Source organism: Adiantum capillus-veneris, chromosome 1 (genome assembly GCF_014529385.1).
Source record: "Adiantum capillus-veneris isolate H3 chromosome 1, ASM1452938v2, whole genome shotgun sequence".
Lineage (NCBI taxonomy): Eukaryota > Viridiplantae > Streptophyta > Polypodiopsida > Polypodiales > Pteridaceae > Adiantum > Adiantum capillus-veneris.
Window position 1 is genome coordinate 24950572 of NC_140931.1, and position 288358 is coordinate 25238929.

Sequence of the window (288358 nt, forward strand, 5' to 3'; positions counted from 1 at the left end):
TTAGAGATGAAGGTAATCTCAACAAAAATCCTCTCCAATCACATGCCATTACACTTACAAGTCAAGAAAGATAAAGGGGGGGGGGGGGGGGGGCAATCCCTGAGAGGGGATAAAAAGCTTCTTGTTATACAGTGACACACATGTTCAAAGACCCTCTCTTCAGAAGCATCACCAAGAAAGTGTTGGGAAAGCTCAAGAAAGATGTGGGGATGAATAAACCTAGTGCTTGGAATATATTTGTTCGGAGTGTACAAAAAGCTAGCAAAACTTTGGGTCCTCGGGTTAAAAAAGTCAATGAGGCACATATCAAACATCTCACAAAGGAGGTAGTGCAATTAGCCTCTAGGAAGGCTGCCGGACTGGATACCAAGGATGAGCATAAGCGATGGCTTGAAGGTAAATCTCACCAGGCCAATGAACAGCTGGAGGAAATCAAGAAGGCGTGATTGCTCTCTAGGGAAACTTTCCTTCAACCAGAGCCTTCTAACCAAGCACATTTTTTTAGGGTGCTGAAGTGAGAAAGAGTCAAGGCCGCGTGCAAGTGCTCGATGATGAGAAAGGGAATACAATTCAAAACCAAGATGAGACGGCTGAACTTATGCTCAAGTATCTCAGCTAGATTATCGGCCAACCAGAGACCCAATCTCAGGAACTGGAAGAAGCCTGAGCGTCTTTACTTGGGAGTGTTGAAAAGATGGATCCCCATGAGGAATCCAACCGCATGGAAAAGGCCTTCTCTCAGGAGGAATGCTCAGCGGCACTAAAAGCTCTTGGAAATGAAAAGTCCCATGGCTGGGATGGACTGACAACTGAATTCTTCAGGGAATTATGGGATGATGTCAAGGGTCCAGTCACACGGATGGCCAATCAAGTTGTTGCCGAAGAGTCGTTAGATGCAAATGTTAAGAGAGGGCTTATCAAGCCCATCCCCAAACAGATCTGTTGCTCTCAACTTAAACATTGGCGTCCCATTATGACAATGATATTAGTAGCATACAAAATTATTGCCTAGGCGATAGCTCTCAGACCTTCCCCCCTCCTAAGTCGGATCATTTCTCCCCATCAACACGGGTTTATTAAAGGGAGATCTATATATGACAGTATCTTGGAAGCAATGGTAGGAATAGAGTATGCATCCTTCTCCAAGCAAGAGTGCATCTTGCTGCAACTGGACCTCGACAAAGCCTATGATAGAATAGAATGGTCCTATATAGAAGAATTCATGGGAGCTCTGGGCTTTGGGCCTCACCTTTGTCGCCTCATACGCACACTAGGCATTGGCAGCCAATCAGAGCTCTTGTTTAATGACAGAATTGTGGGCTCGTTTGAGGTTAAAAGGTCTATTAAGCAAGGGTGTCCCCTGGTCTCCTTGCTCTTCGCCATCGTGTTGCATCCTCTCATTACGATGCTCGAAGCTAGTGTTGCACGGGGAGAGATTCAAGGTCTGGCATTATCGAGCAACGACCAGCTACAAAATGTTCGCAGATGATTCGCTCCTATTCTTGAAGGCGTTCCCTCAAGTTGTCCGGAGAGCTCTAGAGATTGTGCAAACATTTTCCTTGGCCTCGAGATCCAAGTGCAATATAGAGAAGTCAAGGCTTATCTCCCTATCAAAGAACGACTCTTTTGACCCTGCAGTCTGGACAGGAGAGATTATCTCAAAAGGGAGTGAATTCAAACACCTGGGAGCCCCCGGAGGGGTGGACGTAACCCACGGGCAAAGATTTTCATGGGTCCTTGAAAACATAAGCTTGAAAATGAGAAGATGGGAGTTTGTTCTCCTCCCCTTCCAAAGCCGGATTAGAGTGATTAATGCTTTTATGATCCCGTATATTGCTCTCCTCAGCCCCGTGCTCAAGATGGCTAAGTGTAAGTGGAAAGAATTCTTAAAACCAGTGAAAAGGTTTCTTTGGAAGAATAACACAAAAACCTCTCGGCCATGGCATTGGGCTAGATGGGAGGTAGTTGCTTGCCCAGTAGACCAAGGAGGGATCAGCATTTTTAACCCTGTATCCCATGTTGAGGCCCTTTGTGCCAAATTTATGGTATCATTGGCTAAACACGACCAAACTTGGGCTATCATGACCAAGGAAATGCTTGATGTAGTAAAACTGGGATTAAAAGGGGGAAAGTGGAAGGGGGTTGTGATGCACAACAAACTTCTCTCTCCGAAGTGGTCTTATCTTAGATCTGGTGGACTCTCAGGGGAGCTGATGAGGAAGTGCAAAAGTGCAGCTGAGGTTTTGGAATGGGGTGAAGCAACCAAATACTTTAAGAACTCTATTGGTTTAGAAACGAGCAGGGATGTGAATAATAAGGGGCTCGTTCGACTTGAGCAATTCTGGGATGGCAACAGGAAGTGCTAGAAAAATGTTGACTCTTTAGCCATCCAATTTCAAGTGATTGGCTTTGAGATCTTACTTGTCTACAAGGTGATGAAAGAGTTGGATAAGGTGGTGATGCCAATTTGTGAATCCAACTTTGAATGGGACGATTGGAGATGGAGCAGGAGTAGCCTCTTTTGGAAACCACATTCTAAAGGCATTTACTAGACATCAATGCATGAAACTAATTGGTGTAGCCCCCTCAACAAATTATGGAAGAGGCTGAATGGAAAAACGGTGGGAGGGAGTCATGGAGAAAATCTGGAAGCCAAGGTGGCCTTAGTATATGAAGATATTTTTGTGGAAAGTGATGTGGGATGCTCTACTGACGGGCGTGAAGATACAAGAAAGAGGAATCGGGTCCAATTGTTTCTCGGGGTGCAGAATATCTAGTGAAGACCTAGCCCACCTGTTCATGGGATGCCAAGCAATCAGTGGCATGGTTGGGAAAATATGTAAGTGGATTCAAAGGACATGGAAAATGAAGTTCTTCAAGAATGATCTGTTCTTTGGTAGTAACATGTTGGGAGGTCCTGCTCTTCTTATCTGCACTCAAATAATCAGGTACTGCTTCTTTTACCATATTTGGCAAGCAAGGAACCGCCGCGTGTTTGAGAGGATCTCGCTGTGGCAAGCTTTTGTGAAATCATACAAGAGAGAAGAGTGACGATACACATGATCAGAGGCAAACAAGCCTCAGAGGACTGGTCTAGAACAATACATGACATCTTGTAATAAGTAAAGCCTAGGAGTAGTTGTGGTCTCTCTATCAAGGAAAAAACTTGTAATCCTATGACCCTCAAGGCTCCGTCTGAGCTCGAGGTTGGTGTATATTTCTAATGTTTTTAATACTATCCACGAGCACAATTGTGAGTTTTGCAAAAAAAAAAAAAATGGAAAGACCCATGAACAAAGTAAATAGAAGATATGGTCTTTACAAAACCTTCTTTTTCAACCAAAGACGACACAACCATCAAAAAGCTCTTCATCAACAATTGAAAAATTGCACCATCTGCTCCACCACATTTTTATCGCCTTCTGTAGGCCAAAAATGTAACACTTTTTTGTAGCAACAAATGATTTAAAATGCTGATGTCACTTTCTTATTTCCTCTCTCACAAACAAGCCTCTTATTATTAAATTCCTCTCAATAACTTTATGTAGTGCCATAATGAACTTTCACCTTGTTATGGTTGTATTGTCAAAGACAAATGTTATACTTTCTTGATTTTAAAGGATGTATTCCACCTTTCTCATAAGCTTCTCAGACTTCCTGAGTTTTAATTCAGATTTTATTTCATTCTTTTTTGGCAAAAAATGACTCGCTCCTGCTGCTAAGCCCAAAAGTAAAGAACCCCTAGCAAATAGTTTTGAGGCTTTTCATTCAAGCATAAGCTCTCCATTTCCTAAGATTATCTCATATTTTCTAAGGATAAGGGAGACTAAGTTTAAATACGTGCCTACAATCACATGGAATTTTTATTGTGTTTTAATATCTATTATATATATATAATCACAAATGGTTTTATACTACGAAGGGACCCACTGAAATAATGTGAATTTCAAATGTGCACACTCCACGTCAACATTTTAAAACAAAATAAAATAAGAAGAGATAGAAATAAAAACAATAAAAGTTAAAATTAAAATAATTTTTCCTAGTAGTTTTTTATAAAAGAGTTAAATTTAATAAACCTAAAATTAATAAAACAAATTAGTAAAATAAATCTTTATGAAGCCCTTAATAAATCAAAGGACCCTTTATCGATACTTTAAACTCCTGTGGATACACTTTTCAATCCAAATAGGTGAATGCAACTTTAGAAAATAGCATTTAAAAGACCATAATTCCTTCATTCACAAGACTATTAAGCCTCCTTGAGGACACTTGTCAAGCAACAAGAATTGAACGACCTTCACTTATAGTGCACTAAGGCCTTTAGCAGGTAAAAAAAAGTAGTATTATGATTTAATTTCTTATTGTAGTATAATAGTCCTTTTGAAATACCAAATCATTTAAATCAAAAGCAAATTGTCATCCCACACAAATTAAGTGTTCAAGAAAAATGTGTCAGCTTAATATCGTGCCGTTTACAATTTTGAAAATGCTGATTGAGGGCAAGGGGAAAAGGAGAAATTCCGCCCCAAAATAGACAAAAATAGTGTAAAAACATGAAAAATAACATAATTTTTTGAAATTTTGTCTTGACAAAATGTAAGAATGGAATTTTGTATGTTTGGAAAATTGATTTTTCCCTACCAGTGCCACACAATCAATTAATGGAGACATTTGTGTCTTACACATCAACCTTTTTAAAAAAAACTCAATTGGTCCTATCTATCAAAGTATAACCAAATCCAGACATGTATAGCTCAAAAATGAGACTCTAAAAAACCAAATCAATCTTGTCCATAAAAGTATTTTTAATAAAGAACAAGCTCTTAAGACCCTTTTCAACAAACAAATGAGTTCTCAACAAAGTCAGCTAATATGCATAGAACCAAACAAAAAGATATTCAATTCTTTGTACTCTCCCAATTCTTAAAATGTGGAATCCAGGTTTAATTTTATGTAATCTTACAACAATGACACAAAAAGAGAAGATAGCTTGATTCTTTATTTGACTATTTATTAACTAGTTTAATAGAAATCAAGGTATAGATCACAGCTGATCCTAACACAAATAGATAACCTAGACATTGGAATCAACAAAAACCATCAATATCCAACAAGATATGTGTATTTTTAGGAAAAACATTTGCAACTAGGTATTTATTCAAGGGCTAGATTCACAATAACAAAAAGACAATTTGCTAATACTTGCATCTATCAGGAGAATCCAAGACATTTACCATTCCAAGAGAAATATTTTTATCTTAGGTAATTTTAATGTGAACTTCAAAAAAAGATTCGAGTTTCTAGAGCGCCCATGCATTAGCATGCACCCATGTAGATTCACCATCTAAACTTAGGACCACACAAGGTGGGTTTCCACCTAATCATAATCTTGCAAAAATCCATATTCTTTCTAACCATTGAGCATCTAAGAATTTCGGTCCATCAAGCACAATACCAAGTATCCATACCAGCCTATATTCTTAGTTGCAATTTACAAAATGCAATTATTAAAGTTTGTAACTATTGAGTAATTAGGCACTAGACTATTGAATAATATATAGACTAGAAATAGTTACTTGGGGTGTGCCAGTGATGGTTACATGATGCCTATTTGCTCTAAATAATAGCCTCCTTTCCACGGTTTATCCTAGTGACACAATCAAATGGATGCAAAATATGGATTTTTGTCTTGAGACTATCAAGTGAGGTTTGAACTTGGCCTTTAACCTCACCTAAATTTGATAGGACAACACTTGACCCTTCATTTCAAGCTATCTTGGTGTTACATCTAGAATCAATCAGTAAAGATCTATTGTGTTTCTTTTGGCCATGATTTTGAGGCTCAAACACGGTTTATTTGAGTCTATAATCACCTATAAGACTTTTATTTTACATATCCTCTTCTTCCTAGCTTGCGATAGTCAACTTTGGTTTGAAACTCACCTCAATATTCTAGGATAATAATTCCCCCTTCTCTCCAAGTTGTCTTGGTGTTACATCTAGAGTCATAAATAGAAAGACCTATTGGGTCTTGCTTGGCCCTGAGGTTGAGGTGAAAACTGAAGCCAAGCCTCATTTCCAAGTGCTAGTGAGGCATATAGAAGTGAGACAAGAGATACAAGCCATGAGGCCTAGTGAAGAACTTTTAGTCTCTTAATCAAGATCTTCTCTTTTCGATGTTGGATCAAGCCTCATTTCCAAGTGCTATTCCAAGTATCAGCAACAACGAATAAATATGTGAGGTACGAGGCACAATCCATGAGGCCTAGTGAAGCACTATGAGTCGCTTAACCAAGATCTCATTTTTTGGATGTTGCAACACTCGAAATACAATGTGAAGATTAGGCTCAAACTTCATTAGTACAAAGATTGGACTAGAGCTTAAACCTACTAAACTCCATATGCAAACCACATGAGCCTCAACTCCATATGCTCATGTGAGGAGTCAAGTTATAATCGATGCTCAAGCTTGGATGCTTTTATAATTAGGAAGCGTAAAATCATCTTTAGTCCAATCTCTAAAGTATATCCACAATTTCCTCTTATTTTCTCTTGGTCTTGTCCAATTGAAGATGTCCTTTGGAGGTTTATCATACTCTAAAATGCAACTAGTCGATATAATTGCAAGCATGGCATGGCATCCTTCTTTTGTGATTAGGGCTTACCATGACAAGTAAAATGGAGCTAGGAAAAAGTGTCTTGGAAAATTTTACTAGGGTAAGCCTGTGAGTTTAAATGTTCTACCTTATGGTTAAGCATCCTTTTATAGGATAAAAAAACTGTCCATAAAATAACATGTGTCAATCATCTAGAAACAGAAGAGGACATCATCGCCAAGGGGGCTAGGGAGACTCATGACAATGAGGCTAGTCCTAGTTACTTACCAATATATGAGAGTATTCAGGCCTCTGAGCCACAATAGATCTCAATGTTGGATCAATCCTAAGTGGAAACTTCATTATTAAGAACTCCTATGATTTAGTATAATCTCTTTAAGTTATGACATTGCATCCATTAGGAACTATTAAAATTGGCTAACAACAGAAGAACGCCTTACAATGTTGACCTAGTAGAGAAATGTTTTGATTAGTTTGGATAAACTACAAAAGATTGCTTTGATAATCTATAAGATAGCTTATCTCAAGAACACCTCTGATTTCTTGATATATTTTTACTTTATGTAATGTACAATGATGTCTACATGGCCACTTTGCGTTGGCCACCCCCATGAAAGATGAGTCTCTACTATGTTCATATCTTGATGTTTCTACATCAACAAGGATATTGTTTTATTATCCTAGGGAAGCGATGCAATTGTATGGGCAATTGGTTAGGGTGTATGGATGCCCAAACTTTTGAGTGGTGTCCTCGTTCACCCCGGAATTTGTATAAAGGAATGGGTACCATTTCTTGACCCTTGTATAGGTGATCTTGAGACAAGATGAGTACTGGTTAGGGTTGTCAAATTTTTTTTTCTAGTTGGCAGAACCTTATCTTAGATATCTGTGCTTGATAAAGGATGTTTTCAATACTTTGTTTTAAGGAATCAATGCTACTAAAAATTGAAAGGAACCATTATTTTAAGTGTTAATAGAATGGGTAGTAATTAGAGCATAGAGAATCATGCGTGAGTGTGGGGTAGTAATTAAGGATAAACAAAGGTTTTTGATTATGTATTGGTAGGTCTGATTAGTTGAGTAAGTATATATCCCCACACATTAATTTTTAGTAAATTTATTTAGTGAAAGAGGAGTCTACCAGTGGCTATGCCTGACTTACGTAGAGGGAAAAAAACATTGTAAGAGTATTACTTAAACCATTTGTGAAGGTTATAGGGATGTAGATGTGTCTTTTAGATTTTGTCTCATTGTTGCTTGTGAGACAAGACTAGGTCTTTCTCTAGGAATATATTCTCAAGCCATTGCCAATGGTAAGGGTCTATTCCCAGGATTTACCATTTAGACACACTAACTTGTAATAGAACTAGAGACCAATCAAGGACCCCATCGGGACTTATGTCTGAGGGTTGAGGACCTCTTACTCCTCCAAGCATTGACAAGAAATCTCTTGGTTGTTTGGCATAAACCTTACCCCCATGACTTCACTGAAAGACTCCTCTGTAGTAATGCTACTACTACATTATTTCTCTGAGGTGTCATCAATCCAATCTTTTTCCGTTTCTCCTTCTTGAGAAGATCCTTCTTGTAGCTCCTCTTGTTACTTGGTGAGCCTAAGGAGCTTTTCATGAACGAGGCCAAGAGGTCGAGCCACTTGGCTCAATCCCCATCCTCCATTAAGAAATAAAGCCGACGGTTCATTTTTTTACTCAAAAGCTTTGGACATAAGTCTTTTGCTTACGATTTGTTGCAGCTCGGCAACGCAAGCCTACGCATTCCATCCATGAAAATCACTAGTGCGATATGATCCTTAGCAATGCTCTGTCTACAACCAGATAGTAGGACTCTCTGTGCATAGCTCTCTCTCTCTCTCTTCCCTGTGATGCCGAGGTGGGCCGTTAAAATTGTCGTAGATACCACTGGCTCCGTGCAACCCTATTATGTACGCAGGATGCTCATGAGAGTGACTTTGAGAATAGTACGAGTAACTATAACGAGGAGTACCAGAGACCTTTCAAACCCTGGTTATATTTCGTAGATCATCAAGCTGGAGGGTACTTTGGATGCTTGCCAACGTGATGAGCATTCTCAAAGATCAGATATTTTGTACAATCAATCAATGGTAGAGGTCTGTTCTAGTGCTACTGAAATAGAAGATAATCAAATCTCAATCGATGATTAGTTGGCCTAATTTGGAGTCAAACCACCAAAACCCATTGCCTTCGCAGGCCCATTCAACACATTTTTTTGCTGATTCTATCAGGGTGTTGGCAATGCAGACAAAAGAGTCCGAAGAAATGGAAAGAATAAACATCGAGGTGGACATGAGGGCAGAAAATCTTAGCAGGATCGATCACACCAAACCTTATGATGGTTATCCTCAAGTAATTAAGCCAGCGGCTTCAGTGTTAACTGCTTACACTTTTAGTAGAGAGTGTGAGGGGATTAGTGGTAGACAGCTCAATGTCGAATGAAAGGCATTGGGGAAAACTTACCACTAATGTAATTCATGGTCTGATGAGCTGTTGACTTCAGTCGCACTCCTCACCCAACTCTATTGATAGCCTATCTAAAAATTTGATGAGGCAAGCATTTCAAAACGATTTGCAAACAAAAACAGAAACATCTCTCATGGCCAATTCAACGCACAATATGGTGTCTGTAAGAGTTGGTTGCTGTGTAGCTCCAAGGAGATGCAGCAACATTGCAGCAGAAATCAAGTAGTCAATCATGCCCATGCTGCCAACCAGGATCAAAAGAATAGTCAAAGAGCAGAAGTGGAAGCTAATTCTTTTTCCCATTCAAAGATCTTTGATGCTGGAGAAGTCGAAGAACAAGGACTATGGAGTGATGGAATTTCTTGAGACAAGTATACCAATATGTCAGCACCTATTAGCCTCCAGCAGTAGTTCACTCCTGGCCATTCAACATCTAGATGGGATAGCAAACATTTTACAGACAATATGGCAAATATTTTTTCTTGTAAAGAGATTCTCTTTCTAAATTGCGTGCAGGCGACAGCCAATGCGACCATCAGTTGAGATTAGTAACAACAGTATACTGCGGTGCTGCTCTTCAACAGATGCATATGAAGCAGGGAATGCTGGTGGTGTGGATTTGAACGCATGGCAGTTATTGCTTCTGAGCTCCCTTCTTGTCAATAACCACAACTCGGTGGCGGATCCTATGAGAAAAGGTCCACGTATGCAACAGCTATCAGATTCACTCACAAAGCCTTAAAATTTTGATTGAAGTAAAGTTTGGATGGTTGCAAATGCAGACATTAATCGTGTATCGATACATAATGCAGGTTAGTCAGCAAGGAGCCAACAAGACATAATTGTTGACCGAAGCAACTTACAACTCTGAGTGAGTGTGTGTGTGTGTGTGTGTGTGTGTGTGAGAGAGAGAGAGAGAGAGAGAGAGAGACAGAGAGAGAGAGAGAGAAGGTAACATTGATCATAGGACATAGTGCATAAATTTAGATCTGCATGTTTTATGTATGGCAGGGAGGACATATATTCACAAAATTGCGCATTCCAATTGCACAAGCGCAACTCCAGCTCGACAACATTAGAAGGTTCGTTATCTGTATCCAAATTTCCATGCGCATGCGTTTTCTTGGCGCAACACATAAATGCTACAGGGCAGGGCATGGCTTTCGTTTCTTATAATTTTTTGGAGAGACCACAGTGCCAGTTCTCCACCATACTTTTGTATGGCACCTTTGTATGACGTGCACAATATACTTTGCACTTTCAGTGTGACCTCTCATTGCACAAAGATATGTTTAACTATTCACATTGCTTTTTTGTAGCATATCGGCCTGTAGATTGGACAATCAAAATGCAGGAGTACAAGATTGCAAGTTAGTAAAGCATCTCATTTATCGTTGCAGTTCATTCATGCTTTATCTATTTGCTTGTTTTAGAATTTTTTGCATTACGTCCTTTGCTTTGGTTTATTTAGATCTCTTTTTCTGAACTATACACTCAATGTCGATCAACATCTACACGTAAGTTACACACACAAATTTCTGCATACGATTGCTTTCCAAATGTATGTGATGTATAACAGTAGTGAATACACAAGTAGTGAATGCATGTGGTGTACCACAACTCTAGATAATTTGTAACATTTAATGACCTAATAACTTATGTGTAGCGAAAATTAGCATGAACATAGTGGGCATTTCATTAGAATAGATTCCTAATGAGAATTACAAGAGTGCTTGGGTGGAGAGAGCAACAAAAAGCATAACACCTAGTTAGATAGCATCGACAATATTTTCAAAAGAGAGAGAAATTAAGCTATTGACAACAGTTGAGGACCGGATTTGTATGGAGCCGGTCCCCCCTCCAAAATGCTTTGTATTATGGTTTCTCCCATCAAGAGAGACATTGTACAATACAATTCTTTGTGTTCCTTCAAAACTAGCTAGTGCAATGAAGATGGAAACTTCATGCACTAAGCAAAACACTTAACAAACACAACTTGAATTATCCCCGTTCTCAGACCCAAGACCTCACACACCTTCGAAGATGGTGAGAGCTAGCAAGGTATGAGAGTAGATTGAGAGGAAGAAGGAGTATCTTACGAGAAAGATGTACATCTCCTCACATAATCACTCATATGTAGCATAGCTTAGCTTGGTAGAGGAGATGAGCATGCATTGAAGCTTGGCTCTTGGTTGGATTTGGATCCACATGCCAAGAGAGTGTTGATGTAGGCTTCTATCTCACAAGCTTGGAGTAGGTGATGAGTTCTCCAATAAAGCTTGGGAAGAGATAGTCTTCTCTTTCTTCACACATGAGCTTGTGTGAGTGTGTGTGTGTGTGTGTGTGATAATGCCTTCCAAAAATCAGCCCCCTCTCTCTCTTGGGTGAGCCCTCTTGCTAATTGCTCTTGCTGAAGCCTCATTGGCCCTCCCCAAGTCAAGCCAATTATAATTAAGCAGCATAAGTGATAGCCTTCTGACATGTGTCCCCCTTTTCCCTTTTGTGAGAGCTTTAGGTAATTAAATAATTAAACTAAACTCTCATTGGACCCCTTTGCCTCCTGGCCAATAGGAATCAGGCAAGCCATGGGGCTCCTGAATGCTCATTGGACCCCTTGGGAGACTGCCCAATAGTCTTCTAGGAGACTTAATTCTCATTGGTTTCTTTTATTAAATGTTTTTAAATTAATTAATCTAGATTTACTCTAGCTTAATTCTCATTGGTCCACTTCAAGGGTCATCCAATAGAAATTGGGCACACCTTGTGGGCATCTGGCCTAGGGAGCTGACATGTGTCCCTCATTCCCTTTGTGTAATTAAAGGGAGCCTGTGTGTGTGTGTGTGGCTTTCTCTCTCATCCCCTACCTTTAGGGCTCGCCCCCTCCCATGTAGGGATGTGCAAAGACTTTTAGGGCGCACACAAAGCATCCAATTTTCCCTAGGGTTGACCTTTGGACACAACCTTTGAATTTTGGAACCTTAGCATTTTGGAAGTCTTAATGGGCTGAACCTTAGGGTCTTTTTAGCCCATTGTTGCACATGGATCTTTTGCAGATGGCCCCCCCTTTGGATCCCTATTTTCCCTCCTTGATCCCTACTGTGGCCGGTCTGCTAGCTTAACCAATATTCTAGCTTTTTCTCCCCTGGCCTTCCCCACATTAAATGATCAGTTTAATATGAGAAAATCATTTAGGAGAATTAGATATTGATTATTATGACATTACCTCTCTCTTGAAATCATAGTCGTCCTCGACTATGGTGTAGAGAAGATAAAGTATATTCATGAGTCCTTTTCTTAGCGGGTAGAGGATCCCTATGTTACCCTACGACATCATTCCACAATGGATGACTAGTCCATTTGGCGCTTGAGAGCCTGAGGCTGCTGCAAGCATGTCTACACATTAGTCCTATCAGTCTTCCATAGTAGAGTGACAAGCTCTACTTGGTGTTTGGGAGACGTCGTCTCCGCAAACTTGATCTAAGCATGCATACTACTTCATTTTTGTGCACAAATAAAGAAAAAGAGAGTCTTATAAGACAAAAACTTTGTTCATTTTTAACATTTTGTACATTTGCTTACTCTTGGGAAGCATTGTAGGCATTGACAAGGTTTAGGTTATCCTTTAATTGTATGCCTTGCATCCATCTAGCATCTTCAAAAGGACAATTCTTAAACTTAATAAGATATCGTCGGATAGTCTTACCGCCTCTTAGTACCTTGTCTTCATGTCGGAGAATGGACTCGGGCTGCAGCACCTCTTCTTGGTCCTCGATCTCCGGTGGGTCTTCAATAGTTGGTTCTTGAGGTGGCTCTCCTTTGTAAGGCTTTAATAGGCTCACATGAAAAGCATTGTGTATGAGCCAATGATTGGGCAACTTGAGTTGATAGGCCATCTCATTGATTGGCCTAAGAATCTGAAAGGGACCATAGTACCTTTTTGCTAGTTTAGCATAGTACTTTTGGTGGCCCGTAGGATTCTTGCCAGTCGTGAGCCTTAATCGAGCCTTGGGAAACTTTAACAACACCCAATCGTTTTCTTTAAAGGCTTGGGCTCTTCTGTGCTTGTCAGCAGCAGCCTTTTGCCTTTGCTGTGAGATAGAGATAGCATCCTTAATCATTTGAAAAGATTCTTGTAGGTCTCGGCTATACTCATCTGCAGCGAAGATCTTCCCATGTACCTTAAGTAGCAAGGGACTTTTTGATCTTCCATCAATTACCTCGAAAGGTGCTTTTCCCGTGGAAGTATGTACAGTGTTATTGTAAGCATACTCCACTAAGGGTAAGTACTTCTCCCATTGGGATCTTTGATCTACTTTCATTACATAGGCTTTTAGTAGATCAAGAATGGTTAGGTCAGCTATTTCACTTTGGCCATCAGTTTGTGGATGATAGGCCGAAGAGAAGTTTAGCCTTGTTTCTAAATTCTCAAAGAGACCCTTCCAGAAATTACTGGTCATTCTAGGATCTCTATCCGACACTATGGACATGGGCAAGCCATGGTACTTGAAAATTTGTGAAATAAAGAGGGTTGACATTTGATGGGCTTTGATAGTCTTTTTGACAGGTATAAAATGAGCTTGTTTACTAAACCTGTCTACTATCGTCCATATTCCCGTATTCCCATGGATAGACTTAGGAAATCCAAAGATAAAATCCATGGATATGCTCTCCCATGGTGAATTAGGGATTGGCAAGGGTTGAAGCAATCCAAGTTGCTTCCCTCTATCAAATTTTGTCTTTTGGCATACCACACATTTGGAAACATACTCTTGTATGTTCACTTTCATGGTAGGCCAATAGAAATATGTTTCAATTCCCTTTAAGGTAGACTGAATCCCTCTATGCCCCGCATAAGGTGGAGCATGAGATTCATACATTACTTTCTCACGTAGTGAGTTAGTAACGCATAGTCTATTGCCATAGAGAAGATAACCATCTTGTAAAGTAAATGGTTCTTCTTTCTTCCCTAATGTAAGGGCTGAAATCACATCTCTAAAATCGGGATCAATAGCATACTCATCTATCATTGAAGATAGATCATTGTGAGTTGCTATGGAAACCGTATTCACTCTCGGCCGTCTTGAGAGTGCATCAGCTACTTGATTATGCTTGCCAGCAATGTGAGCAATATGAAAATGAAATTGCGAAAGGAAATTTGCCCACCTCATTTGTTTGTCGGAGAGCTTGGTCTGCGTCATGAAGTACTTAAGACTTTGGTGATTCGTTCGTAGAATGAAAGGAGTCCCCAATAAATAGTGCTTCCATGAGTCTAAGGCATGTAGAACTGCAAGGAGTTCCTTTTCGTATATGCCTAGAGCTTGCTCAACAGGGTCGAGCCTTCGGCTCTCATAGCTTATGGCGTGCCCTTCTTGGAGCAAAACAGCTCCAAGGCAATCACCACAAGCATCACATTGGACCTCAAATGGTTTTGAGAGATCCGGTAGTGTAAGCACAGGTTGAGAGATAAGCTTTTCTTTAAGCTTTTCGAAAGCATTGTTCTCCTTAGCAGACCATGTATACCTAACGCTTTTCTTTGTTAGGTCATGTAATGGTCTCGCAATTTGTGAGAACTTTTCTATGAAGCATCTATAGTATGCACACATACCTATAAAGCTTCTTAGTTCATGAAGATTCCTTGGTTTAGGCCATCCTTTTATTACCTCTAACTTGGATGGATCCATTTGGATGCCATCTTGAGAGATAATGTGACCTAAATACTGAATCTCTTGCAAGAAAAATTCACTTTTCTTTCGATTAACATAAAGTTTATTCTCTCTTAAAACTTGAAATATTACCTAGAGGTGTTGCTTGTGTTCCTCCAATGAATTAGAGTAGATGATAATATCATCAAAGAACACTCCAGTGAAGGTTCGATGAGGCCTGAACAGCTTCTCCATCAAGCGGTTGAATGTGGCTGGTGCATTGGTCAAGCCAAAAGGCATGACAATGTATTCCTAAAGACCAAATGTAGTACGAAATGCAGTCTTAACAATGTCTTGATCAACTATCCTTATTTGATGATAGCCACTTTTTAGGTCAATCCTACTGAAGTAGGTCGATCCTTGTAGCTTATCAAATAGGTCTTCTACCCGTGGAAGGGGAAACCTATTCTTGATAGTGATCCTATTTAGTGCTCTATAGTCGACACACATACGATATGTGTCGTCTTTCTTTTGCACTAATAGCACAGGTGAGAAAAATGGAGATGAGCTTGGCCTAACCATACCCTTCTCAACTAACTCATGCACTTGCCGCATAATCTCCTCTTGTTGAGCTTGAGAAACTCTATAAGGAGGTTTATTAGGCGGTGAACTTCCTAGAAGAAGTTCAATTGCATGGTCATCATTACCTCGTTTAGGAGGTAGCTCACAAGGGATGTCGTCAATAAAAACATCTTGAAACCCCTTGAGAAAATTGGATAACTCTAATTCCTTTTGGTTGCTTTTATTTTCTTTTGTTAAAGCATTAGGTTCATTTTGAGAATCTTTAACAAAAATCATGTACACGGAAATAGAGCTCTTTATTGACTTGTTGAAAGGTGGTGTATGTACAATGGGGATGGTGTTACCCATTTCCTTAGCATTTATATACATGTCTTTTTCCCTGAACTTAAAGGAGATTCTCCTTTCAGGAAATTTAACATCGGCACCCAGGCGGTCAAACCATGGTGCCCCTAGGATTACATCCTCATGCTTGAGAGGAGAGATAAAGAAGTCCTCTTTGTCCACATAGCCTTGGACATGAAGTCTCAATTTCCCGATTAAGGGAGTGACTGAAGCTTCTTGCCCCTTGAAGGCACTGTCTGCGGGTAGGACATCTCCCATCTCGTAGGATTGTATGCCTAGCTTGGTGGCTAACTCCATAGATATAAAATTGTGAGTAGAACCAGGGTCAAAGAGAATAAAAGCATCATGTTCTCTTACCTTTCCCCAAGCATGGCATAGAGGAGATCCTTTGTGATGAGTTTGGTGAATTTCCTCCTCTTGGATTTCAACCAAGGAAGCTCTAGGAGGATCTTGGCACTTGTTCTTTTGCGGACAAGCGCGGTACGCATGCCCTTGTTCGCCGCACTTGAAACATCGGTTATCCTTACGATAACGCTCAAGCTCTTCAGGAGAGAGTTTATTCTTACCTTTGTAAACTCCCTTCTCTTTAGCTTTGTTGGAGTTGCCCTTAGGAGACTTTTGGACATTGTCCTTCCCCTTAGGCTCATTGGAACCCTTGTTTTCCAGGGGCTTATTATTTCTTTTTGCCCCCATTTGGAAATTGATTCGAGAGGCCACCATAGTGTGGTGTATTACCGCCGATATGGTACGTGGTCTTTGGGAGTTGACATACTCCGCCATTTCTTCGGTTAAGCCCGCACAAAATTGTTGCTTTTGCTCTCCAAAATCCAACGTTTTGAAGACAGTGGCTTTGAGTTGTAGGTTCCAAAACTTGTCTACATATTTGTGGATAGATTCAATGTTAGAGAGCTTTAAGCTTCACCATTCGGTGAGTACTTTGTCTTTGGCATCGGTGGCCAAAAACTACTTCATGATGGAAGCTCTTAAAGCTTTCCATGTTCGTGGAGCTTCACCATTGGCTCGTAGGCTAGACCACCATTGTCTGGCGGACTTTTGAAGGTGCATAGCTACATGGCGTAGCTTAGAGGACTCCGTGAAGCCCTCATCTCCAAACGCCGCATCGAATTGCTGGATAAAGGCCAAGACTTTGTCCGTGGCACCAAAGGTACCATCATAGGTAAGGAAAGAGATGCTCTTCCCTCCCTCTTTGAATTTCTTCAGCTTGGACGACCTCTTCCATGCGGCATAGGATTTCCTATGACCTCTTCTTTTTGATGGTTCAAAAGTTGCACCATCACTTTCTTCAGAAGGTGAAGAATTTGAAGAAGGTGGAGAAGAGGGTGACCTCTTTCTCGCCCTTTTCTTGTCCTGATCTTTGTCGTCTTCACCATAGCTTTCATAAGAGGAAGAGGATGAAGAAGATGGAGAAGAGGGTGTCCTCTTTCTCGCCTTTTTCTTCTCTTGCTTTTTATCATCCCTCTTTGAATTGTGGTGAGGAGAAGAATACGATGGTCTTCTCCTCATTGGTGGTGATGGAGAGCGTTTAGCCCGCCATCTTCGTGGAGCCATCTCCGTCGAGGTGGAGCCATCTTCGTGGAGCCATCTCCGCCGAGGTGGCAGGAGACTCGCTTCTTTCTCGTTCCTTCGGTGGAGGCTCTTGAGTTCTCCTTTGGGAAGGAGATGCATCATCAAGAAGTAAATTCTTGAGCCCTTCATAAGGATTCTCTTCTTCTTCCCGAATCGGAGAGAGACCTCTTTTGGGAGTCTCACAAGGAGGCTTCCTAGGTGTTCTCTCGTCATGGTGATGCACTTGGAGAATCCCGTGAGCACGGAGCTGCCGTTGCACTTCACTTTGGAGAGATGGATTGCCCATGGCTTGTTGAAGCCTAGTAACAAGATAGTTAACAAGCATTGAAGCATCATTAGTAGCTTGCTCATGAGCAAAATCAAAGTTATCAACATTAATTTCACTCTCTTTACTATTGTCAGCCATTCTAACAACTTTTAGGTGTACTTTGGCACTTCAAGCCCTAGTTGCTAGTCCTCTTTACCCCTTTAGAAAAAGCACTCAAGCTACTGTACCCGCGGCTCGAATACCATTAATTGCAGGGAATAGAAGAGAGGGTCTTTCAACACCAAAACATCAGTGGCTCCTGTCAAGCTTCTAATAGCTCAATAGTGGTTAAGCCGTAGGCAAGCCCCGTAGGACTCCACTATTAAGACCATAGCTCTCGACGGTGATGCCCCGTTAACTGCACAAAGGCAGGCGCACTGCAAGGCTGAAAAATCCCTATTCTACTTACTCACAGGCAATTAATAATACCAACCATTTGTAGCTAGCTTGAGGACCTCCCTTCTTGAGCAAGAAAAGAGAAACCTTGAGCTCTGATACCAATGTAACATTTAATGGCCTAATAACTTATGTGTAGCGGAAATTAGCATGAACATAGTGGGCATTTCATTAGAATAGATTCCTAATGAGAATTACAAGAGTGCTTGGGTGGAGAGAGCAACAAAAAGCATAACACCTAGTTAGATAGCATCGACAATACTTTCAAAAGAGAGAGAAATTAAGCTATTGACAACAGTTGAGGACCGGATTTGTATGGAGCCGGTCCCCCCTCCAAAATGCTTTGTATTATGGTTTCTCCCATCAAGAGAGACATTGTACAATACAATTCTTTGTGTTCCTTCAAGACTAGCTAGTGCAATGAAGATGGAAACTTCATGCACTAAGCAAAACACTTAACAAACACAACTTGAATTATCCCCGTTCTCAGACCCAAGACCTCACACACCTTCGAAGATGGTGAGAGCTAGCAGGGTATGAGAGTAGATTGAGAGGAAGAAGGAGTATCTTACAAGAAAGATGTACATCTCCTCACATAATCACTCATATGTAGCATAGCTTAGCTTGGTAGAGGAGATGAGCATGCATTGAAGCTTGGCTCTTGGTTGGATTTGGATCCACATGCCAAGAGAGTGTTGATGTAGGCTTCTATCTCACAAGCTTGGAGTAGGTGATGAGTTCTCCAATAAAGCTTGGGAAGAGATAGTCTTCTCTTTCTTCACACATGAGCTTGTGTGAGTGTGTGTGTGTGTGTGTGTGTGTGATAATGCCTTCCAAAAATCAGCCCCCTCTCTCTCTTGGGCGAGCCCTCTTGCTAATTGCTCTTGCTGAAGCCTCATTGGCCCTCCCCAAGCCAATTATAATTAAGCAGCATAAGTGATAGCCTTCTGACATGTGTCCCCCTTTTCCCTTTTGTGAGAGCTTTAGGTAATTAAATAATTAAACTAAACTCTCATTGGACCCCTTTGCCTCCTGGCCAATAGGAATCAGGCAAGCCATGGGGCTCCTGAATGCTCATTGGACCCCTTGGGAGACTGCCCAATAGTCTTCTAGGAGACTTAATTCTCATTGGTTTCTTTTATTAAATGTTTTTAAATTAATTAATCTAGATTTACTCTAGCTTAATTCTCATTGGTCCACTTCAAGGGTCATCCAATAGAAATTGGGCACACCTTGTGGGCATCTGGCCTAGGGAGTTGACATGTGTCCCTCATTCCCTTTGTGTAATTAAAGGGAGCCTCTGTGTGTGTGTGTGTGTGTGGCTTTCTCTCTCATCCCCTACCTTTAGGGCTCGCCCCCTCCCATGTAGGGATGTGCAAAGACTTTTAGGGCACACACAAAGCATCCAATTTTCCCTAGGGTTGACCTTTGGACACAACCTTTGAATTTTGGAACCTTAGCATTTTGGAAGTCTTAATGGGCTGAACCTTAGGGTCTTTTTAGCCCATTGTTGCACATGGATCTTTTGCAGATGGCCCCCCCTTTGGATCCCTACTGTGGCCGGTCTGCTAGCTTAACCAATATTCTAGCTTTTTCTCCCCTGGCCTTCCCCACATTAAATGATCAGTTTAATATGAGAAAATCATTTAGGAGAATTACATATTGATTATTATGACATAATTTATACCATACTAGGTGTCTAAATAATTGATGTCATATTATATATATCCTTGTTTCTCTTGTACTAGGTGTCAATATGAAGTTCTCAAGACCTAGAAGATTACAGTCTAAGCGTCAATAAGCTAAAGAGAAAACTGCAGCCAACTTGAAACTAACTTGCCATCCATATGCTAGGTCATGCTTTGAAATCACTACATGGTATAAAGATTGGAGCATGCAGTGTGGTATCTTCACTCACAATCTCAAAATATGTCTCTGCTACGCGACGATATACCTCACATATATAGCGATAAAGAGGTCGACAAATAATGAAATAGACACTCCTGTTGCCCTCACTTATGTATTATTGTTGGGCGCGCTTTGTCATCGGAGCGGAAACAACAAGGCTTAGCAGCATTGTATCTACAATCCATTGCCAGTTCAAGATATCAACCATGAATAAGTATCCTCTCTCTATTGATGAGACTGATGAGCGATATTTGGACATAAAAGAGGTAGATATTAAAATTATAGATGACCTCTACATGTTAACCCAAACGACTTTTGACCTTATCATAAGACAAAAATGTCAATGTAACAAGCAGTAAATTGACAGATCCCTTCAACAAATGTGTTCACTTGCTTGGTGATCTTGCCCAGCTACCCCCAGTTTGTAGTCACGCACTGGAGCTTTGTAACACATGCCGTATCACAAGCTTGGTCCACTGGCTACATGCAACTTTGTACAAGATGCCATGCTCTATAAGACATGCAACAGACCCTAAATTGCTTCAGTTCTTCACCATTTTTTGTGAAAGAAAACCAATCATAGATAAGATCAATTGTACCTTGGGTGCATGTATTATAGATGAAGCCCATGTGGGACGCATGTCTAACCTCACCATCCTATCTTACTGTAGTATTAACGAGAACCATGATTAATTTGTCAAACCATGGGATGAAGCTGACTCAACTAGTGCATAGAGGCTACAAGAGGTTGTCAATCTCTTGAAAAACAATTAACAACTCGCATCTAACTCAAGCTACACTCAAGTGACTGAAATCACCAAAAGCCAATTGCTCATCGGCAAACAATTCACATCCGTTACAGCATCAAATGACATCCAAACGTAAAGAAACTTCTAGGAAAAGTTTATAAGACCGAAGCACACATGCCTATGGCCCCAAACCCCACTTTAGGTCAAGTTCCAAAATCGTGATTATTAACAGTAGTGGATTTTTGACCTAGTCGTTTTCGACCCAGAATGCATCTAAATGCTTAGCAATGATGCCCCAATACCCTGCCTATGCTTAGTTTTTGATTTGAACATGTAAATTCCTAGATATGATGAAATTAGGCCATGGGTCGCCGACGCCAAAAGCTATGAAATACTGTGAATGGCTTACATCAATGCGTAGAGCTCTTGCGGTTGCAATGCAACAAATGCAATGACAATGTGACAACCGGAAAGGGAGTAAGAAGCACGAGAAGGAGAGAAGTGAGCGTCGTTAGCTCACGTTGTGTATTTCTTATCCAAAAACTTGTAAAAAACTTACAAAAATTGGCTTTTATACCTTAGCCAAGGTTTTTGGGTGGTCAAAACTAATAATCTGGAGTTCTACCAAAGCTGGGAATTGACTGGCTGATACAATCTGGAAGCTTATATAGCCCCGGATCATTGCTAACAAGGTTTATCAGAGAAGATAGGAGTTACAATATTCTCGATTTATCAAAATAATACATGTTTTACAAGGAGAACTCCGAAAAATGGTGTTCGCGTTAGCTTGCTGCTAACATTCTCCCCCTCCTCGCCTGTGTCGTCCCTTGACACAGCTTTATGGGCTGAAGTAGTCTTCCGGTTGACGGCGGGCGAGGCGGTCTGTAAGTGCTTCCGATGCCTTTTTGTATCTGATTCTTCATTCTTTGTCATGCACTTGCAGAAATTGCATGGTGACTTGATTCTTCAGTTCCACCACTAAGGAGCCTACAAACCTGGATGTGAGGTTGCTTATCACCAGTGAAAATATCTTCGTTCGTCAAGTGAAGAATCCAATGTAGAATGCTTTCTGAAAGGCTAGCATATTATGTGAGGGCATGAACATGCATCAGCCATAGAATCCGTAAAGGATTTCTTCTGAAGGTTGCCCACTCAAATCCTAACATAAACCTTTGTTTCCTTCCAAGAATGAGAGCCATGGGGCTCCTGTCTACTCAAGCTCATTGAAAACTTGTATGCATGTGAGTAGCATCCTGTAGATCTTATATAACATTGCACAAGAGAGATCTGGTAGACTCTTGAAGAATGACATGGCGCTCGTTAGGGTTTTCACCATGTATTCCTCTGTTGCTTGGCCTCTCTATGGAGCTGGCAACCTGGGGAAGTTGAGCCAAGTTGGCCTCTTCTTCTGCAGTGCTTCATGCGCTTGCCATGTCCTTACTCTAGATACAAGACAGAATGTTGGATCTCTTTGTAAGGCTGCAGGTGCTCTTGTGAACAGAATCAGGTATCTCGGATTCTTGTTCAGCCAGCTTAACCTCCACTTTGGGTGGTCTTTATCTGCGCCATCTTCTTGCATATCCTTGTACAACCTTTCTTTTACCTGTAAAAGTTCTACTTTGATGAGAGGGTACAACAGGGATAGTTGGTGCCATTGAGTGTTGATTTGATTGGGAGTGAGTTGAGTGACGTTGATAGAGTGTAAAACTCTCAACTCCCAATCCATAGTAGCCTTCCACTACTCATCCACCTCTAAGGTGATCTTCTTCCTCAGTGCCTCTTCTTCAGCTTCTTTTGATAGATGGACCACTGGCACTGTATCTGCATCTGTGATGTGAATCTGAAAATCTTCATCACCACTCGACTCTGTTGTGGATTGCGTTTCAAACTCAACAAACAAGACCAAGGGAATGTCTATTTGGGGTGGCTCTGAAGTGCCTGCCTCTTCCTGCGTGTCTGGCTTTCCATCTCTGAGGAGCTGATTTATCCGCTCGAGTTCTCCTATCTCCTTTAGGAGCTCCTCCTCTCTTTGAACCCACGTCAATCTAGGTCTCTGCGCTGTGACTGCTCAAGCTTTAATTCCAGTTCTAAGTCCTTGTTTTTCTTTTCAAGTGCCTTGTACACTTCATTAGTTCCCTTGATCGAGGCCACGGCTGGGTTTTCTCGGATTTGCCGTAAGAAAATGGCCCGATCATTGATTCTCTGTTCATAATATTGCAGGGAAGCATTGGCAACATCTAACTGCACCTTAATTTTTTGAGCTGACAGAGAGGTTGTAAGAAGTTCATTTGTGACTTCTATCAGCTGCTCGTCTTTTACCTTGCAGGCATTAGATAATTTCCTGAGGAGGTCACCTAACTCCTCCATTTCCTTTTGTTGTTTATCCCTGGATATATGATGTTGTTCCACTTCTGCCTTCAGCTATTGCACTTGCCTTTGGAGATCATTGATGATAATCATCCTGTCTTCAAGCTCTCCTTGAAGAGCGTCGATCACCATTTATAATTCCTTTGCCTTTGTGTTGCCATTAACGGAGTCTCTCCGTCATTTCCTGCATATGGCATGCATATTCATTGACCTATATTATAACTTCATCATTTGACTGCCACTCCTCCTCTCTTGCCAGCTGGGATGTGCCTGCAGACTCATGTGTTGCTTCTTGCTGCGTCATAATTGCTGGTGTTTCTTATGTAGAGATAGATGGTCGGTCTTCTTCTTGGCCATCCTAAGGCTTTGATGCCTCGGTAGTTTCTGGCTGAGTAGAAGTAGATGGTGTGGTCTCAACCCTTACTGTCTCTTCAGGTGCTAGCCTTTCTACCTTCTCTGGCTGAGGCTCCATCTCAGTTGCTGTGGTAGATTATTTTTCTATATCTGCTTCCTCATTGGTTTCTTCTTCCAGCTTTTGAGTCTCTTCTGCTGCCTGCTCCGGTTCTGGCTCGGCTTCGTTTACCTTATGTCCGTCGGTGTGGTCAGCTTTTTGTGTAGATTCTGTTCGTTGGGTGGATTCAAAATCTTTCTCTTTTTCAGTCTCTACTTCTTCATTAGCACCTTTGCCTGGTGGTGATGGTGGTGGGCTAAGCATGGGATGGCCCTGTTGTTCCAGGGGTGGTGAGGTGGGTCGGGGAGATCCCTAGCTTTGCTCTTGTGTAGCCGTTTCCTCAGCTTTCTTTGCCACTTCTTCTGCCTCTTTCAGCTTTAGGGCTTCGGCCTCTTGGTACATTCTTTATAAATAATCTGTTGGATCATCTGTCTCTTTTCTTATATGATGCTTTGTTCGAGGTCCTTTCAGTCCTGTGGGTACCCACTTCTCTTTGTCCTTTCTTTGTGCTTACCTACTGCATTGGTAAGCCTGTTTTTCTCTTTCAAAACGCACTTGTTTTTGAGCTGGCTCCTCTTGGTGAGTAGCCACAACTTTCCTCTTCATCTCTTCCCTCCGAGCTCTCTTTTCTTCGTTGTAAGAGCTCTCACTGCTGTGCTGCTCTGGTGAGTTGTCAGTTGACTCATCATCTGATTTCTTTGATCTTTTACCTGACCTTGTAGCTCATGGAGAGGGTCCATGTATTCTGATCAAGGGCAGGTGGTAGGTTGTCGGCCATGCCGATGGCATGATAGGCTATTGTAGTCAACACTTCTGGCGTGCCCAAGTATGTGATTTTCCCCTCCTTCTTGGTGCCCTTCAAGGTTTTCAAGACATATTGCGTGTGGTCCACAGGCTGCCTTGTTGTTGACTTAAGAACCTGAGTGAAGGTGGTGCCCACGGCGCTAGGGGGGTTCAATATGTGTAAAACTACCATATCACGTGCGTTCAAGCATGTTTGTAAAACCCCTTATCTGTGAATTTTTTAAGGAATATAGTATATCCTTTTCTTTTAAAATCTGTAAGTTTTTTTCAAATTTGAAAAAATAATGCCCTTTTCTATATATATTTCTGTAAGTTTCAAGAACTTTTAATACCCCTCTGTTGAACTCACGTGATAGGTTACATTTTTATTAGGTGACCTCCCCGCGCCACGGCGTGATTTGGTGTAGTGTACCTTGGTGGCCTTTTTTCCAAAAAATGAAAGTGTTGATGGTACAAACGGGCTGGCTCTTCCACCTGTTTGTGGATAAATCGGTGAATGTAGCCGCGGCTGTCTCCTTAGTAAATGTGCCTGTGATTTTCCTGTCTCTTGCCCGCATGGTCATTCCTTCAGTGGGCAATCTGAGTGCCTCTGCCACTATCTCTTTGGTGATTACTACCTCGACCTTGTTCCCTTGGGTGTCGGATATTTGTGCGGTTCCGTCCTCTTTGATGGTGGATAGAAGCTCGTAAGCTTTCTGAAATTCCACTCCGCAAGGCTCTTGTTCGTAGAAATGCCTAAGCCCCAACCTGCGGTTAGCCTCTTTGGTTTCTGGCTTGGCAGCTACATCATAGACCTCTTTAGGCAGGATTTGCAACTCCACCTGATGCCCTTCTTCACTGTTGAACCTGCCAGTGAAGACCGTTGTGTGGTGCTCTTCCAGCTGTTCTTTAGAAAGGTAGGATGCCTTTGTCGCTTTGACTAACTCAAGGTCCAGTTGATACGCAGGCAGTTCTTGTAGTTTCTCTTTTTGGTTTAGTTTTTTCTTGGCCCTCTCTGCTGCTTGCATTGCCCTTGTTCAGTGGAATAGAGTCCAAAGTTAGCAGATTTGTCGGATTTTTCTCTGGAATGTCCTTTTAGCTTGAAATGCTGATAATCTGGTCCAAATTGCTTCAAATCAATTTTTGAACAAGCAAAGATGCATAAAACCACAAAACTGTATGGTCAAAACAAAAATTTGACCAAAGTAAATAATCACAATTATTTACAGCTGAGGAAAATTTCCAACTTTTTGCAAACTTGTCTTTCTAGGCTTGAAGTATATACCTAATACATGCTCTGAGTGAATTATGGGCTCATTTGGATGCACAGGTTGAAAATGGTACCAGATTTTGGTTTTAGGTCTTTGAAACAGTATATATAAAGGAAATTTGAGATTTTGAACCCCAAATTGGTTCAAAGTTGGCTAGTGGGCTTATCACAACATGTGCTTTGGATGTATGATGGCTGGATATCAAAATTCCTCAATTTTGACCAAAAAGTAAATAATCGCGATTATTAACTTTTCTTCTAAAATTGACATTTTTTGGTACAAATTGGTTCTAAGCATGGTATAGACCTTGGGTATGAGATATGAGGTGATTTGGATCAAGAAATGTTGTTCATAACCCAAATTTTGGCTTGCGAAGACTTCTTTGCGTTTTTTTGGCAATTTTACAAGTAATGGGTGGTCATTTTGGCTCATACTTGATTTTTGGCATGTAATAGGTAAGTACACATGATAGGTGAGATGATTTGACAATTTTCAAGCAAAGCTGATGCAAAACTAAATAATCACAATTATCAACTTCAGTGACAAAAACTTTGCAAAACCCACAAATTTTGGCATAGACATGTTTCATACATTTAATACAAGTCCTAAATTGAATTTGGTCAAGTTTGGTCATGCCGGCATCACTTTGTGCTCTATCGACTCTGAAATCACCGTTTTTTGTGATTACTCTATCTGTTGGGTTGGTTGTTCAACTTTGAGGCTTCGGACTTGTCCGTAACATAGTCGTGAAGCTACCTGTCCAATTCTGGCTCATTTGGAGTCAGTTTGGCCTTGTATGTCGAATTTGACGCTTTGTAACCTTCGAGCCGTTTTCTTCTTTTCGAGGGCTTTGCTTGATGAATTTCACCAAACCAATCATATACATTGTATATGGACCTCATTAGCAAGCCATCTGTGGAGTCAGGTCGGAATTCTGGCATTTGCCCAAAACCTAACTTTTCTACTAGGGACCCCCTTGACCCAGTCGAATGGTCATCTGATGGTATAGAAAGGTTCTATTATGTTAGGGCATGTTGGGGCCATTTGATGGGCTTTGATAGTCTTTTTGACAGGTATAAAATGAGCTTGTTTACTGAACCTGTCTACTATCGTCCATATTTCCGTATTCCCATGGATAGACTTAGGCAATCCAAAGATAAAATCCATGGATATGCTCTCCCATGGTGAATTAGGGATTGGCAAAGGTTGAAGCAATCCAAGTTGCTTCCCTCTATCAAACTTCGTCTTTTGGCATACCACACATTTAGAAACATACTCTTGTATGTTTGCTTTCATGGTAGGCCAATAGAATTATGTTTCAATGCCCTTTAGGGTGGACTGAATCCCTCTATGTCCTGCATAAGGAGGAGCATGAGATTCATACATTACTTTCTCACGTAGTGAACTAGTAACGCATAGTCTATTGCCATAGAGAAGATAACCATCTTGTAAAGTAAATGGTTCCTCTTTCTTCCCTAGTGCAAGGGCTGAAATCACATCTCTAAAATCGGGATCAATAGCATACTCATCTATCATAGAAGATAGATCATTGTGAGTTGCTATGGAAACCGCATTCACTCTCGGCCGTCTTGAGAGTGCATCGGCTACTTGATTATGCTTGCCAGCAATGTGAGCAATATGAAAATGAAATCGTGAAAGAAAATTTGCCCACCTCATTTGTTTGTCGGAGAGCTTGGTCTGCGTCATGAAGTACTTAAGACTTTGGTGATCCTTTTGCAGAATGAAAGGAGTCCCCAATAAATAGTACTTCCATGAGTCTAAGGCATGTAGAACTGCAAGGAGTTCCTTTTCATATATGCCTAGAGCTTGCTCAACAGGGTCGAGCCTTCGACTTTCATGGCCTATGGCTTGCCCTTCTTGAAGCAAAACAGCTCCAAGGCAATCACCACAAGCATCACATTGGACCTCAAATGGCTTTGAGAGATCCGGTAGTGTAAGCACAGGTTGAGAGAAGCTTTTCAAAAGCATTGTTCTCCTTGGTAGACCATGTATACCTAACGTTTTTCTTTGTTAGGTCATGTAATGGTCCTGCTATTAGTGAGAACTTTTCTATGAAGTGTTTATAGTATGCGCACATACCTATAAAGCTTCTTAACTCATGAAGATTCCTTGGTTTAGGCCATCCTTTTATTACCTCTAACTTTGATGGATCCATTTGGATGCCATCTTGAGAGATAATGTGACCTAAATACTGAATCTCTTGTAAGAAAAATTCACTTTTCTTTCGATTAACATAAAGTTTATTCTCTCTTAGAACTCGAAATATTACCTGGAGGTGTCGCTTGTGTTTGTCTAATGAATTAGAGTAGATGGTGATATCATCAAAGAACTCCAGTAAAGGTTCGGTGAGGCCTGAATAGCTTAATCAAGTGGTTGAATGTGGCTGGTGCATTGGTCAAGCCAAAAGGCATGACAATGTATTCATAAAGACCAAACGTAGTGCAAAATGCGGTCTTTACAATGTCTTGATCAACTATCCTTATTTGATGATAGCCACTTTTTAGGTCAATCCTACTGAAGTAGGTGGAGCCTTGTAGCTTATCAAATAGGTCTTCTACCCGTGGAACGAGAAACCTATTTTTGATAGTGATTCTATTTAGTGCTCTATAGTCGACACACATACGATATGTGCCGTCTTTCTTTTGCACTAGTAGCACAGGAGAACAAAATGGAGATGAGCTAGGCCTAACCATGCCCTTCTCAAGTGACTCATGCACTTGCTGCATAATCTCCTCTTGTTGAGCTTGAGAAACTCTATAAGGAGGTTTGTTAGGCGGTGAACTTCTTGGAAGAAGTTCAATTGCATGGTCATCATTACCTCGTTTAGGAGGTAGCTCACAAGGGATGTCGTCAATAAAGACATCCTGAAACCCCTTGAGAAAATTGGATAACTCTACTTCCTTTGGATTGTGTATATTTTCTTTTGCTAAAACATTGGGTTCATTTTGAGAATCTTTAACAAAAATCATGTACACGGAAATAGAGCTCTTTATTGACTTGTTGAAAGCTTGTGTATGTACGATGGGTATAATGTTATCCATTTCCTTAGCATCTATATACATATCTTTTTACCTGAACTTAAAGGAGATTCTCCTTTCAGGGAATTTAACATTGGCAGCCATGCGATCAAACCATGGTGCTCCTAGGATTACATCCTCATGCTTGAGAGGAGAGATAAAGAAGTCCTCTTTGTCCACATAGCTTTGGACATGGAGCCTCAATTTCCCGATTAAGGGAGTGACTGAAGCTTCTTGCCCCTTGAAAGCACCGTGTGTGGGTAGGACATCTCCTATCTCGTAGGTTTGTATGCCTAGCTTGGTGGCCAACTCTATAGATATAAATTATGAGTAGAACTGGGGTCAAAGAGAATAAAAGCATCATGTTCTCTTACCTTTCCCCAAGTATGGCATAGAGGAGATCCTTTGTGGTGAGTTTCCTCCTCTTGGATTTCGACCAAGGTAGCTCTAGGAGGATCATGGCGGTTGTTCTTTTGGGGACAAGTGTGATACACATGCCCTTGTTCGCCGCACTTGAAACACCGGTTATCCTTGCGATAACGCTCAAGATCTTCAAGAGAGAGTTTATTTTTGCCTTTACAAACTCCCTTCTCTTTAGCAAAATGGGTCAGAAAATACAGTGGATCAGGGGATCCATATGACCACTTAGCAAGCTTTAAGGAAGTGCTAAGAGCAAAATGGGTCAGAAAATACAGTGGATCAGGGGATCCATATGACCACTTAGCAAGCTTTAAGGAAGTGCTAAGAGCAGAGCGTATATTCAATTTCCATACTCAATTCGAGGGGTTTGGAATGACATTAGAAGGAAAAGCTTTGACATGGTTCCAAAACATTCCACCAAGGTCAATCATGGATTTGAATACATTAGCTCAAGGATTTGTAGCTGCTTATTCTAAAACGGGTTCCTCGAAACCCATGCATAATCAAAAAAGTGGTGCTTCATATTGCAGTATTCGAACAACAAAATAATGGGGGATCTTTGGGTACTTACTACTGACGTTTGTCTCGTCCGTCATGATAATATGCAGCCTAATTTTTTGGGGTTTTTACTTTGTATCTGACGCGTGGAAAAATATGCATACTACCACGTGGTATAATGGGTTTTTTCTTCCCTTATGCCATTTTTGGGATTGTTATACTCGCTAATGATCTCGCTTATTGTCTTATACAGCATGACGCTGACAGAATTTTTAACAAATATGGGTTTTTCCTTTTGATAGACAAGTTATAAAAAGGTTCTCTTTCACTAATGTCTTGGTTTTGGCTCATTTAGTGTGTTTTCTTCTCATTTGGCATACAAACTGAGGTAAGATGAAATTCGTAAGCCCAAATGGGCATGACAAATTTAAGTTTCTTTGATAACATAGCCGTGTTTTGATACCTTTAAATGGAATTTTTTGAGAGGTATGGCTTCATGATAAATGGTAGAAAAAATGGAACTTTATGGCTTCATGATACCTAAAAATGGTAGAAAAATTGGAGCCTAACAAAACTAGAAAAGCAATTTTGGTATTGAAAGACTAATCTATGAGATGACAGGGGGATTAAGACACTTGGATCAGAAGGGGTTGTGGCCTTTTGATCAGAATAATATTTATGCTAATATCTATTTAAGGTCTAAATAAAAAATGGGGATATAAATACTATACATATAAGTACTTCTCTTTAAAATCTTTGGGGAAATGAAACCAAAGAACTGAAGTACATGAATACTTTGGAAAGTGGTTTTAAGTTTTTTTTTTTTTAAGTTGTAAGTTGGACAAGGATAACAATTGATATAGTCCATTGACACATGTAAAATACATCCAAGACTAACGTATTTGTTGTCTTGTTTGGATGGATGCAGGTGAAGACTCTTATCCTTTCATGGAATGTTTTTGGCTTAAAGCTATTGTTTGTCCAATAGTACACTTGCTCCTACCACTTGGGAAGTAATTCTTTATTGGATCACTGTATAGTAGAATGTGGCTTCATTCTCATATGCTATGTACAAATATAATTCTAAAACTGAGTTGTTTGTGTACTAATTTTTTCCTTTTCTTTAAAGCCAACTGTCTTTTGAATGTAAACGTTCATTTATGTCTTATTATATAAGTTAAAACAGCTACACACACACACACACACACACACACACACACACACACAGAGGAGTAGGAAGAAGAGATAGAGATAGAGAGAGGAAAAAGAGGGGAGAGAGAGACAGAGAGAGAGAGAGAGAGAGAGAGAGGGGGGGGGGGGGGGGGGAGAGGAGAAAGATATATATAGAAGAGAGGGAGAGATAATTGGGAAAATAGAGAGGAGAGAGAGACAGTTGGACAAATAGATTGTCTATGAATATAGTCTTGGGTGACAGCTGAAATATATATGGATGGCCTATAAGCTCTAAAAGATTCTCCCAGCAATGGCTTCAGTCTCTCATGCAAGGTGATTTTGTTCTTGACTATTAGCAGTGAACCTCTGTTACTTGATTGCCCTACAAGTTTTGCAAAGGTCCTACCCCTATGTTAGATTGAGGATTTAATTGAATTGTGAAATAGCAAAGAAATCTCCCTTCAAAAAGCTCTCTCCAACAAGGGCACGGAAAGCTTTTTCCTTGCAAACACTACTCTAGTGAAAGGATTAGAAAAGCTCCCTCCAAAAGCTCCCTCCATTCCCATCCCTCTTGTGCGAGATCTCCATTCATTTGTATCATAACTATTGATCTTGACATGTAATGAAGTGATATCTTCTTTTACTTTTCACTTATTGCAATACATGTTGTGGTTTGTCTCACTATTATGGTTGAGAACTAGACGTAGTCCAAATCTCTTAAGAGAGAACTTGCACAATTCAAGAGCCACTACTTTTATTTTTCAAATTTTAAAGGTTAGAACTTTGATGATTCTCATATTCAAAAATCACTTCTTTGTCAAGCATCAAGGTATACATTGTGAATTAGCTTTGCTCTAGAGGACGAAAGTCTGTGCTACCTTTCAAGCAAGTAAATCAAGTGGTGTACAAGTAAGTACATCTACTGTGACCTCTACAATATTTTTTAGAAGCTTAATGATTTGTTAAACTAAAAGTTTAAGCAAATAATATAGTGTGTAATTAATCACTTCAAATAGAAGTTTAAGCACTCACAGTGTGGAGTTTCTGTTGGGCTTGAGGCTGTTGTTGCCAAAGCCAGTGCGATGATTGGAGTGGTTGATGCCATTGTTGTAATATTTGCTACACAATAGTAGATTATAATGTTTAGCTTAGTTTTACATAGTATAGTATTGCGTGCACGCACACGCATGCGCACTCAAAAAGTATTCAATCTTTGTCACTATGAGTAGCTTTTTGCGTTGGAGTTGCCCTTAGGAGACTTTTGGACGTTGTTCTTCCCCTTAGGCTCATTGGAACCCTTGTTTTCCATGGGCTTAGAATTTCTTTTAGCTCCCATTTGGAAATTGATTCGAGAGGGCACCATAGTATGGTGTATAACCGCCGATATGGTGCATGGCCTTTGGGAGTTGACATACTCCGCCATTTCTTCACTTAAGCCCGTACAAAATTATTGCTTTTACTCTCCAAAATCCAAATTTTTGAAGACAGTGGCTTTGAGTTGTAGGTCCCAAAACTTGTCTACATATTTGTGGATGGATTCATAGGGAGAGAGCTTCAAGCTTCGCCATTCGGTGAGTACTTTGTCTTTGGCATCGGTGGCCAAAAACTGCTTCATAATGGAAGCTCTTAAAGCTTTCCATTTTCATGGAGCTTCACCGTTGGCCCATAGGCTAGACCACCATTGTCTGGCGGACTTTTGAAAGTGCATAGCTACATGGTGTAGCTTAGAGGACTCCGTGAAGCCCTCATCTCCAAACGCCGCATCAAATTGTTGGATAAAGGCCAAGACTTTGTCTGTAGCACCAAAAGTGCCATCACAGGTAAGGAAAGAGATGCTCTTCCCTCCCTCTTTCAATTTCTTGAGCTTGGACGACCTCTTCCATGCGACATAGGATTTACTATGGCCTCTTCTTTTTGATGGTTCAAAGGTTGCACCATCACTTTCTTTAGAAGAGCAAGAATTTGAGGAAGATGGAGAAGAGGGTGACCTATTTCTCGCATTTTTCTTGCCTTGATCTTCGTTGTCTTCACCATCACTTTCATAAGAGGAAGAGGATGAAGAGGATGGAGAAGAGGGTGTCCTCTTTCTTGCCTTTTTCTTCTCTTGCTTTTTGTCATCCCTCTTTGAAGTATGGTGTGGAGAAGTATGCGATGGTCTTCTCCGTTTTGGAGGTGTTGGAGAGCGTTTATCCCGCCGTCTTCGTGGAGCCATCTCTGCCGAGGTGGCGGGAGACTCACTTCTTTCTTGTTCCTTTGGTGGAAGCTCTTGAATTCTCCTTTGAGAAGGAGATGCATCATCAAGGAGCAAATTTCTGAGCCCTTCATAGGGATCCTCTTCTTCTTCCCGAATCGGAGAGAGACCTCTTTTGGAAGTCTCGCAAGGAGGCTTCCTAGGTGTTCTCTCGTCATGGTGGGGAGCTTGGAGAATCCCATGAGCACGAAGCTGACGTTGAACTTCACTTCGGAGGGATGGATTGCCCATGGCTTGTTGAAGCCTAGAAACAAGATAGTTAACAAGCATCGGGGCATCATTAGTAGCTTGCTCACTAGCAAAATCAAAGTTATAAACATTAATTTCACTCTCTTTACTATTGTCAGCCATTCTAACAACTTTTAGGTGTAGACCTTTTAGGTGTACTTTGGCACTTCAAGCCCTAGTTGCTACTCCTCTTTACCCCTTTAGAAAAAGCACTCAAGCTATTGTACCCGTGGCTCGAATACCATTAATTGCAAGGAATAGAAGAGAGGATCGTTCAACACCAAAATTGCACCGGCTCCTGTCAAGCTTCTAATAGCTCAATAGTGGTTAAGCCATAGGCAAGCCCCGTAGGACTCCACTATTAAGACCATAGCTCTCGACGGTGATTCCCCGTTAACTGCACAAAGGCAGGCGCACTGCAAGGCTAAAAAATCCCTATTCTACTTACTCACATGCAATTAATAGTACCAACCATTTATAGCTAGCTTGAGGACCTCCCTTCTTGAGCAAGAAAAGAGAAACCTTGTGCTCTGATACCAATGTAACATTTAATGGCCTAGTAACTTGTGTGTAGTGGAAAATAGCATGAACATAGTGAGCATTTCATTAGAATAAATTCATTAGAAACCTCCCCTGAAACCCGCTTGTCCTGCTGCTCGTACACACATACTCTCTCTCTCTCTCTCTCTCTCTCTCTCTCTCTCTCTCTCTCTCTCTCTGTGTGTGTGCCCATCTACTCAATTGCTGCTCAAGGATGGATGCTTACAACCGTGCCAATGTGTGTCCAATTATGATAGTGCGGTAGTTTCCAGGCTCCATAGGGTCCCCTGGCTTGAAGATGGGTACAATCATGGACAAACTCCAAGTATCAGGTAAGCCCTCGCACATTGCATGATTGAACATCATTAGAAGTTCTGCAAGCAAATCTCTCGCATGTATAAATGCTCTGCTACCAGTCCATCATGATCATATGCTCTCCTAGTCTCCATCTTGTCAATGGCTTTCTTTACCATCCCGGCGGTAAAGAAGGCACATGCGTGTGGGCATGGCTCCGGCGGATCCGGAAGAGGTGGTTGCCCTGAGATTGTGTAGAGAGATGATGCATACTGACCCCATACCTCCATAGAAGAGATGGCCGATGAGGGGGAGTGCTCATGGGAGAGTCGCCATGCCTCGCCTGAATCCTGGCTCAAAATCAACTGATATAAATCTTGCCCTAGCCGAGCTAGAAACGCCCTCTTCTTTCGTCGTGCCAATGTTGAGAAGCAATCCGCGAATGTATGTAAGTAATGACTCCTAGAAGTACCTCATTCTGAAGTCAGGTTCTAGTCTCTCTGCACTCCTCATCATACTAGCTATTCCGGGGTGTGCTCCTAGAATGTCGTCGCTCAGTGTGGGGGTATGCCTCTGCTCTGCTGCACCTTGTAGTGTCTCTGTCAATATATGAGTGAGCTCCCCTAAAGGTCTCCCCGGATCCTTTGTGCACAAGCGCCTATAGATACCATCTATATATACAGAGTCACTCTTTGAAGTAAAAGTGTATCGGGTGTGTGTAGGTGTCTGTTGCAATTGAGTTGTGTTGAACTGGAATGAGACGGTGAGAGCATGATCTATTGCTACCCCAATAGGCCTAGACCCGATCGTAAAGTCCTGAATACAGGGTATAAAAATGGGCTGAGCCAAAACATAATCCACTGTGCTACCTCCATGTATATGAGGAAAGCAAGTGAACCCACTCGACACTGGGAATCTGTGGAGTCCATTCAAGATGGCAAGTCCATGTGCAGTCCCCAAATCTATCAGATATCCCCCATATCCAATGTGCTCTTCATCCTGCGAACACCTGGCCAATTCCATATTAGTGACATCTAATTCTGTCAACATTTCCTCTGAGATATCGTAGAAAGCTGTTTGAGACTGGCCCGTCCTCGCATTGAAGTATGAATGACATCTCCATCCCTAGAGAACTCCCATATATCCTCATCCAATATCTTATAGAGTGACTCCCCCTTGGGCGATGCATAATGAGATGTGCTGGGAGCAAAATAGCATATTGCAATGTAGAGTGGCCTCCCTGTCTCCGCTCTCACTCTGACCCACATATATCTGGCCTGCTCATCCCTTCGGACAATACGAATGAGGGGTAGCAGCTCATCCCTGAATAGGACTGCCACACCTCCTGACCCACATCCTCTATGCGTTGATCTCACTTCTTGCTTGCAGAGTAGGTAGTCTCCCAGTGGTATCCCATCACTCTAGGTAATGTGGCGCCAGGAGTCTGATGCATTTCTGAGTAGAAAATAATGTCTCTTCCCTTAAATCTATCCTCAAATGCACCTACATCTAGCTTCATTGATCTGTTACAATTCCATGCTGCCATTTTAAGGTTGGTACCATAGGTCTCGCACCGTCATGCAGTGCGATTTCCAGCACCACTACTCTTCCTCCCCTATAGAAAGCAATTTTATCTTTCTGCCTTGCCGCCTTGATCTCTGGCATGAGCTCTTCCATGTATGCTACTTGTGCTAGAGTCAGGTCATCACCTAGAAAGATCCCGATTTGCTTGAGTGCTAGTCTCTTCTTTAAGAATTCCTTCCTAGCTTCCAGTGTAGGGAAACGTATAATGAGTGCTTTGTCCTTGGGCTTTCCTTTCTCATCAATCCCCTTCTTGCCAACTCTCCAAGCACCTGTGTGTGTGGGTTCAGAGATACACATGCGCTTCAAGAGCTCTTGCACTTCCTCTTCTACTTTTTCCGTGTCTTTGAGACCTGTGACATGCACATGAAGGGCTCTAGTCTTTCTCTTTTTTGCTCCTCCTCAATTGTCATATTGATGATAGTCGATGTCGGTGTGACTTCATGCATCTTATCTTTTCCTTTCCTTGCGTCTTTGATCCACTTTTCAGCTTTATCAACCTTCTCTTGTGTTTTGAATAGGTGCCCCGCCCATGAAGATGTTGCTCCTACCTTTTTTCTTCCTCTTCTTTTAGAGTTTTCACCTGCTCCTTAATGCTTTCAAGTTGCTTGATCATTGAGGGTTGATTTTCTGCCTCCTTTGTGGGGGTATTTTTGCAAGCTCCAAGGTCTTCCTTAAGTGCTTCAATCATTGCATCTTTTTCCTTCATGTGTTCTTCCATTCTTGATTTCCAAGATTCAAACATAGCAAGTGCATCCTCTAATCTTTTCTGCATCATACACTTGACTACATTCACTTCTGCCCTCACAATCGTCTGCATTTCGGCATTCAATGATGTGTACATCTCGTCACGCTTATGGAGCATCTCTTTGTCTAATTCTTTCCTCATATCTACATACGTAGCTTTTTTGTAAGCTTCCGCACTTGCATACATCTCTCTTTCAATGTCACCCCTCAACAGGCTAGCTCCGCCTTAATCATCACCTGTATCTTCTCATACATTGATTCATCTTTGACTCTAGACAGCTTCTCTGCTCGCACATAGCCTGGCGATAGTGTGCTCTCTCGGAACCTTCGCCTAAGAGTCGCTTTCGATTTAGGCGGGGTTTCATAAATGTTGTCGCTCCCGACATCGATGTCATCCCCAACATCAGCTGGTTGGTCCATCCCTCACACAACAAGACACACATATGATGTCAAATAACAACCTATGCGTATGATGTCAAATAACAACCTACGTGTATGATGTCAAAACAACCTACACGTATGATGTCAAATAACACACACACACACACACACACACACACACACACACACACACACACAGAGAGAGAGAGAGAGAGAGAGAGAGAGAGAGAGAGAGAGAGAGAGAGAGAGAGAGAGAGAGAGAGAGAGAGAGGGAGACAAACAGAGTTCAAACTCTCAAGCCCCAATAACTGTCACTGATGCAATAATGCTCAAGCCACAATTATTAAGGACGTAATGTGCTCTATGAAATGCTTTGCCAATATTGAAAATATTGAACCAAAGTACTTAGTTGTAAGCTTCATTGACAAATGCGCTCCATGCAATGATTTGCCAATTTTGAAAATATTGAACCAAAGTACCTAGTTGTAAGCTTCATTAATAGTGTGATAGGTAGCAATCTCTAAGTCCACATTGTCAAGATATGTTTACTCCATAGGCCAACTAATACGGTTACTCTCTCTCTCTCTACCCATTATATATATATAATGGGTAGAGAGAGAGAGAGAGAGAGAGAGAGAGAGAGAGAGAGAGAGAGAGAGAGAGAGAGATAGAAGCTTTTGGAGCAAGCTATTGAACGTAAGCAAGAAGAGGAAAAAATCGCTCCAAAGCTCGCTCCAAAGCTTGCTCCGTATCAATCCCCTCATTACATTCTTCACAATCCTCAGTGGAAGAGCAAGAGTTTGAGGATTTCATTACGCAGGTCTTGCCTCTGCTTTAGACTGAAAGCTCTACACATCACACTCCAAGGCATGATGATACCATCGACACGCCCTTGGTCAATGGTATATATAACCACACTCATCTATCCATTGGTGGGACCACTTTGTGTTCTATGCTCGTGCAAATGAAGAGAGATGGAGGAAGATTTTCACACTTTTGATTGACTCCTTTAGTAGGCTGTGTGGATTGATTCGTGAGGACGTGCGGCAAGGAAATATACTAGCAAGGTTTCGTAACTTACCATGCAGTTCTTCACATTGGAGAAGAATGTTGCAATTTGCATGATGGTACTTGCTTCACGAAACACTTATTACCACATGGCAAACACTTTTAGCTGCCGGCAATCCACTATCACCAAATTTTTCCACAAGTTCATTTTACGGGATTAGTGCATAGAGGTGGTCATTTAATAAACAGGTTTACACCAAATCATACATGTAGGAGATCAAGGATGGGTTCAAGGAATTAAGGGATTGCCTAATTGTTGCGGTGCCATTGGCTGTATGCACATCAACATAACCTTGCCTCACAACGAGCAAAGTGAGCCATGGAGAAATCGGTATGGCAATTACAACACGATTTAACAAGGCATTGTGGACTCCAACAAAAGGTTCCTCAATGTTAATGTGGAATGGCAAGGTTCATGTAACGACAAGAGAGTCTTGCGCAACTCAGGTATTTATAGGCTATGCTAGGGAGACGATTATCTCTAACTGGCACTACATTTGAGTTTCAGGACCTATCCATTTGAGAATATACAGTTGGAGATGGAGGACATGCCTTGTTTCCATGGCTAATGATACCATTTCAATGTGCACAACTTGTAAGTTAGCGACATTGAAAATACAACTTCGTGAAATCTTCAACAAAGATAGTGGTCGAGAGTGCCATCAGCTCCCTACATATCCAGAAACTCCCCAGTCTCATTTTGGCTTGTTGTATTCTACACAACATGGTGGTCACACTTATTGATTAGCCTATTGACTTAGAGGAGCATGAAGTTGACTTCAATGATCCCCTTGTAGATAACCCCCACATGAATGATGGCCACGTAGAAGGAGAGGATGCTCATGAGACTATTAGCATGCGAGACAAAGTCCTTGAATATTTGGACATGCAAGATCTTCCAATTGAGGTCGAGAGGATCCAATTACTCTAACAAAGTAGCAAGTTGTTCAATTTAATAATAATTAAGTGCTTGTAACTCACAAAGGTTCGTTGTATTTAGGTAGAGCATTGAGGTCTCAACCCTACCTATTTGGAATATGCATAACACTGATGACGTACTTATTTTATCGTGAGCAAGGTTCCCATGCCAGGATTCTGACTCCCCTCCTGATGCTGCTCAGCAACCTGTATGTTGTGCCGATGCTCTAGCGAAGAGTGCGATCACAGAACGTGATCAAAAGCTAGCTGCCCGCGAGCAATCCATATGCTAGCAGGAGCTTCAGCTGTGCTAAATTTCCGACATGGGTCTTCTTTCGCTCTCGATCGTAGTACCCCTGGGCCTTCTTTTCTTATTCTCGGGCCTCGTCATCAACGTAATTCAGGTAATCATCTCGGATTTCAGCCACTTAAGCGTCTAGCACGCAATCTGCCATTCAGAGCTGGAGACGTTGATCAGACCTTTGCAAGCTTCAGAAACAGTGTATTTGATGTTGCATTTTTTCTTTGTGTGCATCTTCTGACGTGTATTATCTGAACCTTGCAGGTTCTGACATTGATATTCCTGCTGCCAATCTCTAGAAGTATTTACCGGAAAGCGAATGTTGTCTTAATGGAATTGCTATGGTCTGAACTTGTGTGGCTGATGGATTGGTGGGCTGGAGTGCAGGTACTTTTTGATTACCTGATATTTTTAACTTCATATGGACTTGGGAATGCTATGCGTTGTCCGTGTATTAACAATATTGTTCTAGGGAGATATTGAAAGGTTCGGACACTTACCACGATCATTTTTGATGACAAGTTTGAAATCCTTTTAAATCATGAAGAGGGGGTCTTACTTCCATCTCTAACTCATTTTATATATTTCTCCTCTATCTGTGGATGTTTATTCACGTAGGAAAACCCTTTAAGAGTTTGGCTATCTTTTGGTGGGTTTCACCTAAAATGCTTGAGTAGAGCGATCCAAGCCATCACTTTTGAATGGCAGTAGTAAATTATGGATGTAAGAAAGAAAGAGTTACAAACATTAGCATGTGTGTTACTGGAAGGTAGAGCTACATCGCATCTGATAGAAAGCAAGATCTTATCAACTCCTGAAAGGCCAAACTAGTGCATGAGACAATTTCATATGTATAATGGTCCATGCCTTTGTGCATCATGGTTAGAAAAAAAAGGTTAGTTTGGGTTGTACTCATGGATTGCAAATAGCATCATCTATGTCTAGGCCCGTGCAGAATGCATCGTTCTCTATATGGCATATGTATCCAATGAGCTTGCTCTCTGGGTTTCTTGGCTTATTTAAGGAGATAGCTTGGCTTATTTAAGGAGATAGGATGGTGTAAGATAAAATAGATGGTTTGATAGCCTCTTTTAATGCCGTAGGCGAAGATATATGCGAAGATATATGCATAGAGAAGTGTTTGGACAGCAATAGGATCTTCTTCAGCACTTCTAGAGCAGGTTTCTATGGTTGTGTCCCCCCCCCCCCGAGGAAACGGATTGGCAGATTTGGTGTGCCTTTTGCAAATGCATGTCTTTCTTTGAATTGCCGACTATCCAATGAGTAGCAGATTGATGATTCAGTTGCACTGTTGTACTACGAGAATCTGGACCTTGAAGAAGAGGATGTTCTTTGATTTTTTTTTTCCCGTTCAAGGATGGAAGTTCTAGTTCGGCTTCAATAGACACTTGTTCATCCTGTATAGGTGCATGCTTAGTGCATGTGTTGGAATTGGCTTTGATAGGTAGAGGAGGATTCTCCTATCCATAGTCACAGGGGACGTCCATTTTTGGGCTTCCCGTCCCCATTTTTCCGTTTCCACTTGCCGTCCCGCCCTCATTTTTACACTAAAAATCCATTTGAAATTTTGAGCCCCGTCCTCCGTCCCCACTCCTCGGGATGCGTCCCTTGTGACTATGCTTCTATCTCTAGAACCACTTCTTGTATGATCATCCGACTCTAGTGGATGAGGTTTAGAGGTGGAGCATGTAGTGCTAGATGTTTAGTTGACAATGACAACGGTTCGAGGAAGTTTTGTTGGAGAGTGGACTATTCCTATCTGCATGTTCTCTCTTCACCGATGGTAGTGTGGCTATGCAAATCTTGTCATTCCTTTGCCCTTTTGTGAGCTTTTTAGTAGGAGTTGTGGGACAGGTTTGGTATCTCTCGAGGGCGGTAGTGTCACATACACATCTAACCCTATGTGCTGTGGACAAGCTAACTTCTATCTGTAGGGTTTAGGACAAGCCTAGGGAGTGTTTTGGCACCCTTGTGAGACCGCACACAGAACCTGCATGCCCAGACACTTTAGAGTAGTTGCATACCTTCTGATTGCACATGAGCACAACCAATGCTTGCTAGGTATAGGCACTGGAAGTGTTCCCATACAGTTGCATTAGTACTCGGCCTAGGTATTTATTAAATATTTGCATGTGAAGCACCTCATATAAGTGAGCTTATTAACTCATTAGAAAGTGAAATTGTGGGTTTTTATTTGCATTGCCCGACCCAACTTTAATTCTATGCATAGGTGACCCTCAGGGTCACTTCTCAAGCATAAGTCAGTACCCTTAGTACCAGCACTAAATACCCACAGTACCTCAATATCTATGGTGTTTTGCACCAGATGTCAGGTGCAACGGAATTGAAATGGTGAAGATCTAGGCTTTACACTTCCACACATCCTTTTCTTTCTTTCCTTGCGTTAGTGATTCCTTTTAGCTTGAATTATGGTTCCTCTCACTTTTCCTGAACAAAGGGGACAAGAGAGTACGAGCGAGAGAGAGAGAGAGAGAGAGAGAGAGAGAGAGAGAGAGAGAGAGAGAGAGAGAGAGACGGCACAACGGAGTTTTGCACCTAGAAGCACTGGCCCCAAAGACAGTAGCCCCTTTCGGTGCTGCCCTTCGCACCTTGGAGTGTTCCGTGAACCATCCTCCAGAGAAGGCGACGTCAAACTGCTGTACAAACTCAAGGGCTCAGTGTTTGTCTTGGTAGCTTGAAAATGTCTCAACCCTGACGGCCTGACCCCTTCCTTGAACTCCTTGATCTTCTTGCGCATCAGTTCTCTATTAGAAAAGGACGAGCTCTCCTCCTCGGAACTGCTAGATGGCCTCCGATTCCTTCTTGACTTTTTTTTTTTCCAGAAATCAGCTTTTCTTCCTTGCTCTTTCTTCACTTCTTTTGCCTTTTTCTCATCCTGTCTGAAACTAGAGGACGACGAGCTGTTGGAACTCTCTGACGGCGAAGAAAAACCTGGGTCATCCTCGAAACAAACACGCTTCTTGGATTTGCTTGCCACCTTGAAAGTCGACTTCTGGCCCAGATAACTGGGGAAATCCACTGATTTCCTCTTCTTTCGAGAGTGCTTCAAGCCTTTCAGTATCTGGTTCATCTTCTTGTCAAGAGCTTGGTCTAGCTCTTTTTGCAAGTACAATGTCGGCTTTTTTGCAATCAAAGCTTTGTCCTTTCAGTTTTCTTCTTGACTTGAGAGAAGAATCAATGGCCTCATGCCATCTTGAGTAAATCTCATTAATTGGCTAATTCTTTGAATGTTTCTTAAATCTCGGGTCTCTGGAGTACTTCATCAATCATTTCACACATGTGTCAACCTGCATTGGACGTTTGTACTCCACTCTGACAAGCTTCCTGGCAAAAATTTGTCCAATTCTTCATTCTTTTCTTCAATTCCCACGCTAGATTTCAACTTTTCTTTGCCTTTCCACCGAGAGGGAGGTGTGTACTCTTGATCTCTTTAGGGCTTATGCCCTTTAAGATAGAGCGATGAAGCCGGGAGCGCGCCCGATGCGCGATGGACGAAGGGTGGGAGTGGCTAATAAGTCTGGGGTCACGGCACGAAGCTTCTCTCACAAACAAAATCTTGTCTGCTCTGATAGAGTCTCCTCGAGAACCTTTGTGTGCTGCAGAAGGGATCAGATCTTGCCTAGAAGAAGAATCTTTCTAAGCTTTGATATCACTGTAACAGGCTTGGACACTCCAAGCAAGATATCAATAGCAACACACGAACAAAAACTTCAAAATCATTGAACTTATATATATATATATATATATATATATATATATATATATATATATATATATATATATATATATATATATATATATATATATATATATATAGAGAGAGAGAGAGAGAGAGAGAGAGAGACGGCACGGCGGAGTTCCACCCTCAGAAGCACTGGCCCCTAAGACTGGCGCTCCTTTCGGTATTTCTTGATTCTTGATTATTAATCACATCAAGTTACAACTCCCGAAAGTCCTCTGCTCTCAGACTCTACGTCGAGATGCTCTGCAAAGTAAGGCCCCAGGGGCTCTTATAAACTTTACAAGGGATGCCCAAAAGCAGAGCCCCAAAAGCAATCAGGTTTAAAAGTACTAAACCCAAAAGCTCACGTAGAAAACTGCCACGACAGTAGCCCAACGCAAATGGCGGAAATCCGTATAGCTTGCCACGTGGCATTAGCAACGCAAATTCCAGAAATCCGTACAGCTTGCCACATCAGCATTTCAGCGTGATTTACGGAAATCTCTTCCAGAGTCCAAGTTTTTGGTCTTTAGGGTTTTAGGCCCCACAACCGGTGCTTGCAAGTTCTTCAAGTTGGTCGGTTTAGTTTCGCTTGTCCACTGAGCCATTCTCTTCCAGATGGTCATACCACATCATCACTTTGTGACAGTACACACAGACAATGCCTCAAGTGCACTCTATTGACTCAAATAGTGAATGCCGCCCCGGCAACTCCTCAAGGCGAGGCACATCCAGGGTTGATTTGATGCACCTTTGGATCCTTATCTATGTGGGATCGCGACTGGCCACCAAGGGGTAGATCTGGGGCTGATTTGGACTTCCGATGTGAGAGGAATGAAGGGTGAACACGAAGATCTCGACGATGCCGATGATGGACAGCAATGGGAGCACTCAATGCCATTGAGGGAATGCCTGAGGGGAGGCTCGATGGCTGCCGAAGTACCGGACCGCAAAGGAGAGCAATAGCGAGGCCAGATCCAAGTCGGTCCGGCAAGGGAAGAGCTGAAAACTGAAAACGCTAGGGGCTAATCTGCAGGGGAGAAGGGCGATAGACTGAAATCTGCAAAACGTTGGGCCTTTTGCTGCAGAAAACGCGAGGCTGATCAGGATTTTGAAAATGCTAGGCTGATTTGAGGCTTCTGACGCTACAACGCCAGGCTACTTTGCTCCTCATGCTAGCGCTAGACAAATCTAAGAGAGATTGTGTCACTAGGAGGTGTGTTTTTCCCGTTGCCTTCTTTAATTATGTACTACATATTTTTGTTTATTTTTTTATCACTTGTTGCCCCTGAAACCCTTGAAAAGGTTCAAGTGGACATTGCATGGCAAGTGTGAAACGGCTGCGGCCGAACGGGTTTCTCACATCAGGAATCTAGGTCCGTCAATCTCGACAGGTCGGGCTAGTTAGCAGTGAATTCTGATGAGTATGGAAGCGTGTGTGCGCCAAAATGGAATTTGGGCCACTCGGACAGTCACTTGATAAGTTGGTGCGTACTAGGAAATTAAGTGGAAGGGGAAAACTGGACACATGGCAATAGGAGAGCAACCTACAAGCCAATAGACACACTCCAGACTCTCATCCCAAGAGGGGCCGCCCATAAATGTTGAATTTTGTTATTGTGCATCAACAATGTGGGTGTGAGTAGTGGGTGCAGGTTCACAGCTTCAATGGAAAGCTTGCCTTCTCCTTTGTCTCATGTAGTGCAACAATTTGCTCTCCCCCTTTGCACATATGTTAATGCCCACTAGTTGGGCTTCTCCGTTGACCATGTACAATTCTCGGGTTTTTATGCACGTTTGCCAAGGCAAGAGCCTTCTGAACATGTATTGGATTAGCTAATTGTTAATCCCCCACAGGTACACCCAATTCCATCGCGAAGGATTGTGAAAATGGAGAGTTTTCTCACGTGAAAACTCGTCCAATTCAAAAGGGAACTGTCCCATTGCATGCGGGAGCTCTTGGGACACGCGTAGACGTGTTCGCTCCGCTGTAAACAATCCAAAATAGAGAATTACAGCCTGCTGTGTTTTTCTGCAGGTTTAGGGTTTTGCACCTAAACCGCAAGAAATCACTAGGGGAGCCTCGAGATGCTTATACAGGGCTTTCGGCACCTGGCAGTGACAAATCAGGGTATTACAAGTTCCATAGTAAGAGGGAATGGCCATTTTCAAGTCCCCGTTGCCAAATCCCCGTTCCGTGTTTCAAACGTGAGTATCCGAAACAGGGAATGGCATTTCATGCAGGTTGCCGTTCCCTGTTCCCCGTTCCGATTTCCTGTTCCTGGTAACTATGATTACAACACGCTGAAATTCTGTTACAGCTACCAGAAAGCTTCTAAATTGTGAGAGAATCCGTCCTCGACACAAACTTTTGACCTAGAGTGTTACGTCCCCAGACATCAGGATGGGCGCTTGCAGTTATGTCCGGCGAGTGTGAACCTTGCCTTTTGGTTATGAGGTCCTATAAATAGGACTTGAGCCTCATTTGTGAGACATCTTGTGTGATCACCACACTTGGACTCTTGGCCCTTGGAAGCTCTACCTGCACACCCGTAGTGGTGTGGGCTCGATTGTATGGGACACCGGCCCTTGTGGCAGAGGCTAGCCTACTTGGTTTGCAGGCTCCCAGGCTCGGGGGTGAGCCCGTGTTGGTTCTATGGCTGGAGGTGAGCTTGATCTCCGCTTACTACGTGTGTCTAGGTGTGAGTTTGGCTTGTCTCATGTCATGTGTGTAGGATGGGATCTGGCGTGGGACTAACATTGGTATCAGACCCCTTCCTACTTGTATGCATGGCATGGTGAGTCGTGACGTGCACAAAACCACGAGCTCATGGAGCCGTGGTGGCTCAGCCTGACAGGTTCGCCCACCTCTCGTATAGTGTGGTATGGGACGCTACTAGGAGAGAGGAGGACAAGGGGGACACATGCTAGCCGGTGGTGAGAATTTTGCAAGGTCCTTTTGTTACTCAGAGATTTTCGTGTGGAATGTTGATTTGCCGGTGGCAATCTCATGGTTGCTTGGTGTGTTTGGATTCTACCTTCGTTGCCATATATTGCATGAGGGTGTCCTTGAGAGCTTCCACTCTGAGAACATGGTAGTCCCTCCGCATGCATTTGGTGAGAGGAATTTGTTAGTGCGCCTTACAATGGCGTAAACGAGAGGGATTTTTATTGGTCTTATGCTTTGGAGGCCACTTTCGACACACTGAATGAGTCCTTTGTACGTAATGGACGTTGTGTGCCGAGTGGTTGCTGTAAGCAAGCACTGGAGTGATAAGAGTTGTGAGGGCTGCTGTGAAGATTCTATGGGACCTTGCATCCCATATGCTACTGCTTATCTGTAGTGTATGATAGGTTCTGTATAGCATTAAGCCACTGGCGCGCAGGCCACCCGCCTAGTACAAGCTGCAGACGAGCTGGCAGTGTAGCTCGGGGTGCGCGGAGAGCAATGTGCAGGTGCAGCAGGTAGCAGGACGGAGCGTTGGCAGAGCTGCTTTGGGCGGTGTTGTGCAAGGGCGGCGCCCTACCGAGACTCGGCACGTGAAGGGCAACCTTCAAGTTGGTGCCCCTTCGTTAATTTTTTACGTTGAGGGTTTTTTCCCTCTTTCCTTTAAGGTGAGATCCCTTAAGTGACCGCCTAGGGGCCACTTATTTTTAATAATCAATGTGAACTTGGCCCCCCCTCTTGGAAGGGGTTCTCACCTATTAATGGCCAATAGAACCCACGTTTTTGGCCACTCTTGGAAATTTTGAACCCTCTCCTAAGCTGCCTCACTCCTCTTCTGAGACCCTTCGTTCAGATCTCCACCTGCTTCACTTGCGTGCCCATAGCCACTCATCTTTCTCCTCCTCTCGCCCTCTGCTTCATACTTCCGTGTCTTTTTCCATACTAGAACGCCATGGCGTCACATGACGCTTCTCTGCACGAGAATGGCACCGCTAGCATGCATCAGTCTCTGGAGGAGGCGCCTCTTTCTTCTCCCGATTCCACACACGCGAGCTTCGTCCCGAGGGTTCTTCTCCCTCGTCTTCTGCCTTCGACACGTCTCGTCGCTATACTGCAGCAGCAGTTAGCAGAGATGCATAGGCAACTTGGGGAGTTAGTGCCACGCAAGTCTCGTTTTTCGTGCACGGCCATGAGCATTTTGCCTCTTCAGTTTCATCACGATCCCTTCAAAGGGGAAAAGAAGGAATGTGAGGAGACCGCCATCGACTCATGATTGGCGAAATGGAGGGCCTACTTTGATTTGTATCGTTTTAGTGATGCCCAACGCATTAGTCAAATACATATCATGCTCTAGGGCAAGGCATGTGCATGGCCTAAGCCAACCACTTGGGCAGACTTCCAAACGGTCTTTCGCGCTCGCTTTGTGCAAGGCGATAAGATCGAGTGCTTCAAGAAGCTGTTCAAGTTGGAGATGGGTAAGAAAACCTTGGACGCTTACTCACAGGAATTCAAGGACTTCATCCACAAGACGAAAGTCTTGGAGAATCCGCAGGTTATATTGCAGATGCTTTATCTGTTTGGATTACTGTCATGAGCCTGTGGCAAGTGTCACTAGGCTATGGCAACCACTAACCTTAGTTGTTGGTTTCTTTCCCTTGATTTTTCTTTAATTTTTGGGACCCTCTTTTTGAAGTCACAAATGGTCGGACATTGTGTGAACAGTGTGAAACGGCCGATGGCCAAGAGTTTCACCCGTAGTCAGGAAGGGTAGGTCGCCACGAGATGGTCGGGTCAGTCGGCACTGGAATCCGAGCAATAAAAGGGTGTCTAGGCTCAGTGCAAAGTCATTTAGGCCCCCTCGCTACACTTATAAGTCGGTGGGTACTAGGAATTAACTCAAAAGAGGCAAAGTGGACACATGGCGGCTCCAGAGCAGTTTTTCCCAATCTGCAAGAAGAGGGGGCGCCCATTTTTGGGAGGGAGGTTGATTTTAGTCCATAAGTGCCTACAGTGTGTGCGAGTAGTTGGTGCAGGTGATGAAGCTTTAATGGAAAGCTTGCCTTCTCCCTTGCACTATGTAGCGCGATGATTCTGCTCTTGTGCACCTCTCTCTCCCTATGAATACAAAAACGTGATGCCCCGCTTGAGGGCTTTTCATCTGTATGTACAATTATGTGGGTTCATGCGCGATTGTTGAGGTAAGAGCCTCTTGCGCAGGTACTGGATTAGCTAGTGGCTAATCCCCCGCAGGTACAGGTGAAATCGGGGACATTTCTCGCGAGAAATCTCGCTTGATTCATAGTGCAAGTAGCCCACAGGTGCGGGAGTATGAGGGCTTGCTACGAATGTGACCGGCATGCGAAACGGAACCCAAAACAGAGAAATACAGCCTGCTGTGTATTTTTGCAGGTTTAGGGTTTTGGCCCTAATTGATCCCTAATACCCTCAAGAGGTCTTGGGAAGCAAGGGGATCGTTGTACAGGTGATCAAGTGCATTTTTGAGGCAGAAAACAGAGAATTCAGCGTGCTGCAGATTCTCGCCAGGTTTGGGAAAGTGCCCGTATGCACGGAGAAAGTCAATGCGTGGAGATTTTGTCTCTGAAGCTTCCTAGTACAGTTATGTTGCCGAAATCGGGCCAGAATTGGTTATTTTCAGCCCGGATTATGCAGGACAGCTCGTAGCAAATCACAGGTTTTATTCCCATTTTGATATTAATAAAGAAAGACCGAAAGGGGTGCCAGTCTTTGGGACCAATAGGTTGTCGGTGTCTGCTTGGTAGCGCTCTAGCTGCCAGGCTGTGTTTTGTGTGAAGTGTGAATCCCAGTCACAGGTTTAATTGTGAAGTGTCTCTGTGTCGTAAAGTTCAAGTAAAGTAAAGATTCAGGTGAAAGCCAAAGTCTACCGCCCTATGGGCCGGTTTCAATTACCGTCGGCTTACCAGAATGAGGTATTGCGGAATCCTGTCACTTCGCAAGAGGACATCTACAAATTTGCCAAGAACTATGATAATATCTTGGTGGCTTCTGGAGGTGGCCCGGCGGATGGGGAGACTCCTCGCCGTGGTCCCTCCACGTCAAAGTACAAGCTTTCAAATGCTTCGGTAGCCACAAGTCAGCCATCGGACCTTCCGCAGAAGAAACCGAAGCATGATGGTAAATCAAAGGCAGCTCTCATGGAGGATCAAAAGAAGAACCGCTCTTTCGACTGCCACCAGACCGGCCACTTCTGCGGCGACCAGGCGTGTCCAAACTTCAAAGCAAAAGAGGAAGCCGTCTACCTCCACGCCGGCGACCACTTTGGTAAACTTCGTCGACAGTTCGGGTACTTTTTCTTTTTTTGACGTCGACAATCCAGGTACTTCGTCTCTTTGTGATTCAGAGATTTTTCATGTTAATGCACGTAGCTGCCCGGGTTGTCGGGTTAATAAAGTTGTATTTCGCCCGCATGATCTTCTCCGCATTAAAGGAGAGATCAATGGCCAGTGGTGACTGTCTTATTCGACAATGACTGTACTCATAATTTTCTTTCTTCTCGTGTGGTACATGCACTTAAACTCAACACGTCACCCGCAGACCATCCGTATGTGGTCCGTTATGCGGAACGTCGGAGCGATCAATGGATTGAGGTTGTGCCGCGACTCGACCTCCGAATCCAGATTTACCACAAAGTCTTGGACTTCGGCATCATGGCCTCGAGCATGTAGATGTTATTTTAGGCATGCCATGGTTTTACGATAAGACATCCTCTCTGTCTATCGATTATGCATCGCATACAATTATCTTTGAACTTGATGGTGTGTACCATGTGGTTGAGGGATCTTTTTCGTCCCTTACCGCCGATTATAAAGTAAATCTGCTTTCAGCTAATGAATTCATTAGATCGTTAAGGAATCGTTTCCCTGGCTTTATAACCGAGGATATTGCTGAGGACAGCAATTAAAAATAAGGGGGGAAATGTTACATCCCCAAACATTAGGATAGGCGCGTGCAGTTATGTCCGGCCAGTTTGAACCTACTAGCCCTTTGGTTATGAAGTCCTATAAATAGGACTTGAGTCTCATTTGTGAGACATCTTGTGTGATCACCACACTTGGACTCTTGGCCCTTGGCAGCTCTGCCCACACCCGTAATGGTATGGGACACCGGCCCTTGTGGCAGAGGCTAGCCCGTTTGGTTGTAGGCTCGAGGGTGAGCCTGTGTTGGCTTTATGGCTGGAGGTGAGCCTGATGTTCGCTCACTACGTGTGTCTAGGTGTGAGTTTGGCTTGTGTCATGTCATGTGTGTAGGATGGGATCCGACGTGGGACTAAAATACAGGGGTTTTGGCGTCATTATGCTGCCAAATTTGGGCAAAAAACCTGCAATTTCAATGCTCGCCAGGTTTGGACAGCTTTATGAGAGTTTGATCTAAGTGTGCGGATGGTCTATTTACAATTGAATAAAGAAATACCAAAAGGGGTGCCAGTCTTTGGGGCCTACATGGTGTCGATCTTCGTGTGCGCAATGACGATCTAGTCGCTGGATACATATGTGTTCTCTTTTCTTCTCAGTGCTCTGTGTAAAGTTAACAGGTAATTGAATTAGTACCGCCTGGCGCCCTCTACAACATACATGCCGCTTATAGATCACGAGCTCCTTGGCTCCCTTTATAGGCGAGATTTGTAGGTTATAAAATCAACTAAAGGCTAGGTAGGGAAAACCCACTGTCGAATTCCTAAAAATAAATCATAAAAATCATTTGTTAATAATTTTGACCAGGGGGTCAGTTTTTGGGTGAAACTGTTGCACATTTGCCATTCGGGAATACGATTCGACGCGAAAAATGGCTTATTGGATTTCTTTAATCTACATGCACGTCGTGCCAGATGCCCACCATAGTGTAATAACATTTGTTAAAACGTGTGTACAAACTGTTTATGCAAGAGGGTTCCCTCCTCCATCCATCCACTTGGCATCCAAAGCTGGATAGTTTTGAACTTGATCAAATATCGACGTGGCAGCTTACTTTTCACTTTCCTTTCCTTGTGAGCTAGGACCTATTCTAGAATGAGTCTCCACTGTCTCTTCTACTTCGGGCTGCTTCACTGGCTCCTTTTCCACTTGTACTTCACCTTTGAAAGGTCTCAATAGACTCACATGAAAAGCACCATGAATCTTCCAAGTAGCTGGTAACTTTAGCCTAAAGGATACATCATTGATCTTTTCTTGGATCTTGAAAGGGCCATAGTATTGCATTCTTAGCTTAAGAAAAACCCGCTTCTTACACTTCCGTTTTTGTAGGCGTGTCTTCTCAAACCGTAATAGCACCCAATCATCTTTCAGTCACGCCGTTGCTTGTCTGTTGTCTTCTTATGCTGCCCTTGAGACTTCTCTAGAGCCTCCCATACCTTGGCAAAAGCAGTTTCTAGATCATGTGTATATTGATATGCTTCAAAAATCTTATCTTTGGTGCTCAGAATAGGTGGGAACGTTCTTGATACCCTCGATAATCTCAAACGGTGCCTTCCACATAGATGTATGAACCGTATTTTTGTAGGCAAACTCCACCGAGGGCAAATACTTCTCCCATTGAGTCTTCTGGTTAGAGATATACGACTTTAACAAGTCAAAGACCACTGAATTGGCTCTCTCCAATTGCCCATCTGTCTGAGGGTGGAATGAGGACGAGAATTTATGCCGTGTGCATATATTCTCTCAGATTGCCCTCCAAAACAAAGCCGTGAAGTGAGGATCTCTATCTGGAACTATAGATTTAGGCATACAATGCAATCAAAAAATATGCAAGACAAACAACTTAGCCAAATGGTCTGCTTTAATTGACCTCTTCACCAAAATAAAGTGAGCTTGTTTGCTGAATCGGCAGATGACTGTCCAAATGCCATCATGCCCACTCCGAGTCTTGAGAAGATAAAAAATGAAGTCCATTGCTATACTCTCCCAAGTTTGGCTAGGAATAGGTAGAGGTTGTAGCCGGCCTGGTGCCTTATGCTTGTCAAACTTGACCTTTTGGCATACTAAGCAATTGTGAACAAACTCGTATACATCCTTTTTGAGCCTTGGCCAATAGAAATACTACTCCACCCCTTTCAAAGTCAATAATAATTTCTGCATTTGCATCGGAAATTATATTCGTTTCATAATTCATTGTGTCATGCTGTTTGACTTTGTACACGTGAGGCTTGAATCCATCACGTCTATCTTTGGACAAATTGATAGTATGTCCTCGAAAGCTAATAAATGGATCATATTGGAATAACCAATGGTGACCAAGAATCATGTTGTAGTAAGATAAAGGCATGACTTCAAAATCCAGTTGTCTGCATTATTTTGAATTTCAAGCTGCAACTTTCGAAGTGTCTCATCACAAGTTAAAATTGATCCATCTGCTAATTCCACATCATGTAAGTGAGATATATTCTGAGTTGGCAAACCAAGTTGTCAAACTATCTAAGTGCTGACAAAAATATTAGAGCATCTGTTGTCTGCCAAAACATTGCTGGAGCGACCATTGATAGTTCCAAGAAGGGTCAAAACGTGCTTTGAGAGAGACTCCAAAACTGAAGGACCACATTGAGCATGCTTCATAAGAATAGTCGTATCCACTAAGACACGAATTGTATTGACCACATATTTTTCTTTATCTTTAGGAGAAGTTGATTGTTTAGAATTCAATGATGTTTCCGCGTTGGAATTTCTTTTCAAATTAGACGGATGTGGTTTCTTTGGACATTCATACCATCTGTGGTCACCAGCACAAATCGTACATAATCCATCCTTCTTTAAAGTCGAAGAAGCATTTGACGAAGAGCCTTGCTGAGTGTGGGAACGCCGATTGTAATGTGCAGCGGAGAATGATGGTGTAAGCTCAAGAGTGACGAGTAAGTGCTCAAGGTTCCTTTTACTTAGCGGAAGGGAGAGCCTTTTGTCCTTAGAGAGAGAGTGTAATGACCAAAACAAAGAGATTGAGAGTGCAACTGCATGAGAGTGCTAAAGAGAGAGAGAGAGAAGATACGACACCAGATGGGGTCCCAAAGGACCCAAACCCCCCTCCAAGGGCTCCTCTCTATTGCTAGAGAGGTATTAAATATTTGCTTTAGATTGCACAAGGTTTGGTACAATGCGTCTAGATGCTGTGGTGCTTTACGACGACGACGAAGACTGATGGCTGAAAATGAAAAACGCTAGGGCTGAGGCTGGCTGACAACTGAGCGCTGTCCTAGGGCTGAATTCTGCAATGATACCGACGACGGCGAGGCTATGCAAAAACGTTGGTGGTTGAAATCTGAAAACGCTGGCTGAAACTGATGGCAATTGTAGATTCCGGCGAGCATCTGGTACAGGAACGGTACTGTGCCACGAAGCTAAGTGCTGGCTTGCTGATGCAAAACGCTAAGGGTTGAAACTCGAAACGCTGGCTCTTGCTAGCAAAAATGCTAGATCTGCTGTCTTGTGAGAAGACGCAAGGCTGCTGAGTCTTGAGGTGCACTGCTGGTCTGTGCTCCTTGGTCTTCTTCACCTGTGTCTTCTGCTCTCTACTGGCAGCCCAAGCCTCCCTTTATAGCTGCATAAATCTGGGTCGAGCAGTGCCAGATTTGAGCTCTACGATTTGGCTTAATAAAAGGTCACTTATTATAAAATAAGTGCAAGAGGTGGTTCACATGCACTCAAGGAAAAGAGGTTCATGGGGTAAAAAATGCTCATGCAAGGTATTGGGTGTTGATTCTAATGATTGTGGGTTGTGCAATCAGAGGGTATGCAGCTACTCTTAAGTGCCTGGACATGCACGGCTTGTGTACAGGCTCACAAGGGTGCCAGAACACTTCCTAGGCTACCTAAACCCTAGAGGTAGGAATAGCTTGTCCACATGCACATAGGGTTAGATGTGCACTTGACATCCCCCCTTTTCAAGGTGAGGTACTGGTATCGAGCTGCATGGCTTCTTTGTAGTTTGCCAACAACTCAGGGTAATTTGTTAAAAATGCTTCGTCAACCCACACTGCCTCGTTGGTTCCTCGATCTTTGAACTTCAAAAGGTATTGTCATGCTTGCTTCTTTGATCCATGTCAAAATCGATGCAGCATGCTATGGTTCCATGACTTTTGCTTCATCAATGATTTCTGGTTCTTCTTGAGAAATGTCCTTTGGTGGGTCTCCTTGAATCAACTTTAACCAAGAAATATGGAAAATGTTGTGCATTGACTATGAGTTAGGCAAGTAAAATCTCATTTATCTTTTTAATGACTGGAAACGGATCATACATACGAAAAGACAACTTGGGACACTCCTTTCCTACTTGCTTAAGACGACGTTTCATGATCCGAAGATAGAACCAATCCCCTTTCTTGATAGTAACGTCCTGACGATGCTTGTAGCTTGTCGTGAATAAGATTCTTGAGCCTTGCTTAGCCAAAGCTTCACACTCTCAGTAATCACATACAAGGACTGGCTCTCAGTATTGGCATCAGGCAACTGTCTGATTGATCGAGTCAACAACGACTGAAACGGACGGCCAAATGTTGCCTCATATGGAGTTCTACAAATGGCATTGGAATATGAGTCATTTAAAATTGCTTGAACTAATGGGAGATATTGCTCCCAATGAGACTGTTGATTATGCACATAAAACTTCAAAACATCGAAAGCAAACTGATTGTAGATCTCAATTTGATCATAAGACTAAGAATGAAATGTGGATGAGAAATTTAACTTGGTGTCAAAATTTTCAAAAAGTGCTTTCCAAAAATTAGACGTGAACTTGACATCCCTATCTGACACAATCATTGGCAAACCACAAAGGGGATACCAATTGTTAATGTACAATCGTGCTACATCTTGTGTTGTGACTGTGGCCTTATAAGGAATCAACATGCAAAACTTGCTGAAACAATTAACAATGGTCAAACACTAAGTATTCCTTGAATGCAAACTAGGTGGAAGATTAGTCACAAAATCCATAGAAATGTCCTGAAATGGTCTTTCGGGAATAGGCAGCAGGAGCAAGAGGTCGTGCTGCTTACCCGTAGGGGCTTTTACCTTTTGACAAATGAAACAATGTATGATATACTTAAACACATCTTTTCGCATTTTAGGCCAATAAAAGAATCTTTCCACTTTTTCTAAAGTGGTATTCATGCCTGTGTACCCACTCGTGAGTGCATCATGTGTATCGTGCAATACGGCTTGCCTGAGAGGAGGCAACACACACAGATGGTGGCAAAAATACAAGAGACGCTCACGAATGAGATAATTGCTAGGCCCTTGGGAAACAAGAGCCTGCAACCATTGCTTACCAAACTTGGAATCTGCATACTTGTTCTTCATACTCTCAAAAGAGACACCTTGAATAGGGACGGCTGAACTTGTCTCAAAAGCCAAAATATGTCCTTTGCGACTTAATGCATCTGCAATAGGGTTAGCTTTAGTTGGAACATACTCAATCAAACCTCCAAATTGCTCAAAAAATTGAGACCACCGTGCTTGGCGGTCACCCCAATGTGCACTAGGCTTAGACTGAAGCCATTTGAGGGCTTGATGATCAGTACGAACAATAAACTCTCTAACATACAAGAAATGCTTCCAATGCTTGAGGAGAATGAATGATAGAGAGAAGTTTCTTATCATACACATAATAATTCTTTTTCGCACTGTTTAACTTCCCATTGAGAAATGCAATTGGACGGCCATGATGTTGTAGCACATCTCCTATGGTGATGTTGTTTGCATCCGTCCATACCTCAAAGGGGTCATCCCAAGAGGCAAGGATGAGACACGGGGTCTCAGTCCCAGCAACCTTGAGAGCGTCAAAAACCTCGATGGCTGCCTCGGGTAAAACAACGCACTGACGGCGAGTTTTCACCCCTTTCAAAACATCAATCATGGGTGCGGCAATGCGTGCAAAATCCTTAATATGCGAACTATACCCTTGACACTAACCAAGAAAAGCTCGCACATCATATTTTTTTTTGGGCAAATCCCAATTATGAATTTGTTCTAGCTTTGCGGGGTCCAACTTGACACCGTCTACAAAAATGATATAGCCCAAATAAGTAACCTCAGTTAGAAAAAATTCGGACTTCTTAGCTGCAATGTATATTTGAAACTCATCTAAACAGGCTAAGACCCTTTCTACGTCCCATTCATGCCGTACCATGAGGCAGAAAAAGTGAGCATATCATCTAGAAAAATATAAACACACGCCAATCATGTCACCAAAATGGCCTACCATGAGACGGTTGAACGTACCCATGACACCTGTCAATCCAAAAGGCATAGGAACATACTCCCATTGCCCCTGCTCGGTGCAAAAAGCGGTTTTGTAGATGTCGCCTTTGAATACCCTTACCTGATGGTACCCACTTTTGAGATCGACTTTGCTAACATCTTTGCGCCATTGAGTCTATTGAGGATTAAAGAGTGCATGTCAAAAGTGAAACCAAACACCTTGATAGGAGATGCGGGAATAGCTTCGAGGTGAGCTCTCTTAACAAGAGAGTTACTGACCACATCATGCGTACTGCGAAAGTCAAACAAGACCACAACACGTTGACCATTCACATGACCATAACATTTAAAGAGAGATTCATCACGGTGTTCCTTAGAAATGTGGTGTATGCTTTTTGGATTAATCAATGTGTTGGCAGAAGATGTGGGTTCCGTTGTTGCTTTAGGTGGTGCTTTCTTAGGACAATCTTTCTTTACATGACCCTTAGTGTGACATTGATAGCATCTTCCTTCTTTACCACAAGCGGCACTTTCTTCCATAGTTACCTATCCTCCTACGATTCCTTGAGCGGATTTTTCATGAGGTGTTAAGTTAGGTTTATCTTGAGATTTAGTCCTACCCTTATATTCATTTTGAGAGTTCTGTGCTCGTGATGTAGAGGAAGATTGAGAAGAAGAGTTACCATTAGGCTTACCGTTCTTGCCGTTCTTACCATTGGATGGGTTCTGCGGGTTTTGAGAGTTACTTTGAGACAACTTGGCCTCCTTAGGCTTACCTTTTTTGTGCTTTATTTCTTGGGCGAGGGCGATCGCCACCGCCGCATTGTAGTCCGTGGGGTTGAATACTTGCACATCAAACTTGATGTACTCCTCTAATCCGAAGAGGAAAGCCTCCTTTCGTTCGGCATCCGATTAGCGCAATTGGATGTCAAACTGCAAGATAAGGTTAGAAAAAGACGTAATAGGAGTGCCATTTTGCCTAAAGACCACACCAATCTTCCTTTAAGCGATCTAGGTTCTATTGTGGCATGAAGCGAGCCTTGAGTTTGTCTTGGAAGTCGCCTCAACTGAGGGGGGAATGGCATCCGGATTCTGCGGCCTTATCAAGGTGCTCAGCCAACTGTGACTCTTGCCAATCTTGATACCAATTAATGGCATCACCCGCTAGATACATGACAGTAGTCAAAACTTTACTGTTACTTGTTTTCTTATTAGTCGCAAAGTAAGCATTAAATTGATGCAACCAAAAATGAATTGCGGAAGCATCCATCTTACCATCGTACTCACTAAACGTCAACTTGTCAGTGACGGGATTGATGAGCGCGCGGTGGTGTGTGCAAGTGATAGAGCACGCGAAGATGTGCAGGCCTTGAAGCTTGAAGCGGAGGCACTGTGCTGCAGAAGGGAAGCGTTAGCAGAACGAAGAGGGAGAGAGAGAGAGAGCTCACGTTTTTGGAGAAAACTCAATAAGTGAGTTTTGGCTTTTCCCACTTTTATTATAAGTGACCTTTAAAAAATGTGTCTAGGTTCAATATGAACCTGGACAAAGTATAAAAATGTACAAAAAGGGGTTATTTAGGCCTTTAACCCAACAACCTCCCACTTAAAGGCATAAATGACGCCTTTAAGTTAACCAACTCCCACCAGCTGTATGCAATGCTAGCCTTAGCAAGACTCTTGGTGAGAACATTTGCAGGGTTATCCTGTGTATGGATCTTAGTCAAGCTGACTAGACCATCCTCCAATACCTGTCGTATGAAGTGGTACCGCACATCTATGTGTTTGGTACGCGCATGGAACATGGCATTTTTGGCTAAATAGACAACACTTTGGCTATTACAACCCAACACGGGTGTATGAGCAGGCATGCCAAGTTCTTTTGCAAGTCTGCCCAACCAAATGGCCTCTTTTGAAGCCTTCGTGGTTGCAATATATTCAACCTCAGTAGTACTCAATGCCACAATTTTCTGTAACCTAGAACACCAAGAGACTGTACCATCAGCAATGGCAAATACATATCCACTGGTAGATTTCCTGGTACCCATGTCACCTACCATGTCTGCATCACAATATCCTTGCAACTCACTTTTGCCATAACAGATACACTTTGATTGTGTACCTTTCAAATATCTCAGAATGCATTTGACAGCTTCCCAACGCGCTTTGCCAGGATTCGACACGTATCGACTAACAACTCCCACTGCATAAGCAATGTCGGGACGAGTGGCAACCATAGCATACATAAGAGAACCAGAAGCTGATGCATAAGGGATTCCCTTCATTGCTTTCAATGCCACCTCATCCTTTGGGCAATCTGCGTTGCTAAGCTTAGTGTATGGAGGTAAAGGTACTCCAAGAGGCTTAGCATCAACCATATTACACCTGTCAACTACTTTTGCAATGTACCTTTCTTGAGATAAAAAGAGAAATTTCAGCTTTCTATCTCTTTTAATACGCATGCCCAAAATATGCTCTGTATCACCCAAATCCTTCATAGCAAATGTTGAATTTAGCTTACGTTTCAGAGCATCAAGACTAGTCTTATGTTTCCCGGCAAGCAGCATGTCATCAACATAGAGAACAAGTATGAAGGGACTACCATCTTCATCCCTTTTCGTATACAAACAATGATCTGCATGGCTGCGTTTAAAGCCGTGAGACAGCATAAAAGTGTCAAACTTCTTATACCACTGCCATGATGATTGCCTCAAACCATACAGAGCCCTTTTCAGTTTGCATACAAGTTCCTCACGTGTAGGAACTACAAAACCTTCAGGTTGTTTCATGTATATGTCCTCTTCAATGTCACCGTGCAAAAACGCTATCTTTACATCCATTTGATTCAATTCCAAATCAAGCACCGCAACGAGAGCAAAAAGGACACGTAAAGTTGTAAGCTTTACAACGGGAGAAAAGATTTCGTGAAAATCAATTCCTTCTTTCTGTGCATATCCTTTTGCAACCAATCTTGCCTTGTACTTGGGTTTTTCATCCACAATCTTAATCTTGTATACCCATTTGTTAGGAAGAGCCTTTCTCCCTTTAGGCAATGGCACAAGATCCCAAGTATCATTTGCATACAAGGATTTCATTTCCTCTTGCATTGCAACACTGTTGACTCACATGTCTTTGCCTCTTTATACGTAAGAGGTTCTCCCTCATCTGTCAACATAATGTAATGCAAAGAGGGATCATATCTACTCTCAGTCCATCTTGGACGAGTAGACCGCCTCACTCAATGATGCACATTATCCGGTAATGAGTCTACATCAGGTGGTAGAATAAAATCATCAACAATGGGTTGCTGTACATCATTTTCAGCACCATTTTCAACATTGTTTCGTGGCTGCAAATGCCCTTTAGGAGCCTCAATTTGTTGTCCAACATCATCTGGCTCAAACACCACTGGATCATCTACATTTTCAGCCATATACGGTGCATCCTGAGGGTCAAAAATAGGCCTAACAGGTGGCTGGTCATGCTGAAATTTGATCTTTTTATGGTCACGCTTTGAGGCACAATTGTTTTGAAGCAGCCTTGCCTCATTAAAAACAACATCCCAGCTGCGTACAACCCTTTTGAGCTGAGGTAACCAAATCCTATAACCCATTTCGCCTTCTTCACCATATCCCATGAAAAGGTCTTTAATGGATTTAGCATCTAGTTTACTCCTCAACTTAGGTCTAACATGCATAAAAGCCTCGCAACCAAAAATGCGTAAGTGATCGTATGAAGCAGGTTTGCCAGACCAAACCTCTTCAGGGATGTCACCTATCAAAGACATGTGAGGGGATCGATTGCACATATGAACTGTAGTTTTCAAAGCTTCTCCCCAAAATCCATGAGAGAGATTAGCTGTGTACAACATGCATCTCAGCCTCTCACAAAGTGTCCTATTGAATCTTTCAGCCACACCATTAGAAGAGGGGCTATATGGCACAGTAAGCTCCCTCTTAATGGCCAAATTTTCACAAAATTTGTTAAATTCAGCACTTGTTGTGAACTCCCTCCCATTGTCCGTATGCAAGCATTTTAGCTTTCTACCTGTTTGGGTGGTCACAAATGCATGAAATCTCTTAAACGCAGCAAAGGCTTCATCCTTGGATTTAAGCAAATAAACCCAAATTTTTCTAGAATGATCATCAACAAAGGAGACAAAATAGCATGCACCTCCCATAGACTTAGTAGGCATGCTACATACATCAGAATGTACAAGATCAAGCACACAAGATTTACGAGAGACACCAGAGTAATAAGAACGCTTTACTTGCTTGCCATATTGACATTCATTTCAAAAGTCAAGCTTTGTGCCTTTAGGATCAAGCTTGTTCAAAGTACAAAGTTTAGAAAGGCCCTTTTGGCTCATATGGCCAAGCCTCTTGTGCCACAACTCCATGTGAGAGTTAATTTCAGCCAATGCAATAAAGTTGCCCAACACGGCCTTTCCATGCATGTAGTAAAGTGTCCCTTTCTTTGTGCCCTTTACAATCAGCCTTGAGCCTTTAGTCATTTTCCATGATCCTCTCTCAAACTAGATGCCGTAACCATGCATATCTATCTGACCAACAGAAAGCAGACTCTTCTTGATTCCCGACACATATCTAACATCATGCAAGACAAGCTCATTTGTGCCATCTATGGAGAGATGCACAGTGCCAATACCCTCAATGGAACATGCATGATTATTTCCAAGGTATACATGGCCACGCTTGCCTGCATCAAAAGTAGAGAAACACTCCTTGATAGGAGTCACATGAAATGAAGCACCGGAATCAACAATCCAAGTCTGGGATAATGCATCATTGACAATCAACAAAGCATCAATAAGATCACTCTTGGTGATCTGCATGTCCTGTGAATGAACATTAAGAGAGGCGTCAATGTCATAAGCATCATCATCTGACAAAGTGGCACACAAGATGTTCTCTACATCTGACAACTCCTTAATCACAACACTAGAAGCCACATTGGCCTTCTCTTTGTCCTTTGAGCTATCCTGTGCATCTGTCTTGACTTCCTTCTTCTCTTTCTTTTTGTCTCCGCCATTCTTTTTCCGTTCTAACTCGGCTTTGTAGTACCTGTAATCAGGTTTCTTGTGACCTTTCCTGCCACACTGATAGCAAGTCAGATCATTCTTGCCTTTTCTTGCCTTTTCTGGCATTTCCCCTTTCCTTACTCTCACTCTTACTCCTTTGTGCATAGGCATTCTTCTTTTCTGTCCTGCCTCTGTCCTGCCTCTAACCATGTTGGCAGAGCTGCCTCCCTCTCCACTTGCTTTCCTCTTGATTTCAAGATAGAACCCCTAACACCATCAAAGGTCAAATTGGGGTTGGATAATGAGACCACCAATGTTTCCCATGACTCAGGTAAGGTCATAAGCAAGAAGATAGCTTTCAGCTTATCATCGAAAGGAGGCAAGTCTGAGTCCTGTAACTGCGACAAAGTACCTGCGAACAATGACAAGTGCTCTGTAGTGCTCTTGGACTCATCTAGTTGCATGCCAACAAGTTTTTGCATCAAATGCGCTTGGTTGACAGGCGTTGTATTCTCATACATTCCCTTTAACTTCTCCCACAGATCAAAAGCACTTGTGAGACCTTTCACATCAATGACCGTCTCATCGATCATGACCATTTTAATGTATGTAACAGCCTTCCTGTTCAGGCTAACCCATGCTTCATCCGTCATATTCTGTGGCTTTACCTGTTCAAGTGCCCCTTCACAATCCTTAAGGAATAGGATTCCCTGGATCCTGTCTTTCCAAAGATCGAAACCTGTTCCATAGAACCTCCTAATCTCGAAGAGATTCTTCACATCTGAAGAAGATGAGGCCATAGTTGCATGAATAAGAGGGTTAATACGCTGAATTTTTGGACAAAATGCGCAAAAACCGGAGTATAGCCTCACAGAGGTGTGCACTACAGCTCCAAATGGTCACAGGAGCAATTTGGGGTGAAATAGGTCGATTTGGGCACAAAAAACAATTTCTGAAATTTATGCGCAGGAAATTTCAGCAAGCAAATTTGTGCTCAAAAACAACAAATTTAGTTGTTTTTAGTCTCACAGAACATACATAAGGCTAATGCACAGCCTTTAGAAGCATGTATGAGCAAAAGCCCCAATTTGTAGCATCAAATTGCATGAAATTGAGCCACAAATGGTCATACATAACCAAAATTTGTCAAACGTGCGTAGATTGCATCAATTTGCACTTTCCCCAATGTAGTCGCATCATAAAAACACTTGCAAAAACCTGCGTAAATCTGAAATTTGCTGAAAACATCTGTTTTAGGACCTGTTTTTCAGCAATTTTAGTGTTTTCAGGTAGCGGGGACTTAGCAAAAGTCTTCCCACACCTTAATACATCATTTGCAAAACCTGTATTTTGCTGTCATAACCTGTAATTTACTGATTTTGACCTAATTTCAGCCTGTTTTAGGTCAATTTGGCTTGCCGGGAGCTCTCTAGTGTCCGGGGACGAGTCCTTTGGCGATGAAATTGCAAAATATCGCGTGAAAGTTGATCTCCTTGGCTGAAAATCAGTGTTTGCAGGTTTGGGAGCAAACCCTAATTGGGCTCTGATACCAATTGATGAGCGCGCGGTGGTGTGTGCAAGTGATAGAGCATGCGAAGATGTACAGGCCTTGAGGCTTGAAGCGGAGGCACTGTGCTGCAGAAGGGAAGCGCTAGCAGAATGAAGAGGGAGAGAGAGAGAGCTCACGTTTTTGGGAAAAACTCAATAAGTGAGTTGGGTTTTCCCACTTTTATTATAAGTGTCCTTTAAAAAATGTGTCCAGGTTCATTATGAACCTGGACAAAGTATAAAAATGTACAAAAAGGGGTTATTTAGGCCTTTAACCCAACAAGGATTAATGGAGTTGTTATCCCTTGCTGTGCTACATGATGATTCACCGGCCTCCTTGAGTGGCTCGGTCTTCGAGGTGAGTACTTGTAGGATCAACTCTTCTAGGTGTTGGTCTTGCTTTTCTTCGGCCGTCATGCGTTGAGCCTCGTGTACTTGCTCATGCTCTAGCTCCATAGCTGCCCTTCTTTCTTCGGCCGCTATACGTTGAGCTTCGCGTGCTTGCTCACGCTCAAGTCCCATAGCCGCTCTTCTTTCTTCTTGTTGTAGCATCATCTCCATTACTTGACCAAAGTCTCCATAGGGCTTGGTGCAATCCGAGGCGTAGATGGGGATGAGGGAGGATTGGGGAACAATCCTCCTGGTGTAGGGACTTCTTCTCCACCGATACCACTCTCATCACCTTCACACGAAGTATCCATTCTACTTCGGGTGATGACCATGTACTGAATTCTTGGGTACTTGGGGTTCTTGAGGTGCTTGAGGTTCTTGGCTTGCAATCTGTGTGTAAGAAGGCTTTGCTCCTACCCAAGCTCAACTCCTTTCTGCTGGTGCACCCTTTGGCGGCCTTGCGCTCACACCAAGGTTGCTTTTCCCAACTCATGTTGATTGGCCGGCTTTAAGTGCAAGGTCTGCTCTCAATGAGTGGAAAAGAGGAACGAGGGAGGCACTTAGTGTAGATGCATACCCTCTGATTGCACAACTGTAGCACCCAGCATTACCATTTGTCAGCACGTAAACAATCAAGTTGCAGACATTTTATAATAAATAAATCATTATTTATTTATTATGAGGTCGTGGGCTGTAGGGGAGCCTTGCTCGATCCAAATGAAATCACCTTTATAAGCAGCAAGGGTGCACCTATTTTCAGCAGAAGCAGAGACAACGGAAGAACATCAAGGTCATAGGATCTCTCTCCTCAGCAGGGCAGCAGACCTAGCGTTTTCAGCCATCAGCAAGGCAGCCAGCGTTTTGCAGATCTCGCCAGATCTGCCAGCGTTTTCTGTTTTCAGCCATAGCCTGTTGCAGATCAGCCCCTTAGACTCGCAGATACACCCTAGCCGCAGCAGATCCTTGCAGCATCAACCTCATTCAGCCAGCATCTTCAGATTTTCAGCCCGTACCACACCGCACCGGCACATCGGTTGCAGATCCACAACAGTCATCCTAGCGTTTTCAGTTTTCAGCCATTACTACAGCTAGCGTTAGCCCGTCCTCCTCGTCACCATCATTGTCGTCGACACCGTCGGCAAGTACCCTTGCATATTTTCTCCATAGTACCAGATTTTTGCAATCTAAAGTAAATACCTCTCTAGCAATAGGGGGGGGGGGACCGTGAAGGGTTTGGGACCCCATTTGATGTCATATTCTCTCTCTCTCTCTCTCTCTCTCTCTCTCTCTCTCTCTCTCTCTCTCTATCTCAGCACTTTCAGTCACAATAGCACTCTCTTTATTTTTGGTCATAGCACTCTTATCTGTTCACTCATCTTGAGCTCTATCATCATTCACTTCCGTTGCCCCTTACATTGGTATCAGAGCTTTTAGCAGTGTTCGGTATCACTCAAGGAAAGAACCACATAAATTTTTTTGCTCGTCCACTTGGGCGTGTCGATTCCTAATCGTGTTTTTGAAGAGTGGTAGGAAACCCAAGAAAGAAGGGCTTGTCCAATATCCCCTTGTTTCTCTTTTCACTCATTGGGAGCGAACCGTGCACTTAGCGGCCGACCAATCGACATGAGGTGGGAAAAAGCAACTTTGGTGTGAGCGCAATGCCGCCAAGGGTCCGCAAGGAAGAGTTGAGCTCGGGAAAGAGAATGCCTTCTCTAACACCGATTGCAAGCGAAGAATCCAAGTAAGTACCTCAAGAAGTCAAGTACTCCCAAGAACCAAGTACCCACAGATCTCAACGTATGGTTATCACCCGAAGCGGAATGGATACTCTGCGTGAAGGTGATGAGAGTGGAGCTGGAAGAGAAGAAGAAGTTCCAACACCAGGAGGTATGTTTCCCGATCCTCCACCATCCCCAGACCCCATCTACACCACGGGTTGCAGTAAATCCTTTGGAGGCTTTGGTCAAGTCAATGATGGACATGGTGCTACGTCAAGAAGCGCAGCGAGCCACCATGGATCGCGACCGCGAAGATCAACGCATCGCCTTGGAACGAGAACGCGAAGGTCTACGGCTAGCAGCCGAAGCCAAAAAAGGAGCCTCGGAGCAAGCACGAGAAGCACAATGAATAGCGACCAAAGAGAAGAGAATGTTATGGAGTTAGCGCGTGAGACGCAACGTTACCAACGTGTTTACGATTTGGTACTCCCAAGTTCTCTCATCGAAGGTCGATTCTACCAAGGAGACGGGTGAGTCTTCAAGTGGCACAAGTACTAGCCACACATCGAACCATCGAGTCACTGAGAAGTTGATGTTCAGTAAGTATGACGGTAAGATGGATGCTCATGTTATTCATTCTTGGTTGCATCAATTTAATGCTTACTTTGCGACAACTAAGAAAACAGGAAATAGTAAAGTCTTGATGGCAGCCATGGACCTTGCTGGTGATACTATTAATTGGTAGCAAGCTTGGCAAGTCACAATTGGCCGTGCACCTCGAGGATGTGGACGAAGGTGCGCCCCTTTGATTCAATTGGGCCGACTTCCAAGCAAAGCTCAAGGCGCCTTTCATTGGCGTAACCTCACGCAAAACGGCACATCAGTTATGTCTTCTTCTAACTGTGTTTTGCAGCGTGGCACTCAATTACGCAAATCAGATGCGGAGCGCAAAGAGGCATGCCTTTTTGGGTTGGACGAATACATGAAGTTCGATGTGGAAGTCCTCGACCCAATAGATCTCAACAAGGCAGTAGCGGTAGCTCTCGCCCATGATATGAAGCACAACAAAGGTAAACCTAAGGAGAATAAGTCTTCTCACAGTACCCCTCAGAATTCGCAGAACCCACATAATGGTAAGAACGGTAAGAATGGTAATTCTTCTACTCAGTCTTCTTCTACATCACGAGCACAGAACTCTCAAATGAATCTAGGGAAACAGTTAAAACTCAGGAATCCCCCAAGTTGACACCTGATGAAAAATCTGCTCAAGGAATTGTAGGAGGTAAGCTAAGTTTTGAAGAACTCACCGCATATCAAAAGGACGGAAGATGTTATCAATGTCATACTAAGGGTCACGTAAAACGAGGTTGTCCAAGAGCGCATCTAAAGAACTCACAGAATCCACATCTTCTATTAATGCAATCAGTGAGCACACTAATGTGTCCAAGTTTCTCACAATCATGCCGATGCATCTCTCATGCATTGTTATGGTTATGTGAATGGTCAACGCATTGTGGTCTTGTTTGATTCTGGTAGTATGCATGATGTGATTAGCGACTCTCTCGTGAAGAGCGCACGTCTAGACGCTCGACCCATTGATCCCATTGTGATCTCTGGTTTTACTCCTGGCATGTACTCTTCATTCACGCATGAATGTCTAGATGTGACCGTGTCAATATCAAATGTCTGTTTTCGTTGAAAGTTTGTGATTTCTCCTCTCTCAAGATACGATTTGATTTTTGGTATTAAGTGGTTTAAAGGTCATAATCCATAAGTTTGTTGGAAAGACAACACTCTCAGTCTCGCAGTTGAAGGAGCACCTCTCGTTATTCTTCGTTGTGACACTAACATTCCATCTATGTCACTAATCTCTCACTCTCATGTTGTGGACGAGGATAAAACACGTAGTTTCGAAGTGCATGATTTGTTGCATGAAAAGGAACATGGAAAAGAACACGCAAAAGAACGAGAGAAGGAGACTCTCTCCGTCATTCTTCTTCGAAGCACGACACAAATGTTTTACATGATAAGGATTTGATTGTTCGTACGAATCATTATGCCTTCAAGTTGCTCCAGTCTGTACCGAGTACACCTTGGGTTGATTGTGAAACTAGATGGTTCCAGTTTGGTGAGCAATTTGGTGTTTTGATTAATTGTGTTTTTAGTGAAGCTAACCCAATTGCAATTACAGTGAGTCACACACGACCGATGTTGGCTCTCGAGTCGAGGTCACCCGAACCGAGTCAGGAAGTATCTCTTGACCTCTTGATTCATCGGTATGCATTGTCCGAATCTCTCATTCGCGACGGTTTCTTGTATGTTTATCACCGTTAGTATGTGTTCCCTTTTCATAGGAAAGCCATATTACATGATGCACTAGATTCTCTCATGGTTAGGAAAGATCACGATTTTGCATTTAAGAAATTTGTTATGTTTTATGATTGAATGTCTTGTTAGTTAGTTTTGCATGCTCATTGCTTGGCGCGACTCAGTCCCAGCATAAGCATGAGAACGATTGTCCGTCATGCATTGGCATTTCCGTTGGGATTTGCCACAGTTGATAGCTTTAGGTCGAAAAGTCAAGTTTAGATCGTATTTTTTGTATGAAACAAATGCATTTATGGTCTTGTGTTTTACGTGGTATCAGGAAGATCCCTCACAGGAGATTCTTGAAGAAGGTAGACCCGAGATCTTAGACGAAGTTGAAGCCATGAACCCGCAGCAGCTTATGTTGAGTCGCTTTCAGTGCGGCCCAAAGAAGCAAGCACTACAGTCATTCATGAAGTTCAAGTATTGGAGGACCCACGACGCAGAGTGGGCCAGATACCCAGAGTTGTTGGCAGACCACAAGGAAGCCATGCAGCTCGGTACCGATACCTCACTTTAAAAAGGAGGGGATGTCACGTGCACATCTAACCCTATGTGTAGGTGGACAAAGCTATCTCCCAGTTCTAGGGTTTAGGACAGCCTAGGAAGTGTTCTGGCGCCCTTGTGAGCCTTGGTACAGGCCGTGCATGCCCAGGCACTTAGTGTATATGTATACCCTCTGATTGCACAACCATAGTACCCAGCATTACTATGTGTCAGCAGGTGAACAGTCAAGTTCCAGGCATTTTATAATAAATAAATCATTATTTATCTATTATGAGGTTGTGGGCTGTAGGAGGGCCTTTCGAGCAAGATGAAATCACCTATATAAGCAACAAGGGGGTGCCTATTTTCAGTAGAAGCAGAGGCAATAGAAGAACATCAAGTTCACGGGGTCTCTCTCCTTAGCAGGGCAGAAGATCTAGCGTTTTCAGCCATCAGCAAGGCAGCCAGCATTTTGCAGATCTCCCCAGATCTGCCAGCGTTTTCTATTTTCAGCCATAGCCCGTTGCATATCAGTCCCTTAGTCTCGCAGATCCACCCTAGCCTCAAGAGATCCTCGCCGCATCAACCTCATTCAGCCAGCGTTTTCAGATTTTCAGCCCGTATCGGCGCGGCGCTTGCAGATCCACACCGCACCGGCACATCAGTTGCAGATCCACAGCAGTCATCCTAGCGTTTTCAGTTTTCAGCCATTACTACAGCTAGCGTTTTTGCATCAGCCCGTCCTTGTCGCCATCATCGTCGTCGACACCGTCGGCAAGTACCCTTGCATATTTTCTCCATAGTACCAGATTTGTGCAATCTAAAGTAAATACCTCTCTTGCAATGGGAGGGGGGAAACGTGGAGAGTTTGGGACCCCATCTGGTGTCAAATTCTCTCTCTCTCTCTCTCTCTCTCTCTCAGCACTATCACTCTCTTTATTTTTGGTCATAGCACTCTATCTCATTCTCTCATTCTCTCTCATTAAGAATAGTGGAAAGCTCTCCTTTCCGTAAGTTAAAAGAACCCCTTGAGAAAGATTTGTTCACTCATCTTGAGCACTATCATCATTCACTTCCGCTGCACCTTACAATGTGATTACAAGAAGCAAAAAATTTTCTGTGGTTCTTGTGCTTCTTTCCTTGAGTGATGATACTGAATAGTGCCAAAGAGCTCTGATACCATTGGAATGTGCAATGAAAGTGAATGACGGTGTAAGCTCAAGATGAGTGAATAGTAAGTGCTCAAGGTTCCTTTTACTTAGCGGAAGGGAGAGCCTTCTGTCCTGAGAGAGAGAGAGAGAGAGAGAGAGAGAGAGAGAGAGAGAGAGAGAGAGAGAGAGAGAGAGATAGATAGATAGATAGATAGTTCTATTATCGTCCTGGGAGGTCAAATATGACCTATGGGACCAAATGAACATGTCACGTGGTGTGAGTGGAGTTCATAAGTGACTCTCGATGCTCAAAAATGGCTGAAATGAGCGTCGCAATAGAGAGTCCACATCGTGGTTGGGAGAGGAAGGTATGTAGGGAGAGCTCATGGCTGAATATATGGGGAAAAGAGGACCTAATGTGGTCAAAAGCTGAGCACTCAAGTAGTGTGTGGTACTCACTCTCTCGCACTTGACGAGGGCATAAGGTGCAAAGTCGATGACACTCCTCGCCAGTGCCCCAACGTCCTGTCTCGCAGCGTAGAGAATGGGAGCTAAGACGAATGGAGGCAATGGTGCGGATCGCACTCAACGGGATGGGCTCAAGGATGTAGGAAGGGGTTCGGTTACCTCGTTCCGAGAAGAAGAGAGATTTGTAGTTTGGGGCAACGTGTGTGGTGTAATGGCTGAAGCGAGAACCTCCAGATTTCTCCCAAGCCATGATACATTGGCGTTGTAAGAAGGCCTCATTAACTTGGGAGTCGATCGACGCATCCTTGACCAAGTGACATGCATCCCATCTTCCAAACCATTTCTTGATATCAAGCATCCACCCCGAACTTAGTATTTTGCTCTTGCATGTCTTTTGAACCTTTTGACTTGCTTCATATGCGATTCTAGGAAGTCGATGCAAAGGGCTACGTTGTGTCTTACGCATGTACTCCACAACCCTTTCCATGCCCAAGACCTCAATGGGAAGCGATCCGGACTCAAGAAGTAAGAGCATGTAGGGTGTTTGTGTCTTGACTTGGAGAAAGTTGGTGAGAAAACGCTTTTGGACATTCTCAAACTCTTTCCAAGTAGACTTCCCGATGCTTCCACCCCACACCTCCACTCCATAAAGAAGCACCGGTGTCACCAATGTGTCAAAGAGGTACTTTTTGAGAGCCCAACACTTGATCTCTCTTGCATTGCACATGTTCTCAAATGCATAATAAGCCCTCTTTCCGGCTTCCAAGCGACGCATTGCACAATCCTTCCATTTATGATTGGATGGAACCTCAAGGCCAAGGTACTTGAAGTGATCTACCACTTCAAGTTTCTCATTGTTGTATACAATGCATGGATTTTCGTCATTGAGGGTCTTTACAAGCATAACCTTGGTTTTGGATCCATTCACGATCAGCCCGCTATGTAAGCAAAAGCGTTCCAAGACACTCATAAGCTTTTGTGCATCTTCTAAGGTATGTGCCAAGAGCACTACATCATCGGCATAAAGCAAAAGCATGATCACCGCATTTCCAATCTTAACCTCTTCTATGCCTTCTTGCTGCATAAAATCAAGAACCATGTATTCCAATTCATCAATGAGTAGCCCAAAGAGGGTTGGGGAAAGTGGGCATCCTTGTTTGACACCAATAGTGCTTGCAAAAAATTCTGAAATTCCATCTCCCATACGTAATCGACATATCACTTTTTGGTAGATGCGAAAGACTGCATGCATAAATTCTCTCGGCACTTGAAGGCTTTGCATACGTCTCCAAAGATTTCCTCGCGGTGCCATGTCAAAAGCTTTCTTGAAATCCACAAAGCAACAATACAACTTTTTTCCTTTCAATCGAGACGCTTCCATAAGAACTCGAAGAGTGACAAGGTGATCAATAGTGCTATGATGCTTTCGAAAACCTGCTTGGCCAAGCGCACGTTTGCCATTCTTTTCAGCCCATTCACTTATCTTCATCTCCATGATACATCCAAATAACTTTGCCATCAAAGAACCAACCATTATAGTGCGATAGTTGTTCACATTGTTTACATCTCCTCCTTTGTGCAAAGGTTTGATCCAATTTGCACTCCAATCATGAGGCATGCCATACTGAAGTGCAAGGTTAAACATTGTTTACATCTCCTCCTTTGTGCAAAGGTTTGATCCAATTTGCAATCCAATCATGAGGCATGCCATACTGAAGAGAGAGAGAGAGAGAGAGAGAGAGAGAGAGAGAGAGAGAGAGAGAGTGCAATGACCAAAATAAAGAGAGTGAGATTGAGAGTGCAAGTGCATGAGAGTGCTAAAGAGAGAGAGAGAAGACACGACACCAGATGGGGTCCCAAACTCCCCTCCATGGGGCGAAGGGTCCCCCTCTCTATTGCTAGAGAGGTATTTGCTTTAGGTTGCACAAGGTGTAGTACAATGCTGCTAGATGCTGTGGTACTTCACGACAACGATGATGTCGATGAAGATGACATCATCGTACAATGATTGTAGATGCGATGGTACTTTACGACAACGAAGATGACGATGAAGACTGATGGCTGAAAATGAAAAACGCTAGGGCTGAGGCTGGCTGAAAACTGAGCGTTGTCCTAGGGCTGAATTCTACAACGGTACCGACGATGACGACGATGGCGAGGCTATGCAAAAATGCTGGTGGTTGAAATCCGCTGGAATCTGAAAATGCTGGTTGAAACTGATGGCGATGGTAGATTCTGGCGAGGATCTGGTACGGGAAGGGTACTGTGCCGCGAAGCTAAATGCTGGCTTATTGATGCAAAATGCTAAGGGCTGAAACTGGAAACATTGGCTCTTGCTAGCAAAAACGTGAGATCGGTTGTCTTGTGAGAAAACGCCAGGCTGCTAGGTCTTGAGGTGCACTGCTGGTCTGTGCTCCTTGATGTTCTTCACCTGTGTCTTCTGCTTTCTACTGGCAACCCAGGCCTCCCTTCATAGCTACATAAATTTGGGTCAAGCAGTGCTAGATTTGGGATCCACGATTTGGCTTAATAAAAAGTCACTTATTATAAAATAAGTACAAGAGGTGGCTCACATGCACTTAAACAAAAGTGGTTCATGTGGTGAAAAATGTTCATGGGTACTAGGTGGTGATGCTAATGATCATGGGTTGTGCAATCAGAGGGTATGCAGCTACTCTTAAGTGTTTGGACATGCACGGCCTGTGTACAAGCTCACAAGGGTGTCAGAACACTTCCTAGTGTTGGGTTACAGGCCTAAATAACCCCTTTTTGTACATTTTTATACTTTGTCCAAGTTCAATATTGTCCAGGTTCATATTGAACCTGGACACATTTTTTTAAGGTCACTTATAATAAACGTTGGAAAACCCAAAACTCACTCATTGAGTTTTTCCCAAAAATGTACGAGCTCTCTCTCTCTCTCTCTCTCTCTCTCTCTCTCTCTCTCTCTCTCTCTCTCTCTGTGTGTGTGTGCTTTTGATTGCTAGTGCTTCTTCTCTGCTGCACTCCGCCTCCTCCTTCTTGCCCCAATCCTGCACTACATCGCGACGCGACCTACCGGTACCTTCTGCTTCGCGCTTTCAACTCATATCAGAGCCCTAGGGTTTCAAAATAGCCCTGCGCAGTCTGCTAGACATCGAGTTAAAATTGCTCTCCCGCAATCAATTTCACTTCCATCATGAAGCCCCTTGCTTCCGGAGTCGAAAAGGTTACGAAAACAGGCTGTTTTTAGGTCAAAACAGGTGATTTACAGATTATAACAGGTCAAAATAGCAATACGTAGGTGTACCAAAGTTGTGGGATCACATGTATTGATGTTTGTTGCGAAAAATTGAGTGAAAAGCTGAGTCCAGGTGCTTGAAATTGCACTTTTCAGCTGAAATTTCAGATTTGGACAGTTTCATGTAAAGAGATTGGGTCTATCGTATGCAAAGTCTTGTGGTTGCTCCCATTTGCTGAAATTTTGAGCCTATTGCATCTCTCTTGTATACACACTTGTGGTTGAATCAAAATGGCTTCTTCCTCTTCCGCATTTGACACTAAAAGTTTGATGGAAATCAAACGGTTCGATGGCCAAGGCTTTGACCTCTGGCAAGAACGCATGCAAGGTATCCTTTTCTTAAAGGATTGTGAAGATGCATTGGAAAAGAATAAGCTGCCAGGTTTGTTTGACGAAGAGTGGACCAGGTTGAATAAGAAGGCTACGGCCTACATCAAAATGGCTATCAATGATGACATTTTGACGGACATCAAGCGTTTGGACTCTACTTATGCAATATGGCAAAAGCTAACGCGTGTGAACCAGGTGCATTTGATGCGAAAGTTGGTGAATATGCAACTTGATGACTCGAAGGCAGCTTCTGAGCATTTGAGTACTTTTACAGGTGTGTTGAGTCAGTTGTAGGACAGTGGGCTTCAACAATTTGATGATAAGCTGAAAGCTATTTTCTTGCTTATGACATTGCCATATACTTGGGAAACCTTGGTTGTCTCCTTGAGCAACAGTCTCACCCTCACGTATGACAGTGTGAGAGGGTCTATTCTCAATGAAGAGATTAGACGCAAGTCTAGTGGGGAAGGTGGCAGTTCTGCCTACAATGCAAGAGGTAGAAATCAAAAGCGTGATGCGGGTAACATGACTCAAAATAGAAGTAAGAGCAAGACACAGGATAAGGATGTCACTTGTTATCAATGTGGCAGAAAGGGTCACAAGAAACCCGATTGCAGGTATTTCAAGAAAGAGCAGGAAAGAAAGAAGGAAACGCAAGAAAAGAAGAAGAAAGATGAGAAGAAAGGGAAAAAATCAACAGGTGATTCCTCCAGGATGCTGAGAATGCAAATGTATCCTCTAGTGTGGTCATTGAGGAGTTGTCAGACGTTGAGGAAATTTTGGTTGCGGCTTCATGCCCCTCAAATTTAGTGATAGCTAATGTAGACGATATGCTTATCTCGAAGAAAGATGTTCATTGATGCATTACTTAGTGCTAATGATGGCCTATCCCAGTCTTGGATAGTGGAATCTGGTGCTTCATTCCTGTGACTCCATCTTTGGAGTGTTTTGCTACATATGCTGCAGGCAATTATGGCAAGGTGTACCTTGGTGATAATTTTGCTTGCAATATTGAGGGAATGGGTACTATGCGTTTGGTTCTTAACAATGGTCAAGAGCTTGTGTTGAATGATGTCAGGTTTGTACAACGCATTAAGAAAAGTTTGCTATCTGTTGGCCAGTTAGATGCACATGGTTATACGACCATTGTTGCTGGGGGTTCATGGAAGTTGTTCAAGGGCTCTATGCTTGTTACAAAAGGGTCTAAAAGAGGTACTTTGTACTATCTTCGATGCAAAGCTTTTTCTGGCAAGTTTCTTGTTGTTGTTGAAGTTGCTTTACACACGGAATTGTGGCATGAGAGACTTGGCCATATGAGTCAAAAGGGTATTGATGTGCTTTCCTCTCTAAAGAGGGTTGATGTAAAAGGCAAAAACTTGGATTTTTGTAATGATTGTCTTTATGGAAAGCAAAAGAAATTTTCTTATTACTCTGGTGTCTCTAGAATATTTTGGGCATGCGTATTAAAAGAGATAGAAAGCTGAAATTTCTCTTTTTATCTCAAGAAAGGTACATTGCAAAAGTAGTTGACAGGTGTAATATGGTTGATGCTAAGCCTCTTGGAGTACCTTTACCTCCATACACTAAGCTTAGCAACGCAGATTGCCCAAAGGATGAGGTGGCATTGAAAGCAATGAAGGGAATCCCTTATGCATCAGCTTCTGGTTCTCTTATGTATGCTATGGTTGCCACTCGTCCCGACATTGCTTATGCAGTGGGAGTTGTTAGTCGATACGTGTCGAATCTTGGCAAAGCGCGTTGGGAAGCTGTCAAATGCATTCTGAGATATTTGAAAGGTACACAATCAAAGTGTATTTGTTATGGCAAAAGTGACTTAAAGTTGCGGGGATATTGTGATGCAGACATGCAGGTGACATGGATACTAGGAAATCTACCAGTGGATATGTATTTGCTATTGCTGGTGGTGCAGTCTCTTGGTGTTCTAGGTTGGAGAAAATTGTGGCATTGAGTATTACTGAGGCTGAATTTCAGCAGGCTTGCAAAAGAACTTGGCATGCCTGCTCATACACCCGTGTTGGGTTGTGATACTTAGAGTGCTGTCTACTTAGCCAAAAATGTCATGTTTGATGCGCGTACCAAACACATAGATGTGCGGTACCACTTCATACGACAGGTATTGGAGGATGTTCTATTCACCTTGACTAAGATCCATACACATGATAACTTGCAGATGTTCTCACCAAGAGTCTTGCTAAGGCTCAACATGAGCATTGCATACAGTTGGTGGGAGTTGGTTAACTTAAAGGCGTCATTTATGCCGTTAAGTGGGCCTAAATAACCCCTTTTTGTACATTTTTTTACTTGGTCCAAGTTCATATTGAACCTGTATACATTTTTTTAAGGTCACTTATAATAAAAGTGGGAAAAACCAAACTCACTCATTGAGTTTTCCCCAAAACGGTACGAGCTCTTTCTCTCTCTGCTTTTGATTGCTAGCGCTTCTTCTCTGTTGCACTCCGCCTCCTGCTTCTTGCCCCAATCCTGCACTACATCACGACGCGTACCTACCGGTACCTTTTGCTTTGCGCTTTCACCTAGCCTACCTAAACCCTAGAAGTAGGAATAGCTTGTTCACATGCACATAGGGTTAGATGTGCAAGTGACACCGATCTTGAGAAAAATCGCGTCCTTTACCACGATCAAGTGAAACATTTGAAGGAGATTTGTTGTGAGATTGTGGGATAGAACCTTGAAGTTGAATAAGGCACCATTGCTTGTTGCCTCAATTGAGATTGTTGCTGTTGACTTTGGCTATAGCGTTCTCTACGATCGCACTCTGAAAAGCGAGCACTGTTTGAAAATCGGTCACTGGGGAGAAAGTTTCGTGTAGGGCGTCGATTATCAGAAGTTTCACATAGGCGATTGCAGCATCCAAGGTGGTAGGTTAAGATCGTCCTTCACGGTTGGTTCAAGCCGATCAATGAAACTGTGTCGTTTAGCAGGGTGGCTGAGATTCTCTATCTTTAAAGTTAGTTTTTGAAACTGTGTGATGCACGCGACCAAGGAATTAGTTCAGCTCAGGCGACGAAGAGAAGACCTGGCATGAACATTGAAAACCGCATTGGCAGGTTCGAATGCCTTGCAAATAGCGTGTCAGAATTCATTCCAAGAAGGTGTGTCTTTTAACAGAGAACTAGCAAGTGTAACCTTTTTGCTCTCTACTAAGTCCGCGTTGAACAAGTAGACCTCCATTTTGAATAGCCATTGGTCTGACATGCGCTTCTCGCGGCGACCATTATATGGTTCAGGCAGTTTAATAAGTGCATCATATTCTGATTGCATGGTAGCCATCCATTTTTTTTGAATTCTGTGCTTCATCAAAAGAACAAAGGTTCCTCCACATCACATGAACTGGAAACAGCCAAAGCATAACAATCTGACTCATAAGATGCATGGCGAGAACCTGAACGAGTACGATAGACAAAGGTGCATCCAATTTACTGTCACGCAAGTATGCACCAACCATTTTGGCATATCTCTAGCCTTCTCATTTTTAACCCTTTCCACATCAAGGACATCATGTACATTTGCATCAGTAAAAGGCTGATCTGTAACATTTTCAGAAACCCCCATAGGCTGTACATTTGCCTCATTTGAATTTACATTGAAGTTTTTATCATTAAAGAGGCAACAAACTGTCATAAATATCCTGTGAGCTTACATTAGTGTCTTTGGTACATGATAACAAAGGCAGAACAGAATCGTGAAACCAAGATACGTTTCGTTTGTGGATGGTATAACCTGTAACCTTGGCTTTGCGTATTGTAACCAACAAAAATGCATTTAACAGCCTTATCATCCAATTTTCTGTGACGCATTCGTGGCACCAAAGCATAAGCTAAACAACCAAAAACGTGCATGTGATCAATAGATTGCTTCTTATTATGCCATGCTTCATTAGGAGTCATAGATTGTAAAGCTTTCCTAGGACACTTGTTAAGTACATAAGTGACACACATGATAGCCTCAAGTCAAAATGAATGTGGCAAAGCTTGACTCTTGACCATACAACGTGCCATCTGTGTAAGCGACTTGTCTTTCCTTTCACCAACTCCATTTTGCTGAGGTGTATACGACACTGCACATTGGTGGTTTATCCCATGATCATCCAGAAATGCATAAAACTCATGAGACATTTACTCCCCCCTCGATCTGAACGGAGGGTGCCCATAGTACATTTAGAGACATTTTCAGCCATAGTAAAAAATTGGTGTACATTTAGAGATATTTTCAGCCATAGTAAAAAATTACTTGAAGCACTGTCAGGTGCAGCGGAATTGAAATGGTGAAGGTCTAGTTTTAGACTTCCTTTCCGTTTTTCCTTGCATTAGTGAAGGCTTTGTGCTTGAATGATGGTTCTTTTTACTTTCCTCTGAAGAGAGGGGTTGAGGGAGAATGCAAATACATGCATAGAGGGAGAGAGAAAGAGAGAGACACCCGATGGGGTCCCAACCAACCCTCTCAAGGGCCCTCCACACTGTTGCCGATGTGGTATTTGCTTTAGATTACATCTTTTTATAGGTGAGTTATGGGCCTTATAAACTTGATTAGGCTTGGGTAGGTCAAGTGTCCACAAGACTTTCCAACAAATAAATCATAAAATGATTTATATAAAATAAGGTCCAGGGGTCTAGATTTGGGTGAAACTGTTGCACATACACCCACCCGGGAATCTGATCGATGTGGGCAATGGCTCGTTGGATTACTCTAACCTAAAACTACATGCACGTCATGCCAGATGCCCACCCCTAGTGTAATAACATCTGTCACAAAACGCATATACAAACCATTTATGCAAGAGGGTTCCAAAATTGGAAAACGTAATTCAATGGACTTGTCTGGACATGCATGTCCTCCGAACAGGCTCACAAAATTGCCGATGCTAATCCTCTTAGGATTCTAGACACTCCTATCTAGGAAGAACGGGAAAATTGGCTTTGGAAGTCGATGAAGCATGTCCACGTGGCACACAGAGATGTGTGCACGTGACATCCCCTCTTGCTTAAGGTGAGGTACGGGTACAAAACTCCATGCATGCCATAAGATAGTCTCGGATGAAGTTCCTTCTAGATGATGTCCTCCACGACGACTTTTGAGAGAGGCTCCTGTGGTGATGTAAAAATATTCAAAACACAAGGATGGTGACGATGCATCTACTCGCAAACAATGGACTGCCTTTTGGATCAATGATACCCTTGTTGGTTACTGGCCAACAATACCCTTTGTTGCCCCACCTCGGATGGTGCGAACCAAATTGCAAACCGGATGGATGCTTGTAGAGCGAGTGGTTGGATATGCGAACGCCGATGTCCACGAAGGTTTCCACGAAGGTTACCTGCTAGCCTATGCTACCCCTACGCGAGAAGATTGGGGAGAGCAATGCCAAATGGGAGATGAAGATGGATATGTCCTTTGGAATGCCTACGAATCATGGCAAGTTCTCTGTATGATGTCTCATGAAACCGCCAAGTAACTCCTCAAAGATAGAGGCTCCTCTTGGGACTTCGACTAGATTGCCGTATGATGGAAGCTCTAGATGCATCCTCGTCTCTGCAATGGATGTGGTTGCGAATGTAGGCTCATGTTGCCTGCGAACTCCCGCGGTGGTTGCCTCATGTTGGAACCCTTTGGCTCCGGATTGATGGCTATACCGATTGCTAAGAAGATGCAAATGGTGTGGACCCAATGTGCTGCCATAGATGTGTATAGATCGATGACGATGCAATGACTCTTTTGGAGTGATCGAATTCTCCAAGCAGATGGGAGAGATGGTTCTTCAAACAAAATGCCAAGACTCCAAAGCTAATAGGTTGATCTGGATGGCGCCTTCCTTTGTCGTCATAGGCCGCTAACATATCCTGATACTCGTAATCAACATCTTCATGTTTCCTGTGCATGTCTTCAATAGTGTGATTTGTCATGTCGAAGAAGTTATGATTGCAAATATCCATGCTAGGATTTCTTTATGTCAAGGTGGTTGAGTGTGCATACCAAGTCAAACTACCCTCTCACAGGCGTACCACAACTGTAACCCCCGATATCCAATGTTTGCATTTACTACGCTCAAGGCGCACGGTCCTACGCGCAATGGCAGGTCCTGCCATTCCCCGAGTGAGAGAAGCGTCCTTGGGCAAAACTCTACAACACACACTCAAAACACGAGGATTTTTTTTTTTCCCAAAGATTAGCGGATTAGTGCAAAATCTTCAAAGCTGTGATACCAATGTCGGGTGCAGCGGAATTGAAATGGTAAAGATCTAGTTATACACTTCCACAAAATCCTTTCCTTCTTTCCTTGCATTAGTGAAGGCTTTGTGCTTGAATGATGGTTCTTTTTACTTTCCCCTGAAGAGAGGGGTTGGGAGAATGCAATAGAGATGTGTAGAGGGAGAGAGAAAGAGAGATAAGAAGAGAGAGACACCTGATGGGGTCCCAACCAACCCTCTCAAGGGCCCCCCACACCGTTGTTGATGTGGTATTTGCTTTAGATTGCGTAAATGGAATGTATACACAATGCAATACCTCAATGATGACTCTACTGACTCAACGGAACTCAACGGATGACTGTCACCACGGTAACTCCTTCGAACGAGGCACCTCCGGGGCTGATTTGATGCGCATTCTATCCTCCTCGATGTGGAATGACGGATGACCACCACGGGCTGATTTGCACTCCCGATGTGAGAGGGACGAAGGACTGAAAACACAGATCTCGATGAGGCCGATGATGGACAGCAATGGAGCACTCAATTCCGGCGAGGGAATGGCCGGGTGGAGGGCTCAATGGGCTGCCAAAGTACTGGATTGCATCTGGCAATAGGAACGCTTGCGGATCTTGCCCGCACGCGACGGCGACGGGCGTAAAATTGAAAACGTTAGCGCAGAAATCTGAAAATGCTGCTGGCTGGCTGAAGAACGCAGGGCTGAAATCTGCAAAACGCTGATGCTCTGCTCCTTGCTTCTCCAACGCTAGGTCAATCTGCAACTTGACTTGAAATACTTGCTGCCTTGGTCCTTATATAGGTGAGTTATGGCCTCAGAAACTTGATTAGGCTTGGGTAGGGCAATGTCCACAAGACTTTCCAACATATAAATCATAAAATGATTTATTTGAAAAATAGGTCTAGGGGTCTAGATCTAGGTGAAACTGTCGCACATACGCCCACCTGGGAATCCGACCGATGCGGGGAATGGCTCGTTGGATTCCTCTAACCTAAAACTACATGCACCTCATGCCAGATGCCCACCGTAGTGTAATAACATCTGTCAAAATGCATATACAAACCTTTTACGCAAGAGGGTTGTAAAAGTGGAGAAAGTAATTTAATGGACTTGTTTGGACATGCAGGTCCTCCGAACAGGCTCACAAAATTGCCGGTACTAATCCTCCTAGGATTCTAGACACTCCTATCTAGGAAAAAGGGGAAAACTTGCTTTGGAAGTCGATGAAGCATGTCCATGTGGCACATAGAACCATGTGCACGTGACAAGCACATGAACACTTCGGACTTAGCTTTAAGCGGATACACCCATGCATGCCTGGAGTAATCATGAATGAAAGTCATGAAGTATAGGTAATTGCCTAAGGACTAAGTTTGTATAGGCCCACAAACATCACTATGCACAAGTTGTAATGTGCATGTAGCCCTTATTGAACCATCCTTTGGAAACTTCGAACGTTGCATCTTACCTAAAATACAGCCTTTACAAACATGCTTTGAAGGGCTTCAAGAGGCGACAAAGAAGCAACCATATCAGATTTTTGCAAACGCAACAAACCGACAAAATTCAAATGCCCAAAACGCGCATGCCAATGTCTTGTATCTGAAACAACCTTTGAATCCACAACTGCATTTGCAAAATTCTGTCGACACTTGTCATACAAAGTGAGCTTATACAGCCCACGACACAATGCCAGGTGTAACAAGTTCATCACAAAAACTGAGATCATCTGTCATCCACATATTTGACAACAAGACCAAGTCTAGCAAGTGTAGATACAGATAAAAGGTTCCTTTTGATCCTAGGTACATAAAATGCATCAACAAGTGTGAAAGAATTGCCATTCGCAGTAGCCAACAGAGTCTTGCCAACTCTCTTGACCAGATAAGAGGCATTGTTGGCACAAGTGATTGTATTCCCATCAGGGACAACCTCAAGAGAGAGGTAAACAAGTCACGATGAGAAGTAATGTGCTTCGTAGCACCAGTATCAAAGTACCACAGATGTAAATCTGTAGCAACTGACATACATGCATCATGTGACATGGACAAAAGGATCATAAGTGCATTTTGCACTAAATGCCCACTCTGCATCTACATCAGCATCACAATCTCCTTTCACGGAAGATTCTACAATAGCTCCACTTGTAGTGGAACCATCCTCTTTCTTCTTGGCCTCTTTTGCCTTCAATTTAGGGTACTGCTTGATCAAGTGATCATTAGCTTTGCAATAATGGCAACGCTTTTTTTCCTTGCCCTTTTCACCAGAATTCCCAGACAAGGTGCTACCAGCAAAAGCATTAGGAACAGGTGATTTGTCACTTGTTGAAGAACCATGAGAAGTGGCTACATTGCTGTTACCATCTCTTCTTTGAGCAACAATAAATGCCTGTTCACCTGCACGCTATTTAGCCCTGTTCTTTCTTGAAAGTGACTCTCGGAACATCAATGTGCATAATGCATCAAACTTGACATTATCAGGATTTCCTTTGGTTATTAGTCTCCAAGTACTAGCAAAAATCTGGTAAGAAATGCATCAAGAACAAGTCACACAAGTGAACTATCAAAAATGACTTTTCTTGCAAAAATGAGTTGCTAATTAATATCCTTGATACCAGCAAGGAAAGTGTCCATTTCATCTTTCTCATGCATAATCTTCAACTCCAGCTCTTTACGTAGCAATGCAATTTTAGCCTCATTGCGACTTGCACAAAGAGCAGCGAGAATATCCCAAGCTTGTTTTACAGATTTTGCTGAGCGAATGTGAGGAGTAATAGTGCGCTTCACAGACAATGCAATCAATGCACGAGCCTGCGCATCTCTAACATCCCAACAAGACTGCTCAACCGTAGGCAAAACAGCTCTAGCAACAACAATCCTGCCACCAAAGCTTGCAACATCCTCAATAGAGCCTGTATCCACAGAAGGCGGACGCTCGTCAATGACCTGCACAACATCCTAAACGCCCTTTGACACAAGAGCATGTTGCATCATGTCAGCCCACATTGGGTAGTTGTCCCCATCCAATTTATCCTCAACAACGAATATCTTGAATACATTTGTGTTGTTGTTAGTCTTGGCGAGTGATTGCACCTGATGGGAAAAGTGCCCAAAGAGAGGAGGAGCAAAGCGGGACTAACACATGCTATATAGCACAACCCAAAGAAGATTGTCAGGGACCTGATTTGCAGAAAATTGCATTGATAGAAATTTTGCACAAAATGAGGAAATTGCTCGTGTAGTACAGCTTGTAGTGGAAATAGAGGCCAAAATGAGTCTCAATGAAAATTTTGAGCACATCGGCTCTTTGAGCTTTACATATGTATTTGGCGACTCGCTGACTTCACCAAAGCTCACCCAAATCGGAGAAAGTGAGCAGGCAAATGTTGGTGACACTGAGGGCTATGCGTGGGAGGATGCAACTTGCTCTGACACGAATTGTTGGAAATAGGGTTGCAGAGAAACACATACAACTTGGAGAAGATGAAGAAGCTCAAGGCACACAAAAGAGAGTACAGATAAGTTAGCTCTAGAATGATGGATATACATACAATGCACGTGGGAAAAAACCTCCTAGTGAGGGGAAAAATGCCCGTGCAGTCCTAAGTGTGTTCACAAACATCACTACCTCATATATGGTAACATAATCGAGGATGATTACTCTTCTCTAAGAGAGGGGTATGTGACAAACTGATGACATAGTGATTGATGACGTGGAAAACCGTACAAAGCCCACGTGATTTGCGTTCACCCGTTGACTTGGCTATAGTATGGACTTTCCGCAAAACGTGTTGAATTGATGATGTGGCATACCGTACGGGAATCCCACTTTGTGTTGTTGCTGACACGTGACACATTGTACGGATTTTCCGCTTTTTCGTTGGTTGCTTTTAGATATTTGAGCGCTACCTTTAGGAGTAGATGCTTTTGCTCTTGGGGCTCTACTTTGGACATCCCTTGTACGCTTCATAGATGCCCCATGGGCCACTCTTTCAGGGCATCTGGATGCAGAGCTTGAGGAGCTGGTTCCATTGGGAGTTGTACCTACTTGAATCAATAATAAAGAAAATACCGAAAGGGGCGCCGTTCTTTGGGGCGAACACGTCTAGGCTCGGAACTCCGCCGAGTCGTGTTCTCTTTCTTAGATGTTAAGTGTTTGAAGTATTTAAGTGTGAAGTTGGCAGTCATCTTTGTGTTTTCTGTTCGATCCCTCGTCGGAATTGATTACAAGTATCCTTCATGCATAGTTTATGGGACCCCCCCATAGACAGATATGCTCGGTTAGCCCTTGAGTCATTCCGACAGCTAGCGCTATAGGAAGATACAACATGCTGGTATGGGCTGATGACATTATGGTTTCAATCACATGGTTTCAGCATGGATAGACTCCCTTTGTTTCAATACTCCTTGGATGCACCCTCCCTATCTCTCACACGGATAGAGATTACTAGACTCATACGTCAAGATCTGATTCAGCTAGATACCAGGAGCACATGGTAGATACCAGGAGCACGTGGATACAGCGACATAGGAGTTGGACTTGAAGATGGCTTTCTATAGAGAGCATCTTCTCCAACTAATAGAGGATGGAGATGTGATTAGACTGGCCTATATGAACACTCATTTATGCCATGGGATACGATGTGCCATTGGTCAAATGCGCATATCATTGCATCAGTTAGAGATTGAGACTGACAGATTCAGGAGAGTACCAATAAAGGCCAAGATTTACCAGTCGTGTCTATAGAGCCAGAGACAGAGTTACATCACATTGGTCATTGTCCGGTATACTATGAGATACAAGGCCGCTTGCATTATTTATTCATAGAGGACTTTGGACCGTTGAGTCATGAGGTATCAGGATAAGAGATGCCCGGGGTTGTTTTTGCTAGAGCTACGCGCACACAGGGAAAATCGCTTGAGGAGATCAAGTAGTGGGAGACATTCACAGAGGGAGATCACTGACTTCTTTAGAGCAAGGACTCGGCAGTCAGATGAGCAAGCCTCACAACAGACTTCAGAGCCCACCTATACCAGAGGTATATTAGTTGACAGAGCCATTGAGCTCGGGAGAGCTAGACGCCCACGTCTATGAGGGCGACCACGACATCAATGGAGGCTCCATTAGAGGATCCTGACTATTCTAGCATGACATGGGAGACGTCGAGTACGACTATTTACAGAGGCGGACATTGGCAAGGTTGGATCAAAACGTACGTACTGATCCGTTCCGTACCGTACGGACGTTATGTACAGATCCGTACCGTACGGAACGATCCGTACGCCGTTTTTTTTTTGTTTTTTTTTTGGGGTTTGGGGTGTGTGGGAAGCCCGTACAATGCTGATTTAAAATAAAAATCCAAATCTCTTGCAATAGTTACATAGTATATGGTTGTCTTGTAAAACGTGTCTTTGAATGTCTCTATAAGTTGTTGGCTTCTCTCTTGTTTTTTATTGGAAATGTCCTAGAAAATTTAGTACTTTGCGGTTTTTTTACAAGAGTACGTATTTTTACGTACGTAAAATTTTTTCCTGTACGGAACGACGTACAGTACGTACATATACGCCACGTACAGTACGTTTGGTACCACCTTGGACATTGGTGACACTCTTCATGATGATGATGATGATTTTAGTTTTCTCATTTTTTCACTTTAATTCATCTTTATTTTGTACCTAAACAGGGTATTAGATCCACCAAGATTGTATCAGTTTGGTCTCATAAGTCATTTTGGCCTTTTGAAGACATTTAATATAACATTTCATCTCTCTCTCTCTCTCTCTCTCTCAACACCACCACCACGATCGTCATCGCGAGTATATGCATCCATCTTCGCATAGAGAAGCAGCCCGTTTCGTCCTCTGATACTCGCTTCCTTAGTCCCGCAACTCCCAGAGCGTCTGCATCATCGACCATTCTTGCTTCATTTCTCAACTTTTGTTCATCAGAAGTCTTCAAGATTGCCAGGACTGTTTGGGTCAAGTAGCCCCTTGCCATGGAAATTGAAATATGATATGCTTCAATTAATGTTGAGCCTCGTTGATGGTCCGCCGCTTGCAAGGATAGTGGCAAGGCTTGTTTTCTTACCTGATGACCAAGCCACAAGACTTCGAGAGATGGGAGTTGGAATAGATGGGGCCATGGGTGCATCTAATCGTAAAATTATTATCAACATTGGCATCAATTAGCTCCAAGAGTATTGATTGCCCTAAATTTCAAGAAGCTGCCGTACATTTTGACACTGTGCTTTGAGTGTAAATCATTGCACTCTCTCTCTCTTTAGCTCTCTCTCTGTTTTTAAGGGTTTTGTCACCTCTTTTTTGCTGTTTTTAGGGTTTCGTCACTGTTTTTTTTTCTGTTTTTAGGGTTTCAAAACTGTTTTTTGGCTGTTTTTTAGGGTTTCGTCACTTTTTTTTGCTGTTTTTTAATTAAAGATTTGGAAACTGCTTTTTGCTGTTTTTAGGTTTCAAAGCTGGTTTTCTCTGTTTTTAATATTTCACAAGCGTTTCGTACTCTCTCTCTCTCTCTCTCTCATGTCTCTCCATTGGGCTACCCATTGACCCCTTTCACGTGGCCTCCCCAGTGGCTATAGCCCGCCTCCCTCTCAACATGAAGTTTTTGATCACCAACAAGCGGATATCAACACTGGAGGTTGAAGTGAAGGAGTGGAAGAAAGAGATGGAGGCAACCTTTCTTCAAAAGATGGAGGAATGGAAAGAGGAGAAGAAGAACCTATGCAAAAGGATTTCTCGCGTCGAAGAGCAACCGGCTTCACAATCCGAACCCTCCAAGGTGAACTTCTTGCAGCAAAAAGTGGGTGGCTCAAAGAAGGCGAAATTCAACCATCCATGATGGAAGAATTGAATACCATGAGAGAAGAAATACGGGTTATCAAGGGTCATCTCCGCAACACAAAAGAAAGTAGAGGAGGCCAAAAATGGATTGGGGTCGCCAAGAAAGGGAAAGGTAACATGACCCTCGAGGACGAACAAAGAAGGAGGGTGCGGGCTCTACATGTGAGGGTAACCGGCCTCAAGGACAAACAATGTGGAAAAAGAGGTCACAATCCTCACATCCATGATGGGATTGGACAAGCCTTCACACACAAAGGCGTGGAGAGTAGGCAAGAAGAGTGATGGCGCGGAGAATCTTCAAAAAAGAGAGCTCTCATACTACGCTCCCCCTCCTTGGAAGAAGAGAAGAAATTTCTGAAAAAGAGGCCTACTCTCAAGAATATAGGTATTTTCCTTAGTGATGATCTCACTCTCTCACAACTTGCACATATGAGAGAGGTAATGCTAGAGATTACGGCGGCAAGGGAGAAGGGAAAGACGGCCTTTTACAAAGATGGTCGGGTGCTGATTGTAGAGCGGCACTCTACATGACGATGTGAGATCTATGGGACCACATGGATTATGGCTACTTGGAGTTGTAATGGATCTATGAGGTTGGACGTTGGTGCCTTTGAGGACAGTTTCAGAGATAGGGACGTTGTTTTCTTCTCAGAGACTCATCAGCCCCCTGGACTGCTTATGCCACATGTGGTGGGATATAGAAGGGAGACAACCCACTGGACAATCGCGAGATTTGAGCATGGCAGTAGAGGTTCAGGAGAAGTAGCAATGCTATTTAGGGAGGAATTACATCCACTACTACATATTGTACAGAGAGATGATCATGCTAGATACATGCGGGTGAGACTGAGAGCTGACACAGGCCGGTGTCAGGTCGATTTCTATACATTGCCATATGTTACTTAACCCCCCCCCCCCCCCCCCCCCCCCCCCAGTATGTCAGTATATGCTGCACCCAGAGGACAGTCGCCTTTCTCTATACTAGATGATGATATATTGGAGTTCTCTAGGGATGGTGATATCATCCTCCTAGGGGACTTCAATGCTCGAACGGGCAACTCTCAGATAGTCTTCTATGACACTTCAGATGAGATGCTTAGAGAGCTGGATGTGGGTGACTTGGGGCTTGACAGATGCTCACATGATAGAGAGCAGACGGAGTATGGGAGATACCTCACAGAGATGTCTACCACACATGGGTTACCCATACTTAATGGCTTACACTGATTTCCTGGAGCAGACGGTTTCATATGCTTTCCACACAGAGACATGGCCAGTACAGTGGACTATGTTATGGATCAGTCGAGCTTTATTTCTTGTATTCAGGATTTCATAGTGGGAGCTAGACCATTGGTCGTAGCAGTGGATCATGCTCTTTTGGCATTGTCCGTTTCATTTCATAATAGTACAGCCTAGACATCAGGAGACAGGTCACATACCTGTTATACATTTACACAAGAGACTAACTCGGTTTATATAGAGGAGATCTATAACGGTCTATGCACAGCTGGTCCTGGCCTCTCAATGGAGGAGTGCACCACTTTACTGATTGAGATATTGCATGGTGCAGCATCAGAGGCATACCCACACACCCAAGAGACTAACTCGGTTTATACAGAGGAGATCTATAACGGTCTATGCACAGCTGGTCCTGGCCTCTCAATGGAGGAGTGCACCACTTTACTGATTGAGATATTGCATGGTGCAGCATCAGAGGCATACCCACACACCCAACCGGGTCGGAGGCGACATTCTGGGAGCATGCCCCAGAATGGTTGGTATGATGAGGAGTGCAGAGAGATGAGAGCCCAGCTCTAGAGAGATCTTCTTTTAGGAGTCATCACTTACAGATATCTCGGATTGCTTCCCGACACCTTGTGCGACGGAAGAAACGAGCTTACTTGGCCCAGATGGAGCGAGACTTGTATGAGCTGTTCTTGAGTAGAGACTTAGGAGAGGCATGGCGATTCTTTCATGAGCACTCTCCTCCCCCAGTGATTACTTCTCCTGATGTGTGGGGCCAGTATGCGACATCGTTATATACGGTTCCTGGACAGGACCCCCTTCCAAATCCTACAGAGCCATGCCCACCTACCAGCACCTTCTTTACCTTTGAGATGGTAAAGAGGGCCATTGACAGGATGAGGACCAATAGGGCATATCATCATGATGGTCTAGTAGCAGAGCACTTTATACATGCTAGAGATATGCTAGTAGAGGTTCTTGGAGTGTTGCTCAATCGTGCCATGTGTGAGGCCCGAGGGTTACCTGAGACTTGGAGGTTGTCTACTATTGTGCCTATCTTCAAGGCAGGTGATCCGACAGAGCCTAGGAATTACTGCACTATTATGGTTGGGCACACATTGGCACGGTTGTATGCATCCATTCTTGAGCAGCAATTGAATAATTGGGCAAAGGTTGAGGGTGTATGGGCAAAGGGCCAGGCTGGTTTCAGGAGGGGTTTCTCCATTCTTGATCATATTCTGACACTCAGAGCCATCATTGAGGAGGGCAGGTCACATGGCAAATGGATTTATTGCAGCTTTGTTGATTTCCGCAAAGTATTTGACATGGTGCCGAAAGCTCGATTGATGTGCAGACTACCGGAGATGGGGGTGCCCATAGTGTTGATTTGGGGGATTATGGTTCTATACAGATCAATGATGGGACATGTACGCACCCCGGAGGGGATATCTGATTTAGTTCACTCCACCACTGGGGTAAAACAGGGTGGTTGCCCATTGTCTCCTACTCTATTTGGTATGTATATTGATGAGGTGTCTGATTACATTGACAGAGAGGGTGATAGAGGGGCCAAGCTGGTAGGGATGTGGATCCCATTGTTGTTATGTGTTGATGATATTGTGTTGATCTCTGACTCACCAGAGGGTATGCAACGACAGTTGGATGCATTACACAATTTTGCAGAGGATAGTGGATTGTCTGTAAACCTTGGTAAAACCAAGGTTATGGTGTTTAACACCACACAATAGTGGATCAGGAGATCAGCAACGACTTTCACATATGGCTAGGAGACTGTAGAGTATACAGATGCATACACTTAGAGGTTGTCTTCATTGGGCCGAGGTTTTCTTTAGGGAGAGCAGCAGAGACTAGACTGACTAGAGCTTATGCGGCCTTGGGAGGCTTGGAGAGGATGTGTTCGCAGTGAACCTCGCACAAAGTTATGGCTCTTTGGTTCTTTAGTAGCCTTAGCATGTTGTATGGGGTGCGGATATGGGGACCTTTTGTAGGCCAGGATGGTTGGAGACGTATGGAGAAGCCCTTGGTATGTATGATCTGTGGATTGATCAGAGCCAAGGCCTCCGTACCCCGCGCTATCATTCGAGCAGAGCTAGCTACCCCTCCTATGGAGATTGAGGCGCTTACTAGATCAGTCTCCTTTGTGCACAGCTTGTGGGATACTACTAGAGACAGATATACTAGAATGGCCCTTGAGTCTTCTAGTATATCTGTCTCTAGTCTTCTAGTATATTTGTCTCTAGAGACAGATATACTAGAATGGCCCTTGAATCTTCTAGTATATCTTACAGTTAGCTCTTCAGGGGGACAGTTCATGCTGGTATGCACAGATGACATCATGGTTTCAGACGCATGGCTTCACGAATCACCAGGGACAGGCTGCCCCCTTTTTAGTACTCCCTTCAAGCACCCTCAATGTCTCTTACACGGGTGGAAATTACTAGGCTCATTTGTCAGGACCTGATCCAGCTTGATACGAGGAGGACATGCCAACATGGATAGAGCCGCCACAAGAGCTGGGCATGAAGATGGATTTTTATAGAGAGAATCTTCTCCACCTTACAGGAGATGGGTTTGTGATTCGAGCCAGCGACATGGACACACATATGTCTCATGGTTTGCAGTGTGCCATTGGTCTGATACGCACATCCTCACATCAGCTGGAGATTGAGACTAGTAGGTTGAAGGTTCAGAGGGATACCAGCAGACAACAGGATATGCCGCTTGTGCCAGCTAGAGCCCGAGACGGAGCTACATTACATATGTCATTGCACAGTGTACTATGAGATACGAGGCCGTTTCCACTGCTTATTGAGAGAGGGTTTTGGTCCTTTCTCTAGGGTCATGAGTTATGAGGATCAGAGATGTCTTGGGCTATATCTACTTGAGTTACACACATATAGAGACACTTTATTGGGGAGAGCTAGAGAGAGACGGTCCCAGAGACAGATTACAAATTTCTTTTCACGAGATATGGGACAGCCAGAGGAGCAGCCATCACTGTAGAGCTCGGCCCACAGTCATTCGACCACTACCGGCACTCTCATCGACCGAGCACTGGAGCTACGGAGATCCAGACGGCCACGATTGAGGAGAGGGAATACACAGCATCGACAGAGACTACAGCAATCCGAGCCCTAATTTCTTAACATCCAGAGTGCAGATGAGGATGGATTCTAGTAGTGGTAGTATTATTTTTTGTTCTAGTTCTTTTGTACCCAAACATGGTATCGGATTCACTATTTTGTAACAAATTGGTCTCATAGGTCATTTTGGCCTTTTTAAGATGTTAATATAACATTTCATTTCATTTCTCTCTCTCTCTCTCTCTCTCTCTCTCTCTCTCTCTCTCTCTCTCTCTCTCTCTCTCTCTCTCTCTCTCGCTGCTGCTGCCCCCCCCTCTCGCGCTGCTGCCCCTGCGCTGCGGCTGCCCCTGCCCCTCGTGCTCCCTGCCCGCCACTGCCCCGCCCTCATGTTTCTCCCCCTGCTGCTCCCGCACCATCTCTCTCTCGCGCTCTCTCCCGCACCCCCTCTCTCTCTCTCGCGCTGCCCGCCCCGCTCCCTCTCTCTATCGCGCTGAGCCCCCCCCCCCCCCTTTTAATTTAATTTAATTTTAACTTACACCCCCTCAGTCTATCGCCCCCCCCTCCCCCCCCCCTCCTTTTTTTAATTTAACTTAAACTATTAAACTTTAAAGTTCTTTCAACGAGGCCCCCCCCCTTGTCTATCGCACCCTCTCCTCAGTCTATCGCCCCCTCGTCAATCTATCGCGCGCCCCCCCCCCCCCCCCCCTCTCTAGCTCTCTCTCCCTCTTTCCCCCCCCCCCCCCTCCCCACCTCTCTCTGTCTATCGCGAAAAAACACCCCCTCTCCCCCCCCTCACCCCTCTCCTCAGCCCATCTATCGCTCCTCTCTCTCTCTCTCTCTCTCTCTCTCTCTTCTCTCTCTCTCTCTCTCTCTCTCTCTCTCTCTCTCTCTCTCTCTCTCCCCTCTCTTTTCCCCCCTCCTCTGTCTATCGCGAAACACCCCCCCCCCCCCCCCCCCCCCCCCCCCTCTCGTCAGCCCATCTATCGCTCCTCTCTCTCTCTCTCTCTCTCTCTCTCTCTCTCTCTCTCTCTGTGTCTGTCTGATTCTTTGGGCCTCACCGGAATGGATCCACTTGAAGAAGACCCTGCACAGGACATAGAAGCCGCCAATGTCTCACCTGTTTGCAAGCCGCGAGCAAAGGCAACCTTCATGCTCACGAATAAGCGGATGGCGCAGATGGAGAGGGAAATGAAGGAATGGAAAACAGAGATGGAAGGATGGTGGAAGGAGAAGGCCAACCTCCTTCAGATGGTCTTCAATGAAGGCGCACAGTGGAAGAAGGAGAAAGAGAGCCTTAACGCAGAAATAGAGACACTCAAAGAAGAAGTATCAACCCTCAAACAAGAGAACCCAAACGCCGAGATACGGGTACTCAAAAAAGAAGTCTCAGCCCTTAAACAGGAGCTTGTTGATAGAGTAAGCAATGGACTAGAGGAAGGCGAATTTCAACCCTCGGTAATTGATGAAATCAAGGAAATTAAGGAACAGGTAAGGATGATCACAGAGGAAGAGAAGCTGAGTGTAGCAAAGACATCTTCATGGGCGGAGATGATAACAAGGACACAGAAAAAGGCGGACGAGGCTGAAAAATGGATCGAGGTCGCCAAGAAAGGGAAAGGTCAAGAAACTCCTTGTACACCGACGCTTATTAACATGACTCTCGAAGAGGAACAAAGAAGGCGGATGCGAGCACTGCATGTGAGAGTGACCGGTCTCAAGGACATAAACAACGTGGAGAAAGAGGTCACAAGCCTTACATCCATGATGGGGATGGAAAAGCCTTTGCACACAAAGGCATGGAGGGTAGGTAAGAAAAGTGATGGCCCGGGAGAGTCTTCAAAGGGGAGAGCTCTCATACTACGCTTCCCCTCGTCGGAAGAGAAGAAGGAATTCTTGAGGAAGAGGCCTACTCTCAAAAAGACAGGTATTTTCCTCAGTGATGACCTGACCCTCTCACAGCTCGCACATATGAGAGAGGTAATGCCAGAGATTACAGCGGCAAGGGAGAAGGGAAAGATAGTCTTTTACAGAGATGGACGGGTGGTGATTTTAGAGCTGCGTACTGCATGACGCTGCGAGACCTATGGGACCACACTGAAGATGGCTACCTGGAACTGTAATGGGTCTATGAGGTTGGACGTGGGTGCATTTGAGGAGAGTTTCAAAGACAAGGATATTGTGTTCTTCTCAGAGACTCATCAGGCCCCTGGACAGGTAATGCCACATGTGGTGGGATACAGATGGGAAACACCTCACATGACAAATGCGAGATCTGAGCACGGGAGTAGAGGTTCAGGAGGAGTAGCAGTGCTATTCAGAGAGGAACTACAACCATTACTGCATATTGTACGAAGAGATGATCATGCTAGATATATATGGGTGAGACTGAGACCTGACACAGGTCGATCATTATATATGGTTCCGGGACAGGAACCCCTTCGAGACCCTACCAAGCCTTGCCCAACTACGAGCACTTTCTTTACGCCTGAGATGGTACGAAGGGCCATCGACAGGATGAGGACTGGGAAGGCATATGATCATGACGGTCTAGTAGCGGAGCACTTTATACATGCCAAGGATATGCTGATGGAGGTTCTCGCAGTGTTGTTTAATTGTGCCATGTGTGAGGGATTACCTGAGACCTGGAGGTTGTCTAATATTGTGCCCATCTTCAAGGCTGGTGACCCTACAGAGCTTGGGAATTACCACACTATTATGGTTGGACACACATTGGCACGATTGTATGCATCTATTCTGGAGCAACACCTGAGTAGCTGGGCAGAGGGCGAGGGTGTACGAGCAAAGGGTCGGGCTGGCTTCAGGAGGGGTTTCTCCACTCTTGATCATATTCTGACACTCAGGGCCATCATTGAGGAGGGCAGAGCACATGGGAGACGGATCTATTGTAGCTTTGTGGATTTTCGCAAAGCATTTGACATGGTACCAAGGGCTCGATTGATGCGCAGATTGCAAGAGATGGGGTGCCCATAGAGGTAATTTGGGGGATAATGGCTTTGTACAAATCAGTGGTGGGACATGTACGCACTCCAGAAGGGGTATCTGATTTAGTTCACTCTACTATTGGAGTGAAACAAGGTTGCCCATTGTCTCCTACTCTATTCGGTATGTATGTGGATGAGGTGTCTGAGTACATTGACAGAAAGGGTGACAGGGGTGCCCAGCTGGCAAGGACGTGGATCCCATTGCTGCTTTATGCTGATGATATTGTACTGATATCTGACTCACCAGAAGGTATGCAACGACATCTGGACGCACTACGCAGTTTTGCAGAGGATAGTGGCCTGGGTGTAAACCTAGGTAAAACAAAGGTTATGGTGTTTAACACCACACCGCAATGGGTCAGGAGACCAGTACCTACTTTCAAATATGGTCAGGAGATTGTGGAGTATACAGATGCATACACTTACCTGGGGGTAGTCTTCACTGGGCCGAGTTTTTCTTTGAGAAGAGCAGCAGAGACTAGACTAACTAGAGCCGGTGCGGCTCTGGGAGGAATGGAGAGGATGTGTTCACAAGTTCAGTTCCAAGAACCTAGGACAAAGTTATGGCTCTTTGATACTTTGGTAGCCTCTACTATGTTATATGGGGTGCAGGTTTGGGGACCTTCTATAGGCCAGGATGGGTGGAGGCGTATGGAGAAGCCCCTGGTATCTATGATCTCTCGGCTGATTAGAGCCAAGGTTTCTGTACCGCATGATATCATTCGAGCGGAATTAGCTGCCCCCCCTATGGAGATTGAGGCGCTCACAAGATCAGTCTCCTTAGTACACAGTCTATGGGATACTACCAGAGACAGATATGCCAGGGTGGCTCTAGAGTCCTCCAGACAATTAGCTTTTAATGGGGATACATCATGCTGGTATGCTCAGATGACATCATGGTTTTAGACACATGGTTTCACCATGGATAGGTTGCCTCCTTTTCAATACTCTCTTCAGGCACCCTTGAGGTCTGTGACACGGGTTGAGATTAATAGACTCATCCGTCAGGATTTGATCCAGCTAGACACGAGAAGGACATGGATAGAGCCGTTACAAGAGTTGGGCACAAAGATGGCTTTCTATAGAGAGCATCTTCTCCACCTCACGGGGGATGGGTTTGTGATTCGACCTAGCTATATGGACACGCATCTTTCGCATGGTTTGCGGTGTGCCATTGGCCAGATACGCACGTCCTCACATCAGCTCGAGATTGAGATTGGCAGATTCAGAAGGACACCGACAGATAACAGAATATGCCGCTTATGCCATCTAGAGCCAGAGACAGAAGTACATTACATATGTCATTGCACAGTGTACTATGAGATACGAGGTCGTTTTCACTGTCTATTCAGAGAAGGTTTTGGGCCTCTATCTAGGGTCATGAGTTATGAGGATCAAAGATGTCTTGGGATTTATCTACTTGAGTTACACAAGCATAGAGGAACCTTACTAAGGAGAGGTGGAGAGACATCCCTAGAGACAGATCACAGATTTCTTTACACTAGATACTGTACACCCAGAAGAACAGATAGAGGAGCAACCAGCGACGGTGGAGAGGTCTACCCGCACTACTGGCATTCTCATAGACCGAGCATTGGAGCTAGGGAGATCTAGACGACCCCGAGGGAGGAGAGGAGCTACACAATTTCGAAGGAGGCTACGGCAAAGGATTCAAGCCATACTCTTTCGTCGTCCAGAGTGCAGATGAAGATGGATCTCTACTCCCCTCCCATATTGTCTTCACATTGTACTGCTTAGTTTAGGATCCCGCAGTATTTATATTTTGTTATCCTAGTTTAATTTATTTTGTTAATCTGACTTTGTATCAGATACACCGCATTGTAACTTTCTGGTCTCATAGGTCACTTTGGCCTTTTGAAGACGTTAATATAACATTTCATTTCATTTCTCTCTCTCATTGTGCTCAATTCAGTTTCTTTCAAGTGAAGTAAAGTGACCTTGTGTTTGTGCAAAGTACTAGATCTGAGCTAAAATCCTAAACCCTTCCGCTGCACCAGACATTGGTATCAGAGCTCTAGTTAGCTTTGCAAAATCAAGGGAAGAATCAAGAAACGCAGAAGAACCAAGAACCCAAGGAACCTCTCCCAAATTTTCTCTCTCTCTCTCTCTCTCTCTCTCTCTCTCTCTCTCTCTAGAGTGAAAGCTGAAGGCTTTGGGGAGATTGCTGTTTGGAGGGAAGAGCCTATATAAGAGTTTTTTTAGAAAAGATACTTGGCACATACAATGGCAGTTACATAGCATGGAAGATAAGAGTACTCGGACTTGCAATGAGTTCAAACTTGTACAAACATATTTTAAATACCCAAGTGGAGGCGCTAACAGTGGCAGTTCAGGGCCATCGAGCTCTCGTGCAGGAGCATCCCACTCAATTTTCCTCTTTTCTCTCCCTTCACTCTCTTGTTGAGTTCAATTTATATCAAGTTGTGCAGGACAGATTTCTTCAATCACTAGTCCAAAGTGTTTACTTTGTGTGACTTATTCTAACTAAAGATTTGTCTCGAAGTTATACAAGGGTTTTTCTGCACCTTGGTTTAAGTCTTCGTTGCATGCTGTTGGATTTTGGTGTTATAAAATTACAGCTCATCATGACTTTCTCTAGAGCATCCATATAGCGTGTTGTTGAAAAACAACTATTGCCCCCTCCCTTTGATTGTAGGGTTGGCCACCCACATTCTTTTATTTGGTGTTATATGTTGGGGTTTTGGATCCTATGTTAAGGTCCCAAGAATATTTCGTTTAACTTGTTTCTGACACACGCACATGCTTGAACTTGCACACACACAAAATACGTCACAAGCATTCATTAATAAGTTTTTTAGGGCGTTTGTGGTTTTGCTTAAAATATGAGATTGCATTCATTGAAAGTCCTCTAAAGCTTGATTTTAATATGCTTGCATTCTTTTTTGGCAGATTCGAGTGTTTGTAGACTCAGAACCATGGAGCCATTTTGGTACGTTGTTTCCAAGTTAACAGGCAAATTCATAAATCTTTTATCCAAGGTGTATGTTTTCATGGTTTCGATAGTTCTTTTTGAAAGAGCCAATATCTAATGGGACAAGAATGAGGGAGAGGTAGGGACAAGTCACGAGCAACGCTGTGAGCACATTTCCCTACATACCTACACATATATTTAGCAGCATAATGCATTGAATTTTTATTGACACTTCAAATGTTTTGGAAATATGCTCGAATGATTGGAATGTTTTGTTGTGACTTTCTCACTAAGAAAATTGACAGTGAGAAGCACTTTTAGTGTACTTGCTTTCTTTGTGTTTGTGGGGGGGGGTATAGATTTACCCTTATGTGATAGCCATGCATAGAAGAGTCGTTGGTAGTCCTTGTTTCTTGTTATTTACTGTGATCAAATCGTACGGAACATTTTAGAGGCGAGTGCAGTTTGAACGGAGCCCTGGTTTGTCTTGTCATTGTGTTTAAGTAGTCCTATTAAAATGGGAAAAAAGATGATCACGCCTTAAAAATTTGAGGACTTGTCCCTTGTGATTGGACTGCAACTTCATGAATGAGTAAAGATGTGTAGGTGCGTTTTGTGAAAGGAGTGCACTTGTCTTACCATGTCCAATTCTCTGACACTAACATGTGCCTCGGGACCCGATTCCTCTTCATCCATGGCAGGTGATTTAGGGTGCTGATTTGACCTGTGGAGCAGCTAGATAGCGTTTAGCACTTAGGGTTTGGAAATTCAATTTCTCTGAGAAGGTCCTACTGAAATTTGTCATGGCTATCGACTAATGTGTTTCGTGTCATTAGGGCTTGTTTATGCATGTGAGCAATTTAAAACAAACATTTGTGCATCTGAGAAAGATGAGAGTCTTGAGATGGTAATAAAGTGGAAGAAAGAGTTGCGACCCTTGATGTAAGGCTTAAACAAAATCGTTCACAGTAAGACTTTGCTCTTTCATAGTAAGACTTTACTCAGTTCTCTTTTTCTTTGGCACCTCAGGTAAAGAACATGCTCTTGTTATATCTAATCATCGAAGTGACTTGGATTGGCTCTTTGGCTGGGTGTTAGCACAGGTTCATCCTCCTTTTTCTGATTTTATTTAATGGCCTTGTCAGCTGTTTGACACTCTTGGTGCCTGATATAGTGGTTGAAACCTGCAAACTGAGACAAAAATAACATTGTTTATGAATCTTTTTATTTATTTCAGCGTGTAGGTTGCTTGGGTAGCACCCGGGCTGTCATGAAAAAGTCGACAAAATATCTACCGGTCCGCTCTGATACATAACCTCTCAATTTTATTTTTTCATTTAATGGTCACTTTGTGAGCTTGCCACTGCCAAGGAGGGTTTCTATCTAGTCATAGCTCTACTTTAACTTTGCAAGTCGACTTTCAGGTAATGGGATGGTCTATGTGGTTCTCTGAGTACATATTTCTTGAACGGAGCTGGGTAAAGGATGAAGAAACTTTGAAGGTGAGCAGACAGTCAAAGGTGGTTGCATCTTTGCGAATATAATTACAACAGAAATGTTTCAATTCTTTATATTTTTTGCATGCAGTCTAGCTTCAAGAGCTTAAAGGGTTTCCCCCAACCTTTTTGGTTGGCACTGTTTGTTGAAGGCACTCGTTTTACTGAAGCTAAGCTACGTCAAGCCCAAGAATTTGCTGCTTCGTCAGGATTTCCAAGCCCCAGAAATGTGTTGATACCACGAACAAAGGCAATTTTTCAACAGCTGAAGGCATTTCTTGTTACAGTGTTTGAACTTTTATTCTAGTCAGCTTTCTCAGTCGTGCACACTTAATGTTTTCTCTTAACATGAGTATCTAGTTGTTTGCTTGGTATTATGAGATAGAAAGCTGATGTTTGAGTAAGCAATGTTTTTGGGATCTGCGCTGATAGGAGAAGACCCTATGTAGACAGGGAGGGAAACATATGGAGCAAATAAACAAAGGAAGCAGAGTTTCATTTGAAGGTCGGCTGCTACATGGGCCTATCAGGTTGTTAGGGATTGGACTAATGTATGGGCATCACTCTTTCATTTCTCAACTTAGGTCCCTTCAGCTTTATATCAAGTACTAGATGTACCATGAGCTTCCTTAACCTAGCGGTTTGATTTTGTGAAGGTTGTGTTCTGGTTGTGGGACATGACTACCAAGCTACTCTCAAAAGAGAGCCGAGTTTTGGCAGAAGATTGTGGATGTATTGCCTATTGCGGATTCGTGGATTATTGGGGGAGATTTCAACAATGTAGAGACTTCTGAGGATTGGCGGGCAGTTCAGCTCCCTTCTCTGTCGTTTGTTACGCCACGTGAGAGAGATGCTTGGGACAGATTTCTTTTTGCAGTTTTTGGTACAAATGCTTGGCACGTCCCATTCTTGACTCGCACTTCGCAGTCATTGGAGTTTTCGTGGGGTTTCAGGAGGCAGTAAGGTCGCTTACTGGAGCGATTAGATGGATTTTACGTCAACGCTTGGGCATCACCCATGGTGGGACAATCACAATTTGGCCTACTCTAGTTAGAACCGGCCCGCAGGGCGGTAGACTGTAGCTTTCACCCGATTCTTTAGTCGAAAAACTTTACTTGAACTTGCGACACAAAGGAGCTTCATGAATAAACATGTGACTGAATTAACACTTCACACAAAGCATGGTGTGGTAGTTAGAGCGCTAACAAGCAGACAACGACACCTTGTTGGCCCCAAAGACTGGCGCCCCTTCGGTATTTCTTTATCCTTATTAACTTGGGAGAAAACCTGCAAATTCCTACCGGCTGTCCCGGCTTTACTGGGCTGAAATCGGCCTACTCTAGCCCGATTTCAGCAGCATAACCACAATAGGAGGCCTCATAGACAAAATCCCCATGCAAAAGGTGACTTTCCCGGTGCATACGGACACTTTCCCAAACCTGGTGAGAATCTGAAGCACGCTGAATTCTCTGTTTTCTGCCCTGAAAACGCACCAGATCACCTATACAGTGACCCCAATGCTTCCCCGAAGCTCATGAAGGTATCAGGGATCGATTAAGGTCAAAACCCTAAACCTGCAAAAATACAAAGCAGGCTGTATTTGTCTATTTTGGGCTCCGTTTCACGTGCCGGTTGCATCCGTAGCAAGCCCTCCCGCACTTGTAGGGCCACTTGCCCTTTGAATCGGACAAGATTTCTTGCGTGAAATCTTTTCGAATTCACATGTACCTGCGCGGAATTTGCTCGGGGGATTAGAAACTAGCTAATCCAGTACCTGTGCAAGAGGCTCTTGCCTCGGCAGTCGCGCATGAACCCACATAACTGTACATACAGATGAAAAGACCTCGAGCTGGGCATCATGTTTCTGTATTCAGAGGGGGAGAGGTGTGTGCGGGAGCGAGTCATCACGCTACATAAGACAAGGGAGAAGGCAAGCTTTCCATTAAAGCTGTGAAACTTGCACCCACTACTCACCCACACACTGTAGGCACTTAATGAGCCAAAATCAGCTCCTCTCACAAAAATGGGCAGCCCCTCTTCATGCTGGCTTGGAAGTTTTGCTTTGGAGTCGCCAAGTGTCCACTTTGCCTCTTTTGAGTTAATCCTAGTACCCACCGGCTTATTAAGTGGAGCAAGGGGCCTAAATGACTTTGAACTGAGCCTAGCCAACCTTTTACTACTCAGATTTCGGAGCCGATTGGCTCGACCAACTCATGGCGACCTACCCTTCTCGACTACGGGTGAAACTCTCGGTCGTTGGCCGTTTCACACCGGCCACACAATGTATGGCCATTTGTGACGTCAAAAAGAAGGTCTCAAAAATTAAAGAAAAACCAAGGGAAAGAAACCAACAACTGAGGTTGTGGCAACCGTGACACTTGCCACAACGAGTGACATAATCCCTCTTGAAATCGCAAATGTCCTGGATTGCAAGCTCAATATACATGCCACAAATGATTTAGTGTGATTAGCACTCTTTTATCATCACATGTATCCGCAGGAAAGGTAATGACAGATAGATACAAATGACTTAATGAGACCTTCATACTTTTGTCATTTCCATCTATCATAGAAGTGAACATTGTACCATAAACACTTGAAGAGCGATGTACACTTCTATTGCACTGAATCATTTCCCCTCTTGTGAACACGTTGAGTTGGGACATACATAGGTTGTAACCCAAGGGCCTCAAGGTAAAGCTGCAATACATACGGTGACTCTAGCAGTTCACACTCTACCATCCACTTTGCATCCATAGGTGGATAGTCTTGAACTTCATCAAATAGCGTCGTGCAACTTTCCCCTTAACTTTTCTTTCCTTATGTGCCAAAATCTGCTCAGGTACCAAGATCTCATCAAGTTCCTTAACTTCTGGCTTGTGTTCATCTGGCATATCTTCTGGCACATCACCCACAAAGGGTCTTAGAAGACTCGCGTGAAATGCATTATGAATGCCAAGCAATTTTAGCCTATAAGCAACATCACTGATCTTCTCAAGTACTTGAAAAGGCACATAGTAACGCATGCTGAGCTTCGGAAACAACTTTTCCTTGCCCTTCATCTTTCTTTAGCCTCGCCTTAGCAAACCGTAGAAGTACCCACTCACCAGGTGAAAACAACAATGCACGACGGTGACGATCAACAACCCTTTTCTATTTTGCCTGAGCCTCTCCAAGGCAAGCTTGATCTTCTTATACATTTCATCCATACTCTCAACATAAGGATCTGCTTCGAAAGTTTTGTCCTTTGTGTGCAAAATGGGGGGAACCTTTTTGCTACCCTCAACAATCTCAAAAGGTGCCTTGCCTGTTGACGAATGCACCTTATTGTTGTACGCATACTCAAGCATGGGTAGATACTGTTCCTACTCGCCCTTTTTATCTGACACATAACATTTCAGCAGATCTAAGACAATAGAATTAACCTCTTCTGAGTGTCCATCAATTTGTGGATGAAATGAGGAGGAAAACTTGAGCGTGGTGCCCATGTTTTCAAACAAGCCTCTCCAAAATAAGCTCGTCATACGAGGATCACGATCACTGACAATAGACTGTGGCAAACCATAGTACTTGAACACATTGTACATAAACAATCGTGCCAACTGGTTAGATTTTATCTTCTTCTTATAGGAATAAAATGGGCTTGCTTGCCGAACCTGCATATATTGGTCCATATACCATCATTCCCTGTCAGCGTTCTTGGAAGATCAAAGATAAAATCCATAGCAATGCTTTCCCATGGCTTATTTGGAATAGGCAGTGGCTGTAATATTGGAATAGACAGTGGCTGTAATATTGGAATAGGCAGTGGCTGTAATAACCCTTGTGCCTTTCGTCTGCCAAACTTGACCTTTTAACAATTACGCATGTTTGCACAAAGGCATCCACATGTAACAAACTTGGGCGCCCCAAGTCTAAGATCTGTCGCGACACGAGAGAGAGACTCACTTCAAACACTTTAATTATTCTTCAAATTCAAACAACTCGAGACGACACGGCCCGGCGTAGTTCCGTGCCCAAAGGTATTGGCCCCAAAGTCTTGCGCCCCCTTTCGGTATTTCTTTTTATATTAATCTTGAAGCAAAGCGCAATCCCGCGGGTACTTGCTCTTAGACTCTGCGTCCAGATGCTCTGAGAAGTGAGGCCTCAAGGGCTTATTTATTCTTACAAGGGGTGCTAAAAGCAGAGCCCCAAAAGCTTTCAAACTCAAGACCAGTAAGTTTCCCAAAAGCAACTTGGTCTAAAAACTGCCAAAAAAGCACGAGCGCAAATTACGGAAATCTGTACAGGCTGCCACGTCAGCAGTTCAACGCAAAATCCGACGTTCGTACAACTGCCACGTCAGCATGGTGGCTATCTCAGATTGCCCATCTGTCTATGGGTGGAAAGAGGACGAGAACTGCAATCGCGTGCCAATGTTCTCCCAAATAGCTCGCCAAAACAAACTCGTAAATCGGACATCTCTATCGGAGACAATTGTCTCAGGCATGCCATGTAGTATAAATATCTGAGAAACAAACAGTCGTGCTAAATGATCAGGCTTGCCTGTCTTCTTTATTGGAACAAAGTGAGCTTGCTTGCTAAATCTGTCGACGACAGTCCAAATGCCATCATGCCCACTTTGAGTCTTGGGGAGATAAAAAATGAAATCCATTGCGATGCTCTCCCATGGTCTAGTGGGAAAGTGGAAAGGCTGTAGTAGTCCCTGTGCCTTATGCCTGTTAAACTAGACCTTTTTGCATACTAAACAATTGCGAACATAATCATCCATATCCTTCTTGAGTCTCGGCCAAAAGAAGTAACGTTCGAGACCCTTCAAAGTGGTGTCGATGTTGCGATGACCCGTAAAACGCGGACAATGGCAACCTTTTCCCTCAAATGCTGTGTAACACACAACATCGTCTTCTTAATCAAATAGCCATCGTGTAAGGCGTAGCCTGGAACTGTCACCCCATTCTAAATGCGGGTATACACGTTCGCAAAATCAGGATATGTGGCGTATTGATCAATCATATCCTCGAAGCTTCGATGGTGAATCGCCGAAATAGCCGATACAAGGTGCTTTCTAGATGAAGCATCTGCCCCCACCATGTTTTTATGTCCCTGAACATGGACAATTTGAAAGTGAAACTGTGACAGGATGTTGCTGCTTGTCTGATAGTTGCTTCTGTGACAAGAAGTAGCGTAAACTCTCATGGTCCGTAAAAACAGTAAAATTGGCTCCGAGTAAATAGTGTCGCCGACCACTGAGTAAGAGCATGGATACCTGCCAAAAGATCTTTCTCATAAATCTGTGCTACTAGCTCTGGTCGTGAAAACATCTTGCTTTCATAGGCAATCACATGGCCGTCTTGCATCAAAACTGTGGCCAAACTGCGATCCCAATCGTCATAGTAGACCTCAAAAGGTTTCTGTGGATCTGGCAAGGTCAGGACTGGGCCAATACTCTTTTAGTATCTGAAATTCAGTCACTTCAGTCGATCCCCACGAAAAAGGAACTCGACTTTGAGTCAGCACATGGAGAGGTGAAGCGATCTCTGCAAACTTCTTAATGAAACGCTTGTAAGAAGAACACAAGCCCAAAAAGCTTTGAACTTCATGAACATTCTTCAAGTCAGGCCAATCGCGTATAGTTTCAATTTTGGCCGGGTCCATTTGTACTCCGGCTTCTGAGACTATATGTCCCAGAAAACGTGTCTCCGGTTCGAAGAATTCACTCTTCTTTGCATTGATTACCAATTTATGTTGTTGCAATTCTTGAAAGACTAGAAGAAGATGATGTCTATGGTTGTCGTCGTTTTTGGAGAAAACAATGATGTTGTCGAAGAAAGTTTTGACAAAAGATCAGTGCTCTTGAAAAATTCTGTCCATCATTCTATTGAATGTCGTTGGAGCATTGGTAAGCCCAAAAGGCATCACCAAAAACTCGTATAGCCCAAAGGTAGTCCGAAAGGGTGTCTTGTAGACATCTCCCTGAGCAATGCGGATCAAATGATATCCGCTCTTCAAATCAATCCTGCTAAAACAAGAGGATCCCTGTACTCTGTCGAGAATATCGTCGATCCTCGGAATTGGGAATGTGTTCTTGATGGTGATTTTGTTGAGAGCTCTGTAATTGATACACATTCTCCAAGACCCGTCTTTCTTCAATACTAACAAAACCGGAGAGTAGTAAGGTGATGTGCTAGGTTGTATGAGACCCTTTTCTAGTAGTTCTTTGACTTGGTTCATGATCTCTTCGTTCTGAGCTTGGTTAACTCTGTAAGGTGGCCGGTCCGGTGGGGAACTTCCTGGAATCAAATCAATAGTATGATCTTCAAGCCGAAATGGAGGTAACTCGCCTGGCAGGCCTTCTGAGAAACAGTCAGCGTGTTCGTGCAAAAAATCTTGACGTTCTTTATCCAAGATAGACATATTATTTTTGTGTTCATCATTTAACTCTTTCAAGTAGATCGAGTAAACAAAAAGACTGGTTTTAATTATTTTAGAAATGGCCGAAGCCGATACAATAGGGACTTACTTGCCCTTCAATTTCAAATCAAGTACAACTTTTCTGCCCTTTTCTGTAGTCGAAGTCGCTTTCTTATCCTGATAGTTCACCACGACATTGTTCTTGTGGTACCAAGGGATTCGTAGGAGGACGTCACGCCCTTCCCAGGGCATGATGTAGAAGTACTCGTGCCCTAAATACCCCTGACAATGCAAACGAAGTTTGCCAATGACAGGTATAATGGCAACATCTTGTCCGAGCGCCGCTAGAAGTGCCTTTGCCGGTGGTCCCATCCTGTCGGGCGTAATTTCCAATCAAGCCTCCAATTCAGGAGAAATGAAGTTGGCCTTGGCTCCTCCATCAAAGAAGATTAGGGCTTCGAGATCTTTCACTTTGCCCCAAGCACGGCAAAGTTCTATACTTTCATCTGTAAGGCATGGATCAATTTCAATGCTATCGGGTACCTGTCCTGCTTTCATCTTTCCTTTCCTGCCACGCTCTTTTACTGCTCTCGAACTCTCGTGCTGTACTCTAGTGTTCATCTATTGCCCCTTGTTGGGACATCGTGCCAAGATATGTCCAGGCACACCACAACCAAAACACTTCCTCTCTTTCAGATATTCCGTATTTTGCTCATCAGTGAGCTGGGGTCGTGAAGTTTTCTTTTGAAATTTCTTTTGCGTTCTTGTTTGGTTGCTCATCGATCTTTGTCCTGTCCGTTGATTCAAGTTTTCATCTCTGAGGTACGTCAAATCGCCCGAATGTATGGAGAATCCCCTCTTTGCATGAGCCATCAATTGTTGTATGGACTCGGATTTCTGCTCAAGGCAATGATCTCTGGTTTCCTTGGGTAGGCCACAACAGAATCGTTCAATCTGTTCTTTGAAAGTGACCTTCTTGAAAGAAGATGTCGGGAGAAAAGAATCCCAAAATCTTTCACAGTAAGATTCCAGTGTGTCACCCTTGGTCATTCTGAGTTGATTTGAAGCGGTGCGCACATCTCATTCGTACTCTTGGGTCAACCAAGAAGAATGAAGAGCCTTTTAAACTTGAGCCACTTTGTAAGGGCTTGTTTCCTCAGTAAAAGGATAGACCACCAAGTACTTTGAGTAACGTCCTCCAGAGAAGGCAATATCAAATTGCTGTATGACGGCCAAAGCCTTGGGCGCATAACGATACCTCGAAAAGGTTTCAAATTTCACAGATTGCCCGCCTTCCTTGAATTCCTTGGTCTTCTTGCCTTTGCGGTCGAGGAAATCATATTGGTTGGCTCTATAAAAATGCTGCTTCTTTGAGTAAAAAGGTTGTTCATCGGAGTCGGAGTTGTCAGAAGTGCTTGACTCCTCTGTCGAACTGTCAGGAGCATATCGATATCTGCTCTTCCTTGACTTTTTCTTGTTCGTTCCAAATCTTTGGTTCTTACTACGCTTTTTCCCCTTTCTGTTCTTCTCACTTGAGTCGGAAGAGGAAGAGTTGTCACTATTGTCAGAAGATGAAGAGAAACTAGATGGTTCCTGGAAACGTATACGCTTCTTCTTCTTCTGCTTCCGAGCTTTTTCAAAAGAAGATTGACTGCCCAAGAAACCGGGGTAGTCGTTCTTCTTATGCTTCTTTCGTTGATTCTTCGATAAGTTTCGCTCTCAGAAACTGAGTAATCTGGGTTTGGACGACTTCCTGCAGTTCTTGTTCTGTGTACATTCTCGGAGTAGAAGGCTTCTTGAGGGCCGGTTTGATGTGGGGTTTTGTGGCTTTTTGCCACTTGGTGTGCACATCCGCCATGGTTTGCTGGGACAAAAATTTTGCAAATTCTGGATCCTCAGTAATCTGCAGCATCTGCTTTGTGAACTCGTCAACCTGTTGTTGACGCTTCATCTCCAAGAGCTGGTGTTTTGTAGGCCGAGGTGGCCCGTACTCCTGCTCCTTTGAATCCCGTGTGTTGTCGTGAGAATCCATGAGTGCCGCGAAGAAAGGATCGGATTTTCTGGTAGAAGAGAAATCTGCCGTGCTCTGATACCATTGTAACAAACTTGGACGCCCCAAGTCTGGGATCTCTCACGACACGAGAGAGAGACTCACCTTAAACACTTTAAATATTTTTCAAATTCAAACAACTCGAAACGACACGGCCTGACGTAGTTCCGTGCCCAGAGGTATTGGCCCCAAAGTCTGGTGCCCCTTTCGGTATTTCTTTTTTATATTAATCTTGAAGCAAAGTACAATCCGGTGGGTACTTGCTCTCAGACTCTGCGTCCAAATGCTCTGAGAAGTGAGGCCCCAAGGCTTATTTATTCTTACAAGGGGTGCTAAAAACAGAGTCCCAAAAGCTTTCAAACTGCGCAAAATTCGGCGTGTACTGCAAAATTCGGAGTCCGTACAATTGCCAGGTCAGTATGGTCTGGGAGTGTGTGTCAGGGTAGTCTGCCACTTCAACGGTTTGTGACACCACCTCTCTCCTCAAAGTAGGCCAATAAAAGAATGTCTCAACCGCTTTCACTGTCGCATCTATACCAAGATGCCCTGCATACTGTGGGATATGGCTTTCTACCCATAGTCACAAGGGACGCATTTGGGGACGGAAAATGGGGGACGGGGCTCAAATGGATTCTTAGTGTAAAAAAGAGGGTGGCGGGACGGCAAGTGGGGACGGGAAGCCCAAAAATGGGCGTCCCTTGTGACTATGTTTCTACCATAACCTTATGTCGCAATGGTCTAGTGATACATAATCTGCAATGCATCATCATAAAACCATCCTTGAGGAGGTAGTGTTCATGGCATTGCCCATCTTGCAACTGTTCAAAGGTCCTTGCAATATCTTCATCAATAGCATACTGTTCCTTCATGTCATCAAGCTCATGATAATAAGGAATTAACACAGCTGAAATCTGTGGCTTTTTGGATAACGCATCAGCCACAACATTCTTCTTGCCTTCCACATGTAGAATCTCGGAGTGGAACATAGAGAGAATGTCTGCCCATTGCATATGCTTTTCGGATAACTTTGACTGTGTCGAGAAGGATCGCAAGGTCTGATGATCTGTTTGGACAACAGAATCAGCACCTAAGAGGTAGTGCTTCTAGCTAGAAAGCGCATGAATCACGGCCAGTAGCTCTTTCTCATAAATTTGCATAGTCTTTTCTGGCCCTTGCAAGATTTTGCTTTCGCACGCTACTACCCGACCATCTTTTTTTTTTTTGAGAAAAAGATCCTTCTATTAGTTAATGAAAACTGCCCATAGGGCTACAACCACCTCTGCAAGAGAGGGCTACAACAAAACATGATGGGGAGACTCTCCCAATGAAAGAACAACATATATACAATGAGGCTAAATCAAGAGATGGGAGGAGGGAAGAGCCACACAGGTGGACGGTAGTGCCATGTGAGCACACCCTGGACAATGGTGTAGGAAGGCCCAGGGCGCCAGAGTCGAAGGAAAGCCTCGCGGCGCTCCCGCATGCGATCGGAGCTGCCTTGTAGTCCCTCAAGCTGTCCTCTGAGAGTATGGATCAGCTCTAGCCAAAAGTCACGAACAGTCTCTGCTGGTGGCACAGAGCGAGCCTCAAAAATGCGGAAACAGCGGGCCCGCCAGATGAACCCGAGTGTCAGGCCACTGATGAGCTCCCAACACTCCTCTCTCTCACTGCACCACTGGTGTGGAGTAAGCTGTGTAGCAGGCTGGAGTGTAGGTCGCCCCCCCTGTATCACTATCATCCTGTTGGTGGAAGATAGCTCAAACTGAAGTGCCGGGAACGTAAGAGTGGACCAAGCCGCTGCCCCCCAAGTGTACTGTCTAGCCGTGGAGAGAGTAGGCATCAGCCGAAGAACTCGTAGCCACACCTGCTGGGCCGAGGGACAGTCCCAAAGACAGTGACGCTGACTCTCCACCAACTGGTCATAGGCTGCACATGCGGCCGGGAGACCACTATGCACCAGCCAGCTCCCTAATGCTGTAGCTCTGTGTGCAACCAGCCATTGAAACAAAGTGATGCGCCTCGGTTGTCTGGAGTCCCACAGCCTCTGCCAAAATGCTGCCAAGAACTCGACTGTGAGGCCCTCCTCTTGCCAAGCACTCGACTGTGAGGCCCTCCTCCTGCCAATGACGTGCTGCAGCGGGGCGGGCCTCTCTCTGTGCTGCAAGTATATGACGTCCAAGCCGAACAGTGTACTGAAAGAAGGGGACTCCTGGGTGGTCTGCAGAAGAGAAGGGGTCCCTCCATAGCCACTCACCAGGATCCCACTGTACTCGTGCCAGTGGACAACACTCCCAAGCCCATAGCCTCCAGTGTCCAGTCTCAAGAGCTGCTGGGTTAGGGTCTATGACGCAAGTCCTCCCACAGATGCCCACAACTCGGATCCTCTGGAAGCAGCACTCTGCTACCTGCGGGGCCTCTACTGCAACTCGCTGTAATCGTACCCCACCCTGAATCTCGAAGAACATGGCTGGGACAGTCTCTGAGCAAGCCCTGACTAAAATGAGAACCTCCAGTCGTGTGAAGGCTCCCATCCACCGGGGTGCTACTGGCTCGAGAGGCGTGAGCCACTCAGCTCGAACTGACTCTGAGATGTCCCGACACATGCTCTACACCCCTCTCATGCCCTGTAGCTGGAAACCGTGCATCTCCTCTGTCAAACCTGTGAACTCTAGCCAATCACCTAGAGAGCGCGCTGGACCTGCTGCCATGGGACCCCAGGAAACATGAGGCAGACTACCAACCAAGTGGCCTCTCTGAGTGCTAACCATGGGGTTCCAGACGAGGGGCTGCCGTAGGCGCTCCTCTGTGCACGTCGGATGTCTCTGCTCCAGGCCACGCCGTAAGAGCTCTAATGATGCCGTAGGCGCTCCTCCGTGCACGTCGGCTGTCTCTGCTCCAGGCCACGCCGTAAGAGCTCTCAAGATCGAAGCAAACTCACAGCGAAGCGGTCCTCCAGTCTCCTGCTCAAACCAACTCGGCGCAACTCTGTAAAGATCCATCGGGTCAAAGGTTGCCGAGGGCCTCCTGACTGAGGCACCCTGGCACGAAGCCTCTTCAGCAAGAACTCCTTCCAGGGCTCCTCACGTGGAAGAAGTCCTTTGACTACGAACTTCCCAAGAAGGGCTCTGCTCTGCTGTGCGGGATCAATGATCCCAAGCCCTCCCTGAGAACAAGGAAGCGTGATGACCGACCAAGCCACCTTGGCTAGGGCTATCTGAGTGTCACGTCCTGACCAAAGGAAGTTCCTGATCAGCCTCTACCTGGCTGATACAAGAACTTGAGAAGATCCAACAGGAAGTGATGTACCACATAGTCGCCAACAACACCTGGTTGGCAACTACTACTCTACTAGCCAGCGAAAGTCGTGCTGAGCTGTAACAGCTTTCTCCTGATGGACATGAGAAGAGGAGCAATCTGCTGCTCGGGAGACAAGTCTAAACCAACCTGACAACCCAAGTACCGAACTGCAGTCCCTGGGGGAATCCACCTGAAACCCTCTCCTGGTATCCAATTTGGCACAGGAGCACTACCAACCGAGAAAGCCATTGTCTTTCTCCAGTTGATCAGTGCGCCCGATGCACAACAGAAGGTCTCCAAAGCCTGCTCACATCTGTGCAGATTGGCCTCCTGGCCATCTAAGTACAAGGCTGAGTCATCGGCAAACTCAGCGTCGAGTAGCTCATCTCCCCGAATAGGGAGTGCTAAGCCCCGTAGACCAACCTGCTGTGACACCAAAAATCTGCTCATCGCCTCCGCATAGAACAGAAAGAGAAAGGGGGCAAGAGGACAACCCTGTCTAACCGAGCGTGTGAGCATGAAGCGCTCACCTCCACCTCCAAGCATCTGAGAAGCCCATCCTGCGTAGAGTGCCCTCTAGAAAGTCCCACTCAACTCTGTCGTATGCCTTCTCAAAATCGAGAAGAAGAATCGCAAGGTCCTCACCACGGAGCCGTGCCAGGGCAGAAGCCTCCTAGAAAGTAAAGATGTTGTCAAGGATACTGCGTTCCTTGACAAAACCTGTTTGAGTCCCATGTATAAGGCTCTCCAAAAGTGGCTGAATCGTCAAACTCAGAGCCTTGGCAAGAATTTTGTAGGCTGAGTTGAGGATGGTGATGGGGCGCCACTGTCGAATCTCATGCAAGGAGCCACCCTCCTTGGGAATGAGGTAGATCAGGCCCTCACTCATGCTGTCAGGCATCACCCCTGTGTGCAAAATGTACTGAAAAGCACTACAAAGATCTGGGCCAAGCAGGTCCCAGTACTCCAAGAAAAAGCTGGGAGTCAACCCATCCTCACCTGGACAGCTACCACGAGGGAGGGCCCTAAGAGCCGTGTGCAGCTCCTCAAGGTGAAGTGGCATCTCTAGCCTTTGGCGCATCTCCTCTGTCACAAGACAAGGCATCTGTGCCCAAACTTGCTCCTTGCATGCATCTTGCCGCTCTGACTGGGGCTCAGCCGACAGTAACTCACGGTAAAAGTTAGTAGCAATTGCACGCATATCCTTGGGCTCACAAGCAACTGACCCATCGGGCCTCCTCAAGTCATTGACCTTGGCATGCGAGTGCCGAGGTCCCACTGTCTCAAAAAAAGCACCACTCACTCTGTCACCCACTTGAGTCCACTGAGATGCCTGTTGGTGGAAGGCAAACTCATGATGCCTCTCCTTTGTGCTAGCAAGCTCTTGTCGAGCCTGCTGTAACTGCTCCTCCAACCATGGACTGTTTGGATGATGCTCCTGCATCCTCTGTAGTGAAGCAATGCTTTGTCTGAGACGTTGCTCCTCCTCTCTCGCTGTAGCCCGACGAGCCAGAGACTCCTGAAGAAAAAAGTGGCTAAGCTGAGCTAGGCCGGAGGCCACTCTGTCTGCATGCGGAACTTGGCTGTCCATGCCCTCTTTCCAGAGAGCCTCTACCCTCTCTCTGAGTGTTGAGTCCAACAAGACCCTCTCTGGGATGCGAAGCATCGTGCTCCCACTCCTCTGCCTGTCTGCCACTGTGAGGATCACTGGTGCATGGTCCGAGAAGGATGTCCCTGCCAGGATGCCCACTGATCCCCCCAAGTCACTGAAGTGGTCACTAGTGTAGAAGCGATCTATCCGCGATAGATTCACTCCCCCCACTTTGCGGTCCAATCTAGAGAAGGCAAGACTCTCTGGGGGCCTCACAAAACCAGAGTGCTGCCATGTATCCGAGACCCTCAAAGTCATACACAACCTCTCCCAAGCTGCCAACTCGACTCCATGCACAGTAGCATGGCTGCCACCAATCCTGTCAAAAGGGTCCTCCAACATGTTGAAGTCCCCTCCTATACACCAATGATCGGCCTGTGGCAAAGACTCAAAAATCTGTGACCAAAATTGTGCACGAGCACTCGCCACATTGGGCGCATAGATGTTCAGGAAGCCCGCAAGGTCACCCTCAACCTGCATAGTAATCCACTGAGCCCTACCTAGCACAATAATCCCTCTGCCCACAATGGCCTGCTGCAATGAGTCCGCAATAGTCATACATACCCCACCCTGCATGCCTCCAGGTCCAAAAGCAGCTGACCAAAAGGTATCATATCGTCCACGCAAAATCTGACCACATCGCTGAATGCGGCTCTCACACAGATGGTGCTCCTGAAGCATAAGGAGATCAATCTCTCCTCCCACAAGGCAACGCTGAAGCTCCTGAAATTGGGGTAGTCCCTGCACGTTCCATGAGACGATCCTCATGGGGAGCGAGAGAGAACAGATGCTGTCACAGCAGCAAGACGGGCTATCTTCGAGGCTGGCTTGGATGGGGAGTAATCCGCATCCGAGCGTCCTCTAGTCACGCCCAAGACGGGCTATCTTCGAGGCTGGCTTGGATGGGAGTAATCCGCATCCGAGCGTCCTCTAGATAGGCGTGACTGCAGTGAGTGCCTAGCCCAAGCCCAAGCAGAGCGAGCCGTGCGTAAAGCAACCTCCTCTGTCGAGGAGTCCTCATGAATGTATACATAGCAAGGAAAACACTGTGTATCAGCAAAGAAGTACACCACAATGTGCCTACATCCTGCTGATTCTGGGGGTGTCACCGCAAACTTGGCCAATGGCCACAAAGTCAGCAGCAAATTTGTAACTCCAAGCTCTCCCATGTGGTGAGAGAACTCTAGGACCTGTGTATGCAACCATCCCAACACTGAGTCGAGGGACCACTCTGTCTCGGCCCGACCACAGAGGGGGAAGGAGAAACCACCTGCTGAGTCCAAGGCCTCTGTCCCCCTAGCGGCGAGGAACAAAGCATGGACCCTGAAGCAGGCTGCCTCATGGTCTGCTGCGGAATCACCGAGAAAACGAGTGAACCCGTAGTCGAAGAAGTCCCAGCGGCGTCAGAGGTCAATGCTCGTCAGACCACGAGGGATAGCTGCAAGGGAAGATGTCTGAATCTGCAAAGGGGGCCGCAAGATGGGCTGACCCTCTCTCTCTAGGCGACTCGTGGCAAAGGCGTTGCCAAGAGATCTCCTAGCTGCCGGAGAGTTATCTATCTCCCGAGTCGACTGTGGAACTGGAGCAGGAGGGGGGGGAGAAGGAGCTGGGGGGGGCGGAGGAGAAGAGGGGCGAGATGGGGCGACAGAGGTAGAGGGGCGAGGTGGAGAGGCGACGAGAGCAGAAGGCGGGGGGGGGGGGGGGGGGGGGGGGATGAGGAAGAGGGGGGAAACTCTGGGGGGGGGGGGGGGGGGGGGGGGGGGGGGGGGGGGGGGGGGGGGGGGGGGGGGGGGGGGGGGGTGGCTGTCGAGGGTGGCGGAGGTGGGGCTGGCGCAGGGATCTCCTCCTGCTCAAGAGGACCAAAGCGGTTCCCCGTGGGAACCCACTGCTGCTGAGTAGGCACCTGAGGGCCACTCTGAGTGCCAGGCTGACGCTGTGGCCCCTGGCGTCGTCGGCCACGGGCTTGCTGCCACCCCTCCTTCGCTGGAGCCCCAGGCTCGGAGGGTGGCTCTGCATGTGTGCGCTGTGCCGCTGACTGTGGCTGTGGGCCAGCCCTGACAGGCTGGGGCTGAGGTTGTGGTGCAGGTCGCGGCCTCCTCCGTGGACAAGCCTTCGCTAGGTGGCCCATGTGTCGGCAAATGGAACACTGGTTCGGGAGGCCCGAGTACTCCACACTCTGTCTAAACCAACCCCCACTCACCCGAGGCAGAACCAAAACTCGAACTGAGGGGATGCCAGCCGCCTTGGCAGCTACTGATGCTGCTGTACGAGGTTTCTCCAGGATAGTCCCAATGGCGGAGCCGATCTTGGAGAGAAGTGGTAGGTATTCCCTTCGTAAACCCGGAAAGCAGATTGAGATGGGGATGTCTGCCTCCTCTACTAGAACATCCGCAGCCGGGTCAAAACCATGTCGCCACTGTCGAAAGTGGGCGCGTGATGCTCGGACGGCCAGTGGACTCATAGCTATGACCTTGGACGCCATCTCGGAGGTCTCAAACTCGATCTGATAGTAACCCCGTCCGAGAATCTGGACATCCAAGATCTTGCCCACCTCTGCGAGAAGGTGGGCCTGGAGAAGGTCACGCAGCTCTCCTCTGCTAGGTTGGGTGCCGAGAACCTTGCAGATGACCGAAGTCGCCTGCAAACGCTCTACCTCTGCGGCAAGGTTCGCTTGCTGTGTCGGCGAAAGAGCAAGTCGAATGGTTGGCTCAGCGGGGTCGGGCGAGGGGGCTTCGGGCGAGTCCCTCTGTGGTGAAGCTGGAGCCTCCATCTGTGTCTACTGTTGTGGCGTAAGAAGAGGACGGTGGGCGGAATCTGCAACTTGGCACGCCAAGCACTGCCCCAAAACGGACTCAATGCTGTAGGTACCGATTTGCAGGATGCAATTGGGAGGAAAAAAAAAGCAGGCGGGCAAGGGGGGGGGGGGGGGGGGGGGGGGGGCTAATGCGGGAGCACTGGTAGCAATAGGCGGGGGCGGCAATGGCAGGAGCGATTGCAACAAGGGGGCGGCAGGGACAGAAAAGGCGGGCGGGGCTGCAGCAGTAGCAGTAGCGCGAGCTGCTACAGTAGGGGTTGGGCAGTGCGTGGACGAGTAGAGCAGCGAGGGGGGGCAGCGAGGGCTAGCGGGGGGGCAGGGGGGGCGGGGGGGGGGGGGGGGGGGGGGGGGGGGACGGGATTACAGCAGCAGCGAGCAGGTTCGTTTCAGTTTCCTAGGTGTTTACAAGTTCATTGCTACTACTACCCGACCATCTTGCATTAAGACTGCCCCAATACTGTTGCCACACGCATCACACTGGACCACAAACGACTTCCTGAGATCTAGTAAAACGATTACTGGATCCGATGTCATTTTTTCCTTTAAGAGGTTAAAAGCTGAAATCTCTTTTTGTGTCCACTTGAATGTGACCTCTTTCTTTTGCAAAGCATGTAGAGGTGAAGCAATCTCGGCAAAGTTTCTGATAAACCGTATGTAGTAAGAGCATAAGCCCAAGAAGCTACGGACATCATGCACAGTCTTCCATGTCCTGATTGCTTCAACCTTGGCAAGATCCATTCGAACACCATCCTTTGACACTATGTGGCCAAGAAAGTGAACCTCTTTCAAGAAGAACTCACTTTTCTTAGGATTGACAAGTAACCTGTGACTGCATAGCTCTTCGAAGACAATGGTCAAGTGATGCCTATGCTTCTCTTCATTCTTTGAGTAGACTAAGTGTGCTCACAAACATCACTACCTCATATATGGTAATATAATCGAGGATGATTACTCTTCTTTAAGAGAGGGGTATGTGACAAACTGATGACGTTGCGACCGATTACGTGGAAAACCGTACGAAACCCGCGTGATTTGTGTTGAATTGTTGACGTGGCTACGGTACGGACTTTCCGCAAAATGCGTTGAGTTGATGATGTGGCAGACCGTACGGGAATCCCACTTTTTGTGTTGTTGCTGACATGTGGCACATTGTAGAGATTTTTCAATTTTTTCGTTGGTTGCTTTTAGAGATTTGAGTGCTAGCTTTAGGAGTACATGCTTTTGAGTTTAGATGCTTTTGGATATGATGCTCTTGGGGATCTGCTTTTGACATCCAATGAATGTCATCAAAGAATGTACCGACAAACTTTTGATGTGGGCGGAAGATCGATCCATCATCCTATTAAATGTAGCAGGAGTATTGGCAAGACCGATCGACATCACCAAGAACTCATACAGACCAAATGTTGTACTGAACCCAGTCTTGTGCACATCCTCCGGCCTAATACGAATCCGACGGTACCCACTCTTTAGGTCTATCCTGCTGAAAATTGCAGCACCCTCTAGTCGATCAAGAATATCATCAATCCTTGGGATAGGTGTCACGTGACACATCCAACCCTATGTGTCCGTGGACAAGCTACACCATAACAGGGTTCCCGTCAGTCCAGTTAGTCTAGATTAGAAGTGATCTGGCACTTTTTGTGAGTCTACTTGTAGACCGTGCATGCCCAGTCACTTAGCATATATGCATATCCTCTGGTTGCACACAACATGATCATGAGTATTTCCTTCAGAATCCATCAGATTCAGTTAGGGGAATTTTCTAGTGCATTTAGCCTATTTTTCCTATTTTTGGTATTTTTCACTTGTTATTTTTAAGTGACTTTCCAACAAAAGTAGGTAGGGCAATTTTGCTAAGTTAATATATAAGCAAAGCCAAGTTAGCACTAAATAGCAGAAGAGGCAGCAAGAGCTTCCCGCTCAACAGGCAACTTCTCAGCAGAACCCGCAGTACCCTCAGCACCCGCAAGGCATTGGCGACCTCCCTCCCCAAGCCTAGCGTTTTCAGTTCCCAGCACCATCAAGACCCCAATTTCTTGGCGTTTTCCCTTGCCGTCCATCGCCAGCAACTTCAGCACCCTGGCATTTCCTCCCATGATTGCCATCTTCCCCAGATAGTCGGCAAATTCCACTAACGCTAGTAGAGAGTCAGATCAGCGTTTTTGATTTTCAGCGTTTGATGCATCAGAAGAGCCAGCGTTTTTGGGGTGCAGACAATCTGTGCAGACCAGCCCAGCGTTTTCATTTTCAGCCTGTTTTGTAGCAGAAGACTCAGCGTTTTCAGCATGCATAGGAGGTAGCAGATTCAGCCCCATTGGTTGCAGAAGATCCCCATTTTCAGCCATAAAAACGCAGCCAAAACAGTCATTTTCAGCCACCGAAACAGTCCCGAAATTCAGCAGATAGAAGAGAACCAAATTCAGCCCTAAAGTCATCATCGTCGTCATCGACATAGTTCCCGTTTGCATCATTCCATGCATCATCATTGTACACCTTTGTGCAATCATAAGTAGACAACTCTCGCCGACGAGAGTGGGGCCTTCGGAGGAGGGTTTTACAACGTCTTTGGTGTCGTATCTCTCTTCTCTCTCTATCTCTGTCTCATACACTTGCACGCACATTGTCCATTCACTTTGTTTGTGATCATAGCACTTTCCATTAAGAACAGAAGGCTCTCCCTTCCATAAGAACTAAAATGAACCTTGAGCACAGTTCGGAGCACTCATCTTGAGCAAAGCGCAAACAATCATTCTGCTGCACCTAACAATAGGAAACCTGTTCTTCATGGTATTCTTATTCAGCGCACGGTAGTCAATACACATGCACCATGAGCCATCCTTCTTCTGCACTAGAAGCACTGGGGAGCAAAAGGGTGAAGAACTAGGTTGAATTAGCCCTTTCTCTAACAGCTCCTCCACTTGGCCTATAATCTCTTTTTGCTGAGCCGCACTAACCCTGTAGGGAGGCCTGTTTGGTGGGCTACAGCATGGCACCAAATCTATCGCATGATCCTCAGGTCTTTTCGGTGGCAACCAAGACGATAATGAGGCAGAAAAACAATCATTAACCTCTCACAAAAATGTTGCCCTTTCTTTATCTAACATAGATAAATTTGATTGACAATCATTTGAAACATCACGTGCAAAAATTAAGTACGTAGAAAGATGATTCTTAATTATAGAAGTGATGGCCGAAGCAGATACAATAGGGACAAACTCCCCTTCAAGCTTTACATCAAGGATGTGAGTTTTGCCCCTATGTTGAAGGGTGATCTTTTTGTTGAAGACATCCAGAACTCCATGTATATGGAGCATCCAGGGGATTCCCAACAACGCATCGCACCCTTCCAATTGCTTGATGTAAAATTTCTCTGTGTCCACATATGATTGAATATGCGTAACACACTCTGAGTGGCCGGGATATGCCAACGCTGCCCCTGCTGTGTATCCCATTTCTTCGTCTTTGATGCCCGACTTGATGGCCAATTCTGGTGAGATGAAGTTTGCTTTAGCACCTGGATTAAAGAAGATAAGTGCTGTCTGGTCTCTACTTTACCCCACGCTCTACATAGCTCACTGGCATCTGAACTTGGCCTATCACCCACTATATCTGGCACTAAACCTTCCGTGGGTTTGGGCTTCTTGCCTTTCCTGTCCTCTTTGTCCTTTGAGTTAGCTGGCCTCTTTCTCTATGGACAATCTGCAGCAAATTGAGCATGCTGCTCGCTTACGAAGCATTTGTTCTCAGCCATTAAAGCCTTCCTTTCCTCGAGGGACTTGCGCACAAAAGGCTTCCTTTTCTTATTCTTGACTTGTCCTTCTGGCGCCTCGGCTGAGTCCTTAGCTTTCCTTGTCCTTTCCGACCTTGGGACCCTTCAAGAGTCACTTTCACAACGGGCTTCTTTGCTGAATTTTTCTTTTGCCGACCCCCTTTCACATTGCTCGGAAACCCATTGTCCTCTCCCCTTAACAAGGCAAGACCAGTGTTGGCAACTTCCATAGCTGAGTGAGGGTAGCCACGCTATTCTTTGCAATAATCCCGAAGTCCTTTAGGCAGCCCACAACAATACTTCTCAATCTGCTCCGTCAGTGGCACAAACCTGTAGGAGGTTACTGAGAGCAATGCTTGAGAGAACCTCCGATTGTACTCATGTAGGCTCTTGCAAGTAGCCGCAGTGAGTTGGTGCCAATACGTCATGACGTCGGCTTCAAACTCATTTGACAGCCACGCAGATGCAAACATTTGCTTGAAGTAAACCCATTGGCGGGTGCCTGTCCTTGCATCAACAGTGTCATTCACCATGTAAGCGCATTCTCTCTCAAGAAAGTGAGCTTTTCTGACCTTAGAGACCTCTGTAAAATCCCCCCCCCCCCCCCCCCCCCCCCCCCCCCCCCCCCCCCTGCATAAGTTGTGTCAAATTGCTGGAGGAAAGTAAGAGCCTTTGCCTTATCCTCAAAGGCGTTGAAAGTATCAAACTTCACAATTGCACCACCTATCATCAGCGCCCCTTGGCCATTGACATTCTGCGTCATTGGTGCCATATGAAAAACCAGCCACGCCAAAATTGCCCTGTGGCACCCCAAACTGGCCATGGTTGCACTGAAACCCTTGCTGCATGTATACATGGGATTTGGCATCATGCCTTGCATACCCCCAAACTCTGTTCCCGGCATATATTGCTGGTTTCTAGGTGCATAACCAGCCATGCTTCAAAACATTGATCCAACCCTGAAATACCTAGGATGTACCGTGGGTGGTGGAAAAACGTGTTCATAGCTTGGAAATTGGTTCCCTGTCCATTTAATGCAACATTTGGACTCTGGAATGTGGCTGGCTGAACAAGTAAAGCCTGTGGAATAGGCTTCCTAACCACCTGTCCATGGACAGAAGGAATTTGTCTTGGAGTCTCAACTGACTGCGCAACATGCGAGTGCTCCCTACCCTGCTAGGACACACAAGGGACTTGGGCTTGAGCCTGTTGCTACTGCATGAGACAGTTGCCTTGTCTGCTGGGACACTGGTGGCACTTGTAGAAGTTCCATAAACCTAGGATTCTGCACCAACCGAGGAAACACATTCACAACGACAACCAACCGTAATTTGAACGCATCGTCTTCAAGTTGCCTAGTCATGAACCCTTGAACCTACGGAGCATTCATGTCAACAAAAGGTATAGCCAGTGGTGGCCGTGAACTCTCGCCAACCTCAAACATTGGAGGAACTTTCTGTCTGTCTAGTGAAGAGGAACCCTCTTCCCTGACGTCGCTTGTCATGTCGGCCATAGTGCAATTCCAAGTTCCTATGCTCTGTGTCTTCGCCGCAACCAACCAAGTCTCGCTCTTAAGAAAAAAGTGATTTTGTCCCGGCGACGGAACCATGAAACCGGCCCGTAGGGCGGTAAACTTTAGCTTTCACGCGATTCTTTACTTGAAAAACTTTTCATGAACTTGCGACACATAGGAACTTCACGAATAAACCTGTGACTGGAATATACACTTCACACAAAGCACGGCCTGGCTCCTAGAGCGCTACCAATCAGACAACGACACCTGTTGGCTCCAAAGATTGGCGCCCCTTTCGGTATTTCTTTATCCTTATTAAACTTGGGAGAAAACTTGCAAATTCCTACCGGCTGTCCCGCTTTTACCGGGCTGAAATTGGTCTACTTTAGCCCAATTTCGGCAGCATAACCACAGTAGGAGGCCTCACAGACAAGATCTCCGTGAAAAAGGTGACTTTCCCGGTGCATACGGACACTTTCCGAAACATGGCGAGAATCTACAGCAGGCTGAATTCTTTGTTTTCTGCCCTGAAAATGTATCAGATCACCTATATAGTGATCCCAACGCTTCCTTGAAGCTCCTTAGGGTATTAGGGATGGATTAGGGTCGAAACCCTAAACGTGCAAAAATACACAGCCGGCTGTATTTTTTTGTTTTGGGCTCTGTTTTGCATGCCGCTCGCATCTGTAGCAAGTCCTCGCGCACATGTAGGGCCACTTGCCCTTTGAATCGGATGAGATTTCTCGCGTGAAATCTCTCGGAACTCACCTGTACCTGCGGGGCATTAGCAACTAGCTAATCCAGTACCTGTGCAAGAGGCTCTTGCCTCAGCAATCACGCATGAACCCACATAACTGTACATACAAATGAAAAGCCCTCGAGCGGGGCATCACGTTTCTGTATTCAAAGGGGGAGAGAGGTGCACGAGAGCGGAATCATCGTGCTACATAAGACAAGGGAGAAGGCAAGCTTTCCATTAAAGCTGTGAAACCTGCACCCACTACTCACTCATGCACTGTAGTCACTTAATGAGCCAAAATCAGCTCCTCTCTCAAAAATGGGCGCCCCTTCCTCATGTTGGCTTGGAAGTTTTGCTTTGGAGTCGCCAAATGTCCACTTTGCCTCTTTTGAGTTAACTCCTAGTACCCACCGACTTATTAAGTGTAGCGAGGGGCTTGAATGACTTTGAACTGAGCCAAGCCAACCTTTTACTGCTGGGATTCTAGTGCTGATCGGCCGACCAACTCGTGGCGACCTACCCTTCCCGACTGTAGGTGTTAACTCTCGGTCGTTGGCCATTTCACACTGGCCACACGATGTCCGACCATTTGTGACTTCAAAAAGAGGTCTCAAAAATTAAAGAAAAACCAAGGGAAAGAAACCAACAACTAAGGTTAGTGGTTGCCACAGCCTCGTGACACTTGCCACAGGCTTGTGATACTAGTGCTCTTTGATCATGCCCCAATTTCTTTGCATTTGAGATTTCTGACTTACTCTATGGCTAGACTAGAATCCGGCATCCCTGACTTGGTGTAATAGGATGTTCCATTGTCTCAGACAATTCAAGATGTTTGTTTCCTCACGAGTTTCACAGGTTCAGCGACCCATTTGGCTACATGCATTACTGCGTCTTCCCAGGCTTGTAGAGAGACGACTGCAGAGATGGGACGAGCTCTTTTTCGCAAGATACAAGAGTTACAACATTAGTTGGGATCCATACGGCGACAGGTCGAGGAGTTTCCAGGAGATGAGTTTCTAGTGAGGGCGAGTTTGACACGAAAGAGACTCTTAGTCACATTTGGATTAATAAATATGAATTCGCTTATCATGCTTCGATATCGACATGGATATCCAAGGCGGATAGGATGAATAAGGATTTCTTTGCACATTTCAGGAAGCGTCCCAAGGGGATTTCTATTAGGGCCTTGCGTGATTCTGCAGACAGGTTGCTCACAGATCCTAATGAGGTTCTTGACATAGACTCATATTATTTTGAGCATTTGTTTATTGCAGATCAGCTGATTGATGATGTTTTTCATGCCAGAGAGGAGCCAGTGGTTATGAAGGCTATGTGTCACACTTTTGGCCCCTTTTACTTTGTAGGAGATGCGAGATGGAGTGGTTGGTCTTGATGGTGTATCTGGTCTTGGAGAGGATGGGTTGACTCAGCTGTTTTTCTTGCAGTTTTGGGATGCACTCAGTCTTGCTATGCTTTTTGGCTTACACCACATTTTTGACACAGGAGAGATGCTTGCCACCATGTCTTTAGGCCTCATTTCTCTTATATTGAGAGGCAAAGATGCATTGATCTTCTGACGGTGGAGGCCGATCATTCTTATGTCTTCTGTGTATGAGATCTCGATTCTTTGCTCGCATCATTAGTATGCAATTGAGACCATTTCTACCTGATCTCGTCCTTGCTTCTCAAATGGTTTTGTGCAGGGCCGATATATTTTGGACGTGTTCACATTGTAGTCAAGACAACATGAAGCTATTATGCTTCGTGATTTTGAGAAAACTTATGATAGAGTTGATTGGGGTTTCCTAGAGGGCACTATACAGAGGATGGGTTTTCCCTTACAATTGATTAGAGGTGTTGCTGCATTATCTCGTACTGCTTCAACCACATTCGGCGGAGTTTTCTTTGTTTGTTCTTGTATGACATCAAAAATAGCCTCTGAGTTCTCATGTAAAATTTGTACTTTGAGTCCGATCATGGGAGTTGTCACAAATTGATGACGTGGCAGACTACCCGGACATTGATGACGTGGCAGATTGTATGGATGCTTGGATTTCACGCCAACACGCTTACGTGGCAGATTGTACGGACGCCCGGAATTTGCGTTGGCTGATGACGCGGCAACCTATACGGATTTCCGCAATTTGTGCTGATGCTTTTTTCGCAGTTTTTGGACCATGTTGCTTTTGGGAACTTATTGCTGTTGAGTTTGAAAGCTTTTGGGGCCTTGCTTTTAGCATCCCTTGTAAGAATAAATAAGCCCTTGGGGCCTCACTCCTCAGAGTATCTGGACGTAGAGTCTGAGAACAGAGGACCCCTCGGGAGTTGTACTTTGATCAAAGATTAATATAAAAGAAATACCGAAAGGGGCGCCAGTCTTTGGGGCCAATCTCTCTCGGCACAGAACTACACTGGGCCGTGTCGACCAAAGTGAAGTGTGATTATAAAGTTGTGAAGTATTTTAATTGATTCTCTCGTGTGCTGTGCCAGATTACGGGTTCGGGGTGGCCGAGATTGCTATAGCTTAGTTAAGTCTAAGAACTATCGGACATTGGATGTGAAGCGGATGGAGGAGGAGGACCTAGCAGATACTCCTCAGATTTTGGAACTTTATCTTGAAGGTTTTGGATTAGTTGCGTCTATTCCGAAAGATCCCGCGTTTCAGTAGGTTGAATCTAGTGCCGTCGGGATGGCACGAGAGGGGAGTGCTCCGCTTCTTTGTCAACATATTACTCGGAATGAACAAAGTCACTGATTATCGTTTGGGATTTTAGGGATACTATTAGCTGATAGTATTCTACTGGATGACTTTAGTGAAAGGGAATCTCCGAACTTGAAAAGTACTCTAACATGTGACTTTGTTTGAGTGCCGAACTCAAAGACAAAATGAATGGAGCATTTCGTTCTTGAGAAGAAAAAAAACTCTATAGACATGATGGCAATGAGGATTAGTTAATCCGACATCCGTGAGATCCCGATTGGATCTAGATGCGATTACTAAATACGTTGCTCGAGGTCATGGTTTGAGACATGATGGCAATAAGGATTAGTTAATCCGACATCTGTGAGATCCCGATTGGATCTCGATGCGATTATTAAATACATTGCTCGAGGTCATGGCCTACACTATGAACTTGTAGAAGTGAATTTTGGCGGACTTTGAATAAAGATCGGAATCAGGTGAAAATAGCTGCCAAAGTGTTCAAAGCTTTGGTCGAAATTGAGCAACAAAATTGAGCATGAATACTTCACTATTGAAAATTCAAACCATGCAGTATCTGAGCCATTGTTGTGTAATTACCAATTTCTTGGCTGAGCGATATTCCGCAATCATTATGAGTCTTCTTTGCAGGTGCCCCGTCAGCACAGTCCACGTAAAATGTGGAATTCGGATCGCAACTTGGTTGTCGAAAAATAAGTTTTTGGAAGAGATCTCTATGCAAAGAACCCTCTCTTGCAATCCTACACACAGACGAGGTGTGTTCTTGGGTTCTCCGGTTACGACGTTTGTTGACTATGGATATGATATGGGTCAATTCAGAAGACATCAAACCGTAGGAGCTGATAGGTGTTGTGAGTTACTAGATCTCAGAGAACATTTCAGACCATAGTGCTGAATGAAGAAGGGATGTAGATGAATATCTATGAAGACTTTCTTCAGAGGTGGATTTATTTTTTATTTGAGTCTTTTCGGAAATGCAAGTATTGTCATTCCAGTTATCATTCGAAGTATCATTGTTCAGTAAAGTATCTTTTGAAAAGCATCGTGCTTGTTTGCATGTAGATCTTTTGGCAAGTTTAGAGGTTGTCAAGGAATGGTGGCAGCAATGCTTGCTCCAGAATATTCAACCACAAAAAAGGTGTGATCATTGTCAGAAGAGAGGTTATAGGCCTTCTAACGCAGAGGATTGTCCATATTTAATTCTTCAAACTTTGGTAGATATTCAGACACAAGTCCAAAATCAATGGAATCAGGATATCTAGATCCAAATGGACTTTTCCAAATCATCTAAATTTCATCTTTAGCAACATACTTAAAATTTTTGAAAGGAAAGTTGGTGGATTCCAACTTTCTTTCAGCAACATACTTGAAATTTCCCAGTGACACTAGTTCTAGAGTTCAGTTTAGAATTTGAAGAAGAACATCTGAATTTGTTCCAGATTGTCACATTTCAGCTTTTCATTGGAAATTGTGGAAATATTTCAAAATTCAAAGAGGGGAGAAGGAAATGTAGACAGTGGGAACAACCCCCAAACGGGAATTCAGAATGGCGACTGAGTTGGTAATCACCAAGCATAGTTATTGTGGTAATTGCACAGTGGACAGTCAGTCGGAAGGGGCCATTACTTCATTTGACGGGCTATCATTTAGGGGATCATTGGGACATTGTATCATTGTACGCCATTGTATTGTGCTCTTGCATCTAGTAACACTCTTGGAGCTCATTACTCTTGTACTCTTTTGGCTATTAAGCTCAGAGAAATCCTCTGGCTCATCGAGTCGTACTTCATTCTAGTGTACTGATCTGAATATACCATGCAATTCCATTCCAGTTCCAGTCTGTTTGTCCTTCTATTTTTGTTATCACTTCCATTTCAGTATCATTGTCTCTATCCAGTTGGTTGTCCGAAGTCTGCCTGCCTGAATTGGTTTAGCTAACTTCATCAACTCAACTTGGAATAGCTGTCTGAAGAGATCAACTCATTTCAAGGAGCATGGGCTGAACTCTGTCGCTGGCCTTTCTGGTGCCTCACAGTGAGAACAAGAGAGAGAGAGAGAGTGCTGTTATGGCCTCTGACAGCAGGGCAAAGAGGGGGCCAAGTTATAGAGAGAGAGTGCTTTTTCCCTGGCGCGCGCGAGAGAGAGAGAGAGAGAGAGAGAGAGAGAGAGAGAGAGAGAGAGAGAGAGAGAGAGAGAGAGAGAGAGAGAGAGAGAGAGAGAGAGAGAGAGAGAGAGAGAGAGAGAGAGAGAGTTTGCCCTACCTACTGTAGAAATCCCACGATCTCAATAAATGGCCTAAACTGCTAATAAATATGTAAAACTCACTAAAAGTGACCTTGGACACATATTTAGTAGCAGAACTGTCGAGAGCTAAAGACTTTGACACCGGGTAAGTCTAGGAACGGGTGTTTACCTCATGCCAGCCTACCTGGTGAGCAACACAATGAAGTGCACCACCGTGAATGTGTGTGTCTACCTCAAGTACGGCCGGGCACAACCACAAAACAGCCCTCACTCCCTAATCTGCTCCTGGGAGATACTGGAGCTACCACTGGACAAGAAACTGAACTCTAACATATCTATAGGGCCACCAAGAACGGGTGCTTTTGATGCGTCACATCAATTGGGTGACATAGAGCATCAAGAAAAGGTATTCAACCATCTAGACTGAACATCTCTGATACCTCATATGATAGGTGATATAGAGTATTGCGAAGGAGATTGTACCATAAGTTCAATGAGAAAGGCTAGGTGATGGATATTCCTGATGCATCCAAGGTTGGTGAGGGGAGCATCGGAAAGGAAATATTCCATAGTCAAAAGGAATTCCAAACTGAGTGAGAATTGTGCACAAGAAATGAGGCAAGTATTTGAATGAAGATGGGTTCAAAGGAAACTTCGAGGAAATGTAGTTGCTTTTTGAAAAAGTGAGCTGCTTTTTAGAAAAGCAAATGCTTTTGCGTAAAGGAGTCTATGTTCACATAGCATTTGCGCATGTGATTGTATCCAAGGACTCCTCGGTCGTGTTTGTGTAAGCATGGTTTTTTAGTGAGGTTTTCGCAGGTTTAGACCATTTTTTTAAATTGCCCGGCCACCCACTTAATAATGGGCAACCACAGATATAAGCAGCAACAAAAACCCAATTGCCCCCCCCCCCCCCCCCCCCCCCCCCCCCCCCCCCCCCCTCCCCCCCCCCCCCCCCCGTGTGTGTGTGTGTGTGTAAGTTGCAACGGAATGAATGTTGAACTTTGCTCAAGATGAGTGCTCTAAACTGTGCTCAAGGTTCATTTTACTTACGGAAGGGAGATGTCACGTGACACATCCAACCTTGTGTGTCCGTGGACAAGCTACAGCATGACCAGGGTTCAGTTCAGTCATGTCAGTCTAGAATAGGAAGTGTTCAGTCAAGTCAGTCTAGAATAGGAAGTGTTCTGGCACTTTTGTGAGTCTGTTCGCAAGCCGTGCATGTCCAGACACTTAGTGTAGATGCATATCCTCTTGTTGCACATAGCATGATCATAAGCATTCTCATTAGAATCGTGACTTTTGTTGGAAAGTAGGTAGGGGCAAATTGAGTAAGTTTGTATATAAGCAAACCTAGACTAGCACTAATTGGCAGAAGAGGTAGCAGGAGCTCCACCGCTCAACAGGCAACTTCTCAAGCAAGAACCCCTTGGGGGCGATTTTCCCTCCAGCAGATCCACAGCATTAGCGTTTTCTCATCCTAACCTCATCGCCATAGAACAGCAGCGCTTGGCGTTTTTCATCAAGATGATCATCGCCCACACACCTCCAGCATTGGCGTTTCCAGAATTGCAGCCCTAGCGTTTTTGGAGCCAGATCGCCCATTCAATCCTAGCGTTTTTAGCACCCCACAGCAGCAGATAAGCACCGACAATTTCGGTCCTAAGCCATCAGTTTTCAGCCCTACAAGAAGTGCAGTTTTCAGCCATAAAGACCAGCAGAGAATCAGCGTTTTCCATAGCGTTTTCAACAGCAACAGAATTCAGCCATTAGCGTTTTGGACAGCAGCAAGGTGACCTCAGATTTCAGCCCTCAGCGTTTTTGGACAGCAGTATCAAAGTAAACAAATTCAGCCTTTAGATCGGTCTCGCCATCCCCGTCGTCGTCATAGATCTAGCCTAGACTTGCATCAGTCACATGCATCCAGTTTGTACCAGTTTGTGCAATCAATAGTAGACCACTCTCGCCGACAAGAGTGGGGCCTTCGGAGGAGGGTTTTACAATGTCTCTGGTGTCGTATTCTCTTCTCTCTCTATCTCTCAGTCTCATACGCTTGCACTTACAATGTCCACTCTCTTATTTGTGATCATTGCACCTTTTCATTAAGAACGGAAGGCTCTTCCTTCCATAAGAATAAAAGGAACCTTGAGCACAGTTTGGAGCACTCATCTTGAGCATCAAACATTCATTCCACTGCACCTAACATTGGTATTAGAGCTTTGGCAGTGTTCTGTATCACTCAAGGAAAGAACCACAAAAACCACATATTTTTTTTTCTTGTTGAGGTCGCACGCTACCCAAGTCCTCTTGGGCGGGTCGATTCCTAGTCGTGTTTTTGAAGAGTGATAGGAATCTCAAGAAAGAAGGGCTTGTCTAGCCTCCCCTTGTGCCTCTTTTCAATCATTGAGAGCGGGCCGTGCACTTAGCGGCCGGCCAATCGACGTGAGGTGGGAAAAAGCAACCTTGGTGTGAGTGCAAGGCTGCCAAGGGGTGCTCCCGCAGAAAAGAGTAGAACTCGGGTGAAGAGAAGATCCTTCTCAAACACAGATTGCAAGCGAAAGAAAAACTCAAGAACCTCAAGAACCTTAAGACCCTCAAGAACCCAAGAACCCAAGACCCTCAAGAACCCACGTTCCTCGTGAACTTAAGAACCAAAGATCATAGTGCATGGTCATCATCCGAAGCGGAATGGATACTTCGCATACAGGTGATGAGCATGAGAGAGGTGACGAAGAATTTTTCCCACCAAGAGATTTTTCCGACTCTCCCCCTTCGCCATCTACGCCACAAAGTGTACCAAATCCTATGGAGGCAATGGTAAAGACGATGATGGACATGATAACCAAACAAGAAGCGACTCGCATTGCCTTGGAACGCGAATGCGAACGCGATGAACGAAAAGGAAGAAAAGCACAAAGAAAGGAGGAAGCTGAAGCAAGACGCGCGGTCTGGGAGGCCGAGCGTGAGGCTCAAAGAGAACTACGCACTCAAGAATTGGTTCGACAAGTACTTGCCTCGAAGTCCGAACCAGCCAAAGATCGTGGGAGTTCCTCAAGTTGTGCAAGCCACGATGTGGACTTCAACGACCCAGTCACAGAGAAGTTGACTTTCAATAAGTATGATGGTAAGATGGATGCTACGGTTATTCATTCTTGGTTGCATCAGTTTAATGCTTATTTTGCGACAACTAAGTAGACAAGAAATAGCAAGGTTTTGACGACAGCTATGTATCTTGCCGGTGATGTCATCAATTGGTACCACACATGGCAAGAGGCACAGTTAGCCGCGCACCTAGAGGAATCCGACGAATTCACGCCCCTTTCCTTCGATTGGGCTGATTTCCAAGACAAGCTCAAGGCGCAGTTTATGCCACCTCAGTACCTCGCACGATTGAAGGACGATTGGCGGGCTCTCAAGCAAAATGGTATGCCTGTTATGTCTTTTTCTAATCGTGTCTTGCTGCTAGGTACCCAATTACGCAAGTCGGATGATGAACGCAAAGAGGCATTCCTTTTTGGGTTAGACGACTATATCAAGTTTGATGTAGAAGTCTTCGACATAAGCGATTGCTCTTGCAGAGGAGATGAAGCACAACAAAGAAAAGCCTAAGGAGAACAAGACTTCTACAAGTACCTCTCTGACTTCTAAGAACGGTAAGAACGGTAAGAATGGTAAGAACGGTAACTATTCTAACCAATCTTCCAACAGTCTCTTAGAAAAGAATTCTTCCAATGAACCTAAGGGTAAGGCTAACATAATTGCTAAACCTAAGCTCACTCCAGATGAAAAGGTAGCACAAAGGAATTTTAGGAGGATACATCACGTCGGAAGAGCAAAGCACTTATTTTAAGAAACGTCGTTGTTTTCATTGTCACATTAAGGGTCACATAAAAGAACATGTCCTAAGCTTGAATCGAATGAATCTAAGAATCCACAGAACCCACTTCCTCTGTCAATGCAATTAATGATAACACCAGTGTGCCCCAAGTTTCTCTTGACCCTCCCATTAATGATTCTCTCATTAAATGTTTTGGTCGTATGACGGGGCAACGTTTTGTCATATTGTTTGACCCAGGTAGTATGCATGATGTGATTAGTCCCTCTCTTGTTGAGAGAGCCCGCCTAAAGGTTAGTCAGAAATCTCCTCTCGAGGTCTCTGGCTTTGTTCCTGGTATGGACTCTCTCATCACGCAAGAGTATCTTGGTGTGTTGTTTACAATTAAAAAGCTGCTATCTGTAGAAAATTTTTAGTCTCTTTTCTCTTAGGATGTGATTATTGATATGATTTTGGGCATTCGATGGTTTCGTGAGCTTCTCTCTCATTGATTGGGAGGCTAACACTTTCACTCTCCATGCCAAAAGTGACTCTCCCATTGTCATTCGTGGAGAGGAAGTTGTTCATTCTCCCTCTCTCATTGCTAATCTTCAGGACAAGATTGAAAGGATTCAAGAGAAGGAGACTCTCTCAGTCGCTTCTTCTCCAAAGCAACACACAGGATTTGCATGATTGTGAAAAGCATGATGAATTGAATGATAATGATGAGCATGATGTTTTGGATGCCAATGATTTGCATGAGGATTTGGTTGATAATGACAAGCATGATGATTTCCATGATGATCAAGATGTGATTTATCACAAGCATGAGGATTTTCATGAAGATGATGTGATTGTTCACAAGGATGATGTGTTAGTGGATGCTTTTTCTAGAAAAGCTAACCATGTTGCAGATTCGATCAATCACGAAGGATCGATCATGGCTCTCGAGTCGAGGTCCAAAGAACCCCCTCAAGAAGAAGCGATCTTGGTTCTTGCGCCTAGGTCCAAAGAACCCTCACAGGACGTATTGTGTGTTCGCATGATTAGTCAGCACGCATTGATCGAGTGTTTCATTCGTGATCGTTTCCTGTATTTTAGTCAGCGTCTTTATGTGATCCCTTTATCTAGGCATGACATATTGTACGTTGAGCATATTTCACTCATGAATGAGCACGAATGTATGCGGATTGTTCATGAAAAGCTGAAAAGTATGCATTCAAGGAAGTCACATTTCATGTCCCTTCCTTGGCACGACACAGTTGTAGAAAGAGCACAAGAAAGTATGGGCACCAAGCATGGGCATTTCCGTTGTGAATTGCCACAGTTGATTGATTTAGGTCAGAAAGAAAAGATTCGATCTCATTGTTTGCATGTGTTTGATGAACGGTTTGGCACTCCGTCTCTATGTCCATCTACATTGCATGCACAGTCGTTGAAGAAGACTATAATTTTTCCAGTCACTTTACATGGAATGGGTATGTTCATGTTTTTGTGATGGAAGTGGTTTTAAGAATTTTCCTTCTCAGAGATTCTTGAAGAAGAAAAAAGCACGACTCTCGACGAAGTTGAAGCATCGAAGGAGCCACAGAAGACTGTCGCTTTCGGCGCGGCCCAAAGAAGCAAGCGTTGCAGACCTTTATGAAGTTCAAGTATTGCACGACCCACACATCAGAGTGGCCGGCGAAGAGTCCCTTCCAGGATTCCGGATGCTATTGGCGATCTCCCTCGACGCCATACAGTTCGGTACCAGTATCTCACTTTGAAAAGGAGGGGATGTCACGTGACACATCCAACCCTATGTGTCCGTGGACAAGCTATAGCATGACCAGGGTTCAGTTCAGTCAAGATGGTCTAGAATAGGAAGTGTTCTGGCACTTTTGTGAGTCTGTTCGCAGACCGTGCATGTCCAGACACTTAGTGTAGATGCATATCCTTTGGTTGCACACAATATGATCATAAGCATTCCCATCAGAATCCATCAAAATCCTTCAGGGTAATTTTTCAATGCATTTAGCCTATTTTTCCTATTTTTTGACATTTTTCATTTATTAATTTTAAGTTACTTTTATAGGAAAGTAGGTAGGGCAAATTGAGTAAGTTTGTATATAAGCAAACTTAAACTAGCACTAATTGGCAGAAGAGGTAGCAGGAGCTGCATCACTCAACAAGCAACTTCTCAAGCAAGAACCCCTTGGGGGCGATTTCCCCTCAAGCAGATCCACAGCACTAGCGTCTTCTCATCCTAGCCTCATCGCCATAGAACAGCAGCCCTTGGCGTTTTTCATCAAGATGATCATCGCCCACACACCCCCAGCATCGGCGTTTCCAGAATTGCAGCCCTAGCGTTTTTGGAGCCAGATCGCCCATTTAGTCCTAGCGTTTTTAGCACCCCATAACAGCAGATAAGCACCGACAATTTCGGTCCTAAGCCATCAATTTTCAGCCCTACAAGAAGTGCAGTTTTCAGCCATAAAGACCAGCAGAGAATCAACGTTTTCCATAGCGTTTTCAGCCGCATCAGAATTGAGCCATTGGCGTTTTGGACAATAGCAAGGTGACCTCAGATTTTAGCCCTCAGCATTTTTGGACAGCAGTACTAAAGTAGACGAATTCAGCCTTTAGATCGGTCTCGCCATCCCCTCGTCGTGATCGATCTAGCCTAGACTTGCATCAGTCACATGCATCTAGTTTGTACCAGTTTGTGCAATCAATAGTAGACCACTCTCGCCGATGAGAGTGGGGCCTTCGGAGGAGGGTTTTACAATGTCTCTGGTGTCGTATTCTCTTCTCTCTCTATCTCTCAGTCTCATACACTTGCACGCACAGTGTCCACTCACTTGTTTGTGATCATTGCACCTTCTCATTAAGAACGGAAGGCTCTCCCTTCCATAAGAATAAAAGGAACCTTGAGCATAGTTCGGAGCACTCATCTTGAGCAAAGTTCAAACATTCATTCCGCTGCACCTTACAGGAGAGCCTTCGGTTCCTTTAGTGAGAGAGTGCGAGCAAAGGGGGGACTTGTGGCGATGAGGCTATGGATGGAAAACACCAGGGAATAGGAGTCTATGGCGATGTGGATCTTGTTGAAAAATGCCAGCAGATAAGATGAGGCTACTGCTGAAAAACGCTAGGTGCTGAGGGTTCTTGCTTGGAGGACAAACGCCACCAACGGGGAAGTCTTGCTGAGAGAGAGAGGGGGAACCTGCTGCCTGTGCCCTGTGTTCTTTTTTGCTTTTCTGCCAATTTGTGCTAGCTTAGGTTTGCTTATATATTATCTTACCCAATTTGCCCTACTCAGTTCCCAACAAAAGTCAGTTAAAATAATAAGGGAAAATAGGTAATATACATTGGAAAATTCCCCCGAAGGATTCTGATCGATTTTGATGGGAATGCTTATCATGCTGTGTGCAACCAGAGGATATGCATCTACACTAAGTGCGTGGGCATGCACGGTCTGCGAACAGACTCACAAAAAGTTTCAGAACACTTGCTAATCTAGAGTGATTGGACTGGCGGAACCCTTGTCCTGCTGTAGCTTGTCCACGGACACATAGGGTTGGATGTGTCACGTGACATCCCCTCCTTTTCAAAGTGAGGTACTGGTACCGAACTGTATGGCGTGGAGGGAGATCGCCAATAGCATCAGGAATCCTGGAAGGGGCTCTTCGCCGGCCCACTCTGATGTGTGGGTCGTGGAGTACTTGAACTTCATAAATGTCTTCAACGCTTGCTTCTTTGGGCCGCACCGAAAGCGACACAAAGTCTGCTGTGGCTCCTTCCATGCTTCAGCTTCGTCTAGAGTCATGCTTCTTTCTCCTTCAAGAATCTCCATGGCTGAAAATTCCTGAAACCATTTCCAACACAAAACCATGAACATACCTATTCCATGTAAAGTGACTAGAAAAAATCTTGTCTTCCTCAAAGACTGTGCATGCAATGTAGATGAACAAAGAGACGGAGTGCCAAACCGTTCACCACACACGCAAACAATGAGATCGAATCTTGTCTTGTTGATCTAATTCAATCAATGGTGGCAATTCACAACGGAAATGCCCATGCTTGGTGCTCATACTTTCATGTGCTATTTCTACAACTGTGTCGTGCCAAGGAAGAGACATGGAATGTGACTTCCTTAAATGCATACTTTTCAGCTTTTTATGACTAATCCGCATACATTCGTACTCATTCATGAGTGAAACGTGCTCAACGTACAATATGTCATGCCTAGGAAAAGGGATCACATAGAGACGCTGACGAAATACAGGGAACGATCACGAATGAAACACTCGTACAATGCGTGCTGACAAATCATTCGAACACACAGTACTTCCTGTAAAGGTTCTTTGGACCTAGACTCGAGAGCCAAGATCGGTTCTTTGTGATTGATCGAATCTGCAATGAGGTTAGCGTCGCTAGAAAAAGTATCCACTAACTCATCCTTCTTGTGAACAATCACATCTTCTTCATGGAAATCATCATGCTTGTGAGAAATCACATCTTGATCATGCAAATCATCATGCTTGTCAGTGTCATCCAAATCATCATGCTTATCATCATGCAAATCCTGTGTATCATGCTTTCGAGAAGAAGAGACTGAGAGAGTCTCCTTCTCTTGAATCCGTTCAATCTTCGCCTGCACATTAGCAATGAGAGATGGAGAAGGAACAACTTGCTCTCCACGAATGACAATAGGAGAGTCACTTTTGGCATTGAAAGTGAACGTATTTTCCGCCCAATCAATGAGAGGGTTATGCTCACGAAACCATCGAAGCCCAAAATCATCACATCCTGAAAGAGGAGAGACTAAAGTTTTTCTATGGAAAGCAGCTTGTTGAACTGTGAACAACACATCAAAGCACTCCTTCATGATGAGAGAGTATATACCGGGAGCGAAGCGAGAGACCTGGAGAGGAGATTTCTGACTAACCTCTAGGCGGGCTCTCTCAACAAGAGAGGGACTAATCACATCATGCATACTACCTGGGCCAAACAATATGACAAAACACTGCCCCGTCATATGACCATAATATTTAATGAGAGACTCATCAATGGGAGGGTGGTGAGAAACTTGGGGCACATTCGTGTTCTCATTTATTGCATTTACAGAGGAAGTAGGTTCTGTGGATTCTTTAGATTCATTAGAGTCAAGCTTAGGACATGTTCTTTTTATGTGACCCTTAATGTGACAATGAAAACAACGACCTTCCTTAGAATAAGTGCTTTGCTCTTCCGACCTGATGTATCCTCCTAGAATTCCTTGTGATACGTTTTATCTGGAGTAAGCTTAGGTTTAGCAATTGTGGTAGCTTTACCCTTAGGTTCAAAGGAAGAGTTCTTTTTTGAGAGACTATTGGAAGATTGGTTAGAAGAGTTACCGTTCTTACCACTCTTACCGTTCTTACCGTTCTGAGGGTTCTATGAAGACTGAGAGGTACTTGTCGAAGTCTTGTTTTCCTTAGGCTTTCCCTTGTTGTGCTTCATCTCCTATGCGAGAGCAATCGCTACCGCCTTGTTGAGATCGATTGGATCGAGCACCTCGACATCATACTTGATATACTCGTCCAATCCATAAAGGAATGCCTCCTTGCGCTCATCATCCGACTTGCGTAATTGGGTACCTAGCTGCAAAACACGATTAGAGAAAGACATAACTGGCATACCATTTTGCTTGAGAGCGCGCCAATCGTCCTTCAATCGTGCTAGGTACTGTCGGGGCATAAACCGCGCCTTGAGCTTGTCTTGGAAATCAACCCAATTGAAGGAAAGGGACGTGAAGCTGTCGGCTTCCTCTAGGTGCACGGCTAATTGTGCCTCTTGCCATGCGTGGTACTAGTTGATGGCATCATTGGCAAGGTACATAGCTGCCGTCAAAACCTTGCTATTGCCTGTCTTCTTAGTTGTCGCAAAATAAGCATTAAATTGATGCAACCAAGAATGAATAACCGTAGCATCCATCTTACCATCATACTTACTTAATCGGATCTTCTCTGTGACTGGGTTGTTGGAGTCCAAATCTCGGCTTGCGCCACTTGAGGAACTACCAACATCTTTGACTGGCTCGGACTTCGAGGCAAGAACCTGTCGAACCAATTCTTGCGTGCGGAGGTCTCTCTAAACCTCACGATTGGCCTCCATGGCCGCTCGTCTTACTTCAGCTTCCTCCTTTCTTTGTGCTTTTCTTTCTTTTCGTGCATCGCGCTCGCGTTCCAAAGCAATGCGAGTCGCTTCTTGTTGTTTGGATTTTCTTTCTAGTTGTGCCATCGCAACTCGATTCGTTTCTTGTTGTTGTGCCATCATCTCTAACATTGACTTGACCATCGCCTCCATAGGATTTAATACAACTCATGGCGTAGATGGGGAAGGGGGAGGGTCGGCAAAGCCTCTTGGTGGGGAAAATTCTTCGTCGCCTCTCTCATGCTCATCACCTCCAAGCGAAGTATCCATTCTGCTTATAGTGATGACCATACACTGTGATCTTGGGTTCTTAAGTTCACGAGGAACTTGGGTTCTTGTGGGTCTTGGGTTCTTGGGTTCTTGAGTTCTTGAGGTTCTTGTTTCGCTTGCAATCTGTGTTAGAGAAGGATCTTCTCTTCACCCAAGTTCTACTCTTTTCAGCGGGCGCACCCCTTCGAGGCCTTGCGCTCACACCAAGGTTGCTTTTTTCCACCTCACGTTGATTGGCAGGTCGCTAAGTGCACGGTCTGCTCTCAACGAGTGAAAAGAGGCACAAGAGGAGACTGGACAAGCCCTTCTTTCTTGGGTTTCCTATCAGTCTTCAAAAACACGATTAGGAATCGACACGCCCAAGTGAACTTTGGTTCGTGCGACCTCAACAAGCAAAAAAATTCTATGGTTCTTTCCTTGAGTGATACAGAACACTGCCAAAGCTTTGATACCAATGTAAGGTGCAGCGGAATGAATGTTGAACTTTGCTTAAGATGAGTGCTCTGAACTGTGCTCAAGGTTCCTTTTACTTACGGAAGGGAAAGCCTTCCATTCCTTTAGTGAGAGAGTGCAATGGACACAAACAAAGTGAATGGACACTGTGAATGGAAGTGGATGAGACCGAGAGATAGAGAAGAGAATACGACACCAGAGACGTTGTAGAACCCTCCTCCGAAGGCCCCACTTGTTGGCGAGAGTGGTCTACTATTGATTGCACAAACTCGTAAAAGTGGATGACTGAGAACTGATGTAAGTCTAGGCTATGTCGATGTCGACGACGGGGATGACGAGACCGACTCTAGGGCTGAAAACTGAGGTACTTTATGTGCTGTCCAAAAACGCCAATGGCTGAAATTTGCTGTTGCCAAAAACGCAAGGAAAAACGCTGTTTTTCTGCAGGTTCTTTGTGTCTTCGGCTGCCCTAAAAAACACAAATTTGCGGGCCTTTGAAGTGCTCCAAAACGCTGATCTGGCTGGTCTTTACCTGCTGAACTTCCGAGCTTTGTCACTGATTTGCTGAAGCTATTGCACTGCTGAAAATGCCAGAGAAGTGGTGATAGTGGTCTGCTGAAAAACGCCAGCAAAGGGGGGACCTGTGGCGATGAGGCTATGGATGGAAAACGCCAGGGAATAGGAGTCTATGGTGATGAGGATCTTGTTGAAAAACGCTAGCAGATGGGATGAGGGTACTGATGAAAAACGCTAGGTGCCGAGGGTTCTTGCTTGGAGGACAAACGCCACCAAGGGGGAAGTCTTGCTGAGAGAGAGAGGGGGAACCTGCTGCCTGTGGCCTGTGTTCTCCTTGCTCTTCTGCCAATTAGTGCTAGCCTAGGTTTGCTTATATATTATCTTACCCAATTTGCCCTACTGAGTTCCCAACAAAAGTCACTTAAAATAATAATTGAAAAATGTCAAAAATAGGGAAAATACACTGGAAAATTTCCTTGAAGGATTCTGATGGGAATGCTTATGATCATGCTATGTGCAGCCAAGGGATATGCATCTACACTAAGTGCCTGGGTATGCATGGTCTGCGAACAGACTCACAAAAAGTGCCAGAACACTTGCTAATCTAGACTGACTAGACTGACGGAACCCTTGTCGTGCTGTAGCTTGTCCACGGACACATAGGGTTGGATGTGTCACGTGACTCTCTCTCTCTCTCTCTCTCTCTCTCTCTCTCTCTCTCTCTCTCTCTCCCCGTTTACTGTTTGCCTATATATATATAGGCAAACAGGAACGGAAACCCAATGCCCCCCATCCCCACGTCTCTCTCTCTCTCTCTGTCTCTCTCTCTTTCGTGTTTGCCTATATATATAGACCAGACCCTTGTACTTTTTGGCATGTTATTCAGTGCAGAGATCCAACGTTTGGGAGACTCTCTCTCTCTCTCTCTAGCGTTTTCTTCTAGCTAGCATTTTTTGTGCCGACGACTCTCTCTAGCATTTTCTCTCTCCACATCAATCTCACCCTCCCTTGCGTTGTGATCTCACTCTTTGTACCTAGTGCTTCTCTTCTGCACCACAAAGAAACCCTCTTCGGTGTTCCGGTGCGCATGTCGTGTGTTCGTGGTGACGAAGTACATCATGAGGATGGGATCGACGGCGGTGAGACCACTGTCAACGAGGAATGGGAGATTGGTCCCAGATGTATTTTGCCGTAGTTGATCAACCAATCAACCTACACTTCCTACCTTTCCCTCGTATCGGCAATTGAATGGAGACAACTATGCCAGTTGGAAAGCTACCATGATGTCGGTCTTTGACTCTTACGAGCTCGGAGGTTTCGTCTCAAGCAACTTTCAAAAGCAAAAGATTCGGTGGGAGCGAAGTTATGGGAGCGTGTCAATGCTCGAATCGGGTTTTTCATTATCCTCAATAGTACACCATCAGTGATTAGCCACATATGATTGATGAAAGATGCGAAGTTGATTTGGAATCCGCTTTCTTCTCTTTATGAACGAGTTTCTCCAATGAAGCGGATAGCCCTCGAGGTTCAATTGAGGACCTTGGATACGAAGAACTCTTCCATTCGAGATCACATCAACAAGATGCAGGAGCTTCCACAAGAGATACTTCATGTGGGAAAGCTTATCAGTTTAGAGGATATGGCCATCCAACTTTTGGCCCAATTACCTCCTCGATACTCCCAACTTCTATTCTTCCTTGATTACAAGTGGCCGACTAAATACTATCTCTTGGGACAAGATTGTTCCAATGGTATTGGACCAGGAGGAGCAATTCGATACGGGGAAGAAGTCACTCTCCGAAGCCTTGACAGGTTCTTCCAACAACAACAAGAAGTAGAAGGGTAAGAAAAAAAGCAACAACATCGAAGACAAGAAGAGTGATGCTAAGCGTGACGCCTTGAAGGCGGAACGGCATTGCAATAGTTGCGGTGAGAAGGGCCATTATTGGAGGAAGTGTTTGAAGCGTTAAAGGGGCGTCGACTTCATCAGTAGTAGTGGTGCAGTCACTGGATTTTGTTCATTTGGAGATTCTCCCCTCACAATACTCGCTAGGGTGGGACATCAGGGGTTGAGTTGACTCCTGTGGGTGGAGATGATCGTGATTGGATCCTTGATAGTGGTGCCTCACGGCACATGACACCTTCGAAGGATCTTTTGTCCAACATGCGACTACATTGTGGTACCATCTTCATTGGCGACAAATCTGAAATTCCCATTCAGTGCGAGGGTTCCATGGAGCTCATTCCCGACGCAGAGGAGGTATGCATACCTCCATGGTACTTTATGCTCCGAAGCTGGGTTTTCATCTTATGTTTGCGTACGAGGTGTGCAAGCTTGGCATGGAGGTGATCTTCACAGAGGATGTGGTATCTATTCGGGATCGGCAATCCGGCATAGAGGTCAGAGGGGACTCGATAGAGAACGGTCTCTATCGGCTCCATGCTTTTTCTTCAGTAACTCGGATACCCATAGGTGATCTTTGGCATTACGGATTTGGTCATTTGAAGAATGATGCTTTTTGGCTTGCTTTTTGTGAGCGCTTTACTTGGGTATACTCTACAGCACAAGCACGAGGTATTTGGCCTCTTTAAGAATTGGCGTACTTTTGTGGAGAAGGAAAGCAATCAAGCGAAGACTATTTGATCGGACAAAGGTGGTGAGTTTACCTCCAATGTTTTCATCCAGTTTTGTGCAGATCATGGCATCAAGCGAGAGCATGCGAATACCGGATCATCTTTAGAGAATAGAGTTGTGGAGCGGAAGAACATGACAGTGGTAGTAATGGAAGGGACCACGCTTGAGCATCGTGACGTGCCGAAGTCCTTATGGGTGGAGGTAGTTGCAACGGCTGTCCATACCATAAACCGATCTCCAACCTCTTTAGTTCCTAAGAAGACCCCATATGAAGACTATTTTGGTAAGAAGCCCGACGTCTCCCACTTTTGGATTTTTGGGAGCGATGCCTATGTCCATGTATTGAAGGAGCAAAGGGGGAAGTTTGACCCCAAGCCTGGGCATGTAGAAAATCTTGTTGTTCCTTTTCTAGATCAGACATATTTGACCCCAAGCTTGGCCATGTAGAAAATCTTGTTGTTCCTTTGCTAGATCATTCAATTCTTTGAAGTAGATCGAGTAAACAAAAAGACTGGATATCATTAATTTTGAAACGGCTGAACCTAATACAAGTCGGACGGACACGCCCTTCAATTTTAAATCAAGTACAATCTCTCGGCCCTTCTCATTCTTCAAAATAGTCTTCTTGGCCTATAATCGACCACAACGCTGTTCTTGTGGAACCAAGGGATTCCTAGGAGGACGTCACACCCTTCTATAGGCATGATCTAAAAGTCCTCGTGCCCTAAATGCCCCCGACAATGCAAACGAAGTTTGCCAATGACAGGTGTAATGGCAACATCCCGTCTGGATGCCGCTAGAACAGCCTCCGAATGTGGCCCCAGTTCCTCAGGCGCAATTCCAAGTCGAACCGCCAATTCGGGTGAAATAAAGTTGGCCTTGGAATGACAGGTGTAATGGCAACATCCTGTCTGGATGCCGCTAGAACAGCCTCCGAATGTGGCCCCAGTTCCTCGGACGCAATTCCAAGTCGAACCACCAATTCGGGTGAAATAAAGTTGGCCTTGGCTCCTCCGTCAAAGAAGATTAGGGCTTCTTGATCTCGTACGTTGCCCCATGCGCGGCAAAGCTCAATGCTTTCATCCATCTGATCCGGGTTGGTTCCCACATAGTCTGGTACCAGTCTTACTTTCATCCTTCCTTTTCTCCCGTGTTCTTCAGCTGCTCTAGAACTTTCTAGTGTGTCTTCTAATTGTCCTTTGGGTGCCTTTTTGGGGCACCGTGCTGATATATCTCCTTGTTCTCCACAATCAAAGCACTCCCCCCTTTTGAAGTACTCGGATTTCTATTCCTCTGTTAGTCGGGGATGTGTATCTTTCTTTTTTTCAAACTTCCCTCTTCTTCTTACCATTTGTCGAATTTTGTCTGGTCCTCGGTGTCAAAAGTTGATCAATTGGATAGGTCAGATTACTCGAATGCATAGCAAACCCTTGCTTAGCATGTCCCATCAGTTGCTGTATGGACTCAGACTTCTGTAGTAAGCAGCATTGTCACAAACTGATGACGCGGCACCTTCTCGAACGCACGCACGCGCGGGCGCACACACACACACACACACACACACACACACACACACACACACACACACACACACACACAGTGCTGACGTGGAAGCCACGTACGGAGGTTCCGTATTTCACGCTGACTGCTAACGTGGCACAGCAGTACAGATTCCCGCAAATCACGCTGCCATGCTGATGTGGCAAGCCGTACGGATTTCCGCGAATTGCGTTGCTGTTTTTTTGGCAGTTTTGACCAAGTTGCTTTAGGGACTCTTGCTTTTGAGTTCAATTGCTTTTGGGAATTGCTTTTGAGTTAAGTTTTTGGGGCTCTGCTTTCAGCAACCCTTGTACCTCTAAATAAGTGGGCAAGGCCTCACTTCTCAGAGCATCTGGACACAGAGTCTGAGAGTGAGCACCTGCCCACTCCCTTGTACTTTGCAAAAAGATTAATACAAAAAGAAATACCGAAAGGGGCGCCAGTCTTTGGGACCTATAACTTTGGGCACGGAACTCTCCAGGGCAGTTTCGACCTAATTGTGAATTGTGAACTGTTTTTAAGTGAATCTCTATTGTGCTACGGTAGAATCTCGACTTGGGGTGTCCAAGTCTGTTATAGTGGTATCAGAGCACAACAAATTTCTCTTCTACCGGAAAATCCGATTCTTTCTTCGCGGCACACATGGCTTCATGCGACAATGCACGGGATTCAAACGAGCAGGAGTACGGGCCACCTCGGCCTACGGAATACCAGCTCTTGGAGATGCAGCGTCTGTAGCAAGTTAACGAGTGCGTCAAGCAGATGCTGCAAATTGCTGAGGATCCGGAGTGTGCAAAATTTTTGTCCCAACAAACAATGGCGGACGTGCACACCAAGTGGCAGAAAGCCACGGAACCCCCGATCAAACGGGTCCTCAAGCAGCTTCCTCCTCCGAGGATGTACATAGAACAAGAACTCCAGGAAGTCGTCCAGACCCAGATTACTCAGATTCTGGGAGCAGGCAACTCCACGAAGAACCAACAAAAGAAGCAAAAGAAGAATGACTACCCTGGCTTCTTGGGCAGTCAATCTTCTTTTGAAAAAGCTCGGAAGAAGAAGAAGCATGTATGCTTTCAGGAACCATACAGTGATAGCTCTTTCCCTTCCGACTCACGCGAAGAGGACAGAAAGGGGAAAAAGCGCGGCAAGAACCAAAGATTTGGAATGAGCATGAAGAGCAGATCGCCGACATGCTCCTGACAGTTCGACAGAGGAGTCAGCACTACTTACAGCTCTGACTCAAGCTCTTCCGACAGCTCCGACTCTGACGAACAACCCTTTTATTCGAAGAAGAAGCATTTTGATAGAGCCAACGAATACGATTTCCTCAATCGCAAAGGCAAGAAGACCAAAGAGTTTAAGGAAGGCAGGCAATTGGTGAAATTTGAAACCTCTTTAGAATTTCGCGATGCGCCCAAGGCTTTGGCCTTCTTACAGCAATTTGATATTGCCCATCCTGGAGGACATTACTCAGAACACTCCAAGATTAGGAGGGCCGCATCTTTTCTGAAAGGAAATGCACGCACTTATGGTCTACCCTTTTATCGAGGAAACAAGTCCCTACCAAGTGGCTCAAGTTTAAAAGGCTCTTCATTTCTTCTTCGTTAACCCAAGAATACGAACGAGATGTGCGCACTGCTTGGAACCGACTCAGAATGACCAAGAGTGACACACTAGAAGCTTACTGTGAAATTTTGGGATTCTTTTCTCCCGACATCTTCTTTCAAGAAGATCACTTTCAAAGAACAGATTGAACGATTCTGTTGTGGCCTCCTCAAGGAAATCAGAAATCATTGCCTTGAGCAGAAATCCGAGTCAATAAAACAGTTGATGGCTCATGCAAAGAGGGGCTTCGCCTTACATTCGGGCGACTTGACGTACCCCATAGATGAAAATTTGAATCAACAAACTGGGCAACGATCAACGAACAACCAAAGAAGACCGCAAAAGAAGTTTCTGAAGAAAACCTTAGCTCATTGAGGAGCAAAGGACAGAGTATTTGAAAGAGGGGAAGTGTTTTGGTTGCCGTATGTGTGGACACATCTTGGCACGATGTCCCAAGAAGGGGCAACAAACCAACAGTGAAGAACGGCCTGAGAGTTCGAGAGCAGCAGAAGAGCGTGGCAGAAAAGGAAAGATGAAAGCAGGACTGGTACCGGATAGTATCGGCACTGACTCATGCCTTACAGATGAAAGTACAGAACTTTGCCGTGCTTGGGGCAAAGTAAAAGATCTTGCATCCCTAATCTTCTTTGATGGAGGAGCCAAGGCCAGCTTCATATCTCCTGAATTGGCGGCTCGATTGGAAATCCCCAGCTCACTGAGGAGCAAGGGACAAAGTATTTGAAAGAGGAAAAGTGTTTTGGTTGCGATCTGTCTGGGCACATCTTGGCACGATGTCCCAAGAAGGGGCAACAAACCAACATTGAAGAACGGCCCGAGAGTTCGAGAGCAGTTGAAGAGCGTGGCAGAAAAGGAAAGATGAAAGCAGGACTGGTACCGGATAGTATCGGCACTGACTCATGCCTTACAGATGAAAGTACAGAACTTTGCCGTGCTTGGGGCAAAGTGAAAGATCTTGCAGCCCCGATCTTCTCTGATGGAGGAGTTAAGGCCAACTTCATATGTCCTGAATTGGCGGCTCGATTGGAAATCACGTCCGACAGGATGGGACCACCTGGAGAGGCAGTTCTAGCGGCACCCGAATGGGATGTTGCCATTACACCTGTCATTGGCAAACTGCGTTTGCATGGCCAGGGGTATTTAGGACACGAGGATTTTTTCATCATGCCTTTGGAAGGGTGTGACGTCCTCCTAGGAATCCCTTGGTACCACAAGAACAATACCGTGGTGAACTATCGGGATAAGAAAGCGACTTTGACTACAGAGAAGGGTAGGAAAATTGTACTTGATTTGAAATTGAAGGGCGAGTCAATCCCTCTTGTATCGGCTTCGACCATTTCTAAATTAATGAAATCCAGTCTTTTTGTTTACTCGATCTACTTGAAAGAGTTAAATGATGAACACAAGAATAATATGTCTATCTTGGATAAAGAACGACAATATTTTTTGCACGAACACACTGACTGTTTCTCAGAAGGCCTGCAAGGCGAGTAACCTCCACCTGTGCCTGAAGATCATACTATTGATTTGATTTCGGGAAGTTCTCAATCGAACCGCCGGCCACCTTACAGAGTTAGCCAAGCTCAGAACGAAGAAGTCCTGAACCAAGTCAAAGAACTGTTAGAGAAGGGTCTCATACAACCAAGCACATCACCTTATTGCTCTTTGGTTTTGTTAGTAATGAAGAAAGAAGGATCTTGGAGAATGTGTATCGATTACAAAGCTCTCAATAAAATTACGATCAAGAACAGATTCCCGATTCGAGGATTGATGATATTCTCGACAGACTATAGGGATCTTCTTGCTTCAGCAGGATTGACTTGAAGAGCAGATATCATCAGATCCGCATTGCTCCAGGAGCTGTCTACAAGACAGCCTTTGGGACTAGCTTTGGACTATACAAGTTCTTGGTGATGCCTTTTGGGCTTACCAATGCTCCAACGACATTTAATCGAATGATGGACATAATTTTTTCGCGAGCACAGATCTTTTGTCGAAACTTTGTTCGACGACATCATTGTTTTCTCCAAAAATGAAGACAACCATATACAACATCTTCTTCTCGTCTTTCAAGCATTGCGACAACACAAACTAGTAATAAATGCGAAGAAGAGTGAATTCTTCTTACCGAAGATACACTTTTTGGGACACATTGTCTCATAAGCAGGAGTACAAATGGACCCGGCCAAAATTGAAACCATACGTGATTGGCTTGACGTGAAGAATGTTCATGAAGTTCGAAGCTTTCTGGGCTTACGTTCGTATTATAGGCATTTCATTAGGAAGTTTGCAGAGATCGCTTCGTCTCTCCATGTGTTGACTCAAAGTGGAGTTCCTTTTTCGTGGGGACCGATTGAAGTGACTACATTTCGGACACCCAAAGAAAAGTTGACTATTGACCGAGTCCTAACATTGCCAGATCAACAGAAACCTTTTGAGGTCTACTGTGACGCTTGCGGTCACAATTTTGATGCAAGGCGGTCACGTGATTGCTTATGAAAGCTGGATGTTTTCACGCCCTAAGCTGGTAGCATAGATCTATAAGAAAGAGCTTTTGGCAGTTATCCATGCTCTTACTCAGTGGCGACACTATTTACTCGGAGCCAATTTTATTATTTTCACTGACCATCAGAGTTTACACTACTTCTTGTCACAGAAGCAGCTATCAGACAAGCAGATGCGGTGGGCTAATATTTTGTCACAGTTTCACTTTCAGATTGTCCATGTACAGGGAAATAAGAACTTGGTGGCAGATGCTTTGACTAGACAGCCCCTTGTATCGGCTATTTCGGCGGTTCACCATAGAAGCTTCGAGGATATGATTGATCAGTACACCACAGATCCTGATTTTGCGGGCGTGTATACCCGCATTCAGAATGGGGAGACAGTACCAAGCTACTGCTTACGGGATGGCTATTTGATGAAGAAGACAATGTTGTGTGTTGCACATCATTTGAGGGAAAAGGTTTTGACAAAGTGCCATTGTCCGCCTATTACGGGTCATCGCGGCATTGACACCACTATGAAGGGCGTCGAACGTTACTTCTTTTGGCCGAGACTCAAGAAGGATGTGGAAGATTTTCTTCGCAGCTGCTTAGTATGCCAAAAGGCATAAGGCACAGGGATTACTAGAACCTTTACCCATTCCCACTAGACCATGGGAAAGCATGGCAATGGACTTCATTTTTAATCTACCCAAGACTCGAAGTGGGCACGATGGCATTTGGACTGTCGTCGACAGATTTAGCAAGCAAGCTCACTTCATTCGAGTGAAGAAGACAGTCAAGCCTAATCTCTTAGCGCTACTGTTTGTTTCTCAGATTTTTCTACTACATGGCATACCCGAGACAATTGTCTCCTAAGAGATCCCCGATTCACGAGTTTGTTTTGGCGAGCTATATGGGAGAACATTGGCATACGGTTGCAATTCTCGTCCTCTTTCCACCCTCTCACAGATGGGCAATCTGAGATAGCCAATTCCATTGTCTTGGACTTGTTGAAGTCCTACATATCGGATCAGAAGACTCGGTGGGAAAAAGTATGTCCGTGGTGGGATTCGCCTACAACAACACGCTTCACTCTTTGACGGAGAAGGCGCCATTTGAGATTATTGAAGGTGCTACCTTTTCATGGCACTAAAGACAAGATTTTCGAAGCGGACCAGTATACCAGAGACTTGGACACTGCTTTTGCCAAGGTCTGCGAGGCTCTAGCGAAGTCTCAAGAACGCCATAAGAAGGCAGCTGATCGACATCGACGTGACTTGATTTTAAAGGAAGACGATTGGGTGCTCTTACGTTCATGCGATATTATGGCCCTTGCCAAGTTAAAGAAAAGATAAATGACATCTCCTTTAGACTGAAGTTGCCAGATACTTGGAAGATGCACAATGCTTTTCATGTGAGTCTCTTGAAACCTTTCAAAGGTGAGTTGCTAGTTGACGGGGAGCCAGATGAGCAACTCAAGGTCCAAGAGAGCGAGGAGATACTCGTTCCTGAACAGATCCTGGCACACAAGGAAAGGAAAGTGAAAGGTAAAGTGATTCGGCGGTTCTTGGTTAAATTCTAGAACTACCCCGCATTGGATGCGAAATGGATGGAGGAGGGAGACCTAGTAGATACTCCTCAGATTGTAGGACTTTGCCTTGAAGCATTCGATTTAGCTTTGTCTACTTCGATTGATCCCATGAATCAGCAAGGTTGAATCCGGTGCAGAGGGATTGCACAAGAGGGGAGTCACTCCGCTCCTTTGTCACGAATTGCCTCCGATGAATAAAGTCACTGATCATCCCCTTTGTGTTTCAAGGATACTAATGTGTTGACCGTATTCTGTTGAATGACTTTATGATAAGGGAAATTTCCAATTGATGATGAACTTGAATGATTTGTGCTCTTCTATGTTTTTAGTTTGAGTACAAAGACGAAATGACTGCAGCGTTTCTGTCTTGACAATCTCTATAGACATGATCGCAACTTGGATTAGTAGATTGGCATCCATGAGGTCCAGAGTGGACTTAGATGCAATTGCTAAATACGTTGCTGGAGAATGAATTAGGATTTGACTTAATGTCATGTGAATGAATGTGTAGTTACTGTCGTCTATGTGCAAGTACTAGCTTTCTGCTTGTCTAGTGCGCCAGTGCGTAGAGTCAGTGTCTATTGAAATGGCTTATGGCCTATCTGCTTTGCAGGCGTAATCGAGGGTGATTACAATTCTTTCAAGAGGGGGGTATGTCACAAACTGATGACATGGCACCTGCCCGGACGCCCTCCCGCACACACAGTGCTGACGTGGCAGCCACGTATGGAGGTTCCGGATTTCACGCTGACTGTTGGCGTGGCACAACAATACGGATTCCTGCAGATCACGCTGCCATGCTGACGTGGCAGGCCGTACGGATTTCCGTGAATTGCGCTGTTGTTTTTTTGGCAGTTTTGACCAAGTTGCTTTAGGGATTCTTGCTTTCGAGTTCAATTGCTTTTGGGAATTGCTTTTGAGTTAAGTTTTTGGGGCTCTGCTTTCAGCAACCCTTGTACCTTTAAATAAGTCGGCAAGGCCTCACTTCTCAGAGCATCTGGACGCAGAGTCTGAGAGTGAGCACCTGCCCACTCCCTTGTACTTTGCAAAAAGATTAATACAAAAAGAAATACCGAAAGGGGCGCCAGTCTTTGGGGCCTATAACCTTGGGCACGGAACTCTCCAGGGCAGTTTCGACCTAATTGTGAATTGTGAACTGTTTTTAAGTGAATCTCTATTGTGCTGTGGTAGAATGTCGACTTGGGGTGTCCAAGTCTGTTACAAGTATTCTTGTATCTCTTTCGGAAATCCACAACAAAATCGCTTGATTTGCTGCGTAAAAGTGATCTTTTTAAAAGAAGAGACACGTAGAAAAGCATCCCAAAATCTCTGGCAATAAAGATCCAAAGAATCTTCCTCGTTCATTTGAAGATGATTCCAAGTAGTGACCACATCACGTTCGTAAGAGCCAAGAGGAAGTGAAAAGCCGAACTTCAGTCACTTTGTCGGTGTTTCTTTTCGTAACAAAAGAGTGGACTACCATGTCTGTGCATTTCCTTTCAAATAGGATGCTACCCTCCTGATCTTGTAATGCTCTGAGTAACCCCTTTTCAAAAGGCGAGGGCCTTGTGAGTTTCTCAAAACCTGAAAAAGTATCAAATTTTAGTGCTTGTCTACCCTACTTGAATTCTTTGGTCTTCTTGCTCTTATCCTCGAGGAAGTTGTATTGATTGGCTCTATAAAAGGTATCAAATTTTAGTGCTTGTCTACCCTCCTTGAATTCTTTGGTCTTCTTGCTCTTATCCTCGAGGAAGTCATATTGATTGGCTCTATAAAAATGCTTCCTCTGAGAATAAAACATCGGATCATCAAAGAGTGAATTCTCACAAGAGGATGAGTCCTCTTCAGAATTGTCAAAAGATTTATGAGATCTTCGGTGGGATTTGCTCTTCTTTGCCTTCTTCTTGTTCTTACTGTGTCTCTGAGTCTTTCCTCATTTCCTGCTCTTTTTGTCCTCATCATTGGATTAGACGAGGAAGAGCTATCCAAACTGTCAGAAGAGGATGAGGATGAATTGGAAACACCTCCAAAAGGTATGCGCTTCCTTGTCTCTCATGCATTTGCAAAAGAAGACTTGTGACCCAAGTAGCCAGGGTAGTCTGCTGCTCGTCTACGTCTCTTTGAATGCTTCTTGGTGTGCAAGATTCGGTTGGCTCGTCCTTCAACCACATCATCAAGCTCATCTTCGGTGTACACCCTTGGAGCAAGTGTTTCCTTCAAAGCGGCCTTGAGAGGTGAATCAATGGCTGTACGCCACCGGGTATGCATTTCATCGATGGGATGCTTCATCAAAAATTTTGCATATTGGGGATCCTTCGAAGATTGGAGCATCTGCTTGGCATAAGCACCAACCACATTTTGACGCTGCATCTCCATTTGTTCATACTCCGTGGGCCCTGGGGACCCGTACTCTTCTTTTGAATCGACAAAAGGTGGTCGTCGTCCATTTGAATTTTTTGTGCTTTCACCCGATCCGGAGTTGTCGTGCGGGTTCGTATGATTCTTGCGGGATTCGTCACCTGAGTCCATGTGTGTTGCGGTAGAAGGGATTGGATTTCCCGATGGAAGGAAAATGGATTGAGCTCTAATACCATTGTAACAGACTTGGACACCCGAAGTCGGAATTTTGGCACGACACATGAGAAATCACTTAAATTTTACTCACAAACTTTATCACGCTTCAATAGATACGACACAACCCTGCGTAGTTCCGTGCCTTGAGGTATTGGCACTGAAGTCTTGCACCCCTTTCGGGATTTATTTTTATATTAATGCTTGAGCAAAGTACAAAATGTGAGGGTCCTCTTTGCTTAGTGCTCTTAGGCAAAAACTGACGGAGAGTGCCCCTGATTACAACATTTTAGGCTCCCGGCCTTCCCGACCTTCTAAAAGCATTACATAAAAAGCTTCAGGTCTCAAAAGCATCTAGTCCAAAAGCTGGCGCTCCAAAGGTTGCCAGCGCAAATCACGGATTTTCGTACAGCCTACCTCGTCAGCAGCTCCACGCAATTTTACTCTTTTTCTTTTGTCCAAGTCCCTAGGCCCCATCGAACGGGACCCTATAAGTCGGGAACAACTTATAAAGCTATTTTATCTTGTCAGTTTCCATTTCCGGGATGCCACAACATCATTTTGTGTCAGGTGACACTTGTTATCCTCTATGTCGATGATCATCTTGTTAATACAGGTAGCCATGATGAGCACATCCGCAGTACTATGGCGACCTTGACTAAGGAGTTTGAGATGACAGATCTTGGCTTGCTTCATCACTTTCTTGGATGGAGGTATGGTAGAGAGAGGGGGGCATCTCTCTCTTTCAGAAGCATACATCCAGGAATTGTTGAAAGCATTTGGAATGACCGCGTGCAAACCTATCTTAACTCCCATGGATCCCAATCAAAAGTTGTCACAGTTTGATCTCTCCATTGTAGCTAATGCTACAAAGTATTGAAAACGGTTGGTTCTCTCATATGGGTTCTCAACACCTGGTTTGCTGTTAGTTTCACGGTGGGACTTCTCAGTTTTTTTTTGCAGAAACTCGCCAAGTCACATTTGCAGCAGGCTCTTCAAACCCTATGGTATTTGAAGGCGACCAAGTCGTTAGGCATACACTATGCGGCTCGAGGTATAGACTCCCAGATCATTCTACGAGGATGGATTGATTCAGATTGGGGTAGAGATCGAGATGGACGATGGTCGACTACAGGTTATACCTTTTCTTTTGGCTCAGGAGCAGTTTCATGGAGCAACAAGAAACAGCCAATGGTTGCCTTATCTTCCACGGAGTCAGAGTACCGTGCTGTTTGTAGTGCTACATGTGAGTTTGTGTGGATTCGGAGGTTACTTTTGGAGATGGGCTTTCCCCAACAAATGACCATTTTGTACTCAGACAAGTAGAGTTGTATAGCCATTGCGAGGAACCCGATGTTTCATGCCCAGGCCAAGCATAAAGAGGTACAATACCATTTTGTACGTGAGAAGACCAAGGATGGCTCTATCCGACTAGAGTATATCCCGACTTCAGATAACTTCACCAAAACTCTTCCACAAGCGACATTATCCTCTGATGCAATCTCCCTTGGAATCGTTTCTCGTCCAGGAGCTGAGAAGGGGTGTTATAGTTCAGTTTCCTGTCCAATGGTAGCTCTAGTATCTCCCAGGATCAGATTAAGGAGTGGGGGACTGTTTTGTGGCTTTGGCCGGCCGTACTTGAGGTAGACAGACATGTTCATGGCGGTGCACTTCACTGTGTTTCTCACCCGGTAGACTGGCATGAGGCGGGACACCCGTTCCTAGGGTTACCCTGCAGGTTTGCTACTAAATATGTGTCCCAGGTCACTTTCAGTGAGTTCTACATATTTATTAGCATTTTAGGCCATTTTTTGGGATCCTTGGACATCTGTCTAGTTTGCCTAGATATGCAGACCAAACCCCTGTACTTTTTGGCATGTTATTTAGTGCAGAGATCCAACGTTTGGAGCACTCTCTCTCTCTCTAGCGTTTTTTGTGCCGGTGACTCTCCTCTCTCTGGCATTTTCTCTCTCCACATCGATCTCACTCTCCTTGGCGTTTTTCCATTGCGATCTCACTCTCTGTACCTAGCGCTTCCCTGCTACACCACAAAAACACCCTCTTCGGTGTTCCTTTGTGTGCAATGTGTTCCCGTGCCCGTTCGGTGGGCGGTACACGCTAGGACCTTGACGGTGAGGAGATCCATCGCGATAGATACGAGATCTATTGGCTGTGTGGTACGGAGAGGTGTTTTGCTCGTGGTTGCAGACAAGTTCATCACCCGATTCACCCTTTTCCTGTGCACCTTTGACAAGATATTTCCGTTCACATTGCTTCCGTCATTTCTGTGAATGATGCACTAGAAATATCTGTACTCGGATATCTCAAGCGAGAAAACCCTTATAAATACAATAATTCACTTATAATTCATTTAGAATCATATTTATTTCAGATGAAGCTAAATTAGCAATAATTTCACCACGCCACCCCTCAAGGTTTTGTGTTTGTTAGCTCTCCTGTCAACTTTTGCGCGCGTGTGTGTGTGTGTGTGTGTGTGTGAGAGAGAGAGAGAGAGAGAGAGAGAGAGAGAGAGAGAGAGAGAGAGAGAGAGAGAGAGAGAGAGAGAGAGAGAGAGAGAGAGAGAGAGAGAGAGAGAGAGAGAGAGAGAGAGAGAGAGAGAGAGAGAGACGCATGTGCACTTGCACACAAACACAAAAAACACGCGCACACAAGGTATAGTCTGATACTTGAGGTCAAATGGTAGGGAAGGTTGGATTACTTAGCTGCATTGTCGGCATAGACATTACATTTGCTAGATTGAGGGAGGCTTCACACCTAATTATATCATGTTTTTGTATGGCATGTTTCCCACTGATACCATTGTATATGTTGTAGTGTTTTTCCCATATTCTTGTAACATGATTTGATGTAATGCAAAAGGGTCCAAGCTCTCTTTCTCAGTGTGCCCCACCCCCCACACACACACGCACAACACACACAGTCGTTTAGGAAAAGGACACCAATTTGCACAAAGCTTTTCTTGAATCTGGATTCTTTAGCTGACTCTGCTTGCAATCAGCTAATGTACTTTCAAATGGTCTGCTGTGTTTGCAGGGCTTTGTAGCTGCAGTTTCTAACCTTCGAGAGTTTGTACCAGCTGTCTATGATGTCACAGTTGCAGTACCAAAGGAATCACCACCTCCAACCATGAAGCGTGCACTCAGTGGGCAGTCCTCTGTGGTAGAGTTCTTTTCTGCGTGTTTATCTGGCACGCTTTGAAGTACTTAAGCTTCATATGGAATGATCTAACCTTTTTTCTTTGTATCATTTATAATTATGTTAAAATTTTTTGTTCTTTATTTCCTGTTTTTGGGTTTTATAACTTGATAACATCAGATTGTAGTTACAAAAACAGCAGATTCTAAAGAGAGAATTTTGGAAGGCGAAGAAACAGTCCCCGGCTGTTAGAAACAGAAAGCTGCAGTACCTCAGCTTCATGTGGAATTATCTAACAGTTTCTAGGGAGAAAGAACTGTTCTAGAGTGTGAAAAAAGTAAAATTTAGGGTTACTGAAATGCCAATCCGCCCATATGCAATGATTTGTTGCGTCTCCGGTCCAGACACAAAAACCCTAGCCCTACAAACATCATGTACTGCTCTCTTAAATCTAAGCAATTGTACTCAATCGCGTGTATTGAGTGAAAAAGAGGGAAAAACCGAAAGTAAAAGAAAAGAATATAACACACACACATCAAAGACATTTAAATTGAATGCTCATATGGTATCATGCATTCTTGTGATGTGTATGGTGTCAGTTTGAATCATGAATTTAGTTAGGTACTGATACCTCGACTGGGTCCGAGAAGTCCATCTGTCACAAAGTGATGACGTGGCATGATCATACCTATCGGACTGAGGAGAGCATTGGTTGCATGGGATCAGAGGTTCCAAGTTTGAGTTCGGCTGCCCATAATGTGCAGTGGAATTGCACGGTAAAAACGTGGTGTGTTTTACGGGACAATGTGGCAAGGCCATACGGACATGGGGCTGCTTTTTTGGGCACAGTTATAGAGAGCTTTGACATTTTAAGATGCTGTAGCTTTTGGGCTCAGTTTTTGCAGCGGAGTTGCGCTACAAAATGTGGTGTGTTTTATGGGAAAATAGCTCCCTATATCACGTGCGTTCAAGAAATTATTAATAATACATGAATATACGCGTTATATTTACATTGTGGGCCTATTTAAATAACCCCCACTCCCCTTTAATGTACGCATAAGAGTATACATTTTGCGTATTAATGATCCTCTGGCGTTAAGTCACGTGATATGATACACGTTTCAAAAAGTGACCGCTTGGGACTGACAAAGCATTGGATATCAAGAATTAGGCTTCATCACAATCTAGATCATAGTTACCTGGAACGGGAAATCGGAACGGGGAACAACGCCATTCCTTGTTATGGATACTCACTTGCGATACGGGAGATTGGAATGGGAACTAGGAACGGAGGCCTGAAAATGGCCATTCCTTGTAACTATGATCCAGATAGATACATTTCATCACTTTAATCGATTAGAGTATTTTTATCCCTAGATGTATCATGTGGTTTGTTCCCCATGATCTGATTGTATATCTTTTAGGATTTTCTCCATATTTCTTGTATGTGGACTTACTATGTTCCAAGTCTCAGGTAACCCCTCACACATGGCATGATTGAACAACACTGCAAGAACCTCCATCAGCATATCCCTGGCATTAATAAAGTGCTCTGCTACTAGACCGTCATGATCATATGCCTTCCTGGTCCTCATCCTGTCGATGGCCCTTTGTACCATTTCAAATGTAAAGAAAGTGCTCGTAGCTGGGCAAGGCTTGGTAGGGTCTGGAAGGGGTTCTTCTCTAGGAACCGTATATAATGATGTCGCATATTGGCCCCACACATCAGGTGAAGTAATCACTGGGGGATTTGAGTGCTCATGGAATAGTCACCATGCCTCTCCAGAGTCCCTACTCAAGAACATCTGATATAAGTCTCGCTCCATCTAAGCTAGGTAAGCTCGCTTCTTCCGTCGCACAAGGCGTTGGAAAGCAATCCAAGACTGTCTGTAAGTGATGACTCCTAAAAGAAGATCCCTCTAAAGCTCGGTGTCACCAGGAGGTGTATTTTTCCTGTTGCCTTCCGTAAATAAGTATTAGATATATTTATTTTATTTTTACTTGTTTGTCCCAAAACCCTTGAAAAGGTGCAAGTGGACATTGCATGGCTAGTGTGAAACGACTGCAGCCAAATGGGTTTCTCACATCGGGGATCTAGGTCGATCAGACAGGGACTGCCCGGGCCAATTAGCACTGAATTCTGATGAGTATGGAAGCTCGTGTGCGCCAAACTGGAATTTGGGCCACTCGTCAAGTCACTGCAACTTTATAAGTTGAAAGGGGCCAGTAAATTAACCCACATTGTAGATGTTGGTCAAATGGTAGTCTTCAATGATGGTCAGGAGACCGATAGGGACGCCATGGAAGCATCTCCTAAAATTTAGGGAACTGCTATTTTTGACCGGAAAATGTGTTCGCATCATTAGCTCTGGAATGACAAGGGGAACATTTTATTGTTCTGCTGCCAAGTCAACTAACGCACCAGTTGAGATATTTTTAGCAGGGAAAGCCCAAACTCGGAAACTGGGCGACGTGTCAGCCTGTGAGCGATTCTGCCACTCTGGGAGGCAAAAACGAGCTGCATATCAACAAAGGGGGCGCCATTTTCAGCCTCAGGTGGATTGTAGCAGGTACAGAAGCTATGGAATGCTTACCTTGCCCTCTATGCACAGTATGGTGATGGGAGTGATGCCCCGCACGCTACATACTGCTCTCTTTCTCCCCTACGTACAGTATGTTATGCCCCACTAGTGGGCTTCTCATTTGACCTATGTACAGTTCTGGGGGTTTATGCGCGTTTGCCAAGGCAAGAGCCTTCTGAACAGGAACCGGATTAGCTAATTGCTAATCCCCCACAGGTACGCACAGTTCCATCACGAAAGATTGCGAGTTTGGAGAGTTTTCTCGCGTGAAAACTCGTCCAATTCACAAGGGAACTGTCCCATTGCGTGCGGGAGCCCTTGGGACACGCGTAGGTGTGTTCGCTCCGCTAAAAACGATCCGAAACAGGGAATTACAGCCTGCTGTGTTTTTCTGCAGGTTTAGGGTTTCGCACCTAAACTGCAAGGGAACATCGGGGGAGCCTCGTGAGAGCCTTGGGATGCGTGTACAGGCTTTTGGGCTCCCGGCAGTGAAAAACAGAGAATTACAGCCCGCTGAATTTCTGTGACAGCTCACCAGAAAGCTTCCAGATATCGAGGGAATCCGTCCTAGACAGGTGTTTTTGACCTACAAGGGTTTTTGCGCCGTTATGCTATCGAAATCCGGTCGAAAACCTGCGTTTTCAGCCCTTGCCAGGTTTGGACAGCTTTGTGAAAGCTTGTGCTAAGTGGTCGGATCGTCTACCTTAATTTGAATAAAGAAATACCGAAAGGGGCGCCAGTCTTTGGGGCCTACAGGGTGTTGGTCTCGTGTGCGCAGTGACCTTCTAGTCGCTGGACGCAACTGTGTTCTCTTCCCTTCTCAGTGCTTTGTGTAAAGTTAACAGGTAATTGAAATAGTACCGTCCTCTACGTTGTACGGGCCGGTTATACTGGGCTCTCATCTCTCTACACTCCTCATCATACCAACTATTCTGGGGCATGCTCCCAGAATGTCGTCTCTTGCCCGACTGAGTGTGTGGGTATGCCACTGATGCATCCCCATGCAGTGTCTCAGTCAGTAGAGTGGTGCACTCCTCCACTGAGAGGCGTGTACCATTTGTGTCAGCTGTGCCTTCCAATAGACGGTCCCATATCTCCTCTGTATAAACGAAATCAGTCTCTGGTAGCGGGTGTGTGACGTACCTCTTAATGTCTGGGTTGTACTATACTGAAATTTAACGGACAATGTCAAGAGAGCATGATCTACTGCTATGCCCACTGGCTTGGCTCCCACTGCGAAATCTTGAATGCAGGGGACAAAGCTCGGTTGTGTCATAACATAATCCACTATACTGGCCCCATGTCTGTGTGGAAAGCATGTGAAACCGGCTGCTCCAGGAAATCACTGTAAACCATTAAGTATGGCTAATCCATGTGTAATTGTCATTTCCTTGAGGTATCTTTCATACTCCGTCTACTCTCTGTCATCTGAGCATCTGTCAAGTCCCAACTCACCCACATCCAGCTCTCTAAGCATCTCATCTGAAGCGTCGTAGAAGACTGTCTGCGAGTTGCCCGTTCGGGCATTGAAGTCCCCTAGGAGAATGATATCACCATCCCTAGAAAACTCCCATATGTCATCATCTAGTATAGAGAAAGGCGACTGTCCTCTGGATGCAGCATACACTGATGTACTGGGAGGAAAGTAACATATGGTAATATATAGGAATCGACGTGTGTCAGCTCTCAGTCTCACCCACATATATCTAACATGATCATCTCTTCGTACAATATGTAGTAATGGTTGTAGTCCCTCTCTGAATAGCATTGCTACTCCTCCTGAACCTCTACTCCTATGCTCAGATCTCGCATTTGTCCTGTGAGCTGTCTCCCATCTGCATCCCACCATATGTGGCATCACCTGTCCAGGGGCCTGATGAGTCTCTGAGAAGAATACAATATCCTTGTCTTTGAAACTGTCCTCAAATGCACCCATGTCCAACCTCATAGACCCATTACAATTCCAGGTAGCCATCTTCAGTGTGGTCCCATTGGTCTCGCACCGTCATGCAGTGCGCCGCTCTAAAATCACCACCCGTCCATCTCTGTAGAAGGCTATCTTTCCCTTCTCCCTTGCCGCTGTAATCTCTGGCATTACCTCTCTCATATGTGCGAGCTGTGAGAGAGTCAGGTCATCACCGAGGAAAATACCTGTCTTTTTGAGAGTAGGCTCTTCCTCAAGAATTCCTTCTTCTCTTCCAACGAGGGGAAGCGTAGTATGAGAGCTCTCTCCTTTGAAGACTCTCCCGTGCCATCACTTTTCTTACCTACCCTCCAAGCCTTTGTGTGCAAAGGCTTCTCCATCCCCATCATGGATGTAAGGCTTGTGACCTCTTTCTCCACATTGTTTATGTCCTTGAGACCGATCACTCTCACATGCAGTGCTCGCATCCACCTTTTTTGTTCCTCTTCGAGGGTCATGTTGATAAGCGTCGGTGTACAAGGAGTTTCTTGACCTTTCCCTTTCTTGGCGACCTCAATCCATTTTTCGGCCTCGTCCGCCTTTCTCTGTGTCCTTGTTATCATCTCCGCCCATGAAGATGTCTTTGCCACACTCAGTCTCTCTTCCTCTGTGATCATCCTTACCTGTTCCTTGGTTTCCTTGATTTCATCTATTATCGAGGGTTGAAATTCGCCTTTCTCTAGTCCAATGCTTACTCTATCAGCAAGCTCCTGTTTAAGGGCTGAGACTTCTGTCCGTATCTCGGCGTTGGGGTTCTCCTGTTTGAGGGCTGAGACTGCTTCTTTGAGTGTCTGTATTTCTGCTCTTTCTCCTTCTTCCATTGTGCGCCTTCATTGAAGACCATCTGAAGGACGTTGGCCTTCTCCTTCCACCATCCTTCCATCTCTGTTTTCCACTCCTTCATTTCCCTCTCCATGTGCGCCATCGGCTTGTTCGTGAGCATGAATGTTGCCTTTGCTCGTGACTTGCAAACGGGTGAGACATTGACGGGTTAAGTGTCCTTTGCAAGATCCTTTGCAGGGGAGATTGCTTCCATGTTTTGTCGTTCAAGAGATGTATCGGGCTTACTTGCCATTTCCCACACAGAATTTCCCACTAAATCCTACCCGTATGATGTCACGTATGATGTCCGGGTCTATAGTGGCAGATACACTAGAAACCACTCCAAAACAAGGATATGTGAGCGAGGGTATGTCCTCAACTCGACGAGACCAACACGGCTCACAATACAAGATAACAAGGGTTCGGAGCTTAAGGGGCTCACCCTTCTACTGGCATACAAAGTATGGGCTAAAGACCCACTCGAGAGATCAGCCACCACGACCTCGAAAACAACTTGACGCTCTGGCTCAGCTGAGTCCAGGCGGAGAAACCAAAACCCCACAAGCCAACGCGGTATCTTTACATCCACAGCCCACTACGGGCGCTCGACCAGTTCAGCCAAAGTTCCAAAGGTTTTTTCAATATGTACGATATAATGAATCAAATTCCTAATTTGCAATTTATTTGAATCTATGAGATCAAGGTAACATGTTTCTTGACAGTATTATAAACTCATAAAGGTTACATGCTATTTGGACCTTGGTCCCCCCCCCCCCCCCCCCCCCCCCCCCCCCCCCCCCCCCCCCCCCCCCCCCCCCCCCCCCCCCGGGTACCCCATACTTTTGGGCTTGACCATGAAACGTTTCGAAACGCGTTTCAAAAACCTTTTTTATGAAACTCCTGGCTACTATGCCACCGGTCCTGGCAAAATTTGGGCAGCATAACAGTCCCAAAACTTGCCCAAAACCAAATTCCCTGTTGGAACTCGCTTCCACTGACATAAACATTCTGTTTATTGCCCAAAAACAGTAAATACAGCATGCTGTATTTACTGATTTTTGCCCTGTTTTCAGCCCTAAACAGCCCTTTAACTGTCCTTTGACAGTGGGGCACTGTTCCCAATGCTTCTGGCATGCGTATGGCTGAAAAACAGTCCTATTTCAGCGCATGGACAGCGCTGAAAACACACCTGTACGGTGAGGTTATCACGCTCACCGGTGCCTGCTTTTGGAGTAGCAATTAGCTACTCCTGTTCTTGCTCAAGGAGGCTCTTGCTTAGCAAAAACGCATAGAACCACACAGTTGTACATTGATCAATTGAGGAGCCCTCATGTGGGGCATCACATACTGCACGTAGGGGAGAGAGAGAGAGAGTACTGTAAGGTGACGTCCTCGATTGTTGAAACGGGCCCGTAGGGCGGTAGGCTTTGGCTTTCACCCGAAATTCTTTACTTTAGACACACACACACAGAGCACTTTGCAAAGGAGACCTGTAACGGGAATTAACACTTAATCACACACACGGCTCGGAAGCTAGAATGCTCCGAGCAGACGCCGACAACCTGTAGGCCCCAAAATTGGCGCCCCTTTTGGTATTTCTTTATTCGTTAGGAGGGTAAAGTACAAAGAAGAGTCCTGGGAATCCTTTGATTGTATCCCACTAGATACCGCCTGTTTTGGCCAAATTTCGGCAGCATAACAGCCCCTAAACTTGCGCGAAACCAATTCCCCTGCTGGAACTCGCTTCTACTGGCGTATACCCTTTGATTCCTGCCCAAAAACAGTAAATTCAGCACGCTGTATTTACTGGTTTTTGCCTTGTTTTCAGCCCCAAACAGTCCCCTAACTGTCCTCTGCTAGTGGGGCACGATTCCCAAAGGTTTCGGCGTCCGTATGGCTGAAAAAAAGTAAAATTACAGCGCATACACAGCGCTGATTTTGCACCTGTATGGTGAGGTTATGACCCTCACCAGTGCCTGCTTTGGAGTAGCAGCTAGCTACCCCTGTTCCTGCTCAAGGAGGCTCTTGCCTCAGCACAAAAGCATGAACCCACACGGCTGTACATCAGTCAAATGAGGAGCCCTCTTGTGGGGCATCACATAACTACACGTAGGGGAGAGAGAGAGCAGTGTGTAGTGTGCCGGGCATCACTCCTAGCACCACACTGTACATGAGAGGGAAAGGAAGCACTCCATAGCTCTTAACCTGTGACAAATTGCAAATGAAGGCCTCTCCCAGCTTAAAAATCAGCGCCCATTTTTCTGTAGGAGGAAAGTTCATGAAAATGTGACACTTGGCGCATTTACAAGCATTTTCCCATTTCGGGTTCGCCGCTTAAAAATATCCTGACCGGTTGCCCAGTTGACTTCGCGGCAGAGTTGTAAAATGTTCCCCTAGTCATACCGGAGGTAATGACGCGAACACATTTCACGGCCCAAAATAGTAGTTCCCTAAATTTTAGGAGATGCTTCCGTTGGGCTCCCACTGGTCTTCTGACCATCTATCCTCATTGGGACCGCATCCAAAAGTGCATTGTGGCCCAACTGTCGGATACTTTTTGTTGGTAGTCCCACCTTAACTTTACGCCTTAATTGAGTTCACTTCCTAGTATCCACCAACTTGCTAAGTGCGACGGGGGGACCTATAGGATCTTGCTCTGAGCCTAGACATCCTCTTACCATACGAATTCCAGTGCCGAACACTACCCATCTGCGGGTGAAACTACCGTTCACATTGGCCATGCGATGTCCGACCGTTTGCTACTTCAAGAAGAGGGTCTCAAAAATAAAACAAAACCCCTTGGAAAGAAATCAACAACTAAAGTTAGCAGTTGCCACGTCCTCGTGACATAGTTAACAGTTGCCACGTCCCCGTGACAATTGCATACCATAAATACATGTCAGAGATGTAAATGACTTAATGAGACCTTCATACTTTTGCCATTTCCATCACGTGTATCCGCAAGAAAGGTCTTAATACATAGATACAAATGACTTAATGAGACTTTCATACTTTTGTCATTTCCATCTATTAAACTAAATTCATATGTACATTTGATGTACTAGCTCTATCATTACCCCTCCTTTGTAGGCGTTGGGTTGGGGCATACGTAGGCTGTAATTCAAAGGCTTCAAGGTAAAGCTATAATACATTTGGTGACTCTGACAGTTCATGCTCTTTCATCCACTTTGCATTAATAGGTGGATAGTTCTTGAACTTCACCAAATAGCGTCTTGCAACCCGTCCCTTAACTTTTCTGTCCTTATGTGCCAAAACTTGCTCAGGTACCAGGATCTCATCAAGTTCCTCAACTCCTAGCTGATTCTCATCTGGCATATCTTCTGGCACATCACCCACGAAGGGTCTTAGAAGACTCATGTGAAACGCATTATGAATTTTCCACTCATCAGGCAATTTCAGCCTGTAAGCTGCATCATTGATCTTTTCAAGCACTTGAAAAGGCCCACAATAACGCATGTTGAGTTTAGGAAATAGCCGTTCCTTGCCCTTCATCTTCTTTAACCTTGCCTTTTCAAACCTTAACAGAACCCAATCACCAGGTGATAACAGCAATTCACGACGATGACGATCAACAGCCTTTTTCTGCTTTGCCTGAGTCTTCTCCAAGGCAACTTTAATTTTCTTATACATTTTATCCATGTTCTCAACATAACGATGTGCCTCAAAGATCTTGTCCTTTTTATGCAAAATGGGAGGAACCTTTTTGCCGCCTTCAACAATCTCAAACGGTGCCTTGCCAGTCGACGAGTGCACCGTATTGTTGTACGCATACTCAAGCATAGGTAAATACTCTTCCCACTTGCCCTTATTATCTGACACATAGCATTTCAGCAGATCTAAGACAGTAGAATTTGCCTCTTCTGACTGTCCATCAGTTTGTGGATGAAACAAAGAAGAGAATTTGAGCGTAGTGCCCATATTCTCAAACAATCCTCTCCAGAATAAACTTGTCATGCGAGGATTACGATCACTGACAATAGATTGTGTCATACCATGGTACTTAAAACACATTGCAGATGAATAACCGTGCCATCCGGTCAGCTTTTATCTTCTTCGTGGCAGGGATAAAATGGGTTTGCTTGCTGAACTTGCAGATGATGGTCCTTATACCATCACTCCCTATTGGCAGATCAGAGATAAAATCCATAGCAATGCTTTCCCATGGTTTATCTGGAATCGGCAGTGGTTGTAACAGCCCTGGTGGCTTTTGCCTGTCAAATTTGACCTTTTGGCAAATCACGCATGCTCGCACAAAGGCATCCAGATTCCACCTCTCCTCTCAAGGTAGGCCAATAGAAGAATGTCTCTACCGCTTTAATTGTCACATCAATACCACGATGCCTTGCATACGGTGGGACATGACTTTCTACCATGACCTTAGGTCGCAATGGCCTAGTGACACAAAGTCTGCCGTGCATCATCATGAAACCATAGGAGGTAGTGCTCATGATGTTGTTCCTCTTCTTGCAACTGCTCAAAAATCCTTGCGAAGTCTTCATTTGTAGCATATTTTTCCTTCATGTCATCAAGCTCATGATGATAAGGAATTGACACAGCTGAAATTTGTGGCTTTTTGGATAATGCATCAGCCACAACATTCTTCTTGCCTTCCACATGCATATTTTGGAAGTGAAACATGGAAAGAATGTTTGCCCATGGTATATGCTTTTTGGATAGCTTTGACTTTGTGAAGTATCGCAAGGTCTGATGATCTGTTTGGACAACAAAATCAGCACCTAAGAGGTGGTGCTTCCAGCTAGAAAGCGCATGAATCATGGCCAAGAGCTCTTTCTCATAGACTTGCATAGTCTTCTCTGGCCCTTGCAAAATTCTCGCTTTCATAAGCTACTATCCGTCTATCTTGCATTAGCACTGCTCCAATGCTACTGCCACACACGTCACACTGGACCACGAATGACTTCCTGAGATTTGGTAAGACAATTACTGGATTTGAAGTCATCTTTTCCTTTAAGAGGCGATGCTATCTTTGCAAAATTTCTGATAAACCTTCTGTAGTAGGAACACAATCCCAAGAAGCTTCTGACATCGTCACAATCTTTAAGTCTGGCCATGTCTTAACAGCTTCGATGTTTGCGGGATCCACTCTTACACCATCCTTTGGTACTATGTGACCAAGAAAGTGTATCTCTTCTAGGAAGAATTCACTTTTCTTAGGATTGACAAGTAACCTGTGACTGCGCAGCTCTTCGAACACAATGGTCAAGTGACCTATGCTCCTCTTCGTTCTTTGAATAGACTATCAAGAATGTCCCAACAAACTGTTGAGGCTATCATTCTGTTGAACGTGGCATGAGAATTTGTTAGACCAAACGGCATCACTAGAAACTCATAGAGATCAAATGTCGTTCTAAACACAGTCTTGTGCACATCGTTTGGCCTTATACGAATCTTATGGTACCCACTCTTAAGGTCTATCTTGTTGAAAATTGCAGCACCCTCTAAACGATCAAGAATATCATCAATCCTTAGAATAGGAAACCTATTCTTGACGGTATTCTTATTCAACACATGGTAATCAATACACATGCGCCATGAGCCATCCTTTTCTGTACTAGGAGCACTCGGGAGCAATAGGGTGATGAACTAGGCTGAATCATACCCTTCTCTAATAACTCAACTAGGCTGAATCAGCCCCTTCTCTAATAACTCCTCAACCTGGCGCATAATCTCTTTCTGTTGCGCCGCACTAACCTTGTAGGGAGGTCTATTTGGTGGGCTACACCCTGGCACCAAATCTATCCGATGATCCTCAAGTCTCTCTGGCGGTAATTGCGACGGTAATGAATCAAAAAAACAATCACTAAACTCTCGCATAAATGTTGACCTTTCTTTATCTAGCACAGATAAATTTGATTGACAATTATCTGAAACATCACGTGCAAAAATCAAGTACACAGAAAGATGATTCTTTATTACAGAAGTGATAGCCAAAGCAGATACAATAGGGACACACTCCCCTTTAAGTTTTACATCCAAAACATCGGCTTTGCCCCTATGCTGAAGGGTGATGGTCTTGCTGAAACAATTAGGAGGCACCCTTCCAGTGGCATGATATAAAATTCCTGTGTGTCTAGATATGACTGAATATGCAAACGCAACTTTCCAATAATGAGAGTAACACACTCTGAGTGGCCAAGACATGCCAACCCCGCCTCTGCGGTGTACCCCATCTCTTCAGCTCTGATGCCCAACTCCATAGCTAACTTTGGTGAGATAAAGTTTGCTTTCCCACCTAGATCAAAGAAGATGAGTGCCATCTGATCTCTGACTTTACCCGAAGCTCTACATAACTTACTGGCATCTGTGCTTTATTTATCTTTCTCTTTATCATGTGAGTCAACTTGTAAGGTGCAACGAAAATGATGGTTGAACTTTGCTCAAGATGAGTTCTCCGAACTGTGCTCAAGGATTCCTTTTACTTACGGAAGGGAGAGCCTTCCGTTCCTTTAGTGAGAGAGTGCAATGGACACAAACAAAGTGATGAACACTGTGAATGAAGGTGCTGAGACTGAGAGATAGAGAGAGAAGAGAATACGACACCAGAGATGTTGTCAAACCCTCCTCCCGTAAGCAGGCTACAGTGTCACTTTCAGAGGACACAGTTAGTACAGTTGGTCTAGGCTGTTTCACACTGGATGGACCCTCTCGGCTGGGCTGGGCTGGGAGTGACACGTGGCAGTGGCAGGGTACCGACGGTGGTCTAGTGGACATCGTGGCCAGGTCACCACATGGCTGACATTTATGAGCCGTTGGTGGCCCTTTATGGTGTTACATATGAGTAGTAGCGGTTGGTGATCATCATCATCTTCTTCACCTTTGGTCCAGCATCGTTCTGGAGAGCAGTGAGTATACACAGAGCACGTCTTCACCATCCCTGCACATCTGAGCCTCGACACCCCATTGTACTTGTGAGTCGTGGGCTGGAGCTGAGTGCGCTGCCACGCCAGAGTCTGTATTGGTGCTTTGAGATAGTCGAGTCACTTGTTGTGGTCTACTCTACTGCTGCTGTTGTGTCTTTGTGAGCTAGGGTGTGTCTATTGTTTCCTGTTTTCAGCCTGTTTGAGTGAGATTGTCACGCACATTGCACTGAGGACCACCCACTGTAGAGAGCACGACACATTATCCGCGCTACAGGTGCTCTCATTTTGGCGATCACGGTGGGACCTCAAGTGAAATCTCACTCTGTGAGGTGCAAATCTTGGAGCTAGTTGGGTCTATCTAGCTCGCCGACCTTGCCTTGCACTGTTCTCCTCTCGCTTGGTCCAACTGTTCTCTCGCCCTAGTCATCTCTCGCTCTGGTCCAACCTGCCCTCGTCTCTGGTCTAGACCCCCTCGACCCTGGTCTAGTCCTCCTCGTCCCTGGTCCAGCCTGGTCTAGTCACTTGCCTGGTCTAGTCCTCCTCGTCCCTGGTCCAGCTTGGTCTAGCCTGGTCTAGTCACTCGCCTGGTCTAGTAGAGTCTAGACCAGTCTTCAGCCAGTTCAAAGTTTTCTTGCCCAAAGCTTGGTTGGTTTGGTGGTCGCTCCATGACCCATACAAGGAGGTCAGTCAAGAGTCAAAGCGCCCTCCTGAGTCCTTTGAAGTACTACAATAGAAGACGACCCTTGGAACCTGTTAGAAGTCCATCAACCTCATCACCCATACCTCTACATACGGCATCATCCATTCCTCCCTCCGGTTCCACATCTTCCAGATCACCATCTCCAGTGAAGCTCTCTCCTATTCTGCTACAGCAGGCTAGTGAGCAACATGCTCAGCAAGGGGCCATGGAGCCATTGGCTAGCGTTTTGGCTAAGGTAAACATCAAGTTCCCTACATTCAAAGGTCTCTCTTCAGAAGATGCTGACGACCATGCAAGGAGGTTTGTATCTCTTTGTAGGGTCGTGGTCTTAACAGGGAAGATGCTTATTTGGTACTCTTTCCATCCACCTTTGATGGCTTAGCAGACAAATGGTACAGCCAGTTTGTAGAGAACCATTTTGCAACTTGGGCAGCCTTAAGACAGCAGTTCTGTGCAGCTTTCCGGCGAGGTGACTACCAGGAGAAGGTGTTGGATGAGTTGGCCAACATGGTGCTCCAACCAGAGGAGACTTTTGCAGAACTTATGACCAAAACCAAGTCTCTGGTTGCCTAGCTTCCCCAGCAACGAGGTGAATTTATGGTTAAGAAGTGGGTAGAGAAGGCGCTTCCCAAAAGTTCTCAGCAAAAATTACGAGAGTCTCCGACCCGACGCCACTCTGGAGGAGTTCATCGCAGCTGCTACAAGGATAGAGGGGGCTAGGAAGCTGTTCACCAACCCCTCTCACATAGAGACCCCCTCTGTGTTTTTGGAAAGTCGTGCTGATCCTTTAACTTCTTTACGCAGGGAATTGGAAGCCCTAAAGTTACAGCGAGCTCTTCAAGAGGAGAGGTCCTTCTCTCTTAAACAAGAGAAGCCTCCACATCACGAGGCATTGGAACAGATTAAGCGCGAGCTAGAAGAGCTCAAGTGTCAGCAAGAGACAAAGGCTACGGTTTGGTGTAGCTCATGCCGCTCTCCAGGGCACCCTCCACAGGAATGCCCCCTTCGGGTTTACTGCCACTTCTGTGAAAAGTCTGGACATGAGGACAAGGATTGTTACTACCTCAAGGGATTGCGACAAATACAGCAAAGTCTTGGTCCTTCTCTTCAGCAAGGGCCAGCACCTGCATCCAACATGGTTTCTCCCTGTGGCCATCCACACCATATGCCACCTTTGCTGACAGCCCCTCCTATGCAAGGTATGCAAAGTACTTTTCCGTCTCAGAGCTTTTATCATACCCATGCTCCCTCATCACCTCAAAGCTTCTATGCGTCCACCTCCAACTCAATGCACCAGGAGCAAGGACCACCTCACGTGGGCCCAGAGAGCCACTCTCGATCTTAGCATTCCATCAAGTTCAACTCCCCCACACATTCTCACACCAGTGATACTCTGCCTGCAGCTGTTAACAAGCAATCCCCTAGTGCTCTGAAAGAATTTAAATCTTTGCTCTCCAATATTGATGAAGCTTTCTTGGAAGCAGTTTCCGATCTGCAGAAGATCAAGATACCAAAGGAACAACAGGTAGAAAAAGAGAAGCTTAAAGCAGAGACAGTCTTGAAGAACACCTACCAACAAGTGTCCCTTTATGACATGTTGCGGCTAGATGCAAATTTTAGAAGTGACACCCTTGCTGTTATTCAGTCACTTTATCCTGGAGTAGGTCCTAGTGGTGGGCACCTCCCAGTGCGACCATCAGAGTCCTATATGATATCTAATCCCGCTGCTCCACTCACTGATTATAGAAGCCCTCGCCTGACAGTGTCCGTTTTAGGTCGGCAATTCTCAGGAGTGATAGTGGATGGTGGATCTGGCATCAGCCTGATGCCCGAGTTCACTATGTTAGCTCTAGGTCTACAGCCTACTCGCCATGCTCCCTTCACAGTTACATTGGCCGATCAACGAACAGTATACCCAGTGGGCATCGTGGACAATGTGCCTCTGTAGGTACAAAACTTTACTTTTAACTTGGATTTTGTGGTGGTTCGTCTTCCCCAGGTTGAGGGCGGATTTCCCTTGCTTATTGGAAGACCATGGCTGCGACACACTAAAGCACTCTACGATTGGGGAAATGATGCAATGTGGATACATACTTCTGGCTCCTCGATGCAACCCATTCTCTTAGAAGGTGGTATGGATCCCGTGGTGCAGCAAGTTTCTTTGTCAATGGAAACCAAACCTGAACAAGACCAGCCTGCTACACCTAAAGGGTCAGATGAAGATCTGCTGGAGTGGTTGGAGGCTACCAAATCTATGCCTTGTTATGGAGTCTCTATTCACTCTTTGCATGAAGGTACACCCTCTTCAAATGGTGCCACAGTAACTACGCCAAATGAGCCACCTGAGCCCATGAAGAAGTATAGAAGCAATAAGAAATCTCCTCTACAGGAGTTCACACCCTCTCAAACATCAACACCTTTGGTGTCTGCTTCTCCGACCAGAACAAAGCTCTCCTTTGTGTATAGCAAACTCCCTTCACAGAGCCCGTCCTGCAAGATGAATTCTAAGATCAGGATTGCTGTATTGCTCATGGTAGCTGCGTGCTCATTATTTGCAACTATTTGGCCTATCCCCCTCTCCCCCTCACTACCCCTCGCCTTACCCTCCCCCTCACCCCCTCGCCCTAGTCCCTCACGCTCCCTCCCCCCTCACCCCCTCACCCTCGCCCTACCCTCCCCCTCACCCCCTCGCCCCTAGTCTCTCTTCCCCTCGCCCTCGCCCTACCCTCCCCCTCACCTCCTCGCCCTACCCTCCCCCTTGCCTCCTCGCCCCTAGTCCCTCACCCTCCCTTTCCCCTCTCGCCCTCGCCCTACCCTCCCCCTCGCCCTCGCCTCTCATCCCCTCGCCCTCCCCCTACCCACCCCCTCTCGCCCCTAACCAGTCCCTCACTCACCCTCGCCCCTACCCACCCCCCCACCCTCGTCCCTACCCACCCCCTCACTCCCTCTCGCCCCTACCCACCCCTCCCTACCCTCGCCCCATCATCCCCTCGCCCTCGCCCTATCCTCCCCCTCGTCCTAGTCCACCCCCTCGCCCTTCCCCCTCCTCCCCTCGCCCTCGCCCTACCCTCCCCATCACCCCCTCGCCCTCGCCCTCGCCCTATCCTCCCCCTCGCCCCTCGTCCCTACCCACCCCACCCCCTCTCGCCCCTACCCTCCCCCTCACCCCTCGTCCCTACCCACCCCACCCCCTCTCGCCCCTACCCTCTCCTCCCCCCTCGCCCCTACCCACCCTCTCCTTCCCCTCGTCCCTAGCCAGCCCCCCTCGTCCCACCCCTACCCTCCCCCTCCCTTGGCCTTTGCCTAGTTCCCCCTCGCCCCTACCCACCCCACCCCCTCTCGCCCCTACCCTCCCCTTCTCCCTCGCCCCTACCCACCCTCTCTTGCCCCTCGTCCCTAGCCAGCCCCCCTCGCTCCATCCCTACCCTCACCCTCCCTTGGAATTGTGATGCTATTGCTTGTTTGGCAAGCATGCTTGTCAATTCGACTGAAGGTTTGCAAGATTACAGAATTGCGTAGAAAACATGGAATTCCCATAGTCACGGCAACATCCTCCATTGTGTGAAAACAAGGTCCATAATCATGGGTAGCAACAAAGATATGATCCCTTCATTTTTTGCGATTCCAGTATGGCATTTTCCTAGAGACAAGCTTCACAGCTGACCCTAATAGAGATCGGGCATGCCCTAGTGAAGGGAAACCTGATGTTGTGCTGAAATTGCAAGATACATAAACTGGCATAAAAAAGTAGTCTGCCTCTACAGGCTCTAAAATCCTGACAGGACTAGAAAGAAATCTCTGATGTATGGCGACTTCGGCAGCAAATAGATGGTTGGAGCATTGGTCATCTTTCAGCCAATCCGTATTGAAAGAGGACGGAAGGTTATAATTGTAGATCTTGATGTCATTGGACAAGCCCAGTGGGTTAATCAACCCATTGCTGACTGCTGAGCTATAGTTCTGAAGACTATCTGACTTATCTACATGCACCTCTTTCAATCCACCTTTAGGCCTAGCCAACACAAATCTCTCTTCCTTAAGGTCCATGATGGAGAGCTTTGACACGGAGCCCGAGAAAACGGTACTACTGCCAACTTCCACCACTCGCCCCTATCTAGCCCTCCCTACCCCCTCAGCCTCAGCAATTTTTTCGGGTTATTGTCATCTCTCCTTTCGAGCTTATGGTCATCCCTCCTTGCGGTGTTACTCGGCCTTATGGTCATCCCTCCGTTCGAGAAGAGTGTTGTTGCAAAAAGTGTGGCAAGGTTATCTGCAAGCATGGACCATGTCATTTTCCTCTCACTATGGTTATCAGTAATAAAGATGCGCTGGATCCAAACCGAGCATATCTCTTTGCTGTGGAGCTTTATTCTGTTTAGCCAATTGGATTCTTGGATTATGCAATCATACTGAGTCCCGCCTATCCAAAGGCTTAAAACGTTTGCAAGCAGTACAATGTGTCTAAACTCCACTCTTGGGCCTAGAACTGCTTCAAGAAATATGTGCAGATGCAGTACCTAAGGGTTTTCTTTCATAGTTTTTTCAGTATTTCCTCTCACCGAGACGGTGAGCGGTCTTGTGGCGGGCAACCTGTAGCAGGCTACAGTGTCACTTTTAGAGGACACTGTTAGTACAGTTGGTCTAGGCTGTTTCACACTGGACGGACCCTCTGGGTTGGGCTGGGCTAGGCTGGGCTGGGAGTGACACGTGGCAGTGGCAGGGTACCGACGATGGTCTAGTGGACATCGTGGCCAGGTCACCACATGGCTGACATTTATGAGCCGTTGGTGGCCCTTTATGGTGTTACATATGAGTAGTAGCGGTTGGTGATCATCATCATCTTCTTCACCTTTGGTCGAGCATCGTTCTGGAGAGCAGTGAGTCTATACACAGAGCACGTCTTCACCATCCCTGCACATCAGCCTCGACACCCCATTGTACCTGTGAGTCGTGGGCTGGAGCTGAGTGCGTTGCCGTGCGAGAGTCTGTATCGGTGCTTTGAGATAGTCGAGTCACTTGTTGTGGTCTACTCTACTGCTGCTGTTGTGTCTCTGTGAGGTAGGGTGTGTATTGTTTCGTGTTTTCAGCCTGTTTGAGTGAGATTGTCACGCGCATTGCACTGAGGACCACCCACTGTAGAGAGCACGACGCATTATCCGCGCTACACCTCCAAGGGCCCCACTCTCTATGGCGAGAGCAGTCTACTTATGATTGCACAAATCTCTACAATGCTTGGATTTGCCGATGATGTCGACGACGATGAGGGCGACGACGAGACGGGCTGAAATCTGAAAATGCTAAGGGCTAAAATTTGCAAATCTTTATCTGCTGAATTCTGACTCTATGTCGGTGACGACGGCGATGACGACGATGCAACGACGACGCGCTGAAAACGCAGATGCTGAAATCTGTGTTTTCCGGGCTGAATCTGCAAACCGCGCTGGATCTGACCGTGCGGCGAGGATCTGCTACGGGAAGGTGAGATCTGCGAGGTTCGGGACTTCTGTGGGTACTGAATTCTGAAAACTGAAAAGGCTGGTCTTCTTGTTGGTTCCGTTGCGGTAGATCTGCAAAACGCTGAAATGCGTGGCAGATGCAAAAACGCTAGGGCTGAAAATGGTCTGGCTGTGGGTAATCTGCTAATGTTAGGGCTGATCTGCTGTCTACTGTAGCCGTGAATCTGCAAGTGCAAAAACGCTGGCTGATCTGATGCAAAAACACTAGGCCTTCTGCAATGCTGAAAACGCTAGAGTCGTCGCGGGGGTTGGTCTTGCTGAGAAGTTGCCTGTTGAGCAAGGTGCTCGTGCTGCCTCTTCTACCAGAAAGTGCTAGTGCTAGGTTTGCTTATATACAAACTTAGCAAAATTGCCTACCTACTTTTCAACAAAAGTCACTTAAAAATAATAAGTGAAAAATGTCAAAAATAGGGAATATAGGTCTATGCACTATAAAATTGCTACTGATGGATCTGATAGGAATCTGATGGTCATGCTGTGTGCAACCAGAGGATGTGTATGTAATCTAAGTGTCTGGACATGCACGATCTACGAACAGACTCACAAAAGTGCCAGATCACTTTCTATTCTAGACTGACTTGACTGCACTGAACCTTGATCATGCTGTAGCTTGTCCACTGACACATAGGGTTGGATGTGTCACGTGACATCCCCTCCTTTTCAAAGTGAGGTACTGGTACTGAACTGTATGGCGTCGAGGGAGATCGCCAATAACATCCAGAATTTTGGAAAGGACTCTTCGTCGGCCATCTTTGATGCGTGGGTCATGCGATACTTGAACTTCATAAAGGTCTGCAATGCCTTCTTCTTTTGGATGGGCCGAAGGCGACACAAAGTCTTTTGTGGCGCCTTCAATGCTTCATTTTCGTCTATGGACGTAGGTCCACCTTCTTCAAGAATCTCCGAGGCTGAAAATTCCTAAAACCACTTCCAACACAAAAACATGAACATACCCATTGCATGTAAAGTGACTAGAAAAAATCTCGTCTTATCTAAAGACTGTGCATGCAATGTAGATGAACAAATAGACGGATTGCCAACCCATTCACCACACACACGCAAACAATGAGATCGAATCTTGTGTTTCTGATCTAAATCAATCAACTGTGGCAATTCTCAACGGAAATGCCCATGCTTGGTGCTCATACTTTCTTGCGCTCTTTCTACGACTGTGTCATGCCAAGGGAGAGACATGGAATGTGACTTCCTTGAATGCATACTTTTCAGCTTTTCATGAATCATCCGTGCTCATCCATGAGTGAAACGTGCTCAACGTACAATATGTCATGCCTAGGAAAAGGGATCACATAAAGACGTTGACTAAAATACAGGAAACGATCACGAATAAAACACTTGAACAATGCGTGCTCACTAATCCTATGAACACATAATACTTCCTATGAGGGTTCCTTGGACCTAGGCTCGAGAGCCAAGATCAGTGCTTCTGAGGGGGTTCTTTGGTCCTAGACTCGAGAGCCAAGATCCGTTCTTCTTTATTGGTCGAATCTGCAATGAGATTAGCTTCACTAGAAAAAGTATCAACTAACCCATCATTCTTGTGAACAATCACATCATGGTCATGCAAATTATCATGCTCGTAAGAAATCACATCTTGATCATGCAAATCATCATGCTTGTCATTGTCATCCAAATCATCATGCTCATCATTAGCAATTCATCATGCTTATCATCATGCAAATCCTGTGTATCATGCTTTGGAGAAGAAGAGACTGAGAGAGTCTCCTTTTCCCGAATCTCTTGCATCTGTGCCTGCACTTGAGAAAAGAGTGGCAACATCTCTTTCATGTGTCGGGCGCTCTGTTAGGCCGCCAAGCGCGCTTGTCACGCTCACGCTCCAAGTCGGCCTTTCTTTCTGCTTTTCTTACTTTGGCTTCCAAGCGGTACTTACGCTGTATGGCTGCCACTGTTTCTTCGTAGTCACGATCTATGGCTGCCCTTCTTTCTTCGTGTTCTAACTTCCTGTCCAAAAACAACTGCGGCAACTCCTCCATAGGAGTTAGTGCAATCTTAGTCGTAGATGGGGAAGGGGGAGGGTCGGAAAACCTCTTGGTGGGGAAAATTCTTCTTCGCCTCTCTCATGCTCATCACCTCCAAGCGAAGTATCCATTCCGCTTCGAGTGATGACCATCTATTGAAGTCGTGGGTTCTTAAGTTCACTAGGAACGTGGGTTCTTGGGGGTCTTGGTTCTTGGGGTTCTTGAGGGTCTTGAGGTTCTTGAGTCTTGCGGTTCTTGAGGGTCTTGAGTTCTTGAGGTTCTTCTTTTGCTTGTAATCTGTGTCAGTACCCGAGTTCTGCTCTTTTCTGCGGGCGCACTCCTTGGCGGCCTTGCGCTCCCACCAAGGTTGCTTTTTCCCACCTCACGTCGATTGGCCGGCCGCTAAGTGCACGATCCGCTCTCAATCTGAAAATGCTAAGGGCTGAAATCTGCAAATCTTTATCTGCTGAATTCTGACTCTATGTCGGTGACAACGGCGATGACGACGATGCAACGACGACGCGCTGAAAACGCAGATGCTGAAATCTATGTTTTCCGGGCTGAATCTGCAAACTGTGTTGGATCTGACCGTGCGGCGAGGATCTACTGCGGGAAGGTCAGATCTGCGAGGTTCGGGACTGCTATTGCGGGTACTGAATGCTGAAAACTGAAAACGCTGGTATTCTTGTTGGTTCCGTCGCGGTAGATTTGCAAAACTCTGAAATGCCTGGCAGATGCAAAAACGCTAGGGCTGAAAATGGTCTGGTTGTGGGTTATTTGCTAACGCTAGGGCTGATCGGCTGTCTACTGTCGCCGTGAATCTGCAATTGCAAAAACGCTGGCTGATCTGATGCAAAAGCGCTAGGCCTTCTACAATGTTGAAAACGCTAGAGTTGTCGCGGGGGTTGGTCTTGCTGAGAAGTTGCCAGTTGATCAAGGTGCTCCTGCTGTCTCTTTTGCCAGAAAGTGCTAGTGCTAGGTTTGCTTATATACAAACTTAGCAAAATTGCCCTACGTACTTTTCAACAAAAGTCACTTAAAATAATAAGTGAAAAATGTCAAAAATAGGGAATATAGGTCTATGCAATGTAGAAATGCTACTGATGGAATTTGATTGGAATATGATGGTCATGCTGTGTGCAACCAGAGGATATGCATCTAATCTAAGTGTCTGGACATGCACGGTTTGCGCACAGTTGGATGTGTCACATGACACAGCTGATGTTTCCTTTGTGGACAATCTGTAGCAAAGTGACGAAGCTGCTTGCATATAAAGTATTTATTTTCAGCCATCACGACCTTCTTTTCCTCGAGCGACTTACGCACAAAAGGCTTACTTTTCTGTTTCCTTGCCTGCGCTCCAGAAGTCCTGGCTGAAAATTGATTCTTGTTGACCTGCGCCGACTTGTATGACGCATCAGGAGTCGTCTTTGCAAAGGGCTTCTTTGCTGAACTTTTCTTTTGCTGCCCTTCTTTCTCGTTGATCAGAAATCCACTGTCCTCTCCTTTCAGCAAGGCAAGACCAGTGTTAGCAACTTCCATGAGCTGTGTGAGGGTAGCTACTCTGTTCCTGGTGCAGTAGTCTCGAAGCCCTTTAGGCAGCCCACAACAATACTTCTCTATCTGCTCTGTCAATGGCACAAATCTTTAGGAGGTTACTGAAAGTAATGCTTTACAAAACCTCCTGTTGCACTCCAGCAAGCTCTTGCATGTAGCTGAAGTAAGCTGGTGCCAATCTGTCATGACGTCGGCTTCAAATTCATTTGACAGCCAAGCAGATGCAAACATTTGCTTGAAGTAGACCCATGTGGCTGGTACGTGTCCTTGCATCAACAGTGTCGTGTCGTCCACCATGTCAATGCATTGCCCTTCAAGAAAGTGGCAGCTTTCCTGACTTTCAAGGCCTCTGTAAAATTTCCCCCTACATAAGCTGAATCAAACTGCTGGAGGAAAGTAAGAGCCTTTGCTTTGTCTTCAAAGCCACTGAAAGTCTCAAACTTTACTGTTGCACCACCTTCTTTGTAAGCCTTTGGCTTCTTCAGTGCCCCCAAGTTGTCATATTGAACTGTCTGCAACATGGGCACTGTCATTGGAAGCATTGGCCCGCCTTGGCCATTGAGGTTCTGCGTCAGAGGTGCCATATCTGGCTGCTGTCCAGAAAAACCAGCCATGCCAAAATTGCCTTATGGCACCCCAAACTGGCCCTGGTTACCCTGAAATCCCTACTGCATGCCAATGTGACCATACATGGCGTTTGGCATCATGCCTTGCATACCAGGGCACCAGAGTCGAAGGAAGAACTCTTTGCACTCCCGCATGCGGTTGGAGCTGCCTTGAGGGGTCTCGAACTGGCCCTTGAGAGAATGGATCAACTCAAGCCAAAAATCTCAAGCAGCCTCCGCAGGTGGCACAAGACGAGCCTCGAAGATGTGGAAGCAGTGGCCCCGTCAAATAAACTAGAGTGTCAGGCTATAGACGAGCTCCCAACACACCTCTCTCACTACACCACTCCTGTGGGGTAAGCTCTGTCACAAGCTGGAGTGTAGGACGACCCTCTTGTACCACTATCGTCCTGCTGGTGGATGATAGCTCAAACTGTAGTGCAAGGCCCGTGAGAGTGGACCAAGCGGCTGCCCCCTAAGTGGACTGTCGTGCTGTGGAAAGAGGTGGCATCGGTCGGAGGACCCGAAGCCAAACCTGTTGTGCCATAGGGCAGTCCCATAGACAGTGACGCTGGCTCTTCAAGGGATGGTCGCAAGCTGTGCATGCTGCCGAAAGGCCACTGTGTACTAGCCAGCTCCCTAATGCTGTAGCTTTGTCTGCAACTAGCCACTGGAACAAGGTGACTCGTCGCGGTTGTCTGGCATTTCACAACCTCGCCCAAAAGCTGAGAAGAGCTCTGCTGTGAGACCCTCCTCCTGCCAATGAGGTGCTGCAGCAAGGCGAGCCTCTTTCCGTGGGCTGCCAGTATATGACGTCCCAAGCGAACAGTGTACTGAAAGAAAGGAACCCCTGGCTGGTCGACTGAAGAGAAAGGGTCCCTCCAAAAGCACTCTTCGGAATCCCACTTCACTTGTGCCAGTGGATAGCTCTCCCAAGCCCAAAGCCTCCAACGGCCTGTCTCAAGAGCTCGAGGATCAGGATCGATGACACAAGTCCTCCCGCAGTTGCCCACTACTCGGATCCTTTGGAAACAGCACTGCAACGTGTGGAGCCTCTAATGAGACTCTATGTAGTCGACCCTCACCTTGTATCTCGAAGAACATGGAGGGTATATTTTTCGAGCAAGCTCAAACTGCGATGAGGACCTCCAGTCGCATGAAGGCCCCCATCTATCTTGGAGCTGCCGTCTCTAGTGGTGTGAGCTACTCAGCTGGCATTGCCTTTGTGATGTCTTGACACATGTTGCCACTCAGCTGGCACTGCCTCTGTGATGTCTTGACACATGCTCTGCACCCCTCTCATGCCCTGCAGCTGAATGGTCTGCAACTCCTCTGGCAAACCTGAGAACTGAAGCCAATCACCAAGAGTGAGTGTTGGACCCTGTGCCATGGGACCCCAAGAAACATGAGGCCTACTACCAACCAAGTGGCCTCTCTGAGTGCTGACCATGGGGTTCCACACAAGGGGCTGTCTCAAGCGCTCCTCATGCTTGTGGGCAGGTGCTGCTCCAGGCCCCTCCGCAGCTGCTCCTAAGAGCGAAGCAAGCTCCTAGAAAAACGATCCTCGAGTCTCCTGCTCATACCAACTCTGCGCGCTTTGCAAAGATCCATATGATGGAGGGTCTCCAATGGCCTCTTGCCTGGGACACTCGAGCTCTAAGTCTCTCCAGCAACATCTCTTTCCAGGGCCCCTCCCCTTGAAGCAGTCCCCTGACAACAAACTTCCCAAGAAGGGCTTTGCTGTGCTGTGGTGGGTCTATAATCCCCAACCCCCCCGAGAACACAGCAGAGTGGTGACTTGCCAGGCTACTTTGGCCTAGGCTATTGGAGTGTCACGCCCTGACCAAAGATAGTTCCTGATCAGCCTCTCTACCTGGCTTATGTAGGAGCTCGAAAAGATCAAACAAGAAGTAATGTACCACGTAGTAGCCAACAACACCTGGTTGGCCACTACAACTCTGCCTACCAAAGAGAGTCGTACCAAACTCCAATGTAGCAACTTTCTCATGATGGACAGGAGGAGGGGAGCAATCTGCTGCTCAGGAGACAAGCCTAGGCCAACCTGATAGCCCAAGTATCGAACTGCAGTCCTTGGGGGAATCCATCTAAAACCCTCTCCTATCAGCCAATCAGGCGTAGGAGCACTGCCAACCCAAAAAGCCACTGTCTTCCTCTAGCTGATCAGTGCGCCTGATGCACAACAAAATGTCTCTAGAGATTGCTCACCCCTATGTAGGTTGGCCTCCTGGCCCTCCAAGTACAAAGCTGAGTCGTTTACAAACTCAGAATCGAGTAGCTCATCACCCCGAATAGGGAGCGCTAAGCCACGTAGACCAACCTGTTGGGAAACCAAGAATCTGCTCATCGCCTCAGCATAGGACAGAAAGAGGAAGGGGCTAGAAGATAGCCGTGTTTGACAGAGCGTGTGAGCATGAAACGGTCTCCTCTACCTGATGCCAAAAGCATTTGACTGTGTGCACGTTTGTAGAGAGCTGACACACCTCTGATCCAAGCATCTGAGAAGCCCATCCTGCGTAGAGTGCCCTCCAAGAAGTCCCAGTGAACTCTGTCATAGGCCTTCTCAAAATCGAGAAGCAGTATCACCAGATCGTCCTCTCTGAGGCGCGCGAGGGCAGATGCCTTCCAAAAAGTGAAGATGTTGTCAAGGATACTGCACTCCTTGACAAAACCTGTTTGTGTCCCATGTATAAGGCTCTCAAGAATTGGATGAGTCCTCAAACTCAGAGCCTTGGCTAAAATTTTGTAGGCTGAGTTGATGGACCGCCATTGCCGAATCTCATCCAAGGAGCCACCCTATTGGGAATGAGGTGGATCAAACCCTCACTCATGCTGTCAGGCATCTCTCCTGTGTGCAAAATGTACTGAAAAGCGCTGCAAAGGTCTGAGCCAAGCAAGTCCTAGTACTCCAAGAAAAACTGGGAGTCAAACCATCCTCACCGAGACAACTACCTCGGGGGAGTGCCTTGAGAGACGTGTGGAGCTCCTCTAGCTGAAGAGGCAGCTCAAGCCTCTGGCGCATCTCCTCAGTCACAAGACAAGGCATCTGTCGCAAACCTGCTCTCTGCATGCATCCTGATGCTGTGACTTTGCTGACAACAAGCCACGGTAAAAATCAGTAGCAAATGCACGCATTTGCTCCGGCTCTGAAGCAACTGACCCGGCAGGTCTCCTCAATTGGCTGACACTAGAGTGCGCATGACGGGGTCCCACTGCCTCCAAGAACGCCCTAGTCACTCTGTCACTTACTTGGGTCCACTGAGATGCTTGTCGATGGAAAGCAAACTCATGGCGCCTCTCCTCTATGCTGGCAAGCTCCTGACGAGCCTGCTGCAACTGCTCCTCCAACCAAGGACTGTCTGGGTGCTGCTCCTGCATGCTCTGTAAGCACAAAACGCCTCGTTGCAGACGCTGCGTCTCCTCCCGTGCTGTAGCCAGGCGGGCCGTAGACTCATGGAGAAAGAACCGACTAAGCTGAGCAAGTCCAGAGACCACTTTGTCCGCAGGAGAGTCTTGCGTGTCCAAGCCCTCTGCCCAAAGAGCCATTACTTGCTCTCTGAGCTTTGAGTCCAACAAGATCCTCTTAGTGATGGGTAGCATCGTGCTTCCCCTCCTCTATCAATCTGTCACAGCGAGGATCACTGGTGCATGGTCCGAAAAAGATGTCCCAGCCAAAATGCAAAGTGACCCACCCAAGTCACAGATGTGGTCACTGGCGTAGAAGCGATCTATTCGAGATAGATTCACTCCTCCCACTCTGCGGTCCGATCGAGAGAAGGCCAAGCTCTCTGGGGACCTCGCAAAACCTGAATGCTGCCAAACATCGGAAATCCTCAAAGTCAAACATAGCCTCTCCCAAGTTGCCAGCTCAGCTCCATGTATAGTAGCATGGCTACCTCCAATTCTATATGAGGGGTCCTCCAGCATGTTGAAGTCACCCCCAATGCACCATTGCTTTGCATGCGGCAGAGACTCTACAATGTGAGACCAAAACTCTGCAGGGGCACTTGTCACATTGGGCGCATATATTTTTAGGAAACCCAAGAGGCAACCCTGAACCTGCATAGTAATCCACTGAGCTTTGCATGGCACAATAATACCTCGGTCCTCTGCTGACAATGGCCTGTTGCCAAGAATCTGCAATAGTCATACAAACCCCTCCTTGATGCCTCCAAGGCCAAATGCAGCTAACCAAAACGTCTCATAGCGACCACTCAAAATTTGACCACATCGTCAAATGCGGCTCTCACACAGATGATGCTCTGGTAGCATAAGAATATCCATCTCACCACCCACAAGGCATCGCTGAGGCTTCTGACGCAAACGACCCCTCTGCCGCTGAAACTGGGGCCCTCCTAATCCTTGCATATTCCATGAGACAATCCTCATGGAATCAATGACAAAAAACAGATGCTGCTACAACAGCCAACCTTGCTTTCTCTGAGGCCAGTTTTGATGGGGAGTAATCCGCATCCGAGCGCCCTCTAGATAAACGCGTCTGAAGTGACTTCCCAAGCTCAAGCCGAGCGTGCTGCCTGTAGGGCTACATCCTTTGTCCAAGAGTCCTCATGTACAAATACATAGCAGGGAGCGCTCTGAGTGTCAGCGAATAAATGCACCACAATGTGCCTGTAGCCTACTGCTTCTGGCAGTGTCACGCTGAACTTGGCTAAAGGCCAAAGTGTTTGTACCAGATCAGTCACCCCTAGGTCCCCTGTGTGGTGTGAGAACTTAGTGGCCTGGATCTGGAGCCAATCGGAAACTGTGTGTAGGGTCCACTTTGTAGAATCCCTACCGCATAGCGGAAAGCAGAAACCTATCGTTGTGTCTAGAGCCTCAGTGCCTCGAGCTGCTAGAAAGAGGACATGTACTCGAAAGCAAGCCTTCTCCAAGTCGGGAGAAGAATCACCTAGGAATCGTGTGAAGATGTAGTCGAAGAAGTCCCATCGTCTGCGAATGTCGGCGCTAGTCAAACCTCGAGGGACTGCTGCAAAAGGAGAAGTCTGGACCAGAAGTGACTGCCTGAGGTAGGGCTGTCCCTCCTGCGCCACGCAGCTCAAAGCGAAAGCACTACCAAGAGAACGCCTCGCTAGAGACATGTGCCCAAGCCCTTGCGCCTGAAGAGGAGTGTGGGAGGGGTCGGGAGATGAGGCTAAGGGGCCCAACGGGGAGAGAGGAGGAGCAGGAGGCGGCGGAGCAGCGGGGTCTGAGGAAGGTGGTGGTGGAGCCGAAGTGGAAGGAGCCTCCTCAGGGGGGTCCTGCTGAAGGGGTCAAAGAGGTTCCCTATCAGAACCCAATGCTGCTGGCTGTAGGAGGGCGGCCACCAGGAGGAGCAGTGTGGTGAGCCTGTCCATATCGTCGGCCAGGCACCTGCTGCCTACTGTCGGCTGGCACCTGCTGCCAACCTTCAGCTGGCTGATCGTTGGCCTCTGTCGAGGTGCCAACCTGTGTGTTGAGTATCTGGATGCTGGGCATGCTCAACCTTGGGAGGCTGCGCATGCGTTGTGGGTCGGGATCTCCGACGAGGACAGGCCTTGGCCAAATGGCCCATCCGTTTGCAAATGAAGCACTGATTCGGGAGACCCGAATACTCCACTCTGTCTAATCCAACCTCCACTCACCCTAGGCAACAGTATCACCTTCGGGAGTGAGTGCGTGTCTCGAACAAGAACCCGCATAGTAGGTAAACCTGTGGCCTTGGCCACAACTGAAGCTGCAGTGCGCGGAGACTCCAGAACTGTCCCAAACATGGAACCAATCTTGGGAAGAAGAGGCAGGTACTCTTGCCTCAGGCTTGGGAAGCAGACCGAAATAGGCAAGTCGGCCTCCTCCTCAAGCACGTCTGTAGTAGGGTTGAAACCATGATGCCATCGTCTGAAGTAAGAGCACAAGCTGCTCATCGAAATCACCATGGCCATCATGTCTGGAGACTCAAACTCTATGTGATAGTACCCTCTCCCGAGGATCTGGACATCGGTGATCTTGCCCACATCGAAGAGGACAAGGGGGGGAGGGCGGGGCCGGGCTGCGCAAACTCAGGCGGGGGACAGGCTGCGCACAGCTCAAGCGAGGAAGCGCGCGCAGGGCAAAGGGGTGGGCAGGCGGGGGGGCTGCGCACATCAGGGCAGCGGGTTGGGGGGGGGAGGGGGGGGAGAGGCTATGCGATGGCGTGGGAGAAGCAGCAGCGAGCCTTCTTTGACTAGTCTCTTCCGCTGAGAGAACACCTAGCCCAGAGATGCATGTATTTATGAACCGATTTGGCTAAAATTTGTCATACTTGTAACCGAGAACGGCTATTTCTGCTTCGTTCTGGAGTTTTCTTGGCAGGAGCTATCTTCACTATTGTCCATTCACCTTTGGGGTACTCGAATGGGAGCTCCTTGACTGAAATTGTTGCCTTGAATTCGACATAGTCTCGAAAAACTGAGTGGACAACCAATTCTACGCTTGTCTGAGTGCGATTGTTCCCGCGGGGACAGGCACAAGCTCTAATGGCTGTCTGGCACCTTCGTTGCAATGTCTGTAGGTTCTACACTGCCCTCACAAGAGCTGTGACCAAGAGATTGCTGATGGGGGAGAGAGAGAGAGGGGAATTGAGCGCTAAGAGAGAGAGTGGGCTGAATTGGGAGTTGAAGATAAAAACTGTGTTTCTGTAAACTGCTACAGAAGTTGGTGCAAAAGTTAGCGCTACACCTTTTATACACTTGCGCATGATCTTCCTATGCTAGATGGCTTAGAGAGTGCTCGCAAACTTGCCAACGCTGGTCTTTCTAAAACCCGACGCTAGTTGGTGACTTTTTAAGTCTTATTTTAATGTTGAAACATTTGACCGCTTTCATACGGACCCGGTCACTGATTTAAAAAGGTTTTAAACCTTAGACTTTAAAATTAAGTGTTTAGACGAGAGTTTACACCCATTCTATAGCGAGTTTGTCTCGTTGTTTTCCATACCTCTCTCGAGTCAATCTGCCGGCTCTCGCCGGGACGTATTTCTATTGTGTCCGGCCAGTCACTTTTTTGGACGGCCACCACAAAAATATTATATTATAATCTTTTTGAGAGAACTGCGGACACCTCTTATTCATGTTCTTGTTCTGAACTATTCTGCACTGCGTCCGGCTATTGTATTGTTCTACTTATCATACTATCTGGACATGGATAAGATGGCACATTGTACCGGGAATTTACTCGTTCATTTAAATTATTAATTGGTACCAATAAATTCATAAATCATTCTGTGTGCACAAAAATCATTTTCATTCATCTAAAGCCATAGCTAAAAATATTACAGAAGCACTAGGAGGTGGATCGCGGCATTACATCAAGCAATATTTTGAAAGGCAAGCATAGAGGCGCTTCAAATTGGCTACAACGGTGACTTTTCTTGCAAGCGGCAAGAGGAACTCACTCCGTAGCGTTTTGAAACACTGACCGCTGAACCTTGGATTGCCACAATCTGAGAGGCATTTGAAACGCTTGGGAGCTGTCTCTGGAGTGATGAGTAGTCGGCTTGTTTTGGGAGGGCATCTTGGAATGCTCCCCAAATTGGAGGGTGGTTGGACAGATTTTCTGAAATGCTTCAATGGGTGTACCGCCGTACCAAGCTCAAGCATTGTTGTCCCATTGTGCTATGCATTTTGAAGCGCACCTAAAAGGCTTCAAAGCTAGGTGGTTTGTGGCCTCTAGTGCGAACCATGACCAACATCAACTGAAGGCTATGGATAGTGCATCGGCCAACACTCAGTTAGCGGCCTATGCTTGACAGAAGGTTTGGAGGAAGCCATTAGTTTGTTTGGCTCGGGATTGTGAAGCCAAAAGCAAATGTACAAGCTTGCTAGAGGAAGAGGCAAAGTCAAGCTTGACACGGATAGCATAACCAATCCTCAATTAGCTGCCTTGCCACGAGGTTCGAGAGCGATTGTTACAAATGCAAGAAGATGCTTTGTTTGGCTCGAGAATGGGAAACCAAAGGTAAAAGCAAGAACTCACAAGAAGACAAAGGCAAAGGCAAGCTTGACAGAGATAACGGTGATAAAGAATTGACAGGGGAGATCGGCATGGCACTGGTCGTGGCGGCCATAGTGGCCATGACGCTAGATTTCTAGTTAGTTGTCAGTTGCCGCAACTACCGTCATCCAAGGAGAGCCTTGTGAGTGGCAGAGAGGGGCAAACAGTGCTCCCTACAAATGATTTGGACCCATGTGTTGTAGTTCAAGTTATCGGTGTTTGGACCTGTGGGTCGGACATGCATCTGGTGGAACCAATCAGACATATCTAAAACACTATGGATGAGTCCGCCAATCCATTGCTGTTGGCCAGATTATGGACATGATGTGTTTCAAATTTCATTCTCTAGGAAAGTTTGGATGTGATGTGTTCACAGTTCACAAATGGGGATTCTTGGACGTAGTGTGGTCTACAGTTTCATCTAACGCTTCATACAGTGCTAGAGTTTATCGTGGTCGAGTCTTCGCCATATAACTAGAGTTTTTGCAGAAGTCCAGTCTGCATCATGCAGTAATGGGCATAGATGGCATTACCCAGGATGTCGTAATGTTTACACAGTACTATGCACGACTACTCTACTAACTTTCTGTTGGAAAATTCATTGTTTTCTGAGCTTCTTAGTTTTGCTAGTTACTGAAGTGCAAGTTCATGAGATTAGTTTTCATTGGGAAAAGTTATCAAAATACTAAGATCTGATCTGCTTTGTTATCAAGATGTCAATCTCTACCTCTAGCAGGTTTTTACTTTCTGAGAAGTGCACTTTTAATATGGAAGTGTACGGTAGACTGCTTAATTTCTCACCTGCAAATCTATCTCCGCAGGTTCATTTACATATAAGACGGGTTCCGACATCAGCTTTGCCTGAGACAGAAGATGGCCTTTCACAATGGTGTAAGGATGCTTTTATTTTGAAGGTCAGTGCCTTGCTTATGGTATAAGTAGTTAAATGTGCATGTAGGGGTTAGATCACAAGCTTAATCTTGAAGGTCACTATCTTTTTAATGGTTGCAAGTAGGTAAATGTGCACATAGGGTTGGATTAGTAGCTAAACTTTGTCACAGGCTGTGAACCATAAACAATGTTAACGAGCTTTCGCTTTTTTCTATCACGGTATTAAAGTGGAGTGACAAGTTCACTGGTATGTTCCAGGATGATTTATTAGACAAACACAAAGAAGACAATACCTTTGGAGAGGAACTCTATAAACCTATATCACGGCCTGTGAAACCGTTACTGGTAAGCTAATTTATGCGTGTTCTGAGGTTTCATGCTTACAATTGGTATATTTGTTTCAAAATGAGTAAATGGTCTGGATGCACAACAGGTGGTTTTGGGTTGGTCTTTGCTCCTGCTCTATGTTGCAGGACAGCTTTTGAGACCCTTGCTTTCAACATGGACTGGCATTGCATGGGTAACTGGAGGTCTTGGCACAGTATTTTTTCTGATGCAGGTGTTTATCATATCTACTCAATCAGAAAGGTCCTCAAATTTGAAGAGCAGCAAATCAAACAAAATAGTCGGTGCAAATGGAGAAATCTGAAGAATTGTTGATTCGATGATCTCCTACTGCAGTTTGCTAATCAATCTCTCCGCACACGATCAGAAGCTTGCATGCAATGATCTTATATGTTTTGATGGTTGGGGATTCTCAGTAAGAGAGGTTCAAAATGAGCTCGCATAATTGGCTGCATCAGGCATTCATGGGGATTTTGATTAGACTAGAAAATTCTTAAGCTGCCTGTCAAGGCATTTACAAGCTATTTGTATTCATTTGACTAGCCTCTGGTTCTCGTCTGCAAAAGGGATTTTGGTTCAGACAGACAAAAAGGGTAATGCATATGACAGCCGACTTTTGATAGAACGTCTGGCTTGTGAATATATATACTGGGCATGGTCAGAAAAGTGCTTTTAGCATTTGAGGCTGATTGAAATTGTAGGGAAGTTCTCTCTGGCTAGGGGAATTTGGCAATATGATACAGATGTTTGATGGCAAGTGCCTTGGGAAACACACATCAAGTTATTAACACTTGGTTTCATTTTATCAAGTTGTGCAAAGTAAATTTTAGGGCACACCCATCGGCTGTTAGAATATTTGTTAGCATTCAGAAATGTTTTCTTTTTCAAGGATGCTAAAGGTAGGTCTTCCCATGCCCACATCCAAACACAAACTCTATGCTTCATACCCATAAGGCTTTGGTAGCTGCCACTCTCCTTTACTTGATATGTGTTTCTGGGGCACATTGCTAACATCCCTTTGTTGTAATAATTATGGGAAAAAAGTACGATCGAGGGCTAGCCCAAGAGACCTCAAAGATCTATCCACCAATGAGTCTTGAACCTAGGACTAGATACTCCACACACACACACACACACACACACACACACATATATAGTCGAAGAAGAAGAAGAAGAGAAATTTTAATGTCGAGATCTGACCATCTAGAGGGAGTTGGGATAACCAATCTACCATGCTTGGGTGATAGAAAGGCTATTTCAGCTCTCTCTCTCTCTCTCTCTCTCTCTCTCTCTCTCTCTCTCACACACACACACACACACACACACACACACACACACACACACCCATCGGCTGTTAGAATATTTGTTAGCATTCAGAAATGTTTTCTTTTTCAAGGATGCTAAAGGTAGGTTTTCCCATGCCCACATCCAAACACAAACTCTATGCTTCATACCCATAAGGCTTTGGTAGCTGCCACTCTCCTTTACTTGATATGTGTTTCTGGGGCACATTGCTAACATCCCTTTGTTGTAATAATTATGGGAAAAAAGTACGATCGAGGGCTAGCCCAAGAGACCTCAAAGATCTATCCACCAATGAGTCTTGAACCTAGGACTAGATACTCCACACACACACACACACACACACACACACACACACACACACACACATAGTCGAAGAAGAAGAAGAAGAAGAAGAAGAGAAATTTTAATGTCGAGATCTGACCATCTAGAGGGAGTTGGGATAACCAATCTACCATGCTTGGGTGATAGAAAGGCTATTTCTCTCTCTCTCTCTCTCTCTCTCTCTCTCTCTCTCTCTCTCTCACACACACACACACACACACACACACACACACACACACACACACCACGAGAAAAAAATTCATATCGCATGGACAATCCACACACACACACACACACACACACACACAGGTGGCTAAGAGGTGATTCTTTTGAAGTGCAAGTTGCTTTATGAAGGTGCAATCGCAATAGCTCAAGCTTTGGCTCAGTTTTATGTAATTTAGAACTCTCTTCGAGCTCCCCAAGGTATTTGCTACATACTTTTGTTTTTGCTCTTTATTTGGAAAAAGCTTCTCCCAAGGAACAGCTCTTACAGAACGAGGACCCGAAGACCAAGGTGCATGTTGTGATAATTTAGCAGCAGCATGACAAGATCTAGGACTTATGGGACATATGCGAGTGAGCTTATGCTATCCTCAACGCTATATCACACCAGCGAGTTCAAATGTATTGCATATATATATATATATATATATATATATATAGAGAGAGAGAGAGAGAGAGAGAGAGAGAGAGAGAGAGAGAGAGAGAGATGAAATGGATTGCATATCTACATAGGTATCCTAAGAGAAATAAAAAAAACAAAGTACATGCTATCTATGTCATTAGAGGAAATTGGTCACCTACCACAAAGAAAGCTAAATCCATTACTAAAGATCCCTCTGTGAACACGTATGTAGTGATCACCGCCCCGCACTTTCAAATAAAAAAAGCTTAAAGCACCACGTAAAAGCAAAAGCACATTTTGTAAGAAGAATTCAACAATGTATGAGACAACTGTCATCGCTATCATGGGAGAAAATCTTTGATCATTGCCACCACTTCTTGTAGAAATTTTGGTGAGTCTGCTCACAAATTTTCCCAATGGCTCTATTGTGATCCTAGAACTACTATCTATGTGGTTATCATCATTCATGATCGTGATTAGGAAAATTTTAGGACAAGGGAAAAAACATGGGCACAATTTTTTTTTTGGGTATGCCACCTCAAATGACAAGATTCCTAATTAAAGGGGGGTTTTAAGTTTGTCATTGGGAAGGAAGCCATTATGAGGAATAAGATTACAAAATATAAGAAGTTGCAACTCCATATGTTGGTATGTTCATGAAAAGAGTGGGAAACGAAATTTTGAGAATTTGGCCTTCATGATTAGTAACTTAAGAAGATTCAAATTTCAAGGAAAGCACATTAGAACTTGAATTAAGACATAAGACATCTCTAAGGACCAAAGTACCAGAGCCATACATAAACAGTGGAAGGAAATCAAGTACATTCTATAGCATGTAAACTAAAAGGTCAATTTGCCAGCTCCCAATGTTTTTTCTCAACGATTGTGTATATATCATACCAAATATGCATGCATTGCAAATTTCCTATAAATTATTGTACAAAATGCCATTTTTTTGCAAGTATATCATATCTTGTATGTCACTTTTCCACCCCATGCAAGCTTTTTTTTCATAAGAAACACATCATGTTATTGTCTTTCACACTTTTTCTTTTTCATAATCTCTCAATATTCTTACACACACACACACACACACACACACACACACACACACACACACACACACACACACACACACACACACACACACACACACACTTTATGATCGTTTAAACATCATGTCTTCATTCATACCTTGATTTTGTCTTCTCCTATCACCAAATTATGGTAGTAATGTGTGTGAACACACTTAGGACCACTATGACACTTTAACCCTTGTTAAGAGTTCTCTTTGTATTAGCACACCAAGTAATACTATTTCCAATATTGTATACTTGAGTTTCTTCTCCATCTTCAAGTGCATTGTTGTAGCCAAATTCCCAACAATTGGTATTAAAGCAGGCTTTACCATCTTGGGCAGCTTTGCTAGCAGCCTTCGGGCTCATTTTCTTTGCTTGAGGTGATCTTTTGTATGCATTTTCAAGGCTACGAAACCTTCAAGTAATCCTTTAAGCTTTCTATCATCATATTTTTTATTCAAGCTCATTTCAACCATCCTTTTGAATACTAGCATTATTGCACATGCAATTTGGTCCTTTTGTGCAATTTTTTTGACAAAGATGATTTTGGCAACTAGCACTTTGTAGCCTACTGTGGGTTGGGCTATAGAGCGCAGGTTGTTTTGTGCAAATTTTCCTCTACACAAAACAACTTCTACAATAGGTGCAATCTTAGCCATGGTTAGTGATTGCACCTAATGTGGAAAACATTTGCCATGGTTGGTAAATGTTTTTCACAGATTGTTTCTTAAGGAGAATTGGATGGGGACAAATACCCACTCTGAGCATGCATGTTGCAACAACAGGCTACAAACCTGTTAGTAAACCACTTTACCGTATGAGTTACTTAGAGTCCGATGAGGTGGAACGTCAGCTTGTTGACTACCTTAGCAGAGGGTTTATACAATCCAGTTCTTCACTATGGGCTTCGCCTATCCTTTTATTGAAGAAAAAGGACGGCAGTATACGCATGTGCGTAGACTACCGGGGCTTAAATGCGGTTACGATTAAGAACAAATACCCATTGCCAAGAGTAGATGAGCTATTTGATAAGGTAACTCATGCTCGCATTTTTACGAAAATCGACTTGCGATCAGGATATCACCAAGTCTGTATTTGGCTTGCGGATATACCTAAGACTGCATTTCGAACACGATTTGGACACTACGAGTTTTTGGTGATGCCCTTTGGGTTAACCAATGCGCCCGCAACATTCATGACACTTATGGATAGTGTCTTGAAGCCATATTTAGGCAAATTTGTCATTGTTTTTCTCAATGACATCCTAGTCTATAGTGCTTCTGAAGAAGAGAACTTACAACATCTCAGGCAGATGTTTGAGTTGTTACGTACAAACAAGTTATATGCCAAGGAATCTAAATGTGATTTTCTAAAAGATGAAATTCATTATTGAAGGCATGTTATTTCAGCTCATGGCCTATACATGGATCAATCCAAAGTGCATACCATCTGAAAATGGCCCCCTCCTAAAAATCTGGAAGAATTACAGATATTTTTAGAATTTGCAGGTTTTTACCGAAGGTTCGTTAAAACTATGCTCAAATTGTTGTTCCTATGATGGATCAACTTAAAGCAAAGGAAAAGCTTTTTAGTGGGGATCCGCTCAACAGCACAGTTTTGATATGCTCAATGATGCATTAGCTACAACTCCTATACTGGCTATCATAGATCCTTTAAAACCATTCGTTTTGGAAATGGATGCCAGTGATCGTGCTATTGGAGCAGTCATGTTTTACAAGACGGACGGCCGATTGCATTTGAAAGTAAGAAGCTTGATGTAGCTCAACAGAACTATTCTGCTTATGAACGTGAACTCTATGCAATAGTGTCTGCCTTAAAGACATGGCGGCATTATCTGTATGGTCCTCAGTTCGAGATTGTGTTTGACCATGAAAGCATCAAATGGTTTACACAACAAACAGATTTAAAGGGTCGAAAAGCCAGTGGACTGAGATCCTTCAGGAATATGACGCCAAGTTAAGGTATCACAAAGACCGATACAATGTAGTGGCAGACTCTCTAAGCAGAATACCAGAGATCAATTCTCTCTTATTCACAGAACTTCGTAGTGAATTTTTAGATTCTCTCAAGGGCAAATATGAGCATGATGAAGCATATTCCAAAGTGTGGAGCCATGTTCAAAAGAGGGATCCTTCTCACTCCAATGACGGTAGTGTACAGTTAACCTCCACACCTACTTCTCCTTTATCAAGTGATGAACTACAACGATGGAAGCATTTTACCATCGACAATGGGTACCTACTCCACAAGGGGAGAGTTTGTGTACCGACGGACATGGACATTCGGTGCCAAATTCTTTATGAATGTCATGATAGTCCAAGTGTAGGACACCCAGGGATTAGAAAAACTTATGCTCTCGTACGATGATAGTTTTACTGGCCATGTATACATGGCTTTGTTCAAGCTTATGTCTTGCACTGCCAAAAATGTCAAGTTAACAAGACAGAGCGCCTGAAAGTAGGAGGACTCTTACATCCTTTGGAGATTCCCAATGGAAAATGGGAAAGTATCTCTATGGATTCTATTGTAGGTTTATCAACCACTATACAAGGTCATGACTCAGTATGGGTGGTCGTAGAAAGGTTGACTAAAGTATGTAAGTTTATTCCGACCAAATCAATGGTTAAGACATCAGAACTAGCCAAGTTATTTGTGGACAATCTATACAAATTGTATGGTTTGCCAAGTAACATTGTTAGTGACCGTGATCCCAAGTTTAATAGCCACTTTTGGAGACCTGTATTTAAACGATTGGGTACACAACTAAACCTCAGTACAACTGATCATCCAAAAACGGATGGTCAAACGGAACAGGTTAACCAGGTGCTAGAGGATATGCTAAGAGCATATGTCAGCAAAAAACAGTCAGATTGGGAAGAATACTTACCGATTCTCGAGTTTGCCTACAACAGTGCTAAGCATGTCACAATAGGTTTTAGTCTTTTCATGCTAATGTACGGGTTTCAATCTAGGTCACCAGTTACGATGGGGTTGGCAACCGAAAAACTCCAACAAGGTAAGGATTTTCTCCAAGACCATATTGATATGCTGAAACTTGCTCGCCAGAATGTCCGGCAAGCACAGGATCGGTATAAGAAATACGCTGATGAGAAACGTCGGCGAGTTACCTTCGAAGAAGGGGAGAAAGTATTTTTACGTGTGCCAGAACATTCAGAAAGTCTGAAAACTAGACCGACATCTAAATTATCTCCCCAATATTGTGGGCCTTCCAAAATACTCAAGTGAGTAGGTGATCTTGCCTACAAACTATTACTACCTTCACATTCTTGCATTTATCCAGTCTTTCATGTAAGCCGTCTACGAAAGCGGTTACATGGGGATGACCAACAGGTTTTGGTTGATTACATTGAACCTCCTACCCTACCGCATGAACCTAAATGTGTTCTTGATTATCATGAGTTGCATACAGGTCATCACGTACAACAACAAGCCTTAATCAAGAGGAAAGACCGACCTGAAGAAGGTGCCACTTGGGAAAACATTAGTGTTCTTAAGAAGAAGTTTCCCACTTTTGTTTTTGAGGACGAAAACTCGTCTTAAGGGGGGAGTAATGTTAGGACACCGGCAAGGCCGGACTAGATAAGGCAGGGCCGGGCTAGGCGGTGTGGAACGGGGAGTCCAAGTAGGGCAAAGGGCCAAGGGCATGCTTATATAAAAGGTGGTTGGGTGGTGGACTCTCAGGCTCTAGTCACCCCTGTCTTACACGTTTGTAGCAGTTCATACCAATATGCAAGCTCTAATTCTATTTAAAATGTGCTACCTGAACATGATGTATGTGCATTTTGATGTATGAGGCTATATACCAACAATTCTTTTGTCTTTCTAAGCGATGTATTTTCAGACTCTTGTACCTTACTCTGTGTGAGATGTTGTCAAGTTTTGTCTTTGCATTCTCACATAGAACTCGAGTAACACGCACACACTCGCTTAACCAACTACCATCTGTGAAAATGCCATCTCACAATTCTACGTGGTGGTTGACGTGCCCTCCACAATTGCCTCCTGAAAACATAGATGGAAGGCTCTTCAAATCGAGGTTTCTCTTTGAGTTCCTTTGACCCCCCCTTCCTCCCCCCCCCCCCCCCCCCCCCCCTGGCCCAATAGTACCATCAAAGTTAATATGAGGAACTAAAATGATCTAGTGGTGGGGAATTGTATCCCATTCGATTCGAGGATTGAGGTCCTGCTCGTGTGAGGTTTATTGTCCTTGTAAGATTGACGGCATACATCATTCAATGATGTTGAGCTACCGATTCTTACGGATTGCGGAATTGGCAAACAATTATCTAGTGGGGACTACGAGGAGCATTAGGCTCCTTAGAGGCTATGATGCTATCTATCCCTTGCATTGAGGTAGCATTCAAATTTCATATGGGTATCTGCTCGTTTCCAATGTGGACCAATGAATGTGAGCTCCTAAAAATGCATTGTTCACACTTAGGAAGCTCCATCCACCCCTTATGCTCAATTGGTATGTTGAGTCATGCCCAAGGTTGCACAGAATGTTAGAGATGCTTAAGTTGACCATGGGTGGAGCTCTCCACCACAAGCATCTAATCAATGAGGCTTGCAGTTCAAAGTTGGCAATAAAAAGCGTAGCAAGTTCGTGATTGAGTGTGAATTTCTGCCTTGGATGGCAAACAAAGTCACTCATTTCCAAATAGAAAAGTGGACTGGACTAGAAAGTTGTTTCCACATAGCACAATTTGATCGCACCTTAATTGGGCTTGTTGCCACTATCGGAGGCAGTTGTTAATGCATCGTTCCGATGTTTTACTACAAAAATGTGGCCCTGTATTTTGGACCACAAGTAGAATTTTCTATTACAAGAACCCTCCAGCTTTTTCACGTATAGCTTTCTCTCTCTCTCTCTCTCTCTCTCTCTCTCTCTCTCGTTAAAAGGGGAACACACTTCAAGGTGTGTATTTATATCAATTGATTTTCCTCTTTCTTCTTCTCTCCTCCGGCCAATGTTCAAGAAAAGTGTGCCTCAGCTTAGCCTTGAGCCAATTAAAAAACCAAATCAGCTAGTTGACAAGAGGGGGAGAATCCTCTTGAAAATTTAAGAAAATAGAGTTAAATTGGAAGAAAAGATTGGTTATTTTGCAAACTTTCCTCTTTGAATCTATCCTAAAGGGAGTTTTATTTGTTTTTGAAATTGATTTTTCTTGAACACTGCCTCCGGCAGTGCCATTCGTCTCTATGGAGTCTGGACTTTGGCGCCGTGTTTCTGGCATGCCCAAAGGGCTAAGGCCACAGGGATGTGTTCCCTTTTTTTTAGTGAAAAATCTCATATGTATTTAAAAAAATAAAAATGTTTGATTCGTGAGTGCACTGCAACATTCAAGAAAGAGTCATGAGTGGTAGTGGTGGGTTGTTGAAAAATGTTGTGCACATTTGTCGCACGTGTCAAAGCAAGGGACTTGCCGTACACTGTGTGCGAGCCACAAATGGCTGCAAGCACACAACCAGATTAATCTAGCAAGCTCAAGAGAGCAAGGGTGTGTCACTCACCGCCCTATGCTCGCCTTCATGGAGGATTCCTCGCTGCAAAGAAGAGGGAGCTATGTCCGTGCCACGCTCAACCGCCTCGCCGCCACCGTGCCCTCACAATGCTTGATCGCACACACACCCTCTGTCTCTCTCTCTCTCTCTCTCTCTCATGCATACACACACACACACACAAGGAGATGAAGATGGAGCAAGAGCACTCTTCAATTACACAAACGAGAGAATGAGTGATTTTTAGGTTTAGGTGACTTTTATATGAGCTCGCCCATTCACACTTGGGCGCCCATGCTTAGCCAAGTAACCTTTGAATGTTCAGTTAGAGTGCGCCTCTCATCGGCGATCACTCTTACCCTTTTCCTATTGGACCGACAAGCCCGGCCCATGACTACGAGAAGTGGACGCCGTGGTTAATATGCCCCCCTTTTTGATGTAGATTCCGTCCTCGGAAGCTATTGAGTTGAAGCTCGTTCGTCGAGGTGGAAAAGCATTTGAGATGAATGTCCTTAGGCTTCTTTAGTCACTGCAAAATCAAACAAAGTTGGCACAGTAATTGCATTCTTATATACAATTAAAAATCATATGCAGTTGTAGGTAGACAACTTGATTGGTAACAGAATATTAAACAATTTGTCAGCAATAAACATTAAATTGTAATATAATCAAATGTATAAACACTTGTAAAGGTTAACGACTAAACAAGTCTAGGGTCGCTAATTTAACGACCGAAAGGCACTAGAGATCAACTATTAATACCATGGACAAGCTTCTCAATTTTCTCTAGTCAATTAAGTTGTTCAATCGCAAGAGCCAAGTATTTCATGTCTGAGGGCTGACTAGAGGCTATGTCTAGAAGAAAAATGTGCGCATCTGTTACACGTGTTGAAGAGAGGGACTTGCTGTACACTGTGTGCGAGCCACAAATGGCTCCAAGCACACAACTAGATTAATCTAGCAAGCTTAAGAGAGCAAGGGTGTGTCACTCACCGTCCTACGCTCGCCTTTGCGAAGGCTGCCTATGGTAGGTGAAGGTTGTGTAAAAGCTTTTACCTCTATGGATGCATTACATGAGGAGCTAGAAGCTTCATGGAACTCCATTTTTCCTGAACTAAGGTGAATAGATTGGTTTTGCCTTGGAAACCAAACTAGCTCCGGAATAGGTGTGTAGCATTCTATGATCTTTTCCCAGAGTCTTCCATCGTCTTTGGAATCACAAGGTTTGACTCACATGGTTTTGTAGTAGATACGGAAGGACACGATTTACGTTTAGGTACCCAAATTCTATCATTTCCATCATAGTAGCCTTGGGATTCTAATGGTTGTTTGGGAACCAACATGATTTGGTTTTCACCTTCTTAACATGAGTGGATGCCTTCCTTCAAGGTTTTCTTTGTGTATTAACTTGAACCATATGGGGCTCCGATAATGATACCTTGGGGACCCATTGATATGTAACCTTGGTCTGATCACGTGGAGCCTTTTATGTAGCATTGTCTATCGTATCCATGGAAGTTGAAGCTTTAGAGGCTTGTGCTATTGGCAAGGATGTTGTGACTTTTTGAATTGGAAATATTTTTTTGTTTTTGTGTTATGAAGAGGTGAGATTTATGGTGTTATTCCTTGAGCTGTAGGGCCATGAGTTGGTTTCTGCGTCATGATACTCCCAGTCTCCTAATCAATACTACATTTGATTACAAACATCCATTTGCACCCTAGGTTTATATTACCCTCCATAGTACCAACATGCATGACCAAAAAGATCTAAACCACGGTTCCATTGTCATAAATAGCAGGAGTGTGTAGGATTCCAAAAACAATGGTCTTCTTCTTATTGACATCCTTGACTTGGATGGTGCTTGTGGATAGGGGTGGTTTTCCTAGCTGACACCAAACTCCATAGGATAACAAATTATGTTGAGCTCCTGTATCCTCTCCCATAGAGGCTATTTAGTTCAATTGGATATCTTAGAGGTGGCTCGGATTCCAATGAATTATCATCTATGTCTTCAAAAATGCTTCCGTGATTCCCAGATTAGCCTCTCGTTGGCGTCTAAGACGTTGTTGTCTTTCTCGATCCTCAACTCTTGCTTGGATCTTTTAAGCTCTGCATGTTCTTTGGCTTCTTTCTTTTGATGTTGTGCTAACTCTTGGCTTTGTCGTCTTTGAGCAGTGCGATTTAGTTTTGGATTTTCTACAATCTCTAGTTGGGTGAGGTCAAGGGGTTGTGGACTACACCACATGAGATTTTGGAGGGGTTCACCCCAATTATCTACCAACTTCCGATGAGCATCACATGCCCTTATATAATTAAGCCATTTTGTGGTAGATTTCTTTTCACTTATTCTAGCACGCACATTAGCTCGATATCGTCGCCTCTTATATCTCTTACTCTTCTTGTCTAATTTTTTATTAGGCTGATCTCTAGTGAAGAGTCACCAAATGAATCGATACTTGTGTCTTCTGCTCCCTTGGGTAGATTATCATCTAGGATACCACTGGGCCTTGAATGGTTTGTCCCCACATTTGCACTAAGATTTAACTCAGATTCTTTGTCCTCAGAGTCAATTTCAATTGATGATTCTGACCCCAAATTGTGTGGGTTGCAGTCTTGTGAGACGCTACTGGTTCCAATGCAAGTCAAACCTTCATCTTGTAGGTCATCAAAAGCTATATGCATTGCTTCTAGCATATTTAAGGGCACAAGTGGTGGCATTTTATCCCCCTCAGGTGCTACCCAGGTCATCCCCCTATTTCCCCTAGTGTCTATGGTTGCTGCTAAGTGGACCCAATCCACATTGTCCAACTCAGTCATCCCAGGTAGTACATCCATATAAGGAGAATCTTCCCCAACATTAGTGTCCACTTTACATGTGTAACAATACTGCAATGGGACCGAGTGAACTGTGGTGTCAAATCTATAATTAATTATAAATTTGTTTCCTAGAGGATGTGCTCAACTAGTTACAAGGTCCACTCAAATGACAGAATCTTGGAACTACAAGTAGACATGGTTTTTAGACCAGTCATGCACTATTTTTGCTTCCCTCCTGAAAGGACGTCCGAAGATCATCTCAGATGCCATAGTGTGCTTGGAGAAATCCATAACAATGAAGGTATTTCTTATTTTATGTCCAAAGATCTTGATCTTGAGATCTTCTAGCATCCTAATAGGTTTCACAATATACCCATTGTCCATCTCTTACTACTATGGTTGTGGTCCCAAGGTGAGGTCTTCCAAAGTTCCCAGAAATTTTTTGTCACAATGCTAACCCCAACGTCACCATCAAGGATTCCCTTCACAGTTAATCCCTTGGTAGTGATTGGTGTGGTTGCATTGGATTCATTGCCCTCAAAGTTTTGTCCCAGCTTGTTAATAGGTATTTCTACAACACGGTTCTCGTCTAGGTTGGGTTGTGAATCTTAGTGTTCCTCCTCTATTCACATCTCGCTAGCTCCATCCATCTGTGTAAATTGTGGTAGCTCGACCTTCAGTTCTCCATTGAGGAAATCTCGAAGAGCTAAGAATAGCTCAGGGTCTCCATACAGTTTGGACATGATGGTGGTTCTGACTTCTGAAGCCATGAAATCCATCAATTTGGCAATATTTAATGACACCTTTTGGGCTTCAGTCCCTTGACGTGGGGAAGATGGGATCTCCATTTCTTCGATAGGGTCAGGTAGTCCCTTTGTAAACATTATTTCCAACAAGAAGTGAAAACACCCACTTTCCCATGACTTTAAGTCACTTTCTATTTGGATGACACTAGGTATGGCTAGGGGTCTATGGACTTTGTGAGGTTGTTGTTGCGTAGGGAACAATGTGTGTGTAATCTAGATCTGCCCAGGTGCTGGTCCTAGATCCCTTTGGGTATCTTCTACCAAAATCTTTAATTCTTGACTTGCTCGATCTCCTCTGTAGGGTTTGGGTAAGTTCATATCTTCTTTTTGGGTCCTGGCCATTGTGACTCATGACGATCTTCCTTGTTGGTTTCTTTTTTAGTGGTCGTTTTGGTCTCCATGGTTTCACTTGAATCAGAATCCTCTTCAGCGTCGTTCATATATACTGGGTCATCACCAGTCCCTATGTTGGTCCTTGAACTAGGGTCTGACTTCGCGAAGAAACAAGGTTCAAGATTCACTATGCATTACACATTAGCATTTCAAAACAAGATAAATTTAAAAAAGTAAAATAAAAATAATAAAGTAAAGGGACACATTGATAAACCAAAGCAAAAAATATTTTAATGATTTTATAAGAAAAGATAGATTTAATAAGTATGGACAATAATAAAATAATTTAATAAAATAAATATTTTTGAAGTCTTTAAATGAAAGGACTCTTTACAAATAACATTTTTTTTTCAATGAATGAATATTAAGATCATGGATCGAACTCTTACGAATGCACTCTAAAATCTTTTGTTCTCTATTTCAAAACCCTACTCTAAGAGCCAAGAACAAAGGGGAGTGCTGACTCTGCAGGCGTGAGGGTCGGGCGCCAGCCTTGACTGGTCTGCACCGAGGTGGGGGGCCTCATTGGCGGATGGTCCATGGGCTGCTCTCTCTTTTGCCTGTAGATGCTCACAAATGCTGCTCCATGTGCGGGCCCATTGGGTAGGGTGGTTGCGAGCCGGTGGACATGGGAGCTCTTGGATTTGAGCTTTTGATTGTCCTTACTACCCACCTGTGGCAATGGTGTCCTTGGAGATTAGGCTTTATTTTTGCAGAGAAGGCTTGGCAGTGGCCGTGTTCCAACTCGGGACAACTCGGGACAAACTTTCTCGCCTGGGTGTGTTGTTCATGATTGACTCAGTGTCCCTCTTATGAGCACCTTGGGTGTGATAGACATCAGGTGTTGGTCCTTTAGAAGGGGTTCCCCCCCTCAATCATGTTGGTGTTTTCAGCTGGTGGTTCTTTTTGGCACAGACTCGGCTTGTGTCTTGGTGCTCAGGTGGCATGGTTCAAATGTTCTCCTGCTGATCAAGTGGTGCGGAGGTGCTGGATCTCCTTTGCATGTTGGCATCGGCTCTTGGTTGGTGCTGTGGATTTATGCTACATCTACTCAGGTGGTTTTTTTGCTTTTGTGAAGGGTTGCATCTAATGGGGGTGTTCAGCTTGAGCATACAAATTTTGAGATGAGTCTATCAGAGCAGGGAGAGAACTGGTGGAAATGGTTTTCTTCTTGGTGGCACCCTAAGAGGTCTCCAGGTTGATGGGGACTTACGTACCCTGCCCTATCAAACGTATGAATCGGATGGTTCTTGTCATAAAATCTAATATCTAACTAACCCAAATGATTTTCTCATATTGAATTGATCATTTAATGTGGGAAAATAAATCGGAACAAAAGCTAAAATATAGACATATGCTTTTAGGTCTATCTCAGCATGGGACCAAAGGAAGGCAACGGATCCAAAAGGGAGATGGTCTATCAAAGAGCAATGACCAGATAATGTAGCTTAAAAGACCTTAGGGTTAGCTTCATTAAAGATCACAAAGAACTCTTTTGTATATTACTAAATTTGATAACACGTTTACTTTTCTCAATGTTCTTGTAAGGACATGGGTCCTACGGCCAAGGCCATCGGCACGGTCGGACATTGTTTACGCTAGGGGGAGGCTATAAGATAGTACGGTTGGGTGGAGACTAGCATATGCATTACCACCACCCTTTCACTAGTGTCCGAGCTATTTTTTGGGAAAGAGAAAAAGCGGACTGATGCATGCATGCGACGTGCTGCTTCTCTCCCGCGTTCCACAGACAACAACATCTCCGCTGTGCAACAAAAAGAAGGCAGACATAGTTTCTTGTGCACAATGCGTGAAGACAAACATTGATAGTCGACCGTGGTGGCCCCATCTATGCCCTCCACTGCATACGACCAAGGTGGGCGGCTAAGGCAAACTCGATCGGCAACTCTACGACACCGAGGCTCCGAAGGCTTCCGTTGGCTGTGCGCGTAGGAATGCACACTTAACCCTTGCATGAAGGAGGGTTGAACCCACCCCATGAGGGTAAGAGGCCAACACTTTACCATCAAGCTATTGACTCTTGTTGTGTATAACAAGGAAAGATAGCGTACCTCTGTTGAAAGGAAAGCTAGAAGGAAAGGGAAAGCTTCAAACTTCAAGGAAGTAGTTTCACCCTTCTTTTTCACTTCTTGGAGGAAGGCAAGTTTTCCTCCAAAAATTCTTTTTTCCTCAAGGAGGTACCTTCAAAGTGAACAAAAGCCTTCACAAAAACGACGAGGTTTTGTGAAGAATCAACAAAGGTGGTCTTACGATGAACGATACGTGAAGCGCTACAATGTCCACAAGGTGAGGTTCACATATGCGACGTAAATAGTGGAACACACAAACACAAAAACTTCAAATTCACAAGGTACAAGTTGACGTTTTTTTTTTCTCTCTTTACATTAGTGTGTGTTTACCATGGCTAGTGAGGATATCCCACCTGCACACACTTTTGATTTTGAGCACGTAGATCAAAATCAGGGCACCACTGGTGTTGTTGACACTAATATGCATGACGATGATGATCTAGGAGATCATGGCCTTGTAGATATGACTGTTTTCAAGACTTTGGAAAATTTCCAGAGCGTACTTGAACGCAACCTGTTTGCACTCAATGCAAATGTTACCAATCTTACGGAGTTACTTGTGAAATTCATGAATTCACAGATTGCTCAAGGAGCCACAAGTGGCACGGCTCAAGGGAACCAAGATCGCATGACTCAAGGAGTTCAAGAGACAAGTGCTTTAGAAGATGCAGTAGGTAGCAATATATTACTTAAGAATATCACCATTCATAAGTTTTCACGGGGAAGAGCGTGATCGCAATAAGGATGCAGTCAATACGTTCTCACACAAATGGAGTGATATTCATAGATTGAGACACATCCCGGATATAAAGACGCTTGTGGAAACAAGTCTATCTCTTAAAGGCAAGGCCTATAAGTGGTGGATGACATTTCCAATGGATGCTCGTCCTCCGTCTTGGGGCTGCGTTTCAAGCTTCTTTCTCCAAAGAGTTTTTGGACTCCAATGAAGAAGATAAGAATTGGTTAGCATGGGATGCATGCCGCATGTCTGGCCTCTCTCTCACATAGTACCTTTTGAAGTATCGGAAAATCATATTAAAACTAGAAGGTCTAGATGAATTCCAAAAGATACGGGGTTTTAATAGGGGTTTTGACATGAAGACTATTGTCTTCATGTCAAAACCCAACATCCAAAAACTTTGGAAGAAGCCGTCAGTCATGACCAAAGATATGGTGATGACCAAGAGAGGAAAGAAAATGTTTCCTACTCTAAGAATAGTTTTTCTAAGAGCATCGTGGCTAAGAGCCAATGGCGAGGTAGATCTCCCACACGTTCCAAGAGGAATAAGAAACAATCTACCTCTCCATGCCCACAAGAGGCTAAGGAGCCTAAGCAATCACAAGATACTCTACGTGGGTCTCTCAACACTGCTGATTTTGAGTGTGCAAAGAAACACAGTTTGTGTTTTAAATGTATTTCGGACCAACATAACAAGAACTATCCTCTTTGAAAGGCAAAGAAAAGGCCATGCACATGGTGCAACGCTTCACATTAGATTCATCTCGTAAATATTGTAATGTAGAGGTTTTTTATATGGAAGAAAAGCACAAGTATTGTGTGCTTGCTTCAATGTGGCAACCCACCTTTGGACCCCATGATTTGATTTGCATGCATGCCAGTATTAACGGACAACGTGTTCGTATTTTAGTGGATGATGGTGCAACTCATAACTTCTTGAACTATAAGCTAATCAAGAAATTGAAGCTTACACAGACTCCCTGCTCCCACAAGTATGTGGTGGAGCAGATGTCTGGGAATGATAAAGAAGTATGGGATACGGTAGTTCAAGGGGTTGAGCTTATTGTTCAAGATCATATGATGACCCTTGACTTCCAAGTTATAAACATGGACCATGCTGATGTAGTTCTAGAACGGGAGTGGCTGCATGGTTTAGGAAACACATTGCACTCTAGTTAACACAACTTCTTATCCTTCATGGCCAATGGTATACATGTGCTTTTGCTTGGTGAGAAAAATATATTATCTGCACCTCTTATATGTACAACTGAGCTTTCTATTTTGTAGAAAGCAGATTCAATAGATGAAGTTTTTTTGTGTTACTGCTTGTCTCCAAGTTTTGTGAATTGTCAAGAGCAAAGTGATGTGAATTTAGTAATGGTATGCAAAGTGCAATGAATTCTAATGATAAGCAAAGTGTTAACAAATCTAACGAGCAAAGTGCTCTTAATTTTTATTCTATAGAGCAACGTGCAACTGTTGTAAAACAAACATTACAGGAAATACAAGATTCTCTATCCTAGCATAACTCTAGTTTATTTTCTCCTTTTGCGCAAAAAAAGCTGACTCACTTACTCACGGAGTATAGTGATGTATTCTGAAGTGATTTACCGTCGGGTTTACGCCCTACACGTGATGTGCAACATGGCATATATGTCTTGCCACAGACACTAAACCGGTGAGTAAACCACCTTATTGTATGAGTGCTAAAGAAGCCAAGGAGATTGAGAGTGAGTTGGCTGACTACCTCGCCCGTGGTTTCATTAGACCTAGCACTTCACCTTGGGCATCGCCAATTTTGTTGGTAAAAAAGAAAGATGGTACTATGCGCATGTGTGTAGATTATCGCAGATTAAATGCCATAACCATCAAGAACAAGTATCCTTTGCCAAGAGTGGATGAATTGTTTGATCAACTCCATGGGGCAAGATACTATACAAAGATAGATCTTCGTTCAGGATACCACCAGGTGCATATCCTTTTGTAAGATATCTCCAAAACTGCCTTTAAAACACGGTTCGAGCATTTTGAATTTTTGGTTATGACTTTTGGTCTAGCCAATGCTCCAGCTACATGTATGACACTCATGAATTGTGTCTTACATCCCTATCTTGGAAAATTTGTTGTGGTTTTCCTTGATGACATTCTCATTTACAGTAAGACTGAACATGAACACATAGAATACTTACGATTAGTGTTTGAACAGATACAAGCTCATGTGTTGTATGCTAAGCAAAGCAAGTGCGATTTCTTTAAAATAAAGATACAATACCTCGGTCATGTGATTCTTACTCTGGCATCAAAATGGACACTGACAAGGTCGCTCCCATTCTTTGATGGCCATATCCCAACACGGTTGAGGAACTTCAAATATTTTTAGGCATGGCTGGATTCCATAGACAATATATCCGTGATTATGCCAAAATTGATGTTCCTATGACAGATCAACTTAAAGCAAAAGGTAAGAACTTTTCTTGAGAAGAAGCCCAAAAGCGTAGTTTCGAACAGCTCAAGGTAGCTATAGCCACTGCTCGCATCCTAGCAATCCTTGACCCACTTAAGCTGTTTGTGGTAGAGATTGATGCTAGTGATAAAGCAATTGGTGTGGTACTTCTCTAAGAGGGAAGACCTATAGCCTTTGAAAGTAAAAAGTTAGATAGAGTTCAACAGAATTATTTTGTCTATGAGAGAGAGCTCTACGCCATAATTCACGCTTTACAAAAGTGGCAACACTATTTATATGGTGCCTAGTTTGAAGTAGTTTTTATTATGGTTGTAAGCTACGATGTCGCAAGGGGCAATATAATGTAGTAGCGGATGCACTAAGTCAGATGCCTCAGATTAATTCACTTGCTTTCACGGAAATAAAGAGTGGATTTTTGAAATCATTATGTGGCAAGTGTACACAAGATCAATCATATGCTAAAGTGTGGAGTGAAATTTTAAAAAGGGATCCCGCACACTCTCTCTACAGCCATATCAACATGTCTCTGCATGCGCAAATAAAAACTCCAACACACAGAGCTCCACCACTACTCAGGAAGAGCTTAAGCGATGGAAGAATTTTTCCATTGATGATGGCTACTTACTCCACAAGGGTAGAGTATGTGTGCCAAAGGACTTAGACACTAGGCGCCAAATCTTATTTGAGTGTCACGATAGTCCAAGTGCTAGTCATCTAGGTATTCGTAAGACGTATGCCTTAGTTCGACGGCAATTTTATTGGTTGTGCTTACATCATGATGTTCAAGATTATGTACTAAATTGCCAATAGTGCCAAGCTAATAAGGCAAAGCGCCTCAAGGTAGGTGGCCTTTTACATCCTTTAGACATTCCACAAGGTAAGTGGGAGAGTAACTCTATGGATTTTGTAGTAGGACTACCTACTACAAATCATGGCCATGATTCCATATAGGTAATTGTAGACCGTCTCACAAAGATGGTTCAATTCATTCCCACTAAGACTACGATTAAGATACCAAAATTAGCACGGCTATTTGTAGAGCATATATACAGACTCTACAGTCTTCCAGCTAGTATCATTAGTGACAGAGATCAAAAGTTCGATAATCACTTCTGGAGAGATGTGTTTCAAAAGTTGGAAACTAAACTTAATCTAAGTAAGGTTGATCATCCAAAAACAAATGGTCAAACCAAAAGAGTTAATCAAGTGCTAGAGGATATGCTACGAGCGTACGTTAGCAAGAAGCAAACCAATTGGGAAGACTACTTACCTATATTGGAATTTTCTTATAATAGTTCAAATCATGTGACTAGAGGGTTTAGTCCATTTATGCTTTTATATGGATTGTAACCTAGATCACCCGTTTTGGTGGGGTTGGCTAAGGAGAAGATACAACAAGCGAAGGATTTTTTCCAAGACAATTTTAACATGCTTCAAGGTACTCGACAGAATGTTAAGAAAGCTCAAGATTGATATAGGAAGTACGCAAATGAGCATCGTCGTCTTGCTACTTTTGAAGAAGGAGACAAGGTTTTCCTCAAAGTTCCGGAGCATTCAAAAAGTCTGAAGACGGGAAAATTTGCTAAATTTTGACCACGCTATTGTGGACCGTTTACCATTCTTAAACGTATAGGTCAAGTAGCCTATAAGTTAGCTCTTCCAGAGCATTCACGAGTTCATCCTATTTTCCATGTTAGCCGTTTACAAAAACAGCTAGGACAGAATGATAATGTCATTGACATAGGTGTGTTAGTTGACCTTATCAAACCTCCAAGCATCCCTCATGAGCCCAACAAGATTTTGGATTGTCATGAGCTTCGCACCAGACATCATGTCAGACGACAGGTGCTGATAAATTGGCTAGATAGACCCGAAGAAGGTTCTACATGGGAGAATGTCTCCGCACTTAAGAAATATTTTCCTACGAACGTTTTCAAGGACGAACATGATTCTTCAAGGGGGGGTAACGTAAGGACATGAGTCCTACGGGCAAGGCCACGGGCAGTGTGTACACTAGGGGGAGGCTATAAGATAGCACAGTTGGGTGGAGACTAGCACACGCATTACCACCGCCCTTTCAATTCTTAATAACCACTTATGTAATTTGGTTGTCCGACAGAATCCTCAAAAGTATTGGATGCTAGAAGTTTTAAAAGAATTGAAAGGGTGGAACATAAGGAACCTTTTTAACAGTGAAAACATGTACATCCACAAAGTTCGTTAATAGGTTTAAGCTTTGCGCTTCAATGCATTTTCTTGTCTTGGATTTAACCACCATTTAGTACTTGTTTAAAACTAGCTAAATGTTCATAGGATCTTTGTTTTCACTATATTGATTGATCCATTTCTAGAAATTTGCGAGTCCAACTTTCCTTGAGCTTACTTCTGCTTGTCTATGAAATCAACTATTGGTCCCATCACTTCCAAGACTTGTAATAAAGTTCTATTCCAGTGTGAACCACTTGGATCTTTGTTAGCCTAATTTCCACCCATTTTTCTCAACTTGGAGGTGTGTAGACTCCCATTATTCTAGTCCTTGGGAATGAAGTCCTCACTCTCATCCATTCTTCATGTTATTTTGCGTACACCCCATTTTCATTGTTCATACTCCCAAAGGAAGCATGTGATGGATGAGGTTTGGCTTTTTTTAGGTTAGGCATTCATCACTTGACGCAATGATCCTTGTAAGTTTTTATCTCAATTTTGCCTTCACTCATCGTATTGAACCCGTTGTTGTATTAAAGATAGATGTCATATCTAGGAAACAAACTTGCTTCATCTTGTTTGAAGATGTATAAGATCTCATGGTCTTTGTATTGTGTCTTGCATTTAAACTCCATAGAGGTTCTATTGATGAAGCCCCATTTTCCCAGTGTTAAACTCCCAAGTTCTCATCATCAATCTTCATACTCTTAGCAACATTTACTGCAAAAAGATAAATCCTCTAAACGCATAGGAGGTGGATTTTGAAGGATTTTCTCTATTTGGTTCTATTGTACAATTGTCTATCCCCAAATATTTACATTAACGAGATCCTTCACTTTGAGAAATCTTCTTCCCTTAGGGTCCAAGGAATAACTCCATTGTCTCCATGTCAATAGTTGTGGTTCGAACGATGTTTCATGGTCATATATCCTAACCACATACTTGTCCTCAAGGTGTATGTAGATACGAGATCCATGCTCATTCTTCATGCAAAAAAATAGGCCACTCAAGTATTTAAGAGTGGTTCCAATTTAAACATTGGTCTAGTGTGGTGAGAGGCCATGTCTAAACTAGTGTCAGCTACTTCCTCACATATGATGAATATCTTTTCCTTTGATTAACACTTTCTTTAGTTGAAGCAAAAGTTTCAAATTGATGCCAAAATTCTTAGAAACCTACGCGACTCAAGGTTCTTTAAGTTTTCAAGGTTGTGACCTATGTAAAATTGTGTATATCCTATGTGTTCAAAGACTATTTCTCAAACTCCTTATCTATGAAATTTTGACAAATAAAATACACCATTTTTCTATTCAATTTGTAATTTTTCTCAATATTCCATTTTAAGGTAGCCCTATATATCTGACCATGTGAGAAAAAATGAGATTTAATAACCCTTTAACTGCACTCATGTGATAGTCACACAATTATTAAGTGACCGTAGAGTAAAATTAATCTATGCATAGCCTATTTTTGGCAAGAAAACTCCCCATTTAAAGCTTGAAATCAACAATAAAGTCCGAAGTACCCTTGAAGCTTGTTTTGCCCATATCTTGGTCTCTGGTGGTGCTTTTCTCACAAACTTTAAAAAAAATGCAAAACAAATTTCTAGATGATCTTCCTTTTTAAGCTAACATACCTCCCCTTCATTTTCAAGCATGTGAGTTGAACATTAAGAGGGTAGGAATCACTCTAGGAACCAATAACCTAGGTATCCAAAGGTAAATTGAAATTAAATGGTTTAAAAGTGGTTCAATATGTCACAGAGGGAATGCTACTATATGGTTCAAAAATTGAGCAAGTTTAATGTTACAAGATTGGGCACCCTCCTATTGTATGTGGTTAACTGCAATTGAGATAGCTGGCTTAATGGTTAATTATGTGCTATCCATTTAATTTTACTAATAGTGAGTTGGGAACGATTTTTAGATTGGAATTTAGGGAGTTGAAAAGGAGGCGTCGACAAATAATAGCCCTCTTGGTCATTTTACCTTTGCAAAGTATTTCAAAAATTTTATTCAATAAGCCACTACGGTTGCTTGTAAATATCTCTAGTGAGAACTCACCCTTAGGGGACATGCAATAGGTGATGTGCTCCTAAAGTGGACTAGTTGTAAAAGATGGGCCTCCAATTTTGGCATCCAAAAACTCAAATAATAAATTAAATACCAAACTCCACAAGAAGGGGTGTCAAGGAGTTTGGGGCTATGATTTTAAGCCTTTCTTGTGTAGATGTTCTCAAATTTTCCCTTTCCCCTCTCTTAAGCTATGTCTTGGGCAATGGAGTTTTTCTACGTCATATTCTTGTGTAAGAGTGTGTAAGACTTTGTCCCCTTCCTTCCCCTTCCTTCTTTTCTCTGTATACTAATATGTGTAGATATGTCAACATCTCCATCCTTTATTTTTGTGTCAACATCTTCCCCTTCCATCTCTATGTTCCCTTCTCCATCAAGGCAAGTTCAAAGCTGAATTTCATGGCCAAGGGTGGAAGCCCCCACCCTTGCTCCCAACAATGGTATCAGAGTGAGGTGGTTTGACAGAATAGCAACTGAATTCAAATTTTAAGGAGAAAATTACAAATTTGTTGCACCAAGTTTGCAAAATCAAGGCTTACATGATGATTAATTGGTAAATCGGCTAGTTATTTCCACTTATCGATGATTGAGATTCGATATGACAAGTTTAATTTCAATCTGCTACCTAACTCTTGTAGATTATGAAGGTGGAATAGTGAGAGTTGAAGAAGCAAGAGATTTTGGATTGGGCAATGAGGTTGAAAATATTAACCGGTAATTAATTTAATTAATTAGAAAAGTTTGCTTATCTATAGTCAAAACCAGGCATGTGCAACACTTGATTCAAATAAATTGCTAAAAAAATGTGGCTTGTGAAAAGAAAGTGTGAGGGTTTGTGAAGAAAGATTTGAGAAGACATTAAATTTTGAAGAAATTGAATTACAAAAAAAATCGATGGTTTGGGCTCAACCTTGGAGAGCTTAGAAGGAGTTAAAAAGAAGCGGTCTAGGTTAAAGTGAAGAAAAGCCAGGGATAAAGATTGCATTGGCAATCAATTGAGGAGAAGTATCATGGATAATCTTTGTAGCTACTGATTCAATAGTGGAATCGATGTGGCTTAAGAGGAACTTGACAACAATCAATCACTCTCAAATTCTCAACCAATTGTGTGATCACCCCCTTACATCCTCCAAACCAAGTATGTCGAGTGCCGTCAAATTTTGCAAAAACTAAGCGCCGTAGGAATTGGAGCCTTTCTTCCTCCTTGCACATTGACCAAAACGGCCTATACCAGATCCTAGCTCCTGATCTCTAGCACTCATGGCATCGCCCTCTGCCTGTCTGCTTGCAACCTCCTACTTCAATAGTGTTCACAAAATTTTAATTAAAAATTGTGGTTTAGTTAAGTTACCTATTCGATCGGTCGCCCAATTTGCATGCCAACTTTGGCCGCCATTCAATTTCAACCTTGTGCTAAGGGTGCAATCACCCCTCTTATCCAACCTATTGGCCAAATGCAAGAAAATAAAGCCTTGGCTGCCCCTTCGTTTTTGAAGACTTTAAGTCTACTGTCACCCCCCCTTGAATTCATGTGGTCAATATGCGGTTTTAATTTCAGAAATGTCAATTAAGGAAAAAGTGAAAAGGAGAAACTCCCCCCCAAAATAGAGAAAAAATGGTGTAATTTTTTTATTAAAAAACTTAATTTTCTAAAATTTCCTCTTGGCAAATTCAAGAAAAGGAAATTTGCATGTTTGGAAAAATTAATTTTTTGAACATTTCCCTATAACCTTTTCCCATCGTACAACATATGCAGAAAATGACTTCCACTGTCGTTTCGAAACTATCTTGGCCCTCCAATTCTAAGGGCGCATAAGTCATTGACTGCCCATTTTCAAACCTTATGTCTAGCTTAAAAATCTCAAAATATATCCACTTTTTCTTAACCACCCAATCTTAAACACTCTCGATCGCCCACTCTCTCTTGTTTGGCTGCCCAACAAAGACTTTATATTTGGTTTAAGAATTCTAAAGCCATTCACTTACAAGTTTTGACTAGACACCCACAAACTCCTTCAATTGCCCACCTTGGTAATTCAAAAGTGTGGCTTAACTTAACCAACTAGTCGGCCGATCACCCACTGCATGCCAAACTTACTTGGCCACCCATCATCATCATCAACAACTTTGGTCGCCTACCATTGGTTATTGATGTCCACTCTTATTACTATTGACCACCCAATCCCCACTACTAATACCCGTGGCCATCCATCAATTTTAAACCAATTCCTACCCATCATTTTAACCAAATCTCCTTGACCACCCATCCTTGCTACTTCTTGACAATTGAGAAATTGGTTAACTACCCATGGTCCCTAGGCCATGCTCTCAATAGCTGCTCGACTACCAGTCAAAGGGAAATACAAATATAGCTTTTAGGTTCCTTTGAACCTGGATCTTCCAAAACCTTGCAGGAAATCCCTACAACTTTGAGAAACTTTTCACCAAAAGATGATCTTATACATGAACAATTCTCACGAGGAGTTTAATTCAAAAAATAATAATTCTTGTAAGTAGAAGTGAACAACAATCAGCTAATATGAACTTTCTGAAGGAGTACAAGCGGAAGTGCGACGCGAGAGAGAGTGCGAGAAGAAGAGCACGACGATATGGTGAACTCGCTCTACTGTAATGTGTAGAGCATAGTGAGTTCTTATTAGGTTTTAACAAAAGAATATGTGTACATACCTGCGGCCCGCCCACTTACCTGGGCGACCACATTGGGCTTTATATCCCAACAACCTCCCACTTAAAGTCCAATGTGGTACTTTAAGTGTGAGAGAAGCTACTATACAAGCTAATATACAAGAGATGTAGAGAAGTGATGTACTACCCTACACCTAACTGCTTGCGAAAATGCGCAAAGCTCTCTAAGGGAAGTCCTTTTGTAAGTAGATCAATAGGATTTTTTGTGGTGTGAACTTTGACAAGCTGAATTTGCTTATCCTCGAGCATTTCCCTGATGAAATGATACTTCACATCCACATGCTTTGTCTTTGAGTGATAAACTAGATTGTGAGCCAATTGTATAGCACTCTGACTATCACAATATAACACAGGCATCTCTTCTTTGATTCCCAAATCTGTTACTAGTCGATTAAGCCAAATTGACTCTTTGCATGCCTCTGATGCTGCAACATATTCAGCCTCTGTAGTAGACCGAGTAACACAATCTTGTAATCTAGAACGCCATGATATTGCTCCACCAGCCAATGTAAAGACATACCCTGACGTAGACCTTCGGTTGTCTAAGTCACCTGCATAATCTAAGTCTGTAAAACCCTTTACACTTAGCTCCTGACTCCCATAGAATATACTCATACTCTTTGTAGCTTTCAGGTATCTCAATATTCCTTTCACTGCCTCCCAATGTTTCTTGCCTGTGTTTGACATGTATCGACTTACTACTCCCACTGCAAATGCAATGTCTGGGCGAGTAGCAATCATTGCATACATCAAACTACCCACTGCAAACGCATATGGAATCTTATCCATTTTAGCTTGTTCCTCCTCAGACATAGGACAATCTTGTTTGCTAAGTTTCACATATGGTGGCAATGGAACACTCAATGCCTTTCCCTTCTCCATATTAAAACGTTGAAAAACCTTGTCAATATACTCTGTTTGAGATAACCAAATCAACTTCTTTGATCTGTCTCTCTCAATGCGCATACCAAGTATATGACTTGCCTCACCCATGTCTTTCATGTCAAACGATTTTTCCATCTTTGACTTCAAAGCTGAAATTTCTTCCAAGTGCTTGCCAGCAATCAACATGTCATCCACATACAAAATAAGGATCAACCAACTGCCATCCTTAGCCTTCTTTGTATATAGACAGTGATCGAACTCACTACGTTTGTAGCCTTGAGAAATCATAAACTTGTGGAACTTATGGTACCATGCCCTCGGTGATTGTTTTAAGCCATAAAGACTCTTTAACAACTGGCATACCAAATCTTCCTTGCCTTTCTCAACAAACCCTTCTGGCTGCTGCATGTAAATTTCCACATCTAAATCACCATGCAAGAACGCTGTCTTGACATCCATTTGGTGCAACACCAAATATAATATGGCAACCAATGCAAGAAAGCATCTCAATGTAGTCATCTTGACCACCGGAGAGAAGACTTCATCAAAGTCAATGCCTTGTTCTTGCTTAAAGCCCTTGGCAACAAGCCTTGCTTTGTACTTTGGCTGACTATCGTGAGCGGTGATCTTATACCTGTAAACCCATTTACAAGGTAGAACCTGTTTGCCCTGTGGTAATTTAACTAGCTTCCATGTCTGGTTTTTATGCAGAGCTGTCATCTCTGATTGCATCGCCAATTGCCAATTCCCGGAGTCCTTCATTTGCACTACTTCCTTGTAACATGAAGGCTCATTGCAATCAGTCAGCATGACATAGTTCATAGATGGAACAAACCGATCAGGAGGTCGCGGGATACGTCCAGATCTACGCAAAATAGGTGGCTCAGACAACCTGTGGTTCCAATCTATCCTGTCCTTGCTCCTCTTGAGCCCTGACATTTTGTCTTGCACGTGCAGGTCCATCTTCTTGGAAGACAACTCTTCTAATCTCCTCAACCCTCTCTGGTTTAGAATGATATTTGGATTCATTAAAGTGAACATCATTGCTGCGGATAATCTTTCTGGATTCGGGATCCCCAAGTCTGTACCCCATCTCACCAGAATTACCATAGCCTAGAAAGATGCACTTTCTACTCTTTGGCTCAAGTTTGTTCCTAAATTCCTTTGGAACGTGAGTATATGCCTCACAGCCAAAGACTCTGAGATGCTTGTATGAGGGCATTTTGCCTGACCATACCATCTCTGGCACTGAATCCTTCTGCAAAACCTTGCTAGGAGATCTATTTATGAGATGAACAGCTGTTGATACAGCTTCAGCCCAAAACCCATTTGGCAGCTGTGCATTAGACAACATACTTCTGACCTTCTCTTGTATGGTCCTATTCATCCTCTCAGCAACACCATTTTGAGGAGGATTGTAAGGAGCAGTAAGTTCACGTTTTATACCTTTTGACTCACAAAAGTCCTGAAAGGCCTTTGAAACATACTCTCCACCATTGTCAGTGCGTAAGCATTTGAGCTTCTTGCCACTCTGATTCTCCACAAGTGTCACAAACGTTTTGAAAACACTAAACGCTTCATCCTTGTGCTTGAGAAAGTAAACCCATACTTTCCTCGAGTAATCATCTATGAATGTCATAAAGTAAGAAGCTCCCCCTAGAGATAGGTTAGGCATAGGTCCACACAAATCACTATGAACAAGTGCCAACTGTGTATCTCTTCTACTGCTCTATGCTTATGTGGCTACTGTGTTTGCTTACCATATAGACAATGTTCACAGAATTCAAAATCATTAAACAAAAATCCAAGCAAATAACCAGAACGAGACAAGATTTCCATTCCCTTCTTGGACATATGTCCTAACCGGCTATGCCACAAAGAAACGTTCGGCTGCTCGGTCACATTGATTACATTTTTAGAGACATTTGATACATAAATCATGTAAAGTCCTCCAGAATTTACTCCATGTGCTACTGTCATAGAACCCTTGGATATCTTCCACATGTTCTGTCCAAAAGTGGTGACGTAGCCAGCATCATCAAGTAAACCTGTGCTGATCAAGCTCTTTGTAATTGTGGGAACATGTCTCACATTCTTCAGCGTGAAAGAAGAGCCATTCTGAAACTTCAATTGAACATCTCCAACACCTAAGATCTCACATGTCTACCCATTGCCTAGCCGAACATGATCTTTAGTGGTCACATAAGAGGTAAACCACTCCTTGTTTGGAGACACATGAAGTGATGCCCCTGAGTCTATAATCCAGTCACTCTGTGCATTTCCATCAGATGCTGTAAGAAGAGCTGAGTCCATTGTATTCTTCAAGAAGTAGATGTCTCCTAACACTAGACTGTCATCCTTTGCAACAGTGTTTGTCACATTTATTTCTTGAATCTTCACTGAGGACTTGTTCTTCTCACCATGGTCTTCAGCTTTGTCTTTGCCTTTTTCTGCTTTCCATTCTCTACAGTCTCTTTTCATGTGACCCTTCTTGCCACAATGGTAGCATTCTATGTCACTCTTGCCTTTAGCACTGCGGGACTTTCTACGAGATTGATTCCTCTTTCCACCTTTGTACTTTTCTTTGGTCCTTCCCTTGACAACTAAGGCTGTTCCTTTTCCTTTGTCCATTGTCTTTCTATTGGTTTCTTCAGTAAGCAGACTGCCTTCTACACCTGCTATGGTCAAACCATCTGGAGGTGCAGAATTACTCAAAGTTGTGCAAAAAGTGTCCCAACTTTCCGGCAATGTGATCAACAGGAACATAGCTCTAACAGGTTCATCAAACTTGACACCTTGAGCTAACAACTGACTGTAGATGGTGTTGTATTCATTCAGATGATTAGACATAGGAGTCCCTTCTTTCATCTTCAAGTCAACAAGCTTCTTAAGCCAGTATACCTGTGAAGCTGCACTCTGCTTCTCATAAAGATCACTCAGCTTTGTCCATGCTTGATAAGCCGACATCTCGTCTGCTACATTGAAGTAAACGCTTTCTGCCAAAGTTAGCATAATGGTAGAAAGTGCCAATTCATCCATTTCGCTCCATTCATCTTCGTCCATATCTTCTGGTTTTATCCCCTTGAGCTTTATAGGTTTTATCTGCTTCTTTTGTACCAACACGTGCCAAATCTGCTTCTTCCACAATGGGAAATTGGTTCCATCTAGCTTCTTGATATTGTAAAGAGCAGTGTCCTGTGATCCAGCCATAACTACGCTTCACAGTAGTTTACTTTTATGGGAAAAATTCGGCAGAGTTTCCCCTGTAAACTATCCTCTGAACCAATATCAACCTGTCAAATGAACCAAGAAAGCTTTAGATTCTGCAGAAATTTTGGCAGAGTCTCCTTTGTAAAATGGCTCTGGTGTACTCAAAAACAGCTCAGAAAACCACTGTCTCTCTAACACTGTAAGGTGTGGGTAAACCTGTCCTGCACCTGTACTGTCTCTCACTGTCCTATCACTGTCCTGTAAGCATAGACTGTGACAATGCCTCAACGGCAGTAAAGCAAAGATGCAATCCCAACTGTCTAACTCACAGTCAATACATCCTAGCTGCCTATCTAAGGGTGCTCGAGGGATCGCTCCAAGACCGGTATCACCGAAAGGATCTCAACGTTCGAGAATCCCCCAGCTCAATAAAACCTCACTCGACCCTCAACAAAGGCTGCAGTAAATCTGACAGTACATAGACTTCCCACAAAGTCATACATCCACAAATTTCCCACTGTATGTCGTAACCGCTGCGATGGTTGTTTGCTGCGTGACTCACATCCAGCAAACCCTCAGTAGACATACATCATCTCTGACAATACATCCCATGTGGAAGTACCTGCAATGTCAGGATGAAATCTGGAATATCAAGCAGCAAACACAAGCTACCTGATGAACTAGTGGATGTCGCCTCCAGTCTGTGTGTAGATGCACCCGTGTCGTATGTGACACGCCTCCAAGAACTGTGAGCCGTCCTTCGATGTTTAGACAACCACAAATCAGCACTCTGGGAGTGCCGATATCCTTAGCACCTGTAGTCGTAGGCCGAAACCCCAAATTTGCAGAGTCGGATCTGCACCCGCCGAGACCACGTAGTCGAAAATGGCCTGCGCGGAACTTTGTCAAAGCCGAACGGTGGCTGAGATGACCTCAAAATTGGGGCCGTGTCTTCGCCTGTCGAATCTCACTCCAATCTAAGCAGGTGACTCTAGCTACCTGCAAATGCTGCCCAGAACCTCGATCTGAGCTTTGATACCAGTTGAAGGAGTATGAGCGGAAGTGCGACGCGAGAGAGAGTGTGAGAAGAAGAGCACGACGATATGGTGAACTCGCTCTACTGTAATGTGTAGAGCATAGTGAGTTCTTATTAGGTTTTAAAAAAAGAATATGTGTACATACCTGGCGGCCCACCCACTTACCTGGGCGACCACGTTGGGCTTTATACCCCAACACTTTCGACTAGCTGAAGATTAAGTGTACAAAAACCTTCCTCAAACACGATGGATAATTATCATCAACCTTAATTGTTTCATAGACTGTAATTTTAAATTTTTGTTTGGGTCACAGTATGGATTACCCTGAAGATTTTCACATTTAATGATTTTAAATGACAAGAATCACTTTCATTTATTTTATATTACATATGAAAAATTTTCAGGTAACTTATTCGGTTATAAGCAACTCACTACATCTAGTCTGAACATGATCGATCAAATTTTATCAAGAGACACACCAATGGGACATATCTTAACTACATGGTATATAATGTGTCTGTCTTTACATATGATTGTTAAATTGGGTACGTCTCTCACTCTCTTTCTAACACTTTAGAACAAGATTATTTCATATTTATATTGTTATATTGTTTTATCATGTGTTTTCTTCCAATATGTTTTCGAGGCAATAATACCCATCATTGTATTATACTAAAGTGACTCTATTTCTAGTAGCTAGCTATGGTCACGTACTAGACCCTTGAAATCTACTTTGGATGCAAAAATTTCATAATTATGGAATAGAGGTTCATGAAAATGGAACACATCCATCATAGCTAAGCTACTTGTTAGCGGGTCGCCGTGATGAATGTCTGTACCATAGCTATCAGACACTAACATAATGTCAATACTCAAGGAAGTGATTGGGATGGGTCACAAAGACTCTTTGAGATCGTCAGTCTCAAGAAGTGAACCTTAACAAACAAATAAACCAACTCAACAAACCAACACTCAATGATTAGGGAAATCTGCCTATGTCCTTTCTCATCGCTCTAGGTCATCATGTAATTTTGGCACTCGAACGGACTCAAAATGCAATAAAACTTTTGGAGGTGGTCTAGGAAACATAGAGGCACTATCCTACCAAGTCTAGTCACAATCCGACAAGGTATCAAAATCACGGTCCATCATGAAAAAGGTCCTAAAAATTACAATAGGTCAGTCCAAAAATGTTGCCCTATGGTCTAAGAACACTCTCCTATGGTCAAAATGACTAAAAACAGTGATTTAAGAACTCAAATCTACAATTAAGACTCACAGATCCGTAGTTTCAATCCACAACAAAACTGACAATGCTTACGCTTAATTGAAAGAGCATGGAAAGAGGAACACAATGCAAGTTTCAAAACTGAAATCTGATTACCCACTCATTAGTTGTGATGATTACAAGGAGCATCTTCGTAGCTTGAGCATACATTTTCAGATATCCCTTCTTCTATAAAGATAAGCCTTCTTTCACATTAAAGTTATTGACCTTTATACCTAGGGCATGGCCAATGGCTGGTTCACATAGACCTTTACAATTGTCATGAAAAAATTACAACTCAGGGAATTGGATGACAAAATTACAACTAAGGGAATTGACCTGCTACTTTTGAATCACGATTTATACAGAGTATCACTACACTAGATCCGCAAAACAAAAGACTGCAAATGTGGTGTCCGGCTAGGTACATGCGCGTTCGACCAATCCTCAAACATTTCCCCCTTCCTAGCTCATGTTGTCCCTTGACATGACCTTGTGTAGTCTTGTCATAGGGTTGTCTTCAACTTTGTCTTCAAGGTTGGTCTTCATCTTGGGAAGTGCTTTGTTGTTGATGACACCCCCCCCCCCCCCCCCCCCCCCCCCCCCCCCCCCTCCCTGAGTGATTTATAGGTGTCGTGTTGTTGATACCTGATTTGAGCTTGATTGTTGAGGCAACTATTCTTCTTGTTGCACATTCTCCTCTTTGTTGCCAGTCTTGGCCACCATGAAGAGAGATTTTTATGTTTCAGAGTTTGTAGAACTGAGCCTCTTTGTGGCATGGACTTTATGATGGGTTTGTTTTCCATGTCCACTGCAATTTGAGTTGTGTGCAATAGGTCACCACCCCAACATTGAATCATTGTGTGAGATACTTTTTATTATTGTTGATGAAGCTCTTGCAAAATTTGTCATTGCTTGTCGTTGTAGGCGATTCTCTTGCCACTGTTTGATGGAGCTTGTTTTCGACCTTGGAGATAAAAAATTCTCTTGATAAGCATCTGGAGACCTGTAATTTTTGCTCCAAGTTGTTGTCGATTGATTTGGGTAGATATTTCCTTATTGTTGATGTAGAAGGAATATATATAAGAAGATGATTAGGGTCTTAAAACCTGGATGACCAAAGGGAAAAAAGTGCCTTTGGTATACACTCTTATTGGAGTTGAGCATTTGGACTTGAAATACATGTCATGCAAAGTGCTTGTGAGAAACAAAGGAAGAGTGCCTAATGCAAGTGCAAATTATGAGACACTCTATATGCGTATGATAAATTTATCAAACAAAAGAATGTAGTGTGGAAGATGGAGTTGATTTGTGCTTCAAGGAACAAATGTAGCACATGTTACATCAAAGGACATCTCAATAGATTTCACATTTCCAAGAAGGGTTTTTGGTGTAGAAGCTTGTCCACTCATACCTCACTGTGCTAAGTGCATGAGTGTCTTTTGGACTTCCTCCTTCACTTCACCACTATACTATAATGACTTCAACTCTTATGTCCACCTATATCAGCATGAGCGACACAACGTAATTATGCTCAACTCTTCCAGCTTGAGCAGTACCTAGAATAACTAAGACGCTTAGACCATAGAGAATATTACATGAAGGTTTGGGACTAACGTCTCGCTCATTTAGTGGCTTAGCTGCTTGACTCTGACTATTACGCCATGTATTTTTAAAGGCGACTTGGACATACCTGTTCAATGCCAGAAACCCAATTCCATAAGTTTTGAAAATTTAGGCCTCTTCCATTGTGTTGGTCATTGGATGCCACCATTTTGTCAAGTAGGTTGGCATATTGCTCCTCTTAAGTTGCTTGTTGAGTGAGACTGATGTAGTCTACGCTTTATCTTGCATGAGAAGTAGCTGTCAAAAGATGTGGGTTGTTTGTGATTGAGCTTCCACTAGCGATTTCAGAACCCATCTTGTTTTTGGTCCTTGTGTGATTGTCTTTGTAATTTTCTCTTCTGCCTTGGCTTGATGGACACTAAGCTTTGGTCCATAACTATTTGTTTCCATTGTAGACACCCTGATTTTGTAGTTGTTGACAAGGTATCCATCTATAGATTACAGCAGCTTTGGTTACAATTAGCCTCTATTGGATGTTGGTTGTCTTTGATTGCTTTTGGACAATAGCTTGTGCTACCTGATTTCTCTTGGTTGTCCTAGATTGAGCTACGCTTTTTGGTAATCACATTTGAGTGCTACCTTTGTAAAATCCTTACACTTCGAGTAGCTTTACTAGAATCATCCACTATTGCATCTGTTTGTATTGGGTAGCTTCATTGAAGTCTGACTTCGACACCCATACTTGTCAAATTGTTTGTTTCTTTGATCTTGTCTTTTGCCTCTTGTGGTTGTTCTTTCTTCTGCTAGAGTAGTTTTTGCTCCATTGATAGTGCGTCTTTTTCTTTGTAGAACTCGTTGGTTGAGGTGGGTAGGTCCAGGCTGTTACTTTAGGCTTTTTGATCCAAACATTATGTTTCCTTGGAAGTAGTTCTGAGCAGTGATTGAGTAATACCCACCCTATCATGTTTAGTTGTTTAGGTTGAACTTATGCTTCATGTATCCAAACTGGGTCTTTGACTTGGATGTGCTCTTTGGATACTAGCACTTGGTTGATTCTCTATGGCTTCTTTTGGATGCTTTTTTGTGATGGAAACTTTGGTTAATAGACTTTTTGTTTCGGTTTCCATTGCATTGTTGATTGTTTGGCTCTTGATGTAGAGGTTCTGTGAGAAGTTTGATGGGAGCTTGTTGAGGGTAAAGTTGTCTTGCAAGGTTGATATACTTCAGTGTTTACCTTTGCTTTATCTTTTTTCTTGATGGCTGGTGATATCTTCTCCCCATGGATTTGAGAAGCTTCCTGGAGTCTTGCCCTTGTCGTTGTTAAAGCATTTGATTGTTGTCAAAAGAAGATGTTTCTCCAGCTTTGTGTTAGGACTAGACTCTCCTTGATGTGATGGGATTCAACTATGTGGAAAGTATCCTTGTACTCCCCAGTACTCAACTTGAGTACGACCTTGGCCACCCCAAAGCTAGGAATTTAAAAAAAAAACTTGTGTTCACTGTTTTTTCTAGCTCTTTGATTGGTGGCTTTCCCATCATGATCCACGTTCCATAAGTCATTCAATTCTTTGTCACTTTTGGATCTATCACAGCTGAACATGTGATTTTGAGTCCTGTTTCTCCGTATATGTTGAATTTAATCGTCGTAGGAGACAATCAATCTTCTTTCTTATCACTATTTTTGTCTTGATCATGTGTTTGTTGAACATTTAATGATTGTTCTCTTAATGGAATTGGATTCTTTGAAACAGCTTTTGTCAATTCTTCAGGTATGTCAATGATGGCATATTCACATGGTTGCTCTGCTTCTTTCATTTGCATTTTGGTATCATGTTCCAAAACGTAGCCATCTGTCTAATATTTTTTGCTTTCACACTCACAAACCTCGTTAGCTTCCTTCAACACCTTTATTATAAACAAGGGATTTATTCATAGCCATCTTCATTGCAAAATTTGATAATGGTTACCTCGTTCATGCAGACATCAAAAGTCGTCAATATGTGATCCCATCCAAAAGGTTCAAACAAATCCTTTGGATATGGTTCCTTAATGTAAGCTTCATCTTCTACTGAATGCTCTAGGATGCAATATTCCTTTCTAAGACTTCCACATTTAGATGCTTTGCACATACAAATATAGGCTTTGCTTTGCAACCAAGTAGGTACCTCTTTTTTCTCTTCAGTTGTGGAGTGTAATTCTTTCCCCAGGGTTCGCTTCACATCTCCATGCATTGACAATTTCATAGCATTATGTATGCAGAATGCCATGTAGAGAGTGCATTGCAATGTGTATGTTCACTCACAACATGTGTGGTCAATATGTGGATTGACTAGAGTGAATTGCAAATCTCATACTGTCTAGACTTGATTGATTTCTTGGTGATCGAACATCAGGTTCTTATGCATTCACTATTAAATTGAAAGCAATGGAGAAAAATGGCGGCACAAGTATTACAAAGAAGGAAAAGAATAAAAAAGCCCCTTGAAAAGAGTGGGATTATGTTCACAATATATGCAATCAATATATGGAGTGGCAATGTAAATTTTGCTTCCCACAAAATCACGTGATGCACCACTATTAGGGATCATTTTTTGGATAGCCTTACTAAGACTTGTAAGAAATGTGATCATCCTCATGCGCTTGCAATTGCAAAGTGTTTGAGAGAAGTGCTAGCCAAAAAGGGTGGCAAGAGACAGTGTGTCCATAGATCTGTTATGGATGCACGTCAAGAGCATACATAATCAAATATCAACTCTCATAATCATGTGGTGACACCAACTAACCCTACAGAATAGCCTGCAAAGGGAGAGGAAATGCCAAGTAGTGTTCCTTTTAAGCGCCACAATGAAGGTGCACTTAGGCAAATGCATCAAAAATTATTGCATCAAAGCTTTTGAATGCAACCACTAGTAGAAGCACAAGTTACACTCGCGAAAGTAAATTTGTTTTACTGGGAGTGCTCTAGTCATGGTAGACAGCGATCATTGGAAACATGCATGGAAGACTATTGATGAGTTTGGCCCAGAATTTTTAGCTCCTTTGTATCACACGATACAATTGGATCTCTTGGACAAATATTACATCAAATTCAAAGAGTGTTTTTTCAAAAGAATACTCAAGAATATATCTCTTTTACGATGCACAATTGTGAGTGATGGTTGATTTGATGTTCAAAGAAGACCATTGATCAATGTAATGCTGGTTTTCCCAAGGATAAAAATGTTCATAAAGGTGGTTGACAGTTTTGGTGCAATTAAAAATGGTAAACACATTGTTGAGGTCTTGATTAATACAATTAAAGAAATCGTTGTTGAACATGTCTTCCAAGTAGTCATGAACAGTGCAAAGAATTGTAAAAATGATAGCAAATTTATAAAAAAGGGCTTTCCACACATTTTTGCCAATGATGCACTACGCACAGTTTAAAGTTGGTGCTAAATGGTTGATATACTAGTGAAGAAACCACATGGTTTGCCAAAATAGCTGACATAGCTTGACAAGTTGTGAAGTTCATCTTGAAACGACAAAGAGTGCTTAATTTTTATAGAATATGTATGTCAGTTATGTTAAAACTACTTGTTGAACCTCGATTTTTCATGCTCTCTTATACATTGCAATCACTCCTACGCAATAAGTGTGCTGTGATTGACACTTTCACCTGCACAGCCTTTGATGAATGGTAGCTTGAGCAGATCAGAAAAGTGAAAGAAAAAATTACATGTCTCCACAGGTCCATAAACAAGCCTGCTTGGTGGAGGAGTGTAATGGATGCATACCATGTAATGATGCTCGTTATGTTTGTGATTTGAAATCTTGATCAAAAGGCACCAAATATGGGCAAAGTGTGGATGACATGGTGGCCGGTCCAACAAAGTCTTGAAAATCTTAAGGAGTTAAAAGAGTTTGTAGTAGAGAAGAAGTGGCGACTACCATTCTCTGCAAAACAACAAAGAATTTTGGCCAAGTATTTTCATGCAAGATGGAAGAGCACTCATAGTCCATTCCTATAGTGTGGCTTACATGCTCAATCCAAAGTATTGAAATTTAGATCTGTTGTCCAATACAGAGGTGGTTAGTGATTTCTATCATGTAGTCAATATGTTCTACTCCAATGTGAAAGACCAAGTTGATTGTATCAAAGAAATGGGTGAATTTAGGCCAAAAGAAGGTCCTTTTGTAAATGATTGTATACAGCCAATGGCAAAAGAGAAACCTACATGGAAGGGGCGGATAATGAATGGTGGAGAGCATTACTCGACCTTATACCCCCTTGCAATGAAAGTACTAGCACAACGTACAACAAAATCAATCTCGAAGAAAAACTAGAGTATGTACAAGTATATTCATAGAACTATTCGCGACGATAGATTATTGGCAGGCAGAGCAAAAAGATTAGTGTATATGTTTTGCAACAAAAAAAATTGCATCACATCGAAAGTGCTAGCTACGAGGAGAAAATGCCAGTTTGGGTGTATGATTGTCAAAACAAAGACGAATAAGAGTTCAATGTCGGTGTATGTCAATTCACTATAGACAAAATCAAAGAGAACCTGACAATAGATGTGGTAATTCAGTTACAGGAAGACCCACAATACTCAAACTAAGAACAAGATAACAACTTCACAGATTCAACATAGTTTGAGAGTAGAATGAAGATTGTGATTAAAGAAATTCAAGAGCTTGTATTCAACATGTTATGATTTTATACAATGCTTCAAAGTAGTGATATTACACTATCTTCCAATCTCAATTGTTGTGCTCAAAACCTGCATCTTCACTACCAAATAGATTTCTAATTGTGCTAGCGGTGTCTGAGCGGGCTTGATTGAATTTATACTCATTTGCCATGCCAAACATATAATCTATCCCTCCACATGCCAATGTATAGTATTCACTCCATCCGTAAAAAAAATGAAGATGCATCTGACTGTGATGCAAAAACTAACTCTAGATGCAATGCAAGGTGACTAATGTGTATTCGTTGTACAAGCGGAGGATTCACTCATTGTGTCAAATTTGAACATCCTGGCCTAAGCAATGAATACTTTTTTCCATTTGAACCTGGGATGCTTGAGGTATTTGGGTTGCTACTGATAGCCGTGTTATTTTTACATCTTTCTTTGCCAACTTTTTTGTTAAAATATATTTCTCCTTTCCTAATTGTATGTTGTCTCCTTTAACTATCAATGCTAACTCCTCCCATGTGAATGTGACACAACTCTCCCCAATATCATGGGTGGCTACAATTGTCTCTTTTGAGGAGAACTCTACTAGTCATTGCTACACAAAATGTACATACAACATTTTTGCAAAATACAACGCACAATCTGCATTGTGTAATAAATGGACAAAAACTTCCAAGTAGATCCTCTCATTGCTATCTTTGATTTATTGGTGAAGGCACTTTGATACTTTCCACCGTCCTTTCTTTATCTCTGTTGACGACGAGTCAACAACACGACATAACTCACCAAAGTCTTATCTTCTGAGAGTTATGAAATGCTGCGGATTATGGTTATAAACATCATTTGTAATAAGTAGGTAGTCTAGTAGAAGAACCTAAGGTGTAATGGCACTTCCAGATTGTAAATACCAAGCCATTTGACCCCTCAAACTCTATTTTTAGTTAACCTAAGGTAGCCCTAGTATATAAGGTACCTAGGTCATTTTTGTAAGGACACAAAACTTTTATCATAATCATAGTTTTAAGCTTCCGTTGAGACTGTGTGTGAGAGAGGAAGAGAGAGAGAGAGTGTGAGCTTCATCCTGGCGCTACTCCCCACTCGCTCATCACATTGTAGATCCGACTGCACCATCGCACTAGCCTCGGTGAGAGCTACGCGACAATGCCAAGAAATCCTCGCGGAACGGAGCATACGCGCTCGTGCATCTACGAGCTACTTGTGGTCATAAGTATATTAAACAATGTCTGTTTTTTGCCTGCAAGTAGTCGTTAGAATTGTAGCAACATAAGCTACGCATATGTACTCATAGATTATGTTTCGAGCACTTTCAGTATTCTGCTCTGTTTGCATATGCATTTTCCACACATGGGTTTAGAGCAAGGATTTTGAGTGTAGAGGCTTAGGGACAGATGTATCCTAGTGAGGGGATGGTGTTACTTAAGTTTCGTACAATTCTGGTATGATTGATGGGTTTCCTTCTGTTGTGTGTATGTGGCTAGGTGGTGTAGTTGAGAGCAGTGAGACTCTAGATAGTGGTTTAGTTGGCCTTCCAGAGTGTTGTATGTGTAGGATGGTCTCAGCCTAACAAGCTAAGAGATTTCCTCCGTGTGCCTATCGTGTCATCTGTGTCCTCGATTGACATTATGTTGATCTAGGTTGTGTTGCATGCACTTTATGGGTGGTGTGATTCTCTCTCGCAACATTGACGCCGCTACCAAGGATACAAGGACTTAGGTAGGCATTCCTACTAACACTCGTGTGATGGTTGCTTGCTTTAGTTTCGGCTAAAGAAAGCATTTTTCTTAAGTGGATCTAGAAGAGGTTATTCCAAGATCAAGTGGATAGCCAGGAAGCGTGTGTCTTGTCGAGGGCTGCGACTAGGTAGAATTAGTTAGGATTTGTAGATTAGAGTAGTTTTTGGTGGTTGTGTGGTTTGTGAAGTGATAAAAGCGTTTGCTAGTCCATGTGTGACATTGAAGCGTTTTTCTACTCATAGATGCAAAACCGCACATGAATTGTAAGAGTAGCTTGAGTAAGTGATCTAAAATTTGATCTAGAGCTATTCATCATTGATCTATTTGCAAAGTGCTTGTTTGCATTCATGATCATGGAAAAGTTTGTTTTTGAGGTAAAAATGCAATAAAAGGGGTTTTGTTGACATTTTTGCATGATTGATTGATGTTGAGAATATAAGAGGGCATGTGCAAGGGTTTCATGCTGAAAAAATATAATTCTGTAAACTTGGACTTTATACGCGTAAAAAGTCTCAAGGGGCATCTGGAGACCAAATCTGCAAAATCTGACTACACCAGTGTATTCAAAAGGTATCATTTACCCTTAGAACACATTGAGTGGGGAGTTTTGGCAACCAAAAGCCAAAAGGTAGAGTGGTTGTGACTGAAAAGAAAAAACTTGTGTTTGTGAGCACTTTTGAGCTTTAAATTTTTCTGTAAACACATGTACATGTTGCTAATGATAAGGGAAAACAGAATAGAAACAGATCTGAAATCTGAGATACTAGGCTTCATACGCGTATGAAGTCTCCAGCACCATCCCGAGACAAAATTTTGAAAATCTGACTGCACCTGTGTGTTTAGAAGGAGGGTTTTACCCCAAGTATACATTGAAACTAGAGTTTTTACCTACTCTTGACACCCAAAAGGAAAAAGACGGAGTGTCGAAAACGGAAAAAAGAAACACTTGTGATTTTGAGCTCAATTTTGCATGAAAATTGGTAGAAGTGATTGCAAACCAGTGCTACAGGCTTAGGGATGCCTATGATTGAGTCATGTCCAAAATTTCATCAGTAGACATCATACGCGTATGAAGTCTCAAGGGTGATTATGGTAAGAATTTTATACTTCTTACATTATACCCATGTTCTGCATGTTGTGTTGAGCACAGACACCAAGTTTCATGTCATTTGGACATATAGATTGAAAACTGGGAGGATTTTACTCTTTTAGGGGATTTCCTTGTGAAAACTGATGATTTTGAGCAATTTTGACATCCAAAATTTGCTATGCGCACATATTCTTGTTCGAGGCACTAAGGGGTACCTTTGGTAGAAACAAAACCAAAATCTGAGCAAAAAGACTTTATAAGTGTATGAAGTCTCATAGGCCAGATCAGAGGTCAAAAGTTACAACTAAGTGTACCCTTGTGATCTACAGCATTTAGGAAGCATATAGAACAAATTTCATCAAATTTGGATCACATTTGGGCTTGTAAAAACCAAAGACGCATCTAGACAATTTCATGCCTGTATTAGCCATAACTTGCTCAAAAAGTGTCAAAATTCAATTCTGAAACTTGATGTGAGTTGCCAGTGTAGTGAGGAACCTCTGGAGTGAAACTCACTTCATTCTAACAAGTTAGACTTTATACACGTATGAAGATCAAAGGACACTTTTAAAGACCAAAATTGAGATCTGAGCTTACCAGGGTATTAAGCACAACAAGACAAGCTTACTCACCAAATTTGGGCCAAATCTGAGCACTTAGACTTTATACGCGTATGAAGTCTCAAGGCCAGATTTGAAAGTCAAATTTCACTTTAGACCACATAGGGGGTTGGGAAATGATGTGTTAAGCTTGCTTGCAAAATTTCAACTCATTTGGACACCTACTTTTGCATGTACAGAGACTTTGCAAATACAAGACTGTAAAGGTGAAAAAGTGGTGATTTTGAGCAATTTTAACATCCAAAAATTGATTTGATCACATATTCTTGTTGTATGCATCAAGGAGTACCTTGGGTAGAAATCTTAGTGAATTCTGAGCCAAAAGACTTTATACGCGTATAAAGTCTCATAGGCCAGATTTGGGTCAAAACAGAGATTTGAGTATGCCTCAGTGTTCTAGAGCATAAAAGAAGTCCCTAGCCAAAATTTCATAGAATTTGGAGCTCATTTGGGCTTGCAAAGAGCAAAAGACAGAAACTGCAGATTCAGGCTTGTATTGGTCTTAACTTGCTCAAAAAATGTCCAAATTGAATTCTGAAACTTGCTAAGAGTTTCTTGAGTGATAAGGAATTAGTGGAACAAAAGTCACCTTATTCTGCCACAAAAGACTTTATAAGCGTATAATGTCTCAAGTGCCAAAATAACTAAATGTAATCTAACTTAAATGTAATGTAATCTAATCTTAAGTCTAAACTAATTCAAATCTTAACCTAATCTTAAGTCTAACCTAATTTTAGATTTAGCATAAATTGTAAATATAAGCTAAATGTAATCTAACTTAATCTTTGATCTTAATCTAACTTAATCTTAAATGTAATTTTAAATCTAACATAATCCTAAATCTTAATATAACATTTCATTAATTCATATTTTCTTTACTTTTTATCTCTCTCTCTCTCTCTCTCTCTCTCTCTCTCTCTCTGTGTCTCTCTCTCTTTGTTTTCGCCCCTTACCTCTCTCTTTTCGTCTTCTCCCCCTCTCTCTCTCTTTGTTTTTTTTTCTCTCTCCCTCTTTCACATTTTTTTTCTCCTCTTCTCTCTCTCTCTCTCTCTCTCTCTCTCTCTGCTACTTACAAGCTACCTCTACACACCAAAGACGACAATCTGAAGCTATGTGGTTTTAGAAAGAAAGTTTTGACTCTAGGTAATACTAGAGGAAGTTAAAGGACAACTACACCAGACCCTTGCGTTTTTCCTAGTTTAAGTCTATTCAATCCCCGACAGCGGTGCCAAATGTGGGACGGGTGTATAACCTCACTCCTATCTTATTGTAGACATAGCGAGAACCACTAATATAATTGTCAATCCATGGGACAAAAATGACTAGTGCATAGAAACTACAAGAGGTTTCCAATCTCTTGGAAAACAACAGACAACTAGCATCTAACTCAAGCTACACTCAAATGACAGAAATCACCAAAAGCTAATCGCTAACACCAAAAGCTAATCGCTAATCGACAAACAAACCATAACCGTTACAATATCAAACGACATCCAAATGTTACAAAACTTCTAGGACATGTTTATAAGACCTAAGAACACATGCTTATGGTTTCAAATCTCACTTTAGGTCAAGTGCAAAAATCGTGATTATTAACAGCACTGAGTTTTTGACCTAGTCGTTTTTGACCCAGAATGCGCCTAAATGCTTAGCAATGATGTCCCAATAATCCGCCTATACTTATTTTATTATTTTTAAGCTCTAATGCTTACTTATGATGAAATTAAGTTGTGGATCGACGACGCCAAAAGCTACGGATAACCATGGAATGCTTATGTCAATGCGTAGAGCTCTTACCTGCAGTTGAAACACAACAGACGGCACTGCAATGTGACAATAAAAAATGGAGTATAGGAAGTGCAAGAAGGAGAGAAGTGAGCACCGTTAGCTCACGTTGTGTTCTATTATCCAAAAACTTACAAAATACTTACAAAAATTGGCTTTTATACCTTAGCCAAGGTTTTTGTGGTTAAAACTAATAATCTGGCTAAAGATAGGTTGATATAATCTAGAAGCTTGTAGCCCCGGCTCATCAATTACAATGTTTATCTGGAAAGTAAGAGTTACAACATTTTCGATTCATCAAAATAATAAGTGTCTTTACAATAAAATCTCCAAAAAATGTTATCCGAGTTAGCTTGCTACTAACAGTGTGCTAGAGAGGTGAAGTGCAGATCTGATGCATCAACTTTGCATGGCTGGATGTTGTCAAATTTGGATTTTTATATCATGTTTAGTTGTTGGTCGGACTTATTTTATGCAAGAAAAGCTCATGTCCTAGGAGTTATTTGTGTGTGGACTCCGTTTGACTGCAGGAGATATGTCAAAATATAAGTGTGGGAGTTGGTTCATTATCGATATGATTTATGGTTAAGGCGTGAGATTATCTCATGGATTATGGTTGTGATTTTATGGTGGAAGCCGATGTGGCTCTTGGTTTTTTCTGGATATGAATATGCTGCCGAAAGTTTTGCATCCATGTTATGTTCTAAAGTGGTTATGCGTGAATGGTTGTGCCTCACTCGAGTTGGGTGGAGTGTTCACCCATGTAACATGATGGGATTATGGTTTTGGGGATTAGATCATAAAATGATCTGGATGATTTATGGTAGGTGTGTAAGGGTAGAGACCCTGTAAAGTCCAATTGCCTGGAAAAGATTGTTTGTGCATATAAAAAGTGCTATTGTGATTGGACTCACGTGTTATGTTTCTCATGGCAGTGTCGCTACAAGACTAGGATCATCTACATCACTTAGCCTTAGACTAAAGGATCAATGACGTGGGGCTTTGCTGGATTGGGGTTGTTGCGTAGGTCTTAGTCTTTATGTTAGGCTCATCTACACGGTTAGTGCGTCAGGGGTTGAATGACCTACATGGATAACACATCCGGGATTATGCCTTGGATTTTCCTAAACACCCGGTGCTTGGCATCGAAGAGGCGTGGAACCTAACTGGTATGGTTGGTATTGATACCCTACCACCTATTGGTACTTGGAATCCTTTCAAAGCTCGGGTTCATGGAGGCAGGCGAAGCGGCCTCAGCTTATGTCTGGCTCAGGTAGGGTGGAGGTGTTCTTGCTCGCTCCCAGTGAAGTGAAATTCTCTCTGTTCGTAGTAAAGCAAAAGTGGATGGGTGGACTAATCGATCCCTACATAGGGTTCGGTGCTCTGCTAGTTATTTTGTCATAAATATTTTGACGTTACGATCTACCCAAATTTTGTCATTGCATTAATACATGGTTGCCAATTTCATTTAGTTGGGGAATTTAAAGATTCTCTGTTGTCATTCTCTCACATCTCTATGTGTTAGCAGCAAGCTAACACGGATACCACAGATACTGTTTTTCGGAGTTCTCATTGTAAAACACTTATTATTTTTTATAAATCAAGAATATTATAACTCCTATTTTCTCGGATAAAGTCTGTAATTTAATGAGCTGGGGCTACAAGCTTCCAGATTGTACCCACCTGTCATTACCCATCTTTGGTAGAACTCCCAGATTATTAGTTTTGACCACCAAAAACCTTGGCTAAGATTTAAAAGCCAATTTTTGTAAGTTATTTTCAAGTTTTGGATAATGAAATACACAGCATGAGCTAACGACGCTCACTCCTCTCCTTCTCGCGCTTCCTACTCCCTCCCCAATTGTCACATTGCAATTGTGTTTGTTGCATTGCAATCGTAGGTAAGAGCTCTACGCATTGACGTAAGTAGTTCACAGTAATTCGTAGCTTTTGGCATCGTCGACCCGCAACCTAATTTCATCACAACTAGAAATTTACACTTTCAAATAAAAAACTAAGCATAGGTGGGGTATTGGGGCATCAGTGCTAAGCATTTAGATGCATTCTGGGTCGAAAACGACTAGGTCAAAAATCCATTGTTGTTAATAATTGCAATTTTGCAACTTGACTTAAAGTGGGGTTTGACACCATAATCATGTGTGCTTAGATCTTATAAACATGTCCTAGAAGTTTCACTACGTTTGGATGTCATTTGATGGTGTAATGGATATGATTTGTTTGTCGATGAGCGATTGGCTTTTGGTGATTTCAGTCACTTGAGGGGTGAAAGCATGTTAACGTGTCATGCTTTTTCTTGTCCCGCACAATGCTAACTAGCACAATTTTGACATATGCTAACTAGTACAATAACATGAGCTACATCTCCAAGATCTATGACGTATGATATATCAGTAGAAAGCTCTTGAAACAAGGAATCCAAATGTACAACTTCCGACATATTTTGATATTATTTGTAAAAAATTTACCGGTCGCCCAAGTTTTCTAAGATGTGTTAACTTGAAAATGCTAACTAGCATAAAAAGCGCGATAGGTTAACATGCTTTCACCCTGAGTGTACCTTGAGTTAGATGCAGGTTGTTAGTTGTTTTATGAGATATTGACAACCTCTTGTAGACTCTATGCACTAGTCGAGTCAGCTTCATCCCATGGATTGACAATTTAATCGTGGTTCTCGCTAATATTGCAATAAGATAGGATGGTGAGCTTAGACATGTGTCCCACATTTGGCGCCACTGTCGGGGATCAAAGAGACCTAAACTAAGGAAAAACATGAGCGTCTTGTGAAGTTATCCTTTAACTTCCTCTAGGATTGTCTAGAGTTCAAAACTTTCTTTTAGAAATCGCATAGCTTAAGATTGTCGTCTTTTGCTGTGTAGAGGTAGCTTGGAAGTAATCGTACTTGTTGAGTGCCTTTAGGATTGTAGGATTGTAGAAATAGACTAGGATTTTGAGGATGATTGGTAGACGAAAAAAGTTTTAAGATCAATGCTCAGAAAACCATAAAAGACAAGAAAACGAGTGTTTGTGGACACTTTTCACAACCCCATTGCATGAGAATCTAGGACTAGGGTAAGTAGGATCCAAGGTGGATTTCAGAACTTTGCTCCCTCTCAAAGAATCAAGTGTGAGTTGTTATTGGAAGTTGCAAAATTTGAGGTCTATGGCTAGAAATAGCACGAAAAGATTCGAAACCACTCAATCCGACTAGAGAGTAAGCTTAAAAGTTGTCTGAATCAATTGGTAAGACACTTCGAGGTAAAAATTTCAAGAGTTGGCCAAAACTCAAATTATTTACTTTTTCTTGATATTCTAGACTAAATTATGTTTTGACTTGATTCATAGGCTTAAAATAGCTCATGTAAAGACTGTCTTTGAAAAAAATTACAAAAAAGTGTTCATTTCAAGCCTGAAGTTAATAATCATGATTATTAACTTTTAGCTCAGATTTGACCAAGGTTCATACCATTGACTCATTGCATGTGTACAAACAACTTTTGTAAAGGCCCAAAAGATTTGGACCACCAAACTGGCCAGAAACTGGGTAAAAAATAAAGTTTGTACTGACTTTTTGAAACTTGCGTGTAAATTGGAAGAAAATTTGTCCAAACTTGTTGAAATTTGATTTATAGGCTTATATTGATGTGATAAACATGTGTACATGCTCAGTTGACCAAAAAGTTGTCAGTTGTAAATAATCGTGATTATTTACATCTACCTCATTTTTCATCTTTTTTGACCAATTCAGCATACCACTAGTTTTACCATGTTTTAATAAGCCCACAAACCAAATTGGATAAGATTTAGATCACTGGATTGAAAATTGTGACCAAATTTGCAAAGTTAGTTTGCGGACAGAAAATTGATGACCATTTGACCAAAAATTGTCCAAATTTGATGAAACTTGGCTAGTAACCTTAACTTAAGGTGCTTAACAGATCTATGTCAAAGTTGGGACAGAAATTTGCAAAAATATAGCTGGAGTAAATAATCACGGTTATTTACATCTGCTTCAAAACTTGAAAATTTTGCACATTTGAGTATACCACAAGGTCAAGCATATCAAGTAGACCCTACAAATCAATTTTGGTGAAATTTTGATCACAAAAGTGAGACTTACGACAGATTCTTGAAATCGGAGTTTGCGGACACAAAACAATTGATAAACTTGATTAGATTTTGTCCAAACTTGTTGAAACTTGTCCAGGGACTTTAATAAGTTGTATAATTGCCAAACCAATCCAAAATGCAAAAAAACTAGCAAAGCAAATAATCATGATTATTTATTGTACTGCTACCCAGGGACATCAATTTTGACTTTTGAACTTGTATAGTGCTAGACCAGCATAATACAAAGCCACCGGGCAATTTTGGGTTCAATCTGATCCGAATTGGTACATGTTCACTCAGTTTCTAGGTTATAGATTAAACCTTTTATTTTTTGCGAAAGTCGAACTTGGAAGTCAGTTTGACTCCCACAGCTCGATTTGAAGTGGTACACATAGACGAATCATGAGAGTTAGCAAAAACTCTACTGTCTTTATAGAAGAATAGCTAACTTGATCAAATTTGTATAGGAATCAAGTTGCAGATGAGGAATCGGCAATTCAGTAGAGGCTGCAATCAAATCAAGTGGAAATTGACGATAGGTCAATCCAAAGGTAAGTACCCAAACCAAGGCTTCGTAAGTCTTTATGAACCTTAGATCTAGTCATGTACTGGGAAATCAAGGCATACTCGGAGAAACCTCTAGTAGAGTATCCACCGAAGAAAGCGTGAAACAAGGCAATTCCTTGCACACAATTCTTGAATAATTCTCAGACACTTTGTCACATTCAAGATTTGAAATTTCTTCTTACTTGACTCACTCGGAAATCGGAACGACAATGCGCTTTAAGCATATACTCTCTTTTGATAAGACTAACTGCCATGGAGTCCAGGTTTACTTGGACCCTAACGAGGAGTATGCTATTCGCATTGATGACCATAGTATTGAGTTCGAAGAAGATATTAGGGCAAACAAACAAGAAAAAATGTACATGGACAGAAACGGAACTCGGTATATACAAGTCAAAAACATTGATGTGATAGACAAACGGGGGTTAGAAGTAAACACCATAATCCCAGATATGTCAGCAAAAGTGGGACCATCAACTTTAGAATTTGAGAGATATGATCAAGTAGATTTGAAGCCTCTGAAACGGCTTAGTACTAATAATCCTAGGATTGGAGTCTATTGTTGGAGGGATCAAAATGTAAAAGATCTTTTGTGGACTTCGCATGCCAAACCAGGATAACTAACGACCATGAAGATCATTTATATCTTCAAGATCAAAGATAAGGGATCAACAGACCTACCAACCTACTTGTTTAGGGATTGTTATAACAACAACTTTGTTATGATAACTTCTGAGGAGGTAGAACAAACCAAATACCAAGGGTATTCCATAAGGGATTGGATATTGAGACAAGGACTAGAAACAATTCCAAGAGATGAACACCATGAGAGATCATCTGAGAGTAATGTTAAGAAACCAGAACTCACCTCATCACGTAGAAAACCGGGTGACACTAAGACCAGTCCACGGCTACATGAGTCACTATTTCCAACAGATTGGTTCAAAGGACTCGGAACAGGACCAACTGCAAGGAGACTGAGAATTGAACCAAATAGACGTGTCAGACCAACTAATTTTTAGAAATGGATCAGAAATACAGTGGATCAGGAGATCCATACAACCACTTAGCAAGCTTTAAGCAAGTGCTAAGAGCAGAACGTATATTCGATTTCCATACTTAGTTTGAGGGGTTTGGAATGACATTAGAAGGAAAAGCATTGACATGATTCCAAAACATTCCACCAAGGTCAATCATGGATTTGAACACATTAGCTCAAGGATTTGTAGCTGCTTGTTCCAAAACGGGGATCAAACATAATATGGTAGCTCAAATCTACAGCTTTAAACAGAATTTGGTGAGTCTGTTAGGGATTGTGCAACTCGAATGAAACAATACATTGCCAGATGCCCGGGGCTAAAGATACCTGCAGAAGAACGACTCGTATCATTGTTTCTAGAGGGACTGCTAAACAAAGAACTTCATGTTATACTTTATAGTTAAAAGCATACAACCCTAGAAGAGTGTGTGTCAAATGCTATTGACTTAGGAGAAAATTGTGATATTTTTAACGAAGAAGATGTCCCTAAGGATAACCAAAGTGAGAAAATAGCATCCACTAAACCAGCACAAGTGTGAACGGTTGCTGCATCACCACTTTCATCCAAGGACTTAAAGCAGGCCAAAACATAGAAAACAAATGGAAAAACTATCCTTCTCCAGATATGGAAGCAGCTAAGCTGGAAGCTTATCAAAATATTGGTAAGAATCACGCAAGAAATGCTCGTAAAACAAAAACCCAAGCTTAAAGTATTGCAAAAACTGAGGAGCTTGTGGTAAGAGACACTAAAGAAAAACCCGATGTGGTGGCAGAGACCCACCTTGAAACAAAAGAACAAGAACTTATAGTGCCGGACAACGAAGATGCCTTAGACGGAATTCCATTCGTAGAGGAAGACTGGCCAGGACACTTATGGAAAAAAGTTAGAGAGATCAATGATGGGAGCCTATAACTCTAAAGTCAATTCCTATAGAGGAAGTTTGGTTGGATAACCTATCTTCTGATATGAATATGGATGTACAATCCTTGTACGGGAAGCTTCAAGAATGTCGAAACCATTAACCTTGAAAACATTACCCTCTTACTTGGGAGATAACAAAGATGAATCCATAGTGTGTAAGAACACTCAAGTAAAAAGAGTGGAACAGACCCTAGAAGTAGAAAACATTCATTCAATCATGTCTACACCCATCCAATGCACTCTTACCTTGGGAGAACTATTAAAACTCAGACCATATTTATGGAATGATTTACAAAAAACCCTAGAGAAGGTGAGGATAACGGGGCTAATCTCAAAAAATTTGGGAAAATTGAAAAATGAAATGGACAACAAACAGATTCAATTTGTTCCAATGAACAAAGTCGGAGAATATTACGAAGGCGGAGAAGGAAACGCCACGCTTCCAATGAAATACAATGACATTGAAACCATGGCAATACTGGATAGTGGAGCAGGCATAGCCATAGTCACGAAAGCAGTATGGGAATCCTAGGGACAACCAGCCATTAGACAAACTTGAACAGAATTGCAATTGGCTGACAGACACATTGAGAGACCATTAGGGTTTCTTGAAAAGGTGATAGTCAATTCCCGTGGAATTGACTATCAACACACTTTTGCCATAGTAGACTTTGGGAAAAAACTCAATTATGGAATCATATTGGGAAGACCTTTCATGCGACAGGTACAACTTATCCAAGATTGGGGAAACAATTATCTATACTTGAAGCAAGTGGGATCTATAACGAGAGTAAATCTAAAAGATCACACTTATAGAGATGTCTTGAAAACACCAATATAGTAGTTTGATTCAGTCTCTTCGGCTGAAACTAAGCTTCGATCCTGGTTAAACAAAGACACTCCTATTTGAATGTGTGGAGCTTCAGAAAACGGAAGTTTAAAACGAGAAGAATGTATCCTAGAAATGAACTACACAGACGAAGCCTATGTACCTGAACCCTTTCCAGAGCATTTGTTTGAGACATTCGAGTGGACTCAAATTTTAGCAAAAATGGATGTATGTGTGAATACGTCTTTGCCTACTCAATTTTGCAATGAGGATGGCTACGAAATAATTCCCATCCAAATGATTTCAACCCTCAACATTGAAGATGAAAACGAGGAACCCAAGGACTTGATGAAAGTTCAACAAGTATTTTCAGACCTCTACTACGATGCAACTGATGAGTTAGATGAACACTCATCTATCTCAAAAGGTTCTGGGTCAGAAAAAGAACATGTGAGAGCTAAGCTACTCTTGAAAGGAGGGGAGGAAATTTTTTTTGACTTTCCCAACCAAAAATTGAGAAGACGAAAATGGTATAGACGAAAAAGAGACACCAGAAACCTGAAAACACGACCTATGCCATCAGTCTCCAGTAGAATACAATTCCTTATGCAGATAGATGCAAATGATTATATCAAAGAAAAAATCACTGGCAGATATCCTTCAAAGAAAAATTCAAAAATGTCTAAAACATCAAGAAAATTAGGGAAGGATACTCAAGAAAACCCAAAGGATAAGAAACCAATCATGATCCGAGTTGAGCAGAAAAAGAAATATCAAGAGTTGAAAAAATCTCTAAAGGAGATATATACGGCTAAAATAAAACCATGGAAGAGGAAGGTAAGGATGTAATGAGTGTTTCATCCCATTACAAAAAGTACACTCTTCAAGATTGAAAAATCATAGTCAAACAACCTGTTAGGGAACTACGTGAACAGGGCGAGTTCTACGAGGACCTGAAAACGCTAAAAAGATAGACCTGACTGAACCAGGAGAAGCTCCTAGACCTGCTTACATTGCAAATGACCTAACAGAAGAAGAGCTCTTGCTGAGCTTGCTAAAGTAATACCGAGATATCTTTGCTTGGTCTTACAAAGATCTCAAGGGTGTTGATCCAGAAATCTATCAACATACCATACCCATGAGAGATGATGTGAAACCAAGTAGACAAAGGCCATACACATATAATAAAACATTTTCCAGGAAGATAAAAGAAGAGATTAAAAAACTAAAGGAAGCCAAATTTATTTACAAAATTGAACACACAGATTGGGTGTCTCCAATTGTGGTAGTACCCAAAAAGAATGGAAAATTATGAGTGTGTGTTAATCTCAAAAAGGTGAATGCAGCTAGCAATAGAGACAACTTTCTTCTTCCAATCACTCAGCATGTTTAAGAACGAGTTGCAGGAAAAGAATCTTACAACTTCTAAGATGTCTTTTCCAATACAATCAACTTTTGGTTGATCCAAAAGATCACCATAAAACTGCTTCTGCAACAAAATGGGGTATTTTTGCCTATCGGGTTATGCCTTTGGGTTAACTAATGCTCCAGCCACATATCAAAGGTTGATGAGCCATGCTTTTAAAGAATATACTAGGAGATTCTTAGAAGTATATATGGATGATCTATACGTACATTCATCAATTTGGGTGGATCATTTTGAACACCTCAAAAAGGTATTCAAAAAATGTAGACTTTATAGGATTTGCTTAAATCCTGAAAAGTGCACATTCATGGGTAGACAACGAAATATTCTTGGACATATGGTGTCTAAAAATGGCATAGCTACTGATATTGAAAAAAATCATGTCATTGTTGATTTGCCTAGACCAACAACCGTCAAGAGGGTACAAGCCTTCATAAGGCATTGTGGATATTATCGACGATTCATCTACATGTACGCTATAATTGCAAAACCCATGTATAGCTTCATTACACACTTTGAGTGAATCAAAGCATGTGAATAATCCTTCATGAAGCTTAACCAAGCTCTCACCTCAGCTCCAATATTGAAAGCACCATATTGGAATAAGATATTCCATGTACATGTAGATGCTTCCAATTTTGCTTTCGGTTGTATACTAGTTCAACCAGGAGACAGGAAAATTGACTTTCCTATTTCTTATGCTAGCCGACAGTTCAACATGGCGGAAAAGAATTACACGACCACCGAAAGGGGAAGGATTAGGAATGATCTATGTCGTTAAAAAGTATAGACATTACCTATTAGCCAACAAGTTTGTGTTCTTTGTAGACCACAAGCTTTGATGTATTTGGTCAACAAGCCATGCAGCACAGGAAGAAAGTGAGATGGTTCGTCATTCTTCTGGAATTGGACTTCACTATGGTTGTAAAAAAGGGCACTACACATCAATGAGCAGATCATTTGTCAAGGATTGTTTCAGGAGAATCACCTAAAGGGGTAGACGATGATCTACCAAATGCCTATTTGTTCTCCGTGAAAATGATACCTCGATGGTCAGAAAACATGGTGTCATTTTGATGACAGTAGCTCAAGTGGATTCACAAATACCACTTCCTATTATGATCGGATTAATCGAGCAATTGGCTATGTATCAATTACTAGCTGGTAGGCTATACAAAAGAAATCGAGATGCAATATTGCTCTTATGCATTAATCCTGAAGAAAAAAACAGTACCTAAGTCAAGCACACGTTACCATAGTAGGACTTCACTTTGCGAAAGACCAAACTATGCAACAAAATTTGAGACTTGGAGTATTTTGGCCGACTATGAGGAGTGATGTTCGATCTTTTGTAAAGGATTGTCTTCAATGTCAAAAACAAACACCCATACCTCATGTAACATTGTTTCAAATGTAACCTGTTCCTAAGTGGAGTAACTATCTGTTACTTACTTATCAAGTCGAACATTTATTGAGGATATGAGTAAATGTCGTCAAAGAGCAATTGAAACTAAAACAAGAGACTATACTCTTATTGGGAACCGATTGTATCAGAGAGGTAAAGATCAACATTTGCGTCTTTGTGCAAATGAAGATGAGTATATTCTGATTATAGAATAAGTACATGCTGGATTAGCTGGAGGTCACTTTTCTAGTGAGACCACTGCAAGAGAAATCTTGATGGCATGCATATGGTGACCAACATTTTTTGCAGATGCTAAAGAATATGTTCGAAGGTGTGATGCTTGTCAATGAGCAAAAATGCCAACACGTGTAGATAGCATGCCCTTAAGACCAATGATGGGGGCTAGAGCTTTCGCAAAATGGGGTATAGATTTTGTTGGGCCAATACAGCTACCTGCTTATAGAATCCAAGCTCAATATATCATTGTAGCTACGGACTATTTGACCAAGTGAGCCGAGGCTAAATCAACTCAAAATAATTATATGAGTATGTATTCACGAGATATAGACTGCCAATAGAAACTGTCAATGATCGGGGAACTCATTTCTTTAATGAGGTAATCAAGTATGTGATTAATGAGTTTATGGTCATCCATAACAAATCAGCCCCCTATCACCCACAAACGAACATACAAGCTGACCATATAAACAAAATTCTTAGCTCTCAGTCTTGACAAAAGTGGTTAGTTCAGGAAGGACAAAGTGGGAAATGAATATCCATGCTGCTCTATGGGCTTATCGAGTTTCATTCAAAACAGATTTAAATGCTACACCCTTTAACCTTGTTTATGGTCTTGATGTCATACTACCAATAGAATTTCTATTGCCGACATTAAGGGTAGCACAAAATCTTGAGTGGACTGGACATGAATTGTCAGAGAGACTTGAAGATTTGGAAAATCTAGACGAACAAAGGCTAACTGCTGTAGCTCACATCTATGCACAAAAGCAGAAACAAAAACAGTTTTTTGATTCCCACTTAATCACAACAATCTTCAAGAAAGGGGACTTATTTTTTATCTATTCCCTTAAGCAACACATTCCCAAGTTTAAGAAAAATGTAAACAAACCATTTATCATTGAAGATGTATCTCCAAGTGGAGTCGTAAAATTGTCCACCCTAGATGGTGAACCAATGGCTAATTGGATTAGTGGATGTCGTTTAAAGAAATACAATTTGCCTCTAACCAATGAATTGCCAAAAAGAATGCATGCAACCAAGCAAAGGAATATTAAACGATAGCAGGTTATTGATGATACCCAAGAGGAAGCTCGGCTTCGGGTACTCAAACAGAGAACTACTCTCAAGAATCAACAGATACCGATTCCCATCAACACTCTGGAAATAGATGACCAACAATGGGAATTACCTAAAGATGCAGTTTCAACAAATGATGACTGGTTGAACGGAATGGACCTACACATCAAAGTACAACTCAACAATCATAGCACCAATGCTTTGGTCGACACAGGAGCTAGAGTAAATGCAGACATTTATTCCACATACAAAAAGGCAACAAGTCAAGCAATTGATAGCAGGAATAGCGACAATCAAAGGATGCAACAAGACCCAACCCCAACATTGGGAGTAGTCAACTTGAACGTGATAGTACATGGATGTTCATGTCCTCATCAATTTGTATGCTTACCAAATGAACACATGAATGAGACGATGATTCCTGGAATTCCCTGGATGCGAACATACAAAGTAGTACCAGATTGGGATATAAATTAGCTCAAACTATCACCTAAAGGCGGGCAACTCATTGTTCCAATTGCACCAAGCAAGGAGGAATGGAAAGGGAGCAATCAGCAGACCATATCATGAAGGAATCAATCTTGTCCATCCCCTCAACAAGCAAATGCTACAAGTAGTATGCAAGGAGTCTGGTAAATTTGGGTACCAAAAGCACAGCTTAAGGATAAGCCGATTCAAATTTGGGTGCCTAAAGCTTCACCGATAAAACAAAAGAAGGTTCCAAGGGTAAACACATAGAGACGATCATCTCCAAGCAAGGAACCTAACATGAAATTGGTTTGGAAGAAAAAGGAGCACTTATCTTCTCCACAAACCGTAAAACCAATGAAGCAATGGCGAGTTAAGTCTCAAAAGACTCCACCACACCATACAGCACCAAGAAAACCAAGCTACCAATGGCGATAAAAAGCTCAACAATAGTCAAAAGGGCTACCAACAGCTCAAACAATCAGCGTACTAAAGCATCCTGATGGTACAATCAAACAAAGAGCACACAAGCTACAAGATTTTCTCTTTGGAAGACAACAGCAGCAAACCTCGAGATTAGAAACCCTTGAGTTAATTACTAAAGACCTAGCTCTTGCACAGCATAGTGGTTTGAATTGCATTGATCTTCAAAGCATGGTAGATCCAACCATAGATATGCATAGACACGATTGTTTAACCCATGCACACAGTCGTCCCGTAGTACGCCATCTAGGAGAGGTGGAAGGGCATTAAGTACTAAGTATTTAAGGGCAATGTTTGTTGATGGAGGAAAAAGTTCGATGTTAACGTGTGATTTTTTTGCAAAACTACCTAGCAATGCCCTTATAATTCATCATCAAGGGAGAATTCATTGATAATATCTTCCCCATGAGTGTAAATAGTGTATATACTATCAAAAAATCATCAAAAAATACTCCTTTTTGGGTATTTTTCATCATTTTTATTGATAATGAGACTTAAAAATAGAAAAAAAAATAAAAAAATAAAGATGTGTTTTTCAATGAATTTTCTTAATTGGATTTTCACCTTACTTTTTTTTAGAGCATTTGGTTATTTCTTTGATTTTTCAATAAACAGGTCAAAAATTAATATTAAATAGCAAGAAAGCTCAGATGAAAAAATGGAAGACATGAAGGTGATAAGAAAGACAAGGCGGACAAGCACAAAAATTTTCAATGAAATCAGAAGATGGAAGCGGGAAGCCTAAATCAGACAGCCGGGACTACTTCTGCAAAATTCTTACAGAATGAGCTATAAGAATCCGATCAAGGAAATTTTTGAGTCTAACATAGATTTCACGGCCTAGTAGGACTAATGAGGGAATCTAGGGAAAATTGGTTCAGGAAGTTTAGGTATAGATATCCGAGGTAAGCTAAAACCACCTCATTTCCACTTGTGGCCTTTGCAGAGAGAGCTTTTCGACCTCTTTCGCATGTCTTTTCCGGAGTCTACAGTTGCCAATTTTCAGCACCGTCTCACACGAGACATAAGGGGTAAGTTCTTTACTCATCAATGATCCATTTTGAATGGTCGGTAGCTAGTCTAAACCCCTAGAAAAAACCGTGGAAACCGAGTAGTGCACGAAGACCTACGACCAAAAACTGACCATAGTGGCCTGTCAGCTCGACCAAATCAGATGGCATTTGAACTGCAGCATGCCCTAACATAATAGAACCTTTCTATATTATCAGTTGACCATTCGGCAGGGGTCAAAGGGGTCCCCAGTAGAAAAGCTAGGTTTTTGGCAACTACCATAATTCCGATTTGACTCCACAGACAACTTACCTACGAGGTTCATATACAATGTATATGACTGGTTTACTGAAATCAATCAATCAAAGCCCTCAAAAAGCAGAAGTGGCTTGAAGTCTAAAAAGCATCAAATTTGATATACGGGGCCAAATTGACTCCAAATGAGCCAGAATTGGATGAGCGGCTTCACGACTATGTTGCGGACAAGTCCAAAGCATCAAAATTGACTGACCAACTCAACAGGCAGTGTAGTAACAGAAAATGGTGATTTCAGAGTCGACAAAGCACAAAGTTATGCCGACAAGGCCAAACTTGACCAAATTTAATTTAGGACTTGTTTTAGGTGTATAGAATGTGTTTAGGTCAAAATTTGTAAGTTTTGCAAAAAATTTGTGACTGCTGTAAATAATCGTGATTATTTACTTTTACACTATTTTTGCTTGGAAATTGTACCATCACCTCACCTATCATATATACACACCAAATACATGCCAAAAATCAAGTATGAGCCAAAATGAGCAACTACAACTTGGAAAATTGCCAAAAAACGCAAAGAAGTCTTTGCAAGCCAATTTTTGGGTTATGGAAAACATTCTTGATCCAAATCACCTCATATCACATAAAGAGGGTCTATACAATGCTTGAAACCAATTTGTACCAAAAATGTTGATTTTGGTAGAAAAGTAAATAATCACGATTAGTTACTTTCTAGCCAAAATGAGGAAATTTTGATATTTTTCCATCATACATCCAAAGTACATGATGTGTTAAGCCCACTAGCCAAGTTTGAACCAATTTGGAGCTCAAAATCTCAACTTTCCACTATATCTACTGTTTTAGAGACCTAGTGCCAAAATATGGTACCATTTTCACCCTATGCATCCAAATGAGCCCATATTTCACTCAGAGCATGTATTTGGTATATACTTTTATTGTGATATGCCAAGTTTGCAAAATGTTGAAAAAAATACTCAGCTGTAAATAATCGTGATTATTTATTTTGGTTGCAAAAATTTATTGGGACTTTACAATTTTGCTCCTTGCATGTTTTTACGCATCTACGCTTGTTCAAAAATTGATTTGAAGCAAATTGGACCAAAATTGTCATCTTTTTAGACTAAAGGACATTTCAGAGAGAAATTTGACAAATCTTCTAACTTTGACACTCTATTCACTGAACAGGAGCCATGCAAGCAGCAGAGAGAGCCAAGAAGAAGCTCAACCAGAAAGAGAAGTTGCAAGAGTTGCCCGCATACCAATTGGATCCAGATTCAGTCAAAGCCACCAAGGCAGCCTATCTTTCAAAAGAATAGCTAGAAGAGCATCACGCCACAGTGTTCACCGGCAGATTTAAGAGTGAGGAGGGACATAAGGTAGAGTTCCAACTCCTACCGAAAGAAGTATATGATGTTGTCGTGAAGCCTAAGACCAGAGAAGCCAACCGCATGGTAGGACTGAGAGACTTCTATGAACAGGAGCCGTGCGGTGTGGATTTCCAAAAAGCTTATGAGCTTTTATCCACTATTAAAGAAAATGGAATTGCCCAGATTTTTAACCCGCAGGGAAATAAAGTTGAAGTGATAAAAACCAAAGAAATAGTGGCTTATGAGCTTTTATCCACTATTAAAGAAAATGGAATTGCCCAGATTTTTAACCCGCAGGGAAATAAAGTTGAAGTGATAAAAACCAAAGAAATAGTGGCAAAAGCACTTAGACTACCCACAGAAGGAATGATGATGAGGGAAAGGGACAAGAAAACATAACGTACTTTCACCAAAGAAACCGCAACAACCACCTTAATTCACAAGCAAGTGGAAGAGCCAGCCAGGTTTAACCACTAGCATTTCCACTTCCTGGCTAAAAGGCCACCAAGGTATACCGCACCAAATCATGCGGTTGCCACCACTTTCATGCAAGTCCTCAAGTCAACAACCAGGCAACCGGTGCACCACTCACAATACATCTTGACCACTCTAAAAGTCACAAAGAAAGAAGGAAAGATCACTTACCTGGCTGCAACAGAGGTATTGAGAAAAATTGTGCACCATGCCATCAGCATGGCCGACAACCTACCACCCCCAAACCAAAACACTTGGATACTACCAGCACAACCATCTCCTCGAGCTACAAGATTAGCCAAGAGATCTTACAAATCTGATGAAGAGTCGACTGAAAGCTCGCCAGAAAGACACAACAGTGAAAGTTCAGATAATGATGAAAAGAGAGCACGAAGAAAGGAGATGAAGAGAAAAGCTGTGGCCGCACACCAAGAAGAGACCATGCAAAAGTAGGCCCATTTTGAAAGAGAAAAACATGCCTACCAATGCAGTCGACAAAAGCACAAGGAAAGGACCCAAAAAATGGATGCCTAGTGGGCTTAAGGGACCAAGGACAAAGCATCACACCAGGAAAGAGACTAAAGATCCAACAGAATTCTTGGAAAAAATGTATCAAGAATCAGAAGCCCTGAAATTGAAAGAAGCCCAAGAAGAGGCAAGGAAAGCAAAAGAGGTGGAGGACCAGAGACAAACCGAGAAAACGACAAATAAAGAGGCACAACACGACCAAGGTCACGATTCTCCCCGACCCACTTCACTGCCTACGGAATAGAAAGAAAACCCTATTCCAAGCCCACCACCATCACCAACAACAAAAGCCACAAAAGCTGAGCCCACCAAAGAGACAGAATCTGAATGAAAAGATGCTGAAGAATTTTCACAAGAGGCTACTTCTACACAAGAGTAAAAAAAAGAGAAATAAGCTGAGCTTGAACAAGAGAAAGCAGTCGAAGCTACACAAGAGCCTGAACAGCAAAAGGCAAACAAATATGCACAATAGGAAACAAGTACTGCACAAGAGGACACAACAAAATCCAAGCCAACACCTTCTACCTCAACACAACATGAAATGACTGAGGCACCCACAAAGCCTCAGGATGACAAAGAAAAAGAAGGCCAACCACAGCCTCAAGGGCAATAATAACCATCCACCACGATGCAGCTGAGAGAGACACAAGAGACTATCGAGACATCTAGGCAGCCTAGCAAGAAATGACGACTGGCAATCAAATGATGAGATAATCCTGCAAGTCAACGAATACGCTAAGTAAATGCAGGATATGACGGAAAGACTCCGATCAACACTACTTAGCCGCAACACAAAGGCTAAAGAACTAGAGATGGTGATTGACGCTCTGCAAGGAGAGTTATAAGACAGATTAAATGTCATCACCGATCTTTAGAGGCAAGTGCAGGAAATAAAAGCTGAAGCTGAACAACATCAGCTAGCAAGAGACAAACAGCAGAAGGAGATGGAAGAGTTAGGTGAACTACTTACAAAACTGTCAGATGCATGTAAAGCCAAGGATGAGCAGCTGATAGAAGCTACAAACACACTTCTAATGACAACACTATCAGCTCAAAAGATTCAAGTGCAATTGGATGTCGCGAAGGCTTCTCTACAATACTCAGAACAAAAAATAAATGATCAAGCTCGAGCAGTCTCAACGCAGAGACCTGGATTTGATACGGGTGCAACAAGAAGAAGATCTACTAAAAGAAATAGCCAAGCTTAAAAGAGTTAACCAACTGCTGAGAGAAGGAAAGCCGGAAACGCAAGAAGAGGCAGGCACTTCGGATTAGCCTTAAATAGAAATACCCTCAATGTCATTTGCTAGAGACACAATCCACAGTAGAGCTGAATGGTGAGGAAGGTTTTCAGGTAAACGTTACAGATGAAGATACAATGCCCATGGCCCATGGTCCAACTCTCAAAGGATGAAGAAGATGCACCGAAAGAAAATATTACACACGAGGTAGATGAGCAATGGAAAAACGTGATGGATTGGGAGTCGAAAGTTCTTCACTCTGTCAACGTTACACAACTCATTCCCAATCAAATCAATGCGCAATGGCACCAACAACCTTTTCCATACCCTCTGATAAAAGTGGAATTACTACAGGTAAAAGAAAGGATTTACGTAGACATGCAAGTCAAGGGCGCAGATAAAGACCACCTGAAGTGGAGGTTGAGCTTGCTCAACAAAAATCCAAGGTACCTAATTTTGTTCACGAGAGCACCTGCGGCCCTTCAAAGAGATCCAACCTTTTGTCCTGTACCAAGAGTAAGGACTTGGCAAGTACATGAGGCACTAACAAAGAAGAGGCCAACCTGGCTAAACTATCCGAGATTGCCAGCTCCAGAAAAGGACCGGCCACAGAGGAATACATGGTGAAAACCCTAAAGGGCGCCATGTCATTCTTCAAAAGTCTACATGATTTATCCTATGCAATGTTATATAAAATCTGCAGAATCTTGCTGACTTCATCGAAGTATTTCATGAGCCAGAGAAATCAGGCGCCCCTTGGATGTCATTCCTCAAGGGTAATAAAGGTTTATGCTACAATCTTAGTAGTCAACCTTCCGAAGAAGTCCTCTATGGATTCTACGCCAGATGCATGTTTCTACCTTCACACAATATGCTGGCATTCGAGGAAGCGTTCTACACAGGATTCTTCACTTGGCAAACGAAGATCTTTGCACCAATGATCAACAATCTAACCTCAAGGTTTGTAGGATACTCACCGGTGGAGCTGAAGAACAGAGTAACTATGCAGTTGTTGCAAGTGCCAGATAAAGAAAGGAAAATCAGATACCAAAATGCATTGAATGCGATGAAAGACCACCTCGCCAACCGCCAACCCGAAGATTACATCAGCCCATAAAGCTGTGTCAAGGGACGACACATGCGAGGAGGGGGGGGAATGTTAGCAGCAAGCTAACACAGATACCACAAATACCATTTTATGGAGTTCTCATTGTAAAACACTTATTATTTTTTATAAATCGAGAATATTGTAACTCTTATTTCTCGGATAAGCTTTGTAATTAATGAGCCGGGGCTACAAGCTTCCAGATTGTATCAACCTGTCATTACCATCTTTGGTAGAACTCCCAGATTATTAGTTTTGACCACCAAAAACCTTGGCTAAGATATAAAAGCCAATTTTTGTAAGTTATTTTCAAGTTTTGGATAATGAAATACATAGCATGAGCTAATGGCGCTCACTCCTCTCCTTCTCGCGCTTCCTATTCTCTCCTCGGTTGTCACATTGTAGTCACGTTTGTTGTATTGAAACCGTAGGTAAGAACTATACGCATTGACGTAAGCAGTTTACAGTAATTCGTAGCTTTTGGCGTCGCCGAACCGCGGCCTAATTTCATCATAACTAGGAATTTACACTTTCAAATAAAAAATTAAGCATAGGCGGGGCATTGGGGCATCATTTCTAAGCATTTAGATGCATTCTGGGTCAAAAATGACTAGGTCAAAAATCCACTGCTGTTAATAATCGCGATTTTGGAACTTGACCTAAAGTGGGGTTTGAGACCATAAACATGTGTGCTTATGTCTTATAAAAATTTCCTACAAGTTTTGTTACGTTTGGATGTCATTTGATGCTGTAAAGGATGTGATTTGTTTGCCGATGAGCGATTGGTTTTTGGTGATTTTAGTCACTTGAGTGTAGCTTGAGTTAGATGCGAGTTGTTAGTTGTTTTCCGAGAGATTGGGGTGAAAGCATGTATAGGTGGACCGCTTTTGCCACTATATAGTATATAGTTTTTGGGGTTGAGAAAATGGGTGGTTTAGGCGTTTGAAATAGTGGGATTAAATTCAAAATTTATGGAAAAAAAAGGGTTAAAATTTGACGTGTACTAAGTGAAAGCGCTTAGTGGTTAATGATCACCTCAAGGTACTTTCAAGCACTTAATGCAAATATTCTCTCGAGTCTCGACCTCCCTCTCTATCTCGCTCGTTCCTCCCCCCTCTCTGTCTCGCCCGCGCCATTCAGGTTTTTGATTCCCTCTTTCCTTCCTCCTTTGCGTTTCTCTGCTAGCCGAAGCAACAAGCAGCAACATCACAACAACAACAATCAAATTCAAGAGAAGTACTTTTTGGTGGGCGGGTCATCATCTTCAAAAAAAATCCCTTGCACAGCAGCAACAGGTATGTGGCATCATGTAGCTTGAAGCATTCTATCTCGAATGTTGGTTGAATTTGAATGTGGCTGGTTTTCCTAGGTAGCATTTCCAGGTAGCATTGATCCATGTTTTAACATGCTTCATGCAGATGTAGAAGCGTTGTATGCTTGTCTCTGAATGTGTGGCAAGATAACCAAAGGGGGCTTGGCCTAGTGGTTAAAGTGAATGGGTGGGTGCGTAAGGACCCAGGTTCAACCCCTGGCAATATGGTCTGCCCTCTGTTGGGGAGGGTATTGCAAAAAAAAAGAAAAAGAATGTGTGGCAAGATAATCGTGGATTGTAACTATTAATGATGCATGTGTGAGTTTAGAATTTATTTTTGGAATGTATATGCATTGTGCACATCTAATTGATCACCCTTGTGAATGCTTTATAAAAATGCATCATCCAGTTTGAAGCATCATGCAGCTTGAAGCATGAATGCAAATTTTATCAACTGTGTGTGCATGCTTATACGAATGCATCATGCAGGTTCAAGAATGAATGCATTTTACTATTGATGTTGTATCTATGTGGCATTTGTGATTTTTTCAGGATGAAGAACCAGGCTACAAAAGGACCTTCAGACTCTGACAAGGGTACACCTAGGAAGGGAAAGAGATCTACGCAGGAGTTGCCTATCAAAACAGGTTAGATGCATCATGCATGCATTTCTAAAATTGGTTTTATGTCTTGTAAAATTTCTGAATTTTTTGCACATGCATGCTACAAAAAGAACTTCCGAGTCCCCCAAGGGTACACATAAGAAGCAAAATGTTCAGCAGGTTAGATGCAGGTATTTCCCCCATGGATTCAATTAAAGTGTTGCTTTAGTAGGAAAAAGTAGTGTGCACACCACTAGTAAATATCAAATGTGTGAACCCCACTTTTTATGGGTACAGCACCACTGATAGGCTGTGTTGAAGTGGTGCACCTGAAGCACCCTTTAAAGTTGGGCAAAACCATTGTTGCATCACTACATAGTTATGGTGATATGGTGCACCATCTCTTAAAAGTGATACTGGACCACTTTAAAGTGCTGGTTAGCACTAAAAAGAGGTAAGGCTCTAGTAAAAATTGGCGATACAATGGGTGCATCACTTTCCAGTGGAAAACCATAACTATTTTGTGGTGAAGCATCACTTTTAAGCGAAGCATCACGATGGTGCACTGCTTTTCAGTGGTTCTACACACTTTTAAGGTACCGAATAACGTTCTAGTTAAGAAGCACCACTTTATAGTGGTGAAGACTACTATAAAGTGGTCAACACAACATCACTATAAAGTGGTGAACACAACTATAAAGTGGTGCTTCTTAACTAGAACGTTATTCGGTACCTTAAAAGTGTGTAGAACCATTGAAAAGTGGTGCTTCTTAACCTGAACGTTATTTGGTATAAAGTGGTAAACACCAATAAAGTGGTGTTCACCACTTTTTGTGGTTCAAATCACATTTAAGTGGTGGTGCTTGATGGTCAACCACTTTTAGTGCTGTAGAACCACTTTTTAGTGATGCTTTACAAAAGTGCAATAATCTTTAGTTTTGCATCTCTACTAAAAGTGGTGGTTAAGTGATGAAGCTTTACAAGGAGATACCACATTCTATTGGTGTAGCACCACTTTTTAGGAGTGTAGCACCAGTTTTAAGTTGTGTACAATAATTCACATCGGTACATAGCACAACTGAACAGTGGTTCAGCCCACTTTTTTGTGTTGGAGCACCACTTTAAAGTGGTGAAGAAACACTAAAAGGTGATGTATCACCAGCAAATAGTGGTGTAGCAGGACTTTTTAGTGTTACCTAACCAGTTTTAAGTGGTTGAGAACCATTTAGTGGTACACCACCACTTAAAAATTTTGCAGTACCACTGAGAATGGTGCAGAAATCATTTCAACCACTTCTTATTGTTGATAAAACAAGTTTAATTATGGCTCATTACATACTAACATGCATTCATATATGTTTTTACAGGGAGGTGGACAGTACCACGGGTGGCCTTACCCACTCAAACAAAATTTTGCTTCACCAAGGAAGATTTTCATACCAAATATGGGCTATGCTTGGTTGCCCAGGATCCGAAGCTCCTATGTGATGATGATTTCTCAGATGAGGAGTGGCTTAGGGTATGGCTTTACAAATGCCACCAAAAGGAGAAGATGCATTAAAGGGATTGAGGCCTTAAATGTATGAAGAATGTCTCCTGCTATACCACAAAGTATATCAGGGAGCTCCCCCAAACAACGAGGTAGGCGTGCATTTTACACATGGATTTATGTGGCAGAAGTGCAAGGGCGCTGAAGATTCTGAAGGTTTAGTTGCATGGGCTGTGTATGCTGAAGGTGTTATCAAAATGTTACGCCAACAGAAAACTTTAAATAGGAAATTGGAGAAATGGAGGTCCACATTCGGTCCATGTCTTGCAAGAGAGTGGAAATTTAATGCAGAAAATATGCCTAATTACACTGACAGTACTGGCACAGGCTTTGGCTGGAAGACATACTCAGGTGGACATCAATTTTCAGGGCAGGCTAAGGAGGAGTTTCTAAAGAAGCGGGCCTTTGGCTCGATGGGAACATTTGGAATGTCAAATGTTTCCTCGACTACATTTTCTGCGTCAACGGCTCATGTAGCAGCTATTTCTAACATGAAGGCTAATGCTGCTGAAAAGTTAAAAGAGAAGCAGCAATGTCTCAAAGCAATAAAAATTTCTTTAGATCAATCAAATACAAAGAGAGATGAGCAGGTTGGTTTGATGCAAGGTGCCGCCAAGATCATAGAGAGACTGAACAAGGATATGGAGGAACTCAAGTTGCATAAGGTTGGGCTTGTACGAAACGAAAAAGCAATGGCAAATCTTGAGACCTTGATTCAAGTTCTCTCAAAGACATGGGACTTGATATTGAAGTGCACAATCTCGATAACCTAGGTGAAGAGGCAGCACAGTTACAGGTATGTAAGCTTGATTGATTCACCTAGTAGTAGTTGATATTACTTAAAAGTGGTTAAACTCTAATTAGAAAAAAATGGTTAGAGACCATTTTATATGGTAAAAGACCACTTAAATGTGTTTATATAACACTCTTAAGTGGTACCACATAAAGTGATGAAGACTCTTGAAAGTAATGCACAAACACTTATACTATTTTATAAAGTACGCAGTGCTATTTTTTTATAGGGTCAGCATGACACTTTGTTATGGGAAGCATAAGTGGCGACAGGACATCTTCAATTTGTGGAAATGATTATTAATTTGCAATGAAACCTGCTACAACAGATAATTGATATCCTCTACATCTGCAACTTGCACTTCAGTAGCCACCAGGATCAAATGGGATAATAAGGAATTGCCCAAATACTGGAGCAACATAATATCCACATGAGCATACATTTCCTGTATCAATCAACATCAAGCATCTTTAATGCAAATATGCTATCCCTAGTTCAAATAGCATGCAACTACCCCGGGTAGGTCACCTAATAAAAATGTAACCTATCATGTGAGTTCAACAGAAGGGTATTTAAAGTTCTTGAAACTACAGAGATATATATACAGAAGGGCATTATTTTTTCAAATTTGAAAAAACCTTACAGTTTTTAAAAGAAGAGGTACGTTATATTCTTAACAAAATTCACAGATAAGGGGTTTTACAAACATGTCTTGAACGCACATGATATGGTAGTTTTACACATAGTGAACCCCCCGAGGCCACTACTAAGCATACTTAACAGTATCCATCCATATTGAATTTTCTTACGAACATCCTTAGAATCTCCTCGATCAAACACCATTGAGATCACATAGCATTGATGGGGTTCGCATTATATTAGAGCTTCACTTGAAGCATAGTGCAGCACCCACATCCCATAAACTTTTGGCAACTTAAGCTCGTTACCAGAAAGCATTAAAGAAATCTCACTCCCTTTTAGTGGCAGCCAAGGCATCACTGACATAAGCATCAATAGGAATAGCATCCAAATCCATCCACATTTGGCACATTGTCCAAGGAAATGAAAAACCCTGTGCACTTTATGCACTATCAAGGATGATTTAGCATCATGACCCCCTCTAGCTTCATAGCCATCACAAAAAAACTTAGGACTCTCGGGACCTGTATCATCAGAGGAATTTTTACTTGTTGGGGTTTCAGCTTAATAATGAAAAATAGCTTTATCCTGTAAATATTCATCCATAACATTCTCGGGAAAATCACTCTTGGAAGTCTCAACATTAATCAAAATTGTAGGAGTTATCTCCTCATGTAGCCCATGTACAAGCATAGATGTAGAATCCATGTCGATAACCTGCTCACAATCAACATGATATAAGCAATCTTCATACTCATTGATATCATCCTCTGCTCCTTCATCTCCATCCATGTTACTTAGTATTCCATCATAGAACTACAAAGGTTCATCTAGCACCCCCTCTGAAGAGGTACACGCATCAAAAAGCTCTTCTATACTGTCATGATCGTCTCCTTCAGATCTGGACAAGAAATCATTGATTATGGCATCTTCTTCCATGATAACAACATCTGCAAATATATGATTAGTAGAAATCATAGGTTCATTGACATCTTGAGGCTCATCCTGTGCTGGGTGCACAATTTTGGTCACTTCATCAGCTACTGTGTATATAATAGCTTTGTTTATGCATTCATCTACATCAAACATGTTGTCTTGCTCAGCTATAGTGTTGATATTTTTATAAATATCCTGTAGAGGGCTCATCTGCTTGATGAACTCCTTCAGAATGACCCATGTCAAGGTCAGCAACTTGTGAACTACTTGATGTACATTCTATGTCTTCACTGAATCCATTATTGGAGGTACCATTATGCGAGCAATCTTTGAAAAAAAATCATATAAGTTTGTTTCATCATTGAACTCATTGTTTACCTTTTCTTCGTTGCTCAAAATCTGCTCCTCTGAAATCAAATCTGCTACTTCCAACTTTGCATTTTCTTTGGCTTTGCGTCTCGCAGAAATATGCTCCCAAAATTAATCGTAATTAAGGATCTGCATCTGATCCCCTTCACCTTTACTGAAGGACAACCTAGCTTCGTTCAGTAATCTCTTTTATTTCCAGATCTAGAACCCTTGAGATTTTGTAAATAAATTCTTCTGCAAAATAGTCCCATCGTGTGGAATATGCTTCTGCCAGTTCTTGAACCTGCTTTTTATAATCTGAGTTTACAACCTCTTCAAAATCTGCAATCATCCGATTTTCTGGAACATTTCGGCTCTTCATCTCAGCTTCATAACATGCAATAAAACCTTCTGGATCATATCCCTGAAAAATATGATACTGCTCTCGAACAGCATCGAGTGCTAGCTCTACAACATCATCAATCTTGTTTTTTATCTGCATGGCTTTCGCTTCGTGTAGGCATCCCTGAATTAATTCCATCATTTTTGGCAAATTTGCAACTACTAGATTTTTACCAAATCCATTGGCACTGAAATCGTCAATAAACTGCTTCAATTGTTCTCGCATCTCCATCTTTACCTCCCACCGTGGCTCCTTTCACGTCGGGTTCACCAAAGATGTCGGAGGATATGTGTTCGAAATGTGAGCCGGGTAGGCGTCGGGCCTCTGGCTGTGGGAGGTGTGAGAGAGAACAAGAGAAACAGATGCATATGGCTTTGGCAATCACCATAATCTTCAATTAATCAATTCAAGCTTTCAGTACAATGTAATCAGTAGCCGAGGCGGGCTGTTAGCAGCATTGTCACTCAGACCAGCTAAAAATTAGGAGTTTAAGCTCTCGTTTTACAGAATTAACCAGGCCATTAATGACATCGGGCTTAACTTGATGATTAATCAATTTCTAGTTGAAGACGATAATGAAAATTCTCTTCTGCCACTTTAACTGCTTCAACTGCCCCGTGGATTTTGCAAGCTTCAATTCTGCTCACTACTTCAATCATCAAGCTTCACTTATTACCAATTATCCTGCAACTTCTTGCTTTGTGCGCTTTGCACTGCCTTACTTGCCGCTCACAAGCTTCTACTTCTCCTTTAATCGACTTGATTTTTATTGCCTTCAAGCTCTGTATACCTTTGGTTACCTCTTTTAGAGCACCCTTCGCTCATGCAAAGCAACCTCCTCAATCAAGGCTCGACCTTGCTTCTGGTCCGAGAGAGAAATTTGTTTACTCATGGATGAGAGATATCCTCTTGCTTGCTTATGTATGAGAGAGAGAGAGAGAGAGAGAGAGAGAGAGAGAGAGAGAGAGAGAGAGAGAGAGAGAGAGAGAGATCCGCCTTCGTCCTCCTTTCTTGCTTTGCTAAGCCTTGCCGTTCCTCCCCTTCTTGCTCTGGATTGAGAGAAAGATAGTAGGCCCTTCCTCCTTGCTTGCTTATTTGCCTTGTCGAGAACAAGCGAGAGAGAGAGAGAGAGAGCACAAGCCTTGATCTCTCGCTTACGAGAGGGAGAGACGGAGCCTCCTTCTTCCGTCTTCACAACACTCCTTCTCTCTCATTTCCCTTTCCTTTCTTGCCTTATTGCCCTACTCGTTGATTCCCTTCGCTTCCCTCTTCTCCCTTCCTCCTTTGTTAGTCAAGGATGGGAGCGAGAGAGAGAACCAATGCTTTGCTTCCTTACCAAGGATGAGAGAGATGGAGCGAGAGCCTGAGAGCTTTGCTTCCTGACCAAAAATGAGAGAGAGCGAGCAAGAGCCTGAGAGCTTTGCTTCCTTTGGGCTCTCTTCTTCTCCTTCTTTCGTTACCTACAATAATCTTCTCCTCATGCAATAAAAGAAGAACCCTATTAATAACTCCTCCGTCCCTTAGCAACGACGGCGCCCTCGTTGCTAGGGAGGCAAAAAAAACGCCCCTTATGACATGGCACTATGAATCTTGGACAATGCCAATCGCGGCAAAATCGGGCCCAAATACGGTCGCCCTACTAAGCCGAGCATTTCACATTTCCTGACCGCCACAGGTGGAGCATCACGCTGGCCTGCGCAAGCGTATCTCTCCCCATCCACACTTCCGTCCTCATCCTGCTCACGCCATTGCCTTGTTTTTCTTTTGTTTACACACTAAAGCCCTATAGTGGGTGGTCCTTAATTGATTGTATTGGCCGACTTTTATTCAGTTGGGTGGACATACTCTTTAAAGTCATGGGCGGCCATATTATTTGGCTCTTTATTGGGTGGGCGGCCTTTGGGCACCACATTAAGTATACATGCCGACCAAGGCAATGCCAAGCAGGTCATTTTTCTCCATTGGGCGGCCATAGCCTTTGTAAGGGCACCACATTTGGTATACATGCCAGCCAAGGCAATGCCTGGCACCTCATTTTTCTCCAACAAGCCGCATACATGTTGGCATTTCCCCTCAATCATTGCATTCCAAGAAGAGACGACATTCCCAACACGAGATTCCTCAAAGCAATAATTGCTCATGCATTCCAGAACCTGGATGAAAGACAAAAACTCCCATCTGAGACACCAATTGAGCCGACCGGACCGGTATGAAACCGACCCCCGGTGAATCTTAAACGGCCAATATCTTGGCGATCGGAACTCTGATCGCTGATCTGAAAAGATCGACACACTCCACTGACAAAAACTCCCATCTGAGACACCAATTGAGCCGACCGGACCGGTATGAAACCGACCCCCAGTGAATCTTTAACGGCCAATATCTTGGCGATCGGAACTCTGATCACTGATCTGAAAAGACCGACACACTCCACAAAGTGAGCACTTCAAGGCCATGCATTCATTTCATTTTTGTCCCCTCAACTGTAGTTGCCCAATCCGGTACAAATCTGCAATCGACTTAAACTTCAAATTGCCATAACTTCTTCAACGTAGCTCCAATCGACGAGTCGTAAAGACAGGCCGGTAGAGCACTTCAAGCACTGCAATTATAGACCATAAACTCCCAACTATGCTCACTTTAAGCATACTATTTTTTATCATCATTAAGGCATCTATTGGTCCATTTAGCCGCATCTGGTATACATTAATCATATTAAACTTGGCCTGTTAACAAGCCCTGGTCACTCACCATTAATCAAGTATGCTTCAAATAAGCTTGATGTGCATTTTTTTGTATCTTTCTTAGCATGGAAGCGGAGCTGCACGACACTATACAAAACAAGTGAAAGTGTCACAATGGCTTTCTAAAACAATAAGACAGTCATAAACTCATTAGGTTGAGTTTAACTAAAATTATATATGGTGAAGCATTGTTTGGAAATGTATCTTTCATTAAATGATTGAGTTTCCTTCTCGCAAACAAGCAAACCAAAAATTTAAAATTTGTAAGATTTTTGAACTAAGTTCTCAAATGTTTCACTAATTTTGCTTCCCTTTTCTATGATTTTCTATTTATATTACATATATATTTTTATAAAAAAACTCATTAGTGTGTGTGTATGTAGAATTTACTAGAATAGAATGCAAGAGAAATCAAGCCATGCAAGGATGTGAAATGAAAGGTGATATAAAAAGATCCATTTAATATTTTAAAATCTAAATAGCATTTAAGGTAAGTCTAAATCATCACTGAAAACATTACAAGTATGCGTAACTGAACTCTCCTCTTAAGGCTTCTTTTAGAAAGCTAGATAGTTTCAAATGACGGAACCAAATTAAAATTATGAAAAGACCCATGAACAATGTAAATAGAAGATATGATCTTTACAAAACCTTCTTTTTTAACCAAAGAGGACACATGTTGCCACCATCAAAAAGCTCTCCATCAACAATTGAGAAATTGCACCATTTGCTCCACCACACTTTTATTGCCTTCTGCAGGCCAAAAATGTAACACTTTTTTATAACACTTTAAAATTTTTGTCACTTTCTTATTTCCTCTCACAAACAAGCCTCTTATTATTAAATTCCTCTTGGTAACTTTATGAAGGGCCATAATGAATTTTCACCTTGTTTTGGTTGTATTGTCAAAGACAAATTTATACTTCCTTGATATTAAAGGATGTATTCCACCTTTCTCGTAAGCTTCTCGGACTTCATGAGTTTTAATTTAGATTTTATTTCATTCTTTTTTGGCATAAAAATTGACTCCTGCTCTAAAGGTTAAATAATTTTGAGGTTTTTCATTCTAAGCATAAGATCTCCATTTCCTAAGGTTATCTCATATTCCCTAAGGATAAGGGAGAGTAAGTTTAAATACGTGCCTACAATCACATGGTATTTTTATTGTGTTTTAATATCTATTATACATATATAGTCACAAATGGTTTTATACTACAAAGGACCCCACTTAAATAATGTGAATTTCAAAGGTGCACACTCCACGTCAACAAAGGGCCCCACGTCAACATTATTTCAAAGGTGCACACTCCACGTCAATAATGTGAATTTCAAAGGTGCACACTCCACGTCAACATTTTAAAACAAAATAAAATAAGAAGAAAAAGAAATAAAAATAATAAAAGTAAAAATTAAAAAAAATTCTAATACTTTTTTATGAAAGAGCTAAATTTAATGAACATAAAATTAATAAAACAAACTAGTGAAACATATCTTTATGAAGCCCTTAAATCAAAGGACCCTTTATCGATACTTTACATCATGGGATCAAACTCTTGTGAATACATTTTTCAATCCAAATAGGTGAATGCAACTTTAGAAAATAGCATTTAAAAGACCATGATTTCATTTAAATCCAAATAGGTGAATGCAAGTTTAGAAAATAGCATTTAAAAGACCATGATTTCTTTCATTCACAAGACTTTTAAGCCTCCTTGAGGACACTTGTCAAGCAACAAAAATTGAACGACGTTCACCCATAGTGCACCAAGGGCTTTAGCAAGGAAAAAAAAAGTAGTATTATGGTTTAATTTCTTATTATAGTATATTAGTACTTTAGAAATACAAAATCATTAAAATCAAAGGCAAATTGTCATCCCACACAAATTCAGTGCTCGGGAAAAATGTGTCTCAGCTTAATATTGTGTCGTTTTTCAATTTTGAGAATGCCGATTGAGGGCAAGAGGAAAGGGAGAAATTTTGTCCCAAAATAGACAAAAATAGCATAAAAACATGAAAAATAACATAATTTTTGAAATTTTTCTTCACAAAAGGCAGGAATGGAATTTTGTGTGTTTGGAAAAATGATTTTTCCCTAGCAATACACACAATCAACCAATGGAGACATTTGTGTCTTACGCATCAACCTTTATAAAAAAAAACCCTTTTCAACAAACAAATTAGTTCTCAACAAAGTCAACTAGTATGCATAGAATCTCTCATAGTAGTATCACCTAAACAAAAAGATATTCAATTCTTTGTACTCCCCCAATTCTTAAAATGTGGAATCCAGGTTTGTTTTTTTGTAACGTTACAATGACACAAAAAGAGAAGACAACTCGATTCTTTATTTAAATATTTATTAACTAGTTTAATAGAAATCAAGGTATAAATCACAAATAGATAACCTAGACATTGGAATCAACAAAAACCATCAATATCCAACAAGGTATTTTATTTTCAGGAAAAACAATTGCAATTACGCTAGAGTCACAACAACACAAAGACAATTTGCTAATACTTGCCTCTATCAGGAGAACCCAAGACATTTACCATTCCAAGAGAAATATCTTTATCTTAGGTACTTTTAATGTGAACTTCAAAAAAAGATTCGAGTTTCTAGAGTGCTCAACATCTAAACTTAGGTTCCCACCTAATCATTTCTTAATTTTGCAAAAATCATTATTCTTTCTAACTATTAAACATCTAAGAATTTTGGTCCATCAAGCACAACCCTATATTCTTAGTTGCAATTCACACAATGCAATTATTAAAGTTTGTAGCTATTGAATAATTAGGCACTAGACTATTGAATAATATATAGACTAGAAATAGTTACTTGGTTAAGTATTGGGTGTGCCAATTGTGGTTACATGATGCCTATTTACTCTAAATTATAGCCTCCTTTCCATGGTTTATCCTAGTGACACATTCAAATGGATGCAAAATATGGATTTTAGTCTTGAGACTATCAAGTGAGGTTTGAACTTGGGCTTTAACCTCACCTAAATTGGATAGGATAACACTTGCCCATTCATTCCAAGCTATCTTGGTGTTACATCAAGAATCAATCAATAAAGACCTATTGTGTCTCTTTTGGCCATGATTTTGAGGCTCAAACACGGTTTATTTGAGTCTATAATCACCTATAAGACTTTTGTTTTACAAAGCTAAGATTCTCTTCTTCCTAGCTTGCGACAGCCAACTTCGTTTTGAAACTCACCTCAATATTGTAGGATAATAATTCCCTCTTCTCTCCAAGCTATCTTGATGTTACATCTAGAGTCATAAATAGAAAGACCTATTGGGTCTTGCTTGGCCCTGAGTTTGAGGTGAAAAATTAAGTCGAGCATCATTTCCAAGTGCTAGTGAGGCATACAGAAGTGAGACAAGAGGTACAAGCCATGAGGCCTAGTGAAAAACTTTTACTCTCTTAATCAAGATCTCCTCTTTTCGATTTTGGATCGAGCCTCATTTCCAAGTGCTATTCCAAGTGTCAGCGAGGACGAATAAATATGTGAGGTAGGAGGCACAATCCATGAGGCCTACTAAAGCACTATGAGTCTCTTAACTAAGATCTCCTTTTTTGGATGTTGCAACACTCGAAATACAATGTGAAGATGAGGCTCAAACTTCACTAGTACAAAGATTGGACTTGTGAGAGAGGGATTGAGCTTAAACCTACTAAACTCTTTATGCAAAATACATGAGCCTCGACGCCATATGCTCATTGAGGAGGTCAAGTTATAATCAATGCTCAAGCTTGGCTGCTTTTATAATTAGGAAGTGTAAAATCATCTTTAGTCCAATCCTCTCTTGAGTATTTCCAAAATTTCCTCTTATTTTCTCTTAGTCTTGTCCAATTGAAGATGTCCTTGGAAGTTGATTATACTCTAAAATGCAACTAGTCGATATAATTTCAAAGCATGGCATGGCATCCTTCTTTTGTGATTGGGGCTTACCATGACAAGTAAAATGGAGCTGGGAAAAAGTGTCTTGGAAAATTTTAGCACTACAAGAGGTTATGTGCTCTTGTGACGCTCTTAGCGACGAAAATACACTGGGTTTTTATAACCCCCGGCGTCGCTATAAGCGTCGCTAAAAGCGTCGCTACGAGAGCGTCGCTATATGCGTCGCTATAGGCGTCGCTATAGGCGTCGCTATATAGCGACGCTTATAGCGACGCTCTCACAGAAGAGTATAGCGACGCATATAGCGACGCTACAGAGCCATAAATAGCGACGCTTATAGCGATGCCTGAGAGAATATTTTTTTGGTGGCAGGGCATTGAATGCCCTGCCACCCATCAACCATATTGTACTTGATTCACTTTTTAAAAAAAGTGCAAAGGTAAATAATAGACCCAAAATAGTCACCCACAAGACGCATTGTTTGCAAAATTGACAATTGTACACATCATAGACAAACTGAATTGATTGGCAAATGTAATAATGACAATTGTACAACATCATAGGCATAAAGAATTGATTGGCAAAAGGAATTGCGGTGACAAATGTAATAATATACATGGTTCAAAAAGACGTATAAAATCCGTCTCATGATACATAAGCTATGAGAAACCCTAAACTAATGCTATCTAGCTACGGCTAAACTGACGTCGTCTAATCAGACGTCTCATCGCGTCCAAGCGGCGTATCTGTCGGATTCTGCAAAAAAAGACAATAAGACAGTTTTCAGTAAGTATAAACATATAACGACATTTATAAAACAATACAAAAAATAAAAAAGAGTAAACCGTAATACTAACCATGCCGCTGCGAGAACTGAGAATGTCCATCAGGGCGTTTAAGCCCTTCCTGCCTGCGTACTCGCGCTCGTACGGTGTGGGATCACGTCCTGTCATCGACCACTGTCAAAACATACAAAGATTTCATTATGTTAGAACTAAAAAACTCATAAACCCTAAACTATCGAACATGCATAAAGAGCAATGTGAAAAGACTTACAAAATCGGCCTCAAATGATGCCCATCCACCGCTCCCCAAGTGGTGCGAGCTCCCTGCCTCTACTCGCGCTCTGGCTGCATCTTTTTGTTGCTTCCACTTGTCGGGATTCTCGCGCGCTGCTTTCTTCGCATTCTTCCAATCTTCTTTGGCCAGCCAATCTGGCCTATTCCACCCATTCTTGATTGCTTTTTGCACTTCGGAACGCTTGTGTTTGCAGTATTCGTGCATTCGAATCTTCATCAGGTCTTCATTGAAGCGCTGATCCCGTGTTGGAACGGGAAACTCATCATGAAGTATGCTGATGACTCTGTTTTTTAAATCACTTGGTACTTCACTCCATTTGTTTAGTATATAGTGTCTAAACAGCTGAGAGCAAAGACCACGCATGCGCGAGATCACCTTCTTGTCGTCATCATCCATGATGATGCCGCCGCTGATGTCGACGGAGTAAGGCAAGCCCTCTGGCCGGTGACGCGTGAACCTGGGTGTCCCGGCAGGGGTCTCTAGCGGCGTGTCGATGGGGGTACGGACGTCAGGTGTCTCCACCGGCGTCTGGGCCCCGAAGCGAGGAGTGTCGAGTGGGGTGGCTCCTGGCGGAGTAGGTAGAGGTGTGTAGCTTCTAGGAACAGTCAGCCGTGCAAAACCTGGCGTAGACGGCGATGCTGTGGCTGGTGTGGGGGCGGGCAAAGAAGGGGAGGGTAAAGAGCCTCGTCGAACACGAGGCGGTGTGGAGGCATCGGTGGCGGAATCCCCACAACAACCGCCACCGCCACCACTAGAGCGCCGGTGTCTAGAAGAGTGTGACGCTCGTCTCGTCGACGCCGAAGCTTCGGAGCGCGCCGAATGCTCCGAAAGAGAGGGAGATGCGGATGGTGTAGGAACGCGCGATGATGCGCCAGAGCGATGACGCTCCACGTACCACTGTCTCTGCTGCGGTGACAAAGAAGAAAGAAACTCCTCATCATCCATACCTGCATTAAACACACGAATATTTAAACTTAATATTGAATGAATAGAGTAGACAATGACGCAAATACCATTAAATACAATGACGTAATGACGCATATAAATACAATGACGCAATGAATCGAGTGGTAGAAGAGGCAAGTCGAAAACTCAGAATTTTCAATCAAAAGAGCTAGAGCTTTTACAGCACGGAGCAAAATTGTTCAAATACAATATTTGTGGCTTTAAGAGATCTCTCTCTCATCCTCGCATAACTCAGCATAACTTCCTATATCTATATAGAGCTCTCCGTTTAAACACATATCCTCTGTTTCATTTTGTAGCTCCTCTGCATGCACCCCATATAGAGCAGTAGCATCTTGATGCTCGTCTGGCACCACCGCAGCGGCTTCTGATTGAGCATCTTCTCTGATCTCCTCCATTGATGTCGTTGTGATTGGCACATGGTAGCCTTCATACGTCCTTGCACTACGAGGGGCTACCTCTATGACGTACCACCAGTTTGATGTAGACTTTGTAGGATGAAATACTACCTGCCAGAGCCACATAACTTACATGAGAGCTTTCAAGCACATAACTTGTAAAAGGGGGATGTTAACTATTTATATACTTACTTGTTCACAATGCTCGGGTAGTACGAAAGTGTCTCTTAGGTCAGTCCATTTCTTAGTAGAATCCACCTCAAGAAAACCAGACTCTCCTCTACGCACAGTAGCGTTTCGACCCTCCATGATTATCTTGAACCATTGCACGTCGAACAAGTCGACAAAAAATCCTCTGTAATCGATCCTCAAAATCTCTTGCAGCGTGCCGAAGTAAGTGAGTTCCGCCACCACGGGATCTGCATCAGAGGAACGTCGTCGACTAGACTGTTCAAATTTTGCCATGATTCCACAATCTTGAGTAAAACGCTTTTTGTCGATTCGTTCCACCCTAAAATGTCGACCTTTACACCATGCTGCTGTGTATGACTTATACTACAACGAACAAAGATTATGAGTGGCCGTTCAAACGTTTATAAATAAAGTCACTTGCTAGTCGTACATTGCAAACTTACCTTGGTCGCGCAACCCCGAGAGTACTCCCACTCTTCTTCAGTCACTTCGTCACCGCATTGTTGTGCGCTTTTCAATTGGTTGTGCAACCATCTTAAGCTCATGAAGGTTGGTAGGCTCTCCAGAACCGCTGGATAGTGCATCGGTGGTCGTCTTCCCCGTCTCCACTCGATTCGTGCCCTTTGTCGCTCTTGCTTTGCATCCTCATATTGTGAAATCCACTTTTGCATCACTGGATTGTGAAGCATGCAAAATCGGTTGATTTTAGCCTCTAGATCTTCCGTCATCTTCTTCTCAACACCGAGATTGCACATGACAATCCCAGATATGCGCTCATCATCTATGGTTCGCCATAGCGTATCCCGGGATTTATCAAATCCGTCTAACCACTCTCCAATGTACACTAGGGACTCTGATACCAACCAACCTTCTGCCATGCTACCCTCCGGACGTGCCTTTTGACGCACATATCCCTTAAGCGTTTTCATGAAACGCTCTAAGAAGAACATCCATCTGGAATGAACTGTGCCAGCTATTTCCACCTCATCAACTATGTGAATAAGAAGATGCACCTGAATGGTTAGCATTGTAGTAGGAAAATGTTTCTCAAACATGCACACAAGCTCCGCAGCATTTAGTTTGGCGAATGGTATGGAGTCTACGTCGATCTCCTTTTGTGAGATCCATTGCACCAGCTTTGCAAGTTTGTAGATTGTGTTACGGATGTCGAGAGACAAACATCCCTCAATGGCAACCGGTAAAATAAACTGTAAAGTATGTGCAGCAATGATATTAAAGTCCACATTTTATGCAATGATATTAAAGTCCACTATGAACGTACCTGACACATTTTATGCCAATCGTGTGACTTCAAACCGGTAAGCTTTCCTTCTTTAGTAAAACACGTTCGGAGCGAGTGCATTACGCCAGTGGGGGTCCGCAAAGATCGAATGGCCTCTTTTACTTTGCGTTCTTGGGCTCCTGTGAAAATCCATGGTGCTTTAGGAAGTTTTATCGATCCATCAGACGCTGTTTGCGGCCAATATTGCTCCATACGATCCACATTTCTAAGGTCAACTCTGGCTCCCAAAGTATCTTTCTTGCCGGTCAAATGGTCCCATAGTAGATTACCCACATTCTTGAATATGTGCATTGGATCGAGCAAGTGATTGATCACGAGTCGAGGCCAGTATGGTAACTCGTACCATAGAGATAGTCTCTTCATCCCTGGAGGCAATCCGTCATCGCACATCTCCTTCTGCTCTAACCATGCTTGTGCAGACATCCTTGGTGGCTCTCTTCCCAAAAAGCCGTCGCGTAACACATGATTCTCCGGAAGATACGCTTGATGACCTTCGTAGATTTGCTTCTTCAGTGAGGGTGCCCTACGTGCATTCAGTCTAGGTCCACATGTGACACATGCTCTGTATCCGCTTGTTTGAAGCCCTGCATGTATACACATGATAATAGATCAACTATGGGGAAAAACAAGATTTACAGTGTCTGAGAGAGGAGTGTCAATAGATCACCTGAGCATTCTGTTAGCCCGGGATAGTCATGCATGGTCCACATTAGAATACCTCTGATCAAAGCATTCCGTCGTCCTGTGTGTCGGCTCATATCCACCACCTCTATGCCAATCCACAATTGTTGTAGCTCTTCCAATAGTGGACGAAGATACACATCCATATTCCCCACTTTATATCGCCCTGGCACAATCAAGCTTAGCCATAGGTGCCCCTTCTTCGTAGTCAACCACGGGGGAATGTTGTAGTTGACGATGACAACGGGCCATACACTGTAAGATGTTGATCTTTGACCAAATGGATTTACGCCATCCATAGCCAGGCCTAAGCGCAAATTTCGAGCTTCCCTGGCAAAATCCGACCATGTTCCATCTATATGTTTCCAGGCTGCGCAATCTGCAGGAATTCGTAGCACACCATCCGAAGATTTATTCTCCTCATGCCATGATGCTAGGGCGGCCATGGACTTACATTCGAAGAAATGCTTGATGCGAGGAAGCAAAGGAAAATGTCGCAAAACCTTTTGTGGAATTTTTGTCCCGTGGAGATCTACTCGATATCTTTCGGAATCACATTTCGGACACTTCTCCATGTCTGTGTATTCCCCTCTGAAAAGAATGCAGTCATTAGGACAAGCGTGGATAGAATTGTAATCCATCCCCAAGTTTCGCAAAATCTTTCTTGCTTCATCTCGGGAATCTGGCATCACATTGTCAGCTGGTAGAATGTGCTCTTTCAGCAATCTACACAACATAAAAATATGATACAGTCGTGTAAAAATCTATCAGATCATTATACACCATGAGTTCTATTAAAGTAAACTAATTGTAATAGATCACCTGAAAAGCGCTGTGACGCTAGTGTCACTCCATCCAAACTTTGCCTGCATGTTGAGAAGAACCAGGAGTGCTTTCAATCTAGACATACGTGCTCCATTATACAATGATGTATCGGCTTCACTTTTCATATCATCATAGATAAGCCTTTCTGAATCCATGATCGTCTCGATCATTTCATCAATCTCGGGCTCAAACATTGCCTCGTTGGGAATGTGCTCTGCATGATCATCCCCCGAGCTGTCAGAGGCTACATCTTGTGGCCTCACATATGCTGCTTGACCAAAGCGCCTGCGAATACGTCTATTGGGTTGCAAGATTGCTGCTTGTTGGCCAGCGTCAGAGTCCGACGAGTTATAATTGGCAACAACTCGATCTATAATAGATGGATCGAACTCGCCAAATTCACGAACGTGCTGCAAAGAAACACGTCTTGTCCGTCGCACAGCATGCTTGCATTGATTACAAGGACATAAGACCCTCGTTGAGAGATAGGTGTTTCGGTTGGACGGTCCCACATCCTCGTCGCTACTCATAATGAGGATAAAAAACTTATAACCTAGACAACAAATTTAATATTCTATTGGCATTCTTCATCTTATCTCTCTCTCTCTCTCTCTCTCTCTCTCTCTCTCTCTCTCTCTCTCTCTCTCTCTCTCTCTCTCTTTACCTCACATTCTCTAGTCATGTCCAATCCCCGCACACCTCGGTCTAGAGGTGCACGGAGATCAGAACCACCGGGTTATAATCTCGTCTTTATTGGTCAATACCTATATTTGTGGGTACAAGAAATCTAGACACCCACGTCTACATGATACTGCATGTAGTGGACAAAATCCCTTTGCCTCTTCTCTAGCTGTAGCACTTCACTTCATCTTAACATCTTTTCACAGTAGATCTTTTCACTGTTCGTCTAACTCTAAACCCTAAACCGTAAGTAATTCTTGCGTGGACTCGATCTAACGTAAATAAGCGTAAATCTAAATAAACGTAAATCTAACTAAAAATAAAGCTAAATCTAATTTAACGTAAGTCTAATGACTAGAGGTTGTCTAGATGGTCATTGTGTCGGGGATGTAGTGACTCTTGCCGCCCTGAAGATCCACCTTCTTCCCTATCTTCTGAAGACATTTCACCAGTACTTTTGGATCGACGGAGCCCACTATGAGTGAAGGCAGCAATACCCTATATTCCATTGAGGGCTTTCTTCACCCGCTTCATGCAGGCATCGCAGTCTATGGAGACCCGCATCTAATCTAATATAACATAAATCTAAATCTAGCTTAAATAAATGTAAATCTAGTTAAAAATAAACCTAAATCTAATTTAATGTAAGTCTACATATAACCTAATCTTTAACGTCTTTTAAAATAGTTTCCTACGACGTTATAACTCTCTTCTTCCTGTGTGTGTGCGCGTGTGTGGATGTGTGTGCCAATAAAAAGAGATAAATGGTATAACCTTTCTATCACCCATGCCAAGTATGATAGATTGATTATGCCATTTCTCTCTTGAATAATAGGTCTTCAGTTCAACTCCTCGTCGGCTAGATCTTTAGGTCTTTTAATTTTAATTAGTTTCCTACGACGCTCCCTTAGTTTCTCTTTCTTTCTCTCTCAATGTGTGTGCGTTTTTTTGGATCGTATGCATGTTTTCTTTCTCTTTTCCTCTCTCAATGTGTGCGTTTTTTGTTTATGCATGTTCTCTCTCTCTTTTCCTCTCTCAATGCGTGCGTTTTTTGTTTATGCATGCTCTCTCTCTCTTTTTCTCTCTCAATGTGTGTGTGCATTTTTTGTTTATGTATGTGTGCGTTTTTGCACTCTCTCTCTCTCTCTCTCTCTCTCTCTCTCTCTCTCTCTCTCTCTCTCTCTCTCAAAAACACTATATGTGTGTGTGTATGTGTGTGTGTGTGAGAGAGAGCGCGATGAAGAGAGAAAGAGGGGAAGGGAACATGAGAATGAGGAGAGAGAAGGAGCATACCTGGCTCTCCTTCCTCTCCTCGTGTGTGTGTGTGTGTGTGTGTGTGTAAAAGAAAAAGAGAGAGAGAGAGAGAGAGAGAGAGAGAGAGTGAGGGAGAGCGTTACCTGCTCTTTGCTTGAGGGCGCCGAAAAACTCAGATCTGAGATCTGAGTTTTTGGGCGCGCTCGGTTATTTTTTTTACCCCAGTGAGCGTCGCTATGAGCGTCGCTATGAGCGTCGCTATAAGCGTCGCTATGAGCGTCGCAAATTTACAAAGAAATTTGCGACGCTCATAGCGACGCTTATAGCGACGCCGGGATTTTTTTTTTTGAGCGTCGCTGTGTGAGCGTCGCTAATGTGAAGAGCCTCTTGTAGTGTAGGGTAAGCCTTTGAGTTTAAACGTTTTTACCTTATGGTTAAGCATCCTTTTATAAGGACAAAAAAATTGCCCATAAAATAGCATGTGTCAATAATCAAGCAATAGAAGAGGACACCATCGCCAAGGGGGCTAGGGCGACTCATGACAATGAGGCTGGTCCCAGTAACTTACCAATAGATGAGAGTATTCGGGCCTCTAAGCCACAATAGATCTCAATGTCAGATCAATCCCAAGTGGTAAATTTCATTATTAAGAACTCTTATGATTTAGTATAAGCTCTTATTGTTGTGACATTGCATCCATTAGGAACTATTAAAAATTGGCTAATAACAAAAGAACGCCTTCCAAGCAACACCGTGTACTTGTTTGTTGACCTAGGAGAGAAATGTTTTGGTTAGTTTTCATAAACTAGGGAAGATGGTTTTGATCATCTATAAGATAGCTTATCTCAAGAACACCTCTGATTGCTTGATATATTTTTACTTTATGTAATGTACAATGATGTCTATATGGCCACTTTACGTCGGCCACCCCCATAAAAGATGAGTCTCTACTATGTTCATATCTTGATGTTTCTACATCAACTAGGATATTGTTTTATTATCCTAGGGAATCCATGTAGTTGTATGGGCAACTGGTTAGGGTGTATGGATGCCCAAACTTTTGAGTGATGTCCTCGTTCACCCCGGAATTTGAATAAAGGAATGGGTGCCAGTTTTCACCCTTGTTTAGATGATCTTGAGACAAGATGAGTATTGGTCAGGGTTGTCAAATATTTCTCTAGTTGATAGAACCTTATCTTAAGTCTAGAGATGTATGCTTGATAAAGGATGTTTTCAATACTTTGTTTTAAGGAATCAATGTAAATTGAAAGGAACTGTTATTTTAAATGTTAATAGAATGTGGTAGTAATTAGAGCATAAAGAATCATGTGTGAGTGTGGGGTGGTAAGTGGGGATCAACCAAGGTTTTTGATCATGGATTGGTAGATCCCATTTGTTGAGTAAGTATCCATCCCCACACATTAATGCGTTTAGTAAACTTGTTTAGTGGAAGAGGAGTCTACCAATGGCTATGCCTGACTTACGTAGAAGGAAAAAAACATTGTAAGAGTATTACTTAAACCATTTGTGGAGGTTGAAGGGATGTAAATGTTTGTCTTTTAGATTTTGTCTCATTGTTGCTTGTGAGACAAGACTAGGTCTTTCTCCAGGACTATATTTTCAAGCCATTGACAATGGTAAGGTTCTATTCCCAGGATTTACCATTTAGACACACTAACTTGTAACAGAACTAGAGACCAACCAAGGACCCCATCAGGACTTTATGTATGAGGGTTGAGGACTTGTCTCTTGGTTGTTTGGCATAAACCTTACCCCCATGAATCCAATGAAAGACTCCTCTGTAGTAGTACTACGTACTACTACATTATTTCTCTGAGGTGTCACCAATCCAAATTTTTTGGTTTCTCCTTCTTGAGAAGATCCTTCTTGTAGCTCCTCTTGTTATTGCTCCAGGTCAAACATAACCTTCTTATGATTGACATTCTTGCAAATTAACTTTCTACTCTCCCATTCTTCCAAAGATCTCATATGCATTAGCCATGGTCTATCCAAGAGATAAATGAATAGATTTTCATTTTGTAAAAACCACACAATCTTTTTAATACCAAAAGCTTCCACTGTAATATTTTTGAGATCCCCTAGGCACCTAGCTGTGCTATTGTTTTCCATTTTCACATTAATTTATGGTGTCTCATGTTGTTCTCATGGATGTGCATACCTAATCTATGCATGTGGCCTTCTACCAGAATGTAAATCTGTGCACTCTCATATTTTAACTAGCCTTCATATGATATAACAATCTATTACAGGTGTTATGTCCTTATCCATCTCTACTTGTGTAATTCTAGCAAGTGGAACACTTTCTTTTTCTTTCCTCCTAGTGCTTATTGCGCTCATGATATGCTTTCTAACTTGTGGACATAAAGCTAAATTTTGGGTCCAAGAGATGCTAGGATTCTTATCCCGCATGTCTTCCAAAAGGTTGCATGGATTTACACCATGCTCAAGAGGAAAGTCTTCAAGATTGATACAACATCAATTTTTGTTGACTTATCTTGCCTTACTCATAGTCGCTTGGTGATGTGAGTCCTTCTTTCTCCTTCCCCTTTCCACGTCCACGTTCAATGCCATTTGATTCAATCTCCTCTTGTTCCATCTTAATAACTTCCACCACATGCACATTTGGATCCAATAATGGTGTAAAATTTTCTCCTCCCCGTGATTGAGATATTGCTACCTTTAGTCTCTATAAAAGCATAGATTGTTGACTTGTAAATTCCCTTGCATTCAACACTAGATATTTCAAGTTAGGCCTCCCTGTATCCCCATGGGACCAAGGGACACAATTTGAGTGCTACAATGCATGCCTATGCATGGTTCTCATTTCTTTACCTTCTTTGCTTGGCCTTTGGGACCTACAGCTTGTGCAAGGTGAATTGATAGGTTGATGAAAGATTCTTTCAAATTTTTGATTACCTTAATTGTTACCTTAGGCATCTCGTCAGAAATTGATGCTTATGTTGTCTCATTGGGTTTACGACCCTCTGCTGGAAGCTCTCTGTGAAGCCATTTGAGTTTCCTATACTTCATAAGAGCCCTAGTTCTGATTGCATCAAAGGTGGTAGGTGCACTTGCCTCTACTTTTACCTTGAGTATAGAAAAAATGCATGCTATGAATCTCTTGTCTTTAAAAAATTATGCACCATCCCCAAGGTTAGAAATATTCCTCACCCATATAGTCCAAAGACATAGAAACTCCTACTTGTAGTTGTAGTGGTCATCTAGGTCCTTTTGCTTGTGAGCATCAATGTCTTGCCATAGTTTTTGAGTGTTTGGGGGGTTGAAAAATTTTCACTTCAGTTGATCCAAAACATTCTTATAGATTATTGTTACTTCTTCAGACAAAGATTTTTATATGGCAAGCCATTTTGAAATGTTTTCAAAATAGCTTAGACAAAGAGGAAAACCAAGTACTAACATCTTTTATAGGAACTACCTTAAACATGTCTAATCACTCCAGATTACCTATCACCCTTTTTATATGGTAAGCCATCATGAAATTTGTTAGAAACAACTTAGCATTCTCAACAGGCTCTATAAGAAAGAGAGCATATCTCAGCATTTGGTGTTGGGCCTCCATTGAAACAATTTCAAATTAAAAACACGTTTTGTTGTTTTGTCTTTTTCAAAACTATTCACACATAGAATGGTTTTCTTGGTTGCAATCTATACTACAATAAAATAAAAATATGTTCAAATGATGTGTGATTGTCATCAAGAGGCAAGATCAAACATTGTGGTGATACAATATCTTTTGAGCACTAAACATGAACACCATACGTTGTTAAAAAGGGATCTTTCTACTAATTGCAATGTTTATCCTAATACATGGTGTAAAGTGAAAGGGATAAATCTTTATTCTTGGTTCATTATATGTGGTCTATGCATGACCTAATGCTAAAAATAGGACAAATATATATATGCATGTGTGTGTGTGTGTGTGTGTGTGTGTAAACTAAGATCATATCTAATGAGAGGCAAGATAAATGAATTCTTCGATGCATTTATTTTGGCTAACTTGTGAGGACCTAAAATCATACAAATTGCATTTTGAAAGTACATCTTATGCTAGCAATGATGTGCACTCTTTGACTTGCAATTGGAATGAAAGGGTCATACAAAATTTCTTGATTCATGAAACCTATTTGATTATGCAAAAGGCTAAGCATTCAAGCAATATGAAGTAGCAATATTGAAGTAGCAATATACACAACCCTCTTCAGTGGGGCACCAATTTGAAGTGTTTCGAGGTGGGAAACAAAGATAATAGTATCTATACACTCTTTTAGGCTCTTGTGCTGCTCAATTGGAGTTGTGTCATAACACAAGACAACTCAACAAACCAACCCATTGCACCGCCTAGTTGTAGATGTGAAGTAGGATGCAAGAGACTTTTCTCTCGACCAAAAAGGGAGACATAAAAAAACACACAAAATGAAAAACACTCTTATACATGCACACACACACACACACACACACACACACACACACACACACACACACACACACACACACACACACACACACATTGACTAGAGAGAATAAGACATAGGAGAAGTATGTGTGCAAGATTTGAATTACACTTGCAAGGTATTCGTACACTTTATCACTATCATTGAGCTTGTATTCACGCTATGCAAATACATGCTTTCATGCGCTCTAATCATTACAATCACACACATGTTGCCTTAGGGTTGCAAAAGCCCTCTCATAGTACCATCCTCTTACAATGGTCTGATTTGGTAATCAAGAAAGAAAACAAAACTTAGAAAAATTGATCTTACAATGGACCAATTTGTGAATGTAGCCTTCCCAAAATCATAGTTTTATTTCTAGGATGAAAAGTGGTAGCTTCTTGTTCCAAAATTGGAAGCCAAAACAAGGCTATCAGCACAAATATTGTTACCTTCGTAATCTTTGAAGGTTTTATAGGTTAAATAAGCTTAATTTAGAGGTGATGTTTGAAACTTTAATTTGCTTGTGGTACCAACTCAAAAACATTTGCAATATGAAGAATAACTTGCTCATTGAGGCTAGCCCTTTTAACAGAGGTATTAATCACATGAATAGATGTTTGTATCCCTGGGGAAGAGTGATATCTACCTATGCAATGACCTTTTAACATACCTTCTATCTCCAAATAATGCAGATGATATTAGAACCATTATCTTCCTATCAGGGACTTACATGGCTTGTTTTTGGAGTTTCAAAATCTAATAGAAGCATGGTTCCAATACACCTACCACGTTTGATAGAAGAGCATAACATAATCTAGATGAAGTAGTAAGATTATGTTGTGCATCTTCTCACCTATCAGTGTTTAAGAAATATATATATGATCTATATTCAAGCAATAGGGGGAAGAAAGATCTAGACTCCTTAGGCAAGGAACCAACAATGTCAACATATATCACTAGCTTGAACATGAACCAAATTGTACATCAACACTTCTAATTAATGGGATGGTATTTGTCTTCAATGTCAAATGAATGCTATTAGCTTAATCTAGAATTATATTTTGTGTTTAAAATAAATTTATGTCATTATATAATATTTTATTTAGAGTGAATCTATTGTATGACCAAAATCTAAGTACAGTGTCCATTCCATTGTTATATTAAGTGTAGTTAGTATTATCCTTGGTGAGAACAATTTTCCAATGACCATACATTTTGTGTGAAACACAACACTTTGGAGCCTTATTTTTCACTTTTAAACATGAAAAAGATTTCTATTAACATGTATTATGCCCCACAAATTCAAAAACCTAGAAGGAAAATGATTCCGCAACCACTAGACAACATGACAAGCAAAGAAAATTTTTGATCCTAGAACTGGATGGTTGTTTACTTATGATCATCAAGATGCAACATGGCGATGTATCTCCAAAATTGGGGGTACATATGCATCTAGTTGAGAAGAACAATAGTGTATAGCATTTTGTTTGCAAACATATTGTGTTTCCCCTTGATTTTTGTATGCAATGGTTTGAATTGTGGATTTAGAGAAAATTGCAAAGGACTTGCCAGAGCTACGTTTCCATGACATTAGCTGAAGTCTCATGTTATAGAGAGACAAAACACATGCTAGAAGGCACATATTTTACTTGGATATAATCTTTGTACCATAAAAATTTAATCATGTGTGGATAACCTTTCAAAATCTGGATGGGAAAAACACAGTGATCTTCAATGATATATTTTACCATGTAATGTGAAATATGCCAAGAACATATCTAGTTTTTCCAAAATTGTAGAATCCTTCAACTAAAGAGCTGGATAACTTTGTGAGGGGAACAATTGTTGCATGTTTATTTATGCCAAGGACAAGAGAGAATAAAATTCGAGCATGATGTTCAATGAATCTGCTTTCAATAAAGAAACAAAGTATGTGCTAGGGCAATATAGAGAGAAACACGAGCCTTAAGAACTTTCTCATAATAATTGAGCCCCAAGTGTAGGGTACCCACTTTCTTTTCTACTAAAGATAGCATTATTTTATTGTAAATTTCTAAAGGGAAATCCAAATTGGGTAAGATATGATATTTTAAGAATCTTAAGAAGAGAATTACTGCGGATACCCATTGTGCACAACAAATCCTTTTACTCATCTACAAAACCAAGGCCAAGAAGTATCAATTCAAGGAATGAATGAACAACTGAAGGCTCATTTGGTGAAAGAAATTCTTCTTTTGAAAGGTCTTTGTGAAAAGGACAACAGATTTTTGTATTCGAACTCAATAAGGTAGAAGAGCAACCTTTGACCCTAAACCAAAGTGGCTACAAGAATAGTTTGATGACGTCCCCTAAATAGCTAACCAAATTTCCACCACCTAGAGAAGTGTATCATGAGATCAAGGCCGTTCTTGGGTGCAAAAGAGTATCAAAAAGGCCCTACAAAATCTTAAGGAGGAGCTTCAACAACTTATCGAGCAACGATTAAGGCCACTATGGGGTGCAAGAGAGTATCAAAACGGCCCTACAAAATGTCACTCCCAAAATTGATAGAGCTTAATTAGCAGGAACTTCAACCAACAACTTACCGAGCAAGGATTCATTATACCTAGTACATCTCCTTAGAGTGCACCTTTTAGAAGAAGAAAGAAGGATCGTTTTGGCTAGGCAATGGTTACTGAGGTCTTAACACTAGTTTGGTACCACAACCAAACATTTTGTAGAAAATACCAAGGTAAAATTAATATAAATTTCTACCAAGTTACATAGTGTGTGGCTTGGCCCATGGGTGTACTACATATGATAAACACTACAAAGTTGTTTTGAGAATCTCTATTTGGCTGAAAGAAAGGTTCTAACATTATGTCTAAAAAAGTGTGTGTATATTCTACTACGTGGTGCATAAATCATATAAAACAAAATTTTGTTGTCTTTGAATTACATGAATATGTGGTGTTTGTAAGTGTACGGAGTGGCACATAAAATGTTCATGTGACAAACAAAATTCATTTGACCTAGGAAAAAATTCATTCAATTCGAGTGCGGAGGACAAACACACTGCTGTGTCCATTTAAATTGTAAAAAAATTTCATGTATAAAAAAATGGCTTGTTCTTGCATATGTAGACTTTCACCAACCTAGTGTTAATTAAGATTTTCACAAAAAAGTCCATGAAGATTATCTGAGATACTAGTCTTGACCTACGGTGTTCTCATCGCAACATATAATATAGATACAGGAGAATGCACCCATCACAAGAGAGTAGAGATTGACAAGTGTAGGGATTCCAGAAAATATGTGGACCCACTTCTTCATTCAGGATTTCATGATGAAAGAGTAGACCCACTTCTTTATCCAAAATATATGGACCCACTTCTTCATTCAACTCTTTTATCATGAAATCCTCTCTCTCAATTTTTACATTTAAGTCTCTAATCTTGTGCAAGATATTGCCATGGAACGGTTCGTTCATTATGGTCCTCCGATTGATCAGAAGAATACCCTTGGTTCCACATGTTGAACACATTCCAAAGCAATGTGAAGAATGATTTCCTTGTCTTGGTTGATGAGAGCATGCCATGAATTATTCACTTCTAGCAAAAACATTAGAAAGAGCTTCTCCATGAGCACCATTAGCATTAGCATTAGCATTAGCATGAACTTTTCCATGAGCATGAGCATTAGCATCAACCCTTGTGTCAAATTAATCATCCCCTCTTTTGATGGGCTCATTCTTACTATCTTTTCTCCTTCCTAGGAAAGTAAAGTTTGCGTGAAATGCATTATAGTTTCGATTGAAGTCATTCATGACAAAACCAGAAGGGGAGATAATTGATGCCTATCAATCTACAGCTCTGCACAGACTTTAATGTCTTATCATACCATTCATGTGCTTCTTCTGCCACATCCTTGGAAGCACGATGTGGCACATGCCACCTCTCTCCGGTCTCTATTCATGTGTAATAGGACACAGACAGCCATAAAGATGTACTCTTATTGAGCCTCATTGATGAGAAGCCTCAGTTATGTGCGACATAGTTGCGCATGCTTGCGATTTAAGATAGATTTGAGAAATGTAAGCAGATATTGCAGTTATGACTTGAGATATGTAAGCAGATGCAGTTGTGATTAAGGCAAGAGTTGTTGTGAGCTTGAGGATGTGTAATTAGTGTACAGAGACACTCTTCTCGAAGCAGTTGAAGAGAGGACACAATCACAATGTCTAAAGAGAGCCCGCCATCATATTGCGGGTGCCTTGACATCACGAACTGGCACCATCGGCAGCATCCCACCATAAACATCAGGAAGCTGTGTAATATCAATATCTTTCAGCAGAGTTTCTTTCAATTGGCCATCATCAACAATCACTAGCTGCAACAAAAAAGAGCAAGAGATATTCTTCCTATGTTAAACTCTGACACCAAGAAATGCTAACGACATCTGTAACATTGGCGCTCATCACTACACAGAATAAAATCATTGGCAAGAGACTCTTACTTTTTCTCTGACATTTGGATCTATGAAGGGGTAGCAAATCCTCCAAAGTACCCCAAACAAGGAGGGACAATGAACAAAGAAGAGCTTTCCCAGGCGCTCAGGATAATGGTCCTGCACATTAAAGTAATTAAAGACCCACAGATCAGAAGATAAATGTAAAGATTGAATGTAGGTTTGTATCTGCCTGAATTTTCTGCATACCTGTAAGATTTCCAAACCCGAAAGGAAACCTTTTATATCCATATTTCTATACCCAATTCCTTTCATATCAACCACACCCACAAATTTGTCCAGACCTCCTGAAAGGCTGCAAAGATATTGACATGGGAGCAATTAGGATTGTACCACATGCGCACATTAATTCTACAAGCACAAGAGCACATTCTTTAGCCTTCTTCTAAGACAAACATAACCAGAAGAATGATATAATTGAACCTGCATACCTTGACAGTTTATCTAAAAGAAAAATACCAAACCCTGTGTGAACAAAAACGAGAAAATGTCACGTCCAATCTTACATCAAAATGTAACTTTACCACAAGAAATTCATATAACCAGAGTATCCTAGTAAGCATCTTGACATCATTACGTTCGAATTCCCCCAGATCCCGTTCGGAAGTCAAGTGTCGTGCTCCTAAAAGCACCATAATTTTACGGCCACTTTTGTCGACCCCTTGGACAAATGCCTTGTCTTTCTTCAACTCATTTGCAATTTCTGACTCTTGAATGTATCCAAGAGGCTTGTAAGTCTCAGCCCACTTCAAATGCTGGAGTAGGAATTTGAAGGCTTTGTCAACATTATGAGATCGTGCTCGCAAAAACCTTGTAATGGTTCCTTCATCAATCTCCTGAATGAGAAAACAAGTACAGTACTCCTTGAGAACACTGCTTAACTCATGACCATAAAAAACACAGGCCAACATACTCTTGATAACCTAGATAATCAACAGAACACGAGCTTTTGTATTCTAGAAAGTTTAATCTTGGCTTTCCAAGTAATATTGCAACTGGGTGCAAAGAAAACCTACAGGCATATAAATTGCCCTTGCATGCGTTAATTTAAGAAGTGCTTCACATGATCTGCGAGTTGGGGTCTGAGACCATGCCTCTAAAATAGGTGATTCACCAATTTAGCCCTGGAAAGAGCAAACAGGGCTTCCCATGGCTACCAGCAAATGGCAAACAAATCATGGCTGCAAAAGCCACGGTGATAAGTCTCCGATGAGGAACCAAAGAAACCAGTCACAAGCCTAGATTGAGTTGCCGGTTCTCTGCAACAAGCTAGAATGGAAGGAGACTATAACAACATGAACTGCATATTTCAACACCTATCTAAGATTCTGTGCGAACCTGCCAACTGCAATATCAATAGCATTCCATAATCAAAGAAAGCTAATTTGACAGCTCAGGTGCCTCTTGGATAAGGAGGTACAAACCCTAATTCCCGCAAAACAAGAAAAACGATCGTTGTGGCAGTCAAGGGACTGCAAGCTAACAAGGATAGATATAAAAGAATTGAAGGTGCAGTGCAAACCATTGATTGCGGATAAGATTCCTGCAAGCGCAATCGCAGAAGCCCCACTTTCTGTGCTTCATCGTTTTGAGAGCCCGCCATGCCTGCAAAAACCCGTGCCCTGTCCTGCTGTGTAAGAGAAATAGATAGATGAGTCGGCTTGCCTTTCAAAGCTAGCTATGCCAGCTACAAATGTTCCTAACACCTATTGATGCACAATGGAGCAGAAGCTCCGTCGAATATGGTGAGACAGACATGCAGCAGCAGGGGAGAGAAAATAAGCACGTCTGTGTACGCTACGAAAAGGAGAAGGGAGAGCTGGCTTAGTTATTAGTTGTTAGTACGTACTCAGAGAGAGAAAAGCGCGCGAGAAGGAAGGAAGGAAGAGAGAGAGAGAGAGAGAGAGAGAAATCCATTATCGTCGCTTTCTGAGACGCGTACAAAGGTGTCTCTGCTACTGTTCGATGTAACCTCTAGGTAGTTTTATGGGCCACCAAAAAGTTTGAAGGTTTTGCAAAATGGTAAATTTTGTATTGAAAAAGAGAGAGGGTATTTGTGTGTCAGACCAACAGCTCCAAAAGTTATGCAGACTTCAGTATGCCTTCAAGAAGGCAACTTTTTGGCTTTCTAAAAGAAACCCTTAGTGTTGTGTTGGTTAGGGAGACTTCCATTGTTTTCACAGCATGATGATGAGACTTAAAGCCTAGTCGCATGAGCGCAAGAGCCCGCTCATCAGCCGGTTACCAGCAAGTAAACTAGAGAGAGAAAATGCAATCACATCACCTCGTAAGCAGCGTTTGGACCTCGTGAGCTGCAAGATACGAAATAATCGTCTCGAGTGAAGTGAGATTCTCACTAAACTAGAGCAATCGCCCCGCTCGGGGAACCCCTTCCCTTTGAACGTCTTCTACTTTGAGAAGTTGACCTGCTCTCCTGAGGTAATCATTTACCCATCATTTAGTGAATGGAAATCGGGTGACTGGGCAGGCTAGCTGTTGGACAGCCTCATGCGACCAAGTCCTTACCTTTCATTTCACATCCTAACATGTCTTTACTTTTCTTGCATTCTATTGTTTTAAAATGCTATAGTGGAGCTTCAGGTTGCATAATTTTAATAAATTTTACACACACACACACACACCTTTTTTTTCCATAAGTGAAGCTTCACCTTGCATAATTTTAGTAAATTTTACACGCACACACATACACACGTGTTTTTTTTTTTTGCATTCTATTGTTTTAGAATGCTAAAGTGAAGATTGACCTTGCATAATTCTAATAAATTTATACACACACATTCACATATATTAATTAGTTCTTTTTATTTCACGTTTCATTTCACAACTTCACATGGCTTTACATTTCTTGCATTCTATAGCTTGATTTCAGTTAGTGTTAACGTTTGAGAAAGTCTCTTTTATTAAGTGGTTGCTAGTCGAGTTTCCTCCTCATCACTAAGAAGAAAATCGGAAAGCTAGCAAAAATTTTGAGATTTGCAAAATTTTTGGACGACTTTCTCACATATTTCATCGGTTTTTCTTCTGTTTACCATGGTTTGCAGCTAGCTAGTCTCGATTTTCAATCGGCTCACAACTAAGCTGAGGCAATCCTTTCCCAAACTGATACCAGTTTAATTCAACTTAACAATTTTTAATCACTTTCTTATTGTTTTTGAAAGCACTCGCGACCCTTTTCACTTGTTGATGTAATAAATTGAGTGATTATTATTAGAACATATTTGACATGTTAATGGAGAGAGAGAGAGAGAGAGAGAGATTATAGCTAGAGAGACAAAGAGGGTTATTTTTATGCATGAAATTGTGAAGATGAGAGAAAGAGATGTGCACACACACACACACTCACTTTCATATTGAAAAAGTTCAAATGAGTATAGTAAAGCTTCATTACAAAGAAAACGATTGTGTGTGTGTGCGCCTCCCACATGCAAGGGGGTAATCTAACATTCAAATGGCCTATCCCTTGTATGGCACCCTCCCACACACGACATCAAGAATTCATTATTTCAAAAAGGGAGGTATTACGAACTGCAGCTAAAAGGAGTTCAGTTGTCTCTCCTTCTTTCGTTTTTCTCTTTCAGACTCTCCCAACCTGTCCTTTCGTTGCATTCAATTAGCTTGTAGGTATTTATTGGCCTCTAAAGGCCTTAGTATCCATATCATTGTTTGGGAAAAATGTGTCTCAGCTTAATATCGTATTGTTTTCAATTTCAAAAATGCCGGTTAAGAGCAAGGGGAAAAGGAGAAACTCCGCCCCAAAAGAGAGAAAAATGGTGTAAAATCCCAAAGAAATAACCTTTGAGCAAGTAATTTGTGTGGCAAATTATGACTTGGGTGCCAAGTTTTCTTGCTCCCAAGATTTACCTCCCAAAAGAATTTCTTGAATTCAAAACTAATTGAATTGAAACATCTTGAGAGGTGGGAGGCGATAATTCCTCTTGGCAAATTCAAGGAAAGGAATTTTGTATGTTTGGAAAAATTATTTTTCTCGAACATTGATCCATATGGATGAAGGTAGTTCGAATTTTGTTGCTCGAGCATGTGTCCCTCGAAAGAGCCTTAAAAAGTCTTCAAGAGAACCCAAAAGAAAGTAACCATGTCCTTTCAAGTGATCTTTCCCAAAACCATCTCCTTTCAAATGATCTTTCCAAATGCTGCATTCACTTTTTCAAGTTTTTTTTGAGGGGATGCAACAAATGATTTGAAGTTTGAATATAATCATTTTTAAAAAACTTTTGATTCTTTTTTTGTACCATTAATCATTTTAAAATTAACTAAATTCTATAAAAGCATGGCACATTGCATATATGTAAGGCCACCCCGTTATATAGAATAAAAGTAATCTGATTTTCCATTTTCTACACCCTTGCTTTTGCATTTTAGATGAAGTTTTTATTTTTTAGAGACCTAACCACTCTTGAAAATACAAAGCTACATTTGTTCTAGCTACACGGTCCAAAACCCCAAAAACACACTCATTTCTAAGATTTGACTAAATCTTCGAATCCTAATGGAAAGGAAGTCTTCCCGTGCCTTGTCCGCATAGAAGTTCGCCACCTCTCTATCTCTATCTCCGCCATCGCCTTCACACAAACGATGTCTTTCCGTAATTTCGTCATCATGCTCGTACATATCAACTGTCTCTCTAACTGTGCCCTTAGACTAGGCCATGGCGCTCAACCACGTCCTCAGACGCCAAGTCTCTATGTATTATCCACCACAAAGTGTAGTTTGTTCCTAATCAGGATGACAAGAATTGCATCCTTACAAAGCCACTAAAAATTGTTGACCCCCTGCATGTAGATGATTGCGGTCGCAAAAAAAAGTTGGCTCTGACATACAGCATCAAGATGATCGTGATAGAAAAAAAATCCTCTTTATCTATGTCGGTCTTGGCCTCGACACACGTCATCTCTCTCTCTCTCTCTCTCTCTCTCTCTCTCACACACACACACACACACACACACACACACATACGTGCCATTTTCTCTCATTTTCTCCCCAAAGCCCTCAGGGCATCTTTGTACATTTCTATCCAAACAAATGGGTTCAAAATTCAGCAAACTTACTCACTTTGAAATAAAGACATATGGTAAAGGGTTTTGATTTTTTAGTTGTATCCAATAAGAACCAAACAAATACAAAGTTCATTTTAGTCAACGAAAAAAGAGTGAGGCAAGTTAAGGCAATGCTCCTTGTGCATTCCAAAAATGAGTTTGTGTGAAATTTTCATTTCATGTTGTAATTTTCTTTTTTGTCAAACTCACAATTGTGAGTATATAATCTGTCAGATGATTTGAACATTGGATGTTGGTAGTCTCATATTGTAAATGTTAAACCAAATATCCTTTTGAAGTAGATTTTTAAATCTCTCTCTCTTCCCCACATACATACATACATACATATATATATATATATATATATATAATTATAATATAAAAAGTCATCTCATCAAATACATTAACTAGTTACAAACAAAATATCTTTGAAATATTTGGATGATTTTTTGTGAAAGAGTACTTTTATATAGTGACATGCATGATTCTTTAAGGCTCCAATCTGCACCCCCTCCATGGCACATGAGATAGAGCAATATGTATTGTAAGGAGGTATGCTTTTAGATCCCTTTTAAAGAGGTTCTCTAAGAATGCATAAGTAAACAATTATTAGCTCAAAGTCTTTTAAAATGTGTATTTCTAAGCTTTGTAAAAAGTAACTTCAATTAAAAATGATAATTATACATTTCTATTCTTTGTATCTTAATTGTTATGGCTAAAGTCTATTCACTTTTAATCATAAAGTTTTAGCAGTTAATAGCTTAAATTTTGTAAATAGGGTCTAAGAAAAATGTTTCTTTTAAACGCTTCTATCTATCTCTATCCCTCTCTCTCTCTCTCTCTCTCTCTCTAAGATTCACATTATTATGAGTTTTAACCTTTTTAAAATAGATTTTTAATTCCCATGACCCCTCAATAGTCACTTTTTTGCCTTTTGAAGGCCAATGTGAAGACTTCACCTTGTTTTCGACATTGGGAACTTGATGCTATATTTCCTCTCTTGATCAAGAGGCTTTAACATTTTAGAAGTTGCTCGAGAGTTTCTCACTCCTCAAAAGATGAGCGCCTCTCTCTCTCCCAATGCTTTCGCATTCTTCTCTCTACCCAACGTCGAAAGGGCCTGCAATAAAATATCCCATTTGCAACGCATTATTTGCGTGTGGTTGTGACCATATTATCACTTGAGGAGGTAATTGAGATCACGCTTAGTTCTAAGGGAGTAACCATTGGTTCTGAATAACTCGTTAACCCTTTTCCTGTGTGCCCCCAAAACATTCTATAACAACAATTCAAATATATATTCTTCATATTTTATTAAGTAAGCCATGAATTGAGCAATCAACTATTAAAATTATATGGCGTGAGTGTTGTTTGAAATGCCTTGAAATATCAACAGTTAAAGTTAATGTGATGTTGACAAATATATTGAAATGTCAAAAATTAAAGTTTATGTGATGGTGACAATTGGATGATGAGAGATTTGCATGTTTTCTTTGTTGGAAATTGGGTTGTAGGAAAACACACATAGCTGGGAGAAGATAAAGGAAGCACAAGGCACACAACAGAGAGTGTATTACTTAGTGTGCAATGGAAATATAAAATAGCCCTAGAGTAATGGGCGTATATACAATGCTCGAGGGAAAAAACCTCATAGGGAGGGAAAAAAATGCCCCGACTGGCCTAAGTGTGTTCACACACATCACTACCCTACATATATGGTAACAAATCCCCCCTGGGAGTGATGTGGTGAACAAGAGTTGGCACATAGAGTACAAGGAAGTTACATGCCCTGAGGAAATGATCAGTCCACAAAGGGGAGTAAGCCCAAAGCTTTTGTAAAAATATCTGCAAGGTTGTCCCGTGTTGGCACATAAGCCAAGACAATCTCTCCTGCTGAGAGACTCTCCCTGATATAGTGGTAATGCACCTCAATGTGCTTTGTGTGAGCATGAAAAACTAGGTTCCTCGCAATTCCCAATACGCTCTGACTATCAGTGTAGATAGTGTTGACAGTGTCCTATCCAACACCCAAATCAACCATAAGGCGTCTTAGCCATACACACTCAACCGTAGCTGTGAACACTACCATGTACTCAGCCTTGCAGCTAGAAGTGGCCACAATAGGTTGCTTCTTGATCAACCATGAGATACATGAATTACCGAGCATGAAACAAAAACCACTTGTGGACACTCGCGTGTCAAAATAACCAGCTCAATATGAGTCCAAAAAAGCATGCAAATATGGCGGCAATGATCCCCTTGGGATAAAACAAGCCAAGATGTAAAGTGCCACTCAAGTAGCGGAAAATCCTCTTGACAACCTGCCAATGCTTTGACTTTTGGCTATGCATGAATCTGTAGACTAGTGAGACTGCAAACTGAATATCCAACCTCGCATTGCATACATAAATGAAACGGCCAATAGCAGTTTGGTAAAGAGTGACATCAGAAGGATCATCAACATCATGGAGATTCAATTTAAAACTTGTTCCATAGGAGTGGTAATAGGCTTGCAATCCTCAAGTCCAAACTTACATAGCAATGTCTCTATGTAACTTGGTAGACACAAGGAAATACCACCACACTCTAGTTAAACTATATACCCAAGTAATGATGCAATAGCCCCAAATATTTTATCTTGAAAGTAGCATTCAAATCAACCTTAGACTCAACAATATGTCTCTCATTTGGTCCAGTGATCAACAAATCATCCACATAGAGAACCACAATGAGAAGTACATTACCCTCACGCTTGACATATAATAAGCTTTCTGCATGACAATTGCTTTAACCCGTGCAAAGCTTTCTTACATTTTTACACTTTATCCTCATGTCCTTTCTTGACAAAATCATGAGGTTGTGTTACATAAACTTCCTCAAATATGTCACCATTCAGGAAATTAGTAACAATGTATGATTGATGTACATCCCAACCAAAATGAGTTGCCAATGCACATAGAAAATGCACAGTAGTCATACGACATGTGGGAGCAAAATTCTCTTCATAATCTATGCCATTTTGTTGTGCATAGCCCTTTGCAAGAGATCGAACCTATAGAGATCAATCTCACCATCCGCCTTGCGTTTTAACTTGTAAACCCACTTCGTACCAATGGCCTTTTTGCCAGGAGGCAAATCACATAAATTCCATGTGCCATTTTCTATAAGTGCATCATATTCAGGTTGCATGGTAGCCATACAATGTTCTGAATTTTGTGCTTCATCAAAAGACAAAGGTTCCTCAATATCACATAAGATAGACACAGCCAAAGCATAACAATCTGATGCATGGCGAGAACCTGAACGAGTACGAGTGGACAAATGTGCATCCAATTTACCGTCACACAAAGTATGCACCAGCCATTTTGGCATACCTCTAGCCTGCTCATTCTGACTTTATAAGAGGAGAAGGCTATAACCGCTAGCATTGCCATTGAAAAAGAACAAAGGAAAATAAAAAAAGAAAATATTGCGTACACGGAAATAACCACGACTAAAATTGTGGTAGTGGTTTGAAAGCAATAATTGCGGTAATATACCTGCAGCTATTATCGCATCAATTGTTGCTCATATTACCGCGCTAATTACCGCTAAACGCCTATTCAAAAATCAAGGTGCTCATTGGGCCACTCAAAATTGGGTGGCCCAAATGAGTACCTTTATTTTTGACTTGCATAAAACAATGAAACATCAATTGTTTTTTGAAAGCGTATACAAAAAAATAACTGAAATTGAATTTACTTTACCTTGACAATTTAATGTGCAAAAGATCAACTATTTAAAAAAGTTACAATAAAGTAAAAATAGTTATATATACATTGTGCCACATTGGGACTTTATGAAAGTTTGGACAAATATAGTTCTATCTAATCCTCCTCCTCCTCCTCCTCGTCCAGAGCACGTACGTTTGATCACCTTGACTTTACATAAACCCAAACCAAATTAAACAAATATCAATAGCTCAAAACAATTGATGCAAAATTATTTGTTTAAACTTACCGCTAGGTTGATCTGCTCTCGAGAGATGTGATTGTTCTCTAACAACCATCACCAAGTATCAAATTTTCTATGCCGCTCCCGATATTTGACCATCTCTCTGGTTGGTCGACTAAGAGTGACATTTTCCAAAATTAGCAATAACAATAACAAATCATCAACTATAATCTTTATAATCACCGATTTAGGTTGTAATTTAATTAATCTTACATATTTTTCCTTCCATGTTGCTTTGCCTCCCGAGTCATAGTGCGTGGGAGTTTGTTTGGTGCGAGCTTTGTATTGATGTCTGTAGAATGAGCTTGTTGCAACTTGATCGCTCTTTTCTTGCATTGCCCACTTCCACTCCGCATCCGCCATGTTGCTACCACGATAGCTCCTGTATGGAAATCTAACCTGGTTAGCTGCTACGTGTCGTACATTGGACTGCTTGTTTTTCAAAATGTTTTTATGTAGCCCTCCAACCAATGTTGTGAAAAACGTTGATCAGGGGTATTTGGAAATCTAGCATGCAACACATCTTGAACGTAGCGTGCATGATTGGGCAGTTGGTCTCTAAACTTTACATAACAATTCTTATGCGTCAAATGTATAAAAATCTGAAGATGGCGTCGAAACGCCTTGCCCTGTGCTGTATCAAAGTCCACCTCCCCGTCATATTTTACTCTGTAGTAGCACCTATGCATGTCTGGCACGGGTGCATCTGTATCCTCGTCCTCTACGTCAGGGAAGGCATGCTTTGAAATAGGGGACTCCATTCCCCCACCACTACCAAAACAAGCAAAGCCACAAGATCCTCGCCACTTCGTCTCTCTTAGTGCTCGTTGACTTGAGAGGAGCGTCCCCGCCTGTCGCTAGAAGAAGTATGTTGACGATGTTTTGACAAAGCAGAAGTGTAATAGAGTGGCATGGGACCTTGTGATGCCATGGGAGTGGGACCCTACAATGGAAGGGGAGTAGGTCGATAAGAAGGGGCCATAGACTGAGGTGCCGTCGGTGCGAGGCTCTAGATATAAGGAGTCCCTCCCTGACTCCCCCATGGTGTGGATTGCAGAGAAAGATTGTAGGTCGCAAGCTGCTGTGGAGTGTAGTGGCCAAACAATCCCTCTGTCAAACGGAGGTACTTTTCTCGTAAAGAGATAGCCTGCTGTAGGTCTAGATCTACTACCGATGGAGGAACCTGAGTAGAGTAGGTGTAGGATGGCCATGCCTGCAATTAACAAAAATAAACCTATAACACTCATGGTTTATGATTAACTATCCATAAATAATCTTAATTTCTTTGCTTGTTCTCATCGCCTCAAGACTCGGGTCCACTGGAGGCAATGTCCACCTTGGGTGGTGGGAGCCCCCATCTGGGATGTAAACCAACCAAAAGAAGAGCCAGATGGCTGCTCCCCACTAGGTGGTCTCTCCTCTGACATCTACATTACAAAGACCAATATGAGATTTAGCTTTCCCCCCTTCCTCACTCATCTATACATACGTACACAAGTATATATGCACACAAGCACATAGATACATATACATACTAGTAGACCTAAGTAGGGGCTAGTAGTGTCAAAAGTCAAGTGGCACCTCTTTAGATATCATCACACTCTCAACCGTGGTAAAACCAAAAATACATTGCGGTAATCCATGTATGAGTGCATCAATGACCGCAATGCCACGATTAAAAAAGAACTATACCCAAGAGGAAGCATCTAACCTTCAGGTGCTATGCTCCCGTACTTAGTGCCTACATACATGCATAAACAAATATATATGTACACATAAATATCTATGCAATTACGTAAATGTAGCCATCATTTTGAGTAGAGATAAAGAGCTATGGCTGTAAATGTAACCATTGTTTTGTGTTGTGCATAGTGCGAGAGTGCTCCTGCTTCTGTAGAGTGCTTGAAGAAGAGCTCCTTTATTGTGCTTCTTGCGTAGCATCTCTTCACAGTTGCTCCTTGTTCGAGGGATTATTGTGCACATTGCATGCCTGCCTCCATTATGAGGTATGGGACCATTGGTACAGCCAAAGCATGTCGACCATATAAGATGGAATGGGCAGATATATGTAGTGTAGCAGAAGCATGGCAAAAGGCTGAAGCAACTAGAAAGATCATGGGTTGATAGGTAGCAGTGGAGATGTATGATTGATGCGGTTTATAGGCCAAGAAAGGCTCCAGAAGGGGCTACTTTGCGGAATAGGTGAAGGAGATGCAAGGTGCAGCTTCTGGGTCCAAGAATGTAGAGCTTGAAGTGCTGAAGGAGCAGGTCTAGATGGCTCATCAAACCGAGCTACGGAGCCCAATATATCGAAGGTTGAATGTTCAGTGTGTTACAGATTCTTGTCGGATAGGGTAGCTGAGGACATGTGGCCCAAGTGGATGTCAGGATATAGGTGCGTAGTGCTCAATTTATGGAGCCTACCCATCTTTTCAAGTTGCAAATCAGAGTTATGGATTGCATTTTATGGCCAATTGAAGTTTTGCCGGGGGTTAGGTTTGTGCCCACCTGACCACATGGGGAATCGTGCCATATGGAAATTTTTGGATGGCGACAGGGTGCTATGAGGTGTATGCAGCTAGCAGGAGTTAACTGCATGTCAAATGGAGCTTGGAGCGGAAAGATACAGTAGTTGAAAGGCTGGGTGCATTTTCTTGGAATTGGCTACATGTGGTTCTCTCGGTTTTTGCAGCCTCGGTTCGGGGGCTCAAGGAATTGCGGAGTGCGGCAAGGTCGGTGGAAGTTGGAGTTGGCTCCATGAGTTTTTGGCTGGGTTTTGTGGCTTGACAAATGCATCGTCAGGTGACAGTGAGCACGCTAGCAAAAGCAGGAGCAAAAAATGAGGTTTTATAAAGTTCTTTTGGCATTTTGTTGGAGGCATGGAGAGCTTTTGTCAGGCAGCTGCCACGTGGCAGGGAATTAAACACATATGCAAGGGAGGGTGGCTGGGTGTCGGGGTATATAACCCAAAAGGTGAGCCCATTGGTTAAATGTGGAGGCATGAGGAGCCGGCTATGGCATGCCATGTGTTGGCTCTGTGTTGGCTACGCTGGTGGCACTCAGGTGCAAAAGATCAGTGTTTTTGGCATCTGGCGGCCCCTGGTTGGTGGCGTGCACTGGCGTGGCTGGCCGGCGACGGTCGGTGATGGTGTGGCATCCCGTAAGGGCCAGTGCATGTGCCCATGAGGCAATATTTTGAAGGCAAGGGTGTCCCCCCCAATAGCGATGTCGCTATTGCTCAACAACGGGAGGGTCCCACGGTAGATGATGACAGAGAGAGAGACAGTTTGAGAACATTGTCAAGGGGAAAGTCCAAGGGGCCTATTCCGCCCGCGGCAAGCAAGTAGTGGAGCATGTAATAGAGAGGTCAAATGAGAGAGAGAGAGAGAGAGAGAGAGAGAGAGAGAGAGAGAGAGAGAGAGCCAATCCGATAGGTATTCAAAGGCCCAAAAGTGCAAGTGCAAGGGCGGACAAATTTGACATTGGTGTGCACCATGCAGGGGTTGCCAAAAATAAACTATGGCAAATGCAAGCAATGCAAAGAAAATTCCAAATGAAGCTCAAAGAGAACTGCACGAGATGGGAGCTGACCCATATTTTCCCTTTTTAGGTCTCCTAGACACACCCCTATAAAAGAATGTAAACGTGAAGGTTTTGGGGCTTTCTTTTGGCCGTTTGAGGTTTTTTCTTGTGTAGGCTTTTGAGCCATGGTCTTGTTGCCGAGGTTTGTGCCGGCAGAGCATTGATTGTACATGGTGTTGTTTATGTGAGAAAGGCCATTCATTGTTGTCTCTCGGCATCATTCCCCCTTCCCCCTTCTCGTCTCTGCTTGTGTGCATGTGTTTCCGGGCGTGTGTTAGCGTGTGTGTCCCCCCCAAAGTTTGTCATGCAAAGAGAGATAGAGAGAGGCTGTGTGGTTGTGGAAGGTTGTGAATTGAGTAGAGCGGAGTGATAGGGTCTATCTGGTGCATGGAAAGGCGTGTGTGCGTATGGTTGTGTGCAAGCGGTGGTTTTCTTGCAGGTAGTGTTAAGTTTTGAAGGTGAAATCTAGTGGATTGGGGCACTGTGTATACCCCCTTTCCCCCTCTCCATCTTTTGGTGCCCCCACTGAGGAGCTGTCTGATGCTCCGATTTGAGGTTTGAAGCGGTGTTTTTTAGTCAGTAAAGTGGTCGGCTGATGTTCAAGGCGTTTGATGGTCGAGTTTGAAGCTGGAAAAGACTGTGGAGCCAGGTTTTGGCCCCATATTTATGGGTGTTCAAGATCCCGAGCATTGTTTAGCAGATTTTGAGTTATGGCTGCTGTCAATGTGTATGTTGACGAATGAGGGAAAGTTGCAGACGGTGCCGCTGTTGATGCAAGGACAAGCCAAGGGGTGGTTTGATGGTTTAAAGAGCAATGATTGAGAATCATGGAAAAGGCTATGAAGTCAGTTTTTGGAGTGGTTTCAAGAGGGGATTACTGCGGAAGAAGTTGGTGCAAGGCTGAAAAGCGGTACGCCAGGATGTAAGTAAAGATTTCTCCATTTTTATTGAGCAGTTTGAAGCTTGT

General features: G+C 43.1%; 2 protein-coding genes across 3 annotated transcripts; one reads left to right on the forward strand and one right to left on the reverse strand.

Annotated features, from left to right (window-relative positions):
* Nucleotides 1–38745: 38745 nt before the first annotated feature.
* LOC147464431 (1-acyl-sn-glycerol-3-phosphate acyltransferase PLS1-like) lies at nucleotides 38746–184296 on the forward strand. Of its 2 annotated transcripts, none has more exons than XM_086514925.1 (11): nucleotides 38746–39044; nucleotides 39206–39328; nucleotides 96024–96063; nucleotides 97075–97148; nucleotides 97283–97342; nucleotides 97470–97547; nucleotides 97633–97812; nucleotides 151485–151610; nucleotides 183077–183169; nucleotides 183405–183491; nucleotides 183580–184296. In XM_086514925.1, the coding sequence occupies exons 1-11, from the start codon at nucleotides 38964–38966 to the stop codon at nucleotides 183793–183795; spliced, it is 1158 nt and encodes a 385-aa protein (XP_086371051.1). In that variant the 5' UTR covers nucleotides 38746–38963; the 3' UTR covers nucleotides 183796–184296. The 2 variants fall into 2 exon arrangements, with proteins under 2 accessions (XP_086371051.1, XP_086371060.1); XM_086514934.1 differs by having other exon boundaries at nucleotides 38751–39044; nucleotides 97633–97791.
* Nucleotides 184297–274208: 89912 nt separating this feature from the next.
* Nucleotides 274209–276559, reverse strand: LOC147464432 (CRAL-TRIO domain-containing protein YKL091C-like). Its single transcript, XM_086514947.1, has 6 exons — nucleotides 276264–276559; nucleotides 275319–275577; nucleotides 275173–275206; nucleotides 274931–275036; nucleotides 274730–274840; nucleotides 274209–274603 (listed from the first exon to the last, which is right to left on the reverse strand). Exons 1-6 carry the CDS (start codon nucleotides 276342–276344, stop codon nucleotides 274472–274474), a joined length of 723 nt encoding a protein of 240 aa, XP_086371073.1. The 5' UTR covers nucleotides 276345–276559; the 3' UTR covers nucleotides 274209–274471.
* Between the last annotated feature and the right edge of the window lie 11799 nt (nucleotides 276560–288358).

Excerpts from the sequence above, each read along its gene's own strand:
- LOC147464432 (XM_086514947.1), bottom strand. The coding sequence starts at position 276,344 with ATGGCGGGCTCTCAAAACGATGAAGCACAGAAAGTGGGGCTTCTGCGA. Across the intron at positions 275,207-275,318 it reads GGATCTGGGGGAATTCGAAC|GGTTTGGTATTTTTCTTTTA; the intron begins GTAATGATGTCA and ends TTGTTCACACAG. Across the intron at positions 274,604-274,729 it reads ATCCAAATGTCAGAGAAAAA|CTAGTGATTGTTGATGATGG; the intron begins GTAAGAGTCTCT and ends TTTTTGTTGCAG.
- LOC147464431 (XM_086514925.1), top strand. The coding sequence starts at position 38,964 with ATGGGTCTTCTTTCGCTCTCGATCGTAGTACCCCTGGGCCTTCTTTTC. Across the intron at positions 97,149-97,282 it reads TTGGCTGGGTGTTAGCACAG|CGTGTAGGTTGCTTGGGTAG; the intron begins GTTCATCCTCCT and ends TATTTATTTCAG. Across the intron at positions 97,548-97,632 it reads AGGATGAAGAAACTTTGAAG|TCTAGCTTCAAGAGCTTAAA; the intron begins GTGAGCAGACAG and ends TTTTGCATGCAG.